The sequence below is a fragment of the Molothrus ater genome, chromosome 1 (genome assembly GCF_012460135.2).
Source record: "Molothrus ater isolate BHLD 08-10-18 breed brown headed cowbird chromosome 1, BPBGC_Mater_1.1, whole genome shotgun sequence".
NCBI classification, from domain to species: Eukaryota; Metazoa; Chordata; class Aves; order Passeriformes; family Icteridae; genus Molothrus; species Molothrus ater.
The window spans coordinates 129,548,320-129,792,112 of record NC_050478.2 but is presented as its reverse complement, the minus strand read 5'-3'; the positions used below and the strand labels follow the sequence as shown (position 1 = coordinate 129,792,112).

At 39.6% G+C, this 243,793-nt stretch overlaps 5 protein-coding genes across 9 annotated transcripts; 2 read left to right on the top strand and 3 right to left on the bottom strand.

Moving 5' to 3' along the window:
* Positions 1 to 261: 261 nt before the first annotated feature.
* On the bottom strand, positions 262 to 60,385 carry RGS22 (regulator of G protein signaling 22). The gene is made up of 27 exons (XM_036378960.1): positions 60,300 to 60,385; positions 59,641 to 59,669; positions 56,983 to 57,045; positions 48,175 to 48,396; positions 44,359 to 44,444; positions 42,291 to 42,474; positions 41,677 to 41,848; positions 40,381 to 40,644; positions 40,030 to 40,267; positions 39,327 to 39,488; positions 38,259 to 38,430; positions 36,525 to 36,601; positions 35,905 to 36,010; positions 33,923 to 34,048; positions 32,241 to 32,342; positions 26,339 to 26,533; positions 22,038 to 22,127; positions 21,393 to 21,541; positions 18,217 to 18,379; positions 17,444 to 17,602; positions 13,394 to 13,555; positions 10,319 to 10,498; positions 8,674 to 8,814; positions 4,945 to 5,196; positions 3,087 to 3,192; positions 2,415 to 2,508; positions 262 to 453 (listed from the first exon to the last, which is right to left on the bottom strand). Exons 1-26 carry the CDS (start codon positions 60,322 to 60,324, stop codon positions 2,435 to 2,437), a joined length of 3,699 nt encoding a protein of 1,232 aa, XP_036234853.1. The 5' UTR covers positions 60,325 to 60,385; the 3' UTR covers positions 262 to 453; positions 2,415 to 2,434.
* A 13,588-nt stretch (positions 60,386 to 73,973) lies between these two features.
* Positions 73,974 to 77,772, bottom strand: FBXO43 (F-box protein 43). Its single transcript, XM_036378856.1, has 4 exons — positions 76,289 to 77,772; positions 75,313 to 75,415; positions 74,313 to 74,498; positions 73,974 to 74,222 (listed from the first exon to the last, which is right to left on the bottom strand). The coding sequence occupies exons 1-4, from the start codon at positions 77,770 to 77,772 to the stop codon at positions 73,974 to 73,976; spliced, it is 2,022 nt and encodes a 673-aa protein (XP_036234749.1).
* Positions 77,773 to 86,906: 9,134 nt separating this feature from the next.
* POLR2K (RNA polymerase II, I and III subunit K) lies at positions 86,907 to 90,733 on the top strand. 4 transcript variants are annotated; one of them, XM_036379142.1, is made up of 4 exons: positions 86,907 to 87,009; positions 89,310 to 89,373; positions 90,085 to 90,177; positions 90,578 to 90,733. In XM_036379142.1, the coding sequence occupies exons 2-4, from the start codon at positions 89,313 to 89,315 to the stop codon at positions 90,598 to 90,600; spliced, it is 177 nt and encodes a 58-aa protein (XP_036235035.1). In that variant the 5' UTR covers positions 86,907 to 87,009; positions 89,310 to 89,312; the 3' UTR covers positions 90,601 to 90,733. The 4 variants fall into 4 exon arrangements, with proteins under 4 accessions (XP_036235035.1, XP_036235036.1, XP_036235034.1 ...); XM_036379143.2 differs by having other exon boundaries at positions 86,976 to 86,998; XM_036379141.1 differs by lacking the exon at positions 86,907 to 87,009 and adding an exon at positions 87,029 to 87,084.
* A 1,428-nt stretch (positions 90,734 to 92,161) lies between these two features.
* On the top strand, positions 92,162 to 129,803 carry SPAG1 (sperm associated antigen 1). 2 transcript variants are annotated; one of them, XM_036406806.1, is made up of 19 exons: positions 92,162 to 92,224; positions 93,540 to 93,681; positions 94,234 to 94,393; positions 94,716 to 94,841; positions 99,448 to 99,515; positions 101,390 to 101,508; positions 101,985 to 102,090; positions 104,280 to 104,410; positions 105,023 to 105,129; positions 107,538 to 107,700; positions 111,608 to 112,027; positions 112,410 to 112,509; positions 114,618 to 114,770; positions 119,005 to 119,177; positions 121,693 to 121,834; positions 122,732 to 122,858; positions 126,037 to 126,201; positions 128,077 to 128,454; positions 128,623 to 129,803. In XM_036406806.1, the coding sequence occupies exons 2-19, from the start codon at positions 93,542 to 93,544 to the stop codon at positions 128,752 to 128,754; spliced, it is 2,910 nt and encodes a 969-aa protein (XP_036262699.1). In that variant the 5' UTR covers positions 92,162 to 92,224; positions 93,540 to 93,541; the 3' UTR covers positions 128,755 to 129,803. The 2 variants fall into 2 exon arrangements, with proteins under 2 accessions (XP_036262699.1, XP_036262701.1); XM_036406808.2 differs by lacking the exon at positions 92,162 to 92,224 and adding an exon at positions 92,974 to 93,232.
* Positions 129,804 to 134,302: 4,499 nt separating this feature from the next.
* On the bottom strand, positions 134,303 to 192,140 carry RNF19A (ring finger protein 19A, RBR E3 ubiquitin protein ligase). Its single transcript, XM_036378745.2, is given in 12 exon segments — positions 134,303 to 136,500; positions 136,868 to 137,011; positions 138,531 to 138,744; positions 139,404 to 139,565; positions 141,576 to 141,690; positions 146,071 to 146,233; positions 146,787 to 146,931; positions 148,848 to 149,056; positions 154,845 to 154,941; positions 154,944 to 155,594; positions 188,862 to 188,987; positions 191,936 to 192,140. Coding segments are annotated over 10 exon segments (2,442 nt in total). The 5' UTR covers positions 155,461 to 155,594; positions 188,862 to 188,987; positions 191,936 to 192,140; the 3' UTR covers positions 134,303 to 135,824.
* Positions 192,141 to 243,793: the final 51,653 nt, after the last annotated feature.

Here is a 243,793-nt window from a genome sequence, read left to right as displayed (position 1 = left end):
AGTTATCCTTGATGAACAGAAGTTGTGTGAATTGTATAGTGATAGCACAGTGTCCCAAAACACTCTGCTTCAGGGCTGTCAGTTCAAGGCAGTGTTTTACTTATTCATTAGATCAGGCACTGAAGAACTGGGTTTGATTATAAGATGTTTAAGGTGGAGACTACCTAGTAGTTTGCACCATGCATACTTTGGTGTAATCCTACTGCAATTTGAGCCTCAAGGTGTATTATTAAATTATAAACACAAGAGCCAGTGTCACAATCAGGTTGAAATGGAACACATTAGAACATGTTTATTTTCTACCCTTGATCCCCTGGTTCTTAATAATATTCTAAGTCATCATCTTTACTCTGGAATTGTAAGAACAAACCTTGCAAGCACATTACATTTGTGTCTCCTGGCACCTCCACTGAATGTCTCTGCATTCCCTTCCTCAGAGATATTTTAATGTGCCTGAAAAGGTAACAAAATGTCATTGCTGTGGTCAGCCAGTTGGAATAATCAGAACAGTTCTTCAATAAATGCATCAGGTCAAATTGGGGAAATCAATTTATTGCAAATTAGAATAAATCATTACTAATTCAGGTAGTGGGGGAGAGAGGGAAAGAAAATAAGAACATTAACACTCAGAGAAAATACTTTTCCTCCACGTTTCCCAGGTTCAGGTTCACTCCAGGCACCTCTCCTGCCCTCCTTGTAACCACCACTGGTTGCACCCTGTCCCTTTGGTGAGGCACTGGGAAGTTCCTTCTTCCTACTCACTATTTTCCTCTGCTGCAGCATCAATCCTTCACAGGCTGCAGGGAATATCTGCTCCACCACAGAGCACCTCCTCCTCTTCCTCAACTTTCTCCTTAACCTCTTCCTCTTACACCTTCACCTCTGCTCTTGGTGTTCCCTGTGTTATCACTCCTTTTATTTTTTCCTCCACTCTCTGGCTTTCTTTGCTCTTTCTGAAATGTGTTTCCCCAAGGTGCCCCCATCTTGGCTGAGGGATCAGCCATGTCCTGTGCTGGGTCCTTGGAGGAAAGTGGGACTGGCTGTGCCCAGCACAAGGCAGCCCTGGCCTTCCTCACAAGCCTCCTGCTGCCAGCCTTGCCACCTATCCCCAACAGACCAGGTGTTATCTATCAGATAGGTGTCACCTATCCCCAGACCTGCTCTGTTACAAAGTGGAGGGAAGATGCCCCATCAAGAGCATTCATGGTCTTGTGTAGCTGTCTCACCCTACCAGCAGAGTGGTCAGATCACTATAGGATAGCTGGCAGGCAAATTTCCAGAGGCATTAGAGAGTGGGCTGCAACTGAGCCTGGTGGAAGAGACCTCACAGGACCTTAACTTTCTCATTGTGTTAGTCTGTACCACAGCCTGGTGCCTGGCAGGAATGCAGTTCTCCAGTCTGGAATAGCCAGGGCAGGCCAGAACTGGCTGGGCTGGGCTGGGCTGGGCTGGGCTGGGGAGCAAGAGGGGCAGGTGCCCTGTGGGCCCAGCTGGAGGTTCCTCAGTCACAGAGCAGGAGCAGAGGCCCTGCACCAGGACTCCACAGGGAGCAGAACAGTGGTGAGAAGGCAAAGGTGTGAGGAATACAGGCACAGCTGCGAGGTGCAGGAGGCCCCAGGTAGATGGATTACTTTAACTGCAGCTGTAGAACATGGTAAGAGGGCAGAAAGAGAATGGAGGAAGACCAAGGAATGCTGCAGTTTTCTCTGAAGTCATTTTCAGAAAATGCTGCCACAGGAAGATTATTTTCAGACACTTGAAATTTTAGGAGGACTAATGAGGGCAGGACACCAAGTTGCCTAAAATAGCAGTGCCAAGTACAGAATTAGAAGAGGAAGGAGGAGCAGAGAAGGAAAGCAGCAATATTCCAAGTCCTATTAACTTTCATAAGTCCACCTAACTTCAACATAGGCTAAAAAACACCAAAAAAAACCAAACCTCTAGAGGATTCTTCCTTCTAGGAATTTAGGCCTTGAAGCAAAATCTGGGTTTCTGTCTTTATCAATTTTTTTTTTGCTGTCCCACTTCTTTCTCTCAGTCTAATATTTAATTGGCTTTGGCAGAGGTGATCTATTGCTTGTTCTGTGTCAGGTTCTTGACAGTAACTTCAGAGGGTCTGAGATTTCTCCAGTCATCTCATGTTCCTATTTAAAAAATCTTAACTGGAAAGCTTAGATAACCTAATTTCAGAGACTGCCATTTTGCAACAAAATTCCATCTGGTGAACATTAGATCCGCTAACCATGGCTGACGTGAAAAATAAGCTTGTTTTCATATGGAGGCTGTACAGCTTCAGTTAAACATGATTTGGAGCAGGATAACTTGCTACTAATGACTATCAGCAGTGGCAGCAGGAAAACTGGCTTTTAAGAATTCACATTTCAAAGCACACTTGTTGTCAGTCTGGTACTCACTTCCTGCTTCTTGGGAAGATTCAGAATTTAGGCTTTGTAGGAATGGTGGCTTTTACAAAACTTTCAGGCTTCCGGGAGGACATAGACAAGTAACCTGCATTTGGAAAAAAAAATTAAAATTATGTGAAACTGAAGGAACTGAATATTACATAGAGCTATTGCTAGCCCTACTACTAAATGGATATTTTTAATAAATAAACAAGTCATAATATCCTTGGCAAAGACCTACAAGGATATTCACAGCTGAAGCAAGGATGAAGCAATGCCTCCAAAAACATACTGACAGAGAACATACTGTGAGAAACATACTGTGAGAAAGAGGTTTCAGTATCTGCTTGAATGTAAGCTGATGAAGCACAAGAAGCCAGGGAGGTGAAATGTGTATGTGATTGTCATGTCACTGCAGAATGAAGAAATGGCTTTATTCCTCTCTGCAGCAGGACCTGTGCTGTAAAGGCAGTGCAAAGATACCCTGCAACTTTTACTTTTTCTTTCTTAGCAAATATACCTCTCATGAGTACAGCCCAGACAGCAACTCCCCTACAGACAGCAAAAGAGATGCAGAGGTTTCTGTACACAACTAAGAAGAGCGAGCAGTCCTTGTACTGCAAGGACACAAGTACACCTATGCTCTAAGTTTGTCCTGCTAAACTACAGAGCTTGGTTAATAACCTGCAGGGAGTGATGATGATGAGGTTTTCTGCAGATCTTCTTGCTTTTTGATGAGTATTCTTTCCTGCTCCAAGGCTTCTATGTACTTGGAATAGGACCAGGAAGCCTGCAAGAACCATCAAAAACTATCAGCCTCCAGGTCACATCACTGTAGTTTCTGATCCATTTCAACAGTAAGATAAAAAACTTGTTTATGTTATATTCCTATTACTGGATAATTACAAATATTAAGAAGATTTTTTTTAAATTACAATATTGGAATAATGGGAGAAAGAGTATACCTGTAAATAAGTAAATCTCAAACCACCATGATTTAAGCAAGTTTGACAGATACAATGTTTATATTTATTCTTCATCCCTAGTCTGGTTATTCTCTCTCCGTTCTTCTTCAAAAGCAAAGCAGCAGATCTTTACCCTCCCAAAATATCATTTGTGCTATCAAGGACCTAATTTTATCTCTGTGTTACACCCTTAGTCCTCCCCTTGGACTATGATTGCTCTGTTTGACATAAACCCAAACCAGCAACTGATTTGTGGGGTGGAGAGGAAATACATATAAGAAAAGCTGTTTCTAGCTTACGTCCTTTCACTGAACATCTGTGAGCCTCACAGCTCCTTCTGCCTGCCCTCTCCAGCAGAATGCTGCTACCACTAGAGGCAGATCAACTGGAGATGCCTGTCCTTTCCTTTTCTAGGGATAAAATACTGCTTTTAAAGAAAACAACCACAGTTCAGATTGCATGTAAATAATAGGTTGCTCTTCCAAAACAGGATGAGAACTGCACTTTTATTTGGCCTGGTTTTTATCTTATGGCATGAGAAGTTTGGAACCAATTTTTCATATCATGATTCAGTAAGAACTTCTGTCTCCTTCCTATTGTAGGAAGGGGCTTGCAGAAGGAAGAAGAAACTGCCTTTTAAAATATTATTGTTTATTAAGCCCTCTTCTTGAGAGTTTAAATGTATACCAGGGATGTATTGGCTTGCTCAACTCACTTTTTTTTTAAATAGGTATGAGCAAAAGTAAAAAGGTCCACTTAAGGGTAAGAGTGTAAGCTTATCTATACAATTCACACTGTGATTTCAGATTTTGGGGGTATTTCACAGTACCTTTTTCTATATTCTGCTCTTCACTACCATAATGCCATGGGAAGAGCTCTATGGAATACAAGCAGTGGCCAAAGTGTGATTTACTCCTGATTCTCATGAAGTATCTGTGCTTATGTGGTTGCACAGGTTCCCTGTTATGTTCTGGCAATGCCAACTCAGCCATGAATGATCCTTGATATGCCCAATGTAGCCTGTCTGTTTTTCCCATTTCCAGGTAAAATAACTGTTACCTTTTCACTACTGATTTGATACATTGTCAGAGTTGTTATGGAAGAAGTCTTGAAGTGGTTTTCGAATACCTAGATTTTCAAATACCTAGATTTTCTAAAGGAATTCAGCTTCAGTTTTTGACATATGACCAGAACAGGACTCTAGCCTAAACCAAATTCTTTCAGGATATGAATTTCACAAATAATGAAAAGCTTCTTATTCCAGAACTGAACTACCTTTTCTTCTATTTATCTTTAAATATAGATTCTTTTTTTAATCCATACAGTGTAAGACCTTAACATTCGGTTAGCCGTCAATACTACTCAGAACCTACATCTTAAAAAAAAATTAATAAAGAACAAAAAAAAAATCACCTGTAAGACAGGTAAACTTAAAACAGCAAAGCTAATTGTAGAGGAATGAACAGTTATTGAAGAACCATCTGACAGCAGTATTCAAAACCAAACTCCCCCTTCCCCTTTTCCCAAGATTATTTTATCTCTCTTGAATTACAACCGTAGGAACATGTATTATTTACCTTCCTCCCAGGTCCTTCTATAGGTGCTAAAGCTGTCGATGATCTTCTCTTAACATCAAGCTCATCTAGCAAAACACTCTTTGGCAGTTGAGTCAAGGGCTTAAGCTGAGTCAGGGGCTCAGGCTGAGTCAAGGACTTGAGCTGAGTCAAGGACTTGGGTTGGGTCAAGAACTTGGGTTGAGTCAAGGACTTGGGTTGAATCAAGGACTTAAGTTGAGCCAAATTAATGAGTTTTTTCCCCGCTTCTTTACCCTGCAAAAAAAATTATAATTAGATGTGAACAATAGTTACAGAGCTAAAGTAAAAAAGCAAAGTCTGAGGAACAAAAAATTGTCATTGGAAATGAGATAGTGTCATTTGCAGTAATGTTTTGTAATGCTTAGCTTAATAATTCATCGTGCTGAGCATATTTTAAAGTAGCAGCTGCTTTTTTAAAGCATTTCTTTGTTCTAGTTCATGTTTGTGTCCTCAACACTCCTACAGACCATCTTTTTTTCAGATTCAATACCTGCTCCAAAATATAGCTAGGTGACAGGGCAGATCTGCAACAGAACATATTTTAAGGACAGAGAGGACATTGTGAACCTCTAATTTGGCCTCAAGTATAAACATAGAATGTAGGATTTGTCATGATTAATTATAGCTTGGTCCAGTAGCTGTGTATGAACTACAAGTATACAAGTTAGGAAAACAGGCAATGTACAATCTACAGAGACGAACAAGGCATTGTAACCCTTGGCAAACTGCTCTGGTGATTAACTGTTTGTCATTTTCATGTTGGTTTGTTTCACCTTTGCACATTCTGTTTGATGATCCCAAAACTCTTCATAAACATCAATCGATGTTCATATTTGACATCACAAAGAGCTCTCTCCAAGAGCTGAGTAATATAACCCTCCCATGTTCCAAGAGAGAAATTGAAGGGAAAAAAGGGGATCAAATTGTTCCCAAAGTCACTTAGTAAGTCCTTGAAAGATCTGGAAAAGGATCACTCTGTCTCATTTCCTTGCTCCCAAAGTGCCTTTTCCTTTGTCATAATTCCCACTGTCCTATGAACCCATCAGCTGTAAGAGTGACTTTTGGGTACAGAGCTGCCCAGGCAGTGTGATGCTGATTTTCTCTGCAGAAACAGGCTCAGTAGCTTCTGTGGCACACTCATTTGGTGGAATGGGGATGCCAATGCAAACACAGAGACATTGTGAATATGACTGCAACTGCAGTTTATGTTTGCTGGCTCTATCAATGAGAATGGTGAATTAAGCAAGGTCTTTAAAAATGACTTCTCATAATAAATTAAGCAATGTTATAGTGGATTTAGATCCCATGCCATTACACCACTTACTAACAAATAAGCTTATTGCTAAGAGACATAGCAGAAACACAGAAAAAGAAAATAATGTTGATGGCTTTCGTTGCTAAGGACATGGAAGGAGTATGTACAAATCCAAAATGTAAGTTAAAGCTAAAAATTTAAAGCTATTTTGTGCACTTGAAAGCAAAAAAATCCAAAATCTATTTTGGAGATAAAATGCAATCATGTATACCACAAAATACTAGTACTGGCATCAAGGCAGTCTGAAAGAAGTGACTTATATATTTCAAAGTATGTGGATGTGCATCTAGCAGTTAACAAAGGAAAAAGTCCATTGCCAGGATGAGTTCTACTCTTTGGTAGACTTTGCCCTTTAAATAACAAATAGGCACACAAAAAAATATTGAGATAGTCAAACAATACAAGTTATGCATCATTGCTCAGTGAAAAGCTCCTTGTCTGCCCATTTTTTCCACTATACTACATGAAAGTCCAACTCTTATTTGTTCAGTTCTAAAACTGAGGTGAGCACAGGTAGATTCAGTGCCCCAGGGACACATGTGTAAAGGAAGAAGAAAGCAAATTCCTCCCCTAGGAGTATGATTGCTCTGTTTGACATAAACTCAAAATAGCAACTGATCTGTGGGGTGGAGAGGAGATATATATATATATATAAAAAGCTGTTTCTAACCCTTGCCAGAGCTTTGCTCTTGTTCAATGAGCCTGGCGGGGCAGAGGAAGATAGTCCTTCTTTTCATTGCCAAGAAATCATCACCTTCCACAAGCCAACAAGTGAACCTGCTGTTGCTCATGTTAGATGAAACTTATCAGTATCCTTCAGGGATACTGCATCATTTGAATTATGCTGTCACCAAGAGGACAGAAATCTCAAGATTTCTCAGGCAAGAGAACAGGAAATGGCAAATTCTTTAAACAATAACAGAAAGAAAAAAGGATTTTTACTATATTGGAAAAAATTACATGTTGCACCCATTCTTTCAAGAGATTTTAAAAGGTAACTGGTTTACTGATCCTTTTTTTTTTTTTTTGGTGAGGAGAAGAATAGTCTACAAACTGTTTACAAAGCTGCATTCTCTGCTTGTCATTTTCTAAAATTCCTTACTCTATTTCCCTGCTTAGAAGCGTAATTCACTGTTCCCATTTGCTCTCCATAAAAGCTAGGCTTTTGCCCTCCTGCCTAATATTTCTTCTTTATTCCTTGATCTTGATCAGAAATCTTACAGACAGGCAACAAACAGATGGAAAATAAGTCTGTGAAAATGTAAAAGTTTGTTACTTTGAAATATTGCATTCTTGCACTATAAGTATTGCCAATGGCCTTGGCAGACAAAAATATATGGAGACATTGTGCTTTGGAGAAAGTAAGATGAGTTATTGGATTTTAGACTTCCCTTGACATTGCTGTGGTGGCCTTGAGTAATGCTTCACTGGTCCTCAGCTTTCACGTGCATAAAGAAGAATAACAATGCATATATGTTCTTATGGGCCTATGTATCTGTCCAGATACCTGTGTGGTTCATATCACATGGAACATCTCCACACATCTACATGGTATTTAGAATACATCAAGGTCTCTGTAATGCTACTTATTATAGTTTGCAAGTCCAGTACTTTCTCTGTCCTTAAAAGAATGTTCTCTCCTCAAAGCTTGCCAAACAATTGTATTTAATAAAAAATAAACTTTTTCAAAGCCTATAATCAATAGAAAAAGAAGTCCATTATATTTTAATTTTAAAAATCCAAGAAAAACAATTTTACAAACAAGCATTCCATTGTAGAGGTCACAGTTTGTTAATGTGCTGGAACTGTCTGGAAACTTGCTGTGAACAGTCTAACAATTTCACTTTCAAAGCTGAGAAATATTCAAGCAAAGGCAAAGATTATGCAAATTAATTACCACATAAATATTTTTTTAAACAATGTGCAGGATTTTCAAATGGTACTTCTGGAAAATAGATATGAAATCAATTTTGGTTTGGGTTTGGTTTGATTTCAGTTGTGGTCCAGAACATAAATTCTAGTATAAGACAATATATTATGAAAGTGCAAACAGGTCTGCAGTAGCCCACAGTACACATGGACTGTACACAGATGTATTGTTCTTAATTCAGCCTTCTTCTTTGCTCTTCTCCTGGCACAAAAGGTGACTAAAATACATTTTTCCTCTGGTTAATGAGAGGAGTATTCCATTGAATCACCTGCTTCAACTCAAACATATGTATATGTATTGGCAGAATTGGGAAGTAATCACCTTAGGACTGGGTTGAGTGTAAAGCTTGAAATCTAACAAGATTAGGTAGCTATGGACCAGGCTGAGAAAGAGATATTTTATTTGATGTATCTTTGCTCATGTTATTCAGTTCATCAGTGGTCACCTGAAACTTTATGAGCCTTACCTTTGCTGTTATCCCTTCCATCTTTTGCATATCTTTTTCCTTTTTTTTCTCCAAGGAAGTTAGAATTTTGTCACTCTCTGGATTGCTTTGGAATTTACAAAATTCTGGCCAAAATTTAAACAGAAGAGCAAAAATACTCATCTGCGCAGGAAGAAAATAAAGTCAATCTTGACCGTATTAAGGAAACAGTTGACTGTAAAATAAAATGCAGAATGAGATAACTATTTTTTTTGAACACACAGCCTTGTTCCTCCCACGTACTCTGTCCTGACATTTCAGCCCAGCTTTGCTCAGCACATGCTTTTCATCAGTGTGTTTATTACTGGTGAGAAATCTTCCTAAAACACAGTTAAAAGGCATTTTCTTTTTTTATATTTCCCTAAACAATTGTTTGCATTAATGAAAACATCCATCACTTTTTACAAGTATTCTTGATAAAATATACACCAGTAGAATTGCTTTTGCACCACTGTTCTGCTCAAGTATTTCAAATATTCAGTTCATTAGGAAAGGGCTTTTTTTCCTCTCCTTAAGAGAAAGGAAATACTTTTTTGCCTCTGGAAAGGCTCTTAAACCACATTACAGATCTATGAGCAAATCTTGGATAATTTTTAAATGATATAATCTCTCACAGGGTCGTTTTTGAACTAGAATAAGAAAAACAATTTTAGAAAAGCAAACAGAGGGGCTCAGTGAATTCTGTTGCTGCACGTACTAAGGCTCACATTTTTCAATTTATTTAGATGTTTAATTTGCATTGAGAAACTTGGCTTCAAAGCAGCCAAGCATGCTCACTGCTTCTGGCTCAAGAGGCTTGAAAGTGACATGTGAGCCACTGTCGGGTTCCAGTCACAGCTTTTTGGCCTAGTTCTTCCTTTGGTTTTGTGCCACATTTCTGGAGTCCACTGGGTTTTACACAGGCTGAAATGAGACTTCTCTTTCTCTTAGGACCTATATGAACCCTTTTCTCTGACAAATCATTCATCTCTTGTCATCCAAACACTTTATGGACTCACAGCTGATGTTTAAAGGTGTCAGTGGGAATTTTATAGGAAAAGAACAACAACTACTTTTGTTGGACTTAGAAGATAAGACAAGGCAGTATCAAGGGATAAGAAAATAGTAAGTCTGTAGTAAAGGTTCCAAAATTGCTATTCAACCTGATTAATAGAAAGATCAGAGAGAAAATTTTCTACAGCCATTTAATACACACTTTCTGTAATAAGGGAGGGAAAGACATTCAGCAAGTTAAGCTGTCTTTGTGCTTGACTCACATCTGCATTTTTCATAAAACTTGAAAACCACAGACTTTCTAACTACAAATTACTTCTGTGACATTAACCAAGTGGTAAAGAACAAGCAATTAAGAACATAGACAGAATTCATTTCTACTGCCAGAATTCGTAACACAGACCTGGATATACCTTTCCAGGATCAGCTAGCTGTCAGAGATTTTCTTTATTGAGCAGGATAAATCTGAAGACTCTCTTCCATCTCCACCTTACAGTCATTGAAATACATGACTACAGCTTTCTCCTTCAAGCCCAAGCTTGTGTGTGGAGTCCTAACTGCCACATAAGCAATGAAGACTGTTCTTAAAATCAGGCACTCAGTCTCTGGCCGGACCTATCACTTGGCTTCTTACCTGTGCCTCTCTAAAAATGTAAGGTCCTAGTTCTTTCCTGTGCTCCACAATCTTCTTTGCTTGTTCGGGTGGGATGTCAATCTGCAAAGCTGGGGGTATGGCAGAATTAATAAAGCAATCAATAATAGCTGTGATCTTTCTCTGAACTATGGCATCATCACAATGAGAATGGCACAAGTCCTGAAAGATAAAAAATACCATTTTCAGTCAATGGAGAGAGACACGGGCAAGAACTTTTACAGGGCACCAGTCATCAAAGAGCAATAGTCAAACAAAAATAATTATACAATAAATTCCTTCAGTATGCAAGGCAAAATTCTTTTGGTAAATGTGCATGGTCAAAACCATACTTCAGACATGCATGAGGCTTCTGGTTTGCAAATGCAGATACATAGCAATCATTGCTTTTAGGTGATAATTTCTGCCTGCATGTTTGGATATAACAGCATAGATTTTAAATGCATTATGGCAAATAGACATTTCTGAAAAGAGAAACACATCTACAAGTGTGAAAGGCACTGATTTTCACAATGAGCCTGCTATGACTTGCATAGCCATGGCAAATAAAAGATAAAGAAATGCTTTAAGTGCTCCAACAAAAGAGGGGAAATACTTAGAGGGTACAAGATATTCTAACTAGGAGTGTTGTCACAAGAGGGGACAATGTCAGCTACCAGTACAATCTTCCATTTATTGAAATCTTCTACTTTCACCATTCATTAAGATTTTCTAGTTTGAAATAACTCTGTACACTATAGAATACAAAACAAACCTGAACTTACAGGAGTGAGATGTCAAAGGAACACTGGGGTTTTCTATTTTTTTAATGTGATCCTATTGTTCTTGTAAAACCTGTTATTGCTGCGTTTTGACACCCTGACGATGCCACCATTGGACTTTGACATGAAGGAAAAATAATTCAAAGAGTGTCCTTCCAACACTTTGAAACATTAACTTTCCCTTTATCTATATATTTCAAGAAATTAATATGACACTAGAAGGCTATCGCATATATCTTAGAGACACAATGACCACTCAAGAGTTGTCAGGAAGAGAGCTCTTTAAATGATGAATCTGAATTTAGTTTTGGTAGAGAAGGCTACATATTGACTTTGCAAAGAAATTAAAACCATGACTTTTAAACAGAAATGTGGTATGTGAAAGAGTTGGCTTGCTTTGTTATGAATATTTTTAGTTTTGGGAAGGAAAAAAAAAGAATTATAACAACTATAATAAAGAAATTAAGGCAATGCAAAAACATAAATATATCCTTAGTATATATATAATGGCTTTCTTTGCTCATCTAGCACAGAAGGCAGAGAGCTGTAGTATGAGGGAAGACAAACAAGCCATATGATATGAAGAGAGTTGAGACCGAGCATAGATAACCAGATGGAAATGATCCACAGAGTTATGTTTCTTCATATTTGTTTTAAAAAAAAATTTTGGTTTTGGATTATCCCAAGATGTGCCTCCAGCCTGATGGGTTATGGGAGCAATGCAGTCACTGACAGCTAAAGGGAGTTCTGTCTAAACTGATGGCATGATAGGGCTCAGACAATACAAGTATGCACTGTGCAAAGCGCTGCCCACGCCTTTGGCAATATTCCTGCAGCTCAGCCTGACCCACAACACTCCTACTACTCCAGGCCTTTGCTTCTACAAAGAGCATCAACTGCCAACCATGACATTGCATGCATGGAGAAATCTGGTCAGATTCTACTTTTTCTGGATAACAAGACAAATAAATTAACATAAATGCAGGAAAGGGGGTGGGAACAAAAAACAATGAAGGCTTTCTTCAGAGAGCAGTTCTACAAAGAAAAGAATTAAGAGCACGCTCCACATTAATTTGCAGAAAGTTTCCATGTCCTCCATAATGTAGCAATGAAGAGTCACAAGAATCAACAAAACTTCAAATATCTAGAAAAGGATTTGTGTCATGGAACACCAGGTACCTTCATATCAGAGTTTTAATCTAAGGTAATCACTCTGTAACCATGAGAGAGACAGCAGCACCCCCAGAGAGCATTTCAGCCAGTGATCCCTTGCCTGGAGATCAGAACCTTTGTGGGGAAGAGAGATTGTCCCCTGGAAACAGGAGGAGCTTCACCTTCTAATGCAGACATCAAATTCAAATTCATGAAATTAAACAGTGAAAGTACACCCACATGCCTGCAGCAGATCTCCAAGTGCTACTGCAACAGCAACTGTGTTTACAGCCCAGTTTCTGAGCACGTTAGCTAATCTCATGCTCCCTGCCTCTCATGTGCACATAGGCTATGTTCAGGAGCCCAGAAGAGATTCTGCACTCTGGTAGCACTTTTGCATCAGGAATATCCCAGAGGCAAAAGGAATGAGGAATACATGGAAGATCTGTGGTGACCCTGCATTCAGTCCAGGATATTCCTAGGAGGCTGCAGTGTGTCTTAAAGTTTCACTCCAGACATTTTCTATTGTATTTCAACCCACACAAGCAATTTCACAAAACTACGTATATATGGGAGGGATGTAATCCCTGCTGACCTTTCTCATCACATTTCACTTTGGTTCCAAGCTCAGCTCAAGTCAAATTTCATTCTGCAAAGTGCAAGGGAGCTGTGGTCTGCATTCTACATATAGGGGTTTTTTGATACCATCTTTATATCTGTAGATTTGATTGAATTTTAAAGTTATCTCTCATTTTTGAGAAATCACCAAATTCAGATTGCAGCTATAAGGACAGAATGAACATTTTAATGCTTGCATATTTCTACTGCTCAACAGATATATACAAAACTCTGGGCATTAGCAAGATAGCAGTGTTCCTTTAAAGACTCAGAAGAATGCTACAGTTTGAAGAAGCATAAAGAAATACAAGGATAATGCATTTGAGTCAAGAATAGCTACCCTTAAGAAGTGAGGATTTTCACTGATGAAAAAAACAGTTTAAACAATGAAAGAGGCTTTACTATGAATACTATGAACAACAGAATGCCTATAGATATTTTTGTTAAAATTGTTCTAATTTGCAAGAATGCATGAATTTGCTGACAAATTGAATGCTATTCCCTTTGCTCTGTTTTACCATCATACCTTATACTTTTGCACCTCTTGCCAAAAGAGCACCCCATTCCCCAGAAGGTCTCCCTTCAGTGCCACAAAGCGTTGAAACAGATTTGCTGTCACTGGATCCAGGAGCGCCTTGCGGAAAGCAATTATTTCACTAGATGAAGAAACACTCTTATTGTCCACATGCTGTCAAAAGAAAAAATAGATGCACCAAATAAACTTTGTTTCAAAAAGCAATAACAAAGGCATTAGTTAGTGTAAACTGTGTGATTCTTATCTTTGCACTGACCCTAACTTTCAGTAGTTTATAAGTTTATGACATGGATACAATAAAATGTGGCAAGGTTTCATTTCTTCCTTTCCTTTTTTTTTTTTTAAAGTTTGGTTTGGGGAACATTTTTTGGAAGATATGATGGAGAGGAAATGACTGACAATGATTTAGACCATATGACTGCATACTACAAAGTATAGAAACAGCTCTTGTTATTGATTATGGTAATGGGTTACTTTTCTAGAGAACAGTTTGAGTTTTATGCAAACAAACAACAAAGGAAAAGGACACACAAACCACATAGCTTAAAGTTGTAAAATGCTTCTGACAGGAATCTCACCAACAAAATGAGGTTTGAAATGTGTTGCTATGATCACCCACAGAAGCCAGAGAGTTTGCTCTCCATGAAATAAAGCTACCAATAGTAAAATAGAATTTAAAGTCATTGAGACATTTTGGAAATCCTCATGCTGCCAAGCACAGAACAGTAGGCAGCCAGGAAAGGGTGGGGAAAGAAAGATGGCTTATGCAGGGACAATTTGTTTGAACTGAAGTTCATGCTGGCCTGCCTTCCTGAACAAACAGTTCTCGTGCTGTTGCTGAACATCCAAACAACCCCCTTTTGTTATCAGATGGATGAATGAAAACCATCTTCTAAAAGTGGTTTAAAACTCTTGAAGTCCTGGAAGGGTGGAGTGCTGTTCAGTGGTGAGCATCGGTCAGAAACATTTTTAGTTGTTGCCAACAGTCCTGGAAATCTAAGCTGATCCTAAGCTGAAAGGGTTTCTGCAACTTAACTTAAAACCAGGGGTTTTGCTCAGTCCTGTCACAGAGCCTGCCAGGGGTAACAGCCTACCCTGGCAAGGAGGGTGGTGGCTGTCCAGAGGGTCCTTTGGTGAAAATAAAGTCAGCTCAATTTAGGCAGTAGAGTTGGATTTTCCAAGCCCTTCTCCACTTCTCCAAACATGTTCTATTCCCTGTGACCAGAATTTAGGGAACTTTTGAGAAAAATTATTTCTAGGGCATATTCATGAAGGGAAGAACAAAATGTTGCTTCCATCCCTATAGCAGTATGTAAACACTACTTATTTTATGGGTCAACAACCTTGAAGCAGAACATGGAGAATAATCATCTCCCTGACAAACAGGCAAAGGGAAAACTCACTTAACAGAACCCACATGCACTTTGGATCCCTTTTGTGCTGATGGTTTGCATGGATAATTGGTGACCGGGTCTCTAGTTTGATTTCAACAGACAATAAAAGTTCAACCCAACATATGTACACAACTTGTATGTTGGCAATCACAAAAAGTTCACTGCTCTTCAAGAGGAAAAAAACTGGCAAACATCTGATGAAATCTATTATTACAAAGGTTTAAAAAGTTTAAATTTGATATTATCTCAGTGCTGTGAGATTAAAATACAATTCTAAATGAAAGAGATACTGTGAGATATGATTAAACCTGCCCACTCTGCTGCATATTTCACATTCCCTTTTGTGTCTGCACGTAATCCACTTGCAATAATAAATAAACTACCAGATGCTGGAATGAACAGCTTGTCCAAATAAGTCCACTGCATGCAAAATACAGATAAATGTGAATTAAAAGTACAATATTAGTTTAGGGAGTGTTAATAGTGCTCCAAAGCCCAGGACAAGAGATCTTTATTTTCAAGTTTGACCTCTCCAGACAGAAAGGGAGAGAGATTTACCATGAGCATCCAGCAGGGAACTAAATTCAGGAGTAATGTGAGTAATCAGCCCACTGTAACCAGTACAGTCATGATTGCTTTTAACAGCATTACATTTGGGGCTCACAGTGTCAACAGGGAAATTGTGAAAAATGTGCAAGGTCCAAATGAAAAAGACTGTGAAACTGCAGACACAAGAGACATAGCAAATTTCACTCGCCTTCCACATCCTGGTTGTCTTTTGCTGGTCTTTGTGTGAAAGATCTTCAGTTATATCCCTTTTCTATAGCTGAACAAAATATTATTATTCTATTTTTTAAATATTCTCTTTTTCTGGTTAGCCTTTTAATGATTAAGACCCCAGTGGTAGAATAGTTTATATGTCTTCTTATGGATTTTATGTCTGAAACTTGTTGTGGACCTGCACAGAATGCCATCCCTTCTTCAGCTATAAATGAACACCTGCTCATTAAGACTGGGGAACTAGAGAAGACAAGAGGCAATACCAGTCAAACTATGCACTCCACTGGTGGTGGAGTTTACTTCACCCATAATGTTCTAAGGGACCACTTATGTGAGGAATAAATTTTGGGTTTGGTTTTTTTTTTTTTTTAGTATGAAATATTTTTAGTTCCTTTGCATAGCTGTATCATAAATACAGACTTGATCCTGCAAGTTCTTTGTAGCTGAATTACACCTCAAACAGAGGGCAGGTTTCCTGAATAAGGACTACATAGCATGCCCACACTGTTTTGTCACTGTGAAATATGAAGCCAGTGGAGAATATCATCTGGTTTCACTTCTTCTAAAATACTTTCTTCAAAGAATCTTTTCATCCTCTGAATTTTCAATAAGAAAGAGAAAAAAGCAATTGGACATAAATGGAGTTAAGAAAAGACTGAAAGCTCATTAGAACTATGTATTTCCTGTAAACTGTTTATTTGAGTTGAATACAGCATTTTCTAAACTACTTGGGCTAATCTCCCTGCCAACACAGTGCAGCAGGTGCAAAAAGAGGCATGAGTTAGCTTCCAGACTTGGAAGCAGCTTAGCCTTATTGGTCTTCTGCCAGGGCTTGTAAAGGAGGCAGAGTTCAGCTAAAAAAAGGCAGAGGGTTAGGATTTTTTTTAAATTTAATTCACATAATCATTGTTAAAATTATAGTTTCTCTTATTAAAACCTGTACTTTTCAGATTGCTTAGTGCTCTGAATCAGTGGAAAATAGTTTATATGCACTTCTGACAACACTTCTGACTACCTTCATGATGTTATAAAGATGAAAGAAAAAAAGTTTTATCAAGCAATGCAGTTGCATATGTGTCCACTTGGTTGAACTTTGAAGTTTCCTTCTGCTATGACATTCACATGTCAGAGCTGTTATGGAAGTGCAAAACACCAAGTCTTTGCCTCTGCCACCAGCAGGATGATCCCCTTACATGGATCACAGCAACAGAGGCACTCATAAAAGGCAGATGTTAGCTCTGCCCATTCCTCAGTCTTCCCAATGAACCAGCAGGAGTGAAAGGCTCCTCACTCCCAGCTGTTTGGCAACTTTCTGAAGTAACCAATAGGAGCAAGGCTTGTAGCAGTTAACCTCCCCACTCCAAAGAATTTCACAAGTCCTGAAGTCGATTCTGCAGGCACTGCAGCTCCAGATGGGAGAATGTGGACAGCATAAGAGAAAGAATTACAGCATGGGAAGCTCACTCATTTGCTTGTGTCCTGGTCCCCTTGGGAAAATTCTTTACACAAAGCAATATTTCTTCAGTGTGCAACTGTATGGCTAAGGCAAAATGGCATAGGGAGAGTGTAGCAGTGCAGCAAAAATTAGGTCACTCTCCTGGCAGGCTGGATGTCAGCAGAGCTAACACCAGCTCCTTCAGAATTGGTATCTAACAATAATACTGTCAGCTTAACTAAGCCTTCAGATGAACTGCCTTCACACTTACCAAGATAAATGTTTCAACCTGTACATGCTACAGCATCTCTTTCAATGTAAACTGAAAGTAATTTGTGGGCTGCTTTTCCTCTAAACCTTTCTACCCCAATGGTAAATTATGAGCCAAACAAAAAACAATGCCTGTATGTGTTGCTGTTGTTAAAAAATTACCTTTGCTTCTTCCTCTGCCCCATGGTGTTCATCTGCCAGGAACAATGGCAGCCATTGTTTTTCTAATCTCTTCTGGACACATTGCTGAACTTGTAGCAGAGCCGCTGCCGAAAGCTGATCAGGAAGGCTTTGTCTCCTTCCTCCACCTGAATGCATTAGCTAAGCAATCCAAATACAATAACACATGACATAAACGTTTGTGTATACCAAAAGTCCTTTATCTCTCTACATCCTTGATTTAGCAAAGCATGAGCTTAACTGTAAGCAAAGCACTTAATGCATGCTTACCCAAGGCTCACATGTACTTTTCATAAAAGGGAACAGATTACATTTGTCCCTACCTATAATAAGATACAGACTCTGGTGAATAATACCCCAGCCTGACCAAGTAAATTGCCTAAGTATCAAGATATATCAGAGCACCACAGCTCAGACTTGTTGTCTGAGCTTTACTGACATACTAAAATAAAAAGCTGGAACAAATCACTGTGCCTGAAAGCTATTTTTACACTTTTTCTGAGCTGTCTTGTACATGCTTTGACTATGGCCTAGATCACAGTTCAGGAGAGATGTTCTGTAAGAGGTAGGGAGGAAAAGCCTGAACAGGAAGGAAGGGACCTATACAACCATAATAGAACCATACTTCTAGCCAAAAATATAGGCAAGATTTGAGGAGATAGCTTGGGGAAAAGCTGGAGCAGACCCACTTGTGGATTTTCATCTCAGTCACAGTCACAGTGACTGTTCTTTATGAATGGCTCTGTGACTGCTACCTCTTCTTGTTGTTCTCTGGTAGCTGGGCTGTTGGGTCCAAAGAAGTACTCATTGTTTAAGTACTTGGTTTTAATGTCTTTCGATTTTTCATCACTTTTTTCTTTATCCTTTTGGAGCATCTTTCTGAAGTCTTCAATATCTAGCCAGCACATGAGATCCATGCTACAAACAAATTTAAACAGAATGTTATTTCAGTATTGAGTTAATTTCATCAACATTCTCGGAAGTTATTAGTTTAACCACAACTATACCATACCAAAGTATTCAAGACCTAAATACCAGGTCAGATTGGGCTGAAATTTTATGACATTTTTTCTCTGCTAGTACCATCTGCTGAGACCATGGCACTTACTGAACAGGCAGAGCAAACTTTTGTCTTAGAGATCTCACTTAGGGTGCCATCTGGAGGTACCCTGAAAGGAGTAACCTCCTCAATATGCCACTGCTAAATCCAGCAGGGACTGTGGACCAGAACCGTCATGCAGAGCTCACAGAGAGAATGAAGAGTGAAACAGATGAGAATTTGAATCAGTACTGAGGCTGTGAGCCCCCGAGAGATGAGTTGACACCTCCTGCTCTGCCTCTTTGTTATATTGCCTGAGAAAGAAGCATGGATGACAGCTGGGAACATCAGCCCAAGAAATCACCTCCTTCCTGCCCCGTGTGAAGCGCTAGAGTTTAAGTCAGTCTGCAGCTGAGCAGATAAAAACTATTAATGGCAAAATTTGTTTCTAGGGCTTTTTGTGGGCTGCTTTCTCATAAATTACCAATTCTATTACTTATTTAATTGGTGACAATTTCAATGATGCAATTCTCAATCTATATATTGTTCATAATGTTTGAGTGTACACTATAAATTTAAATTTGTTTTCATAGAATCATAGAATGGTTTCATTCTCTAAACCAGACAACAGAATAAATGACATATCTACAATTTCAGTTTAATTTATTTGACTGTTTTCTGACAGTATCTTATTAGCTGAAGTTATATGAACATTTTAGTGAGTACATTCATTGTATCTGCAGCAGGAAATATGAAACATTGAATTCAGACAAATCTGTTTCAGTTTTCCATTTGGTTAATCACTGGCTTTTTCAAAACATTAATCTATGAGTAAAATGTTCAAAAGCATCTGACCGATTTAAGAACAGATGTTCTCCTTTCAAAAGTCTTTTGAGACCCTTACAGAACCCCAAGTTCTATTGAGACTGAAATTCTTCCATTTGCTAGTTCATCACAACATGACTAAGTTCACCCAAATGCAAGTGATCCAAATTACTGTGGTTTATGGTGTAACTCCTTGGCATCTACCTATGACAACTGACCAAATACGTGTATCTTTTTAAAAAGTAAAATATATAATGTTCAAGTGTGTTAAACTGTTTAGTGGTGGCTTATCTTGGCATACTGGATCAGGAGGACATCCACAGTCAATTAGCCTGGCAAGACTAACAAGCGATAATTCACTAACCTGAAGTAACACAAATTATCCTGCAATTGTGTGAATATATCCTATACACTTAACAAAGTATTAATTAATGGAGCTTTGCTTAGTTTCTTACCAGAATTTGTGCACAGGTACTCAGCAGCCTGTGCTTCCTGAAACTTGGATCACTTACATTTGGACATTATCAGAACCATAAGTTTTGATAAAAAGGTAAATGATGTGTTCATTGTTTTTTTCTGACATTTTCCAGACTGCATTAGTTCTAGGATCCCTTCAGCTTACAGTACCATTAAGCACCTTTATTGTGGACTCCAGCTGGACTCCAGAGTAACTAGTCTGGACCCAGGCCTAAAACACTGTTGTGAGACTTACTCAAATATCTTTCTTCATTATGAAGGTTTATTTAAAAAAAAAAAAAAAAGGCTCCATAAATTAAACATTTCTCTGCCTGGTTCTACCACTTAAAATGAGACTTTTCTGTGATGAACAAAGCAGGAAATACCAGAGACAATTCAGCATACCTGTCCATGACCTGTTATCTGCTGATTCCTACCATTTCCCCCGTTAGAGAGGAACTCAAGACTAGTGGTCTCTGAACCGCAATGTCTGAAGGGGTGTGCAAGACCATCTTTTGAGGGGCAGCAAGAAAATATTAAAACTTTAGTAGCACATGTATATAATGTATAAAAAATTATACATATAGATATATATATATATATACACATACATACTAGGGTTCCATGCTCAAAAAGTTTTTCCTGATGAGATGCATGAGCAAGAGGTTTGGAGACCACTGTTCTAGACAACTAAACCAGAAGTCACCTGACTATAGGCAGCTAGACCATAAGAATTTCCATCTGAACTCATTATCTGCAGTCCTTTTGTAGTCAGTAATCGTAGGAATGATCCATGCAAACTGGTTTTTAGATTTTACCTTCAGAATTAGGAATATTGTGTCCAGGAGTGTATATTTTTGTCTCTCTGACTACGAAGAGAACCTATGTGATAAGCAGAAGTGATGACACTGAATCTTGGCCAGAGGAGTTTTGTGCCAGATGGCCCTTTCTGGGCAGTTTTGAAAAAGCTGACTAATATCCAATGTAAAGCTATAGCAGTGCTTGACTAGAAGCAACAGCCAATATGCAAAGCATCAACTCATGGGAAGCCCGACTAAAGGAAGGAAGCAACAATTTAAAGACAAAAGAAAGAGTATCAGCTTCTGTTCAGATCTTACTTTTAAAACAAACAGGCTCACCTTTTCGAAGACTCTGCCTGAGATTGTGTCTGCTACAAGCTAGTACTTAAATCTGCTCAGCAGACACAAAACTGTGGTTGCTGTCACACTGTGACAATAACATGCCTGTTTTCTATTTGTACATTTTTATAATAACCAGCTTTAATTTTTAAAATGTACTAAATTGAATCTGTACTAAAAAAGAGAAAATTTTACTCATTATAGGCTAATTGTTCTACTCAGGGGTTTGCCACTAATCAAAGCAGAAACTGAAAACAGAACTGTAATACAAATATGTTTTGACAGGAGAATTTTTACCCCAAACATGTTCAGACAATTCAGTTGTCTGAACAATGTGTCTGTGTGTTTCATAAATATGCAAAAACATTTTTTAAAAGACTAAAATCTGTCAACATTTAGATAGCCAAGATCATTAGCAAATATTTCTTCTGAACTTAGAAACAGGTAAAATAACAATAATGAAGAAACGTACCTAGCAGAATGCTTATCAAGAAAAGCCTGGAACTGTTCTAACTTCTCCTTGTCATGGATCAGGTCAGACAGATTAGGACCTGCCAATTCTTTGGGAGCTTGATGCAAGTGCTGATCTTCTTTGAGAGCCCCCGTGTCAGCAACAGTACTCTGAGGGGAGAAATTATTTTGCTTGCATAACTGCTTTTTTCACCTCTGCATTTTGCTCAGTCTAATAATCCTTGCATTAGATAACTTATCTCTGTAAAATAGCTTTCTAATCACTAAGAAAATAAATTGAGTTAAGGCTCCAGCTCCTAGCAAGCTTTACTTTTATGTTTGCTTTAAACATATCAGTGTCTGCAGGTTCCATAATCAAATAATCCAATATATACCTCTAATTCCCTTGAAATGGAGGCTTTTACTCATGAGTAGGGGCCCAAAACACATTCCACAGACTTTAGGTCTGATGTTGATGGAACTGACAGAAGACCTGTGTATCTAATTAACACAATGGCTGTCAATCAGTCCCCAAAATAAATGGTAGAAATCAGACTATTTGCTTCTCCAAACTGGCATCTGGTCAGCTTTTCATTGCTGATACTCAAAGTGTGAACCCTCTCTGACAGAGAAAGGGTTTGTTTTTGTTAGTAGGTACTTGTCTTACCTCATCCTTCTTGGAACTCACTTGATGCAAAGCCTGGAGCTCTCTAAAGTACATGGAGTCCAGCTGTTGAGTTTCTTCCACCAACTCCACCTAATAAAAATAATATCTTGTATCACCCCTACAGTACACATTATAGAAAGATGGAGAACTACATGGACATTTTGCCAGTGACAGTGGATGGAAAAGAATACATCTGTCAGCAATGAGACTGATGTTTAGAAGAGACAAGAAGTCACATTCTTGTGACAAACAATTCTATCAATAGCTCTGGTAGAATACACTTTTCCCATCTGCGTAGGTTCAGATGCAGATTTCTATAAATAACTACTAAATAACCTAACTACAACTTTAGCCAAATTGATTCAAAAATTGCTAAATTCTAATGTGTACATAATATATTGCGTATGTTTTGCATATATTATATTGTGTATATTGGGTCAGACATACCTGATTGCCTATACCAGCAAATTGTATGTCAAACTGCCCCTGAGAAGCAGAAAAACAGTTCTTAATACTAGGACTCTCAACGGGAAATGCCAAGGAGACAGAGTGCCACAGATTTAGAGAAACAGAAATTTAAGTTGAGAAAGATGTTAAAATAGCTAAACAATAAAGATGAAAGCTTTCTGACTTTCAGTCTTGTCCTATTTCTTAAATTATTTACTGTGTGTGATTTGAATCCATGAAGTTGGCATTTTTAACTTAATTAGAAGCTGTACGTAACTAGAGCAATTCTTCAGTTATGTACAATCAGTAACTGTGAATGAGATACTTGGTGACCTTCCTTGCTGCCTAAACCATTTTAATGCAGATTTTAAGATATTTAGCAAAATCGAGCCAATACCTTACACTGATCTGCATGCCCATTACAAAGATTAGAGAGCTGTGATTGTCTTATACAAGTGTTTATGTGCCAGAGAGAGAAGAGAATGTTTAGAAAAATATTCATTATATTTTCATCTAAATGTGAATACTACACTAATCACTGTGCTATCTGAATGTCTTCAAGTTCAATGTAACTTTATTCCATTGTTATAAGGTGCTTTGGGCTATTCTTTCCCTTAAAAGAAAATACAGTTTAAAATAAATAGTAAAACAATTCAGAACATTTTTTCATAAAGTTTGAAGAGAAAGCAGACAGAGGCAGAATGAGAGTCAACAGTAAAAAGAAACTCTCCTGATTTCTTGTTTCATTTAAAGAAAAAATGTAGAGAGATATATATATATATATTGAACATGTCCCAGATGAACAATTTTGGACTCACCTAATTCTTGATAAAATATCTTGTTTCATTATGGGCCAAATATGTCCTGATATAGAGTAGAACAAAGGGGAAGAGTAGAGCCAGGGACTGAACAAAATACAAAACAGACATTGTCTTTGTGCTTGGGAAGGAGTGTGCCTAACTATCAGCCTGCACCTAGTACAAAGAGACTCTAGTGCCTCCCAGAAGAAGGTCGTTTAATGTCTTTGTATTGTAACTCTTCACAAACACTTGTATTGTGCAGTCAAAAGGATTTTGTTGGGTTTTTTTGTGCTCAAATTAAGATCTTTGTGTTGTTAGAGCACTGAGAAGTCAGCATGTAACCGCACTTGCAAAGGAACACATCCTCCAAACTGAAAGGGCAAGAGATTATCCTCTGGTTAACTTAAGGAGATATAAACTGACACACATATTAATGGACAAGTATATCTCTTCAATTCTTACTTTTCACTAGAAGCAGTGAAAACAGAGAGCTCTAAAGCAGACTCCTTTTTATGCAAAAACGATGTATGAGAACCCTCGGCTGTGCTGATGATTTGACTCAGTGAGGACCGGCAATGGACTCTAGACAACCCTTACAGATAGCACGCACAGAAAATACCCAGCTACAAAAGACTAAAACTAGCCTGATAGAAATTACATAAAATTTTAGATTCATGAAAAGTATCAGTCAATTCCAAGGTGCACTGCAGGTCATAAAGAATTATAGCTGAAATAGTTCAGAAAAAATAATTTATCTGAAAGGTTAGAAAAGACGTTGAAAAGCAAAGAAAATATTTTACAGATGTGTTTGGATTACTAGATTTCATTTCACTAAGTTTCTCAAAGTTTCAAAACTTCTAAAAGATATTATGTTATCACAGGATGAGAGAGAAAGTCCCCTCGTGAATTAAGTAGAAGGTAGAAAATCAAAACCAAAGAAATAAATAACTTTCATTATGGGGTGGGGTTCCTATTGTAGTCTCACAGGGACCTGCACTGAGGTTGTTTTTTAAACATTCAGAAACTATGTGGAAAGGAGGTGAGTGAGGAGACAACAAAGTTTGCAAAATGATTCCACAGAGCAAAAAATTAAATTGACTGTGAAAAGCTGCAGGATAGCAGGACACTTTAGCATCTGTGTGATAAAAGGCCAGCTGAATTCAACAATAATAAACATTAAGTCATTCCAATGAGCTCCAAATTAGGGCTTTCCATTAGTAGTTATTACTTAGGAAGGGAATCTTGGAATCATTGCAGATGGCTATTAGCTTACATTTTGCACATCCACTCAAAGTTCACCAGGAGTCAAAAAGCAATTAGAATGATAGGGACAATTAGGAATGGGCAAAGAGCACAACAGAAAACATGGTTCTGCCACTGGATGATCCCTGGTGCATCCAGACTTTGAGTATTGCTTGCATCTCATCAAAATAATATAATACATACAGATGGGGCAATAAGTGCAACAAAGGTATGGAACACCTTTTGTAAGAGGACAGGTCAAAGTGTCTAGGATTCTTGAGTTTCAGGGAGATCTAAATGAAGTGGGATATCACAGAAACTTGTAAAAGCATAACAACATTGAGAACAGGACAAGATAATAATTGTTCACTTGTTCTTTGTGATATACAAAACTAGGGCACCAGGGGAAATTATCAGGGAGGCATTTCCAAACAAATCAAGATACACATTTTTTCTCCTATTGCATGACTAAACCATGAAACTCACTTCTACAGTAAGGCTGAAGATACACTTTACAGAAACCCATGGAGGAAAAAAATCTCCTCAAAGTCTATTAAAATCAAGAATATGGATAAGACCTCTGTTCCATGAACTTTCTTGGTTGAAAAGTGCTGAAGACAGCTGTATGTCTCTTTTCTGTTCTTACAATCTGTTTTTAAATGTTTAATACTGGCTAGAAGACCAGTCTCAACTGTGATTTTAGGTATCAATTAATCTAGTTTTTCTTACATTCATACATGATACAGAACCAAAAATAGACTGTATTACAAAACTTCTGAAAAAGGAGATTTCAAAATATTTTGCAGTGGGCAATGTGGGAATGTTATTACAAGCTGACAGAAGTATCATCAATAAGTGATGATATTTCCTATAAATTGGAGATGCTTCATCTAACCTCATAGTGAAGAAAAACAGGAACAAGAACCAACTTCCTGCCCTCTCTCTCCTGATTTTCCACTGTAAGTTTCTCCTTCTATTTCCAAGAGAGAGATGCTAAAGACTTGAAATTAGAATCATAGAGTATCCTGAGTTAGAAGGGCCCTACAAGAGCTTTGTATCTTTCTCGTATTGTGGCACCCAGAAGGAGTTTGACCTTCAGCAAGCAACTTGTAGCTAAGTTTACAAATAGCAGAGAGCCACAGCATCCACACCACTGTCATCACCATTTCTTGTTGTTATTGGTCAGAGGCACAGCCAGGATTGCAGCCCTTTCCTCTGACCTCCATGAGCATGCTCAATTCAAACTTTCAGAACATTTTGGGATTAGAACTGAGTACACCTCTGAGCCACTTTTTCAGAGCAACAATCTAAAAAGTGTTTGGGGCAAATACAGCTGAACCACCATGTCACATTTCCTCTATGCTAAGTAGTAACTGCACTTAAATTCTAAACACCAGAAATACCTACAGTCACTGCACTGACACTCAAAAAAACCACCTTACTATGTGCTTATCATTAAAAATACAGAGTGCTTGTGGGCAATCCATCATTAAAAAAATTACTTCTGATCAATGGTACAATTGCAGAAATATGAAACTTCCTGAGTGCAAAGATAAATTTTACCATACAAGATGTGTTTCTCCCCAATTCACAGGCCAAGGAGTCTATGAAGCCCACAGCTTCCTTTCAGATGAGAAGTCTGCTCTCCACAGGGAGCTCAGCCTATTTCAACTTATCAGGATAGAAAGGAGTGAGTAAAACATCTTGTAATACTTCTCCCTTCTGGAGTATAAATACAACAGGGTTCATATAAATGATCTTGTGATTTTTTCCCTGAAATAAGAATTTTTCATGGTGTCATCCAGATATTACCTTTCTATAAGTGTATTTGTCTTCTTCCACCATCTTCATCCATGGTTCCAGCAAAACAGTGAGGATATGTTCTTCTGCTGGGTCAAAAAGGTCCTCAAAAGCTGGGTCAATTTTGTGATAAATCATATTTTTCTTATTCTGATGAAGTCCAGTGTCCATACTGGCAGATGGAGCAATGTAAGTTGCATAAAGGAACTACAATAAAACAGAAGAAAACTGTATCTTAGCCATCATACATTTCAATGGTCACAGACCCTTGAAGGAGAGAATTAATGCATATTTGTCCCCCACTGCCCTGCTGTATGTTCAGAACTAGTATTAGTTCAAAATTCAGTTATTGACATAATTAATCCCCCTGCCATTTTTACTCTTTCTCATTAAAATGGTTAATGCAATTTTCACTTGGAAAATATATTTGGCTGAGACTTAAGATTCAAATAACCACAATTATTACAGCAACTGCACTCCTCATGAAGTCACACTGTTGTTTTGCAGAATATGGGCTGGGCCAACTAGTGAAGGCATCTTACTTCTTCTAAGAGATGTCATTTGTAAATTTGAGATTAAAATTAATGAAAAATGATACTATTTCATTCTTTGTGGAGGCTCTCTTTGATGGCTTTTTGAAAATGGTGAGACACTTATTACTGTACATGATCCATGCAGGAGATACCACTGCACAGCTGAGGTCTAAGCCCTTACCAAAACAAGAATCACAACATGCTTCTTATCTGAAGCACAGAGTTTGCCATTCAACATGTACAAGGAGCAGAAAACTGAACCTGGAGAGTATTTCCTTCTCCCTAACAGCTCATCCTTGAAGCACAGAGTAATTTTTAATTTTTTTTTATACAGTCCCCTATGTAAAACTCTTGTTTTCTAAATGTTTTGTTAAACATGCTATGAAAATGAACATAGAAAACTCAGAGTAAAACACTTTTTTTTCCCCAGGAATATCTTGGAAAAATAAATTCCGTAATGGCTTCCTAAAGCTTCATGATTATGACTTCAGCTAGGAACTCAAGTAAAAAAAGATTCTGCCAAATATATTTCATATCCTTATAAATATTTTCTCTTCTTCATATTGTGAAAGTCTAACTATATTTCAAACATACAGTCAGGGACCAGATTAGCAGCACAAATCAGAATCTTTCTCTAGGATAGCATTGACAAGTCCATCTTCACTTTATTATCACACAGGTTTGACAATGAAGAATTCAGGATTCTTATAATTCTCATTTTCCTTATGTTACTAAAATCCAGCTGTAACTAGCAGATGTTCAAAGCAATAGAAGGGAAGAAAAGAATATGTTTACTCTGTGTTCAAGTAGTAATAAAACATTGGTGTGCTTAGATTTCAAGCACAAGGGGAGAATGTTTGAGTACATTAAATAATGATGTTTCTGTTCGTTTTAAATTAAATGTTGATTTATTAGACTCTCAAACAGCAACAGTAATAGACTATATCCCCATTATTTTGGACCTTTACAATTTGAAACAAACCCTTTAGATTCTCCTGGTGTTAGGTCACAGAGGAATATAGGGCTATGATGGCTGACATCCATCCCCCAGTTAGCTCTTGTTATGATTACTGTATTTATTGTGCATGCAGGATTCTACACTCCTTCCACTTTTCTACATTTTCCATGCAAACAAAAATGGTTTGTGCCTACTGTGCCTATTGTTATCAGTGCAATAATGATATGCAGGTGCAAGGTGTAAGAGAAATAGAAGATCCATAGGAAGAGTCTTACCTGAAAGCTAAAACTACATTTATCCTAAATTAAACCCTTCTCAGTAAATCTCTAAGTACACTGAAATTTAACAGCTTTAATTAGATTCACAGTGATTTCAAAAGTTGAAAGTTACTTTGAAGAGGCCTAACACTAGGAAAGTTTCAGTTAAATCATGTTAAGTCTGATCCAAAACATTTAACGTATAAGATTAGCCAAATTGGAGGGGCCAACTCCAATGATATCAAGATGTGGTATCTTTAAAAACAGCCTTTTTAAAAAGGGGTTAACCATTTCAGTTGTCATTAGGACTACATTGCTCTACCTGTTACGACTTACCACACAAGGGATCTGTAAATTAGTAATAAGCTTCAAAAATATGTCCTCAATATTTTAGCACAGATTAACCTGGTTCCTTAAGTGAATGAACATTTGAGCATAGTTTTAAGAACAAAATAAAAACAAATACACCACTAGTTTCTTGGCTGGAATTCCCTTCCCCTATGATTTTGTTAACTTGAGTACATTTTCTACTCTTCTTTAGAGATGGCAAAAATGTCAGCCTATCAAGTCAGAAATTGTCCAGACTAAGAAGTGTTGACCAAAAGCTATTGACAACCTGCTCACACCAGCACTGTTGTAATATGTTGCCACATTAGGGACTGCCTTTGTAGGCTGCTCTACCTGCAGAGCTGCCCCCAGTTCTTTAAAATTTCACATGCAAAACCAGAACATAGTAAGGACAGATATTTGTCTCCAGAACCAATAGCTAGGGCTGGCAATACACATGAAGCAAAAATTTAAAGGTGGTTAAGCTAGCTAGAGGAATGCACTTTTCCAAACTCAAAGAACCAAATTCTCAGTGGTGTAATCATTATGGCCTCTTCATTTGAAGGATGCACATTTGCAGTGTCAGAGGATTTGGCATCTTTTTACTTAAATTCTCACAAGAATCCATTGCAGTGGTATTTGACCAAGTAAGTGAATATATGCACTTGCAGATAGGAGAGAAATGAGTAGTAGCTTTCATCCCTGTGTCCCTTGCATCAGAGTTGAGGTGCATCTGTAATCTGCACAGATTCAATTGCAAGGACTGCTGGAAAAACAACTGAGAAGAGTTCTAGACATGTCAAAAAAGAGGAAAAGTGTCTGTTCACAGCCTTCAACACTGGGCAATGCAGTTTGAAAGACACATTTTATAAAAAGGAATAATCATAGTGTCTTTTTATTCCATTGTCATGGAATTCCTGAGGTTTTCTCATTCTCAGTGGAATATTGAAACCATTATATTGGTCAATCTCCTAAGGGATGAACAAGAAAAATTACATTAAATTAACTTAAAGGTTAACAAATTCATACAAAAATCTGAAGCATAGGACATCAAGTGCATATCAAACTTTGTTGATTCATTGTTTTGTTCCTATTGAAAAACACAAGATTTTTTTCTACCTGCCAGCTAAAAATTCTCCTATAAATGTAAGTATGTTATGGATTGAACCCAAAACCTTATCTGGAAATTTGTCTGATTGCATATTAGAATTACTTACAATTGCACAAACCTGGTTATACAAAATGCTTAGAAAATTCAGATTAAGACTTTGGCCTCATTTTATGACTTTCCAAATTGGGGATTGTACAGGCCTTGGGCTCTGGTGTGAATTCATCCCCAGATGAGAAGGCTTTGATAAGCAATTTCAGAATGACTGGAGTGAAGCAAGAAATGTGAGAAAGATTTAAGTCCAAGTGCTTTGTACTGCTGCCCAAAGGAATGGATATTGCTCTGCTCTAAACGAGCGCCTTGTGCAGCTGCTTGGCAGAATGATGTGATGGAAGCATGCAATGCACTGGCTGGTGTTGAACAGAGAGGCTAAACTGCCTTAACCTCCATCATCACTCTCCACTAACATAAATCTTGTATCTGACCCTAAAAGTCCACAGTAATGAAGACTCCCTTTATCTAAATTGATTCTAGCATTAAAATATCGTATTTCCCACAACTGCATTAAATTTTCTAATTCTAAACAAATTTTTAAAAAATTAAACCCCAACATTTTATGTTTCTTTATCAGTTTTATTTTCAAATTTTTTTACACTTGTGTGCATATGTTTACAGTGAATAACCACGTGTGTTCCTGGGTGATTACCAGTACTTGTCATTATTCTTATCCATCAAATTTCATTCTCACTGTAGTTTCTTTCCCCAGGTGAATGCCTATATACTTTGGAAAGCGTTTTATTACTCTATCATAAAGCTGAAATAGCAATGCCTAACAAATGAAACAATGAGTAGCAGATACACAGCAATCAAGGTTTGTTCTTGTTTCTAACAGGAAGCAGGCAGCACACATACGGAACACTCTGTTTGTCTCTACATGTCTCTTTCTGTAATAAATAGTAAAATATATATGACAATGTGTCATGTGAATCTGATTCACATTCTCTTAGGAGTATTTGGAGTGACTGTCTTCTTGTGCCAAAGGTGAGTGCAGAATTTGGGAAGGCATCCCTTTCGTAAGCGGACTCTGAAGATTGGTTGCAGCTTGACTCTTTACAGTGTTCCAACGAAAACAAGTATAATTTTTCTGCAGCCTTAAAAGGCAAGCTTGAAAATGATACCAAATGTCGCAGCACATGTGTTGATTTGTTATGTTACATTTCAGCTGTTAGTTATGCTAATGGAACAGTTTCACATATTTAGTTTTGATGTATTTACTTTCATGGCTATGTGTATATACTGTCTGCAATTGCCTGGTAACACTGATTGTATGATGTTCTGCTGTCACCACCAGGCCAGCACTGGAAATAAGATTACTAAAAAAGACCTGGGCCTTAAATTTTCAGACATGCAACCACTACAAAAAGAATGTAAACTGGTGTGAAATGAAACCAAAATGAAAACCATCAGAGACTATAAGGTGAGCTTTGGCCTGCAATAAAACACATAGGAAAATGGTGATACAGAATAGATATGGTCAGCTTGGTGTGAGGAGGTCCCCAGCCACACACAGGCATGGACTGATGTAGGAGACAGTCAGACTTAAGGGGACATTCAGTTGCCCACAGCCTCAGGCCATAAAAAGAGCTGGAGGGGAAAACAACTAAATAGGGTAATGGTTCAGTTTACCCAGTATGAGACAGGAGAGGGAGGAACCCATGCCTTGGCCTCTACTTGGAGTTTCTGTACAAATAACACTGATTTAGATGAGAATTCTGGACAAATATGCAAACTTCTGTTATTTTCCCAGTAAAACCTCCAAGAAGCAAAAGAAGACAAATTCAAGAATGTCCAGATGCTTAGGAACATGTCATATAAAGAGATTATTCTCACCTGCCCTCTACAGATATTTGTTCCAATGATATGTGAAGTAGTTTTGCTCTATTACAGTATATATTGAAATATGTGGATAGGATACACTCCTACACAAGGTTTAGAGAGGAAAATCAGAACAAAGTTTCACAAAGTGATTTTAAAAGTTCCTTGTAGTTCTTCTAATGATATCACACTGTTGCAGTTTCTTTCCCTGATGGAATCAATCTACTCTGCCTTCAGCACCACGGTGGGCTAAGTGCATGCTCAATTAAAATACTCTTTTATAGGAAATATCAGTTCCACTTAACATTAAATGAGCGTCTAAAGATCTGTTTAGGGGGATGACAACCATGGTAAATATAATAATGAAACCCTGACAATCATAAAAATTGAACAGAGCTAACAAAGATCAATTTTCATTATTGAGGTCATTATCTGAGGTCTGTACTATGAGATCTGCAATTCTTACCCACATAGGAGATGGAAGGAAAGGTACAGCACAATTAGTTGGTTTAGAAAAAACACTATCTCTGATGTTAACACTAAGCAGACAGTTTCCAAATATGACTCAGTGTAGCAAAGGGGAGTTTAGGTAAACTGAGTATAATAGATAAAACTGGGAACAGGCTGCAGAGCTTGGAAATCAAACTATGCATGTTTAATGTTTGAATCAAGAAATTCCATGGAAACAATCCAAAGAGCTTCTTTTATTGCCCACAACACAGATTTACTTTGGTGTGGGTTGTCAAGTTTTGGAAACTTTTCTATCTTCTTTTCAGTCTTTACACTGAACAAATGCATTTGTGAAGGGAACTAATAAATGTATTTTTGAAAGAAAAACACATTATTTACAACTTACTTGAGCTTGCTGGCATATTTGAAAAGGTTGAAGGGTTTCTTGGTAAAAAAGCTGATGATAAGCCTGTAGGTCAAACCAAAAGTACACGCAGTTCTTCCATAACTAGAGATGAAAAATATTGTAGGTTATTGCTACCCAAATATCACAATTTTATAAAAAATTTACTTTCCAATGCAAGTAATTATTTAGCTCCTTGGGGTCATCATAAATCAAGCTCAATTTAAAATGGATTTAATCTTCTTTTGCATACTGGCAGAAGAACAACATATTTCATAGCATTGTCACAGTGATACTCTATCTTTTATTGTATCCTTTATGCATAATTGGCCATTAAAATTGTTAACGTTGTAGTTAACATTTGAAGAGTAACCCCATTTCAGTGGCATAAAGCCAGTGCTAAAGAAGAGATGCTGATAATGGACATGCAGAGTTTGTGCCATGGCAAAATAGGGTTTTGCAGCAAAAACCAAAATAATTAAATAGTGTGTACTTGACACATTGTACTGGGATTATCATTACATTTTTATTACATGCATTTCTGAGACCCAGAGTCGTGGCCTCATTTCATAAATTCAAACAAACAGCAAAAGATCTTTCAGAAGTCTAGATCTTTCCCCAAGTCCTCTGTTTTAATCATGTTTTTATGGGGTTTAGACTTTAAAAATACCCTGAAACCCCCATCACTAACCAATAAACAATGCATTCCAAAAAGGTAGGGATGGGGAACTTTGTTCCACAAACTGTAGTCTTCCAGACCTGAAACATGAGTGAAATAGAAATAGGCTTCACAGCTGAAGAGAAAACTTTAAGCAAATAATTTTGAAAGGAGCCTGGCACCTGGAAAGGGTAGAGACACTTGGGTGGTTGCCTATCTCCAATGGAAAAATAAGTTTCTTTCATTTAGATTTCTTTCTATGCACATTTAATAGTTTTAGCTGAAGGTATTTAGCTTTGGAAACATTAGATCTTGCCTTCTAGAAGCCAGAGGCACTTCTAGCTACTGCTGCTGGATTCTGGGTTGTGCTAGTGGTGAAACAGATGTCCATCTTGATTGCATTCAAACCTCCCCTAAAGACTCAATTTTTCTGCAAAGCCACTAAACACTAACTCAATATGCATAAACTGTTCCAATTCAATCCTCAATTTACACCAAGCAATGAATGATACATGTGCTGACTACATAGAAGAAATAGTGTTGTATGTCTCAGAAATACAAGGAGATTCATGGAAGCATAAGAAAGTTTTCAAAATATTGAAGATTTTGGACATCACTAACCCAAAAAGTAAGAAGAAATCAAATTATTGTTAGTAATAGCACAGCAGGTTTCCCATCTTATTTTTAAAAATGGTTTTTGTGGGTTAAGACCTCTTTTTTTTCTGCCAAGTTAACGGTTAACTTTTAAAAATTAGTAGCCTTTTTTTTATCCCTGATGGTACAATAAGAATTCCAATGGGTTTGAGACAGTAAGAATCTGACAGCTTGGTTAAGACCTGTCATTAGTTTGCATATATACGTGAACAGTTTATTATTGTTGAGGGATTGAAGTCTCACAAGTAATAACTCATCCAGTCATCAATCTTTCTTTCTCCATTTCTTTTTTTTTTCAGTCTGGCTGCCCTCTATAACTTGGCATTCAGTCAATTGTGGACTAAATTATCACAGAGTAGGAAAATATTCATACCTTATTCCCCGACTTCTCACAGAATTGTGTGAAGTAGTAGCCTGCTCTGTTCTCCAAATAAAGAGACTGCAGCATGCTTTCAATTCCTGATCCCCTGAAGACAACACTGCTAGCAACACTTTTTCCCTGGACAAATAAAACATAGTTACACAGCAAGGAATAACAGGCTTTCATTATTTTCAAATGTCACTACATTGCAAAGGAAGGCCATGAAGTGTGTTCAATTAGTATCTTCATCCCAAGGAAGTAGACTCCATTTTCTACTACATATGCAATTGATCATGGCCCTTACCACCATTTTCCCACTAAATATTCACATCCAATGGAATAAATCTGATGACTGAAGACATTTAGAGAAGCTAAGTGATTATAGCATCCCTTAGGTGGTTCCTCAATACTTAAAACAGAAAAACAAACCTGGCCTTAATTCTGTCATTAAGTCTTTAGCTCTGGGGAATTCCAGTGATACTCAACGACATCAGTTAGCTGTCAAAGGTTGTCTCAGCTCAGGCTACCGTGTTTTGAATTAAGAGAAGTTAAGAGGTGGCTATTTGGTCAAGATTCAAAACATTTAACTATTATGGAACAAAAGATACATCTTCTGGGGTTACACCACTGACACAAGCAACAAAATCATGAGGAATTTAGTGAGCCAGAAATCCGTGCTCATTACCACAGCTAGCTCCCAGAGCATTTGAGGAAGAATACATCCATTTTGTCAAGGCTCACAGAGAAGGCAGAAGAGGCTTCTGTAAGTAAATTAGCTTCTGATGATCACAAGAGAGAAATTATGGCTGATTTGCTGTCTCTGATAGCAGAAGTGGAAGCAGATGAGTGTGGTGGCTGGCAATCAGCTTCTCTCCAAACAGTAACAAGGATGGAGAAGGGCAGGAGGAAACCAGACTTTTGAAGCAGAGTAGGAAGATCTCCCTCCCCAGTATGAAGTTAAACTATGAATCCCTGCATTCCCCTTTGCTTCATATTTGTGATGGCAAACTGTGAGGTCTTGACTGTAGGTTCCAGTCTAACCAGTGTAAATGTATGATGTTTTCTTCTGTTGGTAAGAGGGAAACTGCGTATGATGTATAAAAACTAATAGTTCATGGTGTGAACTTTTGCTGAATATACATTCCTAACTGCAAATGTCCCCAGATTGCAAAGACTAACCTTTTTTTCTGTCAAAAACAACAAGGTAAAATGATTGCAGTGAAGAAATGAATAAAGTGTGATTTTGAAGTGCAAAACAAACAAGCATGTACTCAAGTGCTTAGCAAACTCCATGCACATGTGGGTGGGCCCAGATTCCTTAAATGATTTTTTTCTTTTAGTTGTGAGGCTATGGGTATCAATAACTCCATGAAAGACCAGGCTGTTTTGAGACCATTCCACAAACAAGAAAGTTTCTGGATATATTTTAGATTGCCAGATGTTGACATCTCATATGTTTGATTTGTCAGCATTTTAGCAGTTATTGAGAAAAGGCTCATCTGTGCAGCCTGTCTCTCTTGAGGTTTGCTCAACTATTGCTTAGCAGGCAATAATTCAACAAAGAAAAGAATGAAGTACACAAGCAATAAAGAGGGATTGTACAAATGAACCTTCTTCCTCTTTGAATGTTATAATTTTAATGACTTTCTAAGGCAGATTCAGTTTTCTCTGTAAGTCTGATATACTTTCCTAGGCAATGATTCCACTGAAGCATTTATCCAGAGCGTTTTCCATCATAGCCTACTGAACACATGGTCACTATGGAGAAGATCCACACTTTCTAGTGAAAATAAACCTCTCTGTGTGCCATGATTTCCTATCCAATAGGTGACAGATACAAGAGAGAAAATGCTGACATTCTAATGATACCTCTACATAAAGCATTGACATTCATAAAATTAAACCAAGTTCTCTCCATTTTTGACTACTTTATACTGCAGAATAAAGTGTTAACCCATGATTCAAGACAAGTAATATTTTCAAGCCATACTTACATGGAGAAGCTCAGCATAAGTGTACTTTCTATGACCCTGGTATTCTGAGTCTTTGGTCCCATCCAGAGCTAAGCTATGAATCACGTCTGTGCTCACTGACATTGGCCTGGATCACAAACAAAAAAATCTTCAATAGATATTTAAGAAAAATCTAAGGCTGCTTATAGAATAAATAAATAAAAAGGGGCAAAAAACTGGTGTAATGATAAAGTGAATAGAGAGGAAAAAGTACATGGAGTTTAAATTTACAATGAAAAAAAATGTAGAAGAATACCTTTTTCATATTGCTCTGTGGAAATCATTGGCATAGATAGCATGACTCTGAGGGTTAGCATTTGTGACACGTTAAAAGAATATGAATATGTAGAATATTGACTATTACATAAGAGAAAACATTTGTATTTGGGGAAATAAACTCTTTTGTGTTGTGGCATGAACAAGCGAGAAACTCATCAGCCAGGGAGGAATTCTCCATGCAAACAATCTGTACCATAACTGTGCTTCACTAGGCAGATAACTGTAATAAAGTATTAATGAAAACAGTAGAATCTAAAATACTTCCATAAATATTTGAGGTATATTGCTGTGCAGAAAGATACACAAGGAACTTTAGTACTTACCGCATTCTAATGCTAGAAATATCATCCCTTTGGAGAATCTGACTTCCTGTGAGAATAGGTAGTAATCCTGATGATCTCTTCAAAGAGAAATTTGGTTTAGTTAGTTTTAATAAAATTGTTGGTGAGTTTGTTCTACTTTTCTAAAAGACATTACAGAAAAATAAGGAAATTCTGATTATTTTTCCACCTTTGTGTTTTCTTAACATGTTCTCACTGACTCGTCAAAAACAGTCAAGAGTTTCCAAGAGTATTCTTCCTTGACAATCACAATATGTGAAATGGCAAGTTGCAAAATTTTCTGAATATTTTTCAAGATTTTTCAGCATACCTTAATAACCACTACAGCTTAGAAAATAAATTTTTAGCAGGTGGAAATATGCTACAAGCACACTGTACAGAACGACAGAGGATGTCAGGTGAAGAGCATGTGAACATGTTTTGTGAAACTTTAGGAAGATTATCTTAAGTCAGCTCACTGTAAGAGAGATACAATCACTCAGAGTGGGAGAGAAAGGGGTCATTCTGACACACCATCACTTATTATTTTGAACAAAATCATACTCTGACCTTTTGGAGATGCCAATTGCATTCAGAGTGCCCTCAGAAATTCACCCAGAGCTGCTGCTTTACCTAAGCTCTTGCAAGCACAATGTAGTTAGAAGATTCAAAAGTCCAAATTTCTTGTAGGAAAAAAGAAATAATATCAAGAAATGGGCCATTTGGTGACTCTGTGAATGTTCATGGTACCAGATCCTAATTTGTGTCAAATTCAACAGGGACTGAGAAACCTGCAGGTTCCTGTCTGCCTGACCTACAGCTAGTCCTGGCTCATTAGCACACCTTGTGAACTGGTCACTGTAAGACACAGGTGCTTCTTGCTCCCATTTCTGCCATGATCACCAGGAACATGGCTTCTGAATCCAGTTTCTTCTAAACAGGAAATCTGTCCCACTATTTTCCTCCATTATCTCCATGAATCAGATTTCAAAGGAAGTAACTGTAGCCCCAAACTCTCCAACCTAAAGTAACAGAGGTTACTGACAGAGTGTGCTGACAAATCTGTGGCATCGCCTATACAGTTCTTGATACTGGAACCACAATTTCAATCCACATTCTCCAAATACCAAGTATCCTGAGGCTTAACACTGTATTGCTGAAAATCTGTAGTTTTTATTGCAGTTACCTCTCACACTCAGGCTTTCAAGGAAGAAAAGTGACAAAACTGAACTGGCCACCTATAAGCTACAAACTGTGAAAAGGTCTGTTGAGTGGCTCATGGCCCTCTGTAGAAACTGTGTAACTGTGTAACTGATTGAAGGAGCTGTAGTGATAGAAAATGAGCAGAATTCTGCCATTTTTACAGACATGAGGAATAGATCCAGGTTAACTGCAGTGAAGTTATAAGAATTACTCTGGATTAAGACAAGGCTGAGTGGTGAAGCTGCATTGCTAGAGACTTAATTTTGCAGTTCTGAGAACTTCCAGCTAAAATATCTATCCAAGGACTTAGAAAATAGCCAGGGGGTAACTGAGAAGATAATTTGACTCAATTTATAGCAACTTTTTGCATGAAGTATAATGAAATTTTATTGCATTTTTATATGTAACCATCTTCAATATACCAGCTGGCTAAATATTTCCTAAAAAACCTTGTTCTTGCTCCATTGAATTCAAGGAGTTTTGTCATTATTTTTGACAGGAAAAAGCTCTGTTTTCCAATGTGATCCTACTTACCTGAAGAAGGGAAGGTGGTATGTCAGACTTTTGGGTCAATGGCAACAATGATACTATTTGTGGGAAAGGATCAACATCCATTCTTGGCCTCTCTTGACATGTGTGCCAGAACTTCAGTTTTGCACTGGCAGCATCTATTGCTGTTGAATGAGTGACACAAAATCTGGGACCCCTAGGGAGAAAAAAGCTAATAAGTAGAACTTTCCAAAGTAATGAAACAATGAGCTGTTTGGCTTTGTTTTTTTCAGTGATGTTGTTTACTGTACCAAGACATGGTGCTATATGCACCGAGGATTAAAAATCAGTTAGTGTCAAAAGTGTGCTTAGATACTGCATGCTTCCAAATCTAAAACCAAACTACACATAAGTAAAATTAGGTTACAAATTCTGCACCATTACAAACCCTTCTATCAGTCTGCAGGAAGGTATGCCCCATCCATCCTACAGCAAAGCATAGGAAAGGATTTTAGGCCAGGACAGAGACCACAAGTCATGTGAGGATCCACAATTCCAGGTTTATGCCTGGAATTTGTTGAACCCCCTCGGGTAGGAAAGAACATCTTCAAAAATTTAGCCCGTATTTTGGAAATAGGTTAGATTTTATATCCTCACTTAAGCTGTTAATATGTAAAAGGCATTTTGTATGACAGGCATTGAACAGTAAAGTCTCAGGCTCAAATCCCATGAAGGCATATATACAGAGCATCCTCAGTACTTGGGAAGGGTAGTATGGGGAACAGGTTAGGACAGAATTAACCTACTGTGCCTGGATGGGTTTCCCTGTCCTGCAGACTAAACTTTAACTGAACATTACCCAAGGCAGAGATCCACAAAGCAGCTCAGATTCTCTGGTAGAAAAATGACAAGGGTTTATTAAAGCAGATCTACCAGGCTTCTCAGCAGATTGCAATGCAGTTTAGGCTCAGCCAAAAATTAATGTGCTAGTACTTACTGTGACATTGTTTCTAATAATTGCAGTGGGATAAGTGGCATGAAATAATAGGCTTATCAAAGAAAATGGACGTTTATTAAACAATAGAATTTTATTTCACGTCCATTTCTTCATACCAGTAAAGAAGTAGTGGTTTCACTACTTCAGGCTGAATCCGTCTTAAATGCATTATATTCCACTGATCTCCATGCAGCAGCTCAAGTCTGAGCAACACTTCTGAACTGAGGAAATAGTCTCCACTGCTCAGCAGGTACAGTTTTTTCATCTTACTGAGTTGCCTGCAGTCAATAAAAATAGTCACATAAGCATGTATCAAATGCTGTACAGAACTGAGTACAATTTATCCTACTGATTAAGCTGCTGCCATGCAACGTGTTTTTAATTGCAAGTGGCAGAAGCCAAAATATTTTTTCCACAAATTAGAGACAGGTTATGTATAAGACAAAATGTATAATGCTGTAGAATAGACTATTTGAATCCAGCAGGATCTTTCATTAAAGGAGTTTGTCCTTTGATGTCCTACTTGTGAATTTAATTTCTTTTATTCTTTAGGTTCTTTCTGTTGCCATCTGTTTTCCAAATCTCTTTCTAACGCAGCCTTAATAATATGATTCTGACTTCATGTAAGCCTTGCAAACATGACTCTGCAAAAAGAGTTTTATCAGCTTCAGTAGAGTCATTCCAAACCTTGTCAGGACACACATTTAATTGTGTCTGTTTACTCAGACATTACAATTTACTCTGAAGTCTCAAAACCTGCATTCATCTATCCAGGTTACAACTATTAAAGCAATGGGAGTAACTGTTAAAAGGAAGTACCTTTGTTGCCTTGTAGTGTTCTTAAGAGCCTTTAGTCTTTCAATATCCATCCAGAGCCACCAGTACCTCTCCCCAAGTGTTCCTTTAATGAACTTCTTGAATCTTTCAAACTCGTGTCTGTTGCCAGTGTCGTACGTCCCATGACTAAGACACCAGGCAGCCCTGCTGTCTGGCCCAACACTTTCAGAGCTTGGACTTAAGATGCCTTGTTTTCTTACATCTTCCTTGGAGTCTAAGGCTGTAAGTAGAGAAGAACTTAGGTTAAAGAGTGACTGCAGCACCATGAGCAAATTCATTATTCACTAGCTTGTGTGTAAACACTTCAGGCTGTTTTGTGGAACTTCACGTTACTTTCAATGTCAGCAGCTGACTGGAGGGTCAGCTCTGAAATGGGTTCCTTCATTGCAATTTGAGAAGATATTGGTGTGAATTCTTCCATTGTCTGAAAAGTTGTGCTTCCCTGTTCATCTTCCTCTTCTGCTGCACTGTGCCATTTTGGGTCTAGATAAACTCTTGACCGCGTGTGGGAAAGAGCTTCAGCAATGGCCACGGAGCAGCCCTCCTCAACCCCTCTGGATCTCTCACTGGTAACATCGGCTTTTGCAGATGCTGGCCCTGAAGGGGAAAGGAAACTCTGTTTGTGGCATTCCTTAGACAGGTAACCTGCTTCTTTGTCTAACTAGTCAGACATTCCTTTCAACTTCCTCTGAACAAAAGCCACATCTAACCAGTGCTGGCCACTGTCACAGACAGACACTTGGATTAGGAACATGGCAGAGAGATTCCCTGCTCTGCAATTACATAATTTCCTAACTGTATATGGCAAAATGTGTTGATATTAACATAAAAATCAGTGTGATTTAAAATATGTTTTCTTAATTATAAAGTATTTCACTTGTTTTCACTCAACAAAGAAAAATCACAGCCTCTTGACACAGGTCTGTGAAATGAAACATGAAGAATTGTTTCTCAGGACCTAAGGCAATTAGGTAGAGAGATACATCTCTGAGAATGGAGAGAGAGCAAGCTCCTAACATATGAGCTGAGGCTTCTCTTCCTCTTGCTACTGTGTAAAAAGCAGAAGCAAGGCTGTGCAATGAGGTCTATATCCATATGTGCATCTGTATTTTCTCTCCCAGAATCTCTGGAACTTGCCAAACAATTTCAAATAAATTTGAAGATAGACAGGATTCCAAATGACTACATCTTACAAGATTCATAAAAATTGGCAGCCAAAAGACCTTTAAGTGCCCAACATAAACACCCTAAGAAGATGGCTGAAACACATCATATGCTATCAAATACCCGAAGAATCCAAACAAGAAAGTCTTTCAAAACATATAAATGCCTCTCCCCACAAAAAACCCCAGAACAACTCAACTGAAACTTACAGACTTCTATGAGACAGAAATGTGTAAGAAAAGAAACTATTACTATCACAAAATTAGTTGGCTACTAGCTCAAACTTTCATGTTGTAGCTATGGAAAGAAACAAACGTCTGTCTGAAGCCTCAGATGCCATGCGATACTCAGAAGGTAACAGGTGGAGTTAGCAATAATTCCTTAGAAGGCCTTTCCTTTCCAGCTAGTCTGAGCTGTGTTACAAACAACAGGGTTATGTAACCCCTGTGAACCCTTATTACTTACCCAGAAAGGGACCTTTTCCAGGCAATGATTCATCTCTTTTATGCTGCCCAGGCAAATGCTGAGTGTCTTGAATTTTACTAGAAACTACAGGATGTGTATATGAATCTGTAGTTTTCACAGAATCACCTTGTTTTGCCAAGGTAAACCAATCCTTTACCTGAGAAACTGTAGCCTAGGAAAAAAGTTTCATAGAACAATTAAAATTTCTCTGTTTATTGCCCTATTTCTGAGAGCTACAGCTTACTGTCCATAGGAATTCTGTGCAGTCTGTTTGTGTAGATTTCTGTAAGGATAGTTCCCAATGCAGAGAGCTGTGTGACAATAGCTAAGCATACTTGTATAAGCTGAGCTTCTGTTTAAGTTGTATTACAACTCATCTACCTTCTTCTATAGTACAAAAAACTTTGAATATAAAGCTCTTTAGAGAATCAGAGAACCAGAAAATGGTGTAGGTTGAAAGGGACCTTGAAGATCATCTATTTCCAACCCCTCGGCACTAGACTAGGTTATTCAAGAGTCAGTTGTCCCATTAGATTGTGACCTCAGTTACAATAATTCTACCCAATTCATTCAATCTACCTTGATGTTACACCCACTAAATATGTTTATTTTACCTCGCCAAGTGATACATAGAACTTCTTCATAGTCAATGAAGTCAGTGAAGAGTCATCCTCCTCCTCAGGAGAGGGAGAACTTGGGCTTTGCTTCCTTATCTTTATCCAGGGAGAGTAGTCACTATCTATAATGAAATTAATGCCAGTCTTGCTCCATTCTACTTGTGATATCAATTTAGCTAGTCTGAAATTAAATGTCGAGACAAGAAAATAATTAATTTTAGCTTTTAATCAGAGAAACAGTTCATTTCCTCAAAGAACCGGCAATTTTAAAAAACTGTCTATCTAAAAAAAATGGCTACAGAGAACTTCATGATGCTTTTTTCATAGAATAATGGAATTATAGAATATCTTGATTTGGAAGGGACCCACAAGTATCACTTAATCCAGCTAGGTATTATTTCGTCCTTCAACTGCTGTCACATCTGTAAATGCCACTACTGCCACTGCACAGCTCACCAGCACACAGATAGTGCCCTACTTGCATTACCAAGCTTTACCAGTACACTTCTTTCAGGATTTTGCATGTATCTCTGCAGTTCCAAGTCCTGCCAAGATTGCCTTGAACATTTTGTTCACTGAAATTGAACTATTCTCCCAGATTGCAGAAGTCCTGTATCACTACCAAAGACTACACCTCTGGTTCCTGACAGAAGTGGTCTTCCAGTAGGAATGCCACAGCACTGATTACACTGATGGAACTTGCAGCTGAGAACAAGACAGCTGGGACTCTTGAGCTCAGCTGGCTGCCCTATGGGGATTCCATAGTACTGAACAGTTCTCCAGAGCTACTTTGTGTTAGTGTGAACACATTGCAGTGTTCAGGAAAGGCAATCTTAGAACCACATGACAACAGTGAGGATGCTCTGGCCCCAAGAACTGGGCAGAACTTGGTTAAGTTAGAAACAAGTACAATGCCAACCAAGTCACATGTGAAGGGAAGATGAAGCCTACACTTGAGCCTACAACCAAGTGAATGCTCAGTTTTATTTGTGCCCACTATTGAAGACCAATTAGGATTTATTTCTAGGGTTAGGGTGTCTTCATTTTTAAACACAAGTTTCCCTTTTAGCATCTGAGTGTATCTTGATTCTGATTCAGAAAAGCAGCTTGAACTACTGATGTCAGTTGAAATTAGGTACATGCTTAAAGATGGTTTTATGCAATTCTCTTGGTAACTCTGCTTAATCAGTTTGCTATAGCAGAAGATCAAAGTTATTGTTTCATGTGGCCCAGATATGTGTAAAGCAGGCTGTTAACAAAGGTATAATTCAGCACTCTCACAGTCTGCTTGTTCTTTGTACACCTTTCCCCCTTGAACTTAAGTGCAGTTTCCAGGTTATCAAAAATAAAAAACGTTTTACATTTTTTAAATGTATAAGTCTATACTCCAGTAACCACTCTGCCATTACAATCAGCAAATATGAGTTTTGTGAAGCATATTTCCAGGCTGCCTCTCCTTTTTGACCCCTAAAACATGCTACAATCATCTGCATCTAGACACAGCCTTAAGGGATATAGAGGTAGGTCCTCCCAAAAATGCACACTAGAACTCCTGAACATCTGCTGAATGGACATCTGGAAAAACACTGCAAGTTTTTAACAGTAAATCATCCAACTATGCCATGGCATCCCACAGAGGACTTTGTTAAACTCTGACAGAGGCCCCAAAGACACCAAACTAATGATTAAAATAAAAAACACTTCCTGTTTTCTTCCAAATTAATTTCATAGACTTGGAACTTCTACTTATATGGCTTACACATTGATTAGCAAAAGATGCATTGCTAACATGACATCTCTAAAGTACAGAGATTTAGAAATCAGTAAATCCCATTCTTACCCTCTTTGTAATGGTGTAGTATAGGATGTAGATCATGGTCAAGGAAAATTACAGCATGATGAGTGAAAAAAGTCACTAACTTTATCCGAGTCACTAAAATATTACAATAAAGAAAACAGGACAAGAGAGGGCAAAACCACTTTAAGAATACTACCAAGATGAATGAAACAAAAGAGGAAAATGTACAAATTTATAACTGAAAGACAGCATAAAAGATTGCAATACCTGTATTCAAAGTAACAGTCACTTTCTAGAAACGCTGGAAGCCTTTCTTTCTTAATCCACTCAATTGCTTGTTCTTGATCAAGTTGCTATTAAAAAAGAAATGCCAAATTTTTGCAATTCTTTACTTTCTTGACTTAACTTGCCATGTAACTGATTCTCTACATCCCCCTTCTACAGAAGCATTGTCTCAGGAAAACAAATACAGAGTGAACATCACCTTTATGCTGGAACAATTACTTTCCTATTAAAAGCTAAAAAAAGATCTAAACTTGATTTCACCTATTAAGAGTTCAACTTTTGTAACAAATCATGAGTGATTTTTCTTCAGAAATAATGTGTGTATGAATCATTCTTTTACTGCACAATTTCAAATGCAAATTACATGCACAAAAAATTTCTGCAGCAGGAAACTGCTGCTTTCTGACTTTGACACATTTTATAAATAATAGCTATTATTTTTCCTCAAGAATTTGAAGAGTAAGGAACCTTAAATTAAGTTATACTTTCATAATGAGAAAGCTCTGGAAAATAAAACCAAAATCAAACAAATAGAAATCCCATTCGTTATCACCTCTCATGCTTTTATATGCTGGATCACAGCATAACTGCATTGTACACAGTAATTCTCATAGTGGAAACCCACGCTTGGTATGACCTGGGGCCACAACAAATTTCTGCTCAGGCAGTCTAAGCCTCAGTGCCTCATTGAAGCAGAAAGAGAGGGGCCTCCAAGGAGTAGTTTGGGGGTGAAAGGGAAATGTTGAGCAGCGAGTTACACTGAGGCAGGGAGTTCCAATGAAGTAAGAGTAATCTCTGACTATGGCCACAACGATCCATAGTTGCTTCTCTTAGAAATTACAAACAGCCCTTCCTAGTATTTTTTTTTAATATTGTACTTTTTCCACTCTTAGGGAATGATCTATTTTATTCATCTGAGGCGCATTTTTCCTTTTACTGAAGGTGAGATTAATTATTTTGAAGAATGCAGTAACTACCCTTGTCCATAAAAACAGGTGAAGTTTGGGCAAGGATGGATACTACTTGTTATATCAGGTAACCAATTTATGTAGATCACAGCTTGAATTTTCTTTCCATGAGCTAATATTCCGTTCGGGGCAAGGGTTATTTCTGCCTCATACGTATCTGTAGGGGATTAAAAAAATCTGAATTACTCAGAAAGTGGGTGGTTTCATTTAGAGAGAAGAAAATATTTCAAAATATGGAAAGCTTATGTTGGCAGAGGCTCATACAATGTAATTTGTGGAGATGGAGACTAATTACTCCCAACCACACAGTGTATGCTTCTTCTTGGCAATTGACAAATTTTTTTGAAACACAGAAGATAGTTTCTTTATTTTGGCATTTCATATTTATGCATTTACTGACTTACAGCCCAGTTTTTTATCTGAATGATTCATAACATGCTCACGCTGTACATAGCTGGTACACAAAATTATATGTAATATCAGAAGGAAAAAATTTCTATTCTTTCCCCATCCCCAGAGAAAGACGCTACATTCAATCTGATGAAGTTTGTTACCTTGGTTAGTTTCTTTACCCAATCAGCCTCAGACCTTGCTAGGACTCAATCCAGCAAAGCTTTTAGCACGTGTTTAAGTTTAAGCATGTGTTTAACTTCCCTTGATTAAAGTTAAAAACATACTTAAGTGCTTTGCTGAACTGGGGTTTCTCTGAAGTAAGGTATGTGGGATGCCAGCCAGTTTCTTTTCGTAGTTGTGATCGATTCTACACAAGTCCACAGATTTTTTCTCAATGTATTTCACATCATTGATATTGACTATGGATTAGAGGATACTTACTTCCATATCAATGATTTGCAAACATGCAAACACACATGAAGAAAACTTTTGCTTATCTGTAGATTTGTAACAATCTGAGAGGGAAGTAAAACACAGAGAAAAATACCACTAGGCATATTTCTTAGCCTGAAAGGCCTTCTAGGATTTTCCAGTCATAACTCCTTTTCATAAGTAACCTGCCAGTGATGATCACTCAAGGTGACTTTTTGTAATCCATGTAACATTTAAAAACAACTGTCAGTCTCTTTAGTTCCTATGAAGGCAGTCAAAGCAAAGCAGACAGCATCACCTGACAACTGAAAGATCAAATGCTACTTGATTTGAACAGAACTACTTGATAGAGTTGTTCTGGGGTGGCTTCTCCTGGTGCAGTCACTGTAGTACAATTAATGGAGCTGACTTCTTTCACCCTGTGTAGTTGCAGTTACCATTTGGGGCAAACTGTTTCACAGATCATTTTGCTCCAGCTCAGACTTGAGATATCAAGCTAAACTGGATGAGGCATCTAAGTTACCCATAAAGTAAAGGAGGAATCAAAAATAAGAAGAAATATCACCCATTTGCCCGAAAAGGAGAAGAAAGGGTACTGAGGCATTTTGTTCCTCAAAAGGCTATAATGCTTCAATCTATGGAAAACATCCCAGGGAAAAAAATGAAATCTTAAATAATACTGAAGCCTGTGTTTCTCCAAACCACATGAAAGAAGAAAATAATAGTGAAATGGCTTTGAATTGCTCAAGAAAGGGCATCTACAGTGGTAATGATGGGAAGTTAGCCTAGAGAGCAATGTAAGCCACACTTGCACAAACACACAGCATTTCCTCAGTTTAATACTGAGAGCAAATAAGAAATCAAGAACAGCTCTTCTGCTTTTGTACTCTCAAGCAAAGTATTTGTGAAAATTATTATTTAACATGGTAGGGAGGTCTGTGAGCCTTGTCCTTTTGTATCATTTGTCCAGTTTAAATGCAAATAATTGTAGTATCACATTAGTATAATTTTGTTAAACATCATTGCCTTTTGACCTCTCTCAACACTGTTTTCTTTTCTGAAAATCATTAATCTTATACTGGGAAAAGCAGTGGTCTGTTACAACTCCCTGCTTTTCTCTCAGCTTTCCAGATGTGACATAATTTTGAGCAGGCACTGAAAAAGTGGAGCAAGACCTTATATTGGCTTTGAATAAAAGGAAATGAAGACATGTTAGTCACATCCATGCAAAATAAGAAAGAAAGGAATACACCAAGCATCCCAGTGAAACTTTTTTTTTTGTCCTTGAAACCTGTTGTTTAAAGGTAAAATCCCACATCTAATTACACCGACTTGTATTCTCCCAGGTGCATAAAATGCTTCAACTGCAGATTTTAACCTGCCTAATTTGGTGCTGAAGATGGCCCTGGAAGTAGGCAGGTGAGAATACCAAAACTGATACTGTCTAAGCAAGCCTGAAAACAGATTTTTTTTTTTCCCTAAATTCCAACCCATCTTTCCATTAATTTAGCTCTCTTCTTGCCAAAGATTATTTTTTCTGGCCATTTCAATTGATGCTAACCATGTAAATCCTTTAGGAATTAATGGAAGAGAGACTTATGTGTTGCCAGACCACAGATGAGCTCATAGCCCTACAAGGAAATTAATTAATAAGGAAAGACTGAGCTGCATTAGTTTCAGTCAATTTGCACATTCCAGGGATCACTAGTAAAGTAACTGTTGTCATAATATTTTTTCTTTTAATATTAAAAAGTATTCAGACCACACAACTGAACCCTGCCCTACAGAATCTTCAAAATTCTGTGCTACAGGATGTGCATCTGTAATTCCATTCACTTGTCTGCTAGACACATGTGTATTACAGGGCATAATTTGGCCCATCATTATGTTTTCCTAACATAAATTAACATTTTTCCCAAGCTTCCAAGCCAAACACAACAATAACGATTGCCAGTATCTCTACAGTAAGATCTAAATATAAACTCAGGGTCTATAAGATGCTTACCATAGTGTTGCAATTTGGATCAATACTGAAGGCTGAAGAAGCAGTGTGCATTTTGGAGAGCTGCCCATCATTCTTTTCCTTGCTTAGAACATCATAAATGGGGCTTGGAGGTTTTTGATCATGCAGAATTTTTTTCGGCTGGCTTTCCAGGCGTTGTGGGGCATAATTAACTACTTCAAAAGCCCCAACATCAGAGTTAAACTTCATTGGCTGGGCAAAAGTCTACAAAAGAAGTTAGGAAAGTTTATGGTACTGTAATAAGGCAACTGTCATTTAACAAATTATTTTTTATCATATAGAGGCATACTACAGAATAGAAAATTGCATTATGAGGCTTCTTTCTCTTCAGGCCTGAAATAGTAATTTTTCTACATTCTTGTTTTTGCTGTATAGCTTTCCAAAGCATTCCTACCTTTTTATTTCAGCAATGCTTAATTGTCAAGAATTGAATTCATGCTGACAGACCATTCTTTTTCACATGTAAATAATTGATTCAGTACATGAGGTATAGAATATATAATTAACTGTGACTTTAGTAACTGTCCTACAGAGAAGTATTCACCTACAGGATCAGATCTACAGTATTATTCTCCCATTTGTTATTATCAACAATCAAGGCATGAAAATATTAGCAATGAAACTGACCTTTTAAATGTGAGATTCATTTGAGGAGGATGAATCTGAAGATTTTCATATGTAGGAAAGGTTTGTCACTATAGGTACTGTAGGTCAAACAACTACCAAAACCCATATCCTGTAGCAAATTTTATTGTACATCACTAGTTCAGTCAAATACTGTATAATAGATGAGATGGACTGAACTCCAATTTTATGCAAATGTGACTTTTGTCAACTCACAAAACCCCACTGCACATGTACACACTAAAACAGAGCCATCTTTCATCTTTTAAGCTCTGGGATCAGGTATTTCCCTGAAAGACTATCTTTCAAATTCTCTTACTTGAAATGAAGAGGAAAAATATGGATGTATTTTACAGAAGTCATAGAGAATACCCATGACTGTTATGAATAGGAGATTCTATAGAACTAATGCGCATTATATACTCTATATTATATAGAGTATATAAGCACCTCTGCACTCAGCTGGATGACAAGGCATGTTGTATTTAGGTACTCAGGAAACTATGGCCACACCTAAATCCAGTGCCAAAACTTATTTTGGCTTTGTTCCAGACAGGATACCACCTGGTGTTTGCACAGTTGTCGATCTCCTGCATTTAATAAGAATATTTTATTTGTTCAAGTACTGTATTTTTAATTTCCTTGAACTTTTTCATATATCACATATATGCACACAGACATAACTCATATACATTCTAAATATGTTAAATACATGCTACATAGAAACATAGAAATATACTACAGAACAATTTGATTCTTCTTCACACCTGTATAAGCCCAAAGTAATGATATCAGTGTCACCTATTTTGTTGCTTCTGTTTGAAGCCCCCTTGTTGATCAATGTCTTGCAGAGCAATGCCCAGAACTGAACCGTGTGGCTGCAATATGTTTTTTCAACATTCCCTACTTATCCCATAATGTCTCACTGTAGAGGCTCAGCCTGGCAAAGCACACAGCATGTGAGAACTTTAAGTGTACGATGACATCAGACCGTCACTGCTCAGGGCCATGCACTGAATTGCATGAATCTGTTCAGTTACCTAACTTCAGCTGAAATCATAGATTGGTTTTTGTTCTCTGACACCTTCTGCCTCTTTTGGCACTAATTTTCTCCAGGGCACTCAGCAGGTTTTAGTGCTTTTTTTTCCAGATGTACTGAACGGCATCTAACAAATCTTTCATGTGCAGTAGATTTCCCTACATGCAGACCTCCTCCCAGTTTGCTATGTGCACACTTCATTTACTTTCAAACTTAATTTGTGCTGCTACCAGCTTTTAAGTGACTAACTGTGCAACCTTAGTAGCCTTTAAATGGTTTCTTCCTTATATATTCTTTCATGTTTTAAATAAAGAAACTAAAGAAAGTACACTAAGAAACAAAGTACTTCAGTCTCTTAGGATTTGAAATCCTCTTGCTTGTGGAAAAAAAGCAAACAAAATGCAAATTCATAAAGGCTTTGTGACTAGACATGATGATATTGTTTTAGTTTCATATTTTTCAAATTGAAAACTAAGCAAATACATTATTAGTTTAGCACATATATCTACTTTTATTTAATAATTTGTAACATACTCTAAATTTAGGATTTTTTGATACTTATTCTATTTAGCTCAACAGAAAACTGTTGCAATTTTAATGTAGTGAAATGGATGCTAGTGACAATTTTTAAAATGTAAAGTGTGTTGCTGTTTTGGGGTGGGGTCTGAGTACCAATCATTTATAAGACAAATATACTAATGGAGCAAAAGAACATGCACTGGTGGGATAGGAAGATTTAGACTTCATACACCACATACTTGACTGAAAACGGGGGTTCTAGTTCAGACTTTTGGGGTTTGGATGTAGTTACTCATCCCCAGGGACATCAAAAGGCAGCATACTTCTTCTATCAGTCAGAGAGTAGCCAGTAGACTTGACTCTAGTAAGGATGCATCTGGAATACTGCTCCAGTTGTGGGTCCCTTGTACAAGAAGGATATTCACATATTTGATCAAGTCCATCAGAAGACCACAAGACTGTCAGAGGCTGGAGCACTCACCCCTGAGGGAGAAGCTCTAGGAGAACTAGCAGCAGCCTTAGTGTATTTACAAGGAGATGGCTGAAAAGATAAAGCCAGGTTTTTTATGGAGGGGTATGGTGGGAGGACAAGAGACCACTTGTCATACACTGAAAAAACAGAGATCTCAGCTGGATTATAAGAAAAAAGGTGATTTTGGGATGATTAGCACTGGAATAGGCTGTCCAGAGAGGAATCAGCTGTTGGAGGTTTTCAAGACAAACTGCAGAAAGTGCCAAGCAACCTGGAGTCAGTACTAAAGCACTGACCTTGCTTTGAGAAGGAAGCCACACTACAGACCTCCTCAAAGTCTCTTCTAGGCAGTAATCTATGATTCTGTATGAATCAGAAGTTCCCAAAAGAGCATCTCTCTATCTCTCAAGCTATCATACAACAGCATTTTAGAATAATTTAAATCTTTCTGGAGAAGCTTGTTTACTCAAAAAATCTAGAATGATAAATCAGAATGTTTTTATAAGCATAATAAAAGAAGAGATAATTCCTAATCTTCTTAACCTATCACCACCACAAAAATAAAAGTGACAATGTTATGAGAAAAATAAAATGGGAACACACAAAAAACCACCCCCAGAATCTGATTTTTTGTAGGAAACATTTTCCCTTCACACAGGAGAGAGGATCAGTCAATCCATTTTCCTTTCAGTATCTGAAGAGCTTTGGGGCAAAACACTCAATCTAACCACTCTCACACATTCCATTGGCCACAAAAAAAAAATGCACCAAGAAACTCTTCAGTACCCTTTAGCAAACTTAAAACCTTTCCAGTGGAAGTCAAGTACTGTAAAATCCTGTAACACTTCTCAGGACAATGAGAGAGGTTTATGGCACCACCAATATTCCATCCTTGCAATAATGAGGAATCTCTTCAGTGAAGACGCCTATGCTAAGGAGTGGATCATAGTCTACACTACAAAGGAAAGGGGGAAAATTATCCATGCCAATCTAATATACTAAGAAATGTCTTTCTTACCCCACATTTGGCAAGTGCTTTTGGCTTTTTACAGACAAGTAAAATACACTAACCAAAGATTAAGTGTTTTAATTCTCTTTAGTTTGAGCCAATTTTTGATGCTTTGAAGATGGCAAGGGAAATCTCCAGAGAAATTATACCTCAAGATGTTAAGAAAAAATAAATCAGGTTTGGAAAGAGCCTTGAAGCTTGGGGTTCATACATTGTCAATGCAGCACAATAAATAAGATAAAGGACTTGAGAATACCAAAAAATAAGTCTACAGACTTTGCAAATGGTTTCACTTGCAGGAAATTCTCCTCCCAAAGCCAGTATGACCAATGTAACTCAGTGTAGTAATCTCAGCTTCAGAAAAAAATCTCTGAGCAAATAGCAAAAAGCTGTTTTCAGACTGTGGTACAGCAATACTATTAAATAAATAAACAATTGCATGTACTTTTTTGACAGCAAAGAAATTTCTTAGCTGTCAAATGCACATTGAATACGGTTTTCAGCTGAAAAATAAACAGAATACATAATTCTGAAACCTGAAGTTATACACTTAACTGAAGGGAAGACAAATTTCTCTCAGTCCTCCCATTGCAGAAACCAAAACAGCATCCATCATCATGTTGCCAGGATATCAGACATATAAATCTCACTGTTCTCTGTCTTAACAGTTTTCAGATACACTCAACTTCGGATACAATTAGGAAATGTGTAAATATGCTCACATCCCAGACCCAAATAATGTAGTTTGATCCCAAGAGAAACAAAATGACCACAGCTTGGCTGCTTCTTAGGTTAAGGGTGGGAGTGAATAGAGATCCAGGAGCATAGCCAAAACTTCCTTAAGAAGGGTATATGTATATCATAAATAATGTCAGTGAGAGTCCACACCAGAAAAGAATTTGAGCAGCTCTATGAAGTATCTGGAAAAATTCACACTACACATGGTCAATGAAAAATCTCCCACTGACTTTAATGAGTCCAGAATTTCCCTTCTGTTGATGAGTAAGACAAAAGACATAATCACATATCACAATCTAATTAAGAGAGAAGAACATTTAGAGTAAACATACTATTAATAAGGAATATAGTCAGGAATGCTTTGTTTGCTTCCTTCAATGTCAAAGATATGATGCAAGTTTTAGTGCTGGGTAAGTCTCAACATAACATGCAGGTAGGGCCTTACTTCTGTCAAAGCCTTTTTAAGGGAGATTATATTGGCAACTGCAGCCTCCCTCCTCCCACCTGGAAAAGACAAGAGGAAACTAATGAGCATGCACTGATGCCTTGAATTGATTATTTGATGCATGGAATTATTCAAAATTATCTTCAAAGCAGTGAAGAGCCTGAACTGTGCTGCAGAGTGGATTGCTTTTTTGATTTCTGCCCTTTCTGTAATCTGTGACTCAGATCAAGCAAGATTTTCTTTGTGACAGCACTAGGTTCTCAGGACTTCCTTCTTCAGAAAGGCCAACTGGCCTAAGCTTTGTTACTTGGGCTTTAATTTTTTTCAGAATCATCACCTGCACTAAATGCTGGACCCCAGACTACCTGGAGGAGAGCTTTTACAGTGAGAACAATGTTGCAAAGAAATATTCTTCAAATCTAAAGTTGATCAAATTATGGCCACTTAGAAGATTTGTGCTGCAAGGGAAACCAACAACCAGGGACTCACCACCAAATTGTCATCTCCTGAATGTGCATCAATTGAGGCACAAGGTAGCACTTTTGTCTCCAGTGCAACTCCTTGAGGTTGCAAAGAGGAGGAGTGTGACTTCCTCAGGATCACTGGTAACTGGAAAATGACAGGTAAGACCCAGCATGGACTTGGGATGGAATGAGTAGCAACCAGCTTGTAGAGTGCAGGAGAAACAAGCTGACATTACTGTGCTTGCCTTCAACACTGAGCTGGATGGCAATTTCTGACTCCTGAATTTCCATTCCTGACTAAACATATCCTTAGATGTTTTAAGTACATGGATCAGAGATTCAAATTCTAGCCTGAACTCCTAGAAATGGAAATGTGTCCAGGCCAATGTTTCTCTTAAATCTTTCATTTTACATTAGTTACTAAGGAAGGTGTAACTCATTTGTGTGTCGTGTAATTGGTTTCTGCTACTGTGAAATCACCGCACTACTGGCAGCAAGTGCCCTCCTGAGGTTTTTTGCATTATGTGTTTCAGAAATACTTTCTGTAAATTACACTTTATTACAGTATATAGCTCTTTGGAGTACCTAGATATTTATGTCAGATTACATTGAATGTCACTATAACAAGAGGATCACTTAAGGGATACACTGTAAATCAAAGGAAAAAAAAAACATTAAAAACCTGCTGCTGTTATAGCAAGTCCCCAGTGATACAATTTTCCATATGCTAATGGTGCATTATAAATCAATGCAGAAGCAGCCCCTCAAAATAAGCATATGCTCTCCCTCATTTCTTGTATCAAGTCTCACAATATTTTCAGTTTAACTTGTTGCCTAACTACTAGCACACCTGGGTAATGCTGTTCCCAGGCAACAGTGTATAAGCACAACAAGAATAAAGCAATGGAAATTTCAATGCACTGTTTTAGTAGAAGCCTTCTGAGAAGGAGAGGGTAATCAGGAATGTAAGGTATTCAAACCACAGAACTCAAGGCATTAATAGAACTTAATCCTGAAGAGGATAAATCCTTAGGAAAAGATCAAAGAGAAAATAAAACCAATTATGAGAACATTACAGTTAAAAATAGCTAATAGAGCATCTGTTTTCATGAAGATATGTAAATATGTGGAAGAGAGACCATGCATCATCTTAGAAACCTACCAAGATTACCAGTATAAACCAGTGTTTACTCAGGAGTGACTGTGAACTCTTTTCTGTGGGCTTCCAGAGATGTCAGGAGTGCCTGGACAATTGCTGCAGTTCAGAGCTGCTGAGCTGTGCCAGGACTGTGGGCTGAGGAGCCCTCTGAGGCCAAGGAGAATTTTGGCCTCTAACAGATGTCCTGAAATTTGTGTATGTCCAAGGAGATCGAGAGACTAAAAAGGCTGAACTTCTTACCCACTCCATCCTCTGCAATTTGGGTAAAACTTGAAGCATTGCTTCCAAATAAGCAGCAAAGGCATGGAGGATGGTACTCCTGTGCTAAGAACAATCTAGTACATAGAAGAAGGCTGGGTTTAAAACCTAAGTACTCAGGCTTGGATTTAGGCAGATATCCTAAGGCAGCTGTGGGGCAGGGGCTGGGGGAGTTGAGGTGTTGGGGAAAGGGAAAAAGCCAGCCCTCTTACCACATGATTTGTTCCATCTGTGTCTCTCTAGCTTTGTATACTCTTCAGAATCTTGCAGTGTGGTGAAAGCACGTAAAGACTGAGCTCCTGAAAGAAGTCAGTATCGATGCTGTGCACAAAACTCACACTCTGACATGGAGTTAATACCTCCAGGTTCTATTTTAGGATTAAAATTTGGAATGAGGAGCCCATTCTACCATCCTTAGTAGCACAATTTCCATGCGGTGTACATTTACACAAATCTATGATGTGGCTTATAGAGACAGCTATGTCTGGTTCAATTAAGTAAGCCAAATCATTCAGTTGTGAATCACAACTGAACTTATTTCATTAGTGACCTCACCAAGCCACTTTGTAGCTCCTTTGAGGTCCAAGGAGCATCAAGAAATATTCTGCTCTCTCCTAATGCTGGCAGTGGTTCCTACCAAGCAAGCTGTAGAATGGATACATGTTCTTGTAGTGTAGCCTGTTGGACTGCAGTGCCTTAGGAGGGGAACAGGCTGCGGGAGCCACAAGTGACCCTGTGGAAAGGCCTGTGCCACCTGGCAAGGGACTTTGAGTGTAAGGCGTCAGGGCCAAGACTACTAAGATGAAGTAGGATGAGGTTGCCACATTGAGGGAACAGGACTGTACATGTGACTCTCAATAGAGTGTGGGGAGCCAGGTTAGTTGATAGGGAAAAGGAGCAAAATACAGGAGAACTGCTTAAATACACGGTACTGGGTATGATGGTCTAACTGTAACTGGATCAGCACACAGAATACAGTGTAAGGCTGCATCCTTCTTGCTGCAGATGGGAGAGGAAGAGGAGGAAGTGCTAACTTTGAAATCTTCCAAGCCATGAAGAGAAAGAGTTGTTTCTTAAGCTATAATGTCAATTAATCACTGAATACATTGCCAGAAAACTGTAAAAGGACAAACATTTGTTATGTTGTCATGTTGTAACACTGTAATAGAAGTGGACACCTTTTAAAAAAGTATTTATGTGTCTTTTTCATTTCCTATTCATATTATTTTAGTGCACTGTGATTTAAATACATAAATTATTAATTATGTAAGTTTAAATACATAAATAACCTATGGATATTGGTGGACAACAAGCTGTCCATGAGCCAGCAGTGTGTCTCTATGACCAAGAAGGCTTGGTGTACATTAGGAAGAGGACTGCCAGTAGGTCAAGGGCTCTTCAGCACAATGGGAGACATTTGAGCAGTCCAGCAGAGAGCTACAAAAGTGATTAAGGGACTGGGGCAACTTTCTTATGAAGAAAGGCTGAGGGAGCTGGGCACATTCAGCCTCAAGATGAGACAAATAAGAGGGGCCCTTATCAAAGTCTATCAGTATCTGAAGGGAGGATGATGCCAGGCTCTGCTCAGTGGTGCTGAGCAATAGGACAAGAGACAACAAGCAGAGACTGATGCCCAGGAAGTTCCACCAGAACATAAGGAAGAACTTCTTTACTGTGTGGGTGACTGAGCACTGGAACAGGTTGCCCAGAGAGGTGGTGGGGTCCCCCTCACTGGAGATATTCAGAAACCATCTGGATGTAAATCTGTGCCACGTGCTCTGGGATGACCCTGCTTGAGCAAGGAGGCTGGATCAGATGACCCACTGTGCTCCTTTCCAACATGACCCATTCTGTGATTCTGTAAATTAGCAAGAGAACATCTGCCCCCAGAAGTCCAGTTAACTGGGCTATTCTTACTGATAATAACACTGAGCAGTAAGAGTTGCTACCATTAAAATGCAGATATATGGCAAAACATAAAATTTTCCAAGGTGGATTAAGTTACTCTTAATCTTAGTAAGGCTTTTCTTGTATTTTGCAAGGGATTTCTGTAAGGTACTTACCGGAAGACTTAAAAATTCATTAAAGAAATCCACAAGCATATCATCTGTGGCTAAGCATTCTTCCTATAGAGAGATAAAACCACAAAGCATGGCTTGTAATAATCTGCACTAATATTTAAATGCACTATTGCCTCAAACAATAGTTTTTCTATGAGATATGACATGGAAGATTTTGCAAAATATTATTTCCCATTTTTGAGAATATAGTCATTGCATCACTGTTATATTCTAGTCATTGCACACTGCTAAGGTCCTTAGCAATTTAAAATGCACACATGAAGGTAAATCCTTTACAAATGAATTTACAGATAAAGCCTTCATAAACCAAACAGCTTCTAGATGCTAAAACTTTTGAAAAAATGTGCATAAGCTACCAGTCCAGAAATTCCCCACATTGTACCTTTCTCTCTTGCACCTGGGAAGAAGGGAGTATAATATTTCACCAGGGCCACCTTCTGCTCTCACCCTGCTGCTTGGGGATATTTGGGGACTAAAAGGGAGTAAAATAACCTATAATTTGGCTCAGCAAGCAAGCAGTGTATGCCATACTTTGAATCTGACAGAACTGGGAGGCTTCCTGTTGTCCTAATCAGAAGTGAAGACTGCATCTACAGGTGTTTTTGTATCCTTTCTGATGCCTGCATTTTAAATCCTGCTAACATGACACAAAAATTGTATACTAGAAGTTGAATATTTTTGCTGTTGACAAATCCAAAAGTATGGCTCCAAGTCTTACTTTTACTGACTCAGTATCTCCACTATCCCCATTCCAGTTCAACAGAGGGTAAAACTGGAACATTATTCCACTGGTCTTCAGATATGTGTCTTCAGTATAATGAAGACAAATAATATTTAATAGTTTAATTTTCCTGAACATTCTATGATTTCAGCCTTGCAAGGCAAGGAGAATGAACTTAAATTTAATGTATTTGCCAATGGCAGCAAAGGTGTTGCAACACAAATCTTTTTTCTCTTTCTGAAGTTGATAGCATTGAACTGTGCTAATGAGGAATAGCATTAAAGAGAGGTTATGCACAGGGTACAGGCAGGCAGTATCTTGATCCAAACCCCAGTGGTCTAACCTAAATGCAGATAGCTTGTGCTCAGATAAGGAAGAAATCTGAGATAGCATGCATGACAAGTCAGGACTAGACCTGATGGTGTTTGTCTGGCCCTAGTCTGCCAGCACTTATTCCTTAGCACGTGTGGTTGCTGTGGTGACTAATACAGCACAGGCAAGGTAGCCCAAGACCATTCCTGGAAAATGCTGCCAGTGCTGAAAGCAAAGCTTTTATGCCTTATTTGTATCACAGGCCCATGGGCCAAAGCAACTGCAGTGCCATGGACCTAGAGATGTTTGGGCACTGCTTAAATAGAGGAATGTACCAAAGTGTCTAAACCATTTTGAAATTAACAGAGAATCCTCTTACTAATGTCAATAGGCAATCAAATCCAGAAATATCAATTCTGCAAGTGTTAACACAATTAGGAAAGGAAATTAATTAGAAACAAGCTATAGTCAGGCTCATGTTTGGTTTGACACTGACAAAGATGAATCTCGAGATAGGACTAGATATGATAATACATGATGAAAATACTGTTTCAATTGACTTATTAAAAACAATTAATTTATTATTGGCTGAAGTATAAGCTCTTTAGGAATACGGAGGTAACATGTTTTTAATTTCCCAAGGATATAATTCTCTGTAGTCCCATAAAACAGCAAGAAACGGAAACACAGTGGTTGATTAATAGATAAAATGCTTATGATATTATTAATGTGTGCTTTATTGCTTACTGCATCTACATATTATATTATTTCCTTTGGTTTTTGGAGAGTTTTTTGTGGACAGCTTTATTTTCATTTAAAGTCAGTTGCACTTTCTTATGTGCACATTATAGGTTAGGGAGTTGCACGTACAATACTATAGCTTAGATTTTTGTGCCAGAAAGCATTTGGTTTCATTTCTTTCCATGCCATTTCTCCTGCAGCACAGTCTGAATTATGACTAGAAAAAGCTGCCTTAGAATTGCAACTGAAGGTTAAGGTGTGCTAGAAATTGGTCCAAAACTTGCGCTTTTGTTGGTTCTGTTTATGGCAATAAACACTATAAATTTAAAAAAAACAGTATCTAGAGATTCCCAAAAGCAGTATCTACACATTTATACTTTAAAATACGTGGGAAGTGCCCAAAGGCACTAAGTTACAAAGGCATCCAAAACAGGGAATAGGCAAACATCACCTGAGCTGTAACAGTAAACATGTCATTTCTTAAGAGGTAACAGACAAATATATATACCTTTCAAACAAGAAGAAAAACATCAGGGAAATCCTACAATGAGCAAAGAGCAAAGGGCAAAAAAGGCAAAGTAAGGAAATTGTTAAACCTGTCATGTTGAATCTTCCAGTTGTTTGTTTCCTTCCTTCATCCTAATTAATTTTCATTTCCATCTTTATTCTCCATAGCCTTCTGTTACTTTTTTTTCTAATTATTTTCAAACTAAGTATTCTGTCTGACAAAATTTTAAGAAATTGCTCAGTAGTCTACACTTACAAAAAAAGAATGAGAAAACAATGGTTTCCAAAATGGTTTTTTGCTTTTTTTGCTCCATTGCTGCATGATGAAAATAATGACCAAGCCTTATAAGCATACTTACTAACATTTCTTCTGTTATACACGGAGGTTCTGAAAAGAAGATATTAAATATCATACGTTATCCAAGCAGTACAGTTAATCTGGTTCAACTACAATACAACAAAAAGTAGTGAGGCATGACAACCCTCCTGGGTATTCTGAAATAAAATAACTTGGTCTGAAGAAATAAAATAAACTAAGAATATGCTGTAATGTTGATCCGTGCATGAAAAGATTAACTATCACAAGAATTATTTAAATAAAAATCAAGTATTATTTAAATATATTATTTCTTATACATAACAGTTAACTTCATGTCACCTTTCCTCTGCAAAATTGATAACTAGAAGCTTGGTGGTTTAATGAAAATACAGATTTGTATGAAACTCAAAGCTTTGAACAGTAAATATTACAAATCATGTGATAAAATTAAGAAGATCCAACTGTGTTCCCGAACAGTCAACTCTCATTCATTCTAGAATATTGTGACTTTAGTGATGCTATTTGAGGGAAGCAAAGTTCTCTCTTCGGAGTGATGAGTTCTGCCGGGCAAGTTTACACCCGGCAGTTCAAAATGCCTCTCTTTGGTGCCACCGCCTCTGAACCTGAGGCCGCCACCGTGGGGCCCGAGCCCCGTGCGACACGGAGGCGGCCCAGCGCTGCGGGGACAGTGCCACGTACCGGTGGTGAGCCTCTTGGAGCGCATCCTGCCCCGGTGAGATCCCGGCGAGCGGCGGGAGCGGCTCCTGCCCGGGTGAGATCCCGGCGAGCGGCGGGAGCAGCGCCGGGGCCGCCGGGCCCGGCCGGGGCCTGTGGCCGCCGCGCCGTTGCCATGGCGCTGCAAACACGGCCCGGGCCGTGCCCGGCACCGCGCTCCCTCAGGCAGGAGAGTCCCGAAGGAGATACCTGAGATGCAGGAATCTGAGGATGCTTGTAGCCAGAAATGAAACTAAGCACTCCCAGAATGTTCGTTTCTGCCTTGGCTCCAGCATGGAAGAAAAGGTCACGTTTCTGGTGGGGTCAGCGAAAGCTGTGTTCAAAGAAGGAATTCAGGGTCCTATATGAGGATTTCAGAGGGATTTAGGTGTTTCACAACTGGGATCTGAAAACCATCCTACCTAGCAAGTACCTTATCCCAGAACTGCATAAATCCTTCAGGATTTTTTGGCATGAAAGTTCACTCAAAGGTTCTCTGCTGCTGCTTGTTTCCAGACCAGCACTGCTTTTAGTAGCTTGGCAAAAATCCCTCTGGGATGAGTTGTACAAGATGTCATGGATGCATGAAGGGTACATGAAGGGCTCCTCTGAGAAGCTTAATCCATCAGCCAGGCTTGGGAAGTGCCCAAAAGGCACTAAGACCTTGCTATTCCCAGAAAACTGTCATTTGTGCCCCCTTTCACAGAGCAGAGTATATCCAGTTGTAACACTCAACTGTGAAAAAAAGTTGTATTTTAACTCATACATGACTTTGGTGGAATCCATAGTAAGTAAAAACAGAACAACTGCACGTGCCTGAGGACTGCAGTTTAAAGTCCAGAAGCTGATGAGTGTTAATAATGAACAAGCAGCAAATCTGTTACCATAGAGGCAGGGAAAATGGCTTCATCTCCTAGAAGCGCATGATATTTTGCACCCTCTACTCCAGATGTGCATTCCTACTCTGGGGGATGCCTGCCCAAACAAAATCACTAGTCCAGTTGCTAAATGCCAGAATAATACTTCTTCTAATTGTCTTAATGAAATATATTGTTAGCTGTGTGATTAGCTTTTGAGCTAGTGGTTTGGGGGGAAGGGGTGTCCCTTAAGGGGACAATAGTATTTCCAAAGGCCTAAAAGATAAGCTGAATAATGTGTTCTTCAAGATACACATTTCAGGCAAACATTTCATATATATATATATATCTGAAGAGCATATTCAACAGAAGTAAAGAATAAAGTTACCTATGGACAATTAAAATATCAGTATTCTGATGAAGTATTAACTGTTCTTACATTCTCTGTATGCAGACTCTATTCAATAAGACATGACAAATATTAAGTTAGCATTGAATTTCCTAGTGCTGTGTATCAGGACATATTCTATTGTCACTATGAAATATTTCAAATAGTTAAACTTAATATAAGAGAAATTTACTATATGGAAGAGAAATATGCATAACAACCCATAAAATGCAAAGTTAAACCTTTCCAACAGGTAGAAGAATTGCACTTCATTGTATTATGGGCCTAGATTGTCTCAAAACCAAACTACTTAATATGATTTTAAATGTTTAATGTTCATTCCATTCATTTTCCCCCTGCCCCTCTTTCTGATGTAAGTATAAACATAGTCTGCATTGTATAACTTTCTCCTAAACTTCCCTAATTGCTTGCAACTTTTGAAGAAAAACAAAAGAGACATTATGAATGACCCTTTAAAAAAAAAAAAATTAGAAGTGGAAAGTACAAGACAGCTCAGAAAAAATTGAATTTTGGAAGTGAGTCAATTAATAAAAATAAAATTTAAAAAGGTCCTTTTCCTCTCCTTCTGCCATCAGCTATATTTTGACATAAAACTCCTAGGTCTTTGTGCTGTTTCAACATGCTTCAAAGATTACATTTAGGATTAAGCTCATCAGAAAATATACATTGTAGTCTCTCATGGAGAATCTATCAGCAGTCATCACTTTTTCATTATCTTAGTTAACAACCCACATTTAGATCAAATACCTTGTGTGTGTGCATTCCAGCCCTGATTTTACATTGCCAGTTAAAAGTTCACCAGCTAGTAAAGCTGAGATATAAAGATCAAGCTCATTTTCCTTTTTCCCATTTTTCTTTCCATGCTCTTAATTTATTTTAATTTCTATTATTATTATTATTTTATTTTTATTATTACTTAGCAGACCTGCAGGCCTACAGGATGTTGCATAAATATAGTCAAAGCTGTGATCTATCCCAAAAAGCATCTTACCCTGTAGTAAAGATGAATGGCTAGACAGGATGGGGAATAAGTTCTAAAAAAGGAGACACCCATAAAATTTTGGACAAAATAAAGAAAAAACACTAAAATTAGGCTTAAAATTGTTAGAAATTTTAGAAAACGGTGATCTGTCAGAAGGCCATCACAGGAAGATGCTGCACTGGAAGACAAATGGAAGGAAAACATTGATTGGTCCACTTCATACCTGCTGGCATTTCCCTCCTCTGCTTATTTCATTTGGAGAACTGAACTTTCACTCAAAATTTTAATCTGTCCTCCACAAATTTCTGGAATTTATGTCTGTGAGGTCAGGATTTCAAGGTATTGCCCAGGCAAAGCAGATCAAAACTGCTGAGACAGGTTTGCCCACAAAGAACCACACATATTAGCTATGCCAGCTTGCTGGATGAACACGCTTCCTTGGGACTCAGGTATAGACAAAACATAAACTGGATTGCTTTAGTAAATCCAAATGCACACTTGTGTTTGTAGGTGCTAACCTGTGCTTGATTCTTAGCAGTGTTCATAGGGAAGTCATGAATTTTCACAGAAATAATTATGCATTCAAAAGATAGCAAATACTCATTACAAAACTGCAGATACAGCTCTAGAGAGACACTCAGGGACAGCTATTGATTTTCCATAGAAACCTCCCCCCTCTCAGATATAAGTGGGCATTTCTTGCTGTGATACCTTTAATACCTAAATATTTTTACAGAAGTCTGACTTCAGTTGAATATAACCACAGATTCTTTTTCACATGATTACCAGGGAGATTTTAGTTTTGCATCTGGTAGCTGCAATCACATACACTGAAAACAGGTGCTAGGAAACCTATTTAAATATTGACTGCAGAAGTGCCAAAGTGGGAGTCATATCGCAAGAGAGAAGCACAAGTCCAGTGTCAGATAGCTGGCCCTTAAATGCCTTAAATTATTCTGTTGGCAAAAACACAGAGGCTGCCTGTGGTGATGGTACAGCCTCTGTGTTGAATCTGATAGTCCCAGTTTACAGGCACAGTTTAATGCAATTCTGTAGCTGTCAGAAAAAATCAGTGCAAACACCTGAGAAAACTATTATTGGAAATATGAGCAGTCAAAAGAATTTGAAAAGGAGAGAAATAATATTCCTGAAGATAGTCTAGGTTAAAAGCAAAAAAGCAAGTGGTTAAAAATAAATTTGGAGAGGTCAATAGTACACTGGCCTGTATCAGCAATAGTGTGGCCAGCAGGACCAGGGCAGTGATTGTCCCTCTGTGCTCAGCACTGGTGAGGCCACACCTCAAGTGCTGTGTCCAGTTCTGAGCCCCTCACTACAAGGACACTGAAATGCTGAGAGTGTCCAGAGAAGGGCAGTGGAGCTGGGGGATGGTTTAGAGCACAAGTCCTGTGAAGAGCAGCTGGGTGTGCTGGAGTTGTTTAGCCTGGAGCAAAGGAAGCTCAGGGAAGGATTTATCACTCTCTACAACTACCTGAATGGTGGCTGTATGTAGTGAGTTGAGGGTCAATCTCTTCTCCCAGATATCAGGCAATAGGACAAGAGGAAACGGCCTTAAGTTGTACCAGAGGAGTTTTAGATTGGCTAGTAGGAAAAAATCATTCACCAAAAGGATTGTCAAGCACTGGAACTGGCTACACAGAAAAGTAGTTGAGTCACTATCCCTGAAGGTATTTAAGGGACTTCTGATGTATCATGACTTCTGATGTGTCATGTGTCACTTAGGGACATGGTTTAGTGGTGGACTTTGCAGTGTCAGGTTAATGGCTGGACTCAGTGATCTTAGTGGGCTTTTTCAACCTAAACAATTCTATTATTCCAGAAACAGTAAAGGAAGAAATGGGACTTAGCTTGGGGCTATCAACATTAGAAACCTTTAACTGGAGGAGACTTTCAGAGGGAAGTCCAAAGAGCTTTACCTCTACAGAAGTCTTTATTTGGATAGTCACTGGAGAATACTTCTTGACTTGTCCATGTTGCCAACGGCCCAAGGATTTCTAAAACAATCCTAATTTATCAGGACAATGTAGAGGTGTCTTATCAAATTTAAAGGCCTTACGTAAGGTTTGACTTCCATTTGCTTAAAATGGGTCTTGAAAAACATTAGGGGGATACAGAGACATGCCTGGAAGATGAACCAGAACTACATGCCAAGTAGTGTATATGCCTCTGCATACACACCTGCAGTCATCTGAGGTCTTTATAAATTTCTATTATTGTCTTAAGACATAACTCCTAGAGCTTTAGGAGAATTTCACACCACCTTTCCTAATTGTGGAAGGGAGTATTAACACTTAATTGAAAAAGCTATTTAGCAAAATTATGAAATAAAATTATTAGAAATAAAAATAGAAATATAGAAATTATTTAGAAATTATTATTAGAAATAAAGTAATTCTGCAAAGACAATGAAAATCAGGAAAGAATTACTAGAGCCACAGCTATCAAACCATGTACAAGATAAAAACATTGACATGGTGCATGAGTCTATAGCAAGGCAGAGATAATTTTTTGCTAGCAGCGCTACTATAGTTAATGTAGCATATCTTTCAGCTGAAACATAATACAGATCAGAAGAAACTGTGACAGTTATTTCTCACAGAGATTTCACTGTCATGGGATGTATCCAGAGTTTTGGCACTGTGTACAAAAGATTGCATTGTTATTGTCTATTATCTATTTTCCATGTAGATAAACTGGAGTCATGGTTTGTAATACATTTTGGCTGCGCTAACTTAAGCTTTTCCAATGTACAACCACTTCCTACTTCTAGTTGCGCAAGTAGATTTCATGACTTTTTTTTCTGGGGTTACTCACAGCTTGGTTTATGACCGGTCAGTTTCTTGACCATGCCTTAACAGGTGTTCCAGTCCACCAAAGATCCAATGCAAGAGGCATAATGAAGAAGCTCCAGCAGGTAGCAATAGCATAGCCAATAATATCAAACGTCCCCTAGCAGATCATCTGCTGGCAGTAAGGTGTCAAATAGCAACAAGAAACACTAGATGCATGCATGTGTTCCCTGTCTTGCTATCAAGCAGGTGTAAACAGCAGCCCCCAAACCCAGATTCCCCAGCTGAGTTAACCAAGTGAAATATTACTGGTGCATCAAATCTGGATAGCAGCAGTGCTGTTTGAGATAAAACATCTCACTGACCACCAGTTCCCATCTTTTTGTTACATTGTTGTGGCTGCTGTAGAGATCCATAATGAAATAGATTGGGAGAATGAGCAAGTAGAAAAAAAGAATTAGGAGGAAAAAAAGAAAAATATTCCATGTTCCTCCACTTCAAGAACACAGCAGTGTCTACTCAACAGGTTCTGAGAATTATATGAGAATCCATAACTAGAAGTGCTCCTTAAGATTTCAATAATGCTTCAGAAAAGCATCCAAAAATTACAACCATCTTATTTTGTAGGTTTTTTTGCTTTCCTAACTACCTATTGCTCTCCTAGATTCCAGGAGTACCTAGTTGAAAAATAAAGAATGCTTTAAGTTATCAAATTCTCACCCAGTCTTCATTAAACGGACTGAAAATAAAATAAAATTAAAATGCTGTCTGTCATTCTGACATTGTTTCAAATATGTTACATGGGAATACTTAGACTTCTCCAATTTGAGTCTGAAAAAGTTAATGCATTTCCTTTCTTGTTTACTAAAGCCTTAAGAACATCATTTAAGTATGCATAAAATGCATACAATGTTTTTCCTGTAGTCATTTAAAAATCGTAATAGAGGAGGCACTTTTATTCATACTTCATGAAACCATATTGGATTTTATTATCAAATATATTTTCTGTACTTGGGGAATAAAGTCCAGAGCTTGCACCTTCTGAAACTAGGAATTCTGAAATGTTTCAACTGCAACACTTGTGTGAAAGAGTTATGTTTTGTACTCTAGACTGGCATGGAGACCCTTGGATAATCCATGTCCATGGCTGCGAGAGGAACTGAGCCAGGAGGCATTGTAATTCCATGATCTTGCTGTAATTCAGGCCAGTCTGTAATTCCACAATCTTGCTTGGTTGCTGTAGTAGCTGGCTGTGGGCCCAGCACAGCTTCACCTTGTAAAGGAGGCCCTGGAGAAGTAATACCTGGGATTGCTTCCCAGGATGCCCACTCCTCTTGTAGGTCTTGGTAAGCAGCTCCTTGGGGCAGGAATTATGGCCAGCGCTGCTTTAAGCCATTCAAAATATTTTGCATTTGTAACGTTGAGTTAATTTGTATGGGTTAAAGAGGGAATGAAAACTAGAGTTCTGTTCTGTAAGAAAAACCTTTGGTGCCCCCTTGTGGTATTTTATTATCAGCATTTAAATTAAGGGCTATTTTTACGGAGGAAAGCAGTTCAACATTAGGATAGTTTCACATTTAAGTAAGTTAATTGAGCAAAGCATTTCAAGAATTAGTTTGTTTTATTGATATCCATTCTGTGTTGTATGACATTCTCCTGTACTACTTTATGAAAATTATTTAAACCAAGGAAAAAGTCCAGAACGGGAACTTACAGTGTCCCAGTGAGCATTTCTGTTCGGAGCAGAAAATGGGACTCATTGTACTTTCTCACATTATGCCTATTTGGGATACAGAGTCTTGAACATATTCTTAACAGAAACACTTCCAGCAGAAATGCTGAAAGGTAACTGCATCCCAGTAATAGGTTTTGTGCATCACAACAGAGTACACAAGGGCAAAAGCATAAAGGAAAATGAACACTGAAATTGCAATATTTATGAGAGTGCTGCTTTTGTATAAATCTTTTCAAAAGAGGAGAGAATGTTTGCAACAAAAGCAGAACTCATTTTTAAAGCCAAAAATGTTGCTATGGCTGCCATGTCCAGAGCATCTAATCTACCAAAATGTGCACCAGGAAAATGTGATGTGTTCAAACCAGAGGAAAATTTCATTTTGTAGCCCAGTGGTCTAAATATGGTCTGGGTACTGTGGTACTGAGTCCTGGCAGAACAAAGCACTTGTAGGAAATATGTTCTTCAGGCCCCTAATAATGTATTACATCCAGGTCAGGACTTTAGGAACTTCAGTATCTGCTCAGTGAACATGAGAGAAGAGTTCTCCATTTAGGCATCTGCAGCGCTTTAGGATGATAATTAACATTTTTGCTGAAGTGGAAGACTGCTGAACAACTGCTGAGTATCTCAGCAATAATTTTGCAGCTCCAAAAATTTTTACCAAACATTACTATAATTTATCTAGGGCACTACTGCTTCCCAACTAGTTGTCCCTCATTTCCCAGTTACTATCCTCCTACCACTTCAGCTGGTTCTAGTCATGACACAGTATCTAAGTTTACGTAGTTTGTGGAAATAGGTTTTTCACTATGAGTCCAGAGTGAAAAGCATCAGCTGAAATACATGCATGGTTTCCACATCCCATTTGCCTACAGAGAGATTAAATGGGCCTACATCATTAAGACACAAGCACTGTTGCAGAATTGCTTTCAGAATGAGTGTTAAAGCACAGAAGGGGAAAAATAGAGGGGCTTTTAACACTTGAACTCCAGTCTTCAAGTCAAAAGTCTACTTTTACATGAAACTTTGAGTGTTTGACACTGCTTCTAAGTTCATTTAAAATGTCATGCCATCAATCTTTTCAGCTGAAGGGCTGGTTTCATTACTACTCATCCATTAGCACCCAGCTCAATAAGGTCTTACTAGCAGTTAGGCTTCTGACAAGTTTGGGTAAGTTCTAACACTCTCCAGAAGCTTGTCAAAGAGAAAAAAATGTGTTAAGTCTTTTTTAATGGGTATTTCAACTAATCAGAGCTCAGAAGATAAGAAAGTGAAAATAAGCTTTGTTTTTGTTTAACTAAAATTAAACACATCATTCCCAAAAAGCAGTCAAGTTCTGCTGCAGCATCTGACAAGTGGTAACAGAAATTGCTAGATATTTTGCATCAAAAATCCCATAAGATTCAGCACAGACAAAAAATTTGCACCTGTAAAAATATAATATAATCACATCAAATACTAAATCATTGCAAGACTAAAGCAGAGAAAGAAAAAAGCTTGAAGCTTAGAAGAACAAAGTATGAGATTACACATTTAAGGTTCAGTAGAAATTAATGGAAAAAAATTTGGATCTTTCCAAAATTTGTGAGAAGAATATGGGAGTACTACACCAAGTGATTGAACTGTGACTGTGCAGAAGACCTATACAAGAAATGCTTATCTTAGTATACATTGGTCAAAGTATTTCTTGTAGAGAAAAGAAAGCCATATTATTATTTTAGTTCTTCAGGAGGTTTCACTTGGGATACTGGTTGAATTGAATAAAAGAATAGATTCCAGTAGAAACAGTGAGGAGGGAGGAGTTGTTAGACACAACAGTTGCTGTTGGATTGTCTTAAGAAATGAGAATAAATTCTGAGGATTTTTGTCAGTGAAAGAACAATCATAATACTGGGGAAGTTTAAGGGAAGGATTAGATATACAGAATAGCTATTTTAAAAGCAGTGCTAAAAAAAAGGCAACAGGTTAAGTGACTAGTAGAGCAATCTGGAGTAGGTCACCAACATGGTAATGGGACACTATTCTAACCAGTTTTAAGACAGAACTTGAGGAGTTGACATAAGAGCTTGGCACTAGTTTCCAGGAGTCCCTTTCTAATCTGACACTGCTATATTTCTTCATGTGCCTATGAAAACAGAAATAAAATAAATTACTTCTTGTATTAAAATTAATCAGCATGGCCTCAATTGCCTAAAGTGTTTCAAAGAGTAACCAATACATGGAATAGGAAAATGATCTGACATATGGTGTTGAGCTACTTAATTTAATGACCAAAATTTTATCATTTTTGGCTAGTTAGTGATAAAACATACTAACATTCCCTAGTCTATAAACAATTCAAAGATTTATAACCATTTTTTGCCTAAGCTCTTCCATACTTGTCACCAAGGAAAGAATGATCAGAGACTTAAGTAATTTCAATTTCCTTCTCACAAACCACTTGAGGTTTATGGTTGCTGCTCCAAAAAAAAAGATTTATGAAGTAAAATTCTTGCAGCAACATCTGTCAGCAGCAAAAGGTTACTTCCAATAATTCTATTTTGGAATTTAAACCCACAGCTCTGGCTCAAACCATCATGGTCAAAAAACTAAATTAATTCCCTGGGCATTTGTAGGCAATGCCACTTCTCCCACTATATAGATCATGTCTGTCTGAAGGGAAATGAGGATTGCAAAAATAAAATTTACAGCAGCCCAATACTAACCCAAATATTATCTTGAACACTATCCCCATGTTCCAGAGGGAAAGACAATTCACTCTTCCCTTTCCAACAATCTGTTATCAGTTTTAAGAAGAAATCTTGAGCTGGAGAATAACTGTGGGTAGGACATTTTAGAATGATGTCTCAGATTTTAGCTTTTATATTTTTCAGAGTCTATGCTGCTTTAGTGTGTGGGTCTGGGCTTCATATTAGGGCATAGCAAGCTCTCTTCACAGAGTAGGGAGACAAAATAATTCCTTCTCCAGCTGGGGACCCAAGGACAGCTGATCCAAATCTCAATCCCAAGAGCATAAACAACAGTGGACTGAAGAGTGAAAAATAAGGACGGGATTTCATGGGCTAAAGCTGTAATTAGACAATTAACTCCAATGTGCAAATGGACCAGAACTTATAAAAGTGTGAGACCCCACAACTGGTCATCGATTTTGTGACCATTTTGGGTTCACCTTGGGTGTAGCCCTGGCTGGGCTCTTGGGCTGCCCAAGGTGGATCTATTGATGCCTCCTAATAAATACCTACTTTATTCTTTAGCTCCATCTAGTCTCTGTTCTAGGTCAGCCTACACAAGGCATCAATAATACTCTTGATCATTGTCATTTCTACTCCAGGAGTACTTTTGCATCCTTCTTCTCTGTGCTAGCCCTCAGGTCTCCAAGAATTAATTCAGCCAGTAGCGAAACAAACACGAATCCCTACTTGTAAACTGCTTTCTGGTTGACATTTTTGTTTTGTTGGAAGAGACGTGGGGTGGGGGGGGGGTCATTTTCAGGGTTTAGGGGTGGTGTTTGTGTGCTGGGGTGGATTGTTTGGTTTTGTGTTGGATGTTTGTTTTTTTTATGGTGAACTTAGGTTCTCTTTTGCTGTTTCATCAAAATCCAGACTCATATAGCTTTGTGATATGTGATGGAGACTAATTGAGAGATACAGTATAGAGGAAAAAAGCATACTAACAGGGACTCTTTACTGCCACTCTCCTGTCCCCATTACTTAATTTCTGTCAATAAAGCAATCCTATAATTAAAGTGCTTTGATTCCTTTCACCCAAATTATTAGAGACTATTAGATACTTATCATATACCTTGTGTTCTATTAATGTGTAGGTAAAGAATAACACATCACTACTTTATTTCTCCCCTGTGTCAAGGAACAAAGCTGATTTTATTTTAAAAGAAATTTTTTAAAAATTATCACTCTCATAGAGAATACATTTACACAGAGATGGGAAGTCTGGCTTCTCACTTCCCCCACCTCTGATAAAGCAGTGAAGACCACAGAGAACACATTTCACTCAGACAGCAGAGCATAGATTACTTTTGTAATTGCCAGATTACATTTGTGATAGACCCCACTGAACAAGAGATGTGTCAAGAAGACATTTTTGTGAGATGGATCTAGAAGGAAAAAAAAGCCAAGAAACTTCTAAGTACACCAAAAGAAGAGAAAAATATTTTAAATTGTGAAAGAGGACTTAATTTTTTTTTCCTTTCAAGCTTCTCCTTGTTGAATAGCTGCTGTAGACATCAAAAATACCACCTTTAAAAACAAACAATGCCTGTACCAGAACAAATTTACTCTCTCTATAAGCTTTGGAAAAACTCACAAACTCATTACCAAATTTTTTCAAATGGAAAAGATATTTAATAACTGATTCTTAAACTGAGAACTGAGTTCTGTATGGTTTTCCACTTAAGGGTACCTATTTCAGGAATACTTTCAGAACTATTGAACCCCATGCATTCCTGAATTGTGCTGCAGCACTCCACAGCAGAAGGTGAGCTAGATACTCTCACTGCCTATCATAACTTTCCAATAATTTTCAAGAACTCATTTAAAGCTTTTTTTTTCAATTGAGACATTTTAGAGATATTGGTATTTAGCAAAGGTAACATGCAGTGATGACAATAGCAGTCAGAAGCGTTATGACATGCAGTACTTATTCTGCATTGTGTTTACTACCATCCCCTACTTTATTTGGTAATTCAACAGCAAGAAACAAAACTAATCCGAATTTTTATAAAGATAAATGACATATATTCAGATTCTTGTGTAATAGAACTTCCCATCTAGAAAGCTGTTCATTTTAACTTTTAATAGAAAGTATTAAGCATTTCTAGAAAAAGTATAGTTACTTACTATACACCTAAGAAATAAAGAATAAATTCAATGGTTCTTCGAACCGAATTAACTTTTAAGTAGACCTTGAACACCTAAAGCTCTAAACAATTAGAGAAATATAAATATTTTAAAAATTAAGTAATTTAACCATTATCCCACTTGCAGTCTCCTCCTCCGTAATGAATGCCCTTTTTCCTAAACCAAACCTATGTGCACATACTTCTATATTCCCTACCCTGCCCCCAAATCCTTTGCCTCAATTGTTCCCTTAGAACAGACTGAGCAGTCTCCAAGTTGCTACCAGTCTAACCTAAGAACAAGGCAAAGGCTCAGCAAACACAAATATAAGTATGGAATTAAAGTGCTGATACTTATATTAATTAAACGTGAACTTCTGGCAAATATATCGGGTTGACTTTTTCCTTAACAATAACATTTGGTTAATAGAGTTAGTGTTAAAATTTCCTTATCATTTCATTAACCGTGTTGTCTCCCCTCCTTCCAAATGCAATGAGAAACTACTATGCTAAAAATCAAGAATGATAAAAGTACTAAACAAATTAGAGATCACAACAGTTAGAGGTGAGAACTAAGAAGAGATATTTCTAGAACATCCTGAAGTTGTTATCCTGGTCCATTTGGCTTAAACATCCACAGATTGTGTAAAAATAAATAAAGAAAAAATAAGAAAAAAATCTTAGGGGTTTGTCATTTTAGACACTAAAAATAAAGAGATGTGTGAATAAATATTAAAAGAGGCAAATATGAAGCTTATGGTTTACTTGCAAAGTCTTCTTTTGGATTGTTTTTTTCTATCTGACTTTTAAAAATAGCTCAGTGTTAAGGGTTACCTACAAATACACATAGTCTTCAAAAAATATAACACAAAAGACAACATCAGAGGGAGAGTGAGGAATAAACACCAGCTGACAAGAGTTCTGCAAGATGCTTGTGACAAACTTTTTGAAAGGACAAGTGGGACAATATTATTGTAGAAATTAATTGATTTTATATCTTCATAGAAGTACTGTGTCCATTTCTGTCACCTGTATTTCAAGCTGTTTGTAATTGCTAGGATACAAACCAAAACCACACAAAAATTGTTGGAGGTCCAAGAGGCAGATTGAGTTAGTTTTCTAAAAGGGATCATATTTAGGTCAAGAGCAAGATACCTCAATTTCCTTTATTAGGAGATAAATAAATATCTGGAGATAAGAGTGATTTTCAGCTGTAGATGATCCTTTTGCTCAAGTAGAACTGTGAAGGTGACCTAGTATCTGGGAGCTGAAGTCAAGTCAGATTAAGCATAAAGCTAAATTCACAACAGCAAAGGTGATGCCACAGCATTTTCAGATACGTGAGTACATACAGTACTACCCAAAGTTTTCAAGACAAAAACTTTGTAAAACTCAGTACAACAGAATATTCACACAGCATCAGTTTAGTTTATAAATTGCTATTCTACTGAATTCCTTTACAGAGGCCAAGAGAACAATAGATTAATTATTGCAATAAAAATTCAGACAACTAATATGTAAGCTTTGACATTTTACCATCCATGTTAATAGAAGCATTTTTGCAAATGTACAGTGTCCTACTTTGAGACATTTTAAAAATATTTAATATAATTTAAAGTGAATAAATAAATCTGATTTCAAAGACTTTTTTAGAAATAATTTTCTTTAATTTGTCTTTAAGACAAGAATAACATTTTTAAACATCAATGAGGTCATGTAAGCTAAATATTAAAGACTACATTTAAGACACTTTATTTAAAAATTAAGATGTTAGTTTCTACCTACTACACAACAGGTAAAACAAAACATAAAATATTTTTAAATGTTCATTTTTTAAAAAACCAAATTCTACCATGTTAATTAAGATATATACATGAGAGGTTATCTTGGTAAGTCAACAAGAACAAATGGGATGATGCTTTCAAAATGCATACCTTTAGGAAGCATAGGAACAAGATCAGGGATTTAGGGGAAGGGGTAAAAGAATTAAATGTTAGTTACATGCTTTACAAATTTAGAGCCTTTTTAAATTTCTTTTGCTTTGGGCACTTCCTGGTGGAGCATCTTTTTTATTCTTCCTTTTTGCAGATAAACTATTACATTCTTTTGACCCATGGAATGCCTGCAGACATAAAATACAGAACTCAAACGCACATGCTTCTCTGCTACATAGTCCCCGTTTCTTTACCAATTGATATTTAGCAGGATATTGACATCTTGGACAGGGTTTTAGAGCTTCATCAGTGAACAGAGTTTTAGCAACCTGTAGCAAGAGGAGATAGAAAACAGCTATTTATTCTAGTAAATGAAAATGTTCTAAAAACTGAAAATAAAGCATTTCTTAGATACCTACTTTCATGTATTCTTCCTGCCTACTAGCTGAGTGGGGAACAGAACTGCATCTCCTAGGTGTAAGTTCAGTGTGTGAAGGTGGTGTCTGTAAAACAGGAGTTCTGGCTTGAGCTTGAACAGGCCTTAGAGCAGATCTATTGAGAATATTAAGTCTTGTAGCAGCATCTTCAGCCTTCAATAAATATTCCTGTTAGTTTACAATTATTTAGAAAAAAAAAAGGGAGACAATTAGGATTTTATTTCATTTAGGATTTGCAGCTAGATTTTACTTGTTTGGGTTTTTTTCCCTCTGCAACAACACATAAGAAGATAAAATTATGTGTAATATATGTATATCTCACAAGTATTTACCATTAAATGTTTATATTTAGCAAGGGATCGAGAGAGATCAACAAAAACTAAGTCACATGAGGAGGGTAAAAACCCTTTTAGCGCACTCTACTGGTGCTCATGTTTGTGAATAAGGGCATCTCAAAAGCAAATGTGCATGTATCATGTGGAAGATATGAAAAAATATACTGCTATTAATATGCTTATTTCTCAGATGCCCCTTAAAAACCTTCTACATATCCTTCTGATGTTCACAAATACACCATGACACTGTGACACAATCAGTCCTGAAAATTATCAGGAGGTAGTGTAGAGCAGGTCCTACAGCAATGCAGACTAGAGTGAAATGGACAATGGGGAACAGCATGGCACAATGGCACAAGTAGAGTTTAAAATCTAAAGCTAGAATTAGTCAAGGAAGAGATCCTACAGGATTCTCAAGAAAGGGCAGGAGGAGTAAATAAGAGTCTTACATGGTTGAAAGAGCAGTACTCAAACTGCAGACAGCTGAAAAGCAGTAAGAGCCATTACATTCTCCTGTTAGAATCCATCACCTGCTCATTTTGGAACTGTCTCGTCAGTTACTTTTCTGCAGCTATACAAGATGTTTCATCTTTCCTTCTATCTTCTTTCATACTTAGAAAAAAAATCACGTTTGAGAACTCTCTTACCCGAGCTGCTTCTTTCAGCTGTTTTGTGTACAGCTTTCTCCTCTTATCTGCATTTCTGTCTTGTACAATGATTTCACGCCAGCTTTTGCTTACTTTCCAAATGCTGGAACAAATAAAAAATCAATCCACTTTCAATTTTTTTCAGGTAGTGCAGAAGTCATAATAGCAAGACTAAGACTACCTAGTAAAGATTTTTGCATGGTTTCATAAACTCTTGGTCATTTTACAGACTGCTGCTATACACTAGTTCTTTATTTTGTTATGAAACACAGATCTCATACTTTACATCTTGTGTTATCACTGTATAACACAAGAGTCTAAAGAACAACAGCAACATTAATAGTACAGCATCCATGACTTAGAAAATAAATTAATTTCTTCCTCCATATGAGCCACTTACCAAAATTGTTTCTAGTCACACTTGTGTTTAGAGTTCTGAAAACATCTGTGCCCTTAGACTTCCATCTATTCACCAATTCCCTTTGTTACAATAAAGGGATCAAGAACATTGTGTGAAATGTAACAGTTGCTATTGATTAGAAATTAATCAAGAAGATTACTCATGAATCAAAATTCTTTGAGCATCTTTGTGCTTAGAAATAACTGAGGAAATAAAATACACAAGAAAAATTCTAGAAAATGTGTTTTGAGTGCTATGCACTATTGGGAACTTGTAATGAGGCTAAATTACTTTCTAGGTTTAAAGGAATTTTTATATATTTTAAAATTTACAAGTATTGTGATTTAGTTTTGAGTTTATTAATTTTTCATGGTTCTTCAGCTTTTTAATGCCCCTATTTATTTTTTAGATCTACACAGAAAGACCTACTTAATTAACAGTGAGAAAATGTCTCTTTTTTCGGAAAAAAACAAATTTTGTTGACAACAACACCCAGTATTCCAGAAGTTATTCTCATTCATTTGCAGAAGCACCCCTTTTTCCTTTTTTTTGTGTGTGTGAAGCAACAGTACTTACCTACATAGACTTTCCACTGTCAAAGCGTCTAAAACAATAGCAAGAACATGTTTTAAATTTCTATCTTTCAATTCTGTTAAAATATCTAATTTTTCAAGGCCCATTTTCTTGCCAATAAGTCCAGGAAGAACATGATCTAATGCAAATATTTCTGTTCCATCAATATTCTCTGAGATTTGCTTTTGGTGCAATCCTTGTCTTTGCAAGCAAATTTCATGAACTATTTTCAGAGCTGGAGTTCTTGAGAAATCCCCATGACTAACAACCAGGTCTCCACTAGGCTGTTCTTTTAGAACTAACTCATGATCTTCACTGACAAAGTCTCTTTCTTTTGTTAACACATGCATTGAAGTAGGACTGCCATGATTATCTTCTGTCTCTGACTGGGAGCCTAGTTCCCGAAGAGTGGATAACCTTCTGACTCGCTCAAGTTTTCTTGTCTTTCTTTTACTGTCTAAAGTTCTGGAATCTTCTCTGTGCTTTTGGAAGAGCTCTTGGAAAGATCCCTCATAATCAGACAATGAATCTCCTGATTTGTCCAAAGGAAGTGAATTATATCCACTATCTTCAGGCGTTGAAAGATCTGGGTAATTTGCTACCTTAACAGGGGGAGAGTTTATATCACACAGTCCAAAGTTCAAGTTCTCTACTGGACTGGTGATAGAAGTCAGGTATTTGCCCTCACTGGCCTCAGGTAGGCTACTCCTACTGTAAGTAGGAGTCCTAAGCACCCCATCTCTAACACTCATAAGAACATTTTCATTGAATTCATTAGTGTTACTAGCAGTGACATCCTTCCACTGAATTGGAGACAAACCTTCTGTTTCTAACAATAAAGGATCCTTACACTGGGACTCCTCTAGTGTAGAAGTCCTTTGTTGTGAAAAGGAAAGCCTCCTTTTTGGAGAATTAGGATTAGAATTCTCAGGTTCTGAAGTGCTAGTTGTCAGAGTTTTGTAATCTTTATCTTTTGGAGAATATGCAGCAGTTTGTGAAAGCTTTTCTTCAGAGCTCAAAACACAAGAGAATATTTTTTTCCTGATGCTTCCTGAAGAACTAAGTTGTCTTTCACAGCATCCTACAGTTGTGCCAGCTTTGACAGTATTGGGTAAAAGCAGCCTTCTGCGTAGTGAGGAGCCTTTTCTACCTGATTTAGGAGTTTCAAAAAAATCTGCACTTCTATTTGTTTCTATTTCTTCTGATAATGAGATAGAATTAAATTCTTTTTCAATCGATGGTGACCTGGGAAAGAAGGCACTTGGATGGACGTGCTCAGAATGCTCCTGTAGCAATAATACACTTGTTACACTGGGTGCTTCTTCGCAGTCTGCCTCAGGATCTTCTCCTGACTCATTGCATCTGCTGTCCAGAAATGCTGAAGTGCAACACGTGTCTCTAAAATTTGAGTATTTAAAGCTGCTCCTGGGAGGTGTTAATCTATTTCTTTTAAGAGTACTGAACCTCACTAGATGACTGTCTGACATCTTCTGCTTGACACTTTGACTTTGTAAATAAAGATACCACTGTTGTTTCTGAAACAAACAATAAAAGCAGTCACCAAAACCCTCTCAGATTAGAGAGAAAGCATTTTGCAAGTCTATCAGATAATAGTCATAATAAAAGTGTTGTCATTAGTCTCAGTAGAAACAGTCCTTATACATAAACACAAAAATAGATGGTTAGAATTAAGTGATTAAAATGCACATTGTATTGTGAGGCAAATAAAACATATATCCAGTTAGCTAACTGACCTGACATTCCTCAACTATGGAAAAGCACTTCAAATAAGCTACACAGCAATTAGAGGCTCATTGGTGCTGAAATTGGCAACAAAACTCCCCAGCATTCCAGTAGAGCCAAGATTTTTATTAGCACTGTTACTGGTTCATCCAGCAACTAATAGTTCAGTACTCAAAAATGAGCAGAAGCTCTGGTAATAGATGAGTTTAGACAAAAGACATTTTCTCCTTAAGTAAAATAAGAGGATTAATCATGAAGTTACAAGTCTAGAAGTCTCCCTATTATTTAGATCCCTAGAGTCCCCAGAGGGAATGAAATTGACCTCTAGTTACAAAGTGAAAAGTGCTGTTTTATCTGCTTTAACACTTAAGTGTTATTTTGTAAAGAAGCTCTCTGCTTTTGGTCATCTCTGCAGGTAAACTGAGTGTTCTGAAGGCTTACATTTTAAAGAAAATGACTACTCACCAGGTACATAGAATTTAAGAGCTACTATATATTTTTCTAGAAAGGTTAGACGTGGCTAATGCACACACTTAAATAAAAGGTGTGGAAACAGGCTTACTTTTGCCACTCACACACTGCAGAGTTTCTCCACCCTAACTGTAGAGGCATTGGGTCACTGCTTTCTATGCACAGTAACTGTACAAAAGATGTTGTGACTAATGCAGTGAGAGGGCTGTTCTCACAGACACCAAAGTCATTCCCATCAGGGTTGCAAGACTCAAGAGTTTGAATCAGCACCTTTTACTGTAGTATGTTGCCTCTAGAACTGGCTTCTAGAACTAAAAGGAACAAAAAGCCTAGAATTAGCAACTGAACTTTCAAAACAGAAGTAGCAGTCTTTAAAGGTGGCTTCAACCCCAACTGCTAAGCCATTGCTAATATCCCAACAGTCCTTTCTTAATCTAGCCCTAAGCCAATAATACTAGCAATGGGAACTCAAACTGCTCGAGAGAAGGGAGGCAGAACTATTCTTTGATGATCTTGGATCATTAATCAGCATTTTTCGACCCATATGGAAAGCACTTTTTAAGATAATTGCAATATTAAAAAAAAAGCTTTGTTTTGTTTTCTACTGTAAGAAGATAGCAACAAGAGAAGTTCAAAAGGAAAAGGATGTTAAACAGCAGAATGACACCTTGGTGTTAAGATATACACAATCTTGCTAATATCAGTATGAAATCAAATAGACTTAAACGAACAAAATCCACATACCTAACTGAGAAAAACTCTTCTATCAAAGACAGGTATGTGAAAATAATTCCAAGACAACAACAAACTGAAATCTGACATGATTGACATCTATAAGACATCTATATCTATTGACATCTATATGATCTGACATCTATAAGTACCTTTCTTTCCCGTTTGTTTTCTGTCTCTGCTTTTTTTGTTCCCTGTTTTACACAATGAAACAAGTGACAGCACAAATAGGAAACACAAGGGCAAAGCTCTTAGTGTTTAGTGAATTAGAGATTACTTCTTTGCTGCTGCAGGACCAACTCCAAATAGCATTTAATGTTTCATCTGCATCACTTCTCCATGTTTTAGTAGACCTGTAAGTACTGGTGTCCCCCAGTGGTTGATCCTGGGCCCACTACAGTTCAGCTCATCATCTGTGACTTGGATGAAAGGGGCAGACACCTCCCGCAGCAAGTTCACTGATGGCACAAAGCTGGGAGGAGCAGCCAATACCCCACAGAGCTGTGCAGCCCTTCAGAAGGACCTGGGCAGGCTGGAGATGGGCAGAGAACCATCTGAAACCCAACAAAGGCAAATGCAGATCCTGCACCTGGTGAGGAACCCAGGGACCACCAGTACAGGATGGGGGCTGACCTGCTGGGAACAGCTCTGCAGAGAAGGTCCTGGTGGACAACAAAATGTCCATGAGCCAGCAGGGTGACCAAGAAGGCCAATGGTACCCTGTGGTGCATGAGGAAAAGCATTGCCAGCTGGTTAAGGGAGGTGATCCTGACCCTCTGCTCAGCCCTGTTGAGGCCTCACCTGGAGTGCTATGTCCAGTTCAGAGTTTTCCAGTTCAAGAAGGACAAAGAAATACTGGAGAGAGTCCAGTAGAACTATGGAGATAATTAGGGGACTGGAACACCTGAGTTATGTGGAAAGGCTGTGGAATCTGGGCCTGTATAGCCTGGAGAAGGGACCTTATCAATGTCTAGCAGTATCTGAAGGGAGGGTATCAAAAGGATGCAGCCAGGCTCCTCCTGGTGGTACCTGGTGATAGGACAAGAGGCAGTGGTAAAAACTGCTGCATAGAAAGTTCCACCTAAACATGAGAAAAAAATTTCTTTACTGTGAGGATGACAAAACAGTGGAAGAGGCCACCCAGAGAGCTCATGGGGTCTCTTCCTCTGGAGATACTCAAAAGTCATTTGAACACAATTCTGAGTAATATGCTCTGAGGACCCTGCTCAAGCAGGAAAGTTGGACTAGGTGATCCTTCCCTATGGTCCTTTCCAATCTTACACATTCTGTGATTCCATGGTTTTAGGAAATGGGCTGAAAAGGCTTTGTCATGAACCAGAAAAGAACTTTTTCCTATATTTTTAAAGGTATGGAACCTCTGTGCAGTACACTGCTATACTTCAGTTGATTATTCATGCTATCAGCAAAGGACCACATGAGCATAGCTCTTCTTTTTGTAAGAAGACAAAGACCTATAAAAAATCTGTCATAACAAGAGGGCATTATCTTCATTTTTATGCTGAATTTTGGAAAACTACAGTTAGTTAGCAAATGTTGCCAGTAGATATTATTGCCAAAAATGTTGATAGAAATTTAAACTGAATGCTAGAGACAGCTGTTCAAAATCTCAATCCCACCAAAAAAAAACCAACCCAGTCACACATCCACACTTACCTTTCAAAATATTAGTATTTCCCTTAAATACAGTCAAACTAACCACACATTTAACAAAAGCCCAAAGGCTCCCAGGCTTAGAAAATTAATTTTCAGGCAGGACGCTGAAGAAGCAACAACAGGAAAACCTCATGCTTGCAGGTTCACTCTCAGGCATTCTATGGGAGAACTGAGAACAGAAAAAAAAATTAAAACATTACAGTACAAAAGAAGAAAACTTGTGTTTCAAGTAACACAAAAATCACAGCAAAACAAGATTTTGCAGCTATAAGGGAGGTCAGAATAGCAGAGTTAAAGAAATTTGGGTAACTCTAGTAGAAGCCGAATATAATGCTGTACAGCGGCCAGCGTCCGGCAGGGGGAGCTCGTGAGCGCACGACATTGATTCGGATCTGTTAGAAAACATTACAGGAGAAAATAAATAAAATTGCCAATTGACAAAAAAAAAAAGTGAAGAATAGCCGTCCATTAAGCTTCATTTCACCTCTTTTCTATACCTCTCAATTCATTAATACATTTTTATACTTATGTTTACTTCTTTACCCCCTACTTCACAATTCTGAGACCTCACATTGAGTACTGCCTTCAGCCCGGAGGCCCCCAAAAATAAGGAGGACATGGACATGTTGGAGTGAGTCCAGAAGTGGAGCATGAAAAAAATCAGAGGGCTGAAGCACCTCTGCTCTGAAGAGTCTGAGACAGTGAGGGCTGCTCAGCCTGGAGAAGAGAAGCCTTCAAGGAAAAATAATTGTAGCCTTTCAGTACCCCACGGGTACCCATCAAGAAAGCCAGAGACTTTTTACAAGCACATTTGGTGATAAAACAAGGCAGTAAGGACTTTAAACTGAAAGAAGGAAAGCTAGGCTAGATGTTAGGAAGAAATTCTTCACTATGAGGGCAATGAGACACTGGAACAGTGTCTCAACAGGTTGCCCAAAGAAGTTACTCCATCACTAGCAGTGCTGAAGGTCATGCTGGATGTAGCTCAGAACAACCTGATCTAGTAGAAGGTGGCCTTGCCCATGGAAGGGGCTCAGAACTGGATGACCTTTAACATCCCTTACAACCTGAACCATTCTGGGATTTACACAAACCCCAGTATACACCTCAAGCTTGCATATGATTTTTTTCCAAAATGTAGTACCTGTACAAGTTAAGCTTTAATTTAACATGAGGTCTCATTTTACAAATACAAAAGGAAAAGCCTTTCAGAGGTGCTGAACATTTCCCATAATAGAGCAAGATTCTATTTCTATTCATAAGAGATACATAACAAAAGCTCTTATAACACTACCTTTTATAAACACTTTTTTATTATGAGAATTTCATCTACTAAATTTGAGCCATAACACCACACCTTTTTCATTTGGGGATCTTTAACTAGTTCCTGAAAGTTTTATTAGCTTTGTGTTAGATGTCATCAAACAGATGTGCCTGGAAGGAAAGACTGGTCACACCACTAGGCAGTTACAGAGGAAGTAACAAAATCCATATGTACTAAGGACAGATTTGTGTGCGTTTCTCATATCTATTATTAATTTTTCCATTCTCAAATCAATTTACAAATCAACTGCAAATTTTCTGGGAGTTTACTGGACAAAATAATTCATATTCAGAGACCCAAACTAAATTTAGGGCAGGATTCACAGATTTGGACAAGGAATAATTTCTAACAAGTTTAGTCTTCCCAAGCACCCTAAAGAGATGAAAATGTTGGTTACTACAAGGTAATATAAATGGTATCTCCAATGTAGACATAAATTCTAGGATGGAGTCACACCTGTTCCTAGCAACTTATATTCCTCAGTAATACACACAGAACACTTATGCATTAAACAAGACATTTTTTGCCTTTTTTTAAAAACCACTGTGGTGACACTGCTAACAAAATAGACAAAGCCTTGGTGATACAGAAGTATTTTTGCTGTTATTTAAATAGATATGGTATCTGCAGTAAAACAGACTCTGCTCTTTGGCCCCAAAGTCACTGATACCTTCCTAGTAATAATACTGAAGATGACACAGCCAAATCCTGTCTGCATGATGTGGGTCACTTACCCTAATTTGTGAAGCAAATCAAGATCTTCCAATGCAAAAGCGGTGTATTCAAAGTATTGCTTACCCCTAGTGATAACCTGAAGTGAGAAAGGATGTGGAGAGAAAAGAGAGAGGTGCAAGAGAAACATTACCCAGCTGAGAGCTTTCACTCCACAAATATATGTGTTAAGTGCAATGCCTAATTACCCAGCGATGGCGATAATTGAGACGCAGCTGAGGACCAGCACCCGAGGGTCTCTCAGTCCCCTGGGTTGCCGGACACGAGCAAAGCAACCGCTTCGCTTTCTCGTCGGGCAAACCGGTGGGCACAGGAGCGGAGCCTGGAGGCCGCCCTCCCACCGGGAGCAGCTGAGGCGGCGGCGGGGCACCCCGAGCAGGGCTGAAAGCGAGGAGCAGGAGTGAAGGCGGGCTGGAGGAACTTCAGCAGCTCTCGCCGCCCGGCCCGGGGCTCGTTGCCCTTGGCGAGGAGCCGCTTCGCTCTCCCCACCCACACCGGCCCCTCGCGTGCCGCCGCCGCTTTCCCTCGCTCGGCTTTGAACTACCCGCCCTGACCAACCGCTGCCTCCCCGCCCCCTCCGCGCTGGCCCGGCCGGGAGCCTGAGGAGACCGGGAGTGCCCAGACCGCCCCGCGGGGACGTGAGGGAACAGCGGCGAAGCTTGCCCCGCTCTTCACGCTTTATACTTCAGCCCCGCGGCCCCTGCCGCACCCAGCCCACTGTTAAAGCGTCCCCGAATCGCTCCTGCCCCTGCTCTGCTCTCCAGAGGAGCGCAGCGAGGGTGAGGTTTTCCCGCCTCTGCCAGAGCCCACTCCCGCTCCCTACGGTGGAGGGGAATGGGGGGCGGAGGCGCAGGGGCGCCGGCGCTAAGGGGTGCCTCAGGGGTGCCTGAGGCATTCACAGCTAATAATCCTTATCGGCATCACAGCCTTTGGGTTATAAGGGCGCTAGTTAATTTGAGTTAATTAGCACCTTTTTACCCGACAGCCTAGGACTAAACAGTCACAGACAGTTTGTCAAGTACATCACTTTCAAAGCAGTCGGGAGGAGGATCCCGACTCCAGCACCGCGTAGGTTCTCCTCAAATCTCCCCATATACTTTTTGCCAGAGATTCCAGGAAGGACCATTCTCCCTGGCTACGGGGAGAGCACATTTTCCACACCTTGTCCTGTCGTGAACGGCCTACGGGCTACTCCCGTTTAATTTGTTAAAAATCTTGTAGTAATTCAGAAACTGGCGGCTGAGTTTTGCTGTGGTTTTAGTTTTTCTGTATACTAAAATAAAGCCAAACAAAAATCCCGACCCAAACACAAAACTGCCAAAACTACGACCACATGGATGGCTGTTTTTCCTGGGCTCGGTAAGGATAACGTGAGGCTTCACACCGGCGGGATGGGGAATGTCAGACCTAAAACCGACTCTAAAAGCAACACCTACATTTTAATAAGCAAACTCCCGGTTTAAGTAACGTAAGCCCTGTTCGTAGGATCTGGCAATTTCTCAGCCTTCCCCTTTGGCAACTCCGCTCCTCCTGGTGTGAGGCTGCCTGAGAGGGCCCCGAGGAAATAAGGGGTTAAAAGTTCCCTACCCAGAGCCGATGGAAACCGACATTTTTAGGGAAAGAATATCGGTTTATTTGACTACAAGGTAACAGTTATGTCTAAAAAAGGAAAGGCTCTTGGAGTATCTCCCCCTTCCTTTTTAAAAGGAGAAAACATTAAAAACTTTCTTTAGGGTAGTAGAACTTTTCTGAAAGTGCTTTCTGTAGTACCGTCTGTTTCGCAGGAACTGAAAAAAATTGTTTTTCAAATAGCTGTACTTTTTAAATAAAATACCTTCTCAGTAAACCTGGAAGCTTACTAGTGGGACAGCCGCTGCGAGCTCTGTCTCCATCACTCAAACCTGGATGGATTTATGCGAGCTGGATCAAAAATATCCAAGAAATTTAACAAGTCGTAATTGCGACATTTTATGCAATACACAGAAGTCACACTACAAAGTGTGTTTTAACAAAAAGAAACAAAAAACGAACAAAACAAAAACAACAACAACAAAACCCAACCAAAACCTGAGAACGCTACTTCTAACAAGTGAAATGAGGTGAGACATTCTGCAACACTCTCACTGCGCTCGGTTACGGCTGCATTTCTTTCCCCTGTCTAAAGCACCTGTACCCCTGTGCCTTCCCCATCTCGACACACAAGCCTTTCCTCTCATTTGCCTACCCATTCCCTAAGAATTAGTTCACTTTACAGTACAGTGGGAGTCTCTCACACAGTCTCAACACTCTCTGCTACTCTAAATCCGAAGGAGCATCTTTAGGGCTAGAATTTACCAGCAGATGGGAATGGGACTTACCAAAGCTCTCCTCTCGTACGTAAGGGGCGGATTTTATCGGAAACGCCTGAAGTAACCGAAGCTTTAAGGTCTGGTAAAGCATCCCATTTTTCCAAGTGAATGTTGAAAGGATGCCGATAATCAAACAATTACATTATTTCTTTATTAATAATGGAAACATTATTTTCAGAGGATTAACTAAATTCTTCATGGAGATATATTTATTAAGTCCTTTTAAATTTGTCAGCTGACAAACGCGTTTTTAAAATACTAACGAGCCTAGAGAAATAATACCGGGGGGAAGGGGGGGTTCTTTTGTGCTATTTGCCTTTTTAGGACTTGTTAATTTCTTACCATGCGTTTACCAAAAAAAGATAGAGATTAGGCTGTTTTTCTCTTCTGTTTAAACCTCTTGGTACCCACCCATACCAGCGGCTCCGTAGCAGAGGAGTGGATGCAAGTAATGACCTATAACAATACCTCTGCCTTTTACAAACCATTTTTCTTGCCCGTGCTTCATTCTGACATTCCAAAAGTTACGTGTAGCTTTATTCTTAAAGAGCAGTGTGAAGAAGCAAGTCTGAAGCCATTACTGATTTCATCACGTCTAATTTAAACACAGAATTAGGAAAACTACAACTATTTATTATTACCTGAGTCCATTTTAGGGAAGATACAAGTCCTATATGAAGGTGATTTGCTGGTAGGAGAACATCAATGAATTACAACTATTAAAACCTCATCCGTACTAAATTGGATGCTTAGGAAACAATTTTTATTCAATATTGAGAAACAGAAAGAGATCTTTCCTTAAACTAGAGAACCATAGAACGATCTAGTAGTTTAAATTGGCATGTTCACAAAACATAGTATTCCTTAAACATGGGGGGAGGGAGGAAAGAAATACAGCAAAGATACCTAATTATACAAACTGTCAGTAGAAGACTCAAAATTCCTACCACAAGCGAGGTGGAGCCAGTGACAAAGAGCAAGAGAGGTCGTTTCAAATCTTGCCCGCACTGTTTTAGTTCAGTACATCGGGAAATACAGACATATGAACTTCTTTCATAACAGAACCTTACACTTAAAATGTGCAATATATATGTTTGTAGTGTGTAAGTCTGGCTTCATGCGGGTACATACGATACCGATCACGGCATCAAAATATCAAGATGCCGGGTTTATCCACGAAATTTTTGTTAAAATGCTTCTGAAAACAGAGGGGACCTTGAGGTAGAACACCTCGGTGGTTTAAAACTCCGCAGCCGTATGACCAGATCTGGCGCGGGGCATTGTCTATCCCGAATATGTTGGGTACAGCTAAATAAAAGAATGAAAACACCAGGTACCTTGGGGCTCATTTTACCTAACCATGCAGCTGCCTACTTTCTTCATTGACAACTGACGCTGCTATTCGTATGGAAGCTTGTGTCTTAAAATAATCTGTAATCTGTGTGCCTTTTTTTTTCTCCTTTTTTTCCCTCAGGTGGGTAACACCCAGAACGGAATATTCGTTACTGCCTCAGCCTCATTGCCACTGACGGCGCGGAGCCGGAGCTGGCGGCGGGGCGCAGCACGCCCCGCCCCGCGGGCGCCGGGCGCGCGTCATCAGCGTGCGCCGGGGAGGCGGCGAGGCCGGCGGAGCAGCGGGAACCCGCGGGCGGCTCCTCCGGGTGTTCCCTTCGCTGCTGGGCGGTGCTGGTGCGGCCGTGGTGGGCAGGGAAAGGCCGGGACAGGCCGGGACCAGGCTCGTGGGCTTCGCTTCTGCGTGCCAGACCCGCGGGACGGTGCGGGAGGTCGGAATTGGGCCGGGATGGGGGGCCTGCGGCCCGTGGGCTGAGAGGGCTATCTGCCCTTCTTCTTCATGGGCTCTGCGGGACGTGAAGGAGCGGGTTGGCCTCTTTTACGGGTGCATAAAAGATGCTCGGAGAGAGGACCTCATTGATATGTAAAAATATCTGAAGCAAGGGGTGCCAAGAAGACGAAGCCAGACTCCTTTTGGTGGTGCCAACACTAGGACAAATAGGCAGCAGGCAGAAACTGAAGCACAGGAAGTTCCACCTGAATAGGAGGAAGACCTTCTTTACAGTGCGGGTGACTGCGCACTGAACAGGTTGTTCAGAGAGGTTGCAGAGTCCCCCTCACTGGAGGTACTCAGAAACCATCTGGGTGCACTCCTGTGCCATGTGCTCTAGAACGGTCCTGCTTAAGTGGGGAGGTTGGATCAGATGACCCTGTAGTCCCTTCCAGCCTTTCCCATTCTGTGATTTGAAGTGCTCTTGCACATGGTACCCCCACGTCTCTGCAATGGATCCACCCCAGCACATGTTGGTGCATCACTGGGCCTGTTGGCTCTGCCAGCTTGGTGGCACTTAGGGCTGCAGGGTGTATGAAGGCCAGCTAAACTATGCAAAACACAGAACTGTAATTCACTGCTGCCCTTAGCAGCAGTGTAATTTTGCTGCACAAGCAGCACTAACCCAGGTTATTTAGCTACAATGTTGATCCACCTTAGTTCAGCTCTGTGTTTTAGAAGAGTCTGCTGTTTTCCAGTGGTAATGGGTGGCTGCACATATCTTACTGCAACGTGCTGACACAAAAAACTGTAGCACATGTGAGTTAAGATACCACTATGATTATGGTGTAGCATACTTGAAAGCTGTAGAGTTTAATGGATTCTTTCCAGTTCTCCTAAATGGAGTGACATAGTGGGAGTTTTAAAAAGATGGTTTTTCAAGTGTTGATCAGACTCCTAAAGTATGAAATGTCTTTGCCCTGTTTTCAGTATCATAGTTTTCCCAGCTGAATTTATGCTGAAACAAACTCTGAAGCTGAGGAAAATAATATTTGCTGTAAGCAAAAGCATCAGAGAGCTGTTCTCGTTAGGAAGCATCAAGAAGGCTATTTACTGGTATAAGGGTTAGGAATTCTTGTTTTCTGTGTCAGAACAGCAATACAGAAAACAGCAGCCTCAAAAAACTTAATAGGAAATATTCGTGTTCTTGTCTAGACTTAAATTTGGTGGGGAAAAAGTGTTTATCTATGTACAGTAACCACCTTAAAATTCATGGTTGTAAGGACATTTACATGTTAGGATAGGATTACTTAAAGATTGGTAGAGTGTTTGTGGAGTATATGTAACTATTTAGTCTGATGCCATGAAGAAATACTTGTCTTTAAATTAAAGTCTGAACAATCAAAACGATTACAGGACATTAAGAGGTGTTTGGAGAATAGCATTGAGTTATTACTCTTGATTTGGTAGGATTTGAAGGGTTGAATTTCATGTATGGCCACTCATTGTTTGGGGGTTTTTTTTGTTGTTGTTTTTTTTGTTTGTTTTAGTTTTGGGTTTTTGTTTGTTTGTTTGGGTTTTTTGGTTTTGGTTTTGTTTTTGTGGGGGTTTTTTGTTTTGTTTTGCTTTGCTTTTTATTTTCCTCTACTCTTCTACCCACAGTCTGTTCCCAGTATTTCTAATACCTTAGAACAACAAATAGTGTATCAGGTTAGCTAGTGTGTCAGAGGAGGAGGAAAGATGACAAGGCTTACCTTCTTTGTTAGCACCATTGTTACAAGAGTGGCATATAAGAAATTATTGAACTTTATATTTCCAGCAAGGAAATTCTTAACTTTGGCAGGAAGGAGGAAAAAAAAATATTACTCACTAGTCTTTAATGTTTAAAATACTGTTTAATAGAAAATACAGTGTTGTCCTCATCCTTAGAGGTTTTCTATACCAGAGTGGTAAAGCTCTGTGGAACCTGATGTTACTTTGCTTTTAAGAAGTCGAACTAAATGACTTTCTGAAGTCTCTTTCAACCTGAATTAACCCATGCCCTGTGCATCAAATATAAATGGAATTTGTTTGTATTTACTTTTAAGGAAGTGATTTCATATTCTCTTACCTTCAGCTTGAGATATTAAAGTGATTGTGTATGCCTTGGAAACAAAAAACAGACCAAAAAAACCCCACACCCAAGCTAATGTGCATGTTGTGTATTTTCTGTTTTAGAACATGGATTCACAGAAGGATGTTCAGCCTCCAAAGCAGCAGCCAATGATTTACATTTGTGGAGGTAAAGAAAAGACATTACTGATTTTTTTATTACTTGTTACTGGAGATTTGGTGTTTAATAATGAATGGTGCTTAGTCATTATACGGAAGGGTACGTAGATAGAAGTAGTTGCAGTGTATGTCCTGATGATGTTTAAAGCTTTATGCATTGATGGTGACACACATATGGGGTACATACACAGTGTTGTGGAGATAATTCCCTAGAGCTTGTGTTGCTGTGTGGAGCTCCTCGATCTCTGTATGTTTTATTGACAGTGCTGTAAGGGCACTCAGGTATTCCTGAAGTACAGTAGTCAAATTCTCTCTTACCTATAGATAAATCAACAACTTAAAAATTAGTGATTTTCAGGAATCCCTGGAATATTTTGTCTTTTAAGGCAATAGACTTTGGACTTTGGAGGGATGAACTGAAATTTTCATTAGTAGACTATCTAGTATCAAGTGTGGAATGTGTTCTATGCAAGAATATTTGGGTGATTTTAGCAAGATTCTCTTTTATCTTAATGTAAATGAAGCTTGCTTTTTATTTTCTCTTTTTCTTTTTTTCATGGTATCTTGTTACCATTGAGCTCTTGATATAGATTAATTACACTTGCTATGTTTGTTTGCCACAAGTAGGAATTTGACTATCACACCTTTTCAAAGTTATCTGTGCATTAACAGTGCTGTTCTTCTTTGCCCCCATTTCCTTTTTCTTCCTCCATAACATCAGAATGTCATACAGAAAATGAAATAAAGGCAAGAGATCCTATCAGGTGCAGAGAATGTGGCTACAGAATAATGTACAAGAAAAGGACAAAAAGATGTATCCTTTTACAAGTGCATTTGAATGCCTTTGGAAAGCTGTGGATGGAGACAAGAGGAAACAGAACAGAAGATTCAAAAAATCACATAGCAATTCTTCAGGGCCAAAAATCAATTCAGTACAGCAAGCTACTATAGCACAATTTCTGCAGTGTTATTTGGCACCTGGATTTCTTTTCTGGCACTTTCTCTTCTTTTTCCCCATTTTGTTTATATATTAAGTTACTATAATCTGCTGGGTAACATACTGTGAATTGTTGATATTATTCAGCATCTTACTAAAAATGACTTTTGAAATACTTTATGTAGAAAGTTGTGATTAGATTTAGACAGTCTCTTTTCCTCTCCCCCATCTTTTTTTCAACCAGAACATATTTTTTTCTTTAACTGCATTATTCCAGTGGTCGTTTTTGATGCTCGATGATGTCTGCTGAAGATAGTGACTTCATGATGCAATCTTTCTGATAACTTTGTTCTGTAAAACTGTTTGTGTGTAAATGCACGCTCTTATTTGTGTTTTAAGAGATTGAAATATTAAAGTTCATTGTAAAACTAAATTTTGTCTATATTGTCTTCCATCAGTAGATTTCTAAAGCTGTTGTTTAAATTGTAGTCAAAGTATACAGTGTTTTTTAAATTCAGTGATAATTGTATTCTTTTTGAGTTATCTTTGTTTTCATTACTCTCATCTAAACTTTATTTGCATTTTAACTTTGCTAAATGTTCTTTGGACTCCGGTGAACTGCATAAAATAACTGTGGTTTGAATAAATTCTACTGAAAATGAATAGAAGGCTAGATTTGAAACAGATCTGGATTTCAAAAAAGAAAATCTTAAAGGACATCAGAGCACCCAATTCTAGCACCCAGTTGTGGACATGTCAAAAGTATGGATGTCTGAAAGTATGAAAAAATCATTTCTCCTGAAAGAAGAGGGAAAGGGAGGCAAGTTAAACATTAAGAAGCAATGCGGAAATAGAAATTTCTTAAGTGTTTGACTTGTTTGTATTCAAGGAAAGAATTAGATCTGTGTTACAAAGATTTTTTGGATAGCACCCCAAAAAAGTGGGATCTTGTTTTGCTTTTCAGGTGACTTTTCAGGGGTCTGTAATTTAAAGTGGTGGGTTTGTGATGATGAGCCAAAACTTTTTGCATCTGTTTGTAATGTGTGTTACATAATACTACTGAAGGGTACTACAGCATACTGCTGGATTGTGTGTGTCTGATCTCCGTTTTGATGGTGCTAACGGTGCTGAGATAACTTGCTTATCTCATCACTGTAATAATATCTTTTTTAAGGTCTGCATGACTGTGTGATGACTTGTAAATGAACGGCAGTGGCTTGGTATAGGGGATAAAAAGAGCATTCTGAGATGCTGTTTTGGAGCTGTTTGGTTAAGATTTTCTTAGGTACCTGATCTATGCTACAAAGACTAGATTTTTTTTTTCCTGGTAACCAGATACACTCGGGTATAAATGATAACCTTTTTTACTACACAATTGCCAGCAGTTCACCAGCCTGGCCTGCGCAGCGTGCACCTTGTGCCTGCACAGCAGAACGAAGGGGTCGGCTGTGACACGGCTGCTCGGAAGGGTGAGGAGGAGCGGGCGGCAGCAGCGCTGCCGAAGCTCGCCGGCAAACGGAGGCGGGCTTGGTCCCCGTGCGGGCAGGCCGGGTGCCTCTGGCTGCCGGACTAAGGCGGCGAAGAGCCCCCAGTGCCCTCGGGAAGGGGCACGGACCTCTGGAGAGCAGCGCTGGAGGAGTGCAGAGCTGACGGGCAACACTTCACTGGGGACACCGGCAGCGGGAGAGGGACCGCTTGCTCTCCGCTGAGTGAAATACTACGCTGAAACACAAGGATGATGCTGACCACAGCTGCACCCCCGGGCGCTGCATCTCTGCCCGCCCTCGGCAGGCGCTCCCCTCAGCCCAGATCCCCGCCCTGAGCCCAGCTGCGCCTGCGCGGCCTGGGCGAGGGCCGGGCGGCCCCCGGCTGCGGTGTGGGCAGGGCCGCGTCCGTGTCCCGGAGACAGCGCGGCCCCGGGCAGGTGGGTGCCGATCGGCGAAGGCAGTGTGGCCGCTGGAGCCCGGCGGGGCTCTGCGGGAGCCTCGGCTGGGCAGCCCTGGGGCGGGCGGCACCGTGTCCCCGGCGCCATGTTGTACATAGCAACAGTTGCTAGGCACGGGCCCGCCGCGCTGCCCCGGCTCCGGCCGGGCGTGAGGGCAGCCCGGGGGCCGGCCTGGAGGGAAAGCCCCGATCCTGCCAGGGGTGTGTGGGGAGGCTGTACTGGAGCCGGGCTGTGTCACCGGGGGCCCTGGTCACCGCGGTGCCCTGGTGCTGGGCAGCTCCCGGCCACGGGAATAAACGGGAAAAACCGCCGGTGCTGATGAGCTTTTAATTCTTCTATTCTTCTTTAATTATTTCCTACATTTGTCCCTCTTTGCGTGCGACTTCTTCCTTTTCCAGTACTGAAACCGCAAAGTCTTGGGGCAGAATCTCTGTGCAGCACCTAATTATGACCAGTTATTATTTAAGTGCTACTGTATTGTAAACGTTTTTTGTGTAACTACAAATTAATGTGCGTAATTATGCAAGACATTAGAACACAATTATTTTAATTTGGTTTATAACTACACATAGTTGTTTTCACATACTAGCTAGTTGCCCTTATTGTATTTCTTCAAAATTAACTGATTGCTTCGTGCACTATGTAAAAGGGGGGGGGGAAAGATTTCAGCTCCCTAGAGCTTGTGGTCAATACAGAAAAAGATGCACATGAGCAGATCAAAGGGACAGGGAGACAGAAATATCTTATTTGAATCCCTCATTTCTTCATTAACAGACTTACTGGAAAAGATTCAGATTCGTGTGTAATATAATCAGAGACCCAGAAAATGCAGTCATTGAGGAAAGAGAATTGAATTCATTTTGTCTACAGAGAAGCCAAAGATTTTTGTTCCCTTAGATATGCTGCATTGGTTAATGTCTTCCCTCTGAAAAAAGGAGTGTCCTTCACTATCTTCTCCTTTGTGATTATCCCACTTGGTTAAAACAGGTATGTGTTAAATAAAACAGAGAATGTGATAGGTAAAAATGGGCAATTTTTCTTTAAGAGGTCTTTCTGAATTGTTCTGACTTGCAGTAGAGTTGCATACTCTTAAAAAGCACATCTCATATTTCTATCAGTAAGCCTCTAGTCAGCAAGAGTTAATGTGATCAGGCCTTCAAATCTGATATTTTTTCTTTTACAGGTCTGCTTGCATGAGACAGTGGCGAGTGAGCAATTTTATTCCTTAAATTTGCATTACTTCAAAATGTAACTAGAAGCTTACAGAATCACTTTTTTTTCTTTTAATATTTAGTTATGGGTGATGAATCAGTACCATATTTTCTGGGTGAAGGAACCACTAAAACATATCAAATACCTATTAGTCATCTGGACTACAAATTCATTGAAAAATGCACAGATGTTAAGCACCTGGAAAAGATTCTCAGGGTATTAAGGTAAATTTATTTTTTTACCTTCATTAATAATTACATTCCTGTTCTGTAAAATTTGAGTGAACCCTTTTCTATTTGTCTGAACCTGTCTGTGACTTTCTAATTTAAAATTAAAGTACAAAGTTAAAGTGATCATGCTCAAAGTGTCCCAATGATAACACTAGAAATCCAAGTCTTTTTTTAACCATCCAAAAGTTTGTGTAGCTCAGTGCTAGGTTTTTTTAAATGCTGCCACTCTGTTTTGGTTCCCTCATGATCCATGTTGCATGACTAGCAATTTCAGATGCCACACCTGTTTAACTTTTGCTTTAAATGACACAAGTTTCTTTTTAATGAGCACTGTGGTGAGAACTTTTGAACAGTGTATGTGGGCATTGGAAAATGGTTGAAGGTTAATTGGGATTTTCTAATAAAAATGTTATTAGGTGTTAGTAAAATTGGGTTGTAACAGGAAAACAGTCCTCTGCAGTCACTGTATGGACTACACATGGAGGGAAACATGGAGGATGTGGTGCAATTCTTTTTTGTTAACATTTCTATCTTTGCATTTTAAAGGTCTGGAGAGGAGGGGTGTTACCCTGAACTGACGTTGGTTTGTGAGAAGCGAATTGAGTGTTTGGATCCAAGGAGCAGAGCTCTGAGGAAAGATAAGCCTGCAGCCACAGCTTCTGATTTCACAGCTGAAGAATGGCAAGCAATTAATAGTGAACTGATGGTACAGGATCTCATTTATAGTGGTCCATAATACAATCACTGTGATGTATCAATCTTCTTGTGCCTAAGTAGAATATAATTATTTGATTAAAAGAGGAAATTATCAAAGGACTATGTTTTAAAATTTATTTTTGCTTAATGTCACTGAACATTAACTGCCCATTTTAACTCTACATGTTGGGTTTTTTTTGCAGATCACTTTTTATTCAAAAAAGCACTATTGCTCTTTGTCTTAATTGCTTTTCCCCATTAAGAGCAGTGCTTTTTAAGGATAATTGCTCTACTGCCTTAAGGTAAAAAAAATATTATTTATTTATTTCCAGAGCTGGCTGGCAGAAATGAATGAAGATGATAAGAAATCACAGCTCCTGAGAACAGACACACCAAATGAAAGACAAGATAACTTGCCTCCCATTCGTTGTTCCAGCAGCTGCCTTCCCACTGATCAGGTATCTCCAGTTTTTCTAAAACTGGGAGATTTTATATGTATGAACTTCTAATCATTGTGCCTTTCTTACTAGATTTATTTTGTTAACCAGAAAATAAAAACTTTTGTTTAAGCATTGGTCTCTTGCAAGGGACCTTTAAGCTCCCTTGCAAGAGACCAGTGCTTAAACAAAAGTGCTTTCTTAGTACTAGCATGTGTATTGCAATAATGTTTTAATTCTGATCAAGAATTCACTGCCAAAGCAGATCTCTTTAAACAGCCTTTTATGTTCTTTGATTCATATTTCCAAGTACTGCTTAAGCATGTGAACTAGGCTCCTTCTGGATGAAATTATGCCAGGAGATTTTCTCCAGCTGCCAGCAGGCTTTTGTTCCATGGGACCAGTCAGAAGCCAGTCCAAAACAAACACCCTGGAACTCATACAGTGGGGATGTTAGAGCCTCTGCAGCAATTGTTTTACTCTGTAGCCACTCCTGTACTTGTTCGGCTATGGTGTATATGTAGCCTTTGACTGTGTTGGTACCTTGTGTTGATGTTCCCACTGCAGCTGTACAGCATAATTCCCAATTTAGCCCTTAAGCAGACTTAACAAATTTTCATGACTACAGAAAACATATTTACATTTTCCCCCCAGGTATTAGTTTCCTTACATTTTGCTGAGTTTTACTTTTTTTCATTTATTTATCTGCCTGAAATATTTTTTTTCTGGCCAGCTTTTCTTGCTAATACTAAATACAGTGCTGCTGAAGTGATTGGCAGACAAGTAGGTGTGGATGGGATTTTTCTGAATTGTCAGGTATTGTCACAAATCAGTTCAGTCTGATTCTCAAAATTATTTTTTTTTTTAATTCTGGGACACTGCAATAGGAAATTCATTAAGCATTGTTCTTTTTGGAGGTTTGTGAGTCAGAAACATTATGAAGGGATCCTTACAGGTCGTGTGATCTTTCATACTAATTCCTATTTTCTTGAATAATTATGTATTAGTAAATGCCTGATCTGTGTTCTTATGTTGTCAGAAACTACTTCTTATTTGTCAGCTGGTAGATAGATGTTGGACCAAGACATTTGGGATAGCTAGGCAGTCTCTGTTATGTGGTATACAAAGAGGCTGGAGATTCCAGTGCATGTTTTATAAGTGGTTAGTATTGAGACTGAGGTGTGCTTTTGTTTGGTTTGGTTTGTGGTTTGGTTTTTTAATTAATGTGTACTCTTTAATATTTTGCAATGTATGTTCCTATTGACTGTCCTATTTTGCTGAGATGGATTGTGCCACTATAGTTTTATTCTTGATTCATGTCCTGTGTAATTGCTAGAAGAGAAAATGGTTTAATACAATGTGAACTCAGTAGACCCAGTTTAGCATGTTAGCATAAAGTGATGGAAAGTGTCTTGAAATCTAGGATATGCCATGTTACTAAAGAGGATGTGTTCTCCATTCAAAGACAAAATATTCACCTTTTTTCCCTCTTCCTTTAAACCATGCAGCAGTCTTCACATCAAATTTTGTTCTTTTGCTCATCAGCTTTTGTTCTCCCTACTAGGTTTTGGTGTTAGCATTATTACCCAGGAAACCTAGATATAGCTTTATGCTTTGCCTGTGGTATGTGATTTCCATTCCTTTTGTCTAAGCAGACAACCTCTAAGGGAATTGTAACCTGTCCTGGAAGAGAGCAGGAAAGCCTGAAATATTTTATGCAGCACTACAGTTGTATCACCACTAGATTCCCACTGAATAAAAAGAACCTGTTTATATAGCACACACTAAATTTAATACCTGCAACATGAAATCTCAAAAAATTGAATAATGTACATAATCAGATTTTCTTTTTTTTCCTTTATTTCTTTCTTATAAAGGTATGTGTCATCTTACAGTTTTTAAACACGTTTGGCTAATCAATTGGGACTATAATTATTTTTCAGATTGGCATCATATAATTTTGTAAGTGGGTTCAAGTTTAGAATCATCCAAATTTATCCTTTCTGCTGGAAATAAATGCACAAAGCCGTCCATAATTTTATGTTATTACTTGGTTGGAGACTGTTCATCTGATCTGATACATAAGAAGTTCAGCATTTTCAGTGAATCCAGTTCTGGAAATCATTATTGACCCTAAACCAGTGGATTGCACTAATGGGTACAAATTTGGTAAATGAAAGCATCTTGTTTTGTCTGTAATCAGATTTTCTTGCTGATACTATATGTAGGTGTAATTTCAATTCACTACTGATAGTTTGTAACTCTGTAAAGTGTTTTCTTTTAATTGCTGTGAATCCATGGGGGGGATTCAAAAAATGGGCTGAAAAAGAGTAAAATTTTTGCAATATTCCCCTCTATAACACAATGTGGAAATTTCCATTTTACACCCCTCTTTTCTTATCATGCTGCCCAGAACTGTCTTAACGGTCCACACTGCATAATTATAATTTTTGCTGCCTCATTTTGTCCAGGAGAGAAGTAAAAGCATGTGTTTAAAGATATTAATATTCAAAAGACTGTATTGATGGGATTTCAGCTTAGGCTTCTTTGCCAAACATGGTTTTCTAATACTGTTCCAGAAAGATTTGCATCCTCAGATACCTCCTCGTGCCACAGCCCAGGGCATGCAAAATGCATACAAGTTTTATGTTATAAAAATCCACCATGATAGGATTGAATAGCCTTCATGTTGTTTTGGATATTCTGAATTAAAAAATAACAGTGGTTAGCTGCCATAGAATAGTAAATGTTTTAGGACGGCCCACTGGAGAACCAAGGCCAAGTTGTGTCACCTGTACTGAAGCCAAGTTGTAAGTGTTCATCTTTGGTCCAGAAAATGTTCAGTGAGCTTCAAACCCAGTGGGATTCATACATTATGAATTGTAGCAGGAAACATGACAAGCACAGAGATTTATTTTTTTGAGTTCCATGGCGTGCAAGTGTACATTTTTTATCAAAGCCTCTTGGATGAGATCCTCTGAAATATTATTGATCAGAAATTCCTGACTCTCTTGGAATCACAACCTGATTACAATTATTTCAAATATATGAGACTTGAGATTTTTTTTAAATGGTGGGTTTTTGAGTCAATGTTTCTTCCTCATTCTATAAATGTACATGCTGTGGTTCTCTCCCTGAGCTGGAGTTGTATTAGTGTCAGTACCTTATGAGAGTCTCTTCTGAGAGTTGCAGTATTTTTGCTCATTTAAATTAAGTACTTTGGTTGAAAAAAAAACCCTTGATATTCATTAAAATAGTAATATACACCAGGATGGATATATAAGGATAACTCATGTTTCAGGAAGGTGTATTTAGGAGTATTTAGGAGCTCCCTCCTCTAAACATGTGTTGATCACTGAACATATTTGTCATTTTGTCTCGCTTCCTGAAAGACATAACATTAAGAGTAATTCTGGAGCTATATACTACAAAAATTTGTGTAACCTAACATTATAGATAGTCAGAAGTGTTTACAGGAAGGGTCACATTTGCATTATGTAAATTGAGGTGTTTACATCCAGCTGCAGAAGTATGTCCTCGTTACAGTGTCACCACTGGCAAAGCGAGTTTAGGAAGCTTCTGGTCATTTCTTTGGTCCAGTTTATCACATGCTGAATTGAACTGGTACAGATATTTGGAGATTGTACTGTGATCTCTATCAGATTGTTTAAACACAGAAAATTGTAAATATGCAATTCTACAAAGAATTACACTGGTCTAACTCAGTGAATGCTGGATTGCAAGGTAAGAGGAGGACTGAATGGCCAGGATAGGGTAGATGGGAATATTTTGAACTGGCTGTTCCACTGTGAAATACCTGTTTGGAACCACACCTTGCTATTAAGCATTTTGAAGTCAACAAGCAGGGAGGGGCATAGAAGTATAGTCTCATGACGGAGGTAGAAGAGATGCCAAAGGGGACAGCTAGGGAAATAGAGTCCATTAGTGTAGGAGATGGGTTGAGATACAAGGCAGTCAAATCTGATTGTCAGAACTGATTGTTGAAGGAACATCCTCAAGATAAAATCTTAGGTAAGGCAAGCTTCAATGATAAAGCTTGTCTAAAATCTAAAGTGGATGTAAATAATCGTGGAATTGACTTTAGTAAAGTGATAAATGGTAAAAAGAAGTTCAGACACTACTTTGAAGTAATTTATTTGCAAATTTGTTGTGAGTGTTCCAGGGGCTACCAAAATCTGTGCCTGGAATTCTCTTGGGAAAGGGAAGCCTAAAACCAGGTTCTGATTCACTCTCAGTGTCAAACACCTCATCACAAGGCTGGGTCTTCTAAAGACTGAGTTCTCCCTTGCTATGTTGAAAGGGTGGTTGGGAAGATGGCATCACAAGATACTCATTAGAAAGTTTCATTCAGTGCCTCTGTGATGTGACAGGACAGCGGACAAGAAGTGTGAGACTCAGGAGCCCCTCAGATTGCAATGATTTGTGAAATGCATCAAGATTTTCTTTAAACCAAGATGAATTACATTTTCAAGACTGAACTAAGATTAGTCATGAGTAGTGGTGGTTACTAGGAAAATATGTACTGCAGAAACAAAACCAAAAAAAACCACTGCAAATTCCACTGCAACAAATTGTCTTACAAGATGGCTGTTTGTTTCTCTTTTAGAATAAAAAATTGCAAAACAAACAAAGAAGCAAGAAAAACATACCACGGGATTACAGTGAATGGGACAAGTATGTTTAATTAATTTTATATTTCAGTTTTTAATAAATCTTATTTAACTAGGGAACACAGTGTATTTTGCAGAAACATAGTATTAAGGTCAGCATTTTAAGGAACTGTAACACTGGTGAAACTTTGGTTTTTCTTAATAAATATTCTGTTAAAATGCAGATGACACATTGTTTTGCTAACAGTTGAGAACAAGTTAGTCTACACTTTTGTACAAGGTGTGTGAAATATAGTAAAGCAGCAGAAAAATAAATAAAAATTGATTACTTAATTGATGAGATTTTTGAAAACAGCTGTAGGGTTATTTAACATGGACCTATAAACATGGACTTGTCTATATATAAAGCCACAGTTCTACACTGAAAACAAAACTGGTGAATACTTACTCCTGCACTGAGCCCCACTAACCTCAAAGAATGAGCTTCAGGCAGGTGCATCAGTTTACTCAGATGCAATTACACTTAATAGAGGTTTAGACAGTAACTATTTTAGAATGGATGGAGCTCTGATACAAAGACATTCTGCATCCTGTAATGGTGGCACATCACCTTCCCAAGTTACGTGACAGGTTCATGCCCAAATTGTTGAATACCGAAAGCAAACAGCACATTGTTATTCCTGTGTTGCACACTGTAGAAGCTTTTCTGTAGTTCCTGAAATCTGGATTATAATGCTATAGAATCAGAGTGAGGAGGCACAAATTTCCAGTGCAGTAGATGGGGATTTTGTGGGGTTTGGGTAATGAAACTATATCCCAAAGCCCTTACAAAAACCCTGTTCTGCATAAGTTTTGCATATACCCTGTTTTGCATAAGTTATTTTCATGTATGTATCTTTCAGAAATTGGTGCCTTTCTGCTCAAATGTGGACAAAGAAATTAGGTTATAAAAATAATTTCTGCAACAATTTATTCTTTCATTTATTCTTTACTCTTGGTACTGTAACTTTCCAAAGTAATTGTACAGATTTTGTTTACACATTTATGTACACAATCTTTAAGTGCTTTAACATGCTGATAATAGTACAGATTGTGAATTTTTCCATAGAGGGTATTTATTTTGGATTATGAGTACACTATTTATTTTGGATTATGAAACAGAGCTGTCTGAAAGATGTTTTCCAATTTAAAGCATATAGTGGTTTTAAAATGCTTTGAGGATAATTCTAGAGCTTTCAAATAATTGTTTAGGCAATTTCTAAACAAAGAGTTTTGCTTCTTATTTTAAAAAAATATTTGAAATGTGCTTAATTTATAATAAATAGGTAAAAGTAAGCTAGCAAAAGATCAGATTCAAAATGGAGAACAATTAGCGTTATGTGAAAAGGTTTTGGGTTGGAGAAATTTTCAAAATAGTATCTTGATTTCAGAAAGAAATTATTCATATTGTTCAGATTATTGTGAAAAGGCTATTTTCCATTACACCCTACACAGAAAAGCAGTAAGAACAATGTTTATGTATAGTGTAGAAATTGATTATTACTATATTTATTTTACAGTATTACAGCAGCAATATTTCTTTGATATACATTCCTAAACTCTGTTTTCAAAGAAAGCAGCTTTAGAGCTGCTTTGAAATGTTGTCTCAAGTTTACAGTATAAATTGCTTTGAAGCTGTTTCTTAGGTATTTTGGCCAAGGTTAAAGGGGATGTTTGATAGGGCTGGGATGGAGCCTGATGATACTGTTTCTTAAATTTTACCTGTCTGTTTTGGGGAATATGGTGAGGAGGTGAGGCAGAGATTTTTCTTGGTCACCAATAAATGAATGCAGCCTGTATCTCTTCCTTTGGTTTGTAATGAAAATACAACATGCCTTTCTGTCAGCTGAGGAGTCTTGCCATGCAGAATTATTGAATTGGTCGTTTTATGAATTAAAGGTTTGATGTGGAAAAGGAATGTTCTAAAATTGATGAAGACTGTGAAGAAAGTAACTCAAAAGCAAGATTCTTCAGTAGGCCAAGTCTTCCCATAATTGAAAAGAAAATTGACACAACTGGTAATGTCTTAGAAACATAATTTTTCTTTAGTTGTAATACTGTGTTGTAGAGTATGGATACTAATTAAAGAAGTATATAATAAAGTGCCTTTATTTTTCAGCACCTAGAGATGCTAAAAGTTGTTAGATTTAAAGTGAGCTTGAAGCCATGTTTGAAAAAAGTCTAGTCTTGCTTAATAAACAGTAAGAATGTTTATGTTTAGTTGAGAACACAAGGTAAAGAAGTAAAGCATATATCTGGTATTATAAATTAATCATAGAGCTTAGCCAACTGCTTTTTTCTTGCATGCTGATTTGTATGCCTATCAGAAGAATTTAGTGTTTTATTACAGAAAATAAAATACAAATTTTTCTTTTACCAAGCCACGTGCTTTTAAAATAATGCAAACTATGAGATTCAGAGTATTTTATCTGACTGTTTTGGTTACATCTGTGTAAGTTGCTAGTTGTTGTTATGTAGAAATATTTTTTGCTAGGAATGACAAAGAGAGAGAAAATTTTTATTGCTACTCGTGAAAAAGAAAAGGGCAATGAAGCTTTTGCCACTGGCGATTATGTGGAAGCAGTGACATATTACACTCGGTGAGTAAATACTATCGTGTTCTTATATTTTAATAACTCCTACTTGTGAACGTTGGTTTCAGACCAATGTAATTGAAGCAACTTCTTATTGAAGCAACTAGTGACAATTAGATTATTTTCAAAAGGGCAGAAAGATTTGACAGAAGAATATTTAAAGCACTGATCCATCCTGATATTAATTTTTATTTGTCGGAAGAGAAGGGGCTAGAAAGTGATGGAATGCAATCTGCAGTTGTCACAAACTTCCTCAGATTTTTTTAAACCATTGAGATTCCAAGGGCATGTTTACAAAAATAAAAGGATAATCAGAGTGCTGAGAAACTAAATAATTACAAATGTAATTTAACTCTGTGCTCTGAAATGGTAAGGACTTAAAAAAACCCTAGAAATCAGAAAGTGTCAAAGTTGTTGTTTAGAAATTTACAGTACCTGGGAATCTTGGGGTATTAATTACCAGTGTAAATGGAGGATAATGATATGACACTACTGTGAGATGAAATGTAAAGATAATTAATGAGCTATGATATTATAGTGGGATAACCTTGAAAAAAGTATGAGAAAGTTAATACATTTGTGGTCAGTGCAGATAAGTATGGAGAAAATAATGAATAGAAATAGTGTGGAACAGAAATAAAATAAATATTTAAAGATTTATGTTTAGGAATTATCATTCATAATGTCAATGAAGGAGTTAGGGTTTTGTAGAAAAGCTTATGAAAATTAATCTGGAGGTTGCTGATATAGATAGATCTGTATATATGTATGTGTGTGTGCACACTTGGAATGATATTCATAGAGCACAAGCTGCTTAACTGAGGCATTTGATGCATGATGAGTTTGGTTTTTTGCAGCCTAAGGATCTTTCTTGTTTTGTTTGGGTTTTTTACACAAACATTAAAAAAGTCTATAGCTGTATTTCATATACAATAAATAAAATACAAATACATAATATAAAAATAAGTAAAAACATCTGCTTTTGGTACATAAATAAGGTACTAATAATTAAGGATAGGCAGAATCCTTTCTAATGGAGAGTTTTTCCATTTTTGACCCCCATGGAGCATTGTATGCCTTCTGAAATGTATGATAGTGACACCATGCTGTTCTAACTGGTCACTTTTCTAATCCTATCTGCAATCTATTTTCTTAGAGTTATAAATATTTAAATAAAATATTTTGGAGTGAATTGTTAATAATCTGAAGGGGTCATCTGTGACTAGAATGGAAAATCACCTCTTCTTCTGACCTCTTCTTCTTACCCATTGGCTTTCTTGACTGGCTTGTCAGTCTCTTGCCTGTTCCTCGTGTGTGAAGACAAACCTTCACACATTGAATCACTGCTTAGACTAGAATGCATCTCCTCTTCTTCCTCACCCTCCTACCCTTTTTAAAGAGCATGCACAGATTATCCCACTGGGAACATAGCTGCATAGAGCTTTTATTCTTTTTTTTGTTTCCCATGTGTTGTGCATTTGTGGGGAAGTATTTGAGATTGTTCTTCAGCCATGTTTTTTTTCACAATGAAATTGTGTCTATTGCAGTGTGCTGTCCCCCAGGCACTATCATTGCTATTCTTTCCAGAGAGCACAGTTTAGGGTCTTCCTTGCAACATTAACAAGGTCGTTGGCAAAGATTCCCTTACACCATTTTGTTATGTGCATCCTAGCTGTCCTTGTTCCTCAGAGATGATCCTGTTGTCACAGAAACTAAAACCCTACCTACAATACCAGCCCTGCAGCCAGACATGGACCTGGACAATTTATCCACTGCTGAATCTTTCCATCTTACAAGCAAGATCAAGGAGAATCCCATGTGTCCTCCCCCACCACCATCCTTTTCATCATAATCCCCAGAGCTGTGTAGTTACTCTTCATCTCTCAGAGGTTCCATCTGGCAGTTTCTTTGGACTCTACATGGATGGCAGGAGGAGGCAGTAGTCTAAGTGACAGATGAACCATGGCATCTCCTCTGCAACATCTCAGGTCTAAGTCCTGGCAAGCAAGAGGCCTCTGAAGACAGTAAATCTAGTTGGCGGATGGTTGCCTGTGGTCACATAGGAGGGAGTCTCTAACCACTACTGTGGTTAGAATACCAGTATTAATATTCCTATAGCTTCCAGTACTGAAGTTTTTCTAGATTCAGGTTTTCTAACTCTGACTCTAACACAAGCAATATTCCCTTTCTTTTAGGAGTTTATCAGTAATACCAACTGCAGCTGTGTATAACAACAAAGCTCAAGCAGAAATCAAACTTCAGGACTGGGACAATGCTTTGCAGGATTGTGAGAAGGTACTAGATATGGAACCTGGCAACATAAAAGGTAAAGTAGAAAATAAAATTTCAATGTAATATTTTACCTCTAGCAAATAAAATGGTACATGTTGTAAGTTGACTGAACTGAGCTTACATCAGGTCTAAATACAAATAAGGGAACTGCATAGCTCCCCAAAGCAATTTGAGTCATTCTTTGGGGGTTAGTGAAGTTTTATGCAGTTCATCCTGTTGATAGGTAAAGGGAATTCTTACATGGCAGCACGTTTTCCATATGATAACTATAAGCCCTCTTGTATTCATGCAGTGTTTCCATAATACCCACACTGAATTATAAATTAATTTAAAAGTGACATGAAAACAAGCAAAGTTGTTGGTTTGAAGTCAAGAACTTGAATGTAGCTAACTGTATTTGCATGGATGGAGGTGGAAAATTTGAAAATTATGAAAAGGTGCTTCACAATTCATGACTGCTGCCTCAAAAGATGTCATGTGAAATTGCATCATTAAAGATCATCAAGAAAACAGTTGTTAGTAATATAGAAGTAAGTGCAGAATTTTATAAACTGCACAATTGCACTTATTATGTCTAGAAAAAACAGTGTATTTTTATTCACTTTATACTTTAAATGCATAAAAAATACACTTCATTCTTTTGTAGCTTTGATGCGTCGTGCCACTGTCCACAGGCATCTGCAGAATTACCAGACAGCTATAGAGGATCTGAATAAAGTGTTGTCTGTTGAACCAGAAAACTCTATGGCTAAGGTAAAGATTAGCGAGTTGAATATGGCTAGAAAGAAGTTGTACACAGTTATAGGCTAAAGTGAGTGCAGTTCATGTTGTTTGATGTAACTATGAGTTTTGAGGACACACTCAATCTGCTGTGCCATTCATCAGCTTCCCAAGATCACATGTGGTGGAAATTAGGTATTGAATGTGGCCAGATCTTCTGTTCATGACTTGATTGTGAGGAAAAGCCTTCTCTTTAGTGTAATTTAGGTGCCTAAAACATTTTCTGCTGAACATGCTTGCAGTATTAGTGTCTTGCTGATCAAAGCTATTTGGAAATTTCTCTTGAAAAGATCCATTGAGATAGGTGCATTTAAGTTTGAGTACATAATGAGAAGAAAAATCCAACAGATGCCAAGCTTTTGTTGTTACAGTGGTAAAGTTTACCCAAAAGGAGGAGAGCTGGATTCTGCTCTTGCTTCAGTGTGGTGTTATAAATTCTCATTTTTCATCTCCAGAGTAGACTGGAAAACCTTTTGTACCTTCTTATAAATCTGGACTCTTCATAACCAATTCTGGCTTTTCAAAGAAAGCCAGATGCTTTCTTTGAAAATTAGGGTCAGGATATGGTTCTTGAACTACTGTTACTCTAGCTGTTAAGGAGAGGATTGGTTTGTGTCCTTTATTGATATCTTAGGGATATTTTGCAGGTTAGAACAGTCCATGCATTTGGACTCTGTGTGTCCTGAGAACCTTCAGTACTGGGCAGTTTTGATAGTAAACTGCTCATTGTATGTTAATTATGAGTCCATCATACTACTACCCTCCCAATGTTTTTACATATGACTTCTGGATGCTGTGCAATTGTCCCAACTTCTGTCCAGCTCTTGTTGGTGGCATATTGTAAGCTGCTAGCAGCTTGTTGATTCCTGCTTCTTTCCATGGAGTTATTTATTACTATTGCTTGTACCAGAGAAAGTGGTACATGCCTCTTGTGTCAAATTGACCACATACAGCATTTATCCTTTTTAGGGTGCTCCTGGAGCTAAGTTCCTGTCCAGAATAGTTCCTGAGTTTCACATCAAGCAAAGAATTAATTACATGTCTTTAGATCTGAGTTCTGAAAGAGATTTTGGTCTTTTTATTTTCTATTTACAAGACTGAATATCTAAATAGCTTGTGAGTCTGTGATGACAAATTGTACAACAGTCTATGTGAAAAGATGTATCAAATAGGCTGTGCTGAGACTTCTTATAATACCAGACAGAGTCACTCATTTTGATTACACTCTTCCATTACTTGCTTTGCTGAGCAGTGTTTTTGTAGCTGAAAGCAGATATCTGTACTTTGTCCTTATTCATGCCAGCTATTATGCCTTGGCTGGCACATACAAAAATGAGAAGTGCTTGGCAGGGCATTTTTTTCAAGTTTCTCATTGCTTGGAGAATCCTCAGAACTCTCTTGAGATAAATATGAATGTATGGAACATATGCAGAGTGCATGTTCATATCCAGAATCACTAGGAGAAAAGTGAATTGGTTGTCAGTAACTGGAATTCTTCAGGGTAGTTTGTCCATGTGAATCTTTGCTTGATCCTGTTCTTGTCTTTTTCTTGAGAAAGTACTGAGGCACTTTCTTGCACAGCATTGAATTACATTCAGAATACCACATAATGCTGGGTGTGTCTTACTCTGCTCTGACAATGTAAAGTGATTTAGTGGTTTATGGGTTACAGTGATAGTGCTGGGTTAACAGTTGGCCTTGGTCTTAAAGGTCTCTTCCAACCTTGATGATTCCAAGTGCAGTTAAAGGGGATTTTTTGAGTAATGGAAAAATATTATGGAATGAGAAGCTGTTTGATAATTTAATTGCAGTTCTTATAAGAGGAGCAGACCTTATCATTATTCCACAGTGTCCTTCTGCCACACTGTTAAGGGACTGTTGTCTCTTGGTTCTTGTTCTCTCAGTTGTATTTTTCCATCAGTTGTCCATCTGACATCAGATTCTCCGTAGCATAAATTTTGATTCTGATTTTAGGCTTTTTTGGAGATTCTCTAGAGAACCTGTTTTCCACATCTCTTCCATGCCAGATCTCACAATCATAAATCTACTTTTTTCCGTTGAATTTAGTTTTTTTATTTTTGATAAGCAGTGCATTCAAGAAAAGTATTTATTTATTTATGTGATAACTTCACACAAAGATGTGAAGATATCTTGTGCCTATTTCTTGTGAGAGAGACAGAAATTGACTATTACTCTTGGTTTGATGCTGACTCTTGTAAAATTCACATTTATTACCATCTTTTTATATTGGCAACATTTATCTTGATAATTCTTCAGGATTTCATGGATTATTTAACAGAATGTATTTGCTGTACGTGAACTGTAATTTATATACATCATAAAAACACTTCTGCTATTGCTGCTTTTTTTCTCTATTGTAGAAAAGTCTGCTAGAGATTGAAGAGAAACTGAAAGGTTTAAAGCCTGTATCTGAGTCTCAAGGCAAAGGAAAAAAAATACTTATTCAAGAGATAGAGGATTCAGAAAGTGGTGAAGGAAGAGAGGAAAATACAGAAGAACGGGAAAGACGTGGTGGAGATAAAAGTAATGTCTTATCATTTCCTACTTTATTTTAACCTAAGGAAAAATAGTTGTCTTTGAGGTAGTAATGTTTATTCACACAATTCATCCATATATTCTTGCAAAGAATTTTGCCTGTTTGAAGACTAAACTTACATTGACTACTTAAAGTAGATCTGAGTGTGAAATCTAGAACCCAGTTTTATTACACATCTTTGTAATTCTTTCTAGAATGGGCATAACAGAGACAAATGGAAAATGTTGCTCTAAATCACCTACTTCCCTGTGCCCTGTGTGCTCTAAATCACCTACTTCCCTGTACACCTGCCCTTTGATATGGACCCAGTTAAAAATTTCTTCTGGTGAGGGAACATTTTGTGTTCCTGAGATCTTTCTCTCACACAGGTTTCCTGCCTTTCCACCAGCACATTTTTCTCATTTTTCTTCCCATGCTTGCATCAAAGGGTGTAAAAATGATCAAGTATAATTTGTTAACATCTATAATTTTTGTTATTGTTTGTTTTGGAAACTATAATTCTTTTTTTTTTTTTTTTTTTTTTTGTAAGAGCTCATCTCTATGCCCTGGAAGTTTGTATTAGAGGTAAACAACATGTAATTCTTGTAATTCTTGTACTGGATGTAGTTTACAAGCAGTTGAAGCGTATCTCCCATTCCTGGATTAGTGTGTGGTTAACTGCAAGGCTCTTTGGGTGAAGCCACTGGCATAATCAGAATCCATGGCTTGCAGGAGGAGGTGAGGCAGCAGGGGCTAGGAAGGCTTGCATTGGCAGCTTGCTTTTAGATTCAGCTGCATGGCTGGCCTCTGGCCTGCAACAGAATAAAATCCCTAGGCTGATTTCACCCTTCTCCTTTCTTTTAGTTATGTTGGCTCTTTAAGGTATTTAAAGTCACAGCGGTGGCTTTTATGTTTTCTGTGTCTTATCTTGAAACTAAATCAGTCTGTAGGTTTTGCAGCTTAATCATGAATGTATGACTGTAAATGTATGATATAATAATGTATTATTGGCACACAAGATTAGGGAAAATATATTTTCCCATATCAGTTGGTGTCTACTGAATCTCCTGAGCTAAAACCTTGGAAGAAAGGAGTGCAATCATGTCCCTAGCCTTAAATGTCTGTTGATTTGGGGGTGTTTTCTATTGTGAGCATTCAGATGACTGTGTGCCTTCTAGCTCCATAGGAAGACTTCCATTCTGTTGATGAAAGGTTAGGCCTTTAAACATATGGAAGATTGTCAGTTGACACCAAGGTGTTCCTGTGATACACAAAAGTACTTCTGAGATTTAAGTGGAAAGTATTTTCATAGTTTACACTGTATTTTCTTGTACAACTGGAAACAAAGATGAATTCAGTTCAGTTAATGAATAAAAAATGTTCTGTGAACCTAACAGCAATAAGTAGACTAAACCTCTAGTCCTGTAATCACAGGCAGTCCAGTAGTCCATGTAGTCCAGTCATGTAGTCACATTTATTTCACATTCTAATTGGTAACCCTGATGCATTCCTACTGAATTTACAATTTAGAGATTGGAAAAAAAAAAATTTTGTGATCTTTAGGGCTGAAAAGTTGGTTTCTGAACTTTGAACAAAAAAGTCTAAATAGAGTGTAGTCTCTCTTCATCTTCTATGTAGATGAAAGCAAAAGTAAATCGAGCCCTTTCTGTACAATAGAAACAGAAAATTGCTTGCATCCTAGAAACTACAAAACCCAGTATTCAGGCACTGCAAAAACTAAAAATCATATGCTTGACAAAGCACCTGGTATTTTGACATGTTTCCAGAAGTTATAACCTCAAGTAATAAATACAGTTTAAAGATAAATTGATACATTTGAAATAGCCCCTTTTAATTAGGAGAAATTTGTTGAGCTGTGTGGTATATAATTGATCTATTGCAATATTAAATAATATAATATGTAATATATTATTATATATTATATAATAGTAAACACTCACCAAACTTCAAATATTCCTGTTAGATTATTCAGTGGGGATTTCTTTAGTTTTAAGATGGTCCTTCCATTTTCAGTTTGCTATTTTAGTAATAACATAAATTAAAATTCTTGCTTGTGTGTATTTGTTGTCATTCTGGTCAAAATTCCGTCCAGACTTTTCATTACCTTTCTTCGAATTCTCCTTCAAATTTTTAAGGTGTCTTGAATTTTTTTTTCCTTAAGAAAAGTTCAGAAGTATTGGTGTTTTTTTTTAACCCAGAATACTGCTTTAATTTCTCTGTAGAGACCAGTACAGAAACATTGCTTTTAAAGACTGAAACTAAAAGACAATGAGAATTATATTTGAGAAGTATAGCTGTACATTTTTTTGCATGCTGTTTACTCAGACTTGAAGTATTTAACCAATTAGTATTACCCAGCAGCTACATAAGGTAACTATCAGCATTCCTATTGTCAGGGGGACTCCAGACTCCAAATGCTATAAATGCTTCCTGTTTAATCCAGGACTGGTTCTGTGCACTTCATCTTTAGGAAATTTTTTCCTGTATTCAGGAATTACAGATTATTCACATTAATAACATTCACACCACATATTGTGTGCCTGCCTTGCTTTCTCTTTGTCTCTAGAAGCTGGGATGCTCTTTGACAGTGTTTCACTATGTTTTGTAAAAGCTTGTCCTATCACCTGTTAGTCTGTGACATTTAAATTTATTTTTTTTTCTGTTTTGGTGTATGTAAAATGAAAGTATTTTAGCATGTCAGTTAAGGAAGTTTTTAATATACTGGTGTCTTCATTCATCTGCCCAGCAAGCCTTTTACCACCATTCTCCCTAGCAAATAGACTTTAAGCCTTTTTGGTGTATTTGGTACCATCAACTGGATGAGTGAGTGGGTGGATGTATCAAATATAAATAATTTAAGTTTTACAAAAATGTCTGTGTGGGTAGATTTAGCTTATCATTGCTCACTCTGTGGAGTATGAACTTATTATTAAGTATGGTATTTCAAAACAGGGATCTCAGCTAGGTAGGAGGCACTAGAGGATTTGTTGTTTCTACAAATCTTATGCTTTCCCATCCTGTTCAGTTTGATTGCAGTAACATTTTGGACCGCCTGGAGTTCCTCCATGCTGAGTCAGTGTCAGATATTTGTTAAAGTCAATTGAAAATATTGTTCCAATAGTTGAAAAAATTCTGTTGAAAAAATTCTGATAAGAACATCAGGTTAAGGGAAGGGGAAGATAGCATCTTAATTGTACCAAAAGGCAGAGTTGTTGTGTGCTTAGTAGTATTGAGAGGCTCTGCAGAAATCTGTCTTTGAATACTGTGGTGGTAATCTGGTAGGAATTCAGGTGAATATGGAAGAGAGATATTTTATTATCTAATACCCTTATTCTATGATTTTTTCCTAAATAAATTTGTAATAAATAGCGGTAAAGGTTGAATGATCACAAGTATGCATAAAAGGATTTTTGACATGGTTAAATGAAATCTTCATGAGAAGGATTTATAAGCTTTTATCCTGCCTATTCCATATTATATTTGAGGAAGTTTTGTATAACGTTACAAGTTTGATAGCTTGTGATCTAACTTTAACACGCAGGCATTTGATTTGGTCACGGCAGATCAAAGCGTCCGTGTTGTAATAGGCGGTATTTAAAGAGTTAATGTCAAGGTGAGCCCTGTACCATTCTGACACCTGAACAGGGGTTCCCGTGTGCCCAGCAAGGGGCAATGAGGCTTCGTAGTAATCCCTTCTCAGTAACACCTGCAGGTTACTTGTAAGAAGGAATTTTTGTGTGTCCTCAGCAGTGTTTTCCGAGGCAGACAAAGCCCCCCTGGCTCTGGGTGCCGCGGGCTCGGCTGGGTGTCCCTGTGCCGCCCCCCCGTGCCGCGGCGGGCCGATGGTTCGCGCTGCTGATGCGGCTCTAACCCGCCTCATTAACGCCCTCGCAGGCTCCGGCGCGGCAGCGGCGGCGCGGGCGGCGGCCGGGGAGCCCGCGATGGGCAACGCGCACAGAAAGTCGCACCGCAAAGGCAAGGCGCAGCAGGACAGAGACACGCACAAGCACAAGGACTCCGCTGAGAGCGGGGGAAAAAAAGGCGCGTCAAAGAAGAAGTCAGAAAAGCGTTTGTCGGACCATGAAGGCGAAGTTAATGGCTTTTTACGCAGCGATGAGAAGAGTGAAAGCGCCGAAGCTGAGATCTCCACACCGCATAGGGAAGGCTCTCATTCGGCTGGTGGTGGCAGCTCCACTTCACTTCCTCCTACTGCAGCAAAACTAAAAAGTGAAGGAAACGAGTTATTTAAGAGTGGACAGTTTGGAGAAGCTGTGCTCAAATATTCGGAAGCAATTGAATATGTCACTGGTCTTGGTGAGTGTAATACCTTATACTTTAAATCTAGAACTGTTTAGATGATTTAAAGGAAGTACAAGTGAATGAATTTAGCCTGCCCCTGGATTTTTGACAGGAGTTGCCATGCAGTAAATCTTGCATCATTTCGGTAGACAGCAGTTCACGTGACAGAAGATACAGAATGATGAGTGAAATAATGTTTTAATTTTCTAGGGGTAGAGCTGTTGACATTTATGTTTGAATACTTACATATTCCAGGCGACATGATCAAAGAAAGCTATTTACTGCTTTGCAGTGTCAGCAAACTGCATCGCTGCAGTGCAGCTTGGAGTATGCAGGTTTTTAATTCTTAAGTGTAAATTCAGTAATACTATTTGATTTTCATTGTAACTTCTTTTAGGAGAACAAAGTCCAGACGATTTAAGTATCTTGTACTCAAACAGAGCAGCATGTTACCTCAAAGAAGGGAACTGCAGTGACTGCATTCAGGATTGTAACAGGTAAATTGAAACCTCCCATGTAGAGCAACAACATTCCTGGTGATGATTAAACATTTTAACTGATATATTGCTAGTGCTGTTTGACTCAGAACAGTACCAATAAAGTCTGATTCCTTGTCTAAATGACAGATACCTTTGTTACATAAACAATCACATGAAACTAGGAAAGAAATAATTTTTAACTTAATGTCTTACTGTGTACGGGCAGTTTTTAAGCTTATTATGTTCACAGAAATGCATAGTGGAATTCGAGTTTATAATACCAAAGCAGGTTTACAGTGGAGTTCTACAGTAACAGATATGTAAAAGCTTTGTTAAGCCAGATGCTTGTCACGGTATTGGAAATTGCTTTTGAGCACATGTATGGTGTATGTGTGTGTGTTCTCTGTTGGTTTATTGTTTTGGTTTGGGGGTTTTTAATATATACTTGACATAGTTATAAACAATAATTACAGCTGTTAAGGAATTGAGCTAAAATCCTTTCTGCTTATTGTGGCTTTTAAGAATACAGGAGTTAGAGAAGATGAGACACCTTCAGTAACTTCCAAACACTGTGTCCCACTAAATTAATGCTGTATTTTTGATGGTTTGGGTTTTTTTAATATTTCCATAGATTGAGTTTATAATGCTGAGGCTTAAGGTGCAAAAAAGAATCTTAAAAGAATTAGAAATCGTATTAATTAATCAGTGCGGTTTTTTGTACAGCATAACACTACTGTTAAAAAAAGCCCTCCAAAACAAAAAATAAAATATGCATGTACCTTTTTAGTACAAAGGTACAAAACATTTAACTTACTGTATGTATTCTACCTGACAGAATAAGTTCTCTGAAAAAAATTACTCATTAGCACTATTTTGTTAAAATAGATGCAGGATTGCAGACAGCTGGCTGAGATGGTGTATCTAAGACCCATCTTTCTATTGAGGAAGTTTGAAGTATGTAAAACTTTAGCTGGAATCAGTAATACAGAAGTTTTAGGTTTTGTATTCTTACCAATTAGAAGCTTTTTATTCTTACTATCTAATGATAGTGTCCTTAATGTCATGCATATTTCCTGGATGTGCAAGAACTCATAGTGCTTAGTGGTAGAAATAATACAGAGGTAGAAAAAATTTAGAGACTGGGATGCAGAACTGCAAACACATGTAATGTCAAATCTTCAGTAGGCAACACAATATAATAGATTACCTACAAATAGGTTACTTGATTTCAAAGTAAAAAATTTTGTAGGGTTGTACTAGGAGAAGCCTTCTCCCCATGAACACTGCTTGACATTGCAACAGGTTGCCCAGAGATGCTGGGCAGAGATCCCGTGGAGAGTCTTCAGGCCCAGCTGTATCAATCCCTGAGCAGCCTTGTCTAATCTTGGAGCTAAACATGTCTGTAGCAGAAAGCTGGGATATCTCAGTCTGCGTGGCTTTATGACTTCATGAAATCCAGTTGTCTAGACTCATCTTAATTTCACTATTCAAAAGTTTCTCTCTCTTTTGCAAGAATCATTGAAAAGAAGGTAGTTCTTGAGAAATAAAATCTTTGCTTCATACTGCTGGAAAAATGCAGCATGCAAATGTGTTGGGAAGGGGTTCTAATTGCACAGTGTTGAGGTTGGTGTTGACCAGACAGACAATCAAAAATGTAAACAGACAAAAGGCAGGCAAAAACCTAAGTCCAAAGAAAAGTGCATGCATGTTCCTGTCCTAGTCAGTGGGTTTTTCAAGTGCATACTTTCATTTAAGGAGGAAGAACTGAAAGTCATGTAAGCAAAAGCACCATATACTTGAAATCCATGTGAATCTAGGCAGGACTTAGGAAAAATAGCTTTTGCTCATAAGCAGGTGCCATTCCATTAATCATATCATGGTGATGAGAGCAGTTTTCCAGATGGAAGACAGAGCTTTGAGTAGAGTAAGCTGTAGTAAAAGCACTAACAATTTCAAAACTGGGTGTAATTTAGGGCATTGATATGAACCACTCAGACCCATTTTCCTTAGTTATTTTACTGTAAGTGCCATCTGAAATCACAGAGTTGCATATAGTTATGTATATCATGGTTCACTTAATTCAGTTACTCCTTTTCAATCCTGCATTTTTCTTCTTGTCTTCCCAGGGCTCTGGAGCTCCAGCCATTTTCCCTTAAGCCTCTTCTACGCCGAGCAATGGCGAGCGAGTCAATGGAGCGGTACCGACAGGCGTACATTGATTACAAAACAGTCCTGCAGATAGACAGCAGCATCCAGGCAGCAAACGACAGTGCTAACAGGTAACTGCACACACAAATGCTCTGATAACAGTCAAAAGAGAAGACAATTCAAATTTGTTTGTTTTGCATGCTCCCTCTGTTCTGTACCCTTGGAGCTGTTGCAGAGTTAGTTCATTATAGGTGGAGGATTGGGTGTTCTTTTAGTTGTTTTCCCATTATTTCAGTTTTCTTCTCCTAGCAGCGGGTTCCTTTCCTGTTTTTCAAAAATGTAATATTTTTAATATTTTAAGGCTGGGTTTTTCAATAGTGCTTCTACTTGTTCTCTTCCCTAACTTCTATTTTATACTATATAAAGTAATTCTTAAGGTCCATGCCATTTCTCTGACATCCTGTTTCCTTTACATATTAACAGTCTTTCTGTGGCACTTGGAGATTTATGTTAAGTGTGAATCCTTCTGTATGCTGCAGTTGTGGAAATAGTGAAATAGCCTGAAACAGTGGTTGGCTACAAAGCTTAGAGGTGTAAAAAATATAATTGAATATTATTTTCAAGTATTAATACTTTCAACATTAATTCTTTCTGCTAAGAGAGACTTTTCAATTTCTCTATATACTTTTAATACTATAAAGTTGAAAACAGAACAGCCATTAATCACTGAGCAGAAACCCACATGCATGTGACTTTTACAGTGGAATCTAGTGTGGGTTTTTTTTTCCTAAGGCAAGACCATGAGCACTTTCACTATTCATTAAAAAGCCCATAATATCTTTCTTTAAATTCTCTTTATTTGACCAGAGGAAATTTGTGGCACTTTATAATCTCTTAGAAGTCCTATTTTTTTGATACCACAAAAATTTTTAGTGATCTTCTGTATCTGTGGTGATAATAGAGCACTTGGATTGGTGGAATAGCTGCTTATCCTGGTATCTATGTAATTATTACACTTTTTAAAAATCTTCTTGGCTTATTTTATCTGCAGATACTCTTTTCATATTTCTCCTTGACTTGGAACTTGCTTAGTAATAAGCTGATTTCCCTTTTCTCCTTAACACTCTTCCTTTTCTCCTCTCTAGGCCTTCCTTATGTTTTTAGCTTCACTGCTCATTACTCTTTTCCTCCCTGGCAACCCATCACCTTATTTCAGCTGCTTCTTCCTTCTTCTCTTCTGCTGGTAATTCACTTTTGCTTGCAAATTATTAGTTCCTAAATCATAGACCTCCTGCGTAATTGAACTTTAACTATATTTTAAAAAAAAATATTTTATCATTTGAAACTTCAACTGAGACTGTGCTAAAGCTTTCATTTTCATTTCCAAAGTAAGAGACCTTTCTAAATATGAATTTTAAAAAAACATTTCTGTCTTTTAACTTAAAGAGACTACCCCAAATGTAATTTTTTTTTGTTTTTTTTTTTTGTTTTTTAATATTAGGAGGATCAGGTCTTAACAACCTTATTTTATTGGAGGAGTTCTTGGTTTTGAATTTTCTGTGGGAAATTGTATAGCCATGCTTTAGGATGCTGACAGGAAAAATTCATCATCCTACTTGTGTCTGAGGGTGGGTTTGATAAACCACATTGAAGCTTGTCTCTCTGTGCTTACGTGGCTAAGCAGACTTTTCAAAAACCTTAGAATCAATTGCATATTTTTAATACTCACATAAAAGACAAGGATTTTTAATATCAAACCTTTGTCTGATCATTTTGCAATCAAAAGGAAATAATTAAGAGTTTGAGTGCATAATGGAAACAAGTATAAACAGTTATTTGACTGTTCATTTTGTTGGTTAGATGATGTTAAATTGTGTCTTTTATTGATTCCTGAGGTGATGTTTTTAGATAAACTGGAAGGACTGGCTCATTTAAAGGTGTGTGCCAAATAACTGGAGATTGCATTTCAAGCATGCTTTTAATTAGTGGCATTTTCCTAGCATTGTGAACATCAGTGGATTTTCTACTTCATGTATTTTAATTTCCTCTTGAGTGTTTCATTATTTACTTTTCTCTGTTAGAAATACAGAAGCTCTAATGTGTGGGAATATGTTTATGCATTTCCTCCTACTAAACTGAAACTTCATTCCAATTGTCCCAATTCCTTTAGTATCAGTGAGCAAATTGCCTGAAATAGCTCAGAAGCTATTTTTGCAAAGTCCCATATGAGTACTGTACTTCAGAAAGAAATTTGTGATCAGCTCCAGAACTGCAGGATTGTTGGGTCAAGCTGGGGCCTTGGTGGTGGGAAATGAGTGTGTTTGTCCCAGCTTTTTCATGAGACACCTGTGCTTTTTAAGCTAATCATGGCACACAAGTATGCATTTTTGCAAAAAACTCTGCTTACATTATGATATTACAAGAAGTCAGTTAATCATCAGATACTGCAGGGTTCTTTCTGTGGATTTTGATGAATTAAGAGTTTTTTCCTGCAACTTTTTAAGCCCATTATGATAAATGAAAAAACAAATAGGAATTCAATATGACTCTGGTTTCCTGTGGAATTACTCCATTACTTCTATGGGAAATATCTGAAGTTAATTAATTGATATGTTAATATGAAGTGTACTGTTTTGTTGCCTAAAAAAACAACCTGAGTAAATCTTTGGGTTGTTCAATTTGTGATGGTGTGCCACATTTTTTCTTAGTAGTTGGGTTCAGGCTATCATTAAAATCCTGAAGTTGTAGTGAAATTAGAGCAAAGCAGTACTTGGACAAGCCACATTGTTGGTATGTCCTCTGAGATACTTAGGAATGGTACAGGCAGAGGAGAGCCCCTGCAGAGGCATGTGCAGTTAACACAGATTAAAATAGTGGTTTTGGTCACTTAGAAAACAAATAAAGCAACTAAATTATACTATGGAATGTGATATTCTGTTAATGAAGAAATTGACTTTCAAGTCAAAACCACATGGTTTTTATGCAGCATGGTGTAAGACACTCATTATATGGCTCTACAAACAGACTTTTTAATCTATATAATTCTTTAAAATATTTTGGTAATTTCTGTTCTACATAAAGGAGATTAGAACTGGGGCTGCTTTTTTGTTCTAGTGTTTTGACAAGACCACAATGGGAAAAGAATATGGTCTTGAGTGCTCTGATTCTATTGCCAAAGTATTAGACTGACACTTTTTTTTTTAAATAGCTGCTATTCAAATACTTTAAAAGAAGAAAAGTAAATAAGAAAACTCCATTGGGTAATTTATGTTCATTCTATATTGTTCTTCATGTCACTTTCAAGGTTCTTAATTTTGGTTTTGGATGTGTGTTCATGTAGTATGTTTTTCATACTGTGTTAGATGGAAGTGCACCTGATTAAAAAATTTTAGTTTTATTTCCTGTAGTGTCCATGGGACTTGCTTTGCTACTCAATTCAGATTTTTCCTTTCTTAAATTATGAATTAGACTTTTTACTAGTTGAACTTGATTTTTAAGCCCATTTTGAGACTAGGAGATGTTTATCACACTATTATTCTCATAATTCTCATAATTTTTTTTTTAACACTACAAAATTTCTAAAAGAACCATGAAATCTTAAATTGTTTCACTTACTATGTCAACTTATGTTTTTCTCTAAAAGAGAAAAAGGCAATGGGAAACTCCCACTTAAATAGTTTTGGATTGAACCACATATATGTGGAAATAGTTCACACACACACACATATATATATATCTATATGTGTATATATATATGTTGGTTTAAGAAAGACTAGACAGTTTTTATGTGTAATTAAAATATTTTTAAATGGGCATTGATCAATACATTTCTGACTATATAACTATAAAATGCAACTTAATTCAGACTAGTTTGTGACCTGCATTGCTTTCTTTAGACAGTTGTTGTGGAAGAGGTTTCATGTGACGTTTGCAAATTTAAGTATCACATTTTACCTGAAAATATTGTAATCTCACTTACTTCAGGTAACACCTATGAACAGCTGAGAAGAGTAACCAAAATAAATACATAATTTTTTTTTTTTTGGTATTTCTTTACTTGATGTGGTAGGCAGCATTTAGAGCTTAGTTACAGAATCAGTCATTGATTGAATATTTACAGATAGTGCTGAAGTCAGCTTTGTTCTAAATGCTTCCATAATACTCTAAAGTGGAAAAAGTCTAAATCTTAAATGAGTGTGATACTGTTGACTGCTGTGATAATATTTTTCAAATTAGCCTTAAGGATAATTGTTCAAGTTTTGTTTTTTTTTTAATTGAAACATTGCAGTATTGAACTGGTTCTAAGTTACTGAAGTGCGAGTTAAATATATGAAAAGTCATGTTGGTGGGGCTGTTCTTTTTCAGAATAACAAAGACTTTAATAGATCAGGATGGTCCCAGTTGGAGGGAGAAGCTGCCACCAATTCCAGTTGTTCCAGTTGCTGCTCAGCTGCACAGGTGGGATGGAGGAAGCCTCACTTCAGAGAATAAACCAAGTACTATAGACATCAACAGAGAAGAAGAATTGCAGATGAATTGTATGTATAGCTAATGCAAATACACATTCAGAAAATAAACCTAATTACAAAATGGAATATGTTTTAACAATGTCAAAGAAACTGCTTCAGAAAACACTCATTGAGACCTTTGTGAAAACCCAACGTAAATTACTGCCATTTACATGATGGAGTTTAATGGGCTTTGTGGAGCAGTTATGGTAATTTTTTTAAACCAAGTGTCATTTGCAGCATGTACTTTAGTTATATAAAGTTAAGTTATATAAAATCTGCAGTAATACTCACTGGCAAAATATCAGGATAACCAAAGCCCAACTGCTGGCCCTGCCCAGGACACCCCAAGAGTCACTCCATGAGCCTGAGAGCATTGTCCAAACCCTTCTTGAACTCTGTCAGCCTTGGTGCTGTGACCACTTCCCTGGGGAGCCTGTTCCAGTGCCCAACCAGCTTCTGGGGGAAGAACCTTTTTGTGATACCCATCCTAAACCTCCCCTAGCTCCACTTCCCTGAGTCCTGTCTCTGGTCATGAGAGTGAAGAGATCAGTGCCTGCTTCTCTGTTTCCCCTTGTGGGGATCTCAGTTTTGTCCAGGCTGAACAGACCAAGTGACCTCAGCCACTCCTCATCCAGCTTCCCCTCTGACCCTTCACCATGCTCTTCTTTGGATGCTCTCTGGATCTTTCTTATGTTGTGGTGCCCAAAACTGCTCCCAGCACTCAAGGTAATGCTGCCCCAGTGCAGAGCAGAGCAGGACAATCCTCTCCCATGCCCTGCTGGCAATGTTTTGCCTGAAGACCCCCAGGACACGAGCATCAGTGGTTTCCCTGACATCATAACACAGTTAAAAAACAGTTTTCTCCCAGAAAAACCCACCACCCAAACAGACACCCAACTTTGGCAGAAGATTAGGAGACACCTTTCAAAGATGTTCTGGACTTGTCCATATGTAATCACTGAGTGCTGAACTCTGGGAAACTTAACTTCCTTCCTGACTTTTTTTCCCGTCATTGCAGTTTCCATTTTTCTCCCTTAGAATATAAAGCGAAGGAAGCTCTCTGATTCAGTTGTTACTGACATTAAACACTCCCTTTGCAAAGGCTTTAACCCTATGATTCCTTATTCAAGTATTAATTGGTTTCCCTTTGAGTTTATTTCAATATAAAGTAGTATTGAAGATATTCTCCCCTCAATTAACAACAGGGGTGGCTGCAGTTTGTAACTGGGCTGTTGGCCAAGTATGTACCAGTGATGGGGTTATGTGTCTATAATGCATTACTGCAATACTGAGTGTCCTCCAAGTGCTTGGCAGCTTTGTGATACAAGTCATGTCTATTTCAAATAGAGCAGGCTTTGGTTAGGCTTTATTTTTAGAAAAGTTAAACAATGATTGTGTAACTGTTTTCTTCACTGAAGGCTGACTCTTAAGGTTCTGGTTGCCTTCTCAGGCTTCTGCTGCATCAGTGAGACCTGACAGTGATAGCTGGTACTGAAAGGCTGCCAACAATAATGTTCAGTCAGTAGTTAATCCTTACCATTGGCTGACAGTTTTTTGCAACAACTGTATGTTTTTCTTTGTGTCTTACAACTTAAGTTATAATTTAGTTGTGTGATTCATGTAGTTTATTTTTACCCAACTCTACATGTAGTTTTCTGGCATAGGAAACTGCCATGTTTTTATAAAAGAACTCAGTGAGTTCAGTTATAGGTTTAAATTGTTGGTTATATACAGTGTTGAAAACCTGAAGCTTGGCAGGAGGCTCATATTCTTTAGCACAGTGCAAAAAGTGGATTATTTCATTATGATTTACTTAGAGCTGTGTTGATAATTACTGTTTGCTCACAACAGAGTCATGAAGCTGCAGTTGGGATCAGTTTTTCACTGCAAACACAGCTAAAAACTGTAGCCTAACCCAAAAGCATCTGCAGCAAATGATGTGGAATTAAGAAGGAAGGCAGTTATGGAATAACACAGTTACTACACTAAAAAGTCTAGTTAGGTGTTTCAAGGTTCCTCACTGCATATTTTAGAAATAGTTCTTAACAGAGTATTGTCACTGTCAGTTTAGCTTAGTAACTGTGGTATGATTGCAAAGACAATATTAGATCAAATTATGGCCACCTTGGTGTGATGGTGGAGATCTGGAAGGCTTTAATCCTGCTGATTAAGTCTCCACCAGTGTAAGTAAAAGCAGGGCCTCAGTGTTCACAGGTAGGCCCTCTCTGCCACACAGAAACTGGGAAAGCTTGGAGCTGTCTGTTGCATTCCCATTATGTTCAGCAGAGAAGTAACACTGGTGGATGGGGAAGTATTTGTTGAGCCAAATGTAGGTGTGGCTGTGCCTTGGCTGGAGCAGCAGGGGAGGCTGGGGACAGGAATGGCCGAGTGCAGTGACAGACTGGGACAGTGTGACAGAGTGACAGGCAGAGTGACAGTGCAGGGACTCCACTGCCAGGCGTTAATCCTCAGTCTGCACAGATCATTCAGCCACCCATAACAAACTGACCTGATGTGACACTGTGATCCTTCCCTGCTCTAGGTGAGGAAGCTACAGAGAAGTTCAAGAGGTTGAAAAATGAAGGGAATGATTTTGTAAAAATGGGGGAATACGAAGAAGCTGCAAATAAATACAGTGAGTGCATGAAGTTGAATACTGAGGAATGTACTGTCTACACTAACAGGTAAAGATCCAAAGGCTAATGCTGCTTTGTGGGATAGCAGTAGTTACATTTTCTCATTTCAAATAGAGATTTTGCATCTGTTCACTCATTGTTGTGAAAAAGGGATTTTTTTTCCCTACTTGGTAAGTGCTTATAATAACAAAATGGATTTCTGTAAAAACATTTTTCAAGAGGAGCAAGTATTAATGTCACTGATATATATCTTAAAGTCTTATATATAAATAAAGTAAGCAATAGTAGAAGTTATAATTAGCATAGCATTTTGTAGTGTTTTTGAGATTTTTTTAAGAGTACTGGTATGATTTGAATTAAAAACTTAACATGAAGTAGCAGTATCTCAGATATGAAGAGTAATAATTCAGAGAAAATGTACATTCTGAGAAAATAAAAGTAAGAACACAGTCATACATCAGCATTATTTTAAAGGTTGACCTAATTCAGCAGTATAATTCTTTATGCTGTAATCTTATCAGCTCCTACAAACTTAAGAAGGATTTGATTAGACCAGTACTTGAATAGGAGAGTTCCAAGTAATAATTAGGTACAGAGAGCAGTGTTGTTAATTTAATGCAGAGCACTTTTTTAACCAGAATGGCTGTATAAAATCTGTATTACATTAACCACTATGCTATCATATTGTACTAATGTAGGCTCTGTTTTTAAAATATTTGCATACCTGTTTAACTTCAAGCATTAGTTGTACTTGCATTTTGGTTTTTTTTCAGGAATTAGCCTTCTCTAAATCCATCCAGTGATGTTCTTGATAGTTAATGGTACTTAAAAAAAATCACATTGAGACTGAATTGTTTGAAGTATTTTAATTAACATTTGTGAGTCAGAAGATGTTGGCACTACAGAATTACTTACATTGCAGTGTATTCTGTTTTTCTGTGTTAGAGCTCTCTGTTACTTGAAACTGTATAAATATGAAGAGGCCAAGCGGGATTGTGATCATGTTCTTCAGATAGAAGATTCTAATATTAAAGCTTTTTATAGAAGAGCACTAGCGTACAAAGGATTACAGGTGAGGAAAAAGAACATGCCAGGTTCTTAAGCACTTCTAAACTTGCTTTTATCCCCTTCAAAGGCAATGAGGAAGTTGCTGTCAAAGGGTGACTACAAACAAAGTACTCAGTGTTATGATTTATTACTTTGTAGAGCATTAGGCATACATAAAACATTATATAAATATTTTTGCTACATCAAAACCTGCATGTTGATGTAATAATTTGAGAAAATACAAGAATATTGCAATAAATAAGGTTTGACTGGAGATTGGTTAAGTGAGTTTCAAATCTGTTCTAATGTTCTAGTATTGTCCTTCTGGGTATCCCAGTCTCTTTTATCTGTCAAGGAGTTTACTATGACTTTGCTGATGACAAATGGATTCTCTCCAAGTTTGTCTTCATCTGTCCAAACCAAAATCTCAAGCTGTCTTGGCATCTGCTCATGTTTAAGTATCATATTAAACCAAGGTTTGAATTATTGTTTTTTCTTTGTTCCCCCACTGCGTTACAGGCCTTTGTCAGTTCTGTACTTTGTCACTCTATGGCAGTGGCAGTGCTCAGCCTTTCCCTTTCCATCTGCATGGAGATGGTGGTGTTTCCACAGTGCTCATCTTACATACAGTTTTTAGAGTATCCTTTTACCTGATCATCATAAATGCAGACACATTGATCATATCCATCCTGAATGTGACTTCAAATCTCATGTTCCATCACTGAACTATGTTGTTCTGTTTGTCCCTCCCTCTGGTGGTTCCCCATCTTCAGTGATGTTAAGTCAGCCTTAACACTCCACAATTCTCCCACAGCAATCTTTGCTCTACCCATCAGCTCTTACTTGGTATTGAATTATCAGCTTCTTGATTTTGTGGGCTCATGATGGCAGCTCTCATCACCTGCTTTGTATTAAATTTACAAGTGTCTTTAAACAAGCATCTGAAGTGCTGTCTTCCACATTGCAGGAGTGGACTGGAGGTACACCAAGTTTCATCATTGTCCTTCAGATACATGGATGCTTACTCAGACCTCCATTATGTTTGATGCCTTAACAAAAAATTACTGGATGGTGTCTCAGCTTACAAGGCACCTGAGAACCTGTTTGTGCTTAGCAGCATACCAGTCTGTTCTCATCCCATGTTATAATTCCAAATGCAGGTCCTAGGAACATGATACGTGATACATTTGTTCCTCTGTTGCAGTAGCTATAAAATTTTTGAAGTGTGATAAGTCCCAATTTGTAATGTTTTTTCTGTAACTGTGCTAAGCTACCTGTTATTAATCACCTCTAAGCTTATATTGTTAAAATTGATAAAACATCAGTGTAAATGTGATTCTACCAGACAGTAAAAAGGATATTACACACCTGTGAAGAAGGCTGAGATTGCTTTTTGCATATCCCAGGAAAAAGTGCTATTTTTGTATTATTGAAGACAACGTGAAACATAGTGTTGATAAACTCCTTCAGAACAGCCTGAGCTGGGGACTCCCAAAATGTTTTGTTGTGGTTGAATTTAATGCCTTCATTATTGCTAATTTCAGAGATGAAAGTGAAAGGTAAACTCAGATAAAATGACAAAAATTACCTGAAGTTGACAAATTACTCTGTAATGAAGAATTGTATGAGCTAAAGGCATATAGTTTGGCAAAAACCTCACTAAGGTAGGAAGTGTCATTTGTAAGTAATTAGACACACATTTAACTAAAAAAGCTGCAGTGGAATTTAATGTAGTAAATGAGGGGTTTTTTACAGATTTACCAGGATGTAGTTAAGGGAAGATCAGGAAAAATGTTGGGGAGGTTATGTTAGGCCTAGGACACAGGACCCCAAACAGCATCTCTTGCAGCTGGTAGTCCACCCTCCTGCTTTGGGTACAGTCATCTTGTGTGATTTTTGTTGGGCAGTCAGGCAGGCTGCAGTTTTAAATTCAGTAGAATTGGTTGCTGACCCTTGTTACTGTTTCCAGAAGTCTGTTCCAGAATCTCTTTTCTCTGTAGTTGTGAATCCTCACATCTGTAATTCAGATGATTAAGCTTAATTAGTAGTGGATTTCTCATGAAAGCAACCTGGCCCCTGTGTGCATTCCTTTGTTAGGGGTACATAATTCTCATTCTCTCTATTCCTTCGTGACCTGGCAGGCTTCAGTTCTGCAGCCCCTCTGCACCTTGAATACTGGCCACCAGTTTGGAACAAAATGTGGGAAGGAGTTTGAGTGACTTGGACACTGGCTCCTCTGTTACAGTTGAGGTGCTGAGGAAGTACCTCAGGTGCTACATGAGGATTTTTTTTCCATAATACAAATTATTTAATAGTAACCTTTTGATGCTGCTTGGGAACAGAAGCAATACAAGACCAAACAGAAGCAATACAAGACCACTCACACAAGAAATTGTTGGTCTTTTGCTGTCTGTATGGTCTTTTACTGTTTACTGCTTCATTTCATCTTTATTTTTGATACTCCAGCCCTTGAGATGTCTTGATTTTCCTATGTCTGTGTGATATCACACTAAGACTGTGATAATTCCAGTCTTCCTCAATTGATGCTATTAACTTTGTGACTTTAGAAAATTTAGTTTAAAAATAGTAATTATACATTAAAAATGGGAAATAAAAGCATGGAACAAATTACAAGACTGATTATTGAGGAACTGTGTCCTAATGCCACTCTGTCACTGTGTTTGTCCTAATCTTGTTTAGCCCAGAGGTTGTAACATAATCCCAGTCTTCTCAAGTATTAGCAAAATTTCACTGTAAGAGATGGTCTATTGGATTGAAGCCCAGGAAGATTAGATATATCTTTAATCAAAGTTCAGTTTAATTCTCTTATTGGCAAAGCAAGTATGCAGACTTACTGGACTCACATTATATTAATTGTGAAGCAGTGTTACACTGTAAGTAATCATGCTTAAAAGCAGCAAACTTCAATAATTTGCTCTCTGACACAGGGAATAGGTTTCTGAAAATAAATTATTTCATATTACATATTTAATTGGAAATATTTAGTCACAGAGTATTAACTCATTCTCATTTCCTTTTTCCCCTCTAAAGAAATCACACTATCAGTATTTAGATTATTTTTGTCTACTTAGTGTCCAGATCCCAGTATTTTTACCTTTCTTACTTGTAAAGAACAGTATGGTACTTCAGATTTATTTTTCTAGGGAGGTGCTTATGAGAAAAATATTTTCTTCTACTTACAGAATTATCAAGCCAGTGCTGATGATTTCAACAAGGTACTTCTAATAGATCCAAATGTTGTTGAAGCACAGAAGGAATTAGAGGAGGTAACCCAGCTGCTTCACCTTGACAGCAGTGCTGGAGATGGCAGTCAGCAAGCACACGGGAAGAAGATAACCATACAAGAGGTGGTGTGCCTGCTCATTTCTTAAAAGCAAACACAGCAGAAGCTGCACATTTGAAGAGATACTAAAGCTTTTGTTTGTCCATCTTGAATCTGTATCTTTGTGGGGATGGTGTTGTATTTTTCATATAATTTTGAGGGCATATTGGAGGAGTTTTACATATGATAAAGCTTGGACTGCTCACAAGTGTATTCAGAACTAGAGCAGGAAGGAAAATAGTCCATTTAGATGGCACTAAACTCGAGGGTATGCTCCTTGTAAACAAAAGCTGCTTAAGCTTTGAAATATGTTTTACAGAGTGCAGCTGTGAAATAGCAGTTTCATTTTTGAATTCTGTGCTCCTTGGGCAGCCTCTGGGGCTGTGCTGGCAGAGGTCTGTGGTCAGCAGATGGCCTGGCTGCTCCTGTGCTGGTCCTGAAGTTAGGGGTCTGAAAAATGAAATCCTACCCTAAAGAGCAAGAGTAAAACATCTATAGGATCTTATAAAAGAAACACAGGATGTAATGTTATGTACAAGATCAAAATGTTAGATTTGCACAGTTCTGGGTAGAATTAGGTGATGAAAGGATTTTCTCAGTCATCTGATATTTTTGGATTGTAGCTTTGCTGGTCGTTAAAGAATTCTTTTCCCCCTTTTCATTTAAAAATGTATAGTTAAAATACATAGTTACCAGTCTGAACAGTGGTACTGTAATTTGATAATGTAATTTCAGAATCTGGTATAATGGAAACTGCAGTTATTAATATGGGGGGGGGGGAAAATGTTCTTGAAGTACTTCAGGTTGTCACGAGCTCATGGGATTTTATGTAACAGGCATAATCTGGTATAGTGTTAGTTAAGCTCTGAGTTGTGACAAACAACAGGACCTGGAAGGTGTTTAGAGGCAGTTTGGGAAGTGACCACATAATTCAGAGACCAGCTAACTACATTGCTGGCACTGGTAATTTTCCTAGGGATCACGCAGGAAGCATTTATGTTTGCTGGCATCATTACAACTGCCCCTGTGGAGAGGCTCCCCTCTTTCACCTGCTGTAGTACAAGATTGTCTTTTTTCCATGAAGACAGACTGTAAAGAAAAACAAAATTAGAAAAATAATTTATCATCATTATTCTTTGTTAATCAAGCTATAATTATATAAAAGACAGACAAGGTTTCTCCCTTGATTCTAAGGATTGTTGAAAAATAGAACAAAATGTCTATAAGCCAAATGCAGTATTTTCCAAAAATTACTAATCTCCTGTTCTATGCAATATAGTATTTTCAGACTTTTCAAAATACTTGGCATTGACAGACCCTGTTCAGTAAGTTTTAGTCAGGTTATAATAATTTCACAACTCTTGATGGCTTGAAATAGATTTTAGCAAATGTAGTTAGTTGGCCCCCGTAGTTAATTTTTAGTTACTGATTCGTGAAACTTGATGGAGGTTGCAGCCTCAGAAGTGGATAGTGAGGCAGGTTATCCATGCTGAGCTTTCTCCCTCCAAAGCAAGACTCCAAACAGCAATCTGATGCAGAGAAATGGAACATGGGTGTCTGCTGCCTTGACTCCAGCTGTCCCTGTCTTCTTGAACTTCACATTAATACATGTGTGGAGTCCTCCTTTCTCCTGGTGCTCTGCAGGGGTGATTCCACAGTGCAGTGCCAAGCAGTGAAAAGGAGGTGTAAAAAATACACTTTGGACAGCGAGCCTTTAAAGGTGAATTAGAGAGCTCCTGTTCTGGGGCCAGTAGGACATGGAAGAAGGTGGGTGCACTTCTTTGTTGAAGAGCAGAGTGCCAGCTTTAATCCAGTGCTGTGATGGATAAGTGCAGTTTATGAAGCTTCTGGTTATCTCTGTGTCCACATGAAGTGATCTGTTGCCCCTTTGTTTGTGAAGGAGACTGACCCTGATGCACAGGGAGAGGGCCACTTTGCCACATCAGAAGATGCTGAGGCTCAGCCCGTGGCTGCTGAGGAGGCTGTTCCAAAGGCAGTGCCAAGGAGATCCTCGGAGAGGCTCCGTGTTTCAGAACCACCCAACGCTTACGACTTCGGTCAGATCATCAATGCACTGAATGCCAGTAAGGATAAAGCTGCTTGTGCAGATCTCTTAACAACTACTGATCCAAAAACACTGCCAGTGCTGCTAAGTAACAAACTTGAAGGAGAAATCCTTCTGATTTTTATCCAGTCATTGGAACATTACATAGCTGGAAAAGATCCTGGCCTTGTATATCAGCACCTGTTCTACTTGAGCAAAGCCAAAAGATTTAAGGTAAGAACATAGACTGATTGAGTGGGTACTTAAATTGCACAGAAATCTAAAGGAAATTTTCATATCTTAAAAGGAAAAACCACACTGACTTATGTGTCTCTGTCAGATATTTTGATTCTCACTCAACCTGTGCTGATTATAAAATAATTTGTTGTGGGATTTTTTCAGGTGGTGCTGGCTCTTCTCAGCAAAAATGAAAAAGAAGAGATACAGCATCTGTTTGACTTACTGACAGAAAGCCAGAGTGATCAGTACTCACTGGAAGATCTTGAGAGCCTTAAACAGGTTTATGAACTTTAAGAAGTTAAAGTTTATTGGCTGCATGCATATAGTTCATGTTAGAAGATGAATGAACTCTGCAGACTTGCCTGGGTTCAAGTGGGTCTTTACCTGGACTGCTGGAATTCTATTTTGTTTTGACAGCATATGCACATTTAAAACTTGCTGCTCTTTTCTTCTGGTAGTTGTATACATCTCTAGAATTTAATGCCCCTCTGTGTTCAGTAAAAGAGTTCATTTCATTTGGCATACTAATTTTATTTAGACTCAGAAAAATATATTTTACCTTATATATGCAATGGGAAATACCTTGATGGTACAGTAGGTAAATACACTTTTAGTCATCACTTGTTACATCATTTTGTGAGTTCTGTGTTCTTGTGATAAAGAAGTGTCTTCAAGATAAATGGGTCAGTTAGCAGTAACTTTGCTAAAATGAGTTTACAAGAAGTATTAACATTTTTCAGAAAACTCCTGTGGACCATCTATTTGTTCACTATTCCTGGTCTGTACAAAACAGATTTAAATATTTTGGCTCATTACATCTTAACAAAAAAGGTGAATGAATTATTGATTCTTGTCATGGAAACAATTATTAAATGGATGGGTATGTTTTTAACAAGTGAGTAATTTTTAGTGCACAGAGAACTCCTTTCCTGTGTGTGCGGGAGGATGGCTGGTTTTCTGACTTCTCTTGGGCAGTGACAGAAGAACAGGTAGCTGCACTGCACAATAGAAATATTTAACTCTGAGTTTTGTATTCAGATTATTTAAAATACCAGCTATTTCTGTTTACAGATATATTTATAAAACTACAACAATTTTTTGGACCAGTATAATTTTTTTTTAATTTCAGGCATTACTTAAGTTTTATATTTGATTCTGACAAAGTTCCTTCAAAGGTGAAGCTTTTAAATTTTTCAGATACCCTGATGCCTTCTTTGCACAGATGATATAAATGTATATCAAACTCACTTAGCACTGCAGAAATATCATTAAGAATGTTGTTCTAATGAAAATTTTTCTCAGGTGTCTACTAATTAATAAAGTTATTTTCTTGAGAAATACAATTATGGCTTCTTTTCTGGTTCAGTACACTTTAGGCTTATAATTCTGACATGTGGATTATGAGTTTCAGCTTGGAGGGCCAAGAATGAGGCTTTTAATTCCTAAAGCATCATCAGTACAACTGATACTTAGCAATTAACAGGTTTCACTTTGTTTGTGTGTGATCTCCTCAGATTAAGGCTGTTAGGATGTAAAACACCAGCACTGCCTGCAGTCATTTTGGTGATGGTCCTGCCTCCTTCAGCTTTCGTTGAGATTGGCTACTTTTTTAGACAGCATTTGGGAGGGCCTGATGTACAGGCAGAACAATTTCTAAAGACACAGAACTTAGAAAAAGCCTGAATCAAACACATGTAAGGGACTGTGCTGCTGATTGGACCTGAACAGTTCAAACAAGGGCACCGGTCTTAAAAACTGAAGGGGCACTGGAGGGCATTTTGGGGGTGGGGGCTGCAGAATGGAATGTCTTTGGGTGGATTTCACCATTTGTTTGACAGGTAAGGGCTGCCTAAGTCAGTTCCTCTTGCCTTAGTTTGGGAAACTGGGGGAGAAATTTCTGCAGCCCCCAGCAGCTGCAGCTGAAGAGCAGAGGTGGGGTCACCTGTCACAATGCCCTTGGCCAGGTGAGGCCGAGTGGCCTCTGCACAGAGGCTGCTGCAGCGTCCCAGGTGTGGCACAGGAGCAGCTGCAGGCCAAAAGCAGCTCCTTGCTCACCATGGGACCTGCTGCAAAATGTGTTTTGTGTCCCATGTGTGTAATGGTCAGCAGAAGCCACAGAGCTGAATTACTGCTTTCCTCACTGCTGGGCTGGGAGCTCCTCTCCCTGGACAGCCCCTATCTCCTGGTCTAGTTATCCCCTATTTTTGTACACTCCCATATTTTAAATCATGTTTCTGCTCTGTGCTTGGCCTTTATTTATGCTGGTTTTTCTGTTTCCCTCTGCCCTCCATAATCTCTTCTGCAGCTTTGGCAGCTCTGCCAGGCAAAGGTAGGACTGTAGCTGCCACCTCAGCACTGCAGTGCATGGCCTCACTGGGCACAGCACCTAGAAACAACTGAGTGGGCAAAAGGGGGGAGCAAGAGCACCCCAAATGTCTTACCTGGCTTTGTGGCAGGGAGACCCCCATCCCAGCATGGTGTTGTGCTCTTGGCTTGTCACTCACCCCCTCAGTGTCACCTTCCACCTCTGTAAAAACAACCAAACCCAACAGCAGGGCAAAGGCAGGAGAGCACTGGTTCTGCAGGTGATGGGAGCAGGGGAGTGAATGTGACCCTGCAGTGGCAGTAATGCAGCCAGTCACGAGCACAGAGGATGTGTCCCAGGCCTACACACACCCAGCTGCTCCTGGACCAGATCCCTGCTTTTCACACAAGACATGACAGCAGGATCCTTTCTGTAGCCACTGAAAATGCAGTCAGTGGCCAGGGAATAGTACAGGAATGGGGTGGGTCACACTGTTGTTATTTTGATCCTTTCAAAGTATTTTTGATGTTTTTTGGGAAGCCAGCTCCAGGCTGGCAGGTGCTGCCAGGGCTGAGTGTCAGCATGGCAGGGTTGGACCACAGGGCCACCACTCTTCCCACTCTCCCTGCCCAGAGGTGCAGGTGGGTGGTGGTGAGAGCTCAGTTACTGGCAAACCACACTCCTTGCCCTTATGTGGGATGTATTTCCACTCATCAGAACCTGCCCTGCTTTACATAATCCAGTTGCACAAATAAAGGGCTACTCCTGTGACTGCCAGGCCTTTCAGAAGACTTGTTTGTTACAATAAACACAACATCGTTTTGAACAGCAGGGAACAAAGCTTCTTCCGTGCTGTAATCAAGATTTATGACCCAGGTGAGTGTAACTCTGCTCAGTGCCTGTGAGCTGCAGCTCCCCAAGGGACAAAGGGCAGGAGCTGGAGCAGGGGCTCAGCCCGGCTGGCTGAGGGGATGAATTATCACCAACCGAGTCCTTGTGCCTTCCTGGGCCCTCCCCGAGGGCATGTAACACACTGCAGTGCAGACAAAGCCACCAGATGTGGCAGTGCCATTTCCTTACAGGCCTGTGCCACTTCTCGGCTGCTCCTTGCTAAATGCCACCCGCACAAACAGTCAGCAACATGGGAGTGGTTTTCCTCGTAAGCAAGAGGGATTATAAGGGGATAAAGTGCACAGAATGCTGTGCTTGAGAATGCAGCCTGTGAGCACAGGGAAGCTCGAGCCCACACAACCCCACAGCAGCACAGGCTCTGGTGCCTAAACACAAGCACTCCAGTTGAGGCTGTTGGGAATTTTAATGTCCTTATTGTTGAGATGGAATCAACAATAAAGCCAGCTTTTGTAAAGCCAGCTCACCAGGATCTGGTGCAAGGAGAGCTGTACCTGGCAGCTGTCTGGGTTTGTTCCCCAAATGCTTCCTGCTGGTCCCTGTGTGCAGGCAGGTGCTGAGGCAGTCACACCTCAAAGCCACTCAGTTACCTGGCCTGGCACAGAGCGAGGTGCCACAGCAGATTCATCCCCAGAGCCACCTGCCAGGACTGGGGCTGTGTTCAGCACAAAGTTCAGTGTCAGCCCTAAGGCTGTGGATCCTGCTCCTCCTTTTCCTCCAGACCAGCTTTGATTACCAAGTACCTCACAGCCACTTTTCTCTCTATCCTACCCTTTGAGACCAAAGGCAACAAAATCTTCGTCACCAGTCTGGGATTGTGCTTCTCACCACGACTGGGCCTGGGGGTTCTTCAGTCCTCACAGGAAAACCATTTTGCTCCCACAGCAACATCAGATTATTCCATCTGGGAAGATCTATGTGTCACCTTTGGGACTGGCAGGAGCAGTCAAGGTGGTAACTGTGCTCCTCAGATCTTTGTCATTTCAGGAAGTGATTCTAAATAAATCTCAACATCATTCCAAAGTTTCTGTTCAAGACTGCCACAATTTCACCTGAATTAGAATATTCATGGGTTTTAAGCTCATTAATTCTAGTATTTTTCAACCTTCTGCTTGATTATCTTTAAAATGCATTATTATCCATCAGAGGGGTGGTATTACTAAGTAGGCAACTATTTAAAAATCGATCTGAATGACTGAAAGTGATGTAAGTCAGTCAAAAAATCTTTATGCAACAGTAAAAAGTAATTAGCTCATACATGCAAAACTTTGTAACACTGACTGAATGAAAGGATGGGTGTACAAGCCTGGATGCTTCACTACAATAGACATGCAAACACCACGAGGAAAGCATTTATGATGGCTTTTATAATGTTCTAACTATCTCAAATAGTCTCAGATACAGCAGGTATTAAAATACATTTCCTCAAGATCCACAACCTGACATGAATTAGTCAAATCAGCCAGGAATCATGAAAAAAAATTTCTGAAAAAAACCTACCATGTGGGTGTACTGAAATAAATTACAGGAAAGATCAAGTTTACATCTGATGTCCCATGAGGGACACCCCTGTAATTTATTTCAGTGCAAAAAAAAGTTAGTGAATTTTACAGTAGATCTGTAAATAAGAGAAGCCTCTTCTACATTAGTGTATTAATAGAAGTGTATATTTTACTTTTTTATAGACTCAAAATTCAGTGCTGCATTAAATTTACTGGTACTGTTAAGACTGCCTCATGTATGAAATATTACCTCTGAATTAAAAAATATTACAAAATTAATCAGCAAAATGGTTTGCTGCTAAAAACTTATGTCCAGAAAAAAACTTAGCTGCATTTTAACATAACCTCTTCAAGTGATGTATAAAATTATCAGATGTTTTCCGAGTGAGTGAAAATAATGCTATTATTTGATAAAATTTATTTACAAGAGTAAACCATATTTCCAATTACTTGAACAGCAAAACTGAGGTCCTGAGAAATTAAGAGGTAGGTTTGAACTTGCTGAAATAACTTTTCCATCTGACAGAAGTATAACTTGCATATGGGCTTCGGGTGAGGCAACTGAGCTTGGGCTTCTGCAATGCATCCCTCCATCGGTTTTAGTTTCTCACTTCCCTGGCCTCTCATGATGCAGGTGAGAAAATGAGCCAAAGGAACAGGCAGTTCAGCTCAGCAAAAAACACCAGGTGTTACCCAGAAACTCTGACCAGTCTGTGGTGTTCCAGAAAGAACTCTGTGCAGGCCATGAGAAGAGCGTCACTTTAGATGGAGAAAACAGATTTTGAGTTCAGTCAGCCATTTGACTTGTGCCAAGACAGTGCAGTTTTGTTTAAAGAGCTCCTGCCAGAACTGCATCCCTCTCCCAAAACCATTTACTGTTCTGCCTGCCAAAGAAGCAGATCAGATTTCTTTTCATCTTAGAGAAGGCTGAAATCTTGTACAAAACGCAACTGACTTTAGATCTTACACTTCCAAGAATCAGAACATTCAACTTCCAAAGCACATCTAATCAAATAAAAATATTTAAAGGCAGCACGAGATAGGAGCAGTCAGGAAAAAAGGCTCCCTGGGAACATACACATTTTCATAAGGCTGGTCAGCACATTAAACAACAGGCCACTAGAAGTCAGTATTTAGACATTTATTTCAGATATGCAGTTTACACGCATATTATTGAGCAAAACCGAATTGCAAATATACAAATACTGTAACAAGCATTACCAAATAACGTAACTGGCACTAGTGTTATAAGCTATTACTGAAACTGGTGAGGATAAGTCATGGAAGAGGACTGTAGCTCATGGCATTCTGTTCATCCAATCAAACCTCCAGTAGCACCATAATGGCAATACATGAAACACAAGACAGAACATTGTTAACTGTTATTCTGAGATTCACAACTTTTTTCATTTTAGTGAATTACTTAGCCAAAAATGTTAACAGTGTGGGCGCTTTGGCCAACTTCAACTTGTGTTCAGCTGTACATCCTCCATTTGCAAAAAAAAAAAAGAAAAAAGCCAGCTTATTTGGAACCCATCTTTGCATTTGGGCAGTCATTGCACTGCACTTAAGATTCTGGGACTGAAGACAAGCATGTCTTGCAAAGAGATGTCAAGTCCACTAAAGCCTGAGTGAGTCTTTGGTAGGCCAATACCTCATTATTATATCTATGACAGTCATTTATTCACTAGGATTTTCTTTTGTGATCCAAGGTGGCCAAAGAGGACATTTTGGAAAACATTACAGTAAAATCCTCAGGCGACCAGGCACTTCAAACCCAGTCTTTTCCAAAGGCACCAAGAATGGACGGGGCACCAATTTTCCCCCTAAGGAAAGGTGACTGCTTTTCTACAATGCTTAGAAATCACTGGATTGTTATTTTACACTTTTTATACACTATATAGTAGCCTTACCTGCTGCATGATTGGTTGCATGAATAAATAGGTAACCCCACTGTTCTACACAGGTGATGTCTCCATTCCACCATATATTAAGTACCAATTTCTTATGTTTTGAAATTATGTAAAAGCCATAACCCTGCTCAAAGTGTACATACATACAAACACTTCTGACACAGGCCACATCCATCTGAAGATATGCAGTTCATTCTACATGCATTCTAAATACAGTGTGTCCAGTTATGAAACAAAATTGTCATTCTGAATATTCACTGTTGAAGTATGTTTGTATAGGTCTCTGCAGGTCTTTGCTTCCCTTAATTTTAAGAGTTCACACAAGAATGGTTTTAAGTCACTAATGCTCAACTAACACCCTTTATCCCAAACCCCATATTTTCCAAGTGAACAGTGCAGGACATATTATTCATCTCAGCATTTAACATATTAAGAATTTACCAATTTTTATCTAAATACACCAAGTATACGCTTTCAAGCAAAGTCGTGGCAAAAATACAAAACATGGACATATTTGTACTGCTGTAATGCACTTGGTTAAAGCCTTCATGTCTCTTCATATAGGTCGAAGATCCATAGGAAGTATTTTGCCTTATCAGATAAGTATACAGAAAATGCAGTTGTATCAAAACCTTGCTTCTGCTGGTCACCTGAAACTTACGGAAGTCGCATGTGATTCAACCAGCTCTGACAGGGTTCTTTAGTGGCAAATAGATTTTTGCAGCACTTACAGATTTACATTTCAGTCTGAATAGCAGTGCTTAATTCCACAGCCTGTTGTGAATGGTTGTTGTTTGTTTCTTTCAGTGTTTCACCAAGCCCTAAATCTACATCCGTCGAAGATCCGTTATTAATGCTTTCCTCAGCAATGTAACTCAGCTGTGGAACATCAGTGCTTGGGGCAGCTGGAACAGGCACAGGGATTCCACTCAGCTGTGGAGAGCTTTCCAAGCGATCGTTTTCCACCTCTGGGAGAACACTGACTGTGGTAAAGCGAGTGTGATAGTCGCTGGAGCCATGGCTACAGGAAGTTTTCATACTTTCCATATCTGAGCAGCTGAACTCAGAGAAATGGCTGGAGTGCGAATCTGCTACAGATGGAATACTATCGCTCAGAGAGGGAGAGTCAAATTCACTGGAGTTTGTGCTTTGCTGCTCCAACAGCTGAGCATCCATGTCCTCTCTCGTCTCATTAATCTTCATGCTACTCTTCTTTCTCAGCTTACCTTTGCACTTCTTCCCCGCCGTGCTGTCCTTGGACCACTTGGTGGCGCCGGCCTTGCCCTCGGGCGGGCCGCAGCAGCCGCGCCCGGCAGCGCCGCCGTCCTCCACGCTGCTGCTCCCGCTGTGGTGCCGGAACTTGGCTGGCTTGGATTCGATATCCACCTGCACTTCCAGGCTGTTACCTTCCCTAGAACAGGGGAGAATCCGTCAGTGTAAGAGGCCGTCGGAGGGTGGAACAAACTCTTGCTGCTTTCCTTCATACATCCCTCTCACTTTCACTGTGTATCTTGTAAGGGGAAATGTTTAACCAAATAAACAGCTCAAAGGAAAACACAAAGTCTGAACCACCAAACGCTTCACTGAGCTACAGCAATGGCGTTCCTCTTTGGAAATAACCCTGCCAAAATGCAGAAAACAGTCACACCTAATTCCATTTGTAACAAAATCTACTGTTTCAAAGTGTATTCTTGAATGCAGAATAGCTGAGGCATGCTTAAAATATCCTTTAATAAGCAAGGCTTATAAATATTCTATTTTCACCACATTTCCCTTACCTGTCCAAAGGGATGTAGGAGTTCAGAATGGATCCTGCCATTGCTTTGGTGCTGGCATTGTCACTAACTGTTCCCAAGCTAACTGTGCCAGATTCTCCACTCAGACTGTATCGTTCTTTCTGCACATCTGCTTGTACTTCCAGTCTTTGAAAGAGAAAGAGAAAGTTACATATACTACCACAACAGTTAAAGCACACTTTGTAGATGGCAGTGAGTAAATAAGTCAGTAATTATGAAATAAGAGTTCTTGAGTCACTCCAGTACAGATAGGCTTATTTACCCTACTGACACACGTTCTCCATTCCCACTGTCAAAATTACTATTTTTTTATTAACACCAAGCAAACAAAAACACCTCAAAGCAAAAACAGAGTAATTTCCTAAAGGTGTTAACCGAAAGTTCTGGATTCTTTCCCTCCTGAGATTCACAAGGACAGCTTCCAGGTTCAGCTACAGCTCTTCTGCAGATAGTACACTGTACTCTAAAAATGGTGAAAACAATCAGAAGGGTACATAAATTCAAGACATTATAGTACCCATGAATCCCCTGCTGCAAATTACTGCTAATCAAATAAGAGGCACAGAACTGTGTTCTGTACTCTGCTTTACATTGTATTGCTATCAACTACAACAGGAATAATAGAAACCTGAGCAATCTTAAGCTGGGCTCAGCAGATATGCCAGAAATCAAATTACAAGCTTTTTTCCAAATGTCTTGTTTATCTGTGCACTGACATTGAAATTGGGGGTTGGTTTTTTTTTTTTTTGGTGTGTTTGTGTTTGTTGTTGTTTGTTTTTTGTTTTAACACTCAGCTCTTTATAGAAGAGGGTATGTATATCTCACTCAGCAGTCACAGCCTGGTACACCTGTCCTAGCGGAGGGGAATTCTTGATACTATCTCACTCTCTTTATTCTATATACCTTGGAATGCCAAATTACTCAAATGAGCAGTGCTGGCAGCTGATTTAAGGAGCATATTCCATTCTGAACTCCACATGCTAACAATCCTTTCTACACAGTCCCTTTCTCTTCAGGGTGCAGGAGAGCCAACTCCCAGAACGGCCCAAATTCACAAAAGGCACTGAGCATGTGACAAGAAGCTGGCACCTTGGCAAGGCCAGGTGTTCATCTGCTTCCCCTCCTGCCTGATGTCCATTTGGAGTCCATACTCCACCCACGTGTTCTGAAGGCACAGCTTGGTGCCTGCAGACCAAACAAGTCAGCAGTTCTGAATTTTGGGTGAGGTGCACCAGAGAACCCAGCTGCATTAGAGATGAGCTGCCCCCCTCTGACTCCTGGCTACAGGCAGCTCTCCTGGGGAAGCAGGAGAACAAGATCTCAGGCCCCACTCAGCCTAAACAAAAGCAAAGTCTTGAGGACTGTGGTCAGGCAGGATCTCTTGAAAAACAGTAAGTTTGTCAGGCATGAACTGGTTATCTCCCAGAGACACTTCTGTTAAATAGGAACTGATACTGAAAAGCAAAAACTGGGAAGCCAAGGAGGTGCAGTGGCTGTGGCTGCAGGGGGAGCAGGGCTGGCAGCAGGCCCCTCCCCTGTTAAAGCAGCTCACCATGGCACTCTCCATGGCACACAAAACTGGGAAGCCAAGGAGGTGCAGTGGCTGTGGCTGCAGGGGGAGCAGGGCTGGCAGCAGGCCCCTCACCTGTTAAAGCAGTTGACCATGGCACTCCCTGAGAGGCTGCCCGTGATGCTGGCCCCAGCCAGGGCCATGGTGCTGGCTGTCTCGCTCAGGTTGTCCCGGATGGCGCCGATCCTGTCCATGTGGCTGCCGCTGGCGCTCAGGCTGCCCGTCAGGCCCCCCACGCTGCCCTCCCCTATGCTGGGGTTGTGCCGCGCCTCCGCCACCGACGTCGTATCTGCAGAAACACACAAGGCTCCTCAGCTATGGAAGCAGCACTTAGCTGTTTCTGGAATGTGACCGTGAAAGCTGTTTCTGAAATTATGCTGAGAAGAAGGATTTATAAAACACATGGTCACAAAAAGAGAACTTTGTAAAAAAAAAATTCCCCAAAACCAGAAATAATTTTAAAAGACACCTTTCTTGGTGCTGCTATAATGGCTATGCCTGACAGCACATACTTAAGACAGCAAAACATTAACCATGGGTAGGATAGGAAACATGGATAAAAGGAATGCAGAGAGACCCCATCACACAGCATAGTGCCATGTAATCAAAAAATTGAAGCATCAGACCAGTCTTTAGTTGGCCCTATCAAAAAATAAAAAATCTAACCAGCTTTCACAAACCAGGATTCTGAAAGAGCAGCATTAATGGTATGTTAAAACTCTTACCTATGGAGAAGACTTGAGTTTGGCTTTGATTAAAATGGGCAATAACTTTGTAATACAGCCCAGCACAAAATGACACAGAGAAGCAATTATCATCTGAGAGGTGCAATTTCAGCAATGAGCAGAAGCAGCCTCAAATGCAAGTAGCTACTCTAGTATCCAAGACAGAAAATACAAGTCACAAAGCCCACATATTTATAGAAAACACAACACTGAATTTTCTTACCTACAGCTGCATTTGTTCCACCAACATTTATATCATTTTCATCATCAAATTCTATCCTGACACCTTTTCCATTGCCAGCTGACACACCACAGCCTCCACTTCGGCAGAGAGAAATTGGAACAACTCCATACACATAAGCCAGCATAATAGGAACACCAATACCTACAGAGGGAAGTAGAGTTTTTCATTAAATTGACTTTTATTTTGGAGCCTTTCATAAAGGCAACTTCATTTTCCAAGATAACTTAATAGTTGATTAATATTACACTTGAAAGAGATCAAAAGGGAGCAAAATTAAGAAATATTGGTAAATCACAAAGGTAAAATGACAGGAAAGTACTTTTAGCAGGCAGAATGTCCTCTGTCAGCCTTGGCAGGAAGAGAAACTTAATGACTGATGAATTAATACTTTCCATATGTCCATAACATAATTTACAAACAAAATTAAAGTCCTCTAAAGATTCAGAAAGGCTCCACTGAGGACTCTGCTGTTCCACCTGAGAGGCAGAAACAGCAGACTTCTATTTCAAATGTTGCTCAACTGAAAAAATTAGCACCTCTACTACTTTAATAATGGGCTTCAATTTACATCCACTTAAGGGAGACACGGCTTTGCTATCAATTTAATAGACTTAACATTATTATTACTCTGGGATTTTTCAATGTAAGCTTTCCTTTAAAAGTAAACAATTCAATGGAGGACGGTGGCAGGAATTAAGGAGAACCAGCTGAAGGAACTGTAGACTAAAGCACAGACAGATACACATCCATCCCACCACTTCGAGTGGAAGATGGAAGTTAGTCCTTTGGCATATGAATTAAATCATCCTATGGCTTTGCTGATGGAACTATATAGAAGGTACAAAAACCAGCAGATTGAAAAATGTCAAGTTGGCATACTCTGAAAATATCAGGAGGGAAGCAGACCTAATAGAAAGGCTACTCAGTCTAATCTAAATTAAGGGTTCCAAAGTCTCCTTCAATAGAAATTGCTCACATTCAAGGAGGCACTCCATATTCTTATGGTCATTCTTTTGAAAACCACACAATGCCATGAGACTGGAGGCCATTTGTTAATGGCAATGGGGCAAGAGCAAAACTCCACCACATAAAACCCAAGTGCTTTCCTTGAAAAGCCACATTTCATCTCTGTTCAGGAATAAGAAACAGCTTAAGAGAAATGAAGTAAGGCAGACCTATAAATACAACTGTGAGACTCTGTGTCCCACCACCTGTTTAGCAGGGATCTGACACCACAGCCACATGAGAACAATGCAATGCAGACTGACAGCAGTTTCATGGCTGGCATATCCTCATTTGCACAGTGGTCCACCATTGGTAACAAGCAGTTTAAAGCCACAGATTCATGGCCAAATTGAATCATCACTGGCTAAAAGTGGCCTCATCTTCTGGACGTTACTCATTACTCTCTGAGCATTGCTTCTGGCACAAGGGGGAACACTGCAGACAAAATGTGTGTACATGGGGCTGATCCAACTTAAAACTAAATGGTGTGTCTTAGTGTGAGTTAGCTATCCACAGCAGCTTACTGAGCAACTGTGAAGATGCCTGTGCTGCAACAAAGAAGAAGGCAGCGCCAGGCAAGTCCCCTCCTTTCAAAAACAATCTGGGTTTACAGTGATCTTGAAATTACCTGGGAAGATGAGACAACTATTTTGTAAGGAACAGCAAGATTCTCCTTAAATGCTATACTCAACAATCACCACGATAAAAAGTGTGATGTAATTTGAACTGACTCCCAGAGCAAAACAAGTGGTTTGTCAACTACTGCAAAGTTAAGTGTAAGAGAATTTTTTTGTTTTTGTTCTGCACGGAGAAAATTTTGATATGAAGTTATTAAAATATGAATAGACAATGTGGCAACAGTTTTTTTCTTGGTCATTTAAAAAACCTTTAAATATTTCAGTCTTAAAAGCCTGAAGTGACAACGTAGAAACTTCAATTTTCAAGATAAAAATTAGTCTTAATTCTTCAGGAAATGCTACATTAAAATCAAGTTGACTCTGCCCCAATAAATGTATAAGCTCTTCCTTGTCTTGGTTCCTTCACCTATAAAAGGAAACTGCAGCACTTAGTTGTGTTATTCATGAGTGTTTATAGAGCTCTGGTTGCAAGGTGCTACCAAGACACAAAATAGTAGTATTTGCTTACCTACAGTTACTGCAGCTACAACTGGAGAAACAATTACAGATAAGGTTACACCACCTGCTATAGCCAAATTTCGCTTGTGCTTTGAAATGTCTTTGCCTTCGTATCGATTGTGAATCTTGAAGAAGAAAAGAAAGGGGGTTTAGAGTATTATCAACATCAATAATACATTGCTGCAAGGATGGAAGAAGTGCAATCATCACTTCTATGCAACAATTTATTTCTTATCTCAAAGAAAATAAAATTTATACATATCCTAATTTTACTCTCCAAGTAAGAAGTCCTCCCACCCAGCAATTAAGCATTTATTCTCAGCCTCAAGTTTGAAGAGCTAAGTCATTGAAGAGCCTTGTTTAATCATTACTCCAGATTACATGGCTGGGAAAAGCAGATAAAATTCAGGATAAAGGAATTGCCACATATGATCAAATTGACACATCTTATTCCCAGTTGTCTTTTCCCTGAACAGTATGGAGTTGAAACTTTCACAGATTACTAGATCTATAGAAACAGGCTGACGTAACAGAGCCACAAGAGAGCCTTCACCAAACACAGCCTGGAGGGAGGGGAAAAAGCAAGAACTCCACTTCTCCAGCACCCCCTCATGACAAGCTGTTGAGACAAGAAATGTTTCTGCAAGCCTGAGTCTTAGCTGTGCTTCTGTTTACTGAGGAACCTGTGGCCCAAACCTCTTACTGATTATTCAAGTCTGCAATAACTCTGAAATGTGACTGCCTTAAACTCACCTGCCACAACCCCCACAAGAACCTGAGAGGCCTTTAAAGATCACTGAGCTACAGACTTCCCACATTTGCGTGTTTCATTTACTCTCCCTAGGAACATGGCTTCTCAGAGGTATGCACTACATCTAAGATATAATTACAAAGGAACAAGAGGTATCTTAATGGCTGTCACAAAGCCAAGTTAATCCTCACTCCATCTAAGGAAGAACACAAAAGATGAGTACACAAGAAGACAATGACAAAAACAAGTTGCATGTCATGCTTTCTAAATAGCATGTTGTTGAATGCTGTGCTTTCTAAAATATAATTTCAATTAGAGATTTGGTAAGGCTGTTTTCATTTTGGAATAAACAAAGTCTTTGTTCAGGCAAGGAAAGGGCAGAGAAGGCACTGTGCTTTGTGCAACGAGAATGCATTTACTTGCTCTGAGGTACAATACAGAGTGAGGGAGCACTTGAATATTGAACATGCCTATGGATGAAAAAGGAAAAACTGAACATGAACACTCACAGTGTGAGTATGTAAGAATTATAAACCCAGAAAGATTAGGTTTCTGATCAATTAGCAGGATCACCTAAGGTGCTGAATTTTACTGTAACAGACAATTTTAACTCCCGAAACAAAAGGCATAATGCAACAAGCAGACATCCATAAAGGTTACTGGATTCCTTAAACACAAAGCAAAAAAAAAGGAATGGAAGGAAGACGTTACAGAGTAGAAATTGATTTAAAACATCAAGATAGAAGGTCACATTGGTAGAAACTACTATGAAATAAGAAACTTCTGGATATTGACTAAATAATAAAGAATAACCAAACAAAAATACTAAGCCAGAAGAGAGATTTCAATAAACACAGAAACTTATCAGGTTTCAAGACTTATATCTATAAAACCAGAACACTAGCACTTCCTCAAGGAAACTCTATCAAAGCACAAGCACAAACTCTTCCAATGCAAAGGACAGACAGAAAGTTGAAAAAGAACAATGAAGCTTCCTTTACCAAAGCAGCAGCAGCATTAAGCAAAGAGAAAGTAGGTCAAACTGATATGAATGGGTATAGAAGAACAGCATGAGGGTGTTAGGCCAAAATCAGAAAGGTTAACCTAGGGGAGACAAAAAGCAAGGGATATCAAAGTCAAGAAGAAATTATTCTATGAGTACAGTGCTAGTAAGAGGAAGACCAAATTGGATCAATTTGCTGTTTAACAAAAATGAAAGACAGCCAGCAGATGAAACTGGAGACCTGTTCCTATTTTCTTTTCCCTTCAGTTGCCATTAAAGATCAACTGTGAGCCAGACAACTGGTGACAAAGAAGTAAGATCTGTATAAATGCAGCAGATTGGAGTGTACTTACATGAGTTGATCTGAGAAATATCTCAGCAGGCCAAATTTCAGAGTCATTAATAGTAATTTTTGAAAATTATTATTAGTAGGTGTCTGGAAAAAAAAATCCAGGAAAACTGGAAATGGTTAAATGGCAATGATAATCTTAAAAAGGGTACAAACCAAGAAGCTGAGGAAGACCAATGAATGAACTTTCATTTCCTGAAAATTGAGACCTTGTAAACATCAAAGCAAAGGTAGGAAACAAAAAGGTCATACTGAGGGTTTTTTTTTTCAAGTAGAAATCATGCAAATTTAATTTTCTCCAGTAACAAGATAAGTCAGCCTTGAGGATGGGGAGAAACAGATGTCACACACTGACTAATTAAATTCTTACATTCTTGCATGACACTCAAGTAGTTATAATAGTCCAGACTGAAAAAAAAGAATGAGAGAAATCTACTAAGCTTCATGTTAAACTACAGAAAACATGTGAATAGTCACTTTTTGTAACTCCCCAAATTTAGACTCTTCACTCTGTACTTCTGAGAGATGTGCCTTGGATCCAAGGGTATTGAACATTTTCATTAATGTGGAAGATGGAAGGAGAGGAACGTGTGTGTTGAAATTCAGGCCAGTACAATCTGGCATGGTTACAAGAATGCCAGAATTCACTCCAGTCATGAGAAGCTGAAAAAATGGCCTGAAATGACCAGATGCAGCTGAATGGCAATGAGTTCAAGACTACCTGTAGGAAGAAGCCAATTGCCTGAATTACCAGTATGTGGGAAAGAGTTTGTGTTTTGGAGTACACAAAATGAAGATAGCATGTTGTTGAAGAGGAGGTAACTGGTAGTTACTGGCACAGAATCACCCCTTCATTTAATTCAGCAGTAGTAATGCTGCAGCTTCACTGCTGTATTCAAACTGGACAAAAAGGTGGCATGAACGACTACAAGGAAATCCAGAAGAGGAGAATCAGAAACCTAAACCAGTGTTTTCTTGACAGTTCATCAAGAAAAGCTGGAAGTGCTAGGTTTGTTAAGAATGGACCTGAAGTATCATTAAATATGTAACAGCATATTGCAAAACAAAAGGATTCTTTGCATCAGCTGAAGAATAGAGCAGTAGGAATCTCATGTAAATTCTCTTCCTATACCTATGTTAAAAACACCAAGTTTTTCTAAGAAAACCAAGCTTGAAGGGCCTGTGGGATCTCCATTGTCAGATGTTTCGAAGCGCAAATATTTGACAAGGGTCACAGAGAAATGACCACTAAGCACTGGGGTACCACAGAAATTCTCACCAGGCTGCCCTCACAGACTAATGCTCTGAGACTTTAGTACATGAAAGGTGCTCTGTGATAGGGCCCTATTCCAAAATATAATGAGAAAAGCTAATAGTGCAATTTGAAACAGGTAACTGCTGCCTTCTTCCTCTCCTCACTTACAAGGTTCCCGTGACTGTATGGGATTAAGCTGTGACAGAATAAAAAGGTCAAACCCCAACTGTAGCAGAAAGCAGGGTACTTGTTAGAAAGAAAAAGATTAAACAAATACAGTGGAAAAGCTGTACCCCTAAACATTTTGTCTAGCAGACACACTCCCCCTTCCCTCCCCAACAAATGCAGAATTATGAGTCTGTGCCAGTCACTGCAAGAATCCATGCTGATAAAAGCAGATAAATAAATCTTCCAAGCCATCATTTCAAAAAGCCTATTTCCTAAAGATCTAGATAATTTATTACTATAGCTTAAATTGCATATAAGAATTTGTTGATTACTTTATAGTAAAAGGTATTATATTTTTTAAGAGGAAATATATCAACTGCCCTCTGATTAGCATGATCATGTTTAGCTCCTTCCTAGAAGAAGTAAAATGAAGGCAAGCTAGCTAGCACTGAAGACTGTTCCACATTGGTGGACTGGCCTGAGGCAATTAACAAGCTGCTGAGTATAAATGCTTAAATATGTGTATACAAAAACCTGAATAAGTATAATTTTATACTAAAATTCTGGTAACTAGCTGCTTTTCAGAAAAAAAAAATCCTTTTTGTCTTCCTTGTGCACTAAAAATTGTTTCATTTTAAGGGACAGAAGGGAAGCCACAGATTAAAACCAGAGCAATTCTGAAAAAGCATGCTGGAACTTTCATGGCAGGATGTAGAAATTGGATATTGTTCAGTGTTTTGCTCTGCAAGTTTTAAGAGAACCTAGATTCTTAAAAACACTGCTTTTCGTTCCTCTACAACTGACACAAATATCCTTAAAGCAGGGGTTGGCTGCTTTGGTATTTTGGAGATTGTTTGGGTTTTTGTTTTGTCTTTTTCTTTTAGAGGCCAGTTAAGATACCCAACTGAACATAGTATCACCCAAGCCATACAACAGAAGGTAAAACCTGAAGCATGTTGGGAGTTGAAGCACTTTTTACCTTACGTCCCACATAGACAGGAATTCCAATAATCATAGCAGGAATAGCAATGCCAGCTATCAGGGCAATTCCTACAGGAGCTCCAACAAGTGTCCCGAGCTGCCACAGGATTTTCTTCTTACGGCTCCATGGTTTCTTTCCCCAAAATGTGCAACCTGATGGGCTAATAGAGAGAAATAAGAATGCTGTAAAGAAGCAGTAAGTAAATCAAGGTAGCTATACACTACTGAAAATTTCTCTAGTTACAAAATTATTGTCCCTAGGTTCAAGTTACAGATGTAACACACCATCAGTTATTTAATCTGATTTTTTTTGCCTTGAGAACATATTTTGCAATGTAACAAGCAGCATATTGCTACACGCCAATCTATGGTTCACAGTAACCTGTATAATCAGAACTTCTGTATTGCCTAATACAAGGACAATATAAATGTATCAGGACATCAGTAAAAAGAGAGTGTGTTAATCCAAAATACTTGATTTGTACTAAGAACATGTTGCATGCATAAAATTCACAAAATATTTTAAAATAAAAATAATAAGCCACTAATTTAAATACATATATTGAAAACTGACTTAATTCTCTAATATGAACACTTCAACTGTGATTCTCTACTCCAAGAAGAAAGCCAAACTTACAGCACTTGGGAATCTCCTTCTAAATACTTTAGAAAACAAATCACCAACCACATAGAATTTTTTTTTCTTAAATGTACCTTAAATAATGTAAATCTGAGATCTCTTTCATACATAGCCAACAGAATTCACAGCCGCAGACGGCACAAGTCATGTGATTGCAGCTTCCATCATTCATTTTTATTATATAAGCAGCACAGCGTGGGCATGGCTTTATGTCATCAGCTGTTTAAAGACAAATATTAGAATCATATCAGTTCTTTAGACAATCAAATATAATCACAATACAGACATACATTTGGGAAAACTGATTGAACTGTTATCTGAAAAACTGAAGTTTTTTATAAGGTTGCTTTACAAATCTTCATTTGGCCATGACTTGGTATCAAATCTGTTTTTACAAACCTTGGACTGAGCAAAACTAATGAAAACAAGGTGTAGTAGACCACATTCAAGTAATTGAATAGTTAATGCATACTCTCTGTTCAAGATTTTCTAAGCTTAATGAAATATATATTAGAGTCTGACATTAAATATGTATGCTAACACAGGACTGATAATAAGGTCTCTTTAAATATAATCCTTTTTTACCTTTCATGCTGTTATGAATCTTGTACTTTAATATTCAGTCTCCACTCTGTTAACATATCTTAAATCCATCTCCTCATTCACATTAATGTACTTCTTTGGTACTGCCAACCTCCTCTTGAGTCCTTTTCACAGCCCTACCTTATACTTACTAACTCCCCCAAAAAATATAGTGGAGCAGAAGAAAACTCTGGAAAATCTCCATGTTCCCAAGTCAAATGTGGAAAAATGAGGTTAAGCGATCAGCTCTGTCAAACAAGAGGTCATTGAGCAACAGTGAAACATACACACACACCCCACAGTTGTGATCTTCACTCCTGTTTAGCACCTGCACTTCAGGACAAGCTATTTATTCACAGCAGCAGAAATACCTTGCAGCTCCTAACACAGAATTCCAAGTTTACTGCCTCGGTGCTACTAGGTAAGACAAAGGGAAAGGAGAGCTCTTGATAGAAAGAATACCTAAAGGGGTGCAGAACCAGCAGAAAAAAGTACCTCTACCAAGCTCAGTGCACAAGGAGTAAGCAGCTGAAAGGATTCATTAGCTACTCCCACATGAGAGCACATGCACAGCCTACAGGGCAGAAAGTACACAGAGCAAATTCTTCAGCACAGGAAAGGCAGAGCTACCGCTCTTCAGGCTGAGAGGAACCAAAAGGGTAAGGAAAGGAGCTGGTGTGCTAATTTATTTAGCTTATTTTCAGTTTTATTTGAAAGCTAAAGCAGGATGCTAATTTTTAGGGCAAGATGGGATGCATTGTTAAAATAAGCCAGTGCAAGCTACAAATTAGAGACTCTTGAGTCAGGGGCTGGATTGGAGAAAAATAGCTCTAACTACAAGGTGCAAGTGGGACTCTTTATCCCAAATATCTACCTTGCTTGTTCAGGCAGAGACAAAAGCTGCCAAATAAATCAGAGCTTGGTGTAATTCAGAGCCAATTCTTATCAACAGCAAACTGGAATTTTGATGTGCTAAACACTACTCTGAATAGTTTATCTGCTTTTTTTGGGAGTTACAAACAAGCTCAGCTTTAAGAGATGGAATTGTTTGCCTTCTGGTAGACAAGACAGATGAGCTTTTCCTGGAAAACCAGAAATTAGTACTAACAAAGATATCAAACATCAAAGCTGGCATCAGAGTAATGGTCTTTTTGAAAACAGAAAATCAGTGGTTACGAGTTTTAATTTTAACAGCTGGGGAACTTCACCTACAGTGGAGAAAGCAAGTGTACAAAGTGATACAACTAAAAATGTCAATGTGCAAGACGTAGGATGCCTAGCAGCAAGTTTGATTTCCCATTTTTCAACTACAAAGAACTTAAAATGGTGACAAGCTTTTAAGACTTAAGTCAGATGTTCTGGTCACAGAGTACTTCAAAGCATAACACTTAACATTTTAATCCAAATTTAGAATTATTATTTTATGTTTCTGAAAGACAAAGCATCTAGTATCTATCTACCATGTAACTATTCCATTCTTTCCTTATCTAGGGCTAACTGTGCAAATGTACAGAAAAGATGTTTTACAGACACAGCACCCCAGTGATAAATACCTGCTGCTCCAGATTCCTGGCTGTAACTGATGGATGAAGAACGAATAGTTCTCAGGCGCAGGCTCTGGGCTCTCTCCTGGCGAGCGGCATCGCAGGTCTGGTTGGGATGCCAGATCTGCTTGCAGTGGTAGCAGAACTCCGTCCCGCAGCCCTCCCGCCCGCACGTCAGCTTGGGGCAGCTGGCACATCCAAACGCGATCACTGCGTACCTTTAACAACGGGGCGAGAGAGAATTCTGTTCACAAAACCAGCTCCAAGTATAGCACAAAGCTGACTACACAGCTGGCAGGGCAGCTGGAGCAGGTACAAAGGCAGTGGACATCAGAAGTTGACTACTTCCTTCAGGAGATGGCCAGCACCAGCTCCTAAACTCCTCTTTCCACAACTCTATTGCCATTGCATTGGATTAAGATTGTACAGAAATACTATCATCACTGCAACGCTCACTCATCTTTACTCCATGCAGTATTCAAATATACTGTATTTGAAGCTGAATGCAATACTGTAAGGTTTACAGCCACCAAGAAACACCACAGTTTAGAAGAGTGGGACAATAAACGCAAAAAAGGTGTTGAAGCAATTAGGAAAAGTTATAGTTTCAGAAGTGTCCCAGTCACTCCGGGCATGTCTTAGATTGACCCTGTCCATTGCAATGTAACATACAGCTGTAACGACATCCGGTTGGACACTGCAAGACATTTTAGGATTTTACTAATTGCCTTTTATCATGAATACTATTACTTACTTTATATAGATGTTTGTTAACTCTTTGTATTTTAAAATGTCAAAACAATGAACCAAGTATTTTATAAATAGGATTTTGGTTTCTCAATAATTAAGGCATTTTTAAAAATACATTTCTAATGCAAAGGTAAAAATTGGTAAGAGTTTGGGCCTCAATGCCACTTTTACTCTGACATCACTACAGAGCAAAAAACCTCCAAGAATGCTGACACTTACAAAACTGTGTCACACTGCTTTGTAATCAGACACTACATGAACAGTTCTATACAATGAGCTGAAGTGACAAAACTGTTCCTTCATTAGACCTGCATTTCAAAGTTCACACAGTAAAAAACACAGTGTTCACATTAACAGTAAATACAAACATATGTATACATGTTTATTGATTCATATCCATTGTAGCTTTTTTCAATAATTTTATGTCATAGCTTTCTTTTAAATATATAATACTAAGTCCACTGGTATGAACATTTAAAACAGATGTATGCTTTTATTCACATGAACAGGGTCCCTGAGTTGAACTTCAACAGATTTATAAATGCAACAAGACTTAAGTTTCTGTCTGTTCAAATTAAGGTAATTTTATTTTTAAAGACTGTTTATTTTTACCCCCTGTCCATTTTATAGCAGTTGCATAAGTTAACTCAAAATATATTCTTTATTAGTAATGATACTTTAAAAATATTCCCACTTACAAGCCTATCTTAAAATTCAGCTATTTTTATTGAAGTAGCTAGATCTGAAACTCTGCAAAGCTAATGCAAATCCTGTCCCTTCCACTATTGTTTTAAAACAGCATATTTGATGTTCCTCCCTAGGAAATCTTGCAAACAAATAGGGCTTTCAACATTTAACTTACAGATGATGCAGTTACAAATGAGATACATGCTTTTGTCTGTTTACAAATATTTCTTGCTTTCCAAGTAGAGATTTATTTCAATATTTGCTAGACTCTTCTATATTGCTGCCAAGTTAATCAGCTTCATTTTCCCCACTTTCTGCAAACTGAAGAGATAATTGCTTTGCATGTACACAAAGAGACTCTGATCCAAACACTCCTTCGACATACGGGGATATATTCAAAGTTTGCTAATCTTAGACCAAAAATATCTCAAGTCTAAGACACAGAATAAAGTATCAATTTATATCCTGCCACCTTCCTATCACTCATAAAGCATGGACACATCCCTGAAAGCATTCCCTAACTGGGACTGATGAATTTGGCAAACCTTTAGAAAATAACTTTTTAGACCAGAGAAAAATCTCAGTTTGAACTGTACAGCATTACAGGTTTAATTTTAACGTTTGTGATCTTTTCAAAGGAGATATGAAGGCCTAAAGTCCTTTGGGGTGAGAGAAGGGACAATCAACCAAACTCAGAGTAATACCCAGTAAAACAAAAACCAGAGGCAGTGAGCCATTAATTGAAGGCTGCACAGTGAAAAGATAGAAGAAGAATCTGTACTCGTTTGCATGATCTGCTTTTTACCTGATAAAGGTATGAACATTAAGGCATCACTGCTCTCTTCTAATAATGTCAGCAATACAATCTCAGAGCAAAACCATTAAATAGTTCAAACAGAAGAAAAGACAGAACTCATCTGGAATACTGATTCAGTGATGCCTGTTAAAATTACACTGGAGAACTGGTATGAAAAATAGACTGTAAAGATATTGTTCTAGGAGAAGGCTCATGAGGTTTTGTACCAGTGCTCCTTCCTCAGGGAAGGATCACCTATGACAATGTCTCCCATCAAGCCACTGCTGGTAGGTTAGAGCTGGTCCAGACTTCCACAGTGCTTCAGGTAACAACATGATCAGGATGCATTTGAGCTTGCAACAGAAGCTGTGGGTGAAGCAGCCCAGGGTCAGAAAGTGTGTGGTGCCAGTGGTATGGACCATTCTGGCATGGGGCTGCTGCAGTGCAGGAGGCCCCTCAGCCCATCCAGGGCAGAGCTTCTCCTCCAAACTGATCTGCAGTTCTTCTATGGGAAGGATAAGAAGTTCTCCACTGGGACAGAAGTAAGAGCAATACATTTGGTACTGTAGATAACTGTGTTTCAAGATCTGTTTGGTTCTTGTTTTGCTGACCCTAGGACTTGTTTTTACTCAAATAGATTTGAAACAGAGAGAAAAAGAATTATTTAGTTCTTAACCATTAACTGTTGTTTCCTTAGAACCCAGGAGACCCATGATGTAAAAAAAACTCCTATGTTTTAACAGACTGATCTAGTTTCCCTCAATTTTTTCATTTCAGGGATCAAACTTTTTATAATTATGTGCTCTTTATCTGGTCCAGATTTTTGACTTAGTGTGCCGCCCAAACCCTGAAACAGTACTACATGGGACATTTGATCAACACTAAGAAGAGCTGAAGCACTGTTTTGCACCATCCATTTTTTATCTATTTGTACAGTAATTTTTTCCTACTAAAATGCTCAATTTCACACCAGTTTCCTATTTATTACAGTACTGTTTCCAATCTTCAAGTCAACTTCAGGAAATTATGCTACCCTCTGAAGTTATTGCACCTCTCCTACTTTGGGATTAATTGCACATTTAGTAAATGCATTCCATCCATCTCCTTCATGAAATATTTGATCCATGCTAAAAGGTCATAACCCTAATGCATTCTGCCAGTACGACACTTCAAAAACTGTTCAGAAAAAGAAATAAACCCCAGATTTAACTGCATATTGTACAAGTGGATTAGCTGCCAAAGCAACTAGAAACTGTGACTACTGTTGCACCACATAATTATTAAAGTAAATGTCTGCTGATCTGCAGTTTGTGTGCACTGAATGTCATGCATCATCCCTGAACAGCCTTTGTTAGCAAAGGCTCTTCTGTGGAAGTCTGAGTAGTGTTTGCTTCCCTAAACCTTACACCTGTAGAGTTCCTTCACCTTTCTACTAAGCTCCACCACAACATCAAATCCCCATTATTACTTTCCACACCACTCCCACTTCTCCTTCCTACCTCCCTCTGTGTGCTTTCCCTCAGCTGGGCACATACAGACTTGTCAGACAGTGCTGTGGTGGCTGCCTGAAAGCCAAATTTAAATTTTTAACAGGAGGATTCATACACAGGTACTACTCTTGCTGGAGGCACTACTGATGGTCTGTCTGTTGTTCAAGTAGTATGTATGCCCTTTCCCCTAAAGTACTTAGATTAACTTCTGCTGAATTCTCAATCCCTGCTGCCCAACAGATCTAAAGGTTCTGAAGGTTTCAAAACAATCAGAAGGATGGAAAAAAGACAAAACATGGTTGCAAGAGCCCTTGTTTGTTTAGGATGACAACCAAAAACAGTGATCCTCCTGAGAAGTACCCAAGTAGCCAACTTTATTCCACTTTAAACTTAGTAATGAGAATTCAGTGAGGGGGCACTATCTGTGCATTAAAAGCACAACTCATCTATCACTGTGAAGCATTTCCCTGCCACTTCAAGTATAAGGAAAAATCATGGCACCAAAAGCTCAACATAAGGTTGCCCATGCAGTACAAGTTTATTCCCTTCACACAGACATGGCAGAGTTTATCTGCCTGGAAATATACTGTATTTTTCACAGGACTCCCCTCCCAGAGTATGGAGCATGCAACAAGCAGTTCTGGAGCAATGACTTAAATACTTGCTGCACACTAATGCATTGCTGTGGTCCCATATGACTGCATGGAACTTGAACTTTGCTCTGAACACCCACTTTTTATTGTTATGATGGTATTATCCATAGCAATTATCATCACAGCTCTGACCATTTAAAGATTCTTAGAAGTTTGGTTTTTTTTTAAAACAGATAAGAAAATTGATGCATAAAAACCAAAACAGGTTAAACAAACCTGCCTTAGTCTACTTAATTAAATACTAAAAAAGTATCTGAAACACAAACATGGTATAATAGAAAATATTTTAACAGGTCTTAAATGCTTCTCCTCAACTTGAATAATAACTGCTTATACCACAAAAACTCAGGGCAAAGCATGCTTCTGAATATCAAATAATACCTTCCAGTGGTTGTTTTATTTTTCAGTATCAAAATATTAAGAGTAAACTGTACTGGCTTTGTCCATATGACTTTGTTACAAGCTCATGCAACCAAAACATCTCTCAAGTTATTTTTCCTTCTGTCCTCAAACTATGCCACAGCAATGCCATCCCACTTTGGACCAGATACGAAACTATCACCTTTCCAGTCCCTGCTTTTGACTTGCGTTAGCAAATTCTGTTTCTTTCAAAGTATGAAAGCAAAATTGTATTTTAAATAAGTCCTAAACGTTAAGCACCTGGTTATTAATATTGGAGTATTTAATCTACCTAACAGTCAGTCCTATCTTGCTTGTTCTCTTGCAACATTCTTCCTCTTCCTCATTCTTCTTACTGCTCGTCTGTGAGCCGTTGAAACAGAGCTGTCAGCCTCTGAGTTTTTAGTGTGCACTGCACATCTGGATTGCAGTCATGCCTATAATCTTTAAGCAGTATGATAACACAAACAATCTCTAAAAAGCAGCTTGCTGAACAATGGCATTATGAGACACCAGCAGCACAAAAGCATGATGAGCTGCTGCTCACTAGTATTCAGCCTACTTAGAATTCAGCATGATTTCAGAACTGTTTAAAGTATTAAAGCAAAGTTAAAACATTACGTTCCCCAGATAATAAGCAGGAACAAGCTGATTATCTTACATCAGAATCCTGCTGACAGGCAACAAGTGCTGTCTCAATCAGCCACAAGATGGAAGATATCTGAAGCAGGAGAGGCCTTTTAATTCAAAGAAAAGCTTAAATCATTTTTCACAGTTAAAAAGCCAAATTGCCCACAGTGCTTTAACAAATTAAGTTAAATTACAGTCACCAATTTTTCAATTCTCTTCAGTTTGAGCTTTGTATCATTACCTTGGCAGTGCAACATCTAAATTTCTTTTGCTTGCTGTAAATAAAGGCAGGCATCTACCAATAAAAATTGCTTGACATTGCTGAAACTCCCTCTGTGCCAAAAAAAAAGGAAAACCTACTCGAGAAAGCATTTTATTTGGGAAGGTGGTTATGGCTTGGAGAGGTTCTTATTGTTGTTTTCAATTTAATTTGTTTTGATTTCTTGTCTTTTTTCTTATTAAAGAGAATTCTACCTGCTACCTATTCGTACAACAGTAACAACACCCTAAGTAAAGTGAGTGACTTTTCAAAAATCATAATGCAATGAAAATGATGTATTTATAACTGTGACTTTTTTGCAAATACAGGAAAAATACATACCCACAATCTGGAGCTGGGCACCACCTACAGTCAGGATCCGCAACCAGCCATCGCCTGAGCATAAACTCTTCATATTTCTCCATCAGGATGTCATCATTAGTATCAAACGAATATCATGAGGATTAAAGCGTTCTGAGCATTCTGGGCAGCTAATATTAACTCTGCTCTCAGAGATCTCTATGCGCAGATACTGACGCAAGCAATCCACACAGGATCTATGGTGACAAGTCATTATCTCCGGGAACCTGTCCTTGGAGTGCCGCAAAAGGCACAAGGGGCATTCCATGAAGTCTCCGCTTGGTTTGCTGCTAGAGGTTGTTCCGTTATCAGAAGAGGTACACGTGGAGAAAATAGAGTTCTTGTCTGTACACATTTCTGAATGAATACTTTCAATACTTGCAATTCCATCAACACCTCCATTTAAATCCCTAGACTTGCGTTTCGTGTCTTTTTTTCTCCGAAAAAGTGAGCCCAATGAAATTCTTCTTTTCTTTGGTGCCTTTTTAACTGATGGCAAGCTCACAGAGGAAGCAGAAGACTGGAGGTCCCGATCAGAGCCCATTTGCCGATGTAAACTCATGTCTAGGTCACTCATCAGAAAGGGGTTAAATTTCATATACAATCCTAATCATTTTTAAGGATCAAATAGAGGCAGAGGATACAGGCATATTATTATGTAATCCAGTTTGAGAGTCTTCATGCAGAAAATTCACATGTATCTGCTTCCAGCAAATCCTTCAGAAGAATTCCCTGTATTAGGAGGAGAGATGAAAAAAACAGGATTAGAATCACAACAATCACTAGTGGTTCTGAAAGGTCACAGCACTCTAGTGACCTGTTATTCCTATTGCTACCTTCTTTTCCTCACCATCTGACCCAATACCTCTTCCTGTCAGCTTTTTCTAGCCTTTACATCCTTCTTATCTTAACAAGCCTGAAATTTCCTTCTGGTCAAGGACTATCTTTGTTACACTTAATCAGTGCAGAGAAAGGCATCTGCACTCCCCGTGCTCCCCCAAGGGAAGCAGGGTGTGTGCATGTGTCTATGCATGTGTACAAATTACCAAAACCCAAGGTGACAATTAAGTAAATATGCAAGTTCTTCTATAAAGCTTAGCAACAGGCTTACAGCATTGGAAAATTTTCTGTTTTCTCTACCTTACATTTTCTGCACATGTGATGAGGTCAAGTACAAATCCAATACAGTTAATTAAAAGAAAGATTCCTCAGTGTTTTTTGAACCATTCAGACTGACAGCAGAAATTAAATCACTGTGGCTAAACAACTCAAGATATTCTCAGAATCTGAGGGTTCTCAGAGAAGTATGCATATTTATAGCATAAGGCATCTGAATATTTCAGGGAGCAGAGCTGCAGAGTGACAGCCAACACTGCTTGATTATATAGAAGCTGAAGGGCACGGCAAAGACTACAGTTAAGGTGACAACATTTGAATTTTTTATCAGATGTATTTCTGTAAGGAAAAAAAAAGCCCCCAAACCAGATTCCCATCACATACCAAGCTTCAGTTATTACCTATGTATAAGATGACAGCAAGAATTTCCTTCTGTTCTCTGCTGCCTAAATGACTGCACAGTGAGAAGAGAGAGAAAGAAGGAACTCTTCCTGTTTTCCTCTGACAGAGGAAAAAGCATCAGATCATCTCCAACCAAAGCCACTAAGTTCTCCCCAAACATGCAACTATTCCCACTTCTTGGAAGCTTGACTGTACAATAGGAATTTTTTAAACTTTTGATGAACTGCATCTGTAACAGAAGAATGAGAAGACATTTGCACCAGTGTTGCAAATGTACACGCAAAGCTACTGCCCTGCAAAACTACTGCCATCCTTTCTTTCCTCAGTGTTTCCCAACCCCCCAGAAAGGTGTAAATGGGTTTCTATGACCTTACCAAACGATAAAATCAGAAACTGGATACTAAAACTAAGTCCAAAGGTAGGAACAAAGGAATGTAGAGATGAATGCCTGTGTTTATAAGAGCTAAGCAGTCTGCACAGCCCTTAGAGACCGGCACAAATCCAAACACGTGCTGCAGCCTCCGGAAGGGATCACTGAGTTGCTTGGGTCGAGACTAGGGAAGTTTCAGGGGACGGCTCAGCAGCAGCGGAAACAGGAATCCCTCTCCAAAGAGGAAGCACAGAAATAGCCCCCAGGCTGTCCCTGGCAGCAGAGCCACTGCTGGGCCCTCTGCACACAGCCACGGGCAGCTGCTGGGTCTGCACCAGCAGGGAGCCGAGACAACGCCGCTCAGAATCCACGACCAGCAGGTTTGGCAGTGCTCCGCATGGATACTACCTTCCTCAAGTGGGAACATCAAAGACAAGAGAAAAAAGGGAAAAAAACCCACCCCCCCACAAAAACCCCTACCAAGAAATACGTACTTCTCCTGGTTTTGATAAAAAGAGGTCTTACATTCTGAGCCCCTAGAGTTCTTTTAGAATTAAAAAGCCACCGTATTCTATTTTTCAAATGCTGAATTATTACTGCTTTGTCTTTCTTCTTTTTTTCCTAATAGAGGAAAATCTTAGTGTGAACATATTAAAAAAAAATCTTAGCTTACTTTCAGAGTCTAAAAGAGTATAAATACCTCAAGAACATAACATACTCTTCCTTCCCTCCTAAGGGAACGTTTTTAGTCAAAAAAACCCGTCTTGGATGCTTTACCTGCTCCTGTTCCCAAAACAAATTTAATAATTTTGCAGCCGCTGTTTCTCATTAAATGAACTAAAACATTCCCTGATCTAAAAAAATAAAAAAATGTGAAACTGAAAAAAAACTACTCCATAATTTTCACAGATGTCCTTCTCTTCAGGATCTTGGTATTCTGTTATATCATAGACAGACACAACTGATAGACCATGTCTGAAATATACTACAGATAGAGTCCATTGCTGACAATTAAATTTGTATGTTCAGAAGTGCAAGAATAACCTTAAAAGCATTTTTATAACTGGATAATTACTAACATTGGTATGTTCACACAGATTCCACGAGGGCAGTGAAAAGTGCCAACCTCCTAAATCAGGAGAGTTCATGAACAAAATGAATAGCAAGCAAAGCATTAATTTCAGGCAAAAAGTCTGTTGCTGTTTGTTTTTTTGGAGGGGTTGTGGTTTTGTTTGTTTTTAAAAATAAAACAGAAAAAGGTAGGAAGTAAACACAGTAACACAGCCAAGTGTATGACTACAAGCCTTCCCCTCCTCCCTTTCTCTGGAGAGGAAAGAATGTGTTATTACAGCATTTCTGCCAGTTCCAACAGATGTACAAAATCAAGAAATAGCAGTTCTGGTGGTGAACCAGTTGTACTTTTTTTCTTTTTAAATAAACAAAGATTCTCCCATGATGTTAAAAAAGAGACCAGTACATCCCATAGTTCTCTCTGCATAATGGGATCTGAAAAGCAGTCTCTCTAAAAGAGCAGATTGCTCTTCTAAGGAAAATAGTTAAACTTTGACAGGACTTTTGAAAAGAAAAGTTGCCAGTTATTTCAGACAATCATCAATTATGCTCTTTAGATTTAAATGCATAGAACTAGTTTCAAAAGCCAAGCTCTTCCTTATATAGTAATTTTGGACTGACATTCTAGTGACGTTCAAAGATGACTTTGCTGAAGTGAAAAGATTCAGCAGATGATTTATTAGAGGAAAAAATGAAGACAAATGTTACAATGCTAATAATGATCAGAGCTGCACAAAACCATAAAAGCTTGACTAGCGCAATCTGGAGCACTGGCCGGTTCTCATGTTGCCCAACCCAACACAGCATCTGCATGTTTCTGCTGACAAAATAAGTAAAAAATACTTGATTTTGTACAGCCAGAGAACACAATGCCTGCATTATTCCAGCAACAACGAGTTCACATGAAGGGGATACGCTGTGTGCAAACTGAAGCTCTGAAATCCAACTACTTGAAATGAGCTGAGATACACAAACTATGGTAGTAATAAACAATCTGATTTTGAGGCAACAAACATTGCAAGTTTTGCATTACTCTCACTGACCAGTATGAACTCTGTCAACACACAGAAGAAACTAATATGGGCAACAGCAAATGGACAGAAAAAACAGAGAGTGCAAATCCTAGAACTTTAAAGTTCACCACTGTTTTCATCATTTCCTCAAAAGCACCTACCGACTACAGAAAAACCCTATTTCTGGCTCCCCGCCATGCCCAAAGCCCTACCATAAATCCGAATTCCAGCCGTGCTTTGCATTCTGCTTGTGCCACAGACTTACCACAAAACACCAGTTGCCACAGCACAAACACACCTTGTCATCTGGAGATGCATAAAGGACATTTAGAGTTGCAACTACTTGAAGCTCAGTATTAAGCTGGTATCTGTTCCTTCTGCAACCCTGCCTAAACTATTTGCTAGGGAAACCTAATAAGCATCCAGCTAAATGCCTTCAATAGTTGTTTTGACCATGCTCCTTTAAGTAAATGCTGTTGGTGACCTTATAATGGAGGCAGAGGGAAAGGAATTGGGAATAATCTTGCCAAAGGAGAAGATTTCAACTGAACAGATGACTGGGGTGATAAGTATCTTCTCATATGGCTCTCCATGGCACAATCTTTGCTTTTCTCACCAATTTCAAAACACTTTGGAAATGCCCTAAGTGCAGCTGAGAATAACTCTGCTGATTTTGCAAGAAAAGAGTGACAAACGCCTACCTCCATAAGCCCAGCTGCTGGGGGAGATCAGTTCCCTCATGCTGCTAACTGTCCTCCAAACACACCAGAGGCACAAGCTCAGCATGCTGCCTACTCTTCCATTATATGTCCAATCTGGGGCAAAAAGTCTGCCATCAGGGCAAACAGCTTCACACGTTTGCAAAACAAAGGCAGGCTTAAACATCAGCATAGGAAAGGTGAGAACCCACCATAAACATAGATGTAACTACATCCTCACTAAACACCTTAACTATTCCCTCATGTAATTGGTGCTTAAATAGTAAATCTAGACTTCTGTTCTGTTGTATTGCACTAAACAGTTTATTTAGTTGTTGTTTTGCACTGGCTGATTGGAAATTTGTACTGACTATGTTATGTCACATGGTCTTTCCCTCATGCACCCCTCTGCTATATCCCCTGGTGCTCTGGCCCCTGGTTACCCCTCCCCTCGCCCCTCCTCAATGGTATCCCAATGGCCGCAGTCCTCTATCCTCACCCCCATCCCCTCGGGTATAACACTCCACTGCAAAAATGTCACCCCCTCTTTTTCACCTGGAAGGTTTCACTGGAAGTGTCTCCTCCCAAGCCAATGAACAGGACACTCGTCCCCACGTGGAGAAGAGCGCTTCTCATCTTTTACTTGGTCTATGTAAGACCGTGTGGGCCAGAGTCCAGAGCTAGCCAGACTGGACTCATACAACAGCCCGAGATACAGGGATTCTTAAACACTGTTCCAAATAAACTCTCTTCATCTTAGGCATTTGCTCCTACTACTCTGTTAGCATACTGAAAGCTACTTTTTGATTAAAACTGACTCCTAATGGCTTCCTTTCTGACATCTGCAATTCCCAACATCTGTACTCTCTAGCTGCTTTCTGAAATGCACTGATCCAGCTTAAAGAGAGATGTAAAACAAATAAACTAACCTTCAAAACTTGAATTTCAACCACCATCACAGAGAATTTATGCTTCCCTCTTCCAATAAGCATCTCCTACCAATCACACAGAATTCTAAAATTTCTAAGCTGTGATGTTGTTAACATAGAGACATCAGTAATCATCTAAAAGAGACATCAAAAAACAAGTTTTCCTTTTCATTTAATCCATGGTCTAAGAACTATAAACATAGTGAAATAAAATGTAAAACGAAAAGATGGAAGAGCTGAAGCTACTCAGTTAAATACCAACACACAGGATTTTGAAATGGCAAACAAGTACCTGATTTCAATGGCCATCCTTTAAACGTCAGCTCATTGCACAGCAGTGTTTAAAACTGGGGGAAAAATACAAACACTTTTGCCTGAAGATTTCTAAAAGAGTGTATCCCTACGCACTTTACACATGCCTCAGGTTCAAGTATACATCTGGCATTACAGAGTTAAGAGTGATGAACAGCCTGGAAAAGTTTAACATCTTAGACAAGGTTAAATTTTGACATCTCTGTGCTTCTGCAACACTCTGCCCCATGAAAAACATCTCACCATAGTCATGTCAATGCACATGGTGTCAGGGCATGTTAGGACTGTTACTTTTATTACAGATTATTTAGTACAAGCAGAACCAACATTGCAACTTGGAAGAAAACAGATGAAAATTATGTTGAAACAACAAAGGTTCTGGCAGAACCTTTATATGCACTAAGATGAAAAATGAATCCTTTAATGGTAACACAATGCAGCACATTGTATTAGGCAAATGCATCTTGTGCAGGTGACATGCTTAACTGCTACAATTAGCAGAATAGCTTTTGACTCCTTCAGCATATATCCCTTCATATTCTAAGATCAAGAATAGCAACATTTTCCATGTGGAGTTTCAAAGACTGTAAAGACAGCTTCAACTTAATTTGTGTGGCATTTTTGATTTATCTTCTTTGATTTCTAATAAAAGGTGAAAGAAAGGGTTGATAGTGTTTGGACTAAATTGAACAGTTAATTCTTCAAAAGAAAGTTAACAAATTTGTATCAGAAGATTTCTCAAGCTTTTCACACAAACTCAAACATACAGATACTTATTAAACATTTACAGTGATTTGTTACAGTATGACATACAGGATGCAAAAAAAGTTGTCAAAGCCTCTTAAATAATTCATTTAAATCAAACTGAACTGTGTAAAACTGACTTTAAATATATGCTCATGTAAATTTTACTTCATCATGACTTTTCTCCTTCAAAAAAGAGCACCAATATGGTAATTAACGTGTTATGGAAGTCTTACCTTTCAGATACTTTCACAGGAAGGTATCTTTTACTTTCTATCCTGCTTTGTTCTAAGAGCTATGTATGTGAATGCTTTTCTTATAGCATGAAGAACATTTATTACAAAAGTTACTGGAGTTGCTCCTAGTAGTAGTAAATCCTTTCCAGAGTGAAAATCACTTGATCATTTAGTTAATTACATCTCATTTCTTTATGCTTACAATGGACTGTTGATAGCTGCAGAGGCCATTATTCCAAAAACACAATTCCCAAATCCACAACTAACTCAAAAGTTTTTCAAAACCTTTAGAAATTTGCCATGCCAAGACTTAAACTTCACATATCATCTTTAAATGACAGAAAAACAGCGTCATAATATCACTTAACTTATGTAAACCCAAAAGACTGGGAGCAGAGTTCCCAGCAAGTACCATACCAAGCACTCACTCACTAATTTGGAGCTCACAGCGGGCTCAGTGAAGGTGCTGACACGATCTGGGACATGCCCATATCAGCATGGTAAGCAGAATAGGGTAGGGCCCTTACCCCTAATTTGAGAGGAAGTCAAACCCTCTGGAATAAGCCAGCTTGGCACATGTAGACCATTAGACAAGTGCCAAGTGAGGAACAAGGGGTGTTTCAGGAGCAACAGGAGTTGCTTTAACATATGGAAGTTGCTACAATGCAGTCAGTTATTTTAGAGAAAGTCTTCTAATAATTAGTCTCACCTGACTTCTTATGGGGAGATTTAGGTTAGATGTTAGGAAGAAATTCTTTCCTCAGAGTATAGTGAGGCACTGGCACAGGTTGCCCAGAGAAGCTATGGATGCCCCTCTCCTGGAAGTGTTCTAGGCCAGGTTGCCGGATCAGCCTCATCTAGTGGGCGGTATCCCTGCCCATGCAGGGCAGGGGGGCTGGAACTAGATTATCTTTAACGCCCCTTTCAGCCCACATAATTCCTCGATTTGATGTTATTAAAACCCCCTGATATTCATGGATACTATTAGACAAAATTAAGAGAAAAGCATTTGTGAAGGCAGAGATTAAATTACCCCTACTGCACTGTTACCATGTCTCAGTTTGTTCTGACTGCACTTTATTTTTCCTTAAGGTCCTGTGTCAATTATCTGGAAATTCTATTTTCACTTACAGAACAAAGCAATATTGTTTGTAAAACAATGACACAAACAGATTGACTATGAACTTGGGCTCAAGGACTGAGAGAGTCAGACTGACCAGGCATGAAAATCAAAAGATTGACAGTATTTAAAATACAGAGAAGCCTACAGAACTGTCAAAAGTGAACTGATATACAATGTTCTGTTTTAAAATTCACAATGGTATGTAGCACATGACAAACTAACCCTGACAGCTAGAAAAATCTTCAACAGCTTATTAAAAAAAAAAAGTTATGCTTCTTCCTTAGAAATTTATGAGCAATACATCCTGTATCATGTGTCCATGACAGCTGCTATTAGGAAAGGAAGTCTCACAAGCTGCTCAGCTCATTCTGAAAGTCTCTGAACAAATGACTGGCAAAACTTTTCCTCTTGCAGATAATGCCTGTAAAGAAGAGAGTACACCCAAAGTGCCTCCCTCGGTCTGGTGGCAAAAGGGAAAGAATTCCTTAAATTCTAAAAACATTAATTTTCCAAGTCAGCAGCATTAAATCTGGGTATGTTGTGTGCAGTGGTCAACCAAAGCTAAGAACTCAGTGGAGAGATGCTTTCTATTTGTGTATCTGCAGGCCTGTGTCTGTTGCCAGTAAGACTATTTGCAATTTTCCCTTATCTAACTCAGCAGAGCAATCTTAGTTCAACCACGCACGCGCTTGCTTGTCTAAAGCTTCTCCTGTGCACTCTGGTGCCTTCTGCAAACAAATGTACACCAAACTCTGCCAAGAGGAAACCAAAGGCTTGGAAATACTGAAGGGAGAAAAACACAACAAAACCAAGAAGGAAGCAAAACAAAAATCACCAAAACGTTTAACTACTTTAATCCTTTAATCATTAGAATCCTCACACTATGCTTTTCTTGCAAAAGTAACTGAATGTGTTCTCTCAGCGCAACGATGGGCATGTATGTTCACTTCTGAATACTGTGAAGAGATTTATATATCTATATATAGATACATAAAAATAAGTATTGTTCTAAAATATTTTACTAGCTAGTGGTCTGAAAAGTGGAACACTAAGGGATTTAAAAACTGCACAAGCTGCGTCTACTATGTACCAAAAAAAGAGGTTTAATCTATCTGTATTAATACTTTCATTGCTGCAGTTGCTTTTTATTCTACACTATACATTGCAAAATAATTAAAGACATACACCAGTGAAATAACAAAAGACAGTTTTTGTTTCCTGCAGTGTCACCATCCCTGCAAGTGGAAAACATTGCAACACTCTCGAATGCTGAGATCATTCCTACAGAAAATGTTCCAAAATGAAAATAACCAATACCAACAGATTTCCAGAATAAGCAGATTTCATTTTAGGTCTGTAATTTTGCCTGGTCAAACAGTTATGGCTACATACTGAATTCTGACAAGCTTTTGTTTTCAAGCAGGCTTACAAGTTTGCCCCACTACAAAAACAAACGAAATAAGGCATAGCAAGAAATGAGATGGGACAAATATTGCAGTAGAGGGATCTGGAACCATGAACAGGAGTACCGGAGAGAGCACACAAACAGAATTTGAACAGCATACCAGAGGCAGCAGCTTGAGGGGATATATAACAGGTTACAGATTGCAGTTCCTGGCTCCTAATGATTTTTAAATTCAGCAAGAGCCAGAGTTTCTGTCTTGCACTGAGGGAAGATATTATTGACTGTCTGACTGGCAGCATCTCCCAGCTCTGTTTTATCTCTGGCATAATCAACCTCTATTTTGGAGGCAAGGGAGATAAAGAAAAAATATAGAAAAACAATTCACAAAAACCAATATCCCCTTCCCCCCCAATCTTGAAATAGCTTTGCCTCCAACTAAGAAATCCTAGGAGCTGTTAATGGATTACTTGATTAAACATTTGGTACTATTTTACCATTCAAACCCCCCCCCCCCCCGTATATACAGATATACTTTGCATAAAACTTTTAAAGAAAACTAATTAAAAGGGATTTGGAATTGCTAAAAAGTTACCAAGAGTTTTGAATTCTTCCAGGTTAGGCTGTCCAGGTAAGACATCAGGTTAGGCTGACTAACAAGACCTTACCACGGGGATAAGAACTTGGTCAGTGTCTGAAGTCACAGTGACAACTCACAGTAACTTACTTTGCCAGTATCTCAGCCCTTGAGAACTGAACAACTGCCCTGCTTTGGTCTTCTTTGATATCTCGTTACAGAGAATTAATACTTTTGGTAAATATAATTAAATAGAAAACTTTCAGAAAAGCTTGGATGACTGAGTGAATAATCCATGCCTGTCTATTCTAGCAGCAGCAAGTCAGGGATACAGACAGAAACTATGACAGAGTTTTCTGAACTCTGTTATGGCTAATGCCACAACTTCTGAAACTGCCCTCAGGTCAGGTACAAAGTTGCACCAGCCTAACCAACAGCTCCTGTTCACTCAAGAGGTGAGATTAGGTCAAAACCTAGCAAAACACATTCAAATTCTCCTGCAGCCTGACCTATTAATTTATTCTGCCAAGTACGTTAACTGAAAAATCCTGCATGGATATACTTCAAATCACCATGTCAGTTTTTTGGAATAATAGTTCTAAATTAACTGCTGCAATATCAAATATAGCCCGAGATTAAACAAAACAAAACAAAAAAAAAAAGGGAAAGAAGAAAGAACAACTGAGAGAAAAGAGACAAAAACAAAGACAGGGAAAGGTCTAGCCAGGGAAACAAAAATACTCCATCCTGCCAGAAACACTGCCTGTAGCTTCCAGACAGGAAACTCGCTGCCTCCAGAAAAACCATTGGCGTCAGGAAATGGCAGAAGTACCATGAAACTTATCTCACAGCTGAACTTAATGTAAAATGAAGGAAGAACATTAGAAAAGGAAGGCAAAGACAACAGACTAGCCACAGATCTTTGCTTATGACTACACTAGGCGAAAATTTAAATCTTACTGATGTGTCTTTGGAAAAAAAAATAATGGAAAAGATTATTCTAGTCCAGCTGAAAATAAATGAATAAAAACCACCAGGTTGAAAAGACAGAGCCCATTCAGTGCAGGAGAAGGGGAATGATCTAGCAGCATTTACAGGCAGACTCCACTAGCACTGTAAATAGTGTAAACACTACTTTGAAAGCACACAGCAAGAAAAAGCTGAATGCCAGTCATTTAAAGTACATCTGATGCTGTACCTATGCTGGAAATACAGTACATGCCAATAGGAGGAGTTATTCTGCCAGCACAATTATCCCACCTACAACAACATCACACTATGCCAGAAGATATGCTCTGTCAGCACACAGCAGGATTTAGCCAGGTTGATGAGAGTTTTTCCAAACATTTTTCACTGACATCAACACAGACTGAGGAGTAAGCAGAGTTTCTCTATGCAAAACAACTGCTGCATAAAATGGGTAGAAAAGTCATCACAAAAACACCCACTTGTGGCTTTAAAGACTGAATCTTGTGAAACTTTCTTAGGCGTTATTGCCTTAACGGTGTCCAAGCATGAATCAACACAGGGGAGTTTGTGAATCCCCTGCACACCACTGCATTAGCCAGAGGCCTCGTGTCAGGTGACACACTGGGTCACAAAGTGCTGACAAGATCCTGACAGTGCTGCCACATTCAGGATGGTCAGAAAGCTTCACACCAAATTTTAAAAAATAAATACTCAGAGTTTTCCTGCTACGTTTCACACATTTAGCAACAGAATACAAAGTCAAAAAAGACCTGCAGAAGACCTACAGTGATGTTCCTCTGCCAGCTGAGGATGCTAGAGCAGGTTTTAGTGCTCAGTGACACAAACGAGCGTGTGCCAAGAGCTGCACTATTCCACTTGCTCTGTTACTTGTTAATTAGTGAATTACACCTGCACTGCCAGGCCTCACAGCACAGTAAGTATTTCTGAAATACAACTCCCTTGGCCTCATGCTTTTGAGGAGGGATTGCAAAGCCTTTTCCTTTCCACTCACCCCCTCACATTCTCACATTCAAACTCATGTACCTTTTCTGTGTTGAACGTTACTTTTTTCCTTCAAAAGCATCATCTTAAACAGCTCTTTCTACATAATTATAGAAACATCATTAGCTGGGCCCCTTCGTGCAACAGACTGTGAGAAATTACCTATTTCCAGCAGTTACAGGCAGAAAATACAAAGCAAGCATAATGCAATTCACAGAAAAGCTACTGTGCTTATTTTCTCCATTATTTAGAACAGCTAAACGCTTCCTAATTACAGCCTCCAAACAAACCTGTTTTATTTCAGGTTCTGAGGTAAAACCATGCTTTGTGGTTTTTAAATAGTAACACTGGTAATATGCCTTCAACTGTACCCTTTTTAGTAGATCTCTAAAAAAACCCAACACCTTAAGTCAGATTTAAAAGCTTCCTAGACCACAGAAACATCAGATTTGGTAAACTGAATTAGTACAGAAGATGCTGCCTCTAACCATGAGTACCTGTTAGCCTAAACCTGAGATCCAGCCCTCAAGGGTTGAGATTTCTTCCTTTAAAAAGCAGCGCAAACAATTTCCAAACACAAAAGCTTCTGGTTTATTTTTAAATTCAGCTGCAACCCTACAGCATGACTCTGAATCCTGTCACAGTGGCATCCACTGCTCCATTCTGTTCTGATGGCCTTAAATATAGCTTTCCTGAGCTGTCTGCAGCCAGATAAATTTTAGATGAAACAAGTACCTTAAACTGAGTATAACACAGAGGCTTTCATATTAATTTTCAGGTCATAGATATTTGTTTAGTCAGCAATAACAAAAGTCAAATCTCTGTTCATCTTAAATCTAAAATACCAGTTTCTCTGGTGGCTCTTAAACTCACAGTGTCTTTGAGTCCTTGTTTTCTTTCTACTTGCAAGTTAACCATTAAGAATTTCAAGTTGTAGTAGCTGATTACTGATTTATTTTCTTTTTGCTTATCTAAACCTAGTGTTAACGGGGGGGGGGGGGGGGGGCGGGGGGGGGGAAGGGAAATCCTTGAGCAATATATTTAGTTTGCCTCTAAAGAATATCTTCACTTGAAACACCAGCAAAGAACTCTTACTGTAATTGCAGTTCAAAGAGCTAAAAGCAATATCCTGCAGTAGTGTCCGGCACAAATATTTACAGAATATTCTGAAATGCCTGTAATAAACAAATGGCACAAACATAGTTTATCAAGTACATTTTCTACCCACAAAGGCCATAGAGGGAGTAGCAGGCCCCAAGGACGACTCCCAGTGCCACCCCCAAGCCCTGTTTCCATTCCAGCACGCCTCGGTCCCAGAGCAGAGCCGCTGCAAGTGCGCACACAAAACCTCACCCCGCTCTCCTGACGTCAGAGCTCTCTTGCCAGCAGACGCTTTAGAAATAGTTACACGTTCATTCTCCCTTGTGCTGTGGAACTCAGAGCTCGCGCTCCTGCATCCGAACACGAATGCAAAAGAGCAGGAAGAGAGGGAGGACAAATTCAATTTTTCAGCCCGAGATTAGAGCTGTATCTGGCACGGTCTGTCCATGTGACTGGCTCGCTATGCAGGCTTCAGGTAAATTCTCTCAGCCGAGCAGAGCCAGGAGGGGCACGAAGCAGTGCAGCAGGAGCCGAAGGCCGCGGCGGCCGCAGAGCGAGAGCAGGCGGGGCAGAGGCGCGGCCCCGAAGGCAGCAGCAGCCCCCGGCCGGCGCACCTTGTCCCTTCGGGCCACCCCGCCTGGCCCAGACACAACGAGGGCAGACGGCAGCGCATCTGCCTTCTTCTCCACCTTCCAAAAACAAACCAGATGCCTCAAGTAAGAAATATTTGAATTATTCTAAAAGCAGAAAGCAGAGCCAAAGCTAACAGTTTGTACACTCTGCGGATTGCTGAAGACTAAGTGATTGCTGCAACTGCCTGCAGACACTGGTCTGTGGTGGTGGCACAATACCTCACACTGGTTGCCTGGGGAGTGAACAATAATACTAAAAAGATATTTAAAAAATAACTCCGAGGTCCCCCCTATTGTTTTGGGTTTGTTTGTTTGGTTTTTTTTACAGTGACCAGGGCTCCCCTTTGCACCAATCCAACACCAGCAACATTCTGACTCTTCACTCAGAAATGTAGCATTCACTCTCAGCAAGCTACACAAAACCACCAAGGCACACTCACAAGTGTGATGGATGGCTCATGTCACAGATCCTCACACTCGAGTCTGTAAGCAAAATGACCTTGCAACCATCTTCATGCCTTACTCTCAGCTACCTCATATATTTATAATAAAAGGCTCCTCACTTCAGTCAGAGCTTCTACCTGACCTCCAGCAGGTGTCAGATGAAACAGAAGAACCCTAACTGAGGACAGCATTCTGAAACAGATTCATAACATGGATTTTATAAACTTGCATTGAACACTCAAAGATAATGACACTTAGCTTCCACAGCTCTTGACATGAGTCTGTTAATGAAAATCATCTTGGGAAGCAAACTGAGCATCTGACAGAGACACCAGACAAACCAGAGAAGATGTTGACATTTAAACAAAAACCAAACACAAAGAACTTTGAGTTTCATATTCACAAAGGGCCACATCTGTCTCTAGATGACCTGGTGACACTACTAAACATTACTGAGTTAACTGTAGCTTACTATCCAGTTCCAACTCAGTGCACTGTGATCTGGACAAATCTGTATTTGTATTTGCTATCTTACAGCAAGACTAGATCAGTACAAAATACCTGGATATGATGCCAGCTGCTCTTTAGAAAATCTGGATATCAAATCTGGATATCACAGCTTTCCTCCCCTCAGCTGTAAGGATTACTACGCAGGTGTAACTCCTAAGCTCTAGTCTGAACCCAGACCTTTCTTTTGGCTATTGAAACAAATTTTAAAATGTGGTATGTTTTCTCAGGGTGGGTGGGGAGGAAGAAACAGCAAGAATAAACAAACTCTGAAAGTATTTGGGATTTCAGAATAGAGTGTTACCACCAGCTCCATTCTTCAGGCAGCACAGAAGTGCCTACAGCAAATGTGAAACTCATCTGTGCGAGAGCTTTTTTTTTCCCCTGCAAGTCTGCTTTATAATGCAGGGTGAAACTTCAACAGAGCAAATAAATATTCTTGATGACTGTTTTATATTCAGTCTGAAATGTACTTCTCTAGCCTTGTTACATTGCAGTATGTGTGTGGTTTCCTTGCTAAAGCTAGCATGAGACAAAAATGAATCATACACTGCACCAGTGCCAGAACAGAGAATAAAACAAGCACAATCACTGTTACTGAAGAACTAAAGTCCCCTACAAAAATGTTGGTTGCACATCTGTTTGCATTGTAGGATTAACTTTTTCAGTGTCTTTACCTAAGAAATAAGGCATATAGAATGTCAAAAGAGCTCTAGTGGTCTACAAGTGAGACATTTAAATCAGATCATTTTAACTTAGGTAAGTTGATAAAACAGGAGCTTTAATGATTTAATAGTTATTTAGAAGCTTCAAGTCTGTAAGTGAACACAGTAGATAACAAATTCTATTCTGAAAAAAATGCAGTTTCTTTAACACTTCTGGTATACTGTCTATTTTCAGTAAGGGGAGCTTATTCTATTTTCTAAACAATTACTCAAAATTGCATTAAAAAAAAAGCTGTAACAGAAAAGTTATTCAGAAATTAATTCTGAAGTTCTTTTAGCTGTTCTGTCATTCACTTCTTTCATGCTCACACCTTTTATGATTATGAACAAAAGTATTTGTAACAATTCACTTTCTGTCCTTATTTCTGCCCTTTCTGATTTGCAATCCTACTAATCCTCAAATAATTCCAGGGACAGAAAATTATCAAATACTGTATGAAAGAACATAAATGATTCCTCACTCTCTTCAAGTTGTGTGCAGCTACAGATGTACTCTGCTGCAGTTTTAGCCAGTATTATTAAAGATCCCTCCTCTGAAGAGCAAATCTGTTGTCACCTTGCAGTTATCACAATGGTACAAATGTGAGAGTCATGTGATGGAACTTAAGGAAGCTGAAAGGCCAAGGCATATTAAAAAGGATTCAAACATCAGTACAGTAGAGATTATGAATGATAAATGCAAATAAACTAGAAGAACAATCTGCCAGGTCAACTTACATGGCACAACACTGTGCCCAAAAAGGGACTGTTAAAACTCACAAGACTTATGTTATTTACTTACACTAGCAAGCCTTAACCTAAAATTAAATGTATGCTGAGTGCAGCCTTTTTAAATACCTTCTGGTCAGGCTGACTGTTCCTTTCTGGGAAGATAACAGCTACACTAAAACACACCATTTTGTTTAAATTTCGGTTTTGATATAACTGAGGTAGTTTGTATCTGCCCACACTTCCCCATTAGAGAAGTTCCAGCACCTTCAGCTGCATTTGCGGCTTTTCAATGAAAGAGCAAAGCACTACTAAAACTTCACAGGTTTCCCTGTCTTGGTCCCTCTCTCCTTACTCTCCAAATGTCCAGTAACATAGTTGTCTCTGAAGCCACAATCATACAAGACTGTTCAGCTGAGACAGAAGGAGGGAGAAGAAAAATGAGAAAGAGAATAGAAATATGAAATGTGTGGAGTGAAAGTCAACCTACGGTAGAAAGCAGAATTCTGTACAATTGACATGTAGATGCAGTATTGTTTGTTCACTAATCTGACCTAACCTCAAATTACTGAAAGAAGGGAAAGAAGGGGAGGATGTAACACAAATTGTTCTCAAGACAGTAAGAGAAAACCCACAAGTGTCCAGAAACTGCCCTCTCCTTATCAGGTATTTATTGGTGTAGAGTAATTGTGTGTCACCTACTCCTTCCTTAAGTTTGGCCTGATAACAAAGAAGGAAATTAATATAGAAGTTTGGATCATGTCCATGTTTCAGTATTTCTGACAACTCTGGTTTATACTTTGACTTTCTACCTTACTAAAAACACTTTTTCTAGTCCTTTCATGTTTGTCTACAGTATCAAGATCCACCAAAAAAACTGAGCTACCAAGTCTTTTTCTAGCAACAAGGACAACAAAACCTTTGTGTTAAACAACTCAGTTTTTCATATAGAACCGTTTCCTAGAGTGTACTTAATTCTAGTACATTAAAATTCTACACACCCATGCCATATCTGGCAAAAACAAGTGAAAGCAATTGCCATCTCACCACTGCTAATGTGATTACAGAAGACAAAATCTTATCCTCCTTCTGCCCCCCAGGAAGTCCTTTCCCCAATAAATAAGTTATCTGCTTATGACACACAAATTATCAAATTAGTATAACTGAAGAGTAATATTGAAGAGTATTATCAAATACTCTTCAGGTAACAGAGGCACAGAAAGCTACACTAAGAACTACTAGGACATTTAATATTGCACGCTTGAGTGCTCAAAAATTAAGGATTCCAGAAAGCAAGCTGTCCATAAAAACTAAATTCAGCATCCCCCCAACCAGCCAATTGACAGTGTAGCTGGTGCACTGTAAGGCAATGCAAATTTTGGTCCAGTTTCAGCACCTATGATGGCTGGCTGTGATACCTGATCCTTGTCACCGTTTCCAGGGACATCAGGACATCTCTTCCCCTGTGCACAACAAAGATCCAACTATCGGGACAGGCAGACACAAATTAAGTGGGGCCAACTGCTTCCCACTCCAGCAATGAGAAGTACAGCATCAGGTAGGTGAGATGCAGTAAGAGAAGCTGGAAGACCTCTGCTGGATGCCACTTAGTGCTCTAGCAGTCATTTCCAGGCCATGGGGAGATCTTAAAGGCTGTGTCCAGCTTCAGAACTTCCTGAAGAATCACATAGACATACTGATTTTTCTGGAGTGGTCTCATTCCAGCAACAGCTTTTTCTCATTTCCATACTAAATGAGGCTCCATATCTACATGTTGTATATTTTTTGCTTTATAACAACATTATACAACACTGAATTCACAAATACCACACAAATCCTTAAGATATTTTTACCAGACTGAAGGCTTCAAAATCATTAGCAAATCAATCTTCAAAGCAGTCCTGTGAAACCTTCATAGAAATTCTGCAATGGAAGATTATTTTCCAAATTTGCAAAATGAGAAACAAACACCAAAGCTAATGCTGTCACCTGAAATGAGATTCTGATATTGTGGCCTGCCAAAGTTCTAAGGCTGTTTTGCACCAATATAAGACTGTATAGGTCCAAAACTTAGACTGAGCATTGACAGCACTGACCTGCTGATCAACACCTGGCATATAGGAAAACACCTAAATATTCTATAAGGGCCTTGCCCAACACTACAAACACTCTACAAGTGAGGTGCCACAGACTCCTTGTTCTGGCATTCCCTATCTTAAGCTTATATCCCAGCACACTCCAATAACATGGCTGTTGTCTAATGATTTAAATGCCAATAGTATTTTTTCTGTTGCCAGGGCATGAGAAGGTTCTCTTACACAAATTTTCTGCAATTTAATAATTTGCAGACACCAAGTGACAAGACTTAGCTAGCATTAACTAGAATTAGTTTGTCTTTGAAACTCCTATCCCCGTGACAGATTTGATTAATGCTGGCCAGTGGGTTTCTGAGGAGCACAACAAACCTGGAAGAATGCCTTCTCTCAAGGACACCACAGTCTGCTACAGCGTGTTTTGAACTAGGGCTTGTGGAATACATCTCAAAGGAAGAACGCTGTGAAATAAACCCATGCTCCTGCAACAGCAGACACAGACACAGGTGGTGGATGAGACGGTTGTGCATGGCAAAGCTTCATTTAAACCTTGCCATCCCTCCTCCCCAGATGTTGGTCAATAATTAGCAGGGGTTAAGGACCTGTAAACAGTCTCCTCTTTCCTTTTATAATTTTCTTTGCAGGTGCTCTAGTTTGAGAGCAAAAATGTGAAGTAGGGACAGCTGTCATAAAAAGAGAGATCTGGTTTAAAACCAGCTGTTACAGTCTACATCACCCTCAGTTCCTTCATTCAACCTTTACTTCCTACTCTTCCTCACTTATCCTTTTTCCTTCTACCTCTTCTTGTTGCCTCTACCCATGATGTTTTCCTATACATCCTTTGAACTGAAGGTAGACAGCTCACTCTTTGTCTCAAGCCTCTCATCCTGACAGAATCAAGAGCAGAAGGAAGCATTCTCCCTTCTCACTTGAGTCTCTCATCATTGACTTCATGCCCAGCAGCTGTGATACAAAATGTAAGTACCTCACCACTTGCTACAATGGCTGAAAAGTGTGGCTGTATGTGAAACGTTCAGAATTTTGGTGCCACAACAATCAGTCTTTCAAGAAAATGCTCAGAACCACTTTCTAAAAATTTGCTATTCCTTGCAAATTTTCACAGAAATAAATAAAGATGGAACAAGGCTTCTCTAAGAAAATAAAAGCAGAAGAAAATTTAAAAAACCCACCCCAACCTCTGATCCAAAATACAGACATTATAACATTCTCAGAGCAGTTGCACTATATTTTTAAACATTAGGAAACCTTTCCTCTGGATTCTCAAATATTCTCACAATATTTGGTGGAGGTTTTTTTGCTTAAGACCAAATACATTTTGAATGAAATATAACAAAAAACCTGAATGCCTGGTTTCATAATGTGAAGTATTAATCTTACTTATAAAAGATAGTGTCAGTTCTAAGTATTGCATGCACAGTTGTATACACAATACTTGGAGCTGCTAACAAACTCCTAAGAAGAGGAATTCTTTGATGTTTACTTGATGTAGCAGCCCCAGTCCAAATGAATACCTACCAAGAATATTTCCCTTCTATCATACACTTACCACATGTGTAAGTGCTTTTTTTCATATCTAGTATAAATTTTAAAAACAAAGCATGAAGAGAAAGGAGGCATCACTCATTTTACAGACAGATGTTTGAAGCAGCCAGATAATGTGACTTGCCAAACTCTCAGAGACAATGCCCAGAAAAGCTGACAATGGGCAGAGGAGAACATGTCTTAGCTCACAGGCAGGCTGGGATGGCAGCAATGATCAGCCTCCTCTGTCTGAGCTGCTAAGCACTAAGCCACAATAACTCTACAACTTGCTCTCCTTTGCTTGTACTCTAATATATGTAGCACACCAGGCCACTCACCACCATGGGCTGTCCTCAAAAACATTTAAAAATCCCACCACCATTTGGAACAGAAACAAAGCATGTTTTTTGTTCCTTCATATGTAACTCCATCATCTGTCCCAAATATTCCCAGACTGTGTCAGTACAAACAACTATTTCTCTCTTTTATCTCCTGCTCTATTTACAATACCCACCACAGGACTGACATCACTGGAGAAGGACCCTTTACATTTTCCTCTGCTTGGCAAAATATACAGTCTGTAATGGCAGCCTGGAGGTATTTAATGCCATTCAACAGTACACTTTTCTCATCCTTGAAAGGAAAGACATATGGAGCTAGAAGGAAAGACAAACACTTGATAAAAAACAGACAAAAACAATTTCAAAGAATGTAATGTATTGACTCTGTAAATTATAACAGGAAAGTGCTGATACCTTTAGAAGGAAAGGTTATGACAAAATGATTTGAAACGCTTGAAGGCCTTGGTTTGTTTCTCCAAAGTGAAGCAATCTTCCCTAACAGAGAAATAAATATGTAAAAGGCCAAACCAGCTATATTATCACTAAAACTAATTCAGAAATATAAGTCCTGAAAGGATTTCAATAATATACTACTGTAATCCCCAATTTTATTTTTAAAAAGCTATTTAAGCAATAACTTAATTCGATTATGTTTTGTAAAAGAAACTGCAAACTTCCAACTGTTCATAAATTTGCAAATTACAGAATGAACTACATCATGCTAAAAAAACCCCTGTTGAAAGTGCTTAGGTACTTGATTGAAAGCGAGTGGATGTAGCTTTTCAATAGGAAAAGGCCAATCTATAGTCTTTCAATAGGAAAAGGCCAATCTATATTTTACCCAAATATAAATCATACAAGATATTACAATTTTATTACATTTCAAGATATCAGTAGCCATGAGAAAACACATGCTGTTATTTAAATAAATCAGCATTCCTGACTACCCTCCAAGTTCACCAGATCATAACAAGTCACTCTCAATTTTATGAGTTCAGGATCCTGTCTGCAGCCTATGTAGGACTCCACTGTGCAAATGACAGGTGCAACAAATTTTCTATTGGTCCCAGCCCCTAAACATGAACTTTTAACTTGTCAGAGTGGTTTCAGATTCATAAAGTACATTTATCTTCCTGCCAGTATGTTCTAGTACTTCTATACTGCCATCCATAGAAATACCAAATCTCTTCTCTCAGCACTGTGAACACCCAAGAAAGTCTATGGCAATGAGCCCAACAGCCTAATGAAACACAAAAAACCCAAAAAACTGCTCCTTCAAAAATCAGTATTTAATTTGCCACCAATCCAACTGAATATATTCTTGTTCTCACACTATAGTATGAGGACAGAAGTTCTAACTTATCCTCATCTTTCTAATATCAGAACTGAATTTCCACCCAAAAAGATGTGAAGCCTTGGAACAGCAGTGCTACCCAGGGAAGTAAGAGCATGACCAGAGCTTGACAGAGGGGAGTACTGCATAAATCTCTGCATCATTTACAGCCACACACAGCCACCTGTAATACAGTCAATTACATATTTTCTAGATTTACAGTTGGAGAATACTTGTTTCTCCTTTTGTCAATGGTCAGCAGAAAAACAGGAAATTAATCAGGCTGAAATAACAAATCTTGAGAAGAAATACCATTGATTTTTTTTGATCTTACACAAGATTCATTCTTTTTTAAAGTGACAGAACTTCAACAGACAAATTGATCTAAAAATCATAGTTTTAACAGATAGTAGAGTAACTATGGATTGTTCAGAAAAGGAAAACAGATTTGGGTCTTCTTTTTCTTTATATTATGTCATATCACAGGTGTCTTTCTGATGCATCATGATCCATATCCAAGTTCACTGACTGATGGAACACCAGCCAAGATAAGAAAGTTGGGAGGGCAGCCAAACAAGCATCAGTGCCAAATTACAGTGAACCCTTCATTTTCTTTCCAGCTTTGCCACACAAGAGGCTTTATTTCCAACAACTCCGGGCCTCCATTTTACAGACACGTTGTTGATAATGCATTTACATTTCACTAGGACTTCCTTCAATGAACTGTGAGAAGGAACATACAATGACACCAACAAGCTCTGAAATCACTTTCCCATGCAAATGCAAAATCCTGTCATCTTTGAACACCATTTCTTCTGGTCTGTCCATCTGCTATTTAAGAGGAGTGAAAAATAAGTAGGTTAAAAAAAAAATAGAGAAGCCAGCTATTCAAGAGAAATCCTTTCTACAAAAAGTTAAAATGGCAGTCAATACCCAGATTATTTTGATTCAGGATGTCACATGGCATTTTAAGACAGCTGTCTAATTGCATATAGAAAAGAACAACAGAACCAGACTATAACCCCACTAGAGACCACAATAATCACTTGCATTTCAACTTTGCACCAAAATATTCTCCCTGCCCCCCAGTCCCTCAATCAAAACTAATTTATGGGGGAAGGAAATTAATAAAATTGAATCCTGAACAGGCACAGTTTTTCTCTTAATAATAAATTTTATGGCAAACTGATGGCACATTTTTTTCTCATTTTGAAGCATTATTAAAGGTGGGATAGAATCACCCTGGAGCAGGCTGGATGTCTTTCAGCTGACACTGATTTAATCCCAAGCTGCCAAGTTTTCACCAGCCATCCAGAGGGGTCAGAAAGGAACTTGTCTCTCCAAACCCACATATAATTTATGTCCTTAACCATTCTGGGCTGAGGAAGCACCTTGGATTCAGACTGGTTTAATTTTAAAAGTGGAGGGGAAATTTGAACTCCTGTGAATCGTAGTATCAGCTACCAAAAGAAAAGGAATATAGGAGCACTCTGATCCTCTGCATATCAGTAAACTTTCTTAGTTTTTCCTCTACAGAACGGGGTGAAATAACTCTCTCTAATTTCCATATTCCCTTGTCATTACGTATAACCTCTATAATAGTCCACACATTTTTTCAAATTAGTTCTTTTTTTTTAAGAAATCTAATGTTGTAACACCAATCCAATTATTCAGAAGAATTATTTTTATTCCAAATCTTATTTTTCCTCATTATTTTAAATGCCTCAGAAATATAATACTTAGCTATAGAATAGTCTGCAATCACAACTGGCAAGAAGGAGAATTTTTTAACTGATGCCTTGGATTTCAGATGTTCTAGCAACTCAAAGTCTGCCTTTAAAAAAGAGTATTAACCCACAACTTTTGCTGAGGAACAAGCTGGTTATAAGTATTAAACCACACAGATAACCTTGAACTTAAAATTTTATGGCCATATAAATGTTTATTAGAATCTCAGTTTTCCAGCAAATGTGTTGGTTTTTATTTTTAATCTTTCCCAAAATACCAAATACATGATGAAAAGCAATATATTATATATACTATGTTATAATGTAACTGATTCTAACCAATAAACAAACTTGAGAAGAAAAGCTTCCTTAAAAAAGAATTAAAGTAGCTTTGTTCTAATGAATCAAAGTACAATCTCATCTAGCTGTGACAGAGATTTCTTGTGCCAAATAATTTCACAATTTTGATACAAATATTTAGTATTATGCCCTGAATAAAGGTAAGAGGAAGTCATTAAGTTAATAAAACATAGTCCTTGTACTTGTATGTAGTTCATACCTGCTCTGGCTTGTCAACAAGAATAAAATATTTCACCAGTCATGGACTTGATAAATATTTCTCCAAAGCTACCAAAAAGCTGCTGTGAAATAGAGCTGAACTAGTAAAAATCTTGGAAATTACATTATTTCCAAGAGATTGCTGAAAGCACTTCATTACAGAGCATAATATAAAAGGAGAAAACTTTAATAAAAAGTTTTGGTAACAGACCAAAGCAAACAAAAAGCATCACCTCTTTTAAAATGCTAACCACACACTTATACAGACACAGCAAGAATATTAAACACATGGCATCCCAGGAGAATGTGGGGAAGCAATCCTCACAGGTCAGATCTGCAGAAGAAATGAACTGGCAGTGAAACCTCAACATGACAAAATTTCAGCAGCATTCAATACTGTAGCTGTATAAGAAAAACAAAAACAAAAGGGCATCCAACAATTCTGCATATTTGTATGCATTTGAAAATCAAGTATCTACAGACATCCTAATTAAGCAACGTTTGCCAGTAAAAACTATTCTATTTTAATTATATTCCTTAAGTAATGTCCTGGTTAAGCAAAGCATGAGATAGATGCCATCTAGTCTGGTTTTGGGATACTCTAGGTAAGGAGTCACTGAAGAAGAAAAGACACTGCCCTGCAGTACCACTACAAAAAAAATATCTCTCTCTCTTTCAACCAGAGAGCTCATCTCCATGGACAACTTTTCTTTTTACACCACTACAATAAAGATATGAAAAATTAAAATAAGTCCAGTAAACCTTTTCCAACACAAATTCACAGAATCAGTTATGTTGGAAAAGACATCCAAAACCATTGAGTCCTACTGTTAACCTAACACTTCTAAGTGCACCACTAAACCAGGTCCCTAATATAATCTAATTTGAGGTGTCTGACAGTAATAGTTTTTTTGCTATGAAAGGCTGAAGATGAAACTCCCTTCAGATTTATACATACAAATAAAAAATTTAAGATGGGAAGGTATGTTTGGTTTTTATTTATTTAAGAAAGGAAAGTTGTTTCACTTTTGAAAGAAGTACTTTGAAGTCAAGAGCTTCACTGTTTACTTGAAACCATTTATTTCCTCCTGCAGTTCCAAAGAAAAATGTTACACAAATACATTAGAGGAAGCAGGTGTATAATTTCATTGAAAAGCTATTTAAACTTCTGAAAAACAAACTTTGTCAGTGCAGGAGATCTTTCAAGCATTTCCTTATGTTACTTGCTAGAACTTATAATTTAATCTTTATCTTGCTACTTTATTAAAAGAAAGCAAGCACCGGGTATTATTTCACAGTACTAGCAAGCCATGCATGCTCTGTGGCCCTAAGCATAAAATAAATGATCACAGTGACAAGAAAACAGTAATGTCACTTCAAGCTGTAAATATATGAAGAAAATCCTCAGCATCACCAAAATAATGTGGTAAAATACCTAGGGACATGATAGTTCAAACAAACTAACAACACAAAATCCCCCTTTAAGCTAGATTGCATAATTCCATGAGATACTACATCACTTGTTTTCAATGTGCCCTCAGTTTCAGTTCAAACATACTTCTTGTTTTATAAATCAGTTATCACTGAAGTTACAGTAACATCTGGACTTGCTTAAGACTAATTAAGCTAAATATACCTTTAAGAAATGTATTTCAGCATGAAAAAATACATTTACAAAATTATATTAATGTGCAATTAGGCAGCAGGTTAGCTTGCAGGTTTTTTGTATTTTAACATAAATTCCTCCAACAATGCACAAAGCAACTCAGTGTGACAGAGACACGGATCAACATGAATGTAGGTAGATATGGATGCATTTTAAAATATTAAAATATTTAAATACTAAAGAGAATACAACTTTTCCAATGTACAGAGCAAGAGGCTCTGGTATAGAGGAGCTTTATGCTCAGTAAGCTTCACTACATATTTTCAGATCCTACAGAAGCAGCCCCCACTGAATTAGCTTCAGAGGGTTAAATTAGTACAAGCAATGGCCCATGCTATCTCTTGTTGCAGGTTAACCCACCCTGAAGCACAAATTCAGAACAGGGCCTACCTTTCACTCTTCAGAGTGAGCTCAGGCATTTCGTTTAAACTGCCTGTAACAGAGGTTTAAGCTAAATCTTTGGATCTGAATAGGAGCAGGGACACTCAATTGCATTATATGAATGGCTGTAGGTTAGTAAATTCCAAGAGAAAGTCATTAATAAGTAGAAGGTGCTAACAAGTATTAACAATTTAAATCAGTGTGGTTATTTGCTAAATTAACAATGTCCCGCTAGCCAAGTTTCCAAACTAGCTTATACACTAACTCCAGAAGGCAATCATTTACCAGAACTCACTCTAGAGGTGCTGGATACCAGCAGCACACAACAGAGCACAGCAGTCCTACAAAAAGCAGCAGCAGGCTTGTAAAGCAAGGATGGATACAGCACCTCATGGTTAAACAGCAGATGTTATGGGGGAGGAGAATGCAAGCACACAGCCAGCTTAAGTCCAATTGGAAAAATATAACCATGCTATTGAAAACAGAAAATAAAGTAGTAAGTTAAAGGCACTGTGACTCACCTCATTTTTAGAGTTTAGCAAGTAATTTACTTCAAAAGAAGTATTTTCTTGTTAAAAGAAAGGCTAGTTATTATTATGACTGCCTGACACTTCCCGCTCTAACATCCTCTTTTCCAACCTGCTTAGAATCTTCTCAAGCAAACTGGGCTGGAAGTTATACACTAGAATGTTCTTTAGAACTCTTATTTCAACCAAAGTATTTAAGACAATAACAAAAAAACCACCACAGCTCAAAAAACCACAACAATCTAATGGAGAAAATTATCCTAGAAGAGAAAATAAATAAAAAACTTGCAGTATTTTCTCTGGAAATGTTCAACACTAGCACACTTTGAAGCTGGAATTTGAATTCTGGCCTGTATAATTTGGATGTACATTTTATCACCCTTCCAGCAATGTGAATATATCCATCCTTGCAAGTTATTGGGAATATGAGAAAAAGATACCCAGTCTTCAGCAAAGAGCATGTATTTTATCTGCTAATATCCCTACTAAACTTGATCCAGCCTGGAACTGAACAGAATTTTCCTTTCACTTCCAGGTGAAAAATATGCCTTGATCAAAGTACCAGAAAATAAAGGTAGGAAGCTGATTTATCCTTTCCAACATCCAACTAATAAGTGGCAGCAATGTAGAAGAAACTTCAACCAAAAGTGGAGAGGGTGGGATTTCAACCTAAACTGTGTTGCAATTTTAGCAATAGTCAAAGTGGTGGCTGCCAGAAAGGCAGAAACCTGCACCAAAACTGGATGGTTGAACAGCAACTCCATCAGAGCATGCTAAAGAGAAAAATACAAGAACAAAAAAGGGGACTGCAGAGTGAGGAAGCCATCAGATGTTGTTTGGGAAAGCAATCTGTGAACTTTAGCACAAGTAATAAGAGATTATGTATGAGAGACAGAACGGACTGGCTGATCACAAACACCGGAGGAAAACAAGCCAACAAAGGCAAGAAAGATTCTACAGAGTAGTTGAACAGGAAACAGAAAGGGAAAGCCTCTCCAAATCACAGGAGAGAAAAAGGAAAGACATCAGATTAGGTATTGAAAAGGATATGGGTTTAGATCAACTAAGGTATCTGCCTAAAAAAAATCTTAACTGGCTAAATATGAACAGGATTTGCATAAAACACTATTAATGATGCAGAAAGTAAAAGTTACATTGCAAGTGACAAAAAGAAAAACAGCAGAAGCAGCTTGTACTTTCAAAGTAAGCCTTCCTCTATTGCCCATCCTCTACAGTGCAAAGACAGAGATAAAACACTCTATACAAGCACATAGATCACACTGTCTGGGGTCAATCCCTATAAAGCATGACACAGTATCATTAAATACTACTAGCTCAAACAGCAGCAGTCTGCCTAGTGAGTAGCTTCCAAACCTCCTGATATGACTTCAGTTATTATTTTTAATGGATAGAAAACAACACACAAACTACATTAGAAATAATTCTCTTTACTTGATGAAGCTGCATTTGGAAATGATTGCTGAAGCACATTATGACAGTTTAACTGCATGGCTTTTATCCCTTCCCCCCCAGGACTATCTTTGCCCGGTACACACTTATCAGGTCACTGGTCAGGATTTTGTTTATTCTTACTCATTGTGCCCCCCCCCCCCCAAATAAATAAATAAACAAGCAAATAACTACTGCATAATGCTACATTGAAAGCAGAAATTGATTTCCCCTAAGCCATTGCAGAGCACCAATATGTTAGATTCATATTACTGAAATAGTCAAAACCATTCTCATTCCACTGAAGTAGCATGGTTATTATCCCTGTTAATAGATGCACTATTAGAACGTGATTAAGGATTAATTTATTTACCACCTCAGATGCCTGACCTGAGATAGTCTAAATGAAACTAAGTTCTTGGGCATGTTACACAGTAAATATGATCAAAGATACCTGCAGTATCAATACTGTACACACATCCCTACCCCACCAAACACAGCCAAGATTCAGATGTCTATTTCAGACAAGATAAAAATCTTTTTTGCTCTATTTGCATTATATCTCTTATTCAATGGAAATAATTGCCCTAGAAACTAGGTTTATTTCTGCCCAAAGTAGATGGATGCCCCAGTAGAGACAGCAACTGTATTCTGAAAAATGCTTCTGCAGGGGGAAAAAACCCAAAAAACCACAGTTGTGGAATTAGGAACAGTAACTTAATAAAGGTAGGCACAAATGAAAATCCAGCTATGGTTGCTTCTTCAACTTTAATTCTGGCCTTTCTTAACATTTGAGACTTTCACCTGAAACCTTAAAATTACAATTAATTGCATACAGTGGCAGAATCTGTTTCACTCTCCATTTGCATGTGCAATCCTTCACATTTCAAAGCCTGGCCAAACCAGTCATGTAATTGCTGCAGAAGGCATACCTTGCCCTTTCTAGTATTTCTAGTGCACTCATTATCATGGTTTCTGAGAAACACTTAAACTACCAGCATCCTAGAGCTATCTTCCCTGTCTTTACAATAGACAGAGTTCTTCCATTCTATACACAATGAAAACCTGAGCCATTCTTCACCTACAAAATGCACTGTTTTGCAGAATGAAAATTAGATAAGTTAAAGTTACTCCAAGTAGGTACTGATTTCAATAAAACACACTCAAAGCTATACTCCAGTCAATTGTTTTTATGACTTGACACTTGTGATAATGAAGTCAAATCTAATAAACCCCCTTTTTTGAAGGAAAATCAGATCACCAAAACAAGACTTCATCACCCAATACTCCAAAGTCACCCATATCCAAGTACTAATCTACAGTAACACTGTACAAAGCACCCTATTTCAGGGATGAACTTTAAAGGTGAATAGCTCTAACTTCAAAAGGACTGCATTTTACAGAGTTTCACTACCCACGCTGCATTTTTACAGATAAAAGCATCAATCTACCCAAGGCTTCCCCTGAAGTGTTGCATTTCTCTTCAGTGTATTGCCAATTGGAAGCTCCTTCCTTTTGGGATTCTAATTTATTCTCTCACTGAATGATTTTTAGCACAATAAAACTATTCATCTGCATACTTAGAGGTGCATTTTCACCATTTCATAAGAAATACCAACCATATCAAATATTCTTTATTACCAATTTTTTTTTATTTTTATCCACCAGAGAGAAACAAAAGCAAATATACAGATAGTTTAAGAAACTCCATCCCACAAATGAAGCATATTGTGGCTTTTATGTTAATTGTGCATATGTAATTTTCCATAAAGTGGCTTTAAAAAGCATATAGTGCAAAGATCCCCCAGCTTGTGAAAGATAATTTAGGTTGCAACTGTTACTTCCAAATTATTTGTTACCCTTAAAACAGAAAGGCAATATTGTATGACGTTTGAGATAAGAAAAAGGATATGACTGTATAGCCCTAAAAAAAACGCCAGCAATATTTCACACCTCAGAAACAAAGCAGAAAAAAGGAACAATGAAAACAAAACCATGTCACTGTCTTAGTGTTTTACTCAATCAGCAGTTCTTGGTCTAGATCCAGCCAAGATATTATGCTGATTAGGACAGGGTGTAGGAGGTAGGAAGAAACTGTTTTCACTGCTTACTGTTTAAAAGAAAAAGCTGTGGCATTGCTGGGCAGGACTAAACAGGATGCTTCCATTTCTTAACCCATTCCCCACTAAAAACACCTCCTGCAAAGTTTAAACTTATCTTTTGCTGTTGAATTAATCTGGCACATCATATACCTTATCTACTAACTAAATTAAACACTGAAAACAGGGAAGTTTGTTCTTCCTTTCCCAGACATGCAGGCAGCATGTGATTCTAATAATCTAAATTCTTGCAAAGCAGGATATTTCTCTTTGTTTATCCTTGTTCTCTTTTCATGAGTTAGTTAATCCATTACCTAATTTATCTTGGAATCATCTTTAATTGTTAATAATGGAAAGACTCAGGAGTCCTGTGCTGAGTTTACAAGCTCTCTTCTATTCTTGCCCTGGCTGAATTTCTGCCTGGTGTCAGGTCACAGAAGGCGAAGTCTACTTTTCTTCAGCTATACTGAAGAAACCACCACAAAGTCCAAACAAAGCATACTGGCACATAAAGGGAAGAAAGTGCAACTGCAAATAGGAATAGGAAGGTAAAGAAAGAGAGGAGATTAAAAAAAACCCAAACTAGTCACTTCATGAGGAAAATACTTTTGGTCATTAGGTACTAAAATCTCTCAATCAAAAGGCAGATGGCTTAAAACCATGGTGGTGTGAAATGAAGAGCAGTGTGCCTTTTAGGTTTCCTCTCTATGTTGTCCCACAGATAAAACTTACACTGACTGTAAAATCTTACACTTCAGTAAAGCAACAGCCTGGCTTCACAGACTATAAGCACTATCATTCCCTTCACTTAAAAAGGAGCTGGAAGCTTGATACCTCCATCTCTGACCCTGAGTAAAAGGGTTCCTGGTCTCCCAAGATGTTTTTAGCAGTATCATATAAAGGAAAGCTTAACTTCTTTTGAAAAAAGCAGAATCACACAAAAAGTAAGTATCAGATACAGCTTCACAAGTAAAATGAAAGTGAAAAGGTAGCTGCTTGTCTCAGTAAACTGAAGCAAGGTCTTCAACGCAGGAGAAAAAAGGTAATTTAAAATGCTTTATTCCGTTTATATTTGACGTAATAGTATAGTAGAACACCAAATCAGAGCACCTCCATTAGGACACACAGTGGAGAACACTTTGATTAAAGTCATTTTCCCAGTACACAATCTAAAAATAAAGTAACCTTGAACACGCTCCACCTCCAGACACATTTCTTTGCATTGATCAATGTATTAGATTGCTTATCAAACATGAAAGGCAGACTCAGAGTAAGATAGTTCCCAATCACTGACCAGAAGAAAATGTTATCAGGCTTCAACTTTGCCAGTAGAATGATGTCACCACAATCACCATTTATTCCCATCCAAACGTTCTTCCACTATCAGAAGTCTGAGGGACACCTGGAAGTTCCCTACAAAACCATCTTGATATGAAGGAGGAAATCCAAACAGTATGTTGCAACAACCGCTCTCTGTCAGCACTGTCACTTATTATACACAGTTCCTGTACAGATGTTAATTAATACTCAATAAAACATTTACTGGGAAAGTCCTATTAGATCTCGATACAAGGAAGAGCTGCAACACTGAATAGGGCCTTGGCACATGACCCCAATTTGCAGGTCATAAAAAGCTGAAAGCACTCATCAACTATCTAATTTACATAAAAAAAGCCTTCAATTTCTTAAAAAAAAGTATAAATGTTTCTTCCTGAGATTGAGGTCTGAATGGCAATACTGCAGAAGATCTGCCAAAACATCCCTCCCCTTGTCCAGTTTCACAGAAATATACAGTGAGTTCTGAGCACCATGTACTTTTAGCAAAGGAAACAGATGAATGACGCATTTAGACACAGCAACACCAATACTCTTTTCCTCTGGAATGCAACTGTTATGGTGCTATGAAAGACTCTTATTTGTCTAAGAGCAGTTAACAAGGTTATTTTGTATAAATACTTAAAAATAAAAACAAGGCATAGCAGCACTAGTGCTGTGGTGCCATCATATCCAGAAGACTAGCAGGCAGCACTGCCAAAGCCCCATGCCTCAACCAAAACCCTCAGTCCCATCTGAACCTCCACTGTTCAGAAGATCCCTAAGGTGCAAGACCACTTTGCACTCCCTAAAAAACATTTCTTGAAAATATGTGTAAATTTGTCTCACCAGAAGTCGTACACAATGCACCTAAACACTACAGCTGGAACAGTCTGACATATTAGGATAAAAATAAAACTTCATTACTTGATGTGGCTCACAGAGTTTGTTTTTATGTGAAAAATCTGATTAACCAAGAAACTTAAAAGTGGTAATTTTATTTATTAAGGATATGCAGCATCAGTGAAACACAATGAGAACAAACAACATGATTCTTACTGCACACAATTTCCCCAGAGTTAGTTCTTTTGCTGAAGCAGTTCTTCATCCACTAAATGGAACAACAGAAGGGGACAGCTAGGCGCTCCAATTTAGAGTAAACTCTAATCTGCCTTATGGGAGCAACTAAAGGACCTATGGAAAAATGTTTGTTTAACAGTAATTTGTCTCGACTATAAATGGAAGCAGAACAGAACTGACATAGTCCCACAATGACAGTTTGTGCTGAACAATAACAGGATACTTGCATTAACAGAGTTGTGCTCTATTTAGGAAGCAAAAACAAGTGACTATACCAAACTCAATTGGTACAAACATTTATTTCTGCAAGGTGCCCTTTAAATGTCTTGCTGAAGAACATCATATGGGGATATGCTGGCCTCTAAAGAGAGGAAGTTTTAATGCCTGAGGAAACACCTGTATATATGAAACTTAAAGCTCATTTCACTAGGTCATTTTGCTAAGTTGCTTTATGTTAAAATAACTCTTATATCAGCTTTTCAGACTGGTGCAGTATGTCTAGATGCAAAGTGAATCTCTGGAAACTCACCCTTCAAAAAAACCCAAAACCCCACAACAACTGTTCTCATTTTGTGTCTGGCTACATGTCCAACAGGAGGCTACCAGCTGCCCAACAGGTGACTGCCTTCAATCTACAGTTTAAAAGTGGAAAAATCTACAGTAATCCTTCCATTACAAAAAAAAGTAACCTAAAATGTAAGTACTTCTACTTTTTGTTGTTCCATGGATAAGCCCCAAGGTATGGTTAATTCTTCTAAGAAGTATGCTACAACATCAATGAAGGTAAAGCAAAACAGACACACAACTCCTTCTCACTTGCCATAATGATGGAAGACCTAAGGGTCATATCACAAATGACATCTCATAGCTCACCTGTGGGGCCTTTCTTCCTTCTACAAATTCTACTTTGAAAACTCAAGACCATTCTAAAACTGGCATAAGACATGCTCACAACAGGAAGAAAAGTTCTTGTAGAGTCCTGTAATATTCTAGTCCCACACAGCATTTACAGCTATTTCTAGATACCCATTGCTTTGAATCAGTACTTGCATTAAGAGGAGAAAAAACAAGCAACTCATGCCAGAGAAGGACCAGCAACCAAAACCAAGGTAAAACACAGTTATGAAGTGCTTGAGAACCACCAGAAATGTACATGGAACAGTCAAGATCACTGAAGAAAAGACTAAGACACCTTATGACTCAGATGAGTGAAATCTCTTCCACAGTCTCTTTCCATCAACTAAAAAACAAACTTACAAAAAGATCTGCAATAATGAGGTGAACGTAAGTTTACACAAGTTTGGAAGAAATCTGTCAATACATAAATATCAGCAACAGACTAAACACCTATTTATTATCACAATGCACCAAGAAATAAAATAAATTTTTTAAGTGCCTGAAGAAATCTGCTGAAGTAATCCCTCAGGTGAATACTTAAGGGGGAAGAGTGTAATTCTACTTGAAAGTTTCTTTCTGGGCTAAAATAGAGCACAACAGTATCTCAAGTGTAATCTATATACAACACACAAAGGTATATGGTTTTCCTTAAAGATTACTTCATTGATGATTCAAAATACAAACTACTCGAAATTAACTAAATAAACAAGAATAAAACTTCCACTTCAGAGACTCATAAAGAAAAGGAAGTCTCCTCTTGCAAAAAATAGGAACATAAAAAAAAACCCTAAACAACTGTTTTAAGAGGTACTGATACAGCCTCTTCCATATTCTTCCTACTTGGGGAAAAATGGTACATTGCAACACTAATAAAAACAATCAGTTCTCTAAGATTGAATGTAACTTTTTACCTTCTTGGTAGAAGTCTATCTCCAGGTGCAATTCACATGCTTTTAGCAGTAAGATCCAACACCAGTCCCAGGGTCTTGAAGCTGTATTAGGTACACCAATTCATTCAGCTACACATCTTCCATCAGCTAACACAGAAGGCACAATGGAAACAGAGCTAAGACAAACACAAGACAAAAATCTGAAATCAGCTTCTACATGGATAAGCCAGTGTTTAAATTAATACTTTTATTAATCATTCAAAGAGCTTTCACCGACCCTCAGAAAGAATTGGACTGACTCACATCTCAGCTACAAACCAGAAATCACACTAGGAGTAGAACCCAAAACATGTATCCATCAGTTCATTTAATTCAGGTATTTAAATTTATTCTGCTAGGCCAGTACATGATGTTTAGGCACAATTCAGAAAACAAATCACAAAGTTAATATGGATGTCTGACCATGGGCCAGAGTAAACTGACCCCATAATGGAGAGCATGAGCTTGGCTAAAGGCCATCAGAGGACAGTGGTCCAGAGCACTATAGTTGTACTTCAGAGCTCAAAGATCTTTCTTAGTGCTTCCAAACCAGGATTCAGAAGTCCTATGAAAAGATTTAGGCATCCTACACTGTCACCCTGGAAGGAAGGGGACTGGTATTTGTGTTGGATCTTTGTAAGGAATACTTTAATAAGACTAAGCACAAATCAAACAGGCTCAGTGAACAGAGAGAAAACCCTACCTACCATACTAGTTAGGAAGAATCACCTACTCACCAAACAAATTCAGTCTGAATTTTTTCTCATAGTAGCTCCCCTGTTTCTCATAGGGGAATAGTAGCTAAATGCTGTTAATTAAGAATATGGGAGAAAGAAAATGTATAACATATATTTTCCACCACAAAAGACTCTACCTAACTGCTATAAGAATTCAAGGGCTTGTGTTCTTTCACAGGTTGATAATATTCACATAAACCAAGTTTTCCTAATGCATTTAATAATGTTAACCGGGAATCTCCTAGCTAAGGGAGTTTTAATGATTCATTTACTAATGGAGAGACCAGAATTTGTACACACTACGAAGGTAAACAAATACATCTGTCAAGCATCTTCTTTCCTCCTGAGCCTCAGCTAGTACAATTAATCAAAATCTGATGATTGCTCTGCATAAGGAATGTGTCATTTGTCTGACAGATTTAAGTTGAAGGGGAGAGAAGAAAAACACACTTAAACATTTCAGCTCCTTCTTTTAGAAATTAGGATCTTATGTCCACAAAATCAAAAATAGCTGACAACATAAACATAACAGCTTGAATTCAGCATTTTATAAATGCTGAATTGTATAAAATGCAGTTGAAACTGGCATACTTCAAGAAATATGTACACAGAAGAGTTATACATATGTAAGCCTTTTACTGAACTCGTTTTTAAGATTAGCATTATTATCATTGTGCAAAAGCAAAACTTTCATTTTCTGGACAAACAGGCTGAGTTCACATGCAATTAAAAATAAAAAAGTGCTTTCTCAGCTTTCTGAAAGCTTGAAGTACAAGCATTTAAATGTTTACAGTTAAATAAGTATCAGATTTTGTAAACTGTTAAGTAATGTTACACAGCCATCATTTCTAAGCATTCAAGTGAATTCTGTTAGGTGGGCAATTCAGAATTTTACTTCAGTCTGACCTGGATATTAAACCAGAAACTTTCTTTTCCATCGAATTTAAAAAGACACATTTAATCAGACAGTGAAATATGGTCTCTGACTAACAAAAAGATTAGTTAGTAAAAAAACACTGAGGGGGAAAATTAATTTTCAAAATTAATTTATGTTTAGTTTTGTCTCCAGAATTAAGCCCTGCAAGATGTGTTTCCCCAAACTGTGCTTAATAAAATAATGCTATCCTTGATGACAGTTGAGATAGAGCTCTAATCAGTACCGATGCCAACTACAGTATTTCAACAGAAACAAGATTTGTTGTGCTCCTCATGGAAAAACACAGACATATATCCAATAAGCAACCACAAGGGCATGAAAGCTTCAAATTTTGATTTCTCTGCTCAGCACTAACAACATTCTACTACTGTCCCTTTGGTATATCCCCATAACTCCATTCCACTCCTACCCCTCTGGCAAAGGCCCCATTTCTTTCTGTCAAGAGGCAGTACTGGAGCAGAACGAGAAAGGCAGAAGGAGCCTTCCCTTTGCCAGCCATCACCTCTTCAGCTCACTTACATGCACGCTGGCTTTCACACAGTTTGTTACCAATTCTTCCCTATCTTTCAAAGGTGTGCCTGCAGTAGCTGCTGTGTGTGTCTAGCAAACTGCTAGGTGGAAAACTCCCAGCTTTGCAGAAGGACCTATGCAAGGAAAACACCCGGCAGGACGCGGGCTATTCCCACTGCTTGTCCCCCACCGCCTTCACGGCCGAGATGCACTATCCCTGCAAACTGCTCCGACCCACCGGATCCGGGCTGGGCAACACACCACGGAGGGGTCAACGAGAAGCTCTCCGGGGGGAGGTGCGAACGCTGCCCCCGGGGCGCTGGAGGCCCGGGGGTTGCTCGCGTTCCCCTCCCCGTGCCAGGTCTCCCGGTGCCCCGCAAGTTCAAGAGCCGGAGTTCCCAGGCCCCCGGCCCGCTGCCGGGCGGTGGGAGCGCGGCGCCGGCCGAGGGGCCCCGCGGCCCACCCAGGCTGGCGGAGGGCGGCAGCTCCTCCCCGCACACCGCGTCGGGGCCGAGCGGGACCCACCCGGAGCTCCCCGAGCCCCTGGGGCCGGCCGTGCCCCCCTCCTCCGCCACGGGCCGCTCGCTCCGCCCGGGGGGAGACAATGGCCACGATGACTTCACCCTCGAGCAATGTGAGCAGCAGCGGGGGACGCCGCCGACTTCCCCCCGGCCCCCAGGACGCTCTCGGGCCCTCTTTCCCCCGGGCTCGGGCTCCCGCCCAGAGGCGGCTCCGGCTCGGAGGTTCCGCTCCACCCCTCACCCGCCGCCACGCTCAGGGCGGCGGCCGCCGGCGGAGGCCCGAGCCGGGGGACGCCGCCACCGCCGGGCCCCTCGGCGCCCCCCGCCCCGCCGCGGACCCACCCCTGATACCTGTGAGTCGGCGGGAGGAAGCGGCGCTGCTCCGCCTGCCCGAGCCCGGCGCCGCGCAGGAAGCGCCTCCGTGTGTGTGTGTGTGTGTGTCTATGTATGTGTGTGTGTGTCTATGTGTGTGTGAGTGCGAGTGAGGAACGGAGGGGGCGGCACCGCCCGGCCGGGGCGGGGCGGGGCGACGCGGGGCCGGGGCCGGGGCCGGGGCCGGGGCCGGGGCTGCCCGGCAGGGAGGCGGCGCCCGGACCGTCGGTTTCCGCGACGCGCTGAGCTCAACGCGCACGGTGGTGCCGCCCCTCGCCCGCCCCCGGCAGGGCGGCCCCGGCGGGCGGCAGCGTTGCGGACCCCACGGTGGGGCCGGGGCGCCTCCCGCGGTCCCCGCTCGCTGCCGCCCCCGGCGCGGTGCGGGGGATGCTCAGAGCCGGCCGGGTGGGTGCGGTGTCTCTGCCCCCGTGGCGGGGGACGCCGCAGCGCTGCCAGCCACAGTAGCAGCACAAGGTACAGCGTTATATGCATGTACAGTTCCGTGGGCTTCACACCTATGGAAATGGAAAAGCGCGAGGCGAAGAATGAATTATCGGGGCGTTTCAGTAGGTCGGGCTGCTGAGCGCTGATTCACTTGCCAAAATGACAAAACCTTGTTTCAGTGCTGCAAGATACAGATTTACCTTCTTTTCGCCCCCCCTTGCCATTTGGAACAGAAGCCGCCTCAGAATTTGCCCACAAGCCCCCATCTCTTCCTTCAGGCATGGCCGTGTGCTGCGGTCAGCCCCGGGCGTCCAGCAGCCCCAGCCCTGGGCTGCCTCCGGCCGGCCTGTATCGCTCACCCGTCCCTGAGGTCTGGTTCTCCTCTCCTTTTGCTACCGACTTCCATCCGGGATTCCCTCCCTCTGCAACCCTATCGTAGCTGCCGCCCTCTCCCACAGCCGGCTTGCTGCTCCTGACCTCCACTCCTGGCCCAACTCCGAATCTCCTCGGGCATGTTTCAGAATTCTCTGCCTACATTATTTTTACATTGGATTTAAATCGTGTGCTTTTTTTTTCCCCCCTAGTTAATAATTCACACTGCCGTTTCAGAATTCTGTGGAACTGGAGCTGATCCTGTGCTTATGACTAGTGGTTCTTCCATTAAGCTTGTATGAAACCTGAAAACTTACTCTGGAAAAAGTTATTAATCACCCAGCCTGCATTTAACATGTGCAGAGATAGTAAAATGAATAAAATGTACCATGCTTTTCCTGTGGGATTTGCAGTGTACCATCAGTTAAAGGCTTGCACGTATACTTACCTTTATTTATGTGCATAGTTCCGTTTAAGTCAATAGGACTACTTCCAGTACATCAAATTAAAAGTAAATACAAGTGATTCCACGGTGAGATACTTAATCTGAAATGACAGAATAGGCAGTTAGAACAAACAGGGAGGGGAAGTGGAAAATAAGGGTAACACCAATGAGATTATACTGGAATTTTGGCATGTTGTGTACAAACCACAGTAGTTCCCTCTTGGCTTGTAAAAGCCAGTGGCTAGGTGAGTTGCTCAGGCTCCAGTACTGCAAACACGTACATGTCACTTAGGGTGTGTAAGTGGTGCCATTGTGTTCACCTGGATAAGATATACAGAAGTTTATTACATACAACAACTTGCAGAGTAAAATCTTGGACACTTTGTTATGTATGGGATTTGATACAGAAAAAGGGAATTAGAGAAAGGGAATTAGCTCATAAAATGAGAAAAAGACAAGAATGGTGGTGCGTGAGGGAAAGAAAATGAAGAGAGAAACAAAAAGATTAGCAGATAGAATAGCATGGTAGGTTAGTGAACAAATTTTGGAATAGCAACAGCAAACCATTTTACCAGCTCAAATGTGCAGCTACCAATAAAACAAAAACCAGCCAGCAAAGCAATTCAGTAATATATTACTTTCTAAATGTCCAGAGGGATTCAGCAAATCAGTACAAATGTTCTGAAATATCTTGGCTAATGCTGGAGAATAGGAGGGGAACAGAACCCTGGTGTTTTAAAATTCTGCACTGGGACATGGAGCAGTCACTGTGGTGGTGAGATGGTTTCTCCTTGAAGCTGATGAGGGACAAAGCAAACCTCCAGCCAGCCACCCTGCTGAGAGCTTGGCAGTAGAGAGCCTGCAGCCAAGTAGGTGCTTTTCATCAGAAGTATTCAAAGTAGTCAATTAACGAAATACACTAAGCATGGGGAAGAAAGAAACTCTTTTCTGCACAAGCTGTACACCAAAACTGGCAGTTGTTTATTTTGGTATGTAAGGAAGATACATTTGTTTGCTTGCTTGCTAGCTTATTATTATAGAACAGGATGACAAAGAGGTATTAAGGAAAAGTAGGGGCTGTTCAAACTCTTGAGCAGAGAGGAAATACTTTATGCACACTGCATTTGGTGAGGCATACAAGGTTTAAGAATGCTAACTAGCCTGTCTTTCCAAAACACTTTCTGAAGAACATCTAGGATTTAACCTTTGTGGGTATTTAATTCAGTTGCTGGCAGAAAAGTACAAAGTATTATATTACAATACAAAAGTACTGCCCTCCCAGCAAAGCATCTGATGTGTTCTGAGGAGGCATAAGCACACACAACATGCTGTCAAACATGGAAGGGTAAAAATCATATCAACATGAAGAGAGGTGAGCAGAGAGGGCTGAAGAAGGAAAGTGCTTTTCTTCTTGGTGGTAAGGAATGGAGAAATGGGTATGAGATAGACAACTGTGTCTCAATTTTGTAAATCCTTCCCATAATCTGTGCTTATGTGGACTGCTGGCCTCTGTATAATTTCAATATTTACATATGAAACACTGTTGTCTCATGGTAGTGTAAAATCGGCACCTTGGGCCAGAATTTCATATGTTGGTGGTCTTTTCTTTAAAGTCATATTGGAAGAGTATCAAATATGATGGGTAAATATTTTCATGTCTCTGATCCCGCAACTGAGTCTCCCTTTGAAATTTTTTATCTGAATATTCAACCATTGTCTTCAACATAAAATTGGCAAAGTCAAACTCTATTTTTTTATTAGGTAATTTCATGTTTCCTGCAGGTTCTGGAATTCATCATCTGGTCTCCAGCCCGTCATTTTTAGGGGGAAAAACCTGTCCTCAACCCTTCCGCTTTTGACATGCATATTTGTGTCCTTGATCTTTCTTTCATCTTGTTCTGAAGACACCCTTTGTTGGAAGATTCACCACTTTCCTATATTTTCCACGTCAGCTGTCTTGCCAATTTATTTTTTTTCCTGGAGACTTTATTTTTAGCACCCCTGATTTTACTGATCTGTCTTACAGTATTGCCCCACAGATGGCTGCATTTGCACAAAAAGCATTGCAGAAGATTGATGTGGCAGCAGGAACAAGTGGCATAGGGAAGGAAGGGAACTGTCCAGATCAATTTTGCCTCTGGAAAAAATGTAGTATGGAAATGCATTCTGACTTGCAACCAGAGAAGAGAGGATAAAAGTCTTTGATGAATTAAAATATCTGCAATACACATGGATAGCAAAACAGAAATCAGGCATGCGAAAAGAGAAAATATTTATAAATACCACTATATAATTGATAAATATTATGTATAAATACAGCTAAGAGAGAAAATGTACAGAACCAGAATAAGTGTTGAATACCATCGGGTTTCTGTTTGCCCATTGTGAAAGATTATTTGCCATGCACTGTTTGTCATAAATTGTACTGAGTGCAGTAGATAAAAAAATAAAAATTAATACCTGTGTACCGTGATGGCAAGGCTAGGATAATGGATTAGTGACAAATAGAGATATCTAATATAGATGCAATCTCACTGATCCAAGTTACAAAGAAGCAAGGTACCAGTAAATAATGTGCAAGCTGAGAACTTTCCAAATTTTTGTCATGTCATAAAACATTAAAGATAAAGCCTTCCATAGCCATTTCAAGCATCTCAGATATCTTAGAATTACATCATCTGATCTAATCAGTTTCTGTGGTAGCCAATAAAGAAAAAGTAAAAGTAGAAAATGGGTAATATATAGAGCTGCAGTCCCTAGAACATGCCTATTGCAAGAAAGAAAATGTGTTTAAATAAATAAAATTTATTTAGGTTTATTTCCAGCCACTATGACAGTGAATAAAAATAGGTTGAGAAATCTGAGTGCCTGAACCCAAAAAGTGTTCCTAAACCCATATAAGATGTCGCTCAATTTACAAGGCTCCAGAAGTCTGCAAAAGACTACTATATGAGCTTAAAGTTTTTCAAATGCCTAAAACTCTACTCCTAGATGTAATATTTAAGCTCTGGAGGTAAGGAGTTGCAAGATGCAAAAGTGATATCTGTGTATTTTCTTGGAGTTAGCCATTTTTAAAGGCCAGTTGTCTATTACTGTCAGTATCCTCAAGGAACTTCATTTTGTTAGAAAAATAAATGAAAGTCAAGTAAGAGTTATACTGCAAGAAGCAGCAGAACGTAATTTCTATTGCACAACACTGTTTCCATTCTCGTCTCCTGAGCTTTCCTCCTCTTTTAGTCAGAACAGTTTGAAATTTCTGTTTTTCTGGGTTCAGAATTTATGTGCTTATTCTCTGCCCAAAGGTGAAATTGTTTCTGGAAAGCTTGAGCAAGAATGTTTTTGCTGGTTTACGTGTGAGAACAGTGGGATGGGGGGGAAATGTTGCATAAAGGTAAAAGTGCTTTAGGGTTTTTAAATAACTTTTTCGTCATGATGAAGAAATGTGAAGAGATGAAAGTCGTGGTGGAAATAACCCTGCTCAGGGAAGACCTATACTTTTTCTAAAATTGGTCACATATGTCCTTCAAGCAGCATATACATCTTTGTCAGAGCCAGGGAGCATTTACACTTGACCTTCCCTGAGAGGAAGGGCAAGTATCTGCTCAGATTTAGCTGTTCTTTGAGTCACAAACAGCTCCTCCATATTTTCATGGTGACACACTGACCATTCCCCAAAGACCTGCCCCGTTACTGCCTAATTATTTGTGGGGTGGCTCATCTGCAGTCTATCTACACGTTCTCTCACAAATAAACTGGGATTGGAGAGGCTGGTGAGGGAGGAGCTCAATGCCTACAGGGGCCCTACTTCAGTGCACACTGTGGCCACGCTCTGCTCTTGGTGGCACAGGATCTCCAAATGTGTCACAGCAGGCTTTTGTGGCCTTCTCTCTCTCTGCATGCCCCCATGTCACAGTGAAGTACCACAGGCATTTAAAAATATAAACCATCTATATGACAATGAGGGGCCTCAGTCAACTGCCTGTGCGATGTGCAGAAGCAGAGTGCTTCTCCTCAAGAGCACCTTCCAGTGTCTGCTGACCTGCCTCAAGTCCATGGCCAGGAGGTCAGTGGACCTGAAGACAGCATGTGTTTGCAGCCAGGGGACCAGATGCTAGCCTGGACAGCAGAAGGAAGGGATTCTGGGCAGGTATGACAAGACACAACCCATAGTCACATGTCGTCACATGTGGTCATGCCAGATGTTACATGTCCACCATGAGCACACACTGGACAAAGACAAGTGAGCAAGGTGTCCTTCTCAGCTGGATAGGGAGTGCTCGCAGAAGCAGAGCTCTGTCCAGGAGCATTACTGTGTGCAATTGGATTGGTGGATGAAAAGGACAGAGGTGGTGAAGAGTGGTTGCCTTGAGCCCCTGCTTAGGGACCACATTTTCTCATACAATAGCTGTGAGAGCCAACAGTGAGCAGCAGTAGGCCACAGGACCTCCGTGCAGAGAGCTTTTCAGAAGTGTGTCATCCCTGCTGGCCTCACCAGGGCAAATGAGCCATAGGAGAGAGTTGCTTGCTCTACGTGGGGAGCTGCAAACACAGCTCTGCCAGATTGTCTGGCAGTTCCCACTTATGGTAACACATTCTGCAGCCCCAGCCACTGCCAAGGGCAGAGGACACGAGCTGAGCACTCTGATGCAGCCTGGTTCTCCTCAGCATTGGCAGGTGAATCCTACAAGTACAACAACTACAACTACACTGCTGTCCTCTATGAACTGGGATGGCTGTTTTGCCATGAGCATCGTCACCGTGCCTTCCTTCCTGCCAACATCACTGGCAAGTTTGCTGTTTGCTGTGACTGCTCTCAGCATGACCCTCGTAAAGCAGCAATTCTGACGTTTACCTCTTGCCCAGAAGTCTCCTCTGTTGTCTCTGTTTCCTCAGGCTAGCCAGAGCCAGGCCTTCCAGAAGTGTGAAACTCTTGCTTCCTTGCATTAAGCTTACTCCAGACACAAGTTAATAACAACAATTTCCTGTGGTCAGGAGCACCCAATTCCAATGTTCTCTCCAACAGTTTCCAAGACTTCAAGCCTCTTTTGCATCACAGAGAGAGAGCAGTGACTGCACTGCTGTGAGTTCACCCAGGAATGGTACATAATTAAATCTTGGACGGAGAGATCTAAATACTGTTTTTGGTTCGGGGGCAGCATACTAGGACATGCCTAGATTGACCATGATGCAGTGTGACCAGAAGAGAACTGCTGGTCTAAAATTTCCTTTCCTTATGCAAGAGAAGTACCTGAAGCATCCAAAGAAGGGTCACAGCATGTGCCCAAGAGTGTTGTCCAAACACTTCTTGAATGTGTCAGGCTAATGCTCTGGCCACTTCCCTGGGGAGCCTGTTCCAGTGCCCAACCACTCTCTGAGTGAAGAGCCTTTTTTGTAATATCCAACCTAAACCTCCCCTGACACAACTCCAAGCCATTCCCTTGAGTCTTGTCACTGGGACCACAGAGAAGAGATCAGAGTCTGCCCCTCCTCTTCCCCTCACAAGGAAGTTGAATCTGCAATGAGGTCTCCCCTCAGTGTCCTCCTCTCCAGCCTGAACAGAACAAGTGACCTCAGCTGCTCCTTATATGGTTTCCCCTCAAGGTCTTACATTATCGGGTTCGGCTGTCTGTCTCTGCTCTGACACGGGTAGGGTGGTTCTTGGGTGGCACGTGTTTCAAAGGACGAGTCTGGACTCTTCAGCTTTTCGATCTTCAGATTGTTTATTGTTTCTTATCTACAAAATTTTCTGCCTGCCCAACAGAGGTCTGATCTGCAAGGCAGCCAAGGGCACTCGTGACCACCCACGAGGCGGTCATGTCTTTTTATACTAAAATCTACGTACATGATATTTACTTTTATCTTCCAATACTTTTCACCCATGTTGGCAAGTGCACCTTCACCATAAACCAATCCCCAAGTGCCAACATCACCACAGGAGATGGAAGACAAGAAGAAGAAAGAAGAAGGACGAGACACGCCCTGATCCCTCCAGCTTGTCTCCATAACCCCCCTGTACCAAAAACCTTAAAGTTTATATTTCACCCTCTAAATGTGTCCCTTTTACACCCTTCACTCTAAAGTGATTCTCAAGTCCTCAAACTGCTGTCACTTCTCTGGATGGATCAAAATCAAGCCACCAAGCACTCTTGGCAACATTCCAGGGTTTCCGAGACCCCCCAAGGGTTCTCCTGGCAACTGTGGACATCAGGAGCGATGTGCTGAGTTCCCACATTACATGGGGGTCTTTATGTGCATTTGCATTGATGTCAAAGTGAGGAAAATGCTGAGATGTGTTTTCTTCTCCCTGCTGTCCAACAAGGTCCCCAGGAGCTGGTACTCCATCTGGCTTCACCTCTGTCGTGCTGCAAGTGGAGTGCTACAGCTTTTGGATGGTGTGCCAGCTGTGCCTCTCCTCAAAAAGAAAACAGAATTTAATTAAAATATATATAACAAATGTTTGAGGCCATATTAATTTCTGGAACCAGAACTAGCCTTTTTATTTTCATTCTAAAATTTGCTTACTGTCCCAAAGTAATCAAGTCAGGAATCAGAGGATTTGGCTTCTCTGAGGACTATGTCTGCCTCGAGTTGTACAGAAGGTGCTTGTGTGTTGGTGTTGCTGCCTTTTTTCCCTTTTTTTTCCCCTTGGCTTATCTTCACAGAGTTTTTTTCCCTTGATTCCTTTCTATTTTTGCATTAGATCAACTAAACACATGACACCTTACACTACACTCTCTGTGCCCCCTGCTCTCAATTGTGGCCAACATATACAGACCGAGATTTCCTCTCACCCAAGGGTAATGAGTCACAAAGTCTGGATGATTAGAAGGAAGGGTTAGGGTTTCACCTGTCTTTTGGGAGATCATTTTCTCCTTCAGATACCATTCCTAATCCTACACTCACTGCAGATCCACTCTACTACAAAACCTGCAGAAGTGAGTCGTCCTTGGAGACTGCAGCACTATTCATGACTTTATGGAAGGTGTTTCTGCCCCACATTTATCCCTAAAGGGTTAGAATTGACATTTGACATGGAAACTTGTTTAAATTTGTTGTTGTTGTTGTTGTTTTGAGTTTGGTTGGTATTTCTTTGTTTCAAGTTCTGATGAAGTTTAACCACTGAGATAGATAGTCCAGGTTTCTGCTTGAAGCAACAGAAGGGCAGCCATAATGCTCAGTGGGCAGTCTCTCTGATGTTGCTGGGGTGTTTATCTATAATGCAGGGGGTGTCAATGCATTTGAGCCAGTTATGCTTGGGTTCAGCTGGCTGTGCAAACATGGAGCTTGGTGAAGAACAACAGCTCACCAGCCTTCCAGGCTGTGAAGTGCTCTGTGTTGTTGCAGCATTAGTGCTGACACTAAGCTGGTCAAAATCTTGTCATCCTAGTCTTTTCACTGCTGCTTGATTTTTTTTCCCCCATCACTTCCCTAGGAATACTGTGGTTATGAGATTTTGTACAAAATTATTCCCTGCAACAGCAACAGGCAACGCAGATCTCTGCTTATGTGGAAGTCTCTCTGCCATGCCCAGGCTGTGTGTTTTAGGCTTTAGGTCATCCCAGTTCACCACTTACTTGTAAGAGCATCGGGGGTAGGACGGTCAGGACGGACAGAGACAAGAGATCTCTGCAGCCAGGTCGTGGAACTTGGGGTTTATTGCAAAGGGCCTGGGTGCAGGGCCCTGCTGGGAGCTGCCAGCCGCAGCTCGGAGCAGGCCCAAGAGAAGTAAAGACAGTGGTAAAGAGGATGAGGGAGAGAGAGAGGATGAGAGGATAAGAGTGTAAGAGAGCGAGATTCCCCTTACAATACCATAAACTTTCTTCTGTGTTGAATATTCTAATTCTCACTAACCGATCTAGTACAAGATGCAAATCCTATAGCATTTCCATACAGCCTATAAGAATCACTACATTACCATACTGTGCTACATTTTAAACCCTAAAAACTACTCTTTGGACTCCTTGTGCTAAGCTAGTGGGGTCTGCTCTGACCCTTGGGCCTGTCTGCAAGAAGAGGGTCTTGTTTCCTCAAGAGGGGATTACCTTCAGCCAGCCACACCATTGTTTTCCAGTCATTCAGTAACTAAGGGATCTCAAAGCTTGCTTTCATTTCAATCTCGCTTATAGTTTCTATAGTCTCAAAATCTTTTGCCAGGCAATCATATTTACAAGGCTTTCCTGTTTCATCTTCCCCAACACTTATCTGTCAGGGCCATGAAATATAGAGGCTGAAGTTATTGGTGACTGGAATTCATTATTAGACCCAGGTACTTAGCTGACACATCCAAAGGTTGGATAAGTTTATGATCAATAAGAAATCCATGTAAGTACAGAGCTGAAGAAGGCAACAGGCAAATGATGCACTCTGCTAACCACTGACCAGGGAAGACTGTGCACCTCCACACATGTATTCAGTCTTCAGAGGAGAGTGGTTCCTCTGAAGCCTCTGTTATTGCCTGCTACTGGAGACAGGGCTCAGTGGGGTAATTACTTCAGTCATGACGACAGACACTCCAACGACATCAGTGGAAATCCTTTTCATGGTGCTGAATTACAGCTTGACAGCAGCAATCTCATGACACACTCCTTCTGATTCCACACCTGTGTCCTGACAACTGTATTGCTTGGTTACATGAAAACAATGTCACTGCCTGAGGGGAAGACAAAATGACAATAAATTTATTTTTATGAGATCTTTGGATTCTTTGCCATCTCCTGTTTGCTTTCTGTATTTTTTTTATTTTCCTTTTTTCAGGATTCGACATTTATTGGGACAGTCTTTTCACTGCTTGCAATTTTCCAATTGCTCTGATTTGATTGCTTTCCCATTTGCAATTTCTTTCTATGTGCTACCAGAATTTAGAAACTAGTGTCACTGTTCAGATTTTTCTAGGTTGCAATTGACAGGAGGGAAACACCTCCCCATACCACAGATGAGTTTCATGTAGTTATCTAAGGCCTGGAGGGATGCTGGTTATTTAAGTTTTCCAGACAAAAAAAGGAGGAAAAAAGACCTCACAAACTGGGTTCATATAATCTCTTATAGTCTAGTGTGAAGACTAAGTTTTAAAAGTTTTTTACTTACCGTGGTAAGACAAAACTTGGAGCCTGACCACCTGAAATTAGGACATTAAGGATGTACCATAGTGTTTTGAAGACTAGAGATCCTTAAACAGTTTATATCCTGATACTGAGGACATGGTTAGTGTAAACATTTTAGGCAGGTCATTTTGTGTGACATACTGTAGCCTCATGTGAGCTAGTCTCTGAAGAAGCTGTATGAATCATATTCTGGCTTCAGCTGCCTTTCTTCTTTCAGTGTAGAGAAAGCACAGATTATAATCTTAGGTTCAACCTTACCATTTGAATAGTTAAGATTAGGTAAGATGAATTCTGTCCTCAAATTAGCCAAATATCAGAAAATATATCAAATGTTCTTTTTTTCCTTCTTCCATAGCATTACTGAAAATCCAGGTAGTTATTCTTGCAGAATTTTTTGATATAATAAATGCTCACACTTAAAGCAAGTGCTATGATTAATCAGTGATGATAGTTTACATAGTTTAATTTGCAAATAGACCTTTACCCCATTTCTCAGACCCTTAAACCAGTTTTTCCACAGCTGGAGGATCCTATCAGCCGAATCACAACAGACAACTGGAGGGTAGCAGTGAGGGAACCTCTTTACAAAAAATTTTTTTTTTATTTTTGTGCAGAGATGTCAGCTAGCTGGTTGGTAGTTTTTATTCCTCTTTATTCCACATGAAACCTTGATTTAGTGCTTCAGAAGTACCAGAGATGTGAAAGAGTCAAGCCACAGGACTTATACAATCATTGAGAGAGAGTGCACCATGTGGGCTTGAAGTATGTCAGGACTAAGGGAGGATTAGAATAAGTAGAATGAGAGAGTACAAGATCATAAGTTTTTGCACCATACTGTCATTTTCATGCTTTTCGTAGAATCACCCCCAATACTGATAGGTTAGGAAAAGTCCAGAGGGGAGAGAGTTAACACCCTCTCAGTGCTGAGCCCGTGATGGCCTGCTTTCTCTTTGTCTAACTGCTAAGCAAAATACAAGTTTCATAAATAGAAACACTGAATATAGACTGCAGGAGATTATTTTAGCACCGTATGAAGACATGATGCCAGTGAATCTGTAATTTGAATTTATATTTTTGTTGCAAAATCTAGTGTTCTGTTTTACACATAGACACATAAGAACAATGAGGCTGTCAGTTCTGGCCATCTTAATAGTGTTGCAGAATTCTGAAGAAGATGGCAAAACACTGCATTCAGTTGAGAAATCAATTTAAGCAGAATGCTCAGAGAAAATAGATTGTTATCTATAGAAAAGGGAAGTTAAGGGTAAGTGGAACTTCACTAAAGTATGTTGTATGTTGGAGAAAATAGAGAAGTTCTATGCCACAAATGGAGTTGAGTTTAATCAAGTTGAGCAATTCAACTTGAGTTAGTTTAATTGCAAGAAAAATAATCAAATATATCTAAATATTAAGTTTCCTGAAACTGGAATGGATGCTGGCACAATATAAGGTACTTATATACCAATGTCACAGAAATAGTCACGATAGTTTGCATATAGAATTAAGTAGCAGGGCAACAAGAAAACCATGCATAATGTTTTAACAGGAATTAGGCAAATCTTTGGGTGTCCAAACTGACTAGTGCTCATATTGCTATAGACAAGCACCTAGATGTATCTTCTGGGCATTTTCCTTTTCAAAGTTTCTTCGTCCCTACTGCCTATAGATATCTTCACATTATAACATTTCAATAGGCAAAGTTTTTTATCAATAAATAAAAGTGATCATTGGTATATATCTAATCCTAGTGCCATTCTCTATAGCCAGGTACATGAAAGGCAGTTTTAAAATAGAAAGAAGAAAACTCTTTCCTTCCCTTCTTTCATATGCACAGATAGGCTTGGAAGAGAGTGCTGATGACTTTTACTTTCTTTGGGAAATATAGTGAGCTTTTCCAACTGGCTTGGCCAGAGTTTGCTGGAGCACAGCCCTGCCATGCCCTCCAGTTCTCTCCAGCTTGCTCACTTTCCCAACTCTTATGTACCTTCCAATTTAATGAGATTATTTTCCCTTGGTGTTTTGCAGGTTTTTCCTGTCCCTTCTTGTTTTTCAGTGGAGTAATCATGCTTACTAATATCTTATCCAAAAAGGCCAAGACCTCAGTACAGCTGAACTACTGCATGCTGTGGACTTTCTTTTGCCTCTTATTTGTACCTGCCTTTAAATTATTAATAGGAAAAATTCAGAAAAAAACCCCACCATAACTTAGCACATATAATACTCTACCCCTGCCAAAACTAAAGATGATGTCTCAGTGTCAGTGCACAGAACAATAGTGAGACCAATTCTTTTCAGTCTGGAAATTTCCTACTGTGACCTATGGAGAGCTGCCTGGTGGTTCCCACAGACTTGTGTTGCTGGCTCCTCATCTTCTCCAGCTGCTAACTTCTAGTAAAAGCAGGGGGGAAATGGTATTCCACAGAAATACTAAACACAGCTGCCCCAGGGACATTATGTGAATGTATACCAGAGAAAAGATGATCTCCACAACCCTGGAAGCAGGGGAGACAGAATTTTTCATCTTTCTCCCTACAGTTACAATACACTATTCTAAAGTACTTCTCCTCCAAATCTAGATCCGTGGAATGTACATGTAGGATAAGAACCTTAGCTCCTGAGGCTAAGGATCTTATCCCATTACTCTGCCAATGCAGGCTTTTTTAATAGTCCTACTCTCAATCGAATTACTTCTCCAGTCCAGCTTGAAATTTTCTCAGTCAATGTAGAATTCAAACAGAACTGTAGGCTGTATGAATAAGCCTAGCCAAATGGGAATTTGTTCTGACTAAAGGTCAGGTTTGGCCTCTGAAGAACTGTGTAGTAATGAGTATTTGGTTCCCTTGAAAATTGCAATTGTATGTAAATGTCACAAGAATACATGTATCTTTATTTAAAGAACTGGGTTTTTGGTTGGTTTTTTTTTCCCTCTGGGTTGTTTAAAGCCACATGACTGAAGTATTTTACAGTGCAGCTGTTACAGATGATGCTGACATAATTTCCTTTACAATGAAAGGGAGGCATGGAAAATAAAGAGATCTTCAGGTAAGAGAAAAATTTATTGAATCTGTGCTTAGGGCTTGTCATTTACTTTTTTCAGAAGAAGACTTTGGTCAATCCTGCCTTAGCACCCAAATGACTGTGCTGCAGGCTGGAGTGCTGAGGTTCAGCCTGCCTCCACACACAGGCCTCTGAGATGCTGCCTGGGGCTCTGCCTCCTCATAATCCCCTCACTGTGGCATTCACATTCGCTGAACAGAGAGAGACATCATTCTCTCTCTCAGTTTTTTCCCGGAGAAGCACAGAGATCAAAACAATTCTTATCTCATTTGCTGCTCTGGTGTTTGTGCCCATGTGGAATGTATTCTGGAGATTGTTTTCCCAAGGTGACCAATTGGAGCCACATGTCTGAGTCAGGACTCTTGGGTGGAGAGTCACGAGTTTTCAGTAGTGTTAGAAGTTAGGAGTAAGTATGATGTAGTATGTATCTCTTTAATATAGTATAGTATAATAAAGTAATTAATTAGTCTTCTGAATCAATGGAATCAGATGCATCATTCTTCCCTGCATCAGAAAATCTTCATAAATCTGATACCTCACCTCTGAGCACTGAAGCCAGGGAGGCCTCCTTTCATACTGCAGCCCCCCTTTCATACTGCAGCCTCTTTCCTGCTACCCAGTTGCTGTTCCATACCAGATTCCAGGTCCTATATAATGAACTTCTCTCTATATCTGTCTTCACAAATAGTGACCCAGGTATGTCCTTGGGGTTACAAGAGATTTATTTTAGCTAAAATAAAAGAGAAGAGAGACTCAAGTACCTACTACTGATAAGTAAATAGTTTTTATTCCAAAAGAAAACATGATGTGACAAAGTATGCTTCAGACGGAGGATTGCAGAGGCGTACCAGTGGATGTTCACACTCAGCATGGCATTTACTGTACCCTTCTGACAATTACCACTTCTGGTGTAACCCAGGGCTGCTAAGCTGACACAGAGCTGGCTTTCTCACCACAGAGGATACCAGTGAGGTTACTGAAGGGGCAATGTCCTTCTGATGCGTCGCTGGAGCAGAGCTGTGGGCAGCCTCAGCCTCCTCTCAGCGCTCCTCTTCCTTCTCACCCCAGCACCATTCTCTCTCTCCAGAGCACAAGCCCAGCTTCTCACTGTTCCTGAGCAGCAGATGCTTGGGATGCCAGTCCAAATGCTTGCTAACAGTAGGAGCAGGTCCTATGAAACAGTCCTAGCTGCAGTGAAGGACACGGAGGGCACCTTACTGCAGTTACAGCTTCCCCTTGTAAATGGCTGAGTAAAGAGGAACCATTTGGAAAGGAAATGAAAGCAGCAGGCGGATTGCCAGGGAGAGATGCGGGGTCAGAGAGGGAGAGGTGGTGGTGTATTATATCCTAGACAGAATGCAATTGAAACTGCTGGGAGGGAGCATGCTCCTGGCACATTGCTCTCTTCCTCTAAAGCATGGTTGTGTGGGTGCAGCTGGAGTCAGTGAACAGCTCTGCTTATTGTGTGATTGTTTGTTATTTCAGCCCACCACAGACTGAGGGTAGAATTACCTGAACACTCAATATTCACATTTTGAAATATTCTTTTAATTCCAGAACCATAAAGACTAGAGATCTTAGGGTTTTGAAAATGAAAGAGAACCATACAATAACTTGCAGACGCACATAATAGTTTTTTACAAGAGGTTATGGTAAATTTTCTGATTATGGTTAATCTGTAATGAATGTAAAAAATCTCACACCAACATGCAAGAAAGGGAGAAGGAAGATAAAATAAAACCTATTTGCTTTTAAAGGTTTGTCGACATCTATAACAAGATCAAAATTTAGGTTTTGAAAAACTGTACATTTTACCAGGCAAAATCTAATGAAGCTGATTTTTAAACAACTTAGCACAATTACATTGATTGCAAAAGCGATTTGGGTAATTACTTGTGGAAATGACCATAATTAGCCAGAAATGAGCAAGAACCTTGCAAATGCTCCCATATACAAGATTTTCATCTTTCTATGAGATGTTCAGTGCTTAGTACAATCTCCTTTCTTTAAGCAAATTAAAAGATGTGGTGCCGTATATTCATAAATGCTGTGTCATAATCTGGATATCCAAACCCCCCAAACTTTGTGACAGTTCTGAATTGTTAAATGTGAGGGTTGGGGTTTTTTGGGAAAGACAGGTGTCTTGTTGTTATAGTTGCACTGCCCAGTTACACATGCAAGTGCATTTTATTATGCAAATGTGGAGAGGGAGGAATCGTGCCTTTTCCACAGAAGTTCTGCCAGGCATCGTGTCAAAAAGTTAATTTCAGTATGGTAAAAAGAACAAAGAACAATTTTAAGAAGAGTTTGATATTTTATTCATATTTAGATTAGGTCCAGAGAGATGATGAGAATGTTAATTGATCTCCTTGAAGAGACAGACGTTCCCACCAAGCAGAAAAATCATCTCAAGCAATTGGGTTTTTTTTCTTCATTATTCTTTTTTTGCCTTTTAATCTCCACTATGCAAAACTGAAGGGCAGTTGAAGAAAGCCAGGACAAATGGCAAGAAAATGAGCACATGAACTGAAGAGACTTCAACTGATGAAGGGGTTTGTGAATAGCAGGGACAATAGTCAAAGTAGGTCCTATCCTTCTGAATAGAAATGAGTTTGCTAGGACCTTTCATAATTGTTTATGACCTATTCTCATCATAGATCTCTAGTGAAAGAGGAAAGTAGCTGATGGAAATTTATGGCAACTTGAGAGATAAAATGGTGACTCTGTAGAAACTTTTACTGTTAAAAAGCAACATTGAATAGTTGTAAGAATATTCTCTGTTTAGCCAAATGGTCCTGGCAATAAAGATTTCCCAGAAGAATGCTCAAAATAACACTCTGAATTGACTATCACCATAAAACTCAACATACTGCCAGAAGAGTTGTGTTTTCAACAAAACTCACCTCATTGTTGAGGTTTGTTGAACTTTCTCTGTAAAACTCCATCCAGCTGGACAAGGTACATAAAACTAGTAGAACAAAATAGATTAGCTCTAAAGCTCAAATCAAGAGGTGGCAAACCCTGTGCCAAAGCCCTGTTTTTCAGCTCTGACAGGCTATCTCCTAGATTGATAGCAGTTTTCCAGCATTCAGTGTTATTTCAGTTGGCTACATTACTCTTGTTTCCTCGTGTTGTTCCATCTCTGTTAATGTTTATATCTGTCTTTGGAGGTTTTTTCCACGGAGCTCTCCTGCTTCATTAGCACTGCTGCTAATGAACATGACACAGGAGCCTCACCTTTTGGGGACTGCTGACTTTGCTGGGACCTGATGCCCCACTCTGCCCCACCACCTCTGACTTGTCCTAGTCCTGGTAGTGTGAGGAAGAAGAGTAGCCATGTCATAACCTGATGTGAAATACACCCATTTGTTATGATACCAGGGGGCAAACCAAACCCACATGAGCTGGGTGAGTAACAACACTACCTGCTTTTATCATCTTGAGGTAAAGAAATTGTGGACAATGGAAGGGACCAGGAAGAGGGGTTTGCTGCCCTCCCTGCTGAGTTGGTGCAGAAAGGTGTCAGTCAAAGCAGAGCAGACTGTGGAAGGGGCTAACACCGCGCCTGTTAGCTAAAGGAGCGAGAAGAAGCTGAGAAGTAAGAAGAAACTAATAAGGAGCTCTCTCCAAGGCTGTAACCAAGGAGACCGAGAGAAGAAAGATAGAACTTTGCAGCTAGATGAAGCATTTTTAGAAAGTTAATTAAGTCACTATAACTTCTCACCAATAGTATTATGTTGATTTATTGTGGCCAATAGTAAAGATAGAAGAAGTATAAACAATTAGAAAGTGTATAAAAATCAGCCATATTCAATAATAAAGTGTTGCCAACTGAGACTGCTTGTAGTCTCTGCTTTATGTCGTGACCGCCTCGACAGCGACAGCAGACTCCAGGGGCTAAGGAGGAGGGCAGCTCTGCTTAGCCCATCCTAAGCAGTGGGGGCAGAGGCATTCTGGCCAAACAGGACTCCACCAAGAGACAAACTCTTGTTCATCTGGGGCACTGGAACCACTGCTTGTCTTTGGGGAGCTTTTTCTGCTCTTCAGCTCTCCTGCCCAATAAATTCCTGTTTGGTCAACACCATCTGTTTGATTTTCCTTTGAAGATAGGGCATGCTGGGCATTTGGGCGGGAAGAGGATGGTTTCCCTCAGAGGGTGGCTGGAGGCCTGAGCTGATGTTTCCTTGATCAGTCCAGAGACTGAGCCTGGCAGATGGGTAGCATGATGGTAGTCTTTGAGATGGAAACATTTCTAAAGGAATTACATGTGGCAGAAGACTGAGTCTGATGGCATTACAGGCTCAAGCCAGTAATGTGTCCTTGTCCTGTCCTCTCCTTTCCTATCCTCCCCCACTTCTTATGGTGTAGCTAACAGTACAGTTTCTGAAGAGGAAAAAAAAATGCAGCATTGTTGCTAGTGAGGAAGCAGTAAATTCCCTTGTGAATGTCTTGGGCTGTGATGATCCACAGACCAGCATAAATTTGGGTTTAATTTGGTTCTGGCTTTTGCTGCCAGAGGAGTGAGTTCAACTAAATTTTTCCACCTCAGCAGATATTATACCAGTTGAGAATTGTCTGACTATGGATACTACTTAAATGTATATTGAGCTGGAATATAATACTCTGATCTAAGTTTTCTTAAAAATGCTAATTTAAAAGACAGTGCTTAGTTTGTAATTTCAGGGAGTGGATCAGAGCTTCACCTGGCCCATGACTGCATGACTCCCATCAAGGAGTTATTATGGTACATACCAACAAAGGGGCTGGCTTCAGGGCTATGATTACTTTGGCCCCATATTATCTATTCTTACTTTGCAAATGAAATGAATGTGCTTATAAAGTAAACATCCATCATGCTCCAGGAAAGACTTGGGAAGCAATGATTCCTACCTGAAGTGAGCTCCCATGTAGCTCAGTTTCATACCTAGCTGTCAATAGCTTTTTTATGGGCTGCTTGGGATACATCAGATGTGTATCAGATACAATTATCCTCTTTTGTTTGTGCCATTGAATCTGGCTCTGCTCTTTAAACCCAACCCCTGCTCAGTCTATAGTGATCATATTCATCACTTGCTTTAGCAAACTTTTATGACCTGGAGAGGTTCAATTGCAGTTAGCAGCAGTAGTGTAAAATTAATTACTTTTGTATATTCCTGTGCTGTTAGCACTGGGTGCAGCTACTGTGCTGTAATATTAGATTAAACTGAGTACATTATAAGCTTTATCAATGATTCATTACAATGTTAATGCCAACTAAAAGGACACAGAGTACCCGTTTGCCACTGTGCTCTAGCAAACACTGCAACACATACAGGCACTTTTTTTTGGAAGAGCCTTTATCAAGGAATATAAAGTAGCAGAAATTTCCTGAGTTCAGTGCATGTGTTTCAAGTATATTACATCAGAAATAGGAAAAAAACCCCTACTTTTCACTTCAGACTTAAGGCAAGGTGCTCAAGAAGAGACTCTGAGCTGCCTGTGTTCCAGGCAGCCAGGGTTAATACAAAATCTGTGTGACAGCTATAGAGGTAGAGCTGGACCATTTGTAACACTGATGGACAATTTTGCTCATGCCAGTCTGTGTGAAGGCTGGAGCAACTGAATGCAGCTGTGAAATGAGGTTGAATGAAAAATAGGGACTCACAAAGACTCTCAGAGTGATTGGTGGCATGTGGCATGTGAGTGATTGCCTCCTCTCAGCCATCTCTTCTTGTCTTTCCCCATGTTTTGGAGGGTGTTGTCTCCTTAATTCATTGGTCCATTCGTTTCCTCCACTGAAAAGTCATTCCTCTTTCACTCTTCCCTTCATAGCAGGCCCTGGAAGAAGGGTGGGCATTTGGACTGCTATTAATGTGTAGAAAAATGCTAACTAATAACAGAATAAGGAAGTTTTTCTCTTCCTTTACCTTTTGGGCCAGGATGAGAAGGGTCATTCACAGAACAGACTTTAGCTGGTACAGATGCAATACACAATGTCAAGACTTCCCAGTCTTTTTGAAAGCTGAGTGATTGGCCTGTGATATGCACACTTGTCAGCAACTGTATATTCACCACCCTGGGCTTGAACTGAATCCTACTGTACCCCAGTTTGCCACTGGTATAACCACTGATTTCAGTTAAATTAGTCTTTATTTACACTGATGAGAATGAAGAAAGGCAGGTTTGCTAAGTGCAGCAGATCATAAAACCAGTCTTTTTCTTCAAGAGAAGCATTAGCCACCACTGCAGGCACTTTGATTTGTTAGTCTGCACACAGCACAAGCAGGCTTTCAAGAAGGCAAAAGAGTATTTGCAGGGATTTCCTAGGATGTTTGGTGCTCCTGTAAGAGTTGTGTTCATTTTGGTAAGGTTGGTTAAAATAGGTAATTGCCTGCTTCAGAAATGAATCAGTGGAACCCCAGAAACAGACTCCACCAGGGGTTGGAAGCCAGGGTTGCTGTGGGTGAGACTGACAGGCTTTTCCTTCAAGTTTCCTTGGTTTCCTTCCAAAAACAGCCCACACATGTTAACAGGGCATCTCTATTAGGACCTGAAGGATGGGAGCAGTGCCATGTGTCTCAATACTCATGTATGATGACTATTACTCACTGGTAGGTATTTGAATGTGCCTTATAGAGCTGAAAATCCTTCCAAGAAAATAATAGTTATTAATGATAACAATTAGATTATTGCAGCCTTTGGAGCCCTGCTGGGATTCACTGACCCAGGACCAGGAGACTCAGTAAACCATGAGTTAGAAAATTAAACTCCCAGTGATTAGGTTTCATTTTACTGGAGATAAATCTGTATTTCTACTGGAAAACATTTAGGGTTTAATGACTCAAAATAACTGAAAACTACTGAGTGCCACTTTTGCCATTTGCAGATAGATGACAGTAAATAACATTATATAAATGAAAAATCTAAATCATCAGATTCACATATTTAGCTCAAATGAACAGAATCACAGAGTGGTGAGGCTGGCAGGGACCCCTGGAGGATGTCTAGTCTAAACTCCTGCTCAGGCTCACTTCGAGCTGGTTGCCCAGGACTGTGTCCAGATGGCTTTTGAATATCTGCAAGGATGGGCACTCTACAACCTCCCAAAGCTCAATCACCCTCACAGTGTAAAATTGTTCTCTTATGTTAAAACTCATACATTAAATCTCAATTTTCATGTGATGCACATACAAATAATTTTGGGAAGTAAAAATATCAGGTTTTGCTCTCTCTCCTTCAAACTGAGTAAACAAAATGGGCAATGTCTACAAAATGCAAGTAAATAGAAGAAATTGAAAAATAATTTCTCATTAAAATGCTTGTTCTTTCAGCCAAATCTAATTAGAAAGGTAATTCCCTAGAAGCTTTTAAAATTTTTTCCAATTCCTTTCACAAACATTTTTGCAGTATCACTGCACGTTATGCATGGAGCATGTCCCTGAAGAAATCTGGAAGGCCTTGTTGTTGGTATGCCTCTCACAGCTTGCTGATGCTGTGACACCAGCAGGAAAACCAGCCACTGTATGTGATCCAGGCTGCAAGGCAGCTGGAAAGGCAGTGCTCCTTTACATATGCAAGACATATATAAATATGTATATAAATATATATATAGAAATATAGATATATGCACAGATATATACATATATATATATAATTCTGCAAATACTCTATGGATATACATACATTAAAAATGCTGAGTATTTAAATCAGTACATATGTAACATAAATACAGAGATGCACTCTTGTGTTTGTGTGTGTGCATGTATATACACACAACCACACGTGTTTAAGCTTTATTTCTCCTTTATTCCCTTCCTCCTGTACTAGTCTCCCTAGTTTGTAAGCTTTGTGGATCAGATGCAATGCCTGTACTGGTGCATCTTGTCTTGAGGGGGAAATGAGGGTAATAATGTAATATAAATCACAGAACCATACACAAATATTAATCTATAACTCAAAATCTGTGTTCAAAGAACATTAAGGCTGCAAGCTCAAGCAGCAGGGAGTCCTTTGCCCCTTTGCAGACTGCTTATTACCTGATCATATATTCTGGTTTTAGCTTTTTCATCACCTCATTCAGTGTTGGAAATGTATGGTTCTAACTTACTGAGCAGTGATGCAAAATTGGCTTTCTCTCACTGTTCCATGGGTGAATTTACATCCTAGTTGCTGCATGCTGTTCAAACACTGCAACTGGAAAGAAATGGTTGTTTCCATTCTTCTGTGGGGGTGATGTCTGTAGCTAATGGCAAACTGAGCTAGACTAAGGCAGGGTAGTTTTGACTTGGCAAAACTGAGATAGATTAAAGTGAAAAATTAAAAAACTTGGGGGACACGATTTGAGATGTACTTAATATTCACAATATCCATCACCAAATAATAGTTATGATTTCAAAGCTTAGCTCCTGAAGCTGCGTTTGATGCTCAGAAGTTCTGAAAAATTAGCCCAGAGAGCAGCAGGCCACCTTTAACTGCAGCTCACAGCCCAAGTCACTGAGCCATCTGAATCCACATATGAACTTCTGTAGTTATGTTCAAGAAGTAGAAGAGAGCTCTCCATGATATGGTGTGGGTCCCCATACATTCTGAGGTGAGAAACACTGATTCTGAGCTGCTTCAGGCCAGCACACATCAACAGGCCCCACAAATGGAGTTTTGGAATGAATTAAATATGAAAATGAATAATGCACCTTGTGCACCACTCACGAGAAGACCTAGTTTGAGACTACATTAATTTCATGTGTCTCTTAAATATTACATTGTCATTGCACTACAGAATGATAAAACAAAAATCCCAGGCTGTATCCTGAGACAAGCAGCAGAGATTTTGGTAGCCAGGCAGGGAGGATCAGGAACACTGGCCCTTTGGAAGGTAGCAGGAGCACTGAGAGCTGCAGAACAGGTGAGCTGGCTGGATATTTCATTAAAGTCATCCCCTTTGACACCATTCCTTACCATCATTAAGTTTCAAAGGCTGTCTTGGGTGTATTTCTTTGGGGCTGCCATTTCCCATAAAGATTTTCCAGTTTTTCACAACCTCTGACATACTCACATCTGTTTGCATTCACTTTGGGCTTGGAAACATTGCTCAAGAGAAGGAGCAAATCAGGTGAATTTTTCTAAAAGAAGAGGTATACTTCTTGAGCACAATTTGTTGGTACTGCAGGAAAAGTATAGTTTGTAAGAAGTTTGTCTCCTTTCAAGCCTTTGGGCTGATGTTTTTTCCCCATGGGCTGTGTGGCTCTGGTGTCTGCTCTCTGCAAGGTGTTCCCAGCTCATCTGGCACAGTCTTTGTGTGTGACTCCAAGAGCCTCTGCATTTTTTGTGACCTTTGAATTCATGCCCATGCTCAGAGCAGTCCCCAGGCTGCTGTGTGCTGCCTCTGCTCCAGCCTCGAAGGACTACCTGAGGTGCAGCCCCAGCTGCAGAGAAACACCAAGGCTGTTTCTGGGAACGGCCCACAGCCACCCCATAGGTTTTCCTGCTTGTAATTCACAGAAGAGATGTGAGCTGTATCTGCATGGTATCCCATGCCTGCACCTTTCTGATACCTCTGAGTCCCATTTGACAGTAAAAGCAAAGAGAGGGAGGTGTAGGTATCAGTCTCACAGGGTTTGCTCTCTGCTTGCCTATTCTGGATCACCTGTGGGCTATGGAGCTGGTGCTGCAGCCAAATGCTCCTCAGGGATGGGGAAGGCAGATGTCTGGAAGTGCAGATTTCTGGGGAAGGAGTGTGAAGATGACCACGAGAGCGAGCAGGGATGTGAAGGACCAAAGGGCTCGGGTGTGTGGCACACGGGAGATGAGGGAGGACAGAGTCCTGGCACGGGGCAGGCTGTCAAGGATGTGAACTGGGGGTCTCCTGTAGGAAACTGTAAACTGAGGTGTTTTGGAAGGGTCAGGGGCCAACAGATGTAGCTATAAGGTGTATGGCCTTCTTCCCTTGGATAGCTCAGTGCTCAAGGCTGGGGAGCAAGACTGCCAGGCCATTCAAAGGCTTTTCAGGGACACATGATAACCTCAGGGGCTCTGACAAGCAGATGCACAGTGAGAAAGCAGCTCACACACACAGGCAGAGGGGCTGAACAGCTTGGCCACCATGTGGCAGGCAGTGTCATGGGGCTGGGCTGCAAGGGGAAGGTGAGAATATCCCCTCTTGTCCTGTCTGAAAATTCATACTGGGAATTAAGATGCAGTGTTTGTGGCAGTCAAGAGCTCAGTTTGATGATCCCAGGAGCCCCTTCTAGCCCTTTTTCTCTACCCTGGGCACATTGCTGTTCAGCTCATCATCTGAGGGCATTTGGTCATACCGATGAAGCAAGCCCAGCATCCCTGCCAAACCCAGAGACAGGACTGCCCTAAATGTGCCCGTCTCTGTGCCTTCTGCTAAAGCACATGTGTGGAGGGAGGTACATGGCTTTCCCAGGTACATGCCTTCACTCTTCTAATGCCTGTACACTGGTTCCCATGACCAGAGTCTGCACTGGAGCTAGTTCTCCTATCAACAAAACTCCTGTTGGCTTTAAGAAGGGCAGGAGTGGATGGAACAATCTGTAGAAATCTGATTTCAGGTAAGAGGGATTTATATAACACACCACCAATTAGAAATAATTCAGCTAAATGTGAAAATTAAATTAACAATAGGGGGGAAGCAACTGATTTGAAACTGGGCTTTTCTTCTATACTTTCCATTTGTCTGTGGCTTAGAGAAAACAACCCCTCTTACTGGAGTTGTCTGACTCCACAGCCACTGCAGTACAGCACTGCACATTTTTTTCTGCCATGTCTGGCAAGGAACTAGAAATCTGTTACCTGGGTTTCAGGTACAAGCCAGAAACATGACATTTAGTCACCTGCTCCTCCTGTTTGTGTCTGTTAGATCAATGGTATGGACCACTGTGAATTAATTGCTCTTCCCTTTTATGTACTCTAGCTGGCTACAGCTGCTCGAGACACTCTTAAATATCCCAACAACTCCTGTATTGTTTGCTGACACTTTCTAAATTCTCTGCTTGGCATCTGGTTGTCATGATATCATCAAATGCCTTGTTTCCCTTGGAGGCAGCCCGAGGCTTTGGTTGAGGGCCTGTGCAGGTGTTGCGGAAACAATCCAGGGCAATTTGAGTAGCATCTAAAAGCCATGCTGTTTATTTTTCTGTTCACATGGGCTGCTTATCACAACCACCTGGAAAATCTCACACATGCAGTTACCCCAAAATGGGGCTTTGTGACAGTGCAAGAAGAATGGTTATTTCATCTGATTCACTAGCAGTAAATCACCAGTAGGTAAAGCATGTTTGGTGTGGAGTAGGAAGGCAGAAGGATGAGAGGAAGTTTTAAATTTAAAGGCAAGAGTTATTGATATGAAAGATTAACCCAAATTTCTGCTGTTGGTGGCCAGAAACCTGCTCCCTTGCCATGGCCTCAGCTCCCATCATCAACTCATGCTTGTCTGGAGTTTTGTTGTGTGAAGGTTGCAGCTGGTGCATTTGTGCCAGGGCTGTGTGTCAGTACTAGCTGGGACACTGACAGCTTGCACAGAAACACCCTCTCACAGGTGCAGAGCATTTGCTCTCTCTGCTGCATTCCTTCAGCTTGGCCAAGCTGGGAGCTGTGGCTCGCTGGAGACCCATGGGTGTGCTGGGCACAAGGAGGGAAGGGAAAGGCAGAGCCCACCAAGAGAGTGCCAGGGGCACAGCGTACCTGTGGATGGCCACAGTATCCAAGGGACCCAAGGGGGCACCAGGCTGAGCTGCCAGGGTCTGCCTGCTCCAACTTTTCCCTAAGAACAAGCTGGAACACAAGGAAATAAATGAGGCTGAGATTAGGGTGAAGTGGCCTGTTGTGTGCTGAAGATTCCTGTGGGGTCACTGTCTCAGAAATAAGCAAGAAACCGTGAGCCAGGAAAGTAAGAGCCCTTCCCTGTGCCTTGCTTTCTTCTGAGGTACAGGCAAGGTCCTCTTCACCTGTACCACATCACCTCTGGGCTGTGCTGAGGTGCTTTGGGGTGGCTGAAAGGGCACTGTGACACCTGTCCTGCCCTTCACCATCTCCCTACCCAGCTTTTTCCTTCCTGCTCCACCTCAGCCTCCAGCCTTTTCTTGTGCAAATATGTGTAGGGTTGTAATCTGAGTGGCAGGAGTTGTATGGCCATTCCTGGCTGACCTGGAGCATGCTGCCACAGCAGCTGATGTAATAAGGAATAGGGAAGTTGTCCTTGTGACCCTGCTAATGGGATGTGCGTGGGGAGTTCCTCACCTTGCTATATCCCTGGGGCTGGTGTTAAAGAACTAATTTCTTTAAGGTCACACACCACCACCACCACCACCACCCAGAGACAGTTCAGCTAGATAGATGTCCAGGCTGAAAATCAGTGTACCAGGGAATCTAATGCAACACATTAATGTAGTGAAATCACAGGTATCTCTAGGACCTATCCCAAAATCATTTGGATGGTGATTTCCCAAGAAGATATTCCAAACCTCCCATAATGACTGGTGTGCTCATAGTAAAGCTTCCTGCACTAGCACCTACCTTTCACTTTTGCTGTGCAGTGTAAACCTTTTCACTCTGCTTGGGCTCCGCTGCTTCCTTTAACATATTGCCCATTTTTACAACTGATTCAGCAGCCTCCTCCCCATGAGCTATCACATCACTATTATCTTCCTTTTTAATCATATCTGACATTCTGTTGGCATATTTTACAACCTTATCATTGAGATTTGTGTTCTCATTTGAACTCAGTCTGTCAGAGATTGGAGGGCAGGGAATCCTTGAAAGAGCCTCAGCCCTAATGATAAATACTGAAGAGGAGAAGCATCTTTCTTTGTGACCTCCTGCTGTCCTCTCTAAGGAACAATGGCCCCAGCCTACCATAGGCTGAGTGCCTGTCCCAGTGCCACAGAACCCCTTGTCTTCACTGGGTCCAGAACATACACAGTGCTACTGTGTGTAGTACTTAATCACTTGTTTCAATGCAAGGACTCAGAACCTGTTCTTTCCCAGCTCTCTCTCCATTTTCCTGGTAGGGCTGAGAAACATACCCCTGGTCAGCACCTGCCATAATGGAATGAATGGGCAAAAACTCCTCTGAAGCTGCCCAGCCACTGCTCTTGATAAGTCTCACTGGAAAACATGCAAGAGTGGTCTGCTACCTGAGATTTCTAAAGGGATTCACAACAACATTGGAATTATTTGTTTGTTTGTTTCAAATATAGCAAAAATCAGAAAGACTTAAAGGTTACTGGAGACTACAAGACTGAGAGACTGCCCATCCTCATATTTACATCTCCTATACTGTGGTTTTCTCGGGGCAGAGAATCCCTTTTCTGTGCTTTGTCAAGCAAAGCAGGTTTTTGGGTGCTAGATATCTGCTGAGGGAAAGCAGGGCTCCTGGTGTCAAAGCATTTAGCCAGGTAAGGCTTCTGCACAGCCTCCACAAATGCTTTTCAATTCCAGAAAAATTCTGAGCAAGGCCTTCAGGATTTAGCCCCGAATTGTGATCTCACAGCACACAGGATTTCTGAGATGATCTGAACTAAAATTGTGTCAGGGAGGCCTCTCCTCCTGCTTGTGCTCCTGTGGGGCAAGAGTCTCAATGTCTGTAGCTCTCATATGATTGCAGCTTGTTGCACAAGAAGCAATTACAGATGAAGTCTGAGCTGCCTGGCCTGTAGCTGCCTTCCCGGGTCTCGTTAGGATCTGTGGATAACTGCATGGATGGGATGTGCCAACAAACATATTCCCCCACACCAGGCTTGTTCTACTGCTTGCTGACATCAGTCACATGGAGTGATCTGCCCTTACTCTGGATAAGGGCAAATCAGGTGAGTTAGATAAAGGTCTCAGGTGTAGGTTTGTCTCCAAACAGCAAATGCTGGGGTGCATCTGTACCTCACCCCTGGACAGAAGAACTTGGGAAGGGAGGGAGGGCTGGAATATAAGGAGTTTTTCTATAGCTGTCCTGTGCAAGGCTGCCTTGCAAGGGAAGCTTCTGGAAAGCTGAAGCTATGTCTCCTTACATTTTCCCAAATCACCATGAAGCACTGGAGAAGATGCAAGACCAGTCAAAGTTGCCCAGGTGCCCTGGAAGGGGAAAGCAGGCTGCACTGGCTGCATTGTGGTGTAGCCTACAAACTAGCCCATGCACAGGAGCTTGTCCTTGGGCTGGGGCTGCTGGGGCTGCTGTACCCTCTTTTCTCAAGCCCACTGGCAGTTTTCCAGGATATCTGTGAGGGTGATACAAGTCTCACACAAGGTGTTTGTACCAAGTAGGCACTACTAGGCTGTCCTGGAAGAGGTTGCCATTAATTTTTTTCCCTCCCTCCGATGACACATTTTCTAAACCACAAAGCTGCTTTGATCTGGACAACATTAGGAGTCCTGCTGTGCTGTGGGTTTTCCCTTTAAACCTCTTGGCAATTATGCACACTGGCAGCTATGCCTCCCCTGGGGACCATTGCTCAGAGGCCCCAAATGGGCCCTTTCATACAGCTCTGGACATTTTTTCTTCTTGTGACCTTCATACACAGAGGTTTTGCTTGTTGCTGAGCCTTGGCTGCCTTGGGTGGCTGCAGCTGGTGACATGCCTGAGCTGAAACCTTCCATGATGTACACAGGAACGTGACCTGACGTGAGCTGCTGACTTCTTCCTCACGTTCCTCTCTGCAGCCAGGCCAGCACACAGAAATTTTGCAATCTTGGGCTACTGGTTTATGACCCACGTGGACCAGTTGTGAAGAATTGGCTCTGACTTGGAATTCAGGGCAGGAAAAAGGCTAATTTCATCTTAATTGTGATGATCCAGCAGGGTGCTACTGTGTGCATCAGAGAAGTTGTACTTGGAGGTCTGCTTAGTCAAATGGAGAAATTGGTTTCAGCTGACCTGGGTACAGTCATGTTACTGCCCAAAGGACTGCATTGGGGGTGGATTCCAGTTTTTAGAGCAGATGGTTGTGTGCTAGCTTCCTGCCTGCTTCCTGCTTCTGCCTGCAGCTGGATGTGCTCCTGGAATATACTTCTGCTAATAACAATGACACAGCAGTAGAGCCAAACCATCCTGCCTGGCAGCCTGTCTGAAAGTTTGTCCCTCCTGTCCAGCAAGGAATTTGGAGCATTTATGTAAAGACAGCAGAAGCAGTCTGTTCCAGGGTGCCTATGGGACATCATGAAGGAGCTAAACTGGTTTTCAGATGTAGAAAACACACCTTTTCATGGTTTTGTTCTAGAACTCACTGGAAAGGAAGCAAAGTTTTCAGCTGCCACCAGCTGTCAAATGCTCTGCAGAAGTGAAATTGGTGGTGTCCATCCATTTCCCCATGGGCAGTCATCCCTACAGAAGCTGTCACCAGTCACCTCCACAACCAGGCGACATGACAGCAGTCCTGGGATTCCTGGTGGCAGGAGGCTGCCTGGTCACCACGGGGTCTGATGTGCCTCACCACCTCTTTTAGGGGAATGCCAAAGCTTTTTGTGTTACTAGACATCTCCAAGCCAGGAAGGAGCTCTCTGCCTGGGTTAGTGGCCAGGAAACCTGCCTGACCCCTTACCTTTAGCAGAGGCCATCGAGTGTCAGTCAAAGGACAGCACTGACAGGGACTCCAGCTCACTCTCTGGAGCATCCTGGTGCTTCATTCTCTCCACTCATGCCTCTCCTCACTCCAGCTGCTCTTTGCTGCAGCTCTGGATAGAGGCAAAGTGAGCAAGTTTTCTTTCTTTCTCCCATTCACTGAATGTCTGTTCATGCTCCAAAACATACTTCCTCTTCCCTTTTATCTGATTTCTAAGGAGTTCCAGTTTCTCAGAGCTCAGTTGCTTTTCTACCTTCTCTGCCCCTGCCTTTCTGGGCCATGCTCAGCCACAAGTGTGAGCTATGCAAAATACTTGTCTCCCATCAGGTGTGACAGATATTCTGTTAGAACTGATTTCTGTTCAACTGCCAGTAATAAGGATGTAAATAATGCATGAACTGATGCTAGATGGGGATCAAATATGCACAGCTGTGAGTTATTATGTGGTACCCTGCTTTAAGGTTGGTGAAAAGAACCACTTTCCAGCTACTTACCATTTTTGTGTTCTCTTCCCAGGAACTTTCATTTGAATGTGCTCACAAGATAACATCTTAATTAGTCACAGTCTTTGTTTCAGTTTCTGCTTTGCTTGACTTCCTTGGTTAAACACCTGAGCTTCCCAGACTAGGGTCATAGGAAAGCCCACGGAAGTGAGATTTTTCACTGTATTAGCAGAAAAATAAAAAGGGAGGATTGTTTTTATATGCCTGTCTCTCCCCTCACTTAGAGTAGCTCTAAATAATACAGCATAAATCATCCCCATCTGGAGGCCTGTGGACACCTCCCACCTTTGACTGTAGAATGGAGAAAGTTCACCTGAGGCAGGATGTCAGCCTGGGAAATGAGCAGCCATTACCTCTCCTGAGCATTTTGACTGTGTCTCTTTTTCAAGTTTTTGTGTTATGTGAAATGACAGCAAATCAGGCACAACACAAGGCAAATTGTCTCTGAAGCTATCAAAATTGTTACTTTTGGACAGTTTTGTGTTCAGCTATTACAAGTATGTTTTTTTTCTAAATCTTTTCCTGTCTTTGTTGGTGTTGCTGCTTGCTCACTGAGACACATCAAAAGACTTGCCAAGCTCCTTTTTTCTCCTGCTCAAAAGGCACCTGTGCCTCTTGCTGCCTCACACTGATCCATTTCTAGCACACTTGACACACAAATGTTATAAATTATCAAATCGAGGGCCAAATTTATAAGAAAATTTAGCAATGATTTATTAAATTGTCAGTGAAACAGAATTTCAATCGGCAAAAACCACCACAGCCAAGGGCAGCGCCGAGCCCGGGATGGACGCTGGGTGAACACAGGGACCTGACCCCGAGTGTCAGGGTCTCCTCCCCTGGTCACAGCAGCGAGCTCCTATACAGTTTATTCTGCCTGAGGCAGAGATGACCGAATGTTCCTTTGTGTCCTTTCACATGCAGAACTGGGGCCATACATGTGCAGAATTAGACAAAAGTCCAGTCCAGGTGTCTGGATGTGGTCAGAGCACTCCGGAGAAGTCGGCATTCACATTAACAGGGTGGCGCCGGGGATCACTGTAGTAGATGCAATCTTCGAGGTTCGAAATCACTCTTGAGTGGTCCTGGCATGCCAGGCAAGTCAGTGATCATCACTCGGGAAGGTTCCATTCTTGCTTTAAAGAACCTGGTATTATCTTAACGTCCTCCGGGAACTGGATGAATGAGACTCTGCCCCCGGCTGGGGTGGTCAAAAGACATAGCTGGGATCTTACAAAATTGTATACATTAATAGCATGAATTATCTCTGCCATTTGCTACACAAAGGTCAAACACTTTTTCTGGTGTTTCTGAGCTTGTGCCTTTTGAACCAGCTGACCCCTGTGAGTGCTCCTCTCACAGCCCTGGGCACCCAGGCAGTCTGGCAAGGCAGCGCCCAGAGCTCGGTGAGCTCAGGTTGGGGATGCTTTGCTTTGCAAATCATCTCACCAGGGATGACTCAACGCCAAGGCAGGCACGTGCTTAAATGAAGGGGGACTATAATGAAATTTCCATCCTTCCCAGGCTGGAAACTGCAGGCAGCCAGAGCAGATGTCAGAGGATCAAAGACAGTGCAGATGCCAAGTGTCCAGGCTGTTTAATGGTCTAAATAAGGTATTTCAGGAACAGAGGAGGGGGAAAAGCTCATCCTTCTGGCTGGTCCTCATTCTCCCCAGAACTGGGATGCCATAAGGGGGACAAAGCAGGGGGTTTTGCCTCAGTGCACTGCTTCTCCTGAGGGAGCAGACGGCAAGGCTGGGGCTGCCCATTGTGCAGGAAAGCGGGCCTTGAACAATGGGGTGAAGCTTGGGCACAGCACCTGTGCCATTCATGGCCCATCACAGTGACCTGGTGAAGGCATTGTGTGCAATCATGTGAGGAAAGATATTGCAGTACGCAGAATTAAGCTGAGGCTGTTCAGCACTCATTTAGTTTTTTAGATTGTGTCACTTTGCAGTTTCTAACAAGCTCCATCTCGTCTTCTCCTGTGTGGAACTTTTGTCCCCCTCTAAGTCATTGCTTTGTCCCTAGTGGCGGCTGTAGGGTGTTGTCTCTCAAGAACTGTAAATACAGTGTCTCCCTTTAAGGGCACATTCCTTTTTGGTGAGCAGTGAATGGTTTGCACTCCTCATTGTGCTGCTCTCCCTGGAGTATTGAGTGCAGGCATCCCCTCAGGGCCCAGGAAGGACAGTGTCCTCCATGGAGGGCAGAGGGAACAGCCCAGCCCTGCTTCCCTCCCCAAACACGGGCACCACTGCATGCCAGGATGAGGACAGGGGTCTGCAGAGGGGAGCTGTGTCTCTCTTGTGATGAGCCTGCAAAGGAATCTACTTTTCTTTTGGCTTTGTGAGGGGGAGAGGCTTCTGGCTGAGCATCTGCATCCAGGCTGCCTCTCCACACTTTGGAGGGCACTGCCTGGGGAAAAAAAAAAAATCAAAATTCAGACCAATAAAAGAAAAACAGTTGGAAAGTGTTGCAGACATCTTTTTATGAAAATCCTTTCTTTAGGATTTTTTCTTCCTGAGGAGCTGAGAGGCTTCAGGAGCAAGATGTAACCAATGGTTATCTGCTGCTGTGGAATGCAACAGGTGCATCTGTGATTGGTCTCATGTGCTTGTTTGTAATTAATGGCCAATCACAGCACAGCTGGCTTGGACAGAGAGTCTGAGGCAGCTGCCTTTGTTATCATTCTTGTGCTTTCTATTCTTAGCTTAGCTAGCCTTCTGAGATGAAACTTTTCCTTCTATTCTTTTAGAGTAGTTTTAATGTAATATATATCATAAAATAATAAATCAAACCTTCTGTAACGTGGAGTCAGATCTACGTCTCTTCCCTCATCCTAAGACCCCTGTGACCACCGTCACAGGAAAGAGTATGACTTGTCAGTGTCCAAAGCCCAGGCAGGAGCAGAGCAAGCAGAGCTCTGATAGTCACTTAAGGAGGCAAAATCCCTCAAGGAGGTACCCCTGAGGCTCAGAGCTGGGCATATGAGAACAAGAGAGAGATTTCAGAAAGAAATACATAAGAACTACATATGGGTTACTGGCCATTTTTTTGTCTGATTTTCCTCTGTGTCCCTTAGGAAATACCTTATGACCACTCAGCAGCAAGAGGCATTACCTGGATGCTATTTATCTGTGGTCACTAAAAATCCCTTTTTAACTTTGTTGAAAAAAACAATGGTCCATCCCTGCAGTTGTGCTTCATTTGGCTGGAGGATTTTCAGAGGTGTTCAAAACTGTTGTACACCCAGCACTCCCACAGACTTCCTGGATGATGTGCCCCAGAATATTACAATGGGAATAGCTGGAAATCCTGGCCAGGATCCTTTCTAGTTTCCTCTGCTCTGCAGTGCTGCAGTAAACATTCCCAGCTGCACCCCTGGATGTGGTCACACGCATCCCTCTCCTGTTTTCTGCCATATGGAATGGATAACTAACAGCTTTATTGACATTTCTGTACAGGGTGCAACTGTCATAACAAAAAGATACCCAGGCATCCAATTTAGCTACAAATGTACCTCTGCCATACCAACCCTAGACTTGCAATTCTGAAATGTACTGCCATAATTAATACCAGATTTTTCCAATATGGATATTAACAACTTCACATATTCCCACACACTTCTTTGTAATCCTTTTTGGATCTTCCTTTCTGGTATAGCACATTTTGACAATGAAGTGATACAGACAATCAGTAATAAACCACTTGGATGGTTTATTACTTCTCTATCAGTGATCAAGAAAACAGTGTCAGAATTGGGGAATAAGGAGGGGACTGAAAGGGAGGAGGCTTTAAATTTCATTTAATGATGTCTACTAAATACATTGTCAGAAAATGAAGCAACATCATCTACATCTGGATGAGAAAAGGAAATAGTCATAGTTCCATTTTCACATCCAAAAGCTTATGAAGTGACAAATGGTGTTTATCCTATCTGGAAAAAATGTTATTCTTAATTGTAATACTGTCACTGCTGCCAGCTCTCACAGATTCTGTGTATGGCTCATGACAAATGCTGTCTTTTCAAGCCCTGGTTTGATTATTTAGGAATCTCAACAATGCTTTTCTTTTAGGCTTGAAATATCTCCTAGAGCAGAACCTGAAGACTGAAGACTGAAAGGCACAAAATTCACTATATATTGATGTTTTAAAATTTGATCCGTTTTAAGGAAGTGTGATAATTTCTTCTTATTTTTTCAGTTTTCCAAGTTAGTAATACCACACTCTGGAAAAGGAAGGCATGCTATACACAGGTAGACATACACATATCTGTTTCCAGTGTCTCCCTGCAGAGAATCACATTTATCAATGCAAGCCTTGTATTTTTATACACATATAAAAATATGTGTATAAAATGCTTACATATACAAGAGGTGCAGGAATATGTAATTATACTTCTGTTTGTTCACATTATTACATTTCCTAGATTAATCTGGGAAGATATATGCCATAATACTCTGAAGATTATCCATACCATAAGACCACAAGGAGAAACTTTCTGGGAGAAATCTAATAATGTGGTTTAGAAAAAATAAAAAACCATCAACAAAACCACAACAAACCAAAACTGAAAACACCCAGCTCATACATCATTAGACACTAGATTTTTCCCATTAAGAAACAGTGAAACTAGAAATGAAGTAAACTCCCATGAGGTAATTTTCTGCAGTTGAAGATCGGTGGGAATATGCAGGTAAATCCAATGCTTAGCTGAAGGCAGTTGGTGCACATATTTTGACAAATATATTTTTATTGGACATCGAAGAGCATTAAAAAGGGGAACTGCTCATCTCACAGTTTCCTGAGAGTGCTGGGCACTCATTCACATGCAGAGCAGCTTCTTATCTAGTGAGCCATCACTTACTGTGACTGTGCAGCACTTTTCAGAAACAAAGGGACAATGCATGAGCAGGAGAGAATCCTTCTGTCCCCCAGACAACAACAGCTTTGCCCTGTCACAGTCAGCTTGAGGGAATGCAGTTGTAGAATGCAGGAATGTCTGACTACGGGGTTTTGACTTGAAATAGATCTTGGTCCAGTCTGAAAAAACATTTTAATGCTTAGCCACAGAAAGATGCTGTCAAGAGGACGGTTTCACACACTGGAATTAGAATATTTCTTGTAAACATTAGCACAGCTTGGTTCCTTTGAACGTGGAGATGCCTGGCCACGGGAAACACGGAGTTCATGGTCATGCTGGCGCTCTTCCTCTGGCAAACAGAACACCAAAAGGAATAAACATGGGAAGATGAAGCAAGGCAGAGGGGAGGTGAGCTCTGGGAGCAGCTGGGAGTACTGTGGCTTCCAGGCTGGGGCTGGGAAGGTCACTGTTGACATGGCAATAATTTCCATCTATACAGAGCTTTGAGATCCTTGCTTGGACCATGCTGTGGAAGCATGACACCTTGTTGATAACACTGCCCTGAGTGGAAAATTCACAGGAGCCTGGTCAGAGGAAGCCTTTGGAGTCACTGAAGGAGTCCCTCAAACATGCTGCCAGGCTCTCAGCAGCAGGGAGGGTGTGAGGGAGCACTCAGTGCCGCAGCCCCTGTGCACCAGGCAGGTATTCATTTGGGCCACCCCAAATCTTCTGGGGTTAAAAAGACCCAAAGTATCAAAATGACAGATTATTTAAAGTGAGTCATTTCACCCAGCTGATTCCAACAGAAGGACATTTGGGAGCAGTGTCACCAGCATGCTGTGTCCACCAGAGATGAGCAGCATGAATTATTATTTGATTTGAGGGTAGCAGGGTACCACACACTCACCCTTCTAGGAACAACCAAGGGATATGCAGGGGACAGGACAACTAATTTCCTTCAAGGATTCCAAGCAAAGGCCTGGTGGTGGCTGTACTTAGCAAGCAGATATTTACTGTGAAGCAGACAACACAGTTTTACAAAGGCTGTGGGGCTACTGTCAAAATGTGAAGGTGCTGAGACACTGCTTTGTGGGATTCAGACCAACACCCTTTGTGGCACTGCCAAACCCCCAATCCACACAAAGAAAAAGTAGAAAAAAATCCATGCATCCACCTATCAAGTCAACTAGCTCTTGCTAGTGCCCTTTCCTGCCAGCACTGGCAGCTGTGGGAGGTGTGCAGGGTCAGACAGGCTGTGCATAGTGGCACCGTGAGGGCAAGGGATGGCCCCAGACAGGCTGTGCAAGGAAGGCTGCGCGTGGTGGCACCATGAGGTGGACCAAGGGATGGACCTGTTGTGGGAGGCACTGTGCTCCCAGCCTCTGCCCCAAATGAGTACATCCTTTTCTTTGATCTTTTGGAATATCACAGTGGAAGAAGCTGAGGTAATGGTCCTGAAATGTCTCTGGGTGCGTTTTTGTCCCTGCTCAGCCCTGGGCCTTTGTTGTGGAGTGATGCCTTCCTACTTACATAGATCTGCAGCAGATGGAAAACAGCTGAATTGAAGGACAAAATGGGTGTAAGAACTTGGGCTGTACCTCTTGTTTCTAGCAGAACCCATCCTTATCTAGAGCAATTCATAGAAAATAGTAGATTCCCTTTGGATATCTACCAGAATAGAAAAGCAGAAGCTCCTGAGAAGTTCATGTTCCCAGAAGAGCTATGTACTTTAGTACAAAGCATACCCACCCTTTTCTCTGGCCTCTTCTTTGGGATGACTCATGCAGATTTCTGCTTGCTGTTGCCTTCCAACACTCCAGTGAGTCTGCTGTGATTCAGCTGTTCTCATTTTGAACTCCCTCAGAGCATTCAGTCAATCCCAGCTCACCAAGATCAGAACCTAATGAAAACAACATGATATAATTTCCAGAGATGCCTGGTATGCTTGATGCTCAGCCACCTTTCTCTGCTGAATTGTCACACAGCTTCTCTGCAGGAACACCAGCAACTTTAATGCTGGTTGGGACAGCAGGCATGGGGATGTTTGCCACCACCTCCATTGAATAGTTCACATTCCAACCATGTGATTTTATATCACATGTTATGAAGAAAATATGATGTTACACACACTAGAAATAACTGGGAATAATATTTTACAGGGCCAGATGGTATAGGGCTGCCACTGTGGGCTTCGAGAATCATACCTTCCCTCTAAGAAGAGGATGTCCTGTCTGAAACAGAAAGGTGCAAAATTAGAAGGGTCCATCTCCAAAGATGTTCAGCATGTGGAGCAGATAGTCAGAAACTTTCTATTTGGACCTGGAAGGTTGAGAAGGGGTCACATCTATGAGCTCAAGTAATGCTTGAGTGGGAAAATACATATAATGGGGATCATGAAGTAAACAGCTGATAGGGAGAACCAAAGAAATGCATCCACAGATCAGCCTGGCTTTTTGCAGTAAATAATATAAATAGATACTTGAACAGGACTACAAGCTGCTTTAAGTGGGAAGAGATGAAGGAAAAGAAAAAACACAGCCTTCTTGATTAGAAAGTTCCATTACATTTAGCAAAGGCCTGAAGGAACCATGGGATGAGGAAAGACTTGTTTTGGGGAAGGTTGCCAGCTGAGCTGTGATGTTATTGTAAAAAAAAAACAAACTATTTTGGTTCTTGCGCAAGTCTTGGGAGGCAGTTTTTTAAAATTCCAGGGAAAAGAGAAACCAAAGCAGCCAGATCAAGTGGAATCTCTTTTCTGTCTTTTGTGAGCGATAACAGCTCAAGTTACAAATTAAGATTATTTGTGTTCAGGATTCAGCATGCTACCTTTTAATTTCCAGTGCACATCTGTGAACCATCTAAGAAGTTCCACAGCAAAAACAGGAAAGATGAATGATGACATTACCCAGTGAAACAAATTAAGGCAAAAAAAAAATCCTAAGACAACCAAAAAATCCTGTTTGGAAGGAAACTCAGAACAAAGAGTTTTCCCCCCTTTTTTAATATACTATAAAGAGCATAAAGGGCACACATATAATTTCTTTCCCTTTGGGACACAACTGCAAACCACATAATGGAAAAAGGCACTCAAAACAAGTTGGCCAGAAGAATGGAGCAAATGTGTTGCTCATGTGGAAATACCTCAGCCCTGTTGCTGATCTCAGGACCTCTGCTTTTTCTCAAGTAAAAGCTTCAGCAGCATTGCACACCCACAGATTGGATCAGCCCTTGGTTCATGAGTGACAGAGCAAAAATTTGACTTCCTGTAGAACAAAGGACATTGTCCAGCCATCTGCAGAGCCTCCTGGGCACAGGGTGTTGAGGAGATCAGAGGAACAGTCCTGGTTGCTTTGGGGTACTACCAACACCATCCACAAGGCCTTTGGTTTTCTGGAAACAAACGCTTTTCTTCTAAGCAAGTTACTCCCTCGCTTCCAGGTGACCAGACTTCACAGCCACCTCTGTTCTTTGAAAGATAAGTTCATTAAAAAGTTGTGATCTCACCACACCTATCTCCTCTCTAATGTGAGCAATCCTGGCTTTGATGGCTTTCCTCTTGAGGAAGCTGATTCCTTTGTCCTTTTTGGTTGCCTTTCTCTAACCCACTCTATTCTAGTGCTGCAGAGAGCAGAACCACACACACTGCCCCAGTGTGGGTGCCCTAAGCTGGAAGAGCCTCCCTGAGGATATTCACCATTTTCCTTGCTTCTGGCTGCCATGGCACACTGAGCTGAGATTTTTAGAGAATAGTCCATGGTGACTCGAGCAGCACTTCCTTCAATGGTGGCTGCCAGTTGTGAGCTCAGAAGCAGGTAAATGTGATTCAGATTATTCTACAGATTATTCTACCCAAGTCATTACCTTGGTGAACACTGAAGCTCATGTGTCACCCTTGTGTCCCCTCCCTTGGCTTTGTTAAGTATTTCTGGAGTTCTTCACCTACAGCTCAGCACTTCACCAGACAAATGAGCTTGCCATTGACTGCAAACCTGGGCTGCTGGTGAGGATGTTAAGTAATACCAGAGTGACTTCTAGGGGTTCTCTTGCTGCTGCTTTTCCATCCTAAAAAAGTCACAGTTGAGCCCTCAACTTTCCACTTTCAAATCACCAAAGGACAAAGTCATACAGTCCATGATGACTTAGTATCTTCATAGCCTTTGCTGAGAAATTGTCAAGAGCTACCTGAAAATCTAAATACAATGTGTCCAGTATCTCTACATTCTTGTTACCACCCCTATGGACTTCCAGCAGACTGGTTGCAAGGCTGTCCCTTACAGAAATCACATGGACTGCTTCCCTTGACATCACACTTCCCTATGGGCATGTGGTTTTTTGGCTCTGCTGTTGTAGGAGGGATGGAAGTCAAACTCTCTGGCCTGTTGTTTCCCAAGACCCCTCTGGCTGAGGGACTGCAGTGGCAATTCTGAGCTCCTCCTTCTCCAGCACAGAGGCCACTTTTAATGGCAGTTCACACACCTTGGGCCACCAGTTCTGCAGCTTCACATGTGAAATGTTCTGTAAGTGGTGCCTGGTCCTACTGGTTTACTGACCTCCAGTTTATCTCTTTGGTCTATTATGTCCTGTGAGTTCAATTCAGGTTGCACTAACTCCTCTGAAGAGCTGCTATCAAGAATATGCTGGGCTTGGGGCTCTCTCTCATGTCTTCAGCAGGAAAGACTGGAACATTAAACCCAGTGAGCATTTCTGCTGTTTTCTTGTCTTCTCCAAGTGCCCTTTTACATATTTGTCCTCAAACTAGTTGGCTTCCTGCCTTTGCTATATAAAGAACTATTTACTATCAGTAATAGCAAGGCTGAACTCACATTATTTTTTAGCCTTTTTTAATTTTGGGTGCATGGATGACTTGCCCTTATTTTATGGGCTTTCCTGTTCTCCTAATTTGGGTAAGGTTCCCATTCTTTAAACATTAACTTATTGCTTGTGATAGCATCCTTAATATACCTATTGAGCTGTGAAATGGCCTTTTTGGATCACATTGTTTTCTTTTCAAATTATGTCAAAATTTTGACCTGAGATTTTAATATAGTAATTTTTTTTAACAGCACCCAGGCTGCCTGTTCCCTTCTGGCTTTTGGACTGCTCTGTTTAAGACTTGCTTACTTTCTTTTTCTTTTCTTTTCTTTTCTTTTCTTTTCTTTTCTTTTCTTTTCTTTTCTTTTCTTTTCTTTTCTTTTCTTTTCTTTTCTTTTCTTTTCTTTTCTTTTCTTTTCTTTTCTTTTCTTTTCTTTTCTTTTCTTTTCTTTTTTCTTTTCCTCATTTTGAGAAGCCTCTCTTGAAAACGAATATCCATATGCTGAATCTGCTTGGGTTGTTCTCTCCTGCAACACTGCCCTAACTGTACTGTGATTACTGACACAGAATTGCTCTCCCAGTAACATCTGAAGCAGGTTCTGAGTGCCACCCAACACCAACTCCAGAATAACATCTTTTTGTGGGTTCTATGGCTGGGTTTGGTTTGTTTTCTTTTTTAAGCAATCTTCCTGTTTGTGTTCTGCATCTCATGTTGATAAAGATTCAAATGTGGATCATCCTAGAACCTGCCTTAAATGCACAGCTTTAATCTCACTTAACAGTTCACAGAATCAGAGAATAGTTGAGGATGGAAGATGCCTCATCAACCCACCCCTGCTCAAAGGAAAATCAGGCACAGCAGGTTGCTCAGGGCTGTGTTCAGTTGTGTTTTGGATATCTCCAAGGATGGAAGCTTAACAACCTCTCTAGCAAACTGTTCCAGTGTTAGACCACATTCACAGTGAGAGATTTTTTTCCTACATTTAAATGGAATTTCCTGTATTTCAGTTTCTGCCCATTGTGTCTTGTTCTCTCTTTAAATATCTTTGACAAACTCCCTTTAAGTAACTGCAGTGAGAGAGTTCTGAGAGATCTCAGCACAGCCTGGCCAGGTTTTTAGTTCATGACAGTCTTTTTCTTTGTTAGGATCCATGTAAAGATCCCTGCTGTTTAGTACTCATTAGACTGCATTTGGACTACTGTGTCCAGTTTGGGGCTCCTAGGAGAGCACTGACAAACTGGAGAGAGTCCACTGGAGGGTCACCAAGATGGTTGTGGGATGCAGCACTCACTGTGGGATCAGGGACTGAGAAAACTGGATTTGTTTAACCTGGAGAAGAGAAGGTGGAGGGAAGGTCTTTATGTGCATACATCTTCATTTTGGGGAGTTACAGGAAAGACTGAGTCACATGTTTTATTGGATGTGCATAGCAAAAGGAGAGACATTCCAGCTGGACATAGGGAAAAAATTAATGGGAGTACAGGTTGCTCAGGTAGTGGGATCTCCACACTTAGAGACACTCAACACCTGGGCTGAGCTAGGCCCTGAAAAACATGAAGCAACTTAGAAATTAGTTATGCTTTGAGCAGTAATTCTTCCTCCACCCTTGCTTTTGGCATACCTTTTCCTTGAAGCTCACCTATAACTTATGGTAAGATAATTGCCTTCTCTGGGCATGAGCATTTGTGCATGCCAGGCTTCATTCCCAGTCAGAGCAGAGAGCACACTTAATGACACAGCTCTCTGCTAACAGAACACGTTTGGCATCTCCCACTGCCTCACAGTGCCTGGAAGCAGAAAGCTGAGTGCCCTCCAGAGCAGTGAGAGCAAGGCCAAGATGAATAACTCTTCCACGTCCAAGGCAAGATGGAAAAGACTCAGAACAGCCATGAAAACATTGCTCCTTTGCAGGCAAACTTATCCCTGCTTTTCCATCCTTTCATGTACCCACCACAGAAAGTTGCTAACTAGGACTTGGAAAGTAAAATGTGCATTAAATGAATGGATTTGGCAAAGAGAACATCTGTTTATGAGTAACTTCTTGTTCTCTACATATGATAATGGTTATGGATTAGTGTGCAGAATACTGAACTTGTTTACAGCTCCTAGGAACAGTATGTTTTGAATCATTAATAAGGAGCATTTTCAAATGCAGAATTTCTCATCAACACAAGCGTTGCTGCTTTCCCCTCCCTCAATAAGTGCAATTCAATTTGCAAATTAAATATCAGTGAGAGTCACTTAATGTCACTCTTTCAGCAGCCACAGAGATCAACATTTTTATTGTCACTGTCTGTTCTATTTAGTATATTGATATTCATGACACTTATCCAGTAAAAATAGAATCATTTTCACATGATCTCTGAAAGATATTCCAGCTTTAATCTGTCAGGACACCAAAGAAAGTAGGAAATATTTACTAGGGGGGGAGGAGAGGGGCAGGGGGTGTCTGCTTGTTTAAAATAAATCTGGGAAACAGAATCTAAAATGAAATTATCTCTAGCTCAGACTAAATATATTTACATTTTTTTCTCCTTACAGTGCTTGTCTTTGAAGAGTTTTCCACGATTTGACTCTCACCATTTTCAGCTCAGATGTTTCCTTTTCCTCTTGCTTTTCACTCTACTCTTTAGGCAGCTCATTCTCTTGAGGAGATACTGCCTTAAAAAGCAATAAAATAACTTTTTAGTAGAAGAACCTGGGTGTAAATCCCAGCTAGTTGTTATGCTGACTTAAGCTCCGGCCAGTGTTAAAGGCAGGTTTGGAGGGCTGCGGCTTTGCTGAGCTCCCTACAGCCAGCACATGTCTTTTGCTTGTTTCTCCCTGTCATTTTCATGTGGTATTGCCTCTGCCTTGGTGCTTATTTTCTCTAGATTGCAACGTGAGCCTCCGGAATGGCACGGCTGGTGTGTGACTGGGAGGTCTGCATTCCAGTCCCCATCTGAGCCGGGAGCACAGAATATAGCCCATGACATATTGCAGCAGGAATGCCTTTTTTAAAGAGCCTTTTGGCAGCACTCCAAACACAGCAAGTGCGGGACCAGGATCTGATTTCACCTCTAATGCAAGAAAATATTCATGTGAAAACTTCTCTTCCACAGAAGAGATTGCAACAACAGTTAAAGGTTGTAATTAGTTTCCCTGAATTGTCTGATTTCGATGAGTGACCCCACACCCTCCACAGCCACCCTCACTCCCTCTCAGAGCTAAACTAATCTGAAGGGACTTGGCTGTCTGTTCCTTCCTGCATCCAAAGAGATTCTCAAAATTACTGGGGCATGGCTGGACAAGTTTATCAGACAAGACAACAAGAAAAGAAGTATTAAATCATAAGAAAATTCACATGACTCGATTTTGGACTTCCTATCACTACTTTGCCCAGTGCAGAGCCTGAGGGAGGAAGACTCTAGCTGGGATGTGCAGTGGTCTCTAGGCAAGCCCACAATCAGTGCCCAGACAACCTTTGAACCAGCTACCCACGAGAGAGCATTTTTCATAAAACAACTAACCTGTTCTCCACTCAGCAGCTTTCAAGAAGGACCTACCAAAAATAAGCCTAGGGAACAGTATTCACCTCTACTAGCTACTAAAAATCAGCAGGTCAGCAGAGATGTTTGCTTCTTGTCATCCTGCAACGTTTCACACATCCTTCACTTGCTAATCCATTGCAGTCTCAGTACTTCCTGTCTCACTGTGTACCACCTCTCCCCTTACCAGACCCTCTGTAGTCCATGGGTGTCTTACCTTAGGCTATTACAATTATTGCAGGAAAAGTAAACTGATTTCAAAGCAATTGTTCCTAACCAGTACCATGAAAATTGCAGCATGTCTCAGACCTAGAATACAAGCTCAGATTCCCAAAGATTTATGTATAGTTTTGAAGTGCAGAGATAGGTTGGTCTCGTGTAAAATTCACCTGCAGTCTTGTCCTCGTTTGTGTCCATGGACCTTCAGAGCTATGATGGTGATATGTGCTGTCAGGGTCTGGGTACAGACACTTCCCATTATTACAGGAAGGCTTAGGGTCCCTTCTGGAACCAAATCACTCAAACAACAAAGATTTTGACTCAGAACAAGGCAGAGTGGCTCCTTTGCTATCTCTGATGGTTTCTGTGAATGTTAAAGACATGCAGACACAGCAGAGAAAAAAAAAGTTACCAACGCTATGCAGACATAGAAGTCTTCATAGCAGGAAAAATCCCCCACCCTTGTAGAGACTTTTGGCTGAAAGATAATGTCTTTGTTCTCAGCTCCAAGATGCTGTCACTCCCATTTGATTTCTTCTGCTCTAAAAGAAACAGACTTCTGCACATTCTTTGTAAATGAAAGGGATCGCACTGAAAAAATGTTTACTGTTATCTTTTTCTCCTTAACAGAAAGAGTCTGTGGGGTCCCTCCTTTCAATCAAGGGATTGTCAGAAAGCATCAACAGTTAACACTGAAGGAGTTTGATGTGTTACTTTCATCTCTATTAGCTATTGATCCCAAGGAAGGAGAAGCAAGTTGCATTGGATGCATGCTGCAATCCCTGAGCACAGACTGTCTATACTGGAACTGATCAGATATCTGAGCTTTGCTAACTTTGTGCATAAATGCTCCAACACACTGTTAAAGGGAGGATACAGCCTGTGGCTGAGAGTTCCTCTTGAAAAGATTAAATCTACCATCTCTTCTAGGAAGATTTGCACAGTGAGGAAAATTACAAACTTAAAAACATTCCAACTCAACTTCTGAAAACAAGACCACACATCAAAATGATATAATCTACTCATTGTTATATTTAAAAGTTCAAGTATTTTTAAAAGCTCAAGATTATTTCCATCCAAAAGCTTGAGAAGAATAAATCATCCATCTGTGTCTTAAATTGTTATATAGGTATATCTGCTTACAGGTACAAAATTTATAAGAATATAATAGGGTGTTTTGCAAGTCTGAAACTTCCAAAGTTAAACACCTTTAATAAACCATCTTCTCCAATGCTGAACACTGAATAATCTAAAAATACAGTTAAGAAACCCAAATATCTTGAACTGTGCCTCACTCCTCACTGTATCACATTGATTTTTTTCCTCCTGTGAAGTCCCCAGGATAACAGAGATGTGAAAGGAGGCCAAGGGGACAGCTGTGTGGGACATTAGTTCCTGATGACAATTACCACAGTGGCAGAGCTGACTGTGGAAATGTAAGGTGCCACGGCAGCTGGGTGCCTGACCCTTTCCCTTGTCTGTGAGCTGTATAAAATCCCTTTACTTAATTCTGGGGATCAGACTTCTTCGGTCTCTTGTCACAAGCTATCAGAATTACTGGTCTTATTACCATGACATAAAACTCTTTATTAAGGCTAATAGTCTAACAACAGCCCCCTGCCAAATTGTGCATAACCTCTCACACAGTGTCTTTCTAAACCTGAAGATTTATTAACAGAAAAAGTGAAAATATCAGAGTGATGGAAAAAAACTGAAACCTCTTTGACTCAGTCACCCCTCCGAGCGCGTCAGGCAGCGCATTTTATGTCACCCGCCATGGCAGGCAGATCTGGGCAGGCTTCTTTTGTGACCATGAACTGTACTCTCTGAGTATAAACAAGATAAGAACCTGTCCAAACCTGGAGGGCCTCAGCACTGCCTGCTCCAGCATCTTTCACTTCCAGCAAGCAGTGGAGAGCAGAGGCATAAAGGATGGGAGCCCTTCCCACTGGGAAGTGGGACTATGTGGCTGGGACAGGGGCTTGTGTTGAACTCTTGAAGACAAAAGGTTTTCCTGTACATGAAGAGCATTTTAAAAACTTCCTCTCATGGTCTGAGAGTTCACAGGCTTGGTAGACAGACTCTACTAAAGCTATTTTAAAACTTTTCTTGCCTGACTTGAACACAGTGGCTCCGTTGAGGAAAATGACATTTGTCTCTGGAGATGCATGCTGGCTAGGATGTGGTAAAGTACTTTTTGAGAAAAACTTTGTTAGCAGTGTAGCAGGGACATTCTCCCCTTCCACAGCCCCAAAAAGGGGGGTGGGGGTGGCACTGGGCCAGTGCAAATGGCTGGGGCAGGAAATGAAGAACCAGGAAGGGGAGTGGGATACAGGGATCAAAGCAAGGATCCAGGATCAGTATTTGAGCAGAACCAGAATCCAGCCAGCAAATATGTTCTAAGAAAAGGCTCCCTGGGATTCCCAGGGTGTCTGTGGGAAGCCAAGTTCTCTTAGTTTCCTTGGGAACTCCCAAATGTGCTTGTGGTGTCCAAAGGCAGCTTTAAGTATCCTTGGGCCTCACCCAAGTACAAGCCAGTTACAAGTCAGGATTTTGACCATCAAATCCATCAAGCAGAATCTTCCCTGTATTTACCAACCAATTTGGGAACTGGATAAAGAGTCTTTGTAACATTCAAGACAACACTGATAAACACACAGATGGCAGCATGGCTTTTGCTGCTCCACATGCTCTCCCCAAATGCTCTGTAGCTACCAAGAGCATAAAAATAAATTCCTCCTGCTTCTCATTTTGCTCTCACCATTATCACAGTATGAGCGTGCCCACATCTGGATGGCTGGGGATAAGTATTACTCTATTAAAATTACTCTATTGCAGTAGTGAGCAGGGGCAGGAATTTGCTGTGGTAGGCACTGGTTACCCAGGCAGAGGCAATGCTCACTTGGAAGAACTCAAGACTGCAGTGGAAGATGAAAATAAAAAATTGAAATGTTAGATATTCATCTGAATGCAGTCTGGATTGTTCTGAGGGAGAATGATCAGGACCTGTTTTTCCCTAAATTCACCTCTTCAGACTTGGCTGACAGGATGGTGTCTAGGAAATTGTCAGGAAGATGAGAGCATTTTCCATCCATAATTAACCATCTCTGGCAAAAGAGGTGATGAAGAAGCAGGCAACAAAGATTTATGACAGATTTTAGGACAGATTTTTATCTCTTCGTAATGTCTGGTGCAAGGAAGATAAAGGCCACTATCACTGAAAGCACTTCAATCTTATAGGTGATTATGAAGTCTGTTCCACAACTGGTTACCATCACTCCTCTTGCCACACACAAAAGCATCACAGTCACAAGACACTGACAACCACATGAGCTCATAGTCTGAAGTCTCATTCTTGCTTTTTTTTTTTTTCTGTGGGAAGTTCCTGTTTAGGAAATTCAAATGCACCATTACTGTGGGAGAGAGACACAAAAGCAGAGTTCTATCATTTATGATTATAATCTATTTGGGGACATACTTTGCATTTCAGAGGTGTTAGTCTCAAATACTGGCCAACTTCTTTGTTTTCACAATGTCCTTGTATTTCAGAAATCACAGTGGTTGCAGTGTGAGAAAGCTCTTTCTTTACTTTTTGTTTTAAAGTTGCTGTCCTTAACTGTGGGGGCTGTGTAGACCTGGTGAAAAAAATCTAACTAAATTATTTTCCCTGTAAAAATGCCAGACTTTTTAACTCTTTCCAGGGTTAGTTTTCCAGATAGAGTATATGCTGTGCCAGGGAAAGAGGAAGGAGGCTAATACTTTATGGCCTGAAGGTCAGGGCACCCTTTCTTGATGAAAGAGCTTGAGGGTTAGCTACTATTTGATTACCAGACAAACATCTGATCTTTTCTCATGTCCTTCTAGAGAAACAAAAAACAAACAAACAAACAAAAAACTTAAAGAAGACCTTGGTGTTGGCCTACTAAAATGATTGGAAAATTCTAAAATCCAAACTGATCTTGTGGGATGGCATGAGCTTTTCATTTCACATCCCCCTCAACCAGTAAGTTTCATAATGAAAGCAATAGATTTTAGTGGGACTGGACTTCCCCTCTGCATTTCTTCCCTTTAGAATTGGGGTTATTTAGATTGGAAGCAACCTTAGAAGTCATCTGTCGCTATAGGACACAAAAGAACACACGCTCACACCGTTCTCAAGGTGAAAGAGAAAAAAGGGCCGTTTATTTTCTGACTCTAACATTTATAGTTTTCCAAAAGTGACAGTGGATTGGAGGGTGACAGTGGCACCTCTCCAATGCCACTGGTTAAACCAACAGTCCATCAACTCTCTCCTCCTCCATAAAGGAATGCAAAACAATGAGTCATTTACAGAAAGTGTGTGAGAAAGTTCACTACAAGAATGTTAACATCAGAAGGCTTAGAAAATCTTAAAAAACCAGGGTGACAGTCATCCTGTCCCTCCTGCCATTAAACATTAGTCCAGCAAGATCAGATGGCCCAATACCATGTAAATCAAGTTTTGAAGATCTGGAAATGACAGAGATTCTATGGGCAGCCTGCTCTGGAACAAAATCCCTTCATGATGAAAATGATCTTCCTAACACCTGAATGAATGTCCTGTGCTGCAGCTGGTGCCCATTGCCTTTTGTCCTGTCAGTGTGCACCACACAGAAGAGTCTGACTCACGTTACCAAGCTGAGGAGAGCAAAACCATCTCCCTTGGCCTTCTCTTCATGGGACTGGACAAAACCAGCTCTGACTGCTTCTCTTCAAACACCACATGCTCCTGCCCCCTCACTGTCCTGCTGACTCTCTGCTGGTCTTGCTCCAATTTGTCAGTGAACTTCTTGAGCTGGGGAACTGCAGAGCAGACACAGTACCCCAGCTGTGGAATTCACAAGTGTGGAATACCAGAGAGGAGCAACTACTCTTGACCTGCTGGCTATATTCCTGCTAACAGGCCAACATATGGTTGGTCTTTGCCAGCACATTACAGATCACAGATTATCCTGAGTTGGAAGGGACCCAGCAGGATCATCAAGTCAAGCTTGTAAATGAATGGTCCATTCAGGGATTGAACCCACAGGGACTGAACCACAACCCTGGTGGTATTAGCACCATGCTCTGACCAGCTGAGCTTGGTCCTGCTTGGAGCACATGGGGACACCCAGACCCCTTCCTATAAAGCTGCTTCCTAGACAATTGGCCAGACTGAGATGTTGCACAAACTTATTCCATCCCATGAACAGGACATTGCATTTGACTTTGCAGATTGTCACGAGGCTCCTGCCAGTCCTTTCCTCCCATTGTCAGGGTCCCTGTAAATAGCAGCCTTGCCCTCCAGAATGTGAACCACATCCCTGCAATTTGGCATTACACACAGGTTCCAGCTGTTAATACACACATTAAAAAGTGCTGGCCCCAGTACCAGCCCCAGGGGAACACCAGTTGTGACCTGCCACCAGATGGATTTTGTACTGCTGATCCCTACCTTTAGAGTCAGGTAGTCCAGTCAATTTTCTATCCACCTAATTGTCACTTATACACTCCATATCTGACCTTACAGAGACATAGGGAAGATTTTTGGGTGCCTGTAAGATGTTTTGAGAGCTGCAGCCTCTGTGCAAAAAGAAAACCACAATAAATTTGGACTAAAATGTATTTGTACATTTTCTGAGTGCTTGACTTTGCAAATTAACTGAGGTTTTGTTTATACAATTTTATTTATGTTTATACCAAGTGGGAAGTGTAAATATGGGGCACAAACCCTTTTAAATATTGGGGGATGTGCATGTGGATATGCTGGTGTGTTGCTGTTTGGTTTGGTTTGGTTTTTTTTTCTGGTAGATGCTTTGAAATCAGCATCTACCAGGGTGGGTAAAAGATGCAGTAGGAACAACTGAGTGATTTTTCCTGATGAATCTCACTCACTGCAATTGCAGTGACCAACACTACTAATGTGCTGCTTTTCCAGAAATCTTCTGCCTACAGTACTGGATTATGTGGTTACTCAGGTTTCTCTCCATTTGCCTGTTGTTCCTCTCTGTGCTACCTGTGATTCATGAAGACAGCCCTCCCAGGTGCAGCAGTCACTACCCTCCCATGGCACTGGCAATGGCAGGAGTACATCTGACTTCTGGATCACCCCAATCTTTCCCTCTGTCCCTTCCCTGCTCACATTAGACCAGGCCATCCTTGCAACAGCAAAAATCAGTTTCACTTACAGTGCTGAGAACCTTGGAACTCCATTTGAACAGATGCCAAATTTACTTCACAGCCAACACTTAATGGGACACCAGGGCTGGGGGGGTGGGGATGGGAAGATTGCATTGGAGAAGGGAAGGTTTTTTTGCAAAGAAACTGAAAAAATCTTATTTAAAAAGCTCAGGATTCTTTACTGTACCAAAAGGCAGACATGGCTTTTGGTGACAAGGTCAGTTGTCTTCCACAGACCAAATATCCACTTCTGAAGAAGAGGTTTTTGTGCTAGTGGGTGACTTTGGATGCTGGACAGCCCTGCATGTCACAACAGACACCTGTGAAAAGTTCGCTTGCTGAATGGGTCCCAGGTGGGTGGTGCAGCCTGAGCACTGTCACTGCTTGCCAGGACTGAGCCTCACTGTCAGAGGAGCCATCCCAAAGTCTTATCCCTGTGCTTATGGCAGGCACTGGCTGCCATAAGGGAGATGGTCATGCATAGTCAGATTTCTGGTTTACTTCTGCTTAGACAATGAGAAGAGCTTAGTGACAGCTTTCCAACAACCAAAATTAAGGAACTGTTCAAGGTTTTAGAAAGAGGGAAAAGGAAATAATACACAAGTTCATAGAAAAGCTATTTTGAGAAAAAAAGGTCTCTGTCTTCCCACAGAAACTGCAACTGCTTCAGCTATTCATTAGCCTGCTAAGTTGCTTTGGAAATCTGGATGAAGATGGGTCTTATCTGAGGAAGGGAAGCTTGACCAAAAATAGCAGGAAGCAGAGCCTAGAGACACTGATGCTTTCTTGTTGAAAAGTTCAATTGGAAAGCACAAACACAAGGCAACAGTGAGAGAACAAATCCCACTGGACACATGCTGGGCACAGTGCTCAAGGCACTACTGGAATGCACTCAGAGATGATGGGGATGTGGATAGTCATAAGAGTTGATGAGGAATAAGAGCTTTGTAAAATTTGGCATTGTTGTAAGTTCAAATGGTTGTATCTCAGGATGGAAAATGGTTTCTTGCTTTTGTCATTGAGTTTTCAGCATATATTGGGACACAGAGATCCAGAAGAGCAATGGCTTATCATGCTCCTACTCTGTGAGGACTGTCCTCACAGCAAGCCTGATGGCTAGACAGGATGAGTGATGGGTACTATTTAATGCTAATGCAAATATTTTGGTGGTATTTTAAAACTATAAATTACAAAGGAATGGTATGCTTTAGAAGAAATCCCAAAGCTGGTTGCAAATTAATGCCATAGACACAAAACCAAATGAAGTAACTTTTAGGGAGGAAAATGACAATTTTCCTCCATCTAGCATAATGATGAATGCTCAAGCTTGTCAGAGAATGAGGAATACTAAGGTCAGTTCAAGTGGTCCGTGTTTTTCATTCTGTTTAGCATGAAAAGTGACCATTCTGCTCAGGAGCACTTCTGTCTACAGAAAATGTTTTGCTGACTTCTGCAGACTATGGCTCAAACTCTTGTAATGTCAGCTGGTATCTCCCCAGAAGTAATTTATTTCTTGATGTAGCCTTGAAGATATAAAAACTCCATTATTATTACCAAGCTTTGCCATCAGCAGTCTCAGCTTAAGGGTACTGTGGTGATTAATACTTGGGGAATATCTGAACAGGGTTTGAATGCTGTGGAGGAACAGGATGCTTGTGCCATGCCCAACACAAACTGCTCTGGCTCTGAGTTGTGGAACAAAAGGTTAGACATGATAAAGGCAAAGTGGTGAATCATGTTATACTGGCAGAAAGAGGTTATTTCAGGGCAAGAACTGGAACACTGTGGAGAGACACAAAGTCCGTGCTTAAGGCCAGATACAGCTTTCAGGTAAACAGGTATTTACCTGAGTAACTCCATCAAAACAGAATCTACTTACTTCATATTTGCCTAATTAGTTTGGTAGAATTGGTCCCTGGTTTTCCATGCTGTACTTTTTCTCTTTTTCACTGCTTTCTTTTTTGCATCCTTTCTCAGCACCATCTACCAGGCTCCCATGGGTTTAGTCCATTCCATTCACACCCATGTTTACACTCTTTCTCTACTTGCCCTGTTTTACTTGAGCATAACATTGTTATGAAAATCTAAAGCTTCATGCCCACCTGTGACATTTCTGTTCCCAAAGTAACTGTGATGGTCCAAAAGAAAAAAAACCCAAACAAAAGAGGCCTGTCATTTCAAACAAATGACACAAAGAATTGGGGTGCCTTGGTGTGGTTTCTGACACCACTCATGGCCTGTGGGCTGACTTTATTGCCCTTCAAGTCATCAATAATCCTTCTGATAAATGCCAGTTCCTCTCAAGGATCCAGAACTTGCAAGGACTCTGGAAATCTTTCATGATGGCAATCTTACACACATCAGCCTTTCTAGAGCAACACTGCCAGTGACTCACAGGGGCTGTGCTGGACCCGCTCCTTCATTGTTAGCACAGGGAGAAAAGATACCAGGTACAGAAATGAAAAAAAAAATAGAACTCATTATTATTATTATTTCCATTTTTAATACCCGTGAAGCAATCCTGGCAAGATAATATTGCTTTCTCACAAAAAAGCCCTTAAGTGTAGTATAAATTATGGATAAACATGAAAAGTAAAGACAAAGCCACTAAAAACTCATGAGGCAGGGTGCCATTTCAATGCAGTGACTGAACTACAGAACTGAACACCAATTTTATTAAAAAAAAACTTATACCTCATTATTCCCAGTGAGAGAGAAGTTTTCCTTGCCTGAATCACATAGCCTTTTATTTGGTGTCAGTCACCCT

What these genes read in the sequence shown, in the direction of transcription:
- SPAG1 (XM_036406806.1), top strand. Translation starts at nt 93,542, where the DNA reads ATGGGTGATGAATCAGTACCATATTTTCTGGGTGAAGGAACCACTAAA. An exon ending in CAATTAATAGTGAACTGATG is followed by an intron (nt 94,394 to 94,715) that starts GTACAGGATCTC and finishes ATTTATTTCCAG; the next exon opens with AGCTGGCTGGCAGAAATGAA. An exon ending in TGAATATGTCACTGGTCTTG is followed by an intron (nt 112,028 to 112,409) that starts GTGAGTGTAATA and finishes AACTTCTTTTAG; the next exon opens with GAGAACAAAGTCCAGACGAT.
- POLR2K (XM_036379142.1), top strand. Translation starts at nt 89,313, where the DNA reads ATGGATTCACAGAAGGATGTTCAGCCTCCAAAGCAGCAGCCAATGATT. An exon ending in AATGATTTACATTTGTGGAG is followed by an intron (nt 89,374 to 90,084) that starts GTAAAGAAAAGA and finishes CCATAACATCAG; the next exon opens with AATGTCATACAGAAAATGAA. An exon ending in CAAGAAAAGGACAAAAAGAT is followed by an intron (nt 90,178 to 90,577) that starts GTATCCTTTTAC and finishes GCATTATTCCAG; the next exon opens with TGGTCGTTTTTGATGCTCGA.
- RGS22 (XM_036378960.1), bottom strand. Translation starts at nt 60,324, where the DNA reads ATGCGCTCCAAGAGGCTCACCACCG. An exon ending in TGGAAGGGATAACAGCAAAG is followed by an intron (nt 5,197 to 8,673) that starts GTAAGGCTCATA and finishes TTTTTTTTGCAG; the next exon opens with GGTAAAGAAGCGGGGAAAAA. An exon ending in ATCATCATCACTCCCTGCAG is followed by an intron (nt 2,509 to 3,086) that starts GTTATTAACCAA and finishes TTCCAAATGCAG; the next exon opens with GTTACTTGTCTATGTCCTCC.
- FBXO43 (XM_036378856.1), bottom strand. Translation starts at nt 77,772, where the DNA reads ATGTCAGACAGTCATCTAGTGAGGTTCAGTACTCTTAAAAGAAATAGA. An exon ending in ACAGTGGAAAGTCTATGTAG is followed by an intron (nt 75,416 to 76,288) that starts GTAAGTACTGTT and finishes TATTTGTTCCAG; the next exon opens with CATTTGGAAAGTAAGCAAAA. An exon ending in GGCAGGAAGAATACATGAAA is followed by an intron (nt 74,223 to 74,312) that starts GTAGGTATCTAA and finishes CTCTTGCTACAG; the next exon opens with GTTGCTAAAACTCTGTTCAC.